Source organism: Pogona vitticeps, chromosome 9 (genome assembly GCF_051106095.1).
Source record: "Pogona vitticeps strain Pit_001003342236 chromosome 9, PviZW2.1, whole genome shotgun sequence".
In the NCBI taxonomy this organism is placed as follows: Eukaryota; Metazoa; Chordata; class Lepidosauria; order Squamata; family Agamidae; genus Pogona; species Pogona vitticeps.
In genome coordinates, this window is record NC_135791.1 from 3,842,789 (window position 1) to 4,100,000 (window position 257,212).

The following is a 257,212-nucleotide window of genomic DNA, read 5'->3' on the forward strand; positions in this document are numbered from 1 at the left end:
CAAGAGAGTGCTCTGAGTGCAAGCGCAGGGGGTGCCCCGCCTTCCCCAGCCGGTCTGCGGACCAAAAAAGGTTGGGGACCGCTGCACTAAGGAACAAAAGGAAGTGGCATGAACTGAATTTTAGTCCCCACCAGTATAAATTGTAGATGAATAGCCAATAGGCATAGCTGTATTTCTTTTTCTCTTTGTGCATCACTCTGCGTGGGTGGCTGTGCCACCTCTGGCAGGTTTTTGACTCCCACCTGTATAAACCTTAGGTTGCCATCCCAGATAGAGGCAGCAGAGAGAGTGCCATAGAAGGGAATAGAGAAGTGCATGAACTGCGGCTTTGGTGGTCCATGTCAGTTCGTCCTTTTGGTGTTCGGTGCTTCCCAGATCTCCCGGGCAGCAGCTGGACACCCAATGTCAGTTCATTTGCACTGTTTCCAAGGAGACTCTTTATGTCTCACTTGGACCTGTATCGCTCAGCTGGTAATTTTATAAAACATTAACAAAATGGTTTACAATAACAAGATCCACAGAGGCAGTGCGGTAGTGTATTAATCATCACCATCATCTTAGAACTGCAGAGCTGGAAAAAAACGCTATATATCATAGAGTCCAACTCCTGTCAAGGAAGCCCAGTGGAGAATCAAAATTCCCAGCCTCTGACTCCATAGCCAGGTGCCTAAACCACTATTAATTCCATAGTAATTTTGCTGAAACTACTTCTAATCCCCTGCTGTTCAGCACCTACTTTGAAAATTTCTGACTTTGGGAAACTAATGCACATTTCTAATAAAGTGGATAATAGAAACAAGGGCTTCCAAGGTCAGACCGGGGGGTCAAGGAGCACCCCCAAGCTGCCGACCCTGTCCTTTAGGGGGAGTGTAATCCCGTCTAAGGCAGGGAAATGGCCCTTTAACCTATCTGGCAGGGCACCTACCAGCAGCACTTTAGACTTGTCTGGGTTGAGCCTTAGTTTATTGACCTTCATCCAGAACATTATCGAGTCCAGGCACGAGTTCAGAACGGTGACTGCCACACCTGGATTGGTAGAGAATGAGAGGTAGAGCTGGGTGTTGTCAGCATATTGCTGACTCAGCCCAAACCTAACAACCTCCCCCAGCTGTTTCATGTAGATATTGAACAGCATAGGGGACAGTATAGAGCCCTGAGGAACCCCATGACGTAAACGCCATGGATCAGAGCTACTGTCCCCCAGCACCACCTTCTGGACATGATCAGCCAGGTAGGAGCGGAACCACTGTAAAACGGTGCCTCCCATTCCTATCCCAGCCAATCTGTCCAGAAGGACACCATGGTCGATGGTGTCCAAAGACGCTGAGAGGTCCAGGAGAATCAACAGGGATGCATTGCCCCGTCTTTCTCCCGGCAAAGGTCGTTAAACGGTGACCAAGGCAGTTTCCATCCCATAACCCGGCCTGAAACCAGAATGAAATGGATCTAGTAGGCTTAAGCTACAGGAAACTAGATTTAGGACGAGTACCTAAACAGTTAACTTCTTAACTTCGAGCAGTATGACAATGGAATGGATGACCTGCTTTGACTAGAATTTCTGCCTTTTATGGGGTGGGTTGGACTCAATGGGCTTCTTGGCCCTTTCCAACTCAATTGTTCTATAGATTCAAGTCTAGATTTAAAATTTCCAAAAAAAAAAAAAAAACTTCGTGCTGCTGCTATTTCCTTGTAATGAAAAGCACTGCTATTCCAAACCTTGTCGATACATTTAACCCCAAGCCTGTTACTAATGAATATTGCATAGAGCTCGGGTTTGAATTACTGATCTGTAAGATGAGAACCTCGTCAGGGGGTTGGGAGAAGCACCGACGAAGGGCTGTTCTCCAAATCAGCCAGTAGCCCCTTGGTTCTCGTGGTGAAGGGGCCTTGGTGGCCCGGATAAGATAATGAAGACCGAGTGCAGCACCCATTTTGCTGTTCTGGGTACCGGGAGGGCGCCGATGATTCCCTGTCTGCCTGCACGCTTCTCTCGTCTTGGCTGCCAGCCTTGCGGTTGGAGGTTATCGGGAAAGCGAAGCAGAATTCTTGCCCAGGTGAGTTTGCTTCCGATAATGCTGCAAATCTTGGGCCCAACGAGCAGATTGCGGTGCCGTTCCAGTTCCACAAATAAAGATGTGATGGGTGTTTAGCAGACTAAGCCAGGGTATGGATATAATTGAAGAGATTGATCCCACCCCCCACCCACCCCAAAAAAAGGCCTGATGGAATGAGAGCAGCCGCTTTAAAGCTCAGGTTGGGAGTTTTGGACTTTGGGGCCAAATCTGACTTAATGGAGTTTGGTTTCGTTAACTGGAGGCTGGATGATGGTGAATGGTAGTCAGGGAGACATAAAGGTTTTTGTAAAATCAAACAGGTTTAATGCCAAAAAGCTTGGCTCCCCACTGGTCTATGCTGGTAACTATTTTTCTGATAGCCTTGCTGAACACTTAAAAAGAATTTTCCCGTCTTTGATACTAAGTTAGATGCTTGGGCTGAGAGAAATTGCCTATTTGGGGGTTATTTTTGAGTGGAGTGCACTGATGTGTGTGTTCCATTGCAGTTGTATCAAGTCCCAAGATTTAGCCACGAAGATTGGAATTGGTCAGGGTGATTTCTTTAACAAAAAATGCAGATTGATTGTTTTTCTCAACAACAAACCGGACGGTGGTTCGAACTTTTTTCTTCTTCAAAAACCAGAACAAGTACCAAGCCCACCTCGCTGAAGGCCAGAAGGACGTCAAGCTTCCTTTCCTGGAGCTTCCAGTTGGACCAGCCATTCAAAAAGATGGTGCACGTCAGAATGGACATTCTCCCCATGTGAGATCAAACCACGGCTTGGAGAGAAAATGCACCTATTTTCATTTTTCCAGTCCGGTCCGGCTCGCCGCGAAGCCACCTGCCTGCAAACCCAGATGTGATTTCCTTGTGAGATCCCAGCAGCATGGCCAGCTGTTGGCTTCCTACAAACCTTCTGCTTACCCCACTAGACAGAGCTTAATGGTCAGTGGGGTGACCTGTGGACCCCTGCCCCGGCCAGACACCTCTCTCCTGCCCCAGATCAGACCAAAGATGGAGATCCATGTTTATGTCCCTAACGGGAAGGAGAATACAGATGCAAAGTCATTGGATGAAGGCTTCCTAGAAGAGATGGACAATCGACCGAGTTCTCTACGGTTGCCAGATTCCTGAAATCCACTGAAAATAAAGCTACGAGAAATGGGATGTCAGATGAGTAGGGACGTGATCCTTTTCATTTCCACTTCTCATGACCCTGTTCATTTCCCAATAATACTTTATTGTAAGCTGGCATATCTACTCATTTGCTGTACATACTTTCCCTAAGAAATAAAAAAAAGCACTAGTACAATCCATGGGGATTCTTGAAATTCTAATAGAAGACGCGGGAAGCTTTGATGAGCTGTGACTCGTTGCTCCGTAGTGAGGTTGTGGTACATTCCTGCCCCACAGATAAGACCTTGAGAACAGAAATCGAGGGTCTGGCTGCGCAGAAGGAGCAGGAAGTCCCCATAGCCGCAAGAGGGCTGGATGATTGTATTTTAAGAAAAAGCTGAAGTCTAGTTGCTTTGTATAGAACTTGTACTTGAGTAGGCCCCCTGGACCGGTGTGAGTTGCCTCCTGTAAGTTCTGTGGGTGCAATTAATGGCAACTAGAGTAGGCCCATTTGAATCTCTGGAGGAGCTGAGACAACCCAACCCTCCACTGATTCAGCGGGACGGCTCTCCTGTGACTTGCTAGGATTAAGCGACAGGATTTCACCTGGTGGGTTCCTATGACTCGTAACTCCGACAACACAATGATACAACAAGCAACTCTCTTTCATTTTCTCGGTGATGAGGAACAGTGGCCAAAGGATTTGCAGGAAGGGTTAAGGAACCTAGTGGTCCTCACATGTCCTTATACAAGCGGCTTGCTTGCAAAATATTGGAAGTTAATATAAACTGACCTGTCCTGGATCATACCCCGAGTCCTATCTGGTCCAGCCTTATGTTCTTATAGTGCACAGATCAGATGCCTCGTCTGCTTGCTTATGGTTTTATCCCATTTTATTCCCTTCCAGAAAAGCTCTCGGTTCCTACCTTCAGGGCTAGATTTCTGTGAGGTCACAGCAGAAGAGGAAATGAGTGGGGAGGGAAGAGGGGGAAAAACACAAGCAATTTCATGGGTCTGATCCTGGAGGACTCCCTTTCTTTGGGCATGGGAGTCTTGTGTTTATTTTAGGGAAGCATCAGATTTGTGTAGAAGACATGCTTTGGGCAAGCTGCACAGTCCCACAACACGCACACACGCACACACACAAAGAAGGGAATGGGAAACCACTTCTGAGTATGAATTCTCTACCCAGGACTGACTTGGCCATACACAATGATTAAGCCCTCCAGGTAGTTCAGTGAGATAAGTCTCTGGCTGAGAGTTCGATTCCCGGCTATGCCTCCTGCAAGTAGAGCCAGCCTGGGTAGCCTTGGGCCAGAAGGGAAGGGCAAGCCGCTTTCCGAATCTTGTCTACCTAGAAAGCCCTGGGAAGGGTCATCACGACTCAGAAGTGACTTCAGGGCACATGGTTATTATTTTTTATGATTAAAGCGGGTGCCCCAAGATTTTTGGGGTGTGTGTGGTTCAAGCGGGCAGAACACTTCCTTGTTTAGGTGTTGACCTTCAAGGCAAGCGTGCGCGCGCGCACACACACACACACACTCTGCCCATGACAGAACGGGCAGCCTCTCCTCCTGGCACGCGGATATCGCCAACCGGGCCTCTCCGTGGTCAGGAACGGTTGGCCGCGCAAGGCTGCAAAGCGGGGGTCCCTTTTCAGTCAGTCGCTCTCCGCTGGTTCGATCCCCGGGCTGGGTGTGGACGATGACGTTGGTGCAACGGAGGGCGGGAGGGGGAATCCCGCCTCTGGGCGGCTGTCGGTCGGTCGGGGCCTCTCCTCCCCTCCCCCTCGTTCAGATCTCCGCCTCCCCCCCCCCCCCCCGGTCAGGAAAGGAGGAAAGCCCAGCCCAGCAGCAGCCATGGCGCTCCTCTTCGCCGCCCTCCGCGTGCTCCTGGGCCTTTTCTTCTCCGTCTGCGGGGTCGTGAAGCTGACCGATCGCATTTCGGGCGAGGTGTACCAGCAGATGGTGAGCGTGCCCGGATCTTGTCCCCCGCGGCGGCGGGCTCGGCGCTGCAGCTTGCAACAGGGCGGGCGCATGCATGCATGCGCTGCATGCGCGCGCGCAGTGTGCATGCATGCATGCATGCATGCGCGCATTGGGCAAGGAGAGGCAGGCAAGCAGGTGGATTGCGCTTTTGCACGCATCTGACCCCCCCCTTTGTGACAGCGGGGGTGCCTCTGAAGAGCGACCTCCCGGCGGGGCAGAAAGTCCTAGTGGTGGCAGCCGGGGCGAGAACTAGGGGATGTACTAAACGGATGATCACTGAAAGGGATGATCGGGATGATTGCCTGCAGTTCACCTCCAAGCCCCTAGATGTCACTATCTTTTTTCACTTAAGCTCAATTTAAACAAATAATAACCAACATAAAGCTTGTAAATATGTATGACTAATCTAAAAACGGGTTATTAGTGCATATATGTATACCTGGCACTGGTCTCTGTGCGTTTCCTGTGGGATGATGGCTGTATCTTTCTGATTTACGTGGGATGATGGGGTTATTAGTGCATATATGTATACCTGGCACTGGTCTCTATGCGTTTCCTGTGGGATGATGGCTGTATCTTTCTGATTTACGTGGGATGATGGGGTTATTAGTGCATATATGTATACCTGGCACTGGTCTCTATGCGTTTCCTGTGGGATGATGGCTGTATCTTTCTGATTTACGTGGGATGATGGGGTTATTAGTGCATATATGTATACCTGGCACTGGTCTCTATGCGTTTCCTGTGGGATGATGGCTGTATCTTTCTGATTTACGTGGGATGATGGGGTTATTAGTGCATATATGTATACCTGGCACTGGCCTCTATGCGTTTCCTGTGGGATGATGGCTGTATCTTTCTGATTTACGTGGGATGATGGGGTTATTAGTGCATATATGTATACCTGGCACTGGCCTCTATGCGTTTCCTGTGGGATGATGGCTGTATCTTTCTGATTTACGTGGGATGATGGGGTTATTAGTGCATATATGTATACCTGGCACTGGCCTCTATGCGTTTCCTGTGGGATGATGGCTGTATCTTTCTGATTTACGTGGGATGATGGGGTTATTAGTGCATATATGTATACCTGGGACTGGCCTCTATGCGTTTCCTGTGGGATGATGGCTGTAACTTTCTGATTTACGTGGGATGATGGGGTTATTAGTGCATATATGTATACCTGGGACTGGCCTCTATGCGTTTCCTGTGGGATGATGGCTGTAACTTTCTGATTTACGTGGGATGATGGGGTTATTAGTGCATATATGTATACCTGGCACTGGCCTCTATGCGTTTCCTGTGGGATGATGGCTGTAACTTTCTGATTTACGTGGGATGATGGGGTTATTAGTGCATATATGTATACCTGGCACTGGCCTCTATGCGTTTCCAGTGGGATGATGGCTGTATCTTTCTGATTTACGTGGGATGATGGGGTTATTAGTGCATATATGTATACCTGGCACTGGCCTCTATGCGTTTCCAGTGGGATGATGGCTGTATCTTTCTGATTTACGTGGGATGATGGGGTTATTAGTGCATATATGTATACCTGGCACTGGCCTCTATGCGTTTCCTGTGGGATGATGGCTGTATCTTTCTGATTTACGTGGGATGATGGGGTTATTAGTGCATATATGTATACCTGGCACTGGCCTCTATGCGTTTCCTGTGGGATGATGGCTGTATCTTTCTGATTTACGTGGGATGATGGGGTTATTAGTGCATATATGTATACCTGGGACTGGCCTCTATGCGTTTCCAGTGGGATGATGGCTGTATCTTTCTGATTTACGTGGGATGATGGGGTTATTAGTGCATATATGTATACCTGGCACTGGCCTCTATGCGTTTCCAGTGGGATGATGGCTGTATCTTTCTGATTTACGTGGGATGATGGGGTTATTAGTGCATATATGTATACCTGGGACTGGCCTCTATGCGTTTCCTGTGGGATGATGGCTGTATCTTTCTGATTTACGTGGGATGATGGGGTTATTAGTGCATATATGTATACCTGGCACTGGTCTCTATGCGTTTCCAGTGGGATGATGGCTGTATCTTTCTGATTTACGTGGGATGATGGGGTTATTAGTGCATATATGTATACCTGGCACTGGTCTCTATGCGTTTCCTGTGGGATGATGGCTTTATTTTTTTAGTGGTCCCTCAACATGGAATATTAATTCGTTCCAGAACAGCAAATATATGTTGAACCCATAAATATATGGAAAACTGGTAATCTGTTATGGACCCATCAAACATGTAATCCCAGTATAAAAGAAAATAAATAAATGAAGGAATGTAAGCACACAAATAGGTCATAGAAACAGCTACTTGCCAAAAAAGTAGCAATTGTGTTCAAAGCAATTCTTTTTTTTTTTTTTTAGTATGGAGCTCATGACTTGCCTGTTACCATTCACAGCAGAGCTGCTATGTTTATTTTATATAAGGAGTATTATTTGTTTGCAGCTTATCAGGTGCTTTCACCTGCCTTGGTGCTGGCTGTTCTGTGGCCGGCTCCAATGGCCAGGTGCTAGACATAGCAGGAAAGGATAAGACTACAGCTGAAGTCTGTATCTGATATCTCCCCATAGTGTACTCAGGTTACAGCGTAGCCAGCAGTGTACAGCAGCAGCACAGTTTAGCTTTAAAGGGTACCAGACACCTAGGACAGGCTTCCCCAATAACCCCAGTGGATTAAACTAGAGGTTATAAGATATAATTTATTATATTGATTATTTATATTGTTACTTTGTTGTATTTTTTGTGATTGCTTATTGATCACTATGCAATAAGGATTGTGTAATTTGCATATCAACCCAGCATTTGTCTGCATCCATTATCGGGTTTTTTATTCTTGTCTGTTTATTGTCTGTTTATTTAATATTTAATAAAATGTATCATTTTTAATAAAGGCTGTAGTTTATGTCTTTTTTTTAGTGCATATGATCTAGTTTGACATATTGGCCCATATATTTGACCGTATTGGTCAGTTGTTTATAGGTAGTATATTGTAATTAGTATATTGTAATGCAGTATTGCTATCAAGCGGTCGCATAGTCTAATCTAGTCCCATAATGGGGCTAAAAACAAAACAGAATTAAAACACAATATTTAAAAAATGAAATAACCCTAAACCCAAACCGTAGGCCCAAAACCTAACCCTAACAATAAACCCTATGTTTAACCCCTAATCTTAACTCCAACTACAACCCATAACCATAATTCAACCTTCCACATGAGTTGATCTCATGCCCGTCAAACTTTCACAGTTAACCTAACGGCCATCGATTAAACAGCTGGAACTGCTGTGTTGATAATCCAGGTATCAGTACAGCGCACCCTTACTTTAGGCACATACTGTGATAGAACCTGTAACCCTGCATCACCTGTCTGTGAAGGCAAGCTGAGACCTATTGTACCACAACCAGTTTTGTCTGTAATAGCTGATTTACTCTCAAGGGTGACAGGTTAGTTTATTGGGGATCTGGCCGTCTATGGCCAGTAGGTAAATTCTCCTTAGGTCAACTGTGGAAAGTCGACAAGCAGAACATCGGCTCTTGTGCAAGATTGACTATATAAAATGATCGACTTGCAGAAGATCGTCTGTTCTGCAAGGTCAACCTCCACAAGGGTAATATTCTGACTGTCGAGTGTCCTATCATCGATATTATGAAATTAACCTTTAAAGGTTTGTGGTTAGGGTTACCCTAACCATATACTGGGATGACTCGCTGCAGGACCAACTCCCATTTGACTCCTCCTATATTTACCAATGCACATTCTGGCACACTCAATGCGCACGTGATGTGCAAAGAAAATTGATGGATCTTATGGTCAAATAGAAGGAACATAAGATTCAACGAACGTCGAGCGGGAGTGCGCGTTTAAACAACATCTTACATAAAAATATACTGTGACCACACGATGCATGATGTCATCCTAGTGTATGGCCAGCATTAGAGTTCAAACTAACAGATCTAGTTTATTGTTTTATCTATTATGGACAGTTTGTGATGCTGGAAGTTGTGGTTCTGCTGGAATTATTCAGTATAGCCAGTCTTTGAGAGAAATTATTTATTGAAACCATGCAGAAGAAGTTCATACAGTGTTTTTGCAACTATTTCACTGTATCCATTAGGATACCACACTAAAAGGTGTCAGACAGTACCCTAACAGATGCTGTAAGAAAGCCACAGCAATCCCATGGGGGACAATAGAGCAGTGTGAATCCAGCCTACTCCGGTGATATCTCAAGTTGGACAGAAGGTCAGCAGGTTGGCTTGTCTGATGAAGAGTTGGTTAGATTTATGCCGCGCTGTTTTAGTTGGACAAACAGGTTTGATGGATGAAAGTTTGGAGGGTTGTGGTTAAGTGAGGCTAAGTCCACACTAGGTCCGTGCAGCCTCCGTTCGTGCTGCACGGACCTAGCACGGAATGTAGACAGAACACCGACGGAGCATTCTTCCGCCGATGTTCCGTTCAAGCCTATGGTTAGGCTTGTACGGAACATCGACGGAAGAATTGCTGCATTCTCCGTCTATGTTCCGGCTAGGTCTGTGCAGCCCGAACGGAGGCTGCACGGACCTAGTGTGGACTTGGCCTTAGTCTGATGTATGGCCAACATTAGACATTGTATGCAACCATTTTTGAATCCCTTGTTAGGCTCTGTCCCCTTGCAGACACCCACTCCCCCCCACCCCCCTCATTCTGAAGGAAAAAAAAATATTGCATGACACATTTTTTATTCCATTTAAAAATAACAAAATTTTATGGACTTACAGAACCCCCAAAGAAGTCTACAGAGGTCACGTTTGTTCAGTCTGTATACACATGCAGACGGAAGAAATATGCCCATTCAGTCCGCTGAGCTGTTCTGGATGGAAAAGCTCTGCAGACTTTGTAAACACCAGTGTGGACCCAGCCTAAGCATTATTAAAGTATATCAAGTTCTTTGTGGGGGATTCTCTCTTCTTATCTTTGTCTACCTCTTGATAATTTCTGTTAATTATTCTGACCTGTTTATGACCTCCATGTATCTTTACCAATATACAACAATCTGGTCACATGTCCTTTCTGTGAGATGCAAAGAAGATACATTTAATTGAAAGCATAAAACCCTGTGTGATGCAGAGGTAAGTCAGATCTGTTGGACCTCTGAGATCTTTGAAGGTGCTCATAACTCCAGCTACTTGAGTATTTGTTACTGCTGAAAACTGGTCTTTGGAATTTTTCATCATGGCCAATAGACCATTTTTACAACATCTTCAAGAAGAACTCACATATGAATACATTTCTGATCTTATTGAAAAAGTATTCAAAAATGATATATCTGGTGAATGTGTCATGCACCAACCACCAGTGGCTCCAAAAGGAGGAGAAGTCTACATTTTTGTGGCTCTGGAAAGCCTACACAAGAATGACTATTCAAGGGACCAGTACAGATGGATCTCATGTGGAAACAACAAGCAGCGAAAATGGTTTATTGAAATGCAGCTATACAAAGCGTAAGTACACTAAGTGTAATCTTTTTATGTTAGTTACAATAGTATCCTTTTGTTAATTATATATATATATATATATATATATATATATATATATATATATATATATAATCCCAGTGGTGTGTGTGTGTGTGTGTGTGGCTGTGGCCAAAACTACCTCTGACAGCCAGCAGGTGGCAGCATCAGAAAGGGCATGTTAAAAAAGGGCTCTTGCCTCGGGAAGTAACTCACTTCCCCTGAGGAGGCCTGGGCTAGGCCGAAGCGCATGACAAGAACCTTTTTAACATCTTAAGTAGCTTGATTTGACTAGAATGCACGAGTATCCTGCACGGGTTAACTTGTGTATATATATATATATATATACACACACACACACATATATATACGGTCTCCATGGTGGTTTTAAACGCTCCTTCCATTGTGGCTGCTTTTGCATTAGTGCTGGAAAGGTACAGGTTTTTGTAGGACCCTTCCAAATGGGGACACCTTGGCGCTCGGTGAAAGGGTTCGACTTAAATGTAGGTGCCATGAGCCCCATTCATTCACTTTTGCCAGTTGGTGAGCTGGTGTTACATATTGTTGCAATACATGCTTATATCTTGGTACATTTAGCAGTGTGTCGCTATAAGCATATATTGCAGCAATATGTAAAACCAGCTTACTGACTGGCAAAAGTTCAATATAGGCGTCATGAGCTCCTCTTTTTAAGGCAAACCCTTCCACTGAGCTCTATGTTGTCCCTGTTAGGAAGGGTCCTACAAACACCTGTCCCTTTTGCAAACTAATGCAAGAACTGCAATAGCAGCTTGGTTAGTTTAATCCATTAGACTCTGCCTGTTCTCCAATGTATGCTGTGACGCCCAGAAACCGTGTGTTCTACAAAACAAAAGCACATGTAGCCCAAATCCCATCGGCTCCATCATGGGCCTTTTTTTGCGGTGTACCAGCACATATTGTGCAACAACAAGCAAAATTCCGTGTGAACACTGCCTCAGTGTACATTATTATTATTATTATTATTATTATTATTATTATTATTATTATTATTATTATTATTATTATTATTATTATTATTATTATTATTATTATTATTATTATTATTATTATTATTATTATTATTATTTTGTTTATTACATTTTTTTATGTTGATAATCATTAAAGACGTTTTGCTCAGTTTTAAACTGTATTTTACGCATTTGTTTTCTAGGTATTTTGCAATAAAGGATCCTAATGGCAGAGGAAAAAAATGTATTTTGTCGTTCAAGAAAAATGTATGGAAATATATCACGGGACCAAAGAAAAACATTGTAATAATTCATTATCTTGGCGATCATTCACTTTATCACCCTACTCAACATGGTAATGCGAAATCTTTCCGACCATTTATACCATCAACACCATCATTATTTGTGGAAGGAAGGTTAGAGTGTATTAAACATAATGCTCCTAAAAAAATATATTCTGAGATGCACAGTAAAGCGTCTGCAGAAGGAGATAATGCGAGAATTGCAGTAAACCGTCCCAGAGATTTGAAACAGATTCAAAATCTAAAATACTCTGAAGACCTTAAGAAGAGGAATAAAGATGATTTGTTTGGAACACTACAGCTTGCTTACCAAATAGAATTTATTCGAATTATTAATTTTTTTCCAGATCTTGTTGTATTAGCATGGAAAAAGGAAATAACAGATCTAGCAAAAGACCTTTTAACCATGGCACAAAATGATCCAACAACTAATCAGATGATTTCCTATGATACAACATTCAACCTTGGTGACTTCTATGTTTCTAGTTTTGTACTAAGAAATACTATTTTACAAAATGATCCAATTTTTCCTGTTGCGTTTATGATTCATGAACGGAAATTTCAAAAACACCATGAAAAATTTATAAGTGAACTTTCACCTAGTCTAGACCTGAGCAGCATTAAACATATTCCTGTGGTAACTGATCGTGAAAAAGGAATAATTAGTGCATTCAATAAAGTTTTACCCAACATTCCACTAGTTTTGTGTGGAAATCACATCCTAAAAGATGTTGAATTTTGGGTAAAACGTGCTGGTGGAAAAAAAGACGACATCAAAGTTTTAAAAGATCACATTGAACAGTTACGAAATGCAGAGAGCAAAGAAGAGTGGGTAATTAAATATGAGCAATTTAGAATACTGTGGTCTGAGTCTTTTAGCAATTATTTTGAAAAATACCTACATGAGCCAATGTTTCAATTTTCAAGCAGGTTTTATACCAAACAGTTTCATGCATTTAAGAACAAAACATCAACCAATAATGTCAGTGAAAGTATGAATCGCATTTTAAAGGATGCAACTGATTGGAAGGAACTACCGTTGGACAGCATTCTACTTTGTTTTGAACATCTACAGACATTTTATTTGTATGAGTTCGAAAGGGCTCAATATGGCCTTGGAAAATTTAGACTAAAAGCTACATTTCAAGATCTTTTGAAAAGGCCAACAGAACATACACAGTTTCCAGACTACTTACCCATAGAAAAAATTGTTTTTAAGGTAAAATCACAGAATCCGGATACAACACCAACTATAAATAAACAATCATGTCAAAGAATGACACAGACTTCCATAGCCAATTTATGTATAGAAAGAAATTTAGTTTCTCTGAATACACAGTTACAGGTGTTTATAGTTAAAAATCCTTTTAGAAAAGAAGTGCATTCTGTCTTTTTATCCCCAAAGCCAAGTTGCTCATGTAAAAGCTCTGGTCTCTGCTTTCATATAATCGCTGTGCAAAAAGCTACTGGAATTTTTATACAAGACACTTTTTCATACTGCCTATCAACATTAAGAAAACAAGCAAGAAAAAAGCGCTGTGAGGGAAAATCAGGTCGCAAAAAACCACACAAAGAAGATTATGCATATATAACAGAACCAGCGCCTGATTCAATGCTTGCACGTAGTACACAATTTGCCACAAAAGAAGAAACATCCATTATAGAGTTGTCATCAGAAAGTAATTCTGTTGATTTAATTGTTGAGGATTTCCCATGTCCAAAAAACACAAGTACCCCAAAGAAGATAAACATTCAGAAAGAGAATTATCCCTGGCACAATATTGAAGGCGACTTTGACATCCGCACACCATGTCTAAAACCCCAGGCTTGGCTGGAAGGAGACATTTTAGACTCTGCATTAATAAACATTATAAAGTCATCTGCTCTTTCCAGCTGTTGTTTTGCTGTGCCAACCCATTATTTCCATGCTGTGGCCAATGGAGGGTACTTGCCTTTTTTAAAACTGGCAGATCATATGTCCCTTTTAAACTTTGATGCCTTACTTTTTCCTATAAATACAGACCTATCTTTGTATGGTGGAGGGGTACATTGGCTTTTAGCTGTTGCTGATCTTCGCCAGAAGAAAGTAATAATACTGGATTCATTGTCAAACAATGCATATGACAAGTATTGCCAAATAATACAAAAAATACTTTATGGCATTTATGCTTTATGTTCAAATGTACAGTATCTAGAGACTGAATGGACCTGGATAGTAAGTGCAGACTGCCCAAAACAAAACAATGCCTATGACTGTGGATTACACGTTTTAATTCACACATATAGCATATGTAATGGACTTCAATATATAAAAAATTTTGACAGTTTAAAAGTGCGAAAGTGGCTAGATGAAGTGGTGAAACTACTGGATTACCAGCACATGGAAAAAAAAGGAGAAAAAATACACCAAAGAATATCACAAAAAATGTTAACTTATAATCCACCCATGATACAACTAATGGAAAGAAATACAGAAGAGGACATAAGAAATTTTGCATCCCACTATGGCAGTGCAGAAGGTTGGACAATGTGCTCATCAAGCCATTGTTTTCTAGACTTAGAACACGAAGAGAAACAAATTTTTTGTGTCATATGTCGAAAGTGGTATCACCAAAAATGTGAAGCATCAAAAGGAAGAATACCAACATATTATATATGCTTACAATGCAAAAGAGATAAAATACCTTCTTAAAAATTGGTTTACATAAAATGTTTATACAGGAAAAGCTTACCTCCCACCACTTGATAGAGATTGTACTACATCTCACTAATTACTTGCTTTGTTATTTTATTCTTAAACAGTATTAAAAAAAAAGTTTGTACCAATTTTTTGCTTGTGGATTACTCAGTTGCATTTGGGGGTGTATACAGTATATCGGAGCATATTTGTGTGGTTACATGTGTGTATGTATACATCTATGTAGATGACAGATGATCATGAGCAGTGGGGACACTTTAACCCCTTCCTGATACATTTGTTTTTTTCTGAGCGTTCGTTTTTTCATCCTCGCCTTTCAAGAACATAATATTTATTTATTTTTTTGGTCTACGACCAAAAGGGGCTTAAGGGTTTGTTTTTTGTGCTTGTACTTTGTGTTCACATTGTTTATTTTAGCCTGTAATGTACTAAGAAATCAGTAAAAAATTACTATGTGGGGTAAAATGTGGAAAAAAAATGCAATTATGCAATTTTTGAGAGTGGTTACTTTTTTTGGAGTTCATAGTTCGTATAAATGACAAGTTGTCTTTTATTGTGCAGGTTGATACTATTCAAGTGAAACCAAATATGTGTAGTTTTTGGTACACTATGGTTTTAATACCTAAAAAAAAAACCCTTATTTTTATTTTTTTATGCTCAAAATTAACAGAATTTTACAGACATTTATGGAATCCTCATAGAAGTCTATGGGTGTCCCTTCTGTTGTGTGTGCATAAGGATGAAAACAAAAAAAATAGGTCCATAAAGTGCCACTCAGCTGTTTCAGACGGAACAGCTAAGCAGAACTTGGAAACTCCAGTGTGGACCCAGCCTTAAACATGTTATACTATATTAAAGACCTCCATACACTACGGCGATATCTTGGACCACCAATGAGACTACCCCCCCCCCCACTTTTCACAAATATGAAGCCTATAGTAGACCACATTACACACACTAGCCAACAATGTTTATGGCCTGGACTACTTTACCCACTATAAATGCATTTCAGTCACACAAATGACTATTTCATTTTCTCAAGAAATATATACTATTCTAAATAGTCCAATGTGTTAGCAGAAGAAATTGAAGTTCCATATAGTGTTGAAATTATTTACCCCATCATCCCACGTAAATCAGAAAGATACAGCCATCATCCCACAGGAAACGCATAGAGACCAGTCCCAGGTATACATATATGCACTAATAACCCCATCATCCCACGTAAATCAGAAAGATACAGCCATCATCCCACAGGAAACGCATAGAGGCCAGTGCCAGGTATACATATATGCACTAATAACCCCATCATCCCACGTAAATCAGAAAGATACAGCCATCATCCCACAGGAAACGCATAGAGACCAGTCCCAGGTATACATATATGCACTAATAACCCCATCATCCCACGTAAATCAGAAAGATACAGCCATCATCCCACAGGAAACGCATAGAGGCCAGTCCCAGGTATACATATATGCACTAATAACCCCATCATCCCACGTAAATCAGAAAGATACAGCCATCATCCCACAGGAAACGCATAGAGACCAGTCCCAGGTATACATATATGCACTAATAACCCCATCATCCCACGTAAATCAGAAAGATACAGCCATCATCCCACAGGAAACGCATAGAGACCAGTGCCAGGTATACATATATGCACTAATAACCCCATCATCCCACGTAAATCAGAAAGATACAGCCATCATCCCACAGGAAACGCATAGAGGCCAGTGCCAGGTATACATATATGCACTAATAACCCCATCATCCCACGTAAATCAGAAAGATACAGCCATCATCCCACAGGAAACGCATAGAGACCAGTCCCAGGTATACATATATGCACTAATAACCCCATCATCCCACGTAAATCAGAAAGATACAGCCATCATCCCACAGGAAACGCATAGAGGCCAGTCCCAGGTATACATATATGCACTAATAACCCCATCATCCCACGTAAATCAGAAAGATACAGCCATCATCCCACAGGAAACGCATAGAGACCAGTCCCAGGTATACATATATGCACTAATAACCCCATCATCCCACGTAAATCAGAAAGATACAGCCATCATCCCACAGGAAACGCATAGAGACCAGTGCCAGGTATACATATATGCACTAATAACCCCATCATCCCACGTAAATCAGAAAGATACAGCCATCATCCCACAGGAAACGCATAGAGGCCAGTCCCAGGTATACATATATGCACTAATAACCCCATCATCCCACGTAAATCAGAAAGATACAGCCATCATCCCACAGGAAACGCATAGAGGCCAGTGCCAGGTATACATAGATGCACTAATAACCCCATCATCCCACGTAAATCAGAAAGATACAGCCATCATCCCACTGGAAACGCATAGAGGCCAGTCCCAGGTATACATATATGCACTAATAACCCCATCATCCCACGTAAATCAGAAAGATACAGCCATCATCCCACTGGAAACGCATAGAGGCCAGTCCCAGGTATACATATATGCACTAATAACCCCATCATCCCACGTAAATCAGAAAGATACAGCCATCATCCCACAGGAAACGCATAGAGACCAGTCCCAGGTATACATATATGCACTAATAACCCCATCATCCCACGTAAATCAGAAAGATACAGCCATCATCCCACTGGAAACGCATAGAGACCAGTGCCAGGTATACATATATGCACTAATAACCCCATCATCCCACGTAAATCAGAAAGATACAGCCATCATCCCACTGGAAACGCATAGAGACCAGTGCCAGGTATACATATATGCACTAATAACCCCATCATCCCACGTAAATCAGAAAGATACAGCCATCATCCCACTGGAAACGCATAGAGACCAGTGCCAGGTATACATATATGCACTAATAACCCCATCATCCCACGTAAATCAGAAAGATACAGCCATCATCCCACTGGAAACGCATAGAGGCCAGTGCCAGGTATACATATATGCACTAATAACCCCATCATCCCACGTAAATCAGAAAGATACAGCCATCATCCCACAGGAAACGCATAGAGACCAGTGCCAGGTATACATATATGCACTAATAACCCGTTTTTAGATTAGTCATACATATTTACAAGCTTTATGTTGGTTATTATTTGTTTAAATTGAGCTTAAGTGAAAAAAGATAGTGACATCTAGGGGCTTGGAGGTGAACTGCAGGCAATCATCCCGATCATCCCTTTCAGTGATCATCCGTTTAGTACATCCCAGAACTAGGTTTCCGAAGGACGATTGTTTACGCCGGGGGTGGGGGATCGGGGCGTGTGAGTTTTTACTTGGGGTGGGGGGGATGGGGGTCAAGATCCTTCAGGGAACCCGACTCCAAACTCGGGGGGGGGGGGCTTGCGCAAAGTTCTCACCGCGGGCTGGGGCAAGCCAGCGGCCCCCCGGTCTCCTCGGGAGTAAGCCCGCCTTGCATTGAGTCGGGGGGGGCTGGGTTCCTCTCTCCCCCTCCCCGCCCCGGCAAGCCCGTGCGCCCCGGAGCGCTTTGGATCGTGGGGAACCGATCCTCCGTGTCGGGCGATCCTGAACGTGGCGCGCGATCCGGCTGCGCGTCAACAGCTCTGGAAGTCTAGGATCGCGACCCCGCCCATCCCGTGTTGAAACCGTTAGGGCGGGAAATGGGCTGCAAATTTGAATTTTTTCAAAGGTTGCGGGTTTCGGATCTTTTTTTTTTCCCCAGCCCTGGAGCATTCCTTCTTCAGACATAAAATTTTTTTGTTGCTGGTTATTCATGTATTTCTTGCATTTATAACCCCGCACCCCCGGATACAAAGTAGCAAGACAACATCTAGGACAGACCTTAAAACTGCATCATCAAATCAAACAGAACCCAATTTTTGGAAAAGAAAGGAAAGGAAATACTCCGCTTTCTCATTTCCTCTCTTATTTCCTGTGTTTTTTTGAGTTGTCGCCCTATTAAGGCCAACGTCAACAAGAAACTCCAGAACAAAACAAGTGAAAAACAACAACAACAACACAAACCCAGGTCTTCAGACCTGAAAAGAGTAACAGCTGTATTTTAATCCAAACTTTGGTGGCTATTTAGATCCTCATCGGGTTATGCGGAGAGGAATAAATGCAATAACTGCTTGATTTGGATTTTTAGTGCTGCTCATGTTTTCCCTGTTTGTGGTTTCCATTTCTCAGAGTCATATTTGGAAACAACATTTGTTAATATACTATTCCACACACCCCCATAATATACTTGTTGATCTTTGCTTTAATATTGCCAGTTCTTGACATTAAGATTCCTCTTCATTATTTGTAGTTTTAAATATTGCCTTTTAATGAGGTTAAACCTTTTATTGGTTTCAACCTGAAATATATTCTTCCATTGTTTGTAAGCCGCCTTGGGTCCTTTTCAAGGAGAAAGGCGGGGTAAAAATATTTTAAATCAAATAATAGATAAGTAATAACCATGTACGGTCAGGTCAATTCTGACTTAAGGTGATGACCTTTTCCCCCAGCATTTTCCAGGCTGAAAATACTCAGAAGTGGTATTATTATTATTATTATTATTATTATTATTATTATTATTATTATTATTATTATTATTATTATTATTATTATTATTATTATTATTATTATTATTATTATTTTGTAAGCCACCTAGAGTGGTCATAACTACCAGATAGGCGGGATATAAATAGAATAAAAATAAATAAATATATAAATAATTGATAGTTTAAACTATAAACTGGAGAAATGGAGAAAAGGCATGGCTGGAAGGCTTTGAGGTTTAGCCTAGGCCTAACTTCCTCCCCTAATCACATGTGCAGGAAGGAAGCTGACTGCCAGCCAATGGGCAGCTTCCTTTCTGCACAGGAAGCTAGGCCTATACTAAACCGACCATTCCGTCCCAGCTAGGCCTTTTCTCCAGGTTGAGCCACACCTCCTTCTCAATATTGAATGCTTTCCTTTCCTTTCTCTTCCAGAAATCCCAGTTTGTACAGTTTGCAGATGTTTTCCCCCTGAAAGAGTTTGGTTATCAGCCGGGCCCAGTCCAGTACCTGGAAACGGTGGGCTGGATTGAATTCGTGGCGGGTTTCCTGTTGGCCTTTGGACCTCAGCTCCTGCAGGAAATTAGCAATTTTGTGCTCACTATCGTCATGATAGGTAAGGGGCATTGTCTATTCGTCTGTTTCAGGAGGACCACAAATTTGTTGTTTTCGTGGTTTACGTGAAACATGGAGCCAGCAGGTGGAAATGGAAAAACATTTTATACATTTATATTATGTACGTACACATGCACATGCCACCCCATTAGCGCAGTCCAAGATAAAAAAACATTATAATCATCTATAAATAAAAACTATCTTAAACATTATGGAAACAAGCTCCCCTCCAATAGCTTCAGGACTGGAGAAATGTCCGCAATTATTTGCAATTCGCCTGCTCAAACTTGTGAAGAGGCTTATCCTTGCTCCTCTAAATAACTTCTTTAAGATAGGGAGAGGCTGATCGGATCTCCTGTGCCTAAGTGGCCAGATGCTTCCCTGCCTGCTTGCTCAGCCTGGAACTTGGTAAATGGTGGCATTTAAAATAATAAAATGAAATAAAGAGGCATCGTAGGTTTTCCTCAGAAGGGAATTAGCCCTTCACTGTAGCCCATCTGTCCCCTCTGTTCTAATATCGGGTTAAGTTCTGCTGATGAATCTCAGTGGGGAAAATAAAGGTGGTTAAACGCTGGAGAAAGAGGGTATCTGAACATGAACAGATTCCAGTAGGAGGCGCCAGAGACTAACTAGGGACCAGTTTGCTTGTCAGTTAAGAGGTGGCACTACAAAATATATATTCCACACAGGTAAAGGTTCCCCTTGACATTTATTCCAGTCGTATCCGACTCTAGGGGGTGGTGCTCATCCCTGTCTCCAAGCCGTAGTGCCAGCGTTTGTCCGAAGACAGTTTCCGTGGTCACAACGTGGCCAGTGCGACTAGACACGGAATGCCGTGCCCTTCCCACCGAGGTGGTACCTATTTATCTACTTGCGTTTGAATGCTTTCGAACGGCTAGGTTGGCAGGAGCTGGGACAAGTGACGGGAGCTCCCTCCGTCACGTGGATTCGATCTTACGACGGCTGGTCTTCTGACCTTGCAGCACAGAGGCTTCTGCGGTTTAACCCGCAGCGCCACCCACGTCCCTACCATATATTCCACTAGGAGGCGCCAAAGACTAACTGGAGACCCATTTTGCTGTCAGTTAGGTATTTATGTATGTATAGACAACATATCCATGCATGCCGTTGGTTATTTTGGGCGATTTCATGTTTCTTCTTTATCAAAACCCCAAACCTTAATTAATGCCATGCACGCTTGTCTTCCTGATGCTATCAGCCAGCTAGAACCCTTTCTACAGATCTGCCTCCCCCTCCCCCCTTCTCGCTTTGGGTAATTGACTCGCTGATGCTATCAGCCCTGCCCCCTTTAAAACTGCTTTCGGATCTTATCTTGCCCCTGGCGATCTTTGAATTAAATTATCCCAAGAAGCAGAAGATGTAGGCAGACAGTGACCGGGGGACTGGATAGCTGCTGAGCAGAACTGCTTCGGGTATCATAAAAGACCAGGAGGGTCATGCTGCTGATAATGTTAATAAGATCTATTTATTGCTATTATTATTATTTTAAAAAAGAAGAGCTTGTAAAACTTCTGTTCAGGTTGGCTGGGATGGGTTCTGGAAATTGTAGTCCAATTAGCGTTTCCAAGCTCTGAAAAATTCATGCATGTACCACCATGAGCTGGCTAGATAGCCCAGTGGTTTAGGCATCTGGCTGCGAAGCCAGAAGTTGCGAGTTCGATCCCCCTCCCCCGGGCCTCTTTGAGAAGGGCTGGACTCCATGATCCAGAGGGTCACTTCCACCTCTGCAGGGACCCGATGAGATTATTCTAAGATATATCAAAAAGATACATCTATGATCACAGGGGGTTTATAGTCTAATGTGCTTTGTGGAATTTCGTAAGCATGCAAAGTTGGATTCTTGCCTCATTGCCTTCTTGTATGAGCCTCAAACTGGTGTGTTTCTGCTATTTATTTAATTATTGCATTCATCTACTGCCCATCTAGTGGCAAACCACTACTCTGGGCAGTTTATAGTGACTTTGGGTAGAGACCTTTGGGTAGAGTGGGCGGCATATAAATTAAATAAATAAATAAATAAATAAAACCTATCACACCCACCACCCTGACCAAAATCAAAGAAATTAATGCAACAAAGAGACCCTTAGAGGGGGCCAGTTGACGAAGATCGAATTGAAAATGATGGATTAGAAAACATTCATAAACGGAGGATGTTCTTCAAGGCCTTCTTAAGAAGCTCAGTGTGACGTTTACCACGTGGCCCCTGCTTGTTGCACAAAACAAAGGGCTCACGCTATGTCATCCCGCCAGCAGATACCAGTTGTGACATTCCTTCTTTTCCTCGCTGCCACCAGTGGATTTCCTTCATCCACAATATATAAAGAACTTTAGCCAGACACTTGTCTGGTTACTGCCAAGAGAACTTATTTATTGAAGTGTATTCACTTTAATCAGAATCACAGATGTTCTTTATTCAGTGCATACAATCGAATCAGTAAAATATCATATATCTTGCCACATATTTAGTCACCACCTGCTCAGTCTGTTAATTTTGACCAGCTTATCTCTATGAGTATCTGTTCTCACTATCTCCCCGACTATCTAGCTCTGCAAATTCTATCTCCCTCTTTCTCTTCTGCCAAACCTTCTTATATCTGCTGACTCCGCCCCTCCACTCCTCTCATAGGCTCATGCAAATGAGCTCCCGAATATGATTGACAGGAGTGACGTGGGGCAATCGTCACGCTCTGTTTTGAAATGTTTCCTAAACGGAAGAAGGTCACCTGGCATACATAGAATCATAGAACAGTGAGGTTGGAAGGGGGACTTTGAGGTCATCGAGTCCAACCCGCTGCTCAAGGCAGGAATCCAAGTTAAAGCAGATCTGATAGATGGTGTTCCAGTTCTTCCTTCGATGCCTCCAGCGTCGGAGCGCTCACCACCTCCGGAAGTCATGGGTTCCATTCCTGTACTGCTCTAACAGTTGAGGAGTTTTTCCTGATCTTCAGCCTAAATTCAGAGGCAACCTGTTCCAAAGGCTTGTTCCCAAGAAGACCTGGTTTCTCTGGCTCATTTTCCAAGACTTCCCTAGAGTGGGCTACCTGGAGCAGCAAAGCTTGGGAATAACGGGTGATCCCAGACACAGACTGGTCAATTGCCCGAGGTTTCCCATTGTATTGCTCAGTTGCTTTTCATCCGACTGGTTTTAATTCAATTTTTACAGGGGTACCGCTTGTCTTGATTTCTTCTGATCGAGTCTTATTTTCATTAGCTGCCTGGGGGATCTCCACCCTGAAGGGAGACAAATACATTCTTAAACCATAGCTATATTGTTGTTTCCTGGAATTAACCACAACTGGTGTATCTGTTTGTGTATAAAATGAATGAAGTTCGGGATCTGCTATTTATTTATTTTTTTTTCCTTTCTCCCGCCCTCCCTTTTCACATGTCCCTCCTCCCGCAGGTGCGATCTACACTCTCCTGGTTTTGAAAGAACCCGTTGCCATGTGTGCTCCTGCCACCGTCTGCCTCGGTCTTCTGCTCCTCCTCAATATCCGGGGGCGAGGGAGGGTCGCCAAGGCGAAGTTCGAATGAGGGACGTGTGTGTGTGGGGAGGGGGAGCCAGTCGGGGAGAAAGGGAGGGACTGGAAAGGATCCTGTCGAGATGGCAAGGACGCTTGATTTTCTCACCCTTGTCCGGCCAACTTGGTAATGGCAGAAGTTGGAACCCTCTGATCGTGGAACCTGGAAAGGCTCGCTGAACCTGAGACGACTCAAAGTAAATCAACACTGGCAAGAAGGAGGACCTTTTCTCAGCTGCTTTCATTTTGGCTAGTGTTTCTTATTCGTTTGTTTTATTTTCCTTTTTTTTAAAGCTTGACACGGTCCTCTTAGCTGAGTCAGCCAGACACTGCTCTGGTCTGCGAGTCTAACCCAGTCAACCGTGGCCATGAAAAATCACAAGTTGACTATTTCCTCCAACTTTTTTAGACCCAGAATGAGCTAATAACGGGAGCTGTTTGGGCACAATAGTGCAGCGTCCATCATTTGCAACGTGTACGCATCCGTTTATTAGAATCCAGAAGCTTTTGCAACCTCTTTCCAAAAAATCCCCGGGAACTGACACTCTCAGGGTGCAGATTTGACACAACTGAGAATTTCCTAAGGCACTTGGTTGTGAATTCATTTCAAGTTCCTTAGTGTACATGTGCAGAGGAATGGGCACCTCCTGGCTCGTTGGAGAACTGTTGACCACAACTTGGAAAAGTTACTTTTTCGGAGTAATGGCCGCAGTGGTGGGATTCCGAGAGTCAAAATCAAAAAAGGTTAACTCTACTAACATTTGCTCTTGACTCGTCTTTCTTTCTATATTGTTGTGCCAATGGTCATGTCTCCTGCTGGAACCTTTTGTAAAAACGTGTACTGCAACCCATTAGGTTTGTCTTCAGTGCTGGCTTGACTGGGGTCGGATCAACCAGTGTCTGTTTTGAGGCCGTGTATATTTTTTAATGTTTTATGTACGAGTGGCTCCCCACAGCTGCTTCATGGGCTAATTTTGATAAGCGTTCCCAGTGCCATTGTTTTTATGGACCCCGTGCTTGACCTCAAAGGCTTCTGTGGGTGAAAAGTGCTGGATAAACTCTATACAAATAATTAAAGCTGTCAGCTGCCAGTGACAACACAAAATTTCTGACTTAAAAAAAATCTTTTAACCTTTTTTTTAATTAAAAAAAACTGTCTTGTTCCTTGTTATCTGTTCTACCGGCCCCTTCTGTGGAAGTGTAAAAACATTTATCCAACACAGTGGTGTTAGAAGCATGTGGTCATTGACAGGTACTAAGAAAAGCTTACAGATCTCTTGACAAGTTGTACTTTTGAGTCCCTCACATCCAGCCTCTTGTTGTCTCCTTGGGTTGACCCTTGGGGGCCCTCATTTCCCAACCAGAAAACTGAATAAAGTTTCCATACAGCCCTCCACTGTTCCAACCTTTCTAACAGCTAATATTATCTAATAGTAAATTATAATAACAAGTAATTGTGTGCTATCCAGTCAATTCTGACAGTGACCCTTCCCAGGGTTTTCTAGGTGAAGACTACTCAGAACGGGTTTATTTATTTATTTATTTATTTATTTATTTATTTATTTATTTATTTATTTATTTATTTAATTTAATTTAATTTAATTTAATTTAATTTAATTTAATTTAATTTAATTTAATTTAATTTAATTTATACCCCGCCTATCTGGCCCACCGGACCACTCTAGCTTCATAAGGGGGGGGTCAGCTCTGGGATTCCTGTGCCTGCTGGCCCAAGGCCCCCCAGGCTGGATCTTCTCCCTGGAGGCCCAGTGGGGGAATCGAACTCCCAACATCTGGCTCGGCAGCCGGAGACATCAACCCTTGAGCTCTCCGGCCAGCGATAGTAGGTAATACCCTGTGGTCATGTCCGGAACGGCTGTTTGTGGGCGCTTGAGATGATGGCTGAGAATCTTGGCCAGCATCAGGCACCGGTGTTTTCAAAAGCAAGAATGAAACGAAGCCTGTGAGTAGGGTGGCTACCGAAACAGTTGAATACGCTAAATTAGGGCACGAGGCAAGCATTCCGGCCCCTTGGGCTACGTGGGCAGCTCTAAGGCACAAATCTGGGCAACCGTGAAGTCGATGCTTTCTCAAGAAGCGGATGGCAGGACGCCACGATGGAGGTTCAACACTCAAAGGATGCTCTCGGGCCCCTTTGTTCTGTGAAACGTCACATTTTGAGATGGAGCCTCTGGTAGGAACCCCATCTCCAGTTGCCTCTGCCCTGTCTTTGGATTAAAAGGATTTGAAGAAGGGCCATAAACAGGTGGGGCTGGTTCGTCTCGGGGCCGCGGCGGGTCTGTTCACGGCCCGATTGCCTGGCCAGAAGGCATGCTTTGGAGGAGAACCATTTTTGACCCTTTTGAAAAAAGTTAATTCTTGCTTTTTCCTTTCCTTTTCCTGCTTTTTGAGGAGATAAATTTTGTTCAACCAGTTGTGGAAAAGACCACCCCTCGCCTCCTTTGCTCACTGGCTTTGACATCTCTTAAAAGGATCTCCTGCTTCATCCATAGAAAAATGGGCCACTTTCTGTTTCCCACCTACCCTGGAATCTGCATGTTTTGTTTAAGGATTCGAGACTGATCCAGGATGGGTTTTTGAAAGTGGAGAAGCAAGCCTGGTTCTCATTTCATGTCCGCAAAGGGTGGGTGGCGGTGGTGGTGTGGACAGTACTAGATCACAATGCCTAGTGCAGCTTGAATGCCTCCAACATCCTTCCACATAGCTTCTCCATGGTGGAGGCTTCTGGGAGTTGCAGTCCAAGAAAATCTGGGTGTGACCCGTGGTTAGGAACCATGGCTTTAGAGGAATATTTGGCACCGATCCCCCATGGATACTGCGGTCCTCCTGTACTTTGAATGAAAGCATGGCTCTCTCCCAGGTTGGAGAATCACCAAGTCTTCCCGGTTGATGTCCTGCACGATTGCATTGGGTTTATAAATCCAGAAACTCTCCTTTCTCCCTAAATTCTACAAACTGGGGGGTGGGCGGTATTTTTAAACTTCATAATACACTGACAAACGAAGGCCTCAACCATCTCTGGACAACATCTTCGGCTGAACCTCGGATAAAGCGCTGTCTCATTCCCGGCAACCTAAGAAAGCAACAGCTTGAAATGCCCAGCCTTAATATTTAAGTTTTTATCTTTCTTTACTTGCATTGGGCAAGCGAGCAAAACATACTGTCTTTTCTCTTGAATTCTCTCCATCATGTGTTTCAAATTCAACATATATATAGTTTAATAGTTATATAGGTCCACTCGAAGAGCTACGATTACTGGTGGGTAGCCTGTTCTTCTTGTCCAGCTCTCCAGATTTCTCTGATGGTGTGAAGTTTGAACATCCTTTGAAAGCTGACAATGCTCTTGGCTTTGATCTCTCCCCTTTGTCTTCCCACTTTCTTCCTTGTACAGCTGTTACATTTCGAAAGCGAAGTAAAGCTGTGGGACTTGCTTCCAAAGGCCCTTTGTAGCTGCCAGGCAGAGATACTTCAATTTAAACAGCCCTTGGGCCATTAAAATTTTTAACGATGCACCCATGTTTTGCTTACCATTTATGTCTTTTAAAAGGTTTCTATTGGTTTTAGATAGTTCTAAACTTGATTGTGTATTCCCCCCGCTTCTGATTATTTCAATATTATCATTTATTGCTGGTTTTCAAGCACTTTTTTTAAAAAAATCGGTGTTGTAAGCCTTCTGCAAAAGAGGAAAGCAGGCCAGAATTCTGTTAGTTAGGCTGGCTGGTGGGAAGGATGAGGGCTGAGTGATGAAGAAAGCACTCATTACGGGACAGAAAGGTGTCCGACTTGTGCCAAGAAGACCTGATGTACCGTATTTTTCGCTCCATAAGACGCACCAATTTTTAGGAGAAGAAAACAGGAAAATATAATATGTTTTCTTCGCTCCATAAGACGCACAGACTTTCCAACCCCCTGTTTTGTGGGGGAAAAGTGTGTCTTATGGTGCGAAAAATACAGTAACTTTACTGAGTTTCTGAACAGGAGAGAACTGTAAAAAATAAATAAAAGAACACGAGACAAAAACCTAGAAATTGGCTTTCCCCTCAATGTTTACATGAGTCACGCGCTTTCTCTTTGTGTGTGTGTGTTTCTGTGTATATGCAAAATTGTCAATAGAAGGAATTGCTTTTGCCTGAATCTCAGATATTAGCACTCCAGCATTTTAGGCACCGTTGAACCTCCCAGAGTACTGATGGGTGGGTGGCTAGCATGCTTTTATCTGCACTTATCCTTTTTCCGGTGCTGATTCATATCCGCTTCCCAGGCCTTTGTGCTCAACGCTGGCTTCTTGGCAACCCTGTGCTGGAAGATCTGCTAAGCCAGGAGCAACTGTGCATGTGTGTGTGTGTGTGTGTGTGTGTGTGAGTGAGCGCAACAGAGAGGGAAACACACACACATAGCATGCATGGGCATCTGTGGAGAGGGGAACAGTGAAGTTTGTTAACCTTCCTCACCTGCATCCGCCTTTACTTACTATTTTAAGGAACCCCCAAAGACGATGTTGTCGTGTTGCGCTCTGCGTGCGCAAATTATGTTGAGGATGCACATTCGGCCGAGCGACCGCTGTGCAACTTCTTTATCTAAAGCCATTCCTGTGGACATGTTTGCCGCATTGAAGGCGATGAGAGAGAGGAAAACCACGTTTAAAGAGCTGCTGACGGTGTTTTCATAATGCAGACATTAACAGACAAAAGCCCACAATCACCGGGCCCAGTGGGGTTCATGTAAGCAGTGATTCACAGGCCTCATTCATTTCAATGGGTCTTCTTTAGCTGAACCTGAAACCGGATTTACTTGGAGACTGCTGGTTGTAGGCACAGCATAAAGGGAACCCCTAATACCTTATTGAAATGTTGCAAAAGGGTCACCCCTTCACCCCCTACCTTTTCTGAAGCCTGGAGAAACGGGTTCAGCATCCGAACTCAATACAAAGCCCCTTTAACGGGCTCCTTTTTTTTAATGGAGCAGATTTTTAAGAGCACAAGTTGTGTGAATGCTTTCCAAATGCTTCTAGCAGCGGTCACAAAAGTGGAATGTCTTGGATGGATCACCCCCATGGCAATCCCATATATGTCTACTCGGAAAAGAGTCTCCTTGAATTGGATGATCTTGGGCCAGTCACTCTCTCCCAGAATGACTTACCTAACCGGGTTTTCATGAAGAAATGTGGGACGAAAGAGTAATACATATTGTATTGACCCCAAACCCGACTGGCGGAAAAACGTGTCAAAAGCAGTTCTACAGCTGATTTCACTTTGAGCACTTGATCCATGCAACCAGCCATGATCTCGCAGCCAGCGCAAGACTGAGTACATGAAGGTGAGCCTGTAGGAGGGGAGAGTTAAGCAGCCACCTTTAATTCAAGAGGATCCTGGCGCTTTACAGTTTTGCCTCTGTGTGCATTGTGCAGCTGGGCTCACTTTCTCAATCCACCTGGAAGGCTCTGCTCTGCAGGCAGCAGCACCGGGTCATAGTGTCCCTGCCTGGCTCTCGTTCACCTGCTTTGTAGCTTCGATTCTTCGGATCAAGACAGGAAAGGCGGATGGTAACTCATGCGTTGAGTGTTGGCAGGGTGACCTTTTGGCTATCCCTGACCTCCTGATTCCATTTCCTTTGGGGGAATCCGCTTTAACATACATGCACAGATGCAAGGCTTCCTCGCCAGCTGCTGCCACCGCCGCACAATTGCAAGGATTAACCTCTGACATGGGGTGGAGGAGGGCGAGGATTGAGAGAGAGAGAGAGGCGCAAAAATCTGAGACATGTATTGGTGACGGCTTCATAGGAGAAACACATCATCAGGCGACCAGGGACCCAGGCCACCCTGGAAGGGTAAGAGGGCTACTGGGATGTCCTGGAGGGTTTCTGGCATGGGGTCCGGGTGGAGGGAGAGAAGGGGCCGGGAAGCACATGGATACTGGAAGAGTTTTGGAAGGGTGGAAGGGTGGTTGGGTGAAATTAGGGGTATGATCTGGGACTTGACAGCTTGGTTTGTGTCTAGATCGGGCTGGAGAAGTCGGGTGGGGAGCTGCTGCTATTATTATTATTATTATTATTATTATTATTATTATTATTATTATTATTATTATTATTATTATTATTATTATTATTATTATTATTATTATTATTATTATTATTATTATTATTATTATTATTATTATTATACTCGATGATCCATAGGGTCCCTTCCAGCTCTGCAGTTCTAAGATTATAATTATTTCTCTTCTTCCTCCTTCTTCCTGTTCTCCTCCTCCTTCTTCAGTGTGGGAAGCCTTCTCTGTTTTCCAATGATAATCTTAGGGTCCCGAGTCAGTTTCACTTACATCTGAGGAGACACGTATGCCTCTGCGGAGTTGGATTCTGGACTGCAAATAATTGCAAGAGGGCCATTCCTCAATAATAATAATAATAACAATAATAACAATAACAACAATAACAACAACAACAACAACAACAACAACAACAACAACAACAACAACAACAACAATAACAACAACAATAATAATAATAATAATAATAATAATAATAATAATAATAATAATAATAATAATAATAATAATAATAATAATAATAATAATAATAATAATAATAATAATAATAATAATAATAATAATAATAATAATAATAATGGCTAGTGAAATGTTTGAGCTTTTCGGAGACCTCGAGAGTAAAATGACTCTGGAGCAGTCTTTGCCAAAATTGTGTTGTCGATGTGGCAGATTTCTTTTTTAAACATATTTTGTAAACTCTAAAACTTGACAGGGGTGCAAAGGTGACTGCAGCTAACTCAACTTGAAACACGAAATTTGATTAGATGGCCCCAAGTGACCTGGGGGATACTTTACTGTGCAAAAGCACTTGCTGCCTTTTCTACTCCTTGCCTGGTCTACGTTGACACGAAACAGGGTTGAAAATACAGTAGTTTAAAACAAATATGAAATTAATTTGAAATCTCCTAAAGGTAGCCACAGTCTTCAGTGTACAAGAGCTAGATGGGGCTGTTGAGGACAGGACGTCCGTCCGTCCGTCCGTCCGTCCGTCCGTCCGTCCGTCCGTCCGTCCGTCCCTCCCTCCCTCCCTCTCTATCTATCTATCTATCTATCTATCTATCTATCTATCTATCTATCTATCTATCTATCTATCTATCTATCTATCTATCTATCTATCTATCTATCTATCTATCTATCTATCTATCTGTCTGTCTGTCTGTCTGTCTGTCTGTCTGTCTGTCTGTCTGTCTGTCTATCTATCTATCTATCTATGGATGAGTGATTCTTTGAATCTAGATTTCCCAAGGGCTTCTTTCAGATTTTAATCACCACACCCCATCTGCTCTCTTGAATAGTTTTGTAACACTGCTGAAGATCTCCCATTAGAAACGTCCTCTATTCTTTACAGTTCTCGCAATAAACCGGATGAAACAGGAGTACTAGCTGTGCCTTTCTTTCTCTCTGCTTTTTTTCTTCTCTACGTTCTTCATCTTCCTGTCATCATCTCCAGGGCTAGCTTGCCAGTTACAGCTTGCTCAGGTAACATAGGCAGGGAAGATGCTGGAGGATTGGGCTGTCTCTCCAATCTTGGAAATCACACGTTAACCCGAAGGAATTCATGTTAAAAACTGAATTTACATCAAAGAGAAGGAATGCATCTCTTTAAAAAAAACACGGCTAAAATCCTGGGGCACAATCATACAAATAGCATGAGTTTTGGCGGCAAACTCTTCTGAATTGAGAAGTCTCTGCAGTCATCCTTTTTGCAGAACAGATAATGCCTATGGAAATGTATTAACTCACAGCGATTCACAGCTAAAAGTTATGCCTTTTGCGTAACTTAATTTGCAATGCAACCAACTTTGGACCCATTTCTGTCTTGGCAATCTAGTTTGCCTTCCTCCCAGAACCCATTTGTCTGTTATAGATCTGCTGAAGTTAACAACCTTAAAATAAATAAAAACAGCCGCTCCATCTGTGTTGCTCTTAACAGCTGAGCTGGGGGGGGAGTTTGTTGTATAGCTAAATTCCCCCCCCCATACTACTGCATCTCTGTGTCAGGAAGGGGAAAAACAACAACACCAGCATGCTGAATTTCTACCTGCCAAACTGTCCTTAAAAGCACAAGCAGGAGGGTAAGCGCAGATCCATCTATTTTACTGAGACACTTCTGACTATCTTTGCTTCCCCCCCCCCCCGGGGTGTGAACATTCGGGTGACGGACGAGACCGTGTCTTTGGGCCCATTCATGTTTTGTCCAGTACAGAGTAAACGACTTGATCTATGGTCCAAAGCAGGGTTCAGCCTGTTACATCCCCACTGAAATCACTCCTTACTCTGAATTCTGGGTATAAAGATCTAAAGGAAAGACCCACCGTTGCAAAGAGATCATGTTGAGAATCCCCTTTTCCTCCAGGTATTCCTTGTGCATTCCCCAACACTGATTGTGTATGTTGGGAAAGATACCCTGGACTCAACGGTCTATCTAGGGTCCCTTCCAGCTCTACAGTTCAAAGATGATAACTATTAAATCATTGTGCGGCTTAGAATTTGACCTTGGAGAATTCTAATTCAGAAGCTCCCATTTCGTTTTCTCCGGGAAAATAAAACTCCTAGTCCTGTCCCGGCACCTCCAACCCCGTCCTCAAAGGGTCTGCATTTTCCATCTCAGCCGAGGGAGGAAAAGAAAGGAGTTCGGAAGGAGGAAAAGATGCAGCAGGCGCTGCCTTTTTCTCTCTGTGGCTGAGCCATTCGTCACGGATCGGAACAGGTGAACTGCGTGGGCCGCCACGGGAAGGGTTCGGGAACAGGGGGCTGAGTGGTGCTAAGCCCCGGCAGCTGTGGGGCTGGAGCCAGGCACCCTGTCTCCAGCGAGGGTTTGGCGGCCTCCCCTTGGGAGCAGCTGTGCCTCACTCGCTTCCCTCCACTAGAAGCTTCCAGGCATTGGAAAAGGATGATTCAGAGAGTAGGTGGCCGGGAGGAGAGACTCAGACGGCTCGGAATGTGGTTGAATTTTTTCTTTGATTGAATCTTCCTGGCTCCAAATGAGGATTATGATAAGAGTCCTTGCATGCCGCCTGAAACCTCGCTTGCCTCTCGCTTTGCACCATCCTCTCTTCTCTCTCTGCTCTCTAGCCCTACCATGGCTCCGGCTGTTTCACTTGTAAAGTCAAGTCCATTTTTGACTTACGAGGACCCTTTGCAAGGTTTTCTTGGTAAACTCAGACGTAGTTTCCCATTTCCTTTGTCTGGGGATTGTGCAGTTTGCCCAAGGCTACACAGGTTGGCTGTACCTGCAGGAGGCCCCGTGGGGAATCAAACTCTCAATCTCCACCCTCACAAGCCCGAGACGGAAACCACTGATCTATCCAGCCGTTTGTGCCCTGGTCTTTTCCATCGTTTGCCGGCCATTTGGTGGCCAGGATGCAGCAGAGGGGAGGGAAGCTGGGCTCTTCCATGAGACCCAAGGGTGAAAGGATCACCCTCATTCCCCGCCCTGTGAACTTGCTTCATTGTGTTGGCATCCTTCTCTCCTTGACTTGAGCCATTGTCCAGGGAGGTCGTGGGTTTGGTGCTGTTCCAGTGCAATATTTCCAGAAGGGAGGGACTTGTTGGTTGCATGCCATTGAATGGGGAGGCCTGAGTGTCCTCACAAGACTTCTCTTTGGGGAGGCTTCTTTGATGTCCTGGATCCAGCATCCTGTCCTTCAAGCAGCCACCCTCCCATGTTCAACATGACCACCGAGGGGAACCGGATCGGGTGCATTCCCTTCAATGCCCCGAATGCGGCCTTCACCACGGAGGGTCCCTGATGGGTCATGGAGACCCACCCACCGGTGCACCTTCTGTTTCGTGCTCCCCTCCCTTCTCACCGCTCTTTGCTGTATTCCATCTCATGCCACCCTTCTCTTTGTCTCATAGCAGCGTTGGGATGAGCAACTCCAGCAGCGCGGGACACGCCGGGGTCCGGTGCTCGCTGAACGACCCCGTGCAGTTTGTGGTAGTGCCGGCTGTCTACTGCCTGGTCTTGTGCGTGGGGCTGCCTGGCAACGTGGCGGCCCTCCTCGTCTTCCTGCAGAACGGACAGGTGAGAAAGGCCATCCGCATCTACCTCATCAACCTCACCCTGGCGGACATCTTCTTCAACCTCACCCTGCCGTTCTGGATCCCTTACTACCTGGCGGAAGGGCACTGGGAGCTGCCCGAGGCCTCCTGCCGCTTGGCGGGGGCTACTTATTACTTGGCCACCTACAGCGCCATGGCCTTCATGACTCTCATCAGCTTGAACCGGTACTGCACCGTGGCCAAGCTGGAGCTGGCTCTGAACAAGCCTCCGGGGGCCCTTGCAGGATGCATCGTGGCCTGGGTGGCTTGCCTGGCCTGCGCCGTCCCTTCCTTGGTGACCCAGCAGACCCACCAGGCGGCCTCCATCAGCCTGAAATGCTTCGAGCAACACGCCGGCCAAAGGACCTACGCTTACGCCATGGTGGCTCTCTTTGCGGCATCTTTCCTGGTCGTGTTGGGCGCCTACTTGTCTATCATGAGGTCCCTTTCTGCTGCGGCCGGTGCCTGTCAAGGAGGGCACCGGCGGAGAGCCCGCACCATGGTCCTGGGTATGCTCCTGGTGTTTGTGGTCTGTGTGGCCCCCTATCACCTCTCCCTGGTGCCCTGGGTAACGGGTCGGAGGGCCGCTCCGGTCTGCAGTCCTCCCTCATTCCTAGACAACCTGCACATGCTGAGCGTGGCACTGCTGAGCCTCAATAGCTGCATGGACCCCATCATCTACTGTTTCTCTGTCAAGCGCTTCCGGACCGATTTGTGGTCAATGGTGCAGAAAGTGGCCCACGGCTGCCCTCGCCCTTCTCCGCCCCGGCCACCCCTGCCGCCACCATCAGGAAACAGAGTTCTGCCCAATATCAGGTCATCGTCCTTAACCTCCTCATAGCTGGGGTGCAGGTGGCATGCCCATCTCACCCCTTTACGACGGCATTGGTTCGTTCCATCCTTTGGACTCTTGCTTTTTGACCGTGGTTGCCCAGACGGCCATCCTTGGCTCCCAGAGAGCTTCTAAACAACCACCATGTTGGGTTTTCCACTCATAACTGTATTTCTGCCCAAAAGCCATTGGTTCAGATGTGTGCGGGTCGGAGCAGATCTGCTGATTTTGAGAGTCAGGCTTGGTCGAACCGGGATCATATGGAAATGGTTGGAGGATTTACTTTTTCATGACCATAAAGTCAACAGCTGGCTTTTTGGGAGGATCCCTCTAGAAAGAAAGTGGGTGGCTCTGGTGGATCACTGATTCCATGTTTTGTCCTGCTCGTAAGAGACTTCTGCACCCTGGAGCCCTACAGAGTACAACAACCCTCATTCCTGGCCATTTGGATGAAGATGATGGAAACTGTGCCGCAAAATATCTGGAGGGAGGGCTACTGCATCAGATGGCAAAAGTGTGCACATAGGGAGGTGGAGTGATATGCGCCGACTCATAGCAAATTTGAGCCAGTTCAAGGTGTTCCATCTACACCAAGATGTGTGGTTCCAGGCCTGGGCAGATCTTTGAGTTTTCCCTTTTTGGGGGGACTACAGCTCCCAAAATCCCTCAGCCAGCATGTTTATTAATCCACAGTAGAGGCTGTCCCCTGAGCCGCTGAGCTTTTGGTCCAAACATGTAACAGAAGTTTCCACAGGGCTGAATCTGAAAACAGATTCAGCACCATGGACAGTTCTATTAAATGGTCAGGCCAGAAGCCTGGGGCAAATCCACCAGACTACCAACTAAACAGTAGAGCCACTGTCAAAAGGTCCATCAACCCGGTGATGCAGGCGTGATGCTACTATCTGTGCTTCTTTGGCTGACGTTCACAATGTTGCTCTTTGTGTCATTGCTGCTTGAGACTCAGACCTTGGAACAATTACTTTTCTGGATTATAGCCCCTCCTAGAAGGACTTCAGTCAGTGTGGCTATATTTGCTGAAAGATTCTGAGAATTTTTTTTTTTTGTTAACAAACAAACAAATAAATAAAAAAACCATAATCCCAAGCTCTGGATATAAGGGTCATTGCAAAACTGGTAATTGTAGTTGCAGCCTATGTCTTGCCCAGACACACAAGCTGGGTCCTACATTTACCAGCCTTGGAAGGATGGAAAGCTGAGCTGACCTTGAGCCGGCTTCTTGGGATTGAACCCAGGTTGATGAGCAGAGTCTTGGCTGCAGTACTGCAGTTGAACCCCTGTGCCATGAGGCCTCCACCGTGGAAGGCAAGCTCGTGCATCGAAAAAAAACCCTGGAAAACTCAAATCTGCTCGCCTCTAGTTCAAATGCCCAAAGCACTCTCCATGGTACTGTCAATGGGCTTATAATGTTTAGCATCTGGGGGAGCAACTTTCAAGATTTGCCCAGCAGAACCAGCACTGCCAACCAGGAAATGATGAGACTGTCGTCTAAATCGATTGGATGTTGCATATTTGGGGTGATTCAGGGTTTCTCCCGTAAGCTGTTTCATTCTGTCCTCTACACACAGGGCAGAGTGAAGTCAGTCTTGGGGAGGGCAGGGAGAAACAGATGGATTCCACCCCCACCCCCAATGAGGAGGGGAGAGAACCATTCATGCAGGTGCAAAACAGTCTGAGTAAATTTATACATTTGTGTTCACTAAAAAGGCCACCTTCTAAGAGTCACCAAGAAGAACATACTTCTTCGAGTAGACAAGCAGTTTCAACATTCATCCTTCTCCAGGACTTTATTGAAGAAAAGGTCTTGAAACAAACACAATCTGGAGAATCTTTCAGGCGTGTGTGTGTGTGTGAGAGAGTGAGTGAGTGAGTGAGTGAGCCAGCCTGATGTTATCGGACTCTTAATCCCAGTAGAAGTAACAGCCCTACAGGCGGGCCAAAAAAGTCCAGCTTGTATCAGGGTCAAGGTGGAGTGTATTTCCCCATACATTGTGTGATCTCTGGGAAATAGATCAGATTGGACTGCTCGATAAGCAGTCCCAATCACGATCCATTACCAGGTGTGATCACACAGTAAGTTTCTGAATGTGGTCTTAAAATGATTGGAGTAGTAGAATTATTAGACAGGGAAATCTCTATACAAGGAGATCTTTGGAACAGATGTGTTGTATAAATACACCCTCCTATAGTGAAGAAGAGGTGTAAACAAAGGAAGGAAGGAAGGAAGGAAGGAAGGAAGGAAGGAAGGAAGGAAGGAAGGAAGGAAGGAAGGAAGGAAGGAAGGAAGGAAGGAAGGAAGGAAGGAAGGAAGGAAGGAAAGGAAAGGAAGGAAGGAAGGTAGGTAGGTAGGTAGGTAGGTAGGTAGGTAGGTAGGTAGGTAGGTAGGTAGGTAGGTAGGTAGGTAGGTAGGTAGGTAGGTAGGTAGGTAGGTAGGTAGGTAGGTAGGTAGGTGTACATTTTTGACACCCTGGCAGAAACAAACTCAGCATCATGTTTTTCATTGAACATGCTGTTGGATTTTTCTCCTACGGATTGTATATCAGCCTGGAGGCCTGGTTGTCCTGAAGGACTGTTCATAAATAGGTTTAATAAATAATAATAAATAGTGCTACAATGTTATAATGAAAAGTTACAATTGTACAATCTGAAAAAAAAAAAACAAACCCAAAACCAAACGGAATTCAAATATCCCAACCAGCCTTAGCTTTTGTGCTTGTTGGTCTTTCCGAATCGGCCGGTCCAGCAGCGGCGTTGAAAATCCTACTGAGGGGACAAGAGGGCGGCTGCTGAGAAAAGGGTGAAATATCTCTTCCAATGTATGCCCTGAAAACGGCTGGGCAGCGCCTCAAATACCCGTGAGATTTCCCCAGTGTCTTATCAGTCAAAGAGTCCATGGCCGTTCCCTCACGGCCCTCGCCCGGCCGGGTTGGCCCTCCCAGAATGCCGGCCGGCACACCGTTCAGTTGTGTCCCTCCAAGGTGGGGCCCGTTGTCGTTTTCAACGCTGTGGCCGAGAACGAAGTACGTCTTGCTTGAGCTTTGTTTTTCCCTGCTGAAAAGGAGACTCCCTCAAGCCAGCAGCAAAAAGTGGGATTGGAAAGGGAAATAAGAAAGGACCCCCCCCCCCCCCGAAAACCTTTCTCACAGTGCAGGGATAGTTGGGCTCCCTCATGTGAATCTCCGGGAGGGTTGTCCTTAGCTCTCTGCCTGCGGAGGGAAAATGGCCGCCCTTTATTAAGATGGAGGGGGGCGCCTGTTGGCCTTCAGAAAGTGACAGAAGGTTGGGTGGACTCTTCTCTCCCCAATTCCTGGGAATGTGCTACATTGTGGGGGCACCTGGGCGTAGCGAACTGTGTGTGGTTGTGAGGAGAAAGGTAATGCATGGGGACTCTAAAGAGGAAGACCTTCAAGGATTGACCAGAATGATGGCAATGTGGAGAAGTCAGGGTGACCACCAGCAGCAAAACTATGCTGGTTGTCTCTTCTCAACCGGCTATTTCCTCCAGCCCCAGCTGTCTCCTACAACATTTCCCCCCGGCCCACAACTTTTCCTACTTCGCATAACTTGAAGGGACACTTGTAGGATCATGCAGGCTACGTGGAGCTATCAGAGGGGGCGTCCTCCCTCCCCTTGATTATCTTGTCTGATATCATTGTGATTTCCTGCTCCTTCTCCTTCCAAGGAATGTTGCTAACTTCGAATAGGTTTATCTCCCAAATTGAAAAGATGGTTTGTTTGGTTTTGCATGAGCAAGACGCTCCCAGTCCATCTCATGCCTTGTCTTGGGGTGAAATTCGTTGGCAACCTAGAGGTCCGTGCAACCCTGTGCCCCCCTCTGAGAAAAATTACGTGGATGGTACCAAAACCCTCTATTTTGGAATACTTTTGGAATACTTGAGGTAACTAGCTGTGAAGCCAGAGGTTGGGAGTTCAATTCCCCGCTGTGCATCTTGGACAAGGACTGGATGATCTACCCTTCCATCTCTGCTAAGATGATGATGAGGATTAATAAATGCTCCTTCCAAGTAGGTGCCTCTGTGCTGGCACTTCATCAGGCAAAATTTGTAAGCAAGGCTTGGCTAAGTGGAATTTCAAGAAAAAGAAAGGCCTTATCGAGTCTCAAGGCTTGCTTGAACCCCTCTCTTATACAGATGGCCTGGGGAAAATGCAGCTGCGGACATTACAAGCGGCCCACAAGTGAATTTTTGTGGCCTCGGGTCACATAAAATGTATCCTGCCAGACAATCTCTGTAGGTCTCTAGTATCTATGAGGGATATGAATTGGATGTTTTATTTTTATTTGCTTTAAGAAATTTGAAAATGCCTGGAGGGACTGAATATTACGGTGCCACTAAGGGCTTGGAAGCCCTCATTCTGCAGAGGTGGGAAAAGTTAAATGGTTGGCTACAGCATCCAACAGTTTTCACTGGAAGGACGGATCCTGAAGCTGAGGCTCCAATACTCTGGCCATCTCATGATAAGAGAGGACTCCCTGGAAAAGACCCTGATGTTGAGAAAGTGTGAAGGCAAGAGGAGAAGGGGACGACAGAGGAGGAGATGGCTGGACAGGGTCATCGAAGCGGCCAACATGACTTTGACCCAACTCCGGGAGGCAGTGGAAGACAGGAGGGGCTGGTGTGCTCTGGTCCATGGGGTCACGAAGAGTTGGACGCGACTAAACAACAAAAAATCTCAAGTAAGAGCATTAACTCTACTTTGGGCATCCTCCGTGAGGCCTTGATGGGGAAACTCTCTCATTCTGATTGAAAGAGATTGAATTACAACTAATATCCAGAGCAGAAGCTCTTTGCACCACAAAAGCAGGACTGACAGTGGTTGAACATTTGAAAAGAAGGAAGCAAAAAGGTTTAATTTACTTTCCTGGCCACTGGAGAGGCGAGGAGGGGAAAAAAAAAAGAGATTTCTCTGTTGAGGTTTTCTCCTTGATTATACAGCACCATTTGGAAAGGGATTACATTTTGTATATTCTGTACAAGGAGTTCAGGAAAGATATCTGTGTCCAATTTAAGCCTCAGATGCACAAAAGATGCTAGAATCAAATCTTCACTACATGCAGATATATGCAACCTTGTTTTCCTCTTTCAAAATGTCATTTCCCTATGGCCAAATCATGGAAAATTACTGTACTTTAAAAAGTAATTAGTTATAATTCCAAGACTCACCACAGTAATTTGCTATCATTACCATCACTATTCTAAAGGTAAATATTTCTTCCCAACTTCTCAAAAGTAACTACACTCATTACTTTTCAGTTACTTAAATGTCCTTCTGAATGCAAAAACTTCGCCTTGTGGGTGCAAAACTTCGCCTTGTGGGTCCACTCGTTTCCTCAAAATCCCCAATGGAAGCCAAGGCACAAAAAAAACCCAGCTCTTGAACCTGGTAACTCTAAAAGTAACTGAAAGTTATGCTGCAAAGGGAATGAGGTTAACCCTCATTAGCATGTGAAAGCAATGCCCTTTAGTTATTTCTTCATTGTTAGGAAAAAAGGGATTAATCATGATTTGTGACTAAATGCTGCCTGAGCTTCACTTTCAATGCCCCCCTGAACTGATTTTTGTGAGTGGGAGATGATTTCCTACGAATGTTGGTTTCTGGGGGGGCTGAGGATGATTGGGGAGAGAATCATCTCAGAAGACATAAGGTGTGACAAGGTGAGGAATTGGCTCTGCCCGCTTTTAATGTCCTTGGCATTATTAGTACAAAGATAGGAGGGTTTCTCATTAGAAACACACACCGAGGATCTATGCGGATGCTTCGAAAGTACCACAGCGTCTCCATAGCAACCCTTCAGCTCTCCCGGGCAATCTTCTGATTCTAGATCTGCCTGCCTCAAGCTATTTTGCAGCCTGAGGCAGGGCAACACCTAGCATCTCCCCCCAAAACCATACCTCTCCCCACCTCCAGCAGTAAAAAAACCCACCCACCACCCAATATTATTGATTGAAAAAACCCGCAAATAATTTGCTTTGCTGTTGCAACACCCTAAATCTGTGGTTGGAGGCCGAGTCTCCGGCTGCTCTGATCTTAGGTGGATGGCTTTCGATACGAATCTCCCCAGGCTTCTTGGGAAGCCTGCTGACGACACCTTCGAAAAGACGCCTGGCAAAAGAGAGAGCGCCTTTCCCCACAAGATGGCATGACCAATGGAGTCCCGGGGGAGAAGGGAGCAGGACCCCTGCCAGGTTTTTTCAGGTGGCTGAAGCGATGGTAACCGTTTTTGTGAATTCCGTCCCAGTCCCATATATGGCCAGATGTGTTTCCCAGAATAATTGGGGTTAAAAAACAGGCCACGGCTTTCCAAACCCTCCCACCTACCCTCAAGAACACGGTAGGCTTAAAAAAAATTTAATGACACAGTAAAGACAGAATGGGTGGCCTTATTGCATTTTTTGAGAAAAATAAAGGTGAAGCTGAGAGGATAAGAGAGCACTTAGAGGCCCAGAGAGCAGGAAAACCAGGTTGATACCTTCTTGCCGGCTTCCAAGAAACCACACACCCCTGGAGCCCCATCCTCTCACTTTGGCCAGATCTGCCCTCTGTTACTCTCTGCAAAATATTAATGCAGGAAGGGTCTTGGATCTGACCCCAAAGCTGCTTCCTTAGATTGGCCAGGCTACCTAACAACGCCTCTTTAAAGCCGAACATGAGAAAGTTGCTTTAACGGACTACAGAAAGGGCGAAATCACAAGCCAGGGGAAGGTGTGTTCTAAGGCATCCCATCTTTTTGCAAACAAGAGCTTCGGGGGGTGTCTTTTGTTGGAGGTGAAGAATCTAGGAGCCGTTCCCAGAAAAAAGACTATCTCCCCCCCCCCCAATTCTGCTTTAAAGTGACCCAAATACTTATGTTTGCAGGATGTGGCCGATGGAACAGCCTGGAAACTGCCCAATGAAGTTATATAGTTTAAATTCACCCTCACAGCCCTGGTTCTTTCATAGGACTGGATGTAAGCCGTAGAGTCCTGCAGGCAGGAAGGCACAACATAGAACTAAACTGGGAATTTGTTTTCTATTAAGTCCGGTCAGTTATCTATCTTGCTCCAATGTTGGCTTGCAATGCCAGGGTTTCAAGTCACATTCTGCCCTAGCCCTAGTCTAAGATCCTTGGCATTCCCATCCAACCCCTAACCAAGCCTGACCCTCCTTAGCTTCTGAAATCCGGTGAGAGCTGATGTGCCTAGGGGGCTGGATTGAAGGCCAGGTTGTAAGGCAGAAGGTGGCCTTTCTCAACCTGGCGCCCTAGAGGGATCAACGGCTGGGGAAAGTCGGTAGGAATTTAAATTCAACCCATCCTCAGGGCAGCAGGTTAGGGAAAACTGGCTTGTCTCCTGCAGCACTTTTTGCTGGCTAGCAGAGGGCAGTGTTGCATTGCGCTATAAGGCATCGGTTTGTCATCTTGGGATGGTTCTAACTGGAGGGTGCAAGAGGCAGACCGGTGTGGATTGGGAGGCTGGACGCAGGAGAGGTCCAGGGCTAGAACCGGGAGGATGATGAAGATGTAGGAAGAGTGAGGACGGGTTCATGCCTGCAGGGCATCTGAAACAGGATTCCTCCCTCTTCTTTTCAGCATGATAATCACAAATACGTAACTTTCCCTAATTCAATGCAATAATATGAAAAGGCACTCTTTCTTCTACCCCATATTCAGCATCTTTCCCCCCACCCACCTCCTAAAATAGAGGGCTGGGAGTTTGATTGCCCTCTGGGCCTCCTGGGAGAAAAGCTAGCCTGGGTAGCCCTGGGTAAGCTGCACATACCCCAGGACCCTGCCAGAAGGAGGGAAGGGTAAACCACTTCTGAGTCTTCTTACCTGGAAAATTCTGGGGAAAAAAAGGGTTGCCATATGTCAGAATTGACCTGACGGGACAAAATTATGCCGGCTGGATAGCTCAGTGAGTTGGTTGGGAGTTCTGTTTCCCCACCGTGCATCCCGGGAGAAGAGCTAGCCTGTGTAGCCTTAGGCAAGCTGCACAATCCTAGGGCACCCCCAGAAGATGAGAAGGGCAAACCACTTCTGAGTCTTCTCTATTTAGAAAACCCTGGAAAGGTTGGCCATAAGTCAAGACTTACTTGATGACACTTGATGATTATTAATGGTTGTTGGGTCTCTTTCTCCCCACTCTTGACTTCCCAAAATCGGCACCATCTTTCTCTCCTCTCCATGCTCAAAGGGTTTCCCCCATGTTGATGTCACCTCAAAGAGGGTCTAGCAAGGTCAGCTCATAGCCCGGGGCCCCACATTTTGGCTGAGGCACAAGCCATCCCAGGACCCAACCCACGCTAGTTGTGCCTGCCATTTAGGAGTTGAAAAGGATACGCCTGTCGGGAGGGAAAAAGAAAGGTGAGAGCCCCCATTTAGCATTAGTATGGTTTAATACACAGGAATTCACAGATTTTTTTTTAAAAGTTAAGTGCTCACAGCCCTGGGTTTTTGATGGACACAGATTTTTAAAATCCAGGTTCCTTCCATCCCGAATATAAAGAATTGTTTTTGTTGTTGTTTTTTTCCCCCCAAATTTTGAGAAATTCTTATCCTCCCCCCTGTCCTCCATAGTAGAAAGGGAAAAAATGAATAAGAGTAAAGAATTAAAAAAAAACAGGGACAAATTTTCTCACCGATTCCTCCTAGCTACTTCCCCTCCAACTACTTTTTCCTCTGGTGAGACACTGACCTAGTCTTGATGTGGATTGAAAAATACCCCCTGCCCCGGTCCAGGAACAAACCATCCATAGAGTCAGAAGACCCTCAACTGACCATCTACTCTAGTCTTCCTCATGTCTTTCAGATGTCTTGAGTTACAGCTCTCACCCCCTCTAACTAGCAGAGCCAATGAGCCGGGGTGTGACAAGACTGCCCTGTATAATCTGGCATCCTTCCTTTCGGACGGTGGTTCCCAACCTTGGGGTCACCCAGGAATTCTTGGACTGCAACTCTCGGAAACCCTGGCCATCACAGCTGGTGGTGAAGGCTTTCTGGGAGTTGCAGTCCAAGAACACCTGAGTGACCCAAGGTTGGGAACCATGGCTTTAGAGGACAACACACACACATCAAAGCAGAGGAACCACAATGAGCTTCTCTGATGTACAGCAGAATGTAGGACAATACAACAGCCATTTAAGGTTGGGCCCAAATCTCTGCTCAGCCATGATGCTTGCTAGATATCCTTCAGCAACCCACTGTAAGTCAGAGGCACCTTCTTCTAGGGCTGGAGAACACAGGACAAATTTATGACTGTTGCCCTAGGAACTAGGTCAACCATGCCTTTTCCGATCTCACTCATGGCTCTGGTGTGGTTCTTTGGCCATCTCTGCCCCCACGTTTTTTGTGCATCACCAGAATGGAATGGGACGGGGCAATAAAGGGTCAATCAAAGGAGGAAGAGTCAGCCAAGTCGCTTTGATGTTATATAAGAACCAGCCTTCCTTAGGGACCCAAACCGCTGAGATCCCCAGGAGCTTTTTCTTACCTCTCGTTCTTCCTAGAGCTTGGATAAGTTACTTTTTTTTTTGAACTACAACTCTCATTTCTCAACATACCATCTCTCTTCGGACAGATGCCCTTTTAATGTTCGGAGGAGAGATAGAGTAAATATATAAATCAGTTCTGTTCATCTTATTTTGGGTAAATCTGGGGTCTTTCTGTTTTCTGTGAACTTTGGGGGCTCCCTAACAAGACAGAGGCTCAGGTAAAGGCAAGTGTGATTTGCTGAAAGTCTGCCTGGTTAGCAAACTTCATCTTCCTTCTCAATGGCTGGGAAATGCCGGGCTAGGATGCCCTCCCTATTCCCTCCTGCCGGCACCTTCCCAAAAGCATTGGGCTAGACTTCCATCATCCCCAGCCAGCATAGGCCAGCACAACCAATAATGGGAGCTGGAGTCCCAGATCTCTGGAGGATGCTAGAGCTAAGGAATAGTCTGAACTGAAGATGGGGCATTGGGGGGGTAACCAATGTGTACTTGGGGATAATTTCGTATCAAGATGGGTTGGGCTTCCATGGTGGAGACGTCAACATGGAAAGTTCTCGAGAAAAGACAGTGTTGTTTTCTTAAACCCATGGCTGTGAGTCAGACATTTCAAGCTCCTCCTTCAGTCCAAGACTGAGGGAATATATTTTGTCTTGAGGTATGAATAGAGCTTAGTGGTTGAGGCATCAGGTTGGGAGTTCGATTACCCCCCTAGGCCTCCTTGGCAGGGGTTGGACTTCATGACCCATAGGGTCCCTTCCAGCTCTGCAGTTCTAAGAATGTTATTATTTCAGTTAAGTGGGACCAAAACAAGAGGGAAGAGGGGAGGGAGTGAAGGAGCATCTTTTAGTTTCCGTGACTAAGACTAGTTATTGAAGGAACTTAGTATAATTAAGCCTTAGGATAGATATTTTAGTCTTCTGGGAGGGAAACACCAAGCGTGGCTGGACAACCAGCACACCATTATGTTGTCGAAAGGGGGTGTGTGCCTTTCTGAGGAACCATGTCGGGTTGCGACACTTGGAGGCTAGTGTTGGGACACAGAGAGCCTGCAGTTCCTCGCCCTTGGTTCATCCTTTCCTCTGACAATTTATCTCCTCTTTTTTTTTTCATTGTGTTCGCTCTCCTCTGAATCCCTAAAGCTTTGAGCACTTTTTCGTGAACAACGAAGCCCCAAAATAAATAAAGGAGGGGAAAAAAAGGGCTAAGGCGGGTGAACCCATGACTTCTGGAGGGGATTGCTCACTCGCGGATGCCACGGGACAAGCCGTCCATCCTTGGGGAAGCCCCCCATCACACTCTGCACCTCAAAGGATGATGAATTGGAGGGGGGCATTCTCTCCAGGACAGCAGTTGTGGTCTATGTGCCATTCCTTACAAAACCGGTTCCACATGCCAAGATCCACCCCCCCCCAAAGCCAACATGCAGGCTCATGCGAGTCAGAGGTACTCATGCTTCTGCAGCTTTGCAGACCACATCTCTCCTACCAGCTTTCTGGGCCGTTGACTCCCATCTGAGGTGCGTTTGTGGAGGGCAGGGAATCCATGCCTGGTTTCACTCCGAACTTTACAGGAGTTATCCAAGCAATGAATCCTCCTCTCCCCCACCCTCTGCCCCCCCAAACTCACAACCCCACAAGGTCAATGCCTCTGATAGCTCTCCTATAAACTTCCAGTTGAAAGCCGGAACGGATTTCCATGCCTCTTCCCACACCCCCTCCCCGGGGAAGAGAGACACCAGCTTTTTTCCAAGACCAGGCAGCGCAGTGTCACCTCTCCACGCTTGACCCATTTGGGTGAACATGTGGGGGATGTGGCGGAGGAAGGGAAGAGAGTAATCTCGGTAGGTTTTGTGCGCACAAGGTGCTGGCGAGCGGACGGCTGAGGAGGGAGGAGGTTGAGAGGGGTCTCCTGAGGAGACGAGAAGGCTCTCGCCATTAGAAACACAGCTGTGGTCTCGGGCATATTTTTTTTTTTTGTTTTTGCCCGTTTGATTATAATTATAGAAGTACATATACATATATAATTTTATATATATATATATCCTAGATGAGCCTAGAACCCGTGGATGATGTAGGGTGTCAGGGTTCTTGATGAGGGGCCCCGAGCCTGCAGGACAGTGAGGGAAGCTCATGGAAAGAGGTGGAGCAACAGGGTGAGGAGAGACAAGGCTGACCAACGGAGCCTGGGGGGTGGGGGGGTGGGCAGAAGTTATAAGAAGAGAGTCCAAGGACCGGAAAGAGGGTGGAGGGCAGGCGGTCTGGATGGAGCAAAATTAGTGGAAGCTGGTTGCCTTCCAAATCCTGCAAAGAGTGATGCGTGAAAACCAGAGGTCCAGTTTTTATGTCTTGTCTGGTGTGAGGTCCATGGATTGCAGTTGTTCTTTTAAAAAAAATTATCGTTTTTTGTTTGTTTCATAAAGAGACTGTGGCAGCGTGGCCTAGATCCGCCCTCCACGGAGAAGGGGTGGGACCCAGGCCACAGATCACAGTGCGCTGTGTATTCTGCACATACAGGGTGATGTAGAAAAGCCGTCTGCTCCTTTGTGGGGGGGGGGCCCTCCCACATCCCGTCCGCTCACAGTCTGGTCTGGGCTTCCGGGATGTAGATCTCGATGCTGTCCGCGCTCTCGGTGGCCGAACTCTGGCGGAAAGAGGCGGCCCGCTTGGCCGCCAGGAGCCTCTTGCGGGCTTCCTGGCGCTGCCGGTCGACGGAATCCAGAGAGCGGTCCTTCACCGGATGCAGCCGGGAGCGCGGCGGCTTCTTTGGTATCGGGGGAGGCACCTTCGTCTCCTCCTGGGGGGGAAAAACGAAGAGGAGAAGGGCTGAAGGGCAAGGGAGGGCCTTGCGGAAGGCAGAGCGAAATTCCAGGGCTTTGGAAATTTCTGCTCTTTTTCGGTAACAAAATCCCCCAGAACAATAGGGCTAGCCGGCCACACCGGCCCGGGGAATTTGGAAAGACTCGTCCCAAGAAGGCCAGGGATGCTGGTGAGTCTTTGGCTCCAACTCTGTAATCGGAGTCCAAGTCTTTGGTACCAAAGTCTGAGTCTTTCGTACCAAGTCCCAAGTCTGAATCTTTCATACCAAGTCCCAAGTCTGAATCTTTCGTACCAAGTCCCGAGTCTGAGTCTTTGGTACCAAGTCTCGAGTCTGAATCTTTCATACCAAGTCCCGAGTCTGAATTCGTACCAAGTCCCGAGTCTGAGTCTTTGGTACCAAGTCCCGAGTCTGAGTCTTTGGTACCAAGTCCCGAGTCTGAGTCTTTGGTACCAAGTCCCGAGTCTGAGTCTTTGGTACCAAGCCCCGAGTCTGAGTCTTTGGTACCAAGTCCCGAGTCTGAGTCTTTGGTACCAAGTCCCGAGTCTGAGTCTTTGGTACCAAGTCCCGAGTCTGAGTCTTTGGTACCAAGTCCTGAGTCTGAGTCTTTGGAACCAAGTCCCGAGTCTGAGTCTTTCGTATCAAGTCTCGAGTCTGAGTCTTTGGTATTAAGTCCCAGGCCTAAATCAAGTCTTTGGTACCAAAGCCCAAGTCCTAAGCCCCAAGTCTCAGTTCCTCCCAAAAGCGAGCTTTTTTTCCAGAGGAAAAAAAAAGGAGTGGATGGGAGGGTGGACTTCAAGTCAGGAGTTGAGTCTGAGTCATTGAAACCCCCCCCCCAAAAAAAAACGAATTGAGTCACAGGTGCAACTTAAATCTGACTTGACTGCAAGTCACACAACTCAAGTCCCCGTCCCTGGAAAAAATAATCCATTTTTTTCCCCTGGAGTTTGAGAGGAAGCTAACAGGACCGCTTTTCTGGATAGAAGGCACACATCTCTTCTGCATGGAGACTCTCCCCCAGAGATCCCGGGGGGGGGGAAGAAGAACCCACATACCATCCAGACTTTAAGAGTGTTCATTAGGCATGAATCCAGGAAAAGACGTGCTTTCGCATTTCCCACAATGCCCTTGGCCTTGTCTCGTTCTGGGGCATTCTGGGGAACTGAAAGGCCAACGAGACCCCCTCCCACCCCTCCCCGCCCAGGGCTGTTTGGATCCTCGTTACTGCAATGTGAGAATGCTCATGGACAGGGCAGAGCTTGGGGGAAATGACTCATCAGACTGCAAAGCCATGCTGGCTAGGGGGTTCTGGGAGCTGTAGTCCAAAGATACAGTTCCGATGCTCTCTTTCTGCATTAAGCGCACATGGTTAACTTGTGCCTGAAATGTGACAGGGATCGGCTCCGTTATGGATGCTGCTGAACAGATCAACCAGGGGACGCAGGGAATGACCTCAGTAGGGTCCGGTTGGGGGTGGGGTCATGTGGAGGTTGCTGTGGTTCTTTGGACAAATGGCGTCCTCATTTTGGGCCTTGTTGTTTGAGCCGGTGAGGAAGAGGGTCAGCACAGGGGTCCCAAACGGAGCGAAGGATCTGCGCTCATGGTCCGATCTTTCTGCTGTGGGATGTTGTGAAGGAAGGAGTTACTGGGAGAAGGAGCCCAGCTTTGCGGGGACCGTGCATGGCATCCAGAAGGGACCATCTGGTCGGAAAAGACCTTTGGCAGCTGTGGATCAAACGATTCCTTCCTCTGGCATCGCCTCCGGTTGGCACACAAGGGTGCCAACCAGAGACAAGGACCACAACCCCTGGAGGGAACTTTGCCGTGTACAATTTTAAAAGTGAGCCCGACCCCCTTGGGAAGGGTGTCCGCGCGGGCAAGTATCTGCAGGAAGATGGCAGAAGGGTTGCAACGACACCAAGATTCCCCCTCCCACCGAAGGAAATATTAAATAATAAATAAAAATGTTTTAAAAACTGGCAATAACGTCTCCTCCAAGACAGGAGCTGCTCCCCCCTTCTCCAGAATGAAGAGGATGCTTTGAGTTCCCAGTATATTTTTTAGCGGGGGGGGGGAAAGAAGTATGAAAAGAACACAGATTTGTTTTAAATGGCCAATTATTTTGCCTTGGCCAGCTGTGCTGCTCAAAAGATCTCTCTCTCTCTCTCTCTCTCTCTGTGTGTGAGAGAGAGCAACCTAGTTAGTTTTTTCTGCATCCTTCATCTCTCTTTTATGTCCATCAGATCTTGCCGGCCACCGAAGACAAGGAAGCGAAAGGCAGGACAGCAAGAAGCTTGGTTGATGAGATGGAGCCTCTTTTTGCTCCCAAACTGGTGCATCCCTGATAACATTTCCGTGTGTGTGTGTGTGTGTGTGTGTTCAGTGGGTTGTTAGCATTGTATCTATGAAGCTTTGTTTCTAAGATCGGCTCCATTGGCATCTCAAAATACAAAAATAAATCCGTACGGAGTGTCACAAAAACAAGCCAGAAGAAAAAATGCAGGTTCTTTTTTGAGTTCCGATCATGAACCTCGCCAAGCAGGAGCTGCTGCACTCGGTCGTGAATTTATTGCCTTCCCCCAAACACAGGTGAGTGACCTCCTGTGGGAGCCGTGAAATCTGTGTGGGGGCCTCAGTTTACTTGCAATGGCAATGGGCTTTCACTGCTTCCATTGGGCTGTACAGGCAGCACAATTTTTACCCCAACTCACCAGAGAATGTGGTTATTTTTTTTTTAAATGGGGAAGAAAACAGGAAGTGAGCAGAACGCCATTTCCCTGTTTGAGTTTTAGTGGGGTGGGCCAAAAAGGAATACAGAAGTGAAAAATGAAAAACCAAAACCCAAATGAATCAAAATTCCAAAAATCTGGCCCCGGAGGCATGTTTATTTGCCCCTCAGAAGTGTCAAACACGGCTCTGTGGGACCCATATCTTCATAGAAACAGGCTTGGGGTGTGTGTGCAAACACACAGATTTGCCCCATTGCAATGGTTCCCAGCCTTGGGTCCCCAGATATTCTTGAACTAAAACTCCCAGAAGCCTTCACTCCTAGCTGTGCCAGCCAGGCTTTCTGGGAGTTGTAGTCCAAGAACATGCTGGATATGAATTAAGATTCCGGGGACACTCCATTACTGCTACTACTACGTCTTCTCTACTAAAGCCACCGCTTTCTAGTCTTCATTGCAGCAACAACTATTTATGTAATGTATGTGATGCTAGCCGAAATGCCAGAAGATTCCTATAAAGACTTCTTTGTAGAGAATTTGGCCCTCCACCTAAACCATCCTCCTTCCTGAGAAAATGTAGTTACAGTATTTAATTTATTTAAAACATTTTACCTCGCCGTTCTTCTTGAAAGGAGCCAAGGCAGCTGAGAAAAATAAATTAGACTGCACGACAGGGCAGATGTTTCCAAACATTTTTTCTGGTGCAGAGTGTTCATGGCTTAGCTGTGGAATTTCAAGGCTCACAGCATTCCTGCCTCCCCCCCCCAACACACAGCTCAGATTCCTGCGAATCTCTCATTGCATGCCGCTCTCTTTTACCTTGGGCTCAATGGGTTTCCAGCCGTTGGCTTTGAGCTGGTGAAGTTCAGCAAACTTCATGCTGACGTCCTCAATGGAGAGCTGCAGGAGGTCCCAGAATCCGGCCAGGTCCTGGAAAGTGGGCACAGGGAATGCATTGGGGTCCTGATGGAGGGAAGGAAAAAGGTAGAGTTTGGCAAAGTTTGTGTACTTGTAGGGCAGAGACAGAGGTAGCCAGATTAACCTGGATGAAGACTAAGTAAGCACATGATTACACTATTGAAATAAATTGGGTGAGGGCTTTTTTGCAGTGTTATTTTTTTTTTACTAATGTTTTATTTTTTGCAATCTGAAATAGTGCTAAAACAGAACGACAGATGGGCAAAAAAAGGCTAAAACAAGGCTGAAACCAACTAGGCTTGTAAAGGAGGGAGACACCAAGCCAGGGGGTGAAACTGACCAGACATTTTAACTAGGTTTGGGAATTCTAGGCTTGTGAAGGACCACACACACACACACACACACAAACAGAGAGAGAGAGAGAGAGAGAGAGAGAGAGGGAGCACAGAAGGCACAACAGTGAGTGACAAACCCCACAGACACAATTTACACTGACAGAGTCATTCATATATGCCAAAACAATTGAAAATAAATTCATTTGATACCTGTGTTAAAATAGATGACTATGTGACAAAAGAGTAAAATATATCTACCAGCACTAACCAATCATTCCTTCCAGCCTTTGAATTGAAAGAGAGCCCTGCCCCTCTGATCAGTGCTCTTTCCCTCTCTTTAGTCTGTTGGAAGCAATTGTTTCTTTGCTATTGATCTCTTCAGTTGGTTGCTAAGTATGTGTGCAGTAAAGAAAGCAGTATAACGCGAGTCTGTAATTTCAGGCAACTGTAAGTAAAGAGATGTTTTTATTCTTTCTCTTCCAAATGTCTCAGAGTGAGTTATTGAAACTTTGAGTGCCAGTTAATGAGAAAGGAGTGGACTATCTGGGAAACTTGTAGCTATTCTTCTCTGTGAGTCTCTCTGCTGCTATTGTCCGACGAAAGGAAATTTTACTAAGAAATCCAAAACTTTGTAGCACTTATGACTAAATTTGAAGCCACCTAAAACAAGGAAGGGAATGGGAAAAGCCTCTAAGGTGTGCATTGGAAACGCCTCTCACCATATTCTGTTGGCAAAGCCGGTAGAACTGCTGTACTTTCTGAGTCATCAAGAGCTGGGCACTACCGACGGCGCTACGGATCTTCTCGAGGACTTGGGAGGAGGGAGAAGGAGAGAGAGAGAGAAAACGAGATCATCACCAGCAGAAGAGTTTCCATTTGAACCACTCACAACATATCTGATATGAAGAATCTCTATCAGCTCCCTGAGACAAACTAGATGCGACAGCTCTGTCTGCGAATCTGAGATACGTCATTAGCAGGGGCAAATTGCTGCTGATCAAAGGCTTTCCTTTCCTTAATGATTTTGTTTATTTATATCAAATATTTCCATCCTGCCTCTCTCCTTAAAAGGGACCCAAGGTGCACACCGCTTTCTCGTGTGGCGCTCAAGTCTCATGTACCCCAGAATTTCCTTTAATCAGCAGCAAATGGCCACTGTTATTAATCTCATCTCGGTTTTTTCATGCAGAGGTGCGCAACAAGATTTCAGCCAACATATCTTATCCTTTAAATGCACAGGGTTTTTAAAAGCAGGTGGTATCATTTATTTATCTGCTTTTACTCACATTCTGCTCTTCTTCCCAAGGAGGCCGGGTGGGGTGGCGGGGGATCGAACCCCCAACCTCTGGCTCCATGGCCAGCCACCCTTGAGTTATCCAGCTGTAAGGCTTAACACATATCCTTTCATGCTTAACAAGTGAGAAGGCCCTAAACATATCATATAAATATTTATGTTTGGAAACCCTGGGAGGCGCCTCCAACTCTTTAACTGGTTCTTAGTGGAACAGACAAGGAGGAAAGCCTGAGAACCACAGCGCCAGACCTTTGAGAAGAAAGAAGGGAGACCCAGACGGGATCAAGGCCTGCAACAAAACTGAAGACTCACTTTCTTCCGGCAGGTCGTAATCCTCCGCCTCCAGCTCCATTTGCTGACACCAGCCTTCCATCTTCTCCACCTCCACTTGCAAGAGCTTGATGAACCATTCTCCATCCCGGTGGCACGGCGAAGCGCGTCCGGAATCCGGCAGGCTGCGCGAACCCCGGTCCATCCAGGAATCCTGGCGCGGCACTTCCATGGTGTCGTACTGCATCTGGTAGTCTTCCCGGTAGGCCCACTGTCCCTGGGTGTGCACCGTCTTGTAGACCGAGTATTGCCTGGTGGACTCGGGTTCCGAGGAATGGCGCTGGAAGGAGCGGCCGAACTGAAGGGCCTTGTCCTCCGTCGAGACCGCTAGGCCGGCCAGCCCTTCCACCTCCAGGTCCGCTTGCACCCCGGCCGTCACGCTGTTGGACCGTTTGAACCGAGCACGCCTGCGCCCAGGAGGAGAGAAGGTTGAGGTTCACCCTGCACCAATCACTTTTAGGGACGAAAAGATAGAGACCAAGGAGAAACACGCCAAGGTGGTCTGGCCAACGAGACATATGTCGGTCCAGAATCATAGAAAACTGGCCTTGGAAGGGGACTCGAAGGCCATGGAGTTCAACCCTCTGCTCAAGACAGGAATACAAACCAAAGCAGACCTCACAGACGGTTGTTCAATTTTCTTTTGAATGATGAGAGCACTCCCTCCCTCCTGAGGTCCCGTGTCCCGTTGTCGTACTGCTCTAACAGTTGAGACATTTTCCCTGAGGTAAAGGTAAAGGTAAAGGTTCCCCTTGACATTTAGTCAGTCGTGTCCGACTCTAGGGGGAGGTGCTCATCCCCATTTCCAAGCCGTAGAGCCAGCGTTTGTCTGAAGACAGTTTCCGTGGTCACGTGGCCAGCGCAACTAGACACAGAACGCTGTGACCTTCCCACTGAGGTGGTACCTATTTATCTACTCGCATTTGCATGCTTTCAAACTGCTAGGTTGGCGAGGAGCTGGAACAAAGCGACGGGAGCTCACTCCATCACGTGGATTCGATCTTACGACTGCTGGTCTTCTGACCCTGCAGCACACAAAGGCTTCTGCGGTTTAGCCCGCAGCGCCACCACGTCCCTGAGATTCAGCCCTAAATCTGGCTTCCTGTCGCTTGAGCTCTATATTTTGTGTCCTGCACTCTGGGAGGGTTGAGAACAAATCCTGCCCCTCCTCTGTAGGACCACCTTTCAAGTATTTGGAAAGTGCTGCCACCTCTTTATGTTGTCTACACCTGCCGCGGTGGGCTATCTCATAGGTCTGGTGGACAGTATTCTGGGGCACCCTTAATGCAACCAACCCGACCCAATGCTAGAAGTCGAAAAAGGGAAGCACCAACTGCCACATATTTAAGTTTAAGACAAATGCCTACCAAAATCCAGCTTTTGGATTCTAAGACATCGGTGCGTGCTGGACGAAGTGGACATTTGCTCCATGAAAGTTAGCCAGTGGAACGCAGGTATCCTGCATTTATATTCTAAAAATGAACCACATCTCCTGGAGGCTCCCAAGAGCAGGAAACCACAACACCCACCAGCAACACCATCTTAGAATTACAGAACTGGAAAAGACCCTATGGATCATTGGGTCCAGCCCCTATCGGGGAGGCAGAGTGGAGAATCAAACTCCCAACCTCTGGCTCTGCCATCAGATTGCTTCTTTTTTGCCGGGGAATTATTAGAGGGTGCAGAGGCATGTGGGCTTCAAAAACAGAGTTTGGGGGCACAGCTACGCACTCTGTCCTTCTTCCCAACAGTGATTTTCATGGTGCCATGAAGGTGGGCTGCCTTTCTGAGCTCCGCCTGGAGAAGATGGGTCAGCCACGTTACAGATGCAAGATTAAACTACAGCCACGAAGGATATAATATCTACTGTCACAGCAAAGCAGATTGAAATTCAGATTGCAATGGAGTGCAAATTCCTAATCCAGTCAAGGCAGTAGGTTTGGTCATCTGTCCCCTTACTGTACATCCCATGGCATAAATATTTTGCAAACTCGGCTGGGATTTTCTTGGGGCACCAGAGGGGGAGGAGAGAAACAGAACATATTTTGCAACCACCCGAATAATATTTTTATAATCTGGGATAGGAGTAGACTGGAGGAATTTGGAGAATTGTAAAACGGAGAGGAGAAGGGACATTTTCTTGTCCTGCTCGTTTGTGGCAACATGTAAAAGGCGTTGGGTGGATTTTGCCACGATGGTGAAGGATAAGACGAAACCCCTCCACTTTATATCCTGCAATCTGGATTAAGGGCAGACGTCCCCTCCCTTTGCCCTTCCACCCAATACTGAATTGATTTACTTAATTCAGCACCATATGGGACTTAATTAAAACTCTATGCTCTCTTTCTGCCCACAAACGGTGATCAAGGCCGCTTGGCGATGCAATTCATGTCACATGCCGTTGCTCCCTTCTTATTCAAACAACCAAACAAAAAAAAAAGTCGAAAAGAACTAGCAGGGCATCATTTTTACAAGCCGCTTCCTTTGCAAATACCTTTTTAAAAATGAGCAACGAAGCATCTCTGGGTATGTGGAAACAGGAGGCTCTTTTTCCCCATTAGGGTGTATGAGCTTTGGAGGCAGCGTCTTTCAGGTGTAAGGTGGCAGCTTCAGGAAAGTTTGAATCCTTACCCTTCTCTTTGTTATAAAGGGAAATTTATAGGGGAAAGAAAGAAAGAAAACTCAAAAGTCAGCTGGAGAGCAGTAGCATCCGCTCCTTTGCTGAGCTGCTTGCATCTTCCCTCTCCGGGCTGTTTCCATGGCAACCAGCCCTGGATGCTGGAGGACCAGAGCGAGGAGCGAGCGAGCAGTGGATGAGTTAGCTAGTGAATGAAGAAACGGAACAGCTGGGATACTATGTGCTCTCCGAGTCCACAATGTCCGTGCAGTAAACCGTGCGCCTATAATTTGGGGCTGGCCGTTTGCTAGACTTCTCCAGAAGCCTTTGTGAAAATAGTGCGCTTGAATGCACAGCAGCCTCCTCTTCTTGAAGGAGGCCAGGAACACTTTTAAACAGGGACAGACCCCCCTGGAAGGGCAGCTCGCTGCTATTGTGCAGGCGTTTGAGGCTGCCCCAGTCAGATCCATGCAAAACGGAGCCGGCGTGCCCTCGGCTGGAAATGATTTTGTGCGGCTATGGCTTTCCCCCTCTCATTCCTGTATAAGGGAGTCTACAGGGGTGCTGATTTTCCAATGAAATGGGGTACAGGACCCTCTGCTGTGAAAATGGATAGCCCCGTGGTGGGCTTCTGTTCCCATCACACCAGGGCGGTAACAGGCAGGATGCTTTCCTTCTTGACTTTCAGAAATCTCATTCTATATCTGTTACTGCTTTCATCTGAGGTTGCCTGCACTTTTTGAACCCTTGTTTCCACCACATACATCAATAGGCGGAGTAAAATGCTCCCGGCTGGAAATCGTATCCCCCACCCCCAAATTCTTTGGGTTTTATTTTCCCTGCACTTGTGCAGAATCGTGCTGAGGACAAGGCACCTCTTCAAACCTAATGACAGGGTGGGCTTTTCCAAATTTCTTGGACTACAAACTCTAGCTTCCTGTGCAGAAAGGAAGCTCCCAGCTAGCGCTGGGGCAGGAACAGGAAGCTTAGACGGATCTAGGCCTAGCTGAGGTGCATAGCTGACCAGTGGAGGCCTTTCACCCAGGTGAGCCACATTTAGGTGTTTGTGGTTTAGGCCTCTGGCTGTGGAGCCCGAGGATAGGAGTTCGATTCCCCTGTTGTGCATCCTAGAAGAGTCAGCCTGGGTGGCTTTGGGCAAGCTGCACCATCCCAGCAGAATGGAAATCTTCTGCATTAAACCACTTTGGAGTATTTTCTACCTGGAAAACCCTGAAAAGGGTCACCATGGCTCAGAATTGACTTGATAGTGCATGTTGATTATTATTATTGCGTCTGTCTTTCAGGTACTAGAACTCTCAGAATGGAGAGTTGGCTTTGGTTTTTACTTGGGAACATCGCTCTTTGTCATCTGTTCTGCCACTGCAGGGTCTCGTGTGGGCATCTGTTATTATTTTATAGTCTATGGGTGCTTTTTCTTCCTGGCCCTCTTGCTTTATGACCAGCCACTAGCCAAAAAGCCTGCCGTGGCTGGTTCATCTCTCTCTCTCTCTCTCTCTCTCTCTCTCTCTCTCTAATTTTTTGGTGGTAAGAAAAAAAAGACAAGTTAATAGTAAGAAAATGCCAGAGGTTTACTTTTGTAGAAGACAGCCCTTCAGAATGCTCCAAGTAGCTGGAGGATTATGGGAAATGTAGTCCAAAAAAGAGAGAGAGAGGAGAACTTTCCCAGGCTGCAAGTTAGAAACCCATCACTATTATCTTGTGATAATAAATTTTGCATTGCATGAGAAACGTGTGCTGGTCCTGCTTGCTGGCCAAACTGGGAGCTGGAATGAAAAGGAAAAGGGGAACTTTTATCTAAAGCTTTGGAATATACAGGAGTGTGGTAGGATGATTGCCCACAAAATTCCTGGAAGGAAACACACAGAGACAAAAGCCTCACCTGGAAGCACCCATAAACAATCCAGATGCTGTCAGTAGCCCATGTCTCTCTGGCTCTGTGAGTCTCTCTCTTGGTTGAATGGCTCTGGGCTTGTGCTACCTGCTGTGAATGTTGATTTTGGGTTGGAAGCCAGGAGTGGCACAGTGACAATGGCAGAAAGGCAACAGACTGCTAAAGCAACAGCTAGGGAGGGGGGTTTGGTGGGTCAGACGTAGACCAAGCAGGAGAAGTTCAACCGACCCTACCTTTTGTCCTCTTCCACTTGCACCCCGATGGAGTGGAACTCTCGCCGGCTTCTGCTTTCTGTGTCCGAATCGGATATGGTTTCCACCTTTGGGGAAGGGGAGAGGATGGAAGGGAGACGGAAAAGAGGTGTGTGTGTGTGTGTGTGTGGGGGAGAGATAATTCGGTAAATGGACAAGGAAAGAAGGAAGAAAAGGAAGGAAAAAGTAAATAAGTAAATAAATAAATAAGGAAGGAAGGAAGGAAGGAAGGAAGGAAGGAAGGAAGGAAGGAAGGAAGGAAGGAAGGAAGGAAGGAAGGAAGGACCAATAAATAGAAGGAAAAAACAGACAGGACCAGAGAGAGATGCATTTTTTTTTAAAAAAAAATTAGAACCAAGGAAGGACAAACAGAAGAGTAAAAACAATCACAGTGCACCAAGAACAAAATAAAGAGAGAGACAGGCAGAGAAAAGTGGGTGTATGAATGTCAAAGTTAAAACACACCCACACCCACAAGGAGAGCAGAAAGAAAGGTGGGTAGATAAACAGATGAGAAACAGAAGAATAAAAGGATGTCAAGGAGCAGCAAGGTGGAGTAAATGGAGGAATGAAAAAAGATCAGGGAAGGAAACGAAAGGAATAAAAGAAAAATAAATGAAAGGAAAAAAGGAGTGTTTCCGCGGCAGCAGACACACCGTGTGGAAGAAGAGAAGGGGCAGGTAAGGAGAAGGAATCGTCAGAATCCAGAAGAGACAGAGGAAAGAAGAGGAATGGAGAGGTTAACCAAGGAATGCCACTTACATGGGAAAAAGTAAACCAAAGAGAATGTTTTTTAGGTTGAAGTAAGCAGAGGGTGCTTTCCCCAAACAAGTGTATATTTTAAAGTGCCAGCATCAGCTGCAAAAGAAAACCCAGATAAAGTCCATGAGCACAGAACTCAGATCAAAATCTATGGAACTTGGTTTTTTCCCCCCCTTTTCAACCTCTTTCCCTGAGAGATCTTACATTCTTTATTCGTATCAGAGCGTTGCACAATTCAGAATCACGGACACACGTGTGGGAAAAATCAAACATCAAGAAAGAGGTCAAGAAGACCATCAGGATATCTTTGACCAGCAGTGGTCGGAGCTTGAGATAAGGTGCAAGAATGTCAGTCGTGGTGGTCCATGGTGGTCAGCATCCATGAAGTGGGTGAGTTAGGTGCTGTTCGAGGGCAACACTTCTGGAAGTGAAGTGGATGTATGAATGTCAAAGTTAAAACACATCCACACTCGCAAGGAGGGTGTCCTTCCAATGCCCCAAGAAGCTGGGTGGAAAATGTGATTTGTGCCATTTGACATGCTCCTCCCATCCCCACAGCTAACAGCCCCTTGTAGCCTGATCAGCCAGCAATTAAATGCTTCCCCTGATCATCTGAGGGTCAGGGGAAGTGAAATTATTATTATTATTTACCCTCTGTTGATGCCGTTCCATTTTCTCCCTTCCTTGGCCCCCAAATCCCTCATTCTCCCCATGCTTTCCGTTTAGAACCTGACGCTGCTCGAGGCTGTGTTCTCCCGGCTAAACAGACTAAGCAATGAGCATTCCAAAAAGAATGCATGCCCTACCGCTGAGCCAGAAAGGTGCGGGACAGCTCTTAATGGGGGAAGGATGGATCGTTCTAAGGAGAAATACTTGTAGATGAGATCTTCCCCCCAATCCAAACAGTGCCCTTAGCGATCCATATATTATATTCACTGTGTTTCCCCGAAAATAAGACAGGGTCTTATATTAATGTTTGCTCCAAAAAAGGCATTAGGGCTTATTTTCAGGGGATTTTTTTTTCATGTACATCCATCTGCATTTATTCAAATACAGTCATGCCATCATCTTCTGGTTACTGCACAAGGGTGGAGGGCAGGGTTTCACTTAACTAGGGCTTATTTTTGGGGTAAGGCTTATATTATGAACACCCTGAAAAATCATACTAGGACTTATTTTCAGGGAAACAGGGTATATGCCAGTGTGGACAAGCTCTTGTTCACAAACTGCATTTGATGAGCCCTCAGTGAAGTCTGGAGCCCAATATAATGAACACAGTTTTTCAAACTCTCCGGAATACCTGTTTCTTCTTTGTAACATGACGTCTTTGGGCTTCAGCTTTGAGAAATGGCTGCTGAGACTTAATCAACTCATTTTGCATCAGCTTGAAGTGGTTCGTTAAGAGCTGGAGCCTCCCCTCCCCTCCGTTTTTCTGCATTTTTGACCTTGTCAGAGAAGCAACTGTGCACCATGAAGTTGGATGAGACATTTCTTTTCCACTAGCTTGCCCCTTCGGCTGAACCGTCCTGATACACTTGTCTGAACTTCATTTCACCTCTCTCTGCAACACCTGTGCTGATGCTAACCGACAAGGGACAGGCCTGCTAACGAAGCACCAAAACGAACCGCAAGCAGAGAAAATGCAGATCTTGGAGGCTAATAAAATTAAAACTGAGCCACAAAGCAAGAACTGACAACCTGTTAACCATGTCCGCCCCTTCTACCTCCAGAAGACATAGAAGCATTGCTTGCTGTAAATGCAAAAACATCTCACAAAACCATGTGGTTTTTTTCCACTTCAAGGTAAATTTGACTTTCATTTAACCTTTCAGGCTTTTTTCGTTTGCCAGCCTCAGCCGAGAAAAACGCTGTCATGCTATACTCCCTTCTTCGAAGGACAGAAGGGTTGCCAGCTTTGGAAACCCACCTTTTTTCTAGGGCCAGAGTAGAAAGAATCAACATGAGAGCTGGAACAGCTTAGAACAGGGCAGGAGAACGCCAGCCTGCCGTGGAATAAGGGCAGTGCCAATCTGACCTAGGTGGCACATGGGAGTGCCCCTCCACCTTCCACAAACTCATCTCTTTCCCCAAGTCCCCAAATTCTGGAACAGAAGAGATTCTGCTCCGAGCCATTAGCCTTTGCCATCAATAAAGCAAGCGGGCACTGGGCAGAGAGTTTTCACATGTTTTGGACTACAAACCCCACCATTCCCCATTCTGGGAGTTCCACCTGACAGGCCACACCTACAGATCTTTAAAGGTGGCTCACCTGGACAAAAGGCCATTATATAACTTTTTTAAAAAAAACTCTCTTTACTTGGCATGGAAAGGGCCAGTTTAGAAACTGCCTGCCGTCGAATCCACGGTGGCATCTTTAGCTGCAGTCAGTTTCTCAAGCAGCCCTTTACAAGAAGCAGTGATGAGATGATGATGACCACCATGATTTTGTAACTTATGTAGTGCCTTGGCATAGTCTGAGAGATTCGGCGGCCACTTTGCCACACGCGAATGCGTCCCCGGCCGTGCGCTTGACGACGTGCTCTTCACCTCCCTTGCTCTGAACCTACCTGAACGCCGATGGAAGGCCGCCATTTCCTTTGCCGAGCCAAACTCCTCAGCTCTTCCCTTCCTGCAATTGTCCTGATGATGAGAGTGGAAGGTTTGGGGGCAGTCCTGGGCTGGATGGAAGGCAAGTCCAAAGACATGGCAGTGACCTTGCTGCTTTCTAAACTCTCCGTGGAATTGCAGCGCTTGGTGGCTTCTTTGGACCACGAGGGGCTCCTGTTGACCTCTCTGGGCAGGAAGCTGTCATGGGTGGACTCGCTGCTGCTTTGTGTGGTCACCGAAATGAGGGGCTTGGCTTTGATTCCTGAAGGGAGCGGAGGCGGAGCTTTCCTGTAAGTAAAGGCTGCGTGGAGATCGGGAGAGAAGAAAGGAGAAGGGAGCAGAGGCGTAAGGTATCAATTAAAAAGCTAGTCTATGCTCTCCTAAGGACCTATTGGACTAGACCTGTGACGTTGCACGCGGTGAAACAACACCCAGAGCTTACTGTATTTTTTGCTCCATAAGACGCACCAGATTTTTAGGAGAAGAAAACAGGGAAAAAATAATCTGTTTTATTCACTCCATAAGACACACAGACTTTCTACCCCCCTGTTTTGTGGGAAAAAGTGCATCTTATAGAGCAAAAAATATGGTACCTTTTTGGGCCACAACCTGAAAATACTCTAACTAGTTTGGCTTGTACCCCTACATTCAGACCCCCTTTCCCATCTTTGATTCCATGTGGGTACTTACAGGTGCTTGGCTTGAGGATGCTGCTGGTGAGGGGCTGGCCAGGCTGGTGGGTGGTGGTGGCCATGGTGAAGAGAGAGAGGCAGTCATCATCCTGGGAGCAGCCAGCCTGGATGGCCCTTAGGTAGCTATGGCTGCGCATGCGGAAGCAACCGGGGAGGTCCAAGGCTTCCACCGCTTGCGATTCGACCTCTCCAAAAACGGATTCGCACACGGCTTCGAACTGGTGGTTTAACTCATCGTTGATCTGGTGGAAAGGAGAGGGACAACAGAGGGGTGAAGAGTGCGCGAAATCGGGAAGAGGCCTGGGTAGTGAGGGTGGGGATTATTTTTAGATATTCCAAGGCAACGTATCCAGGTTGACGGTCAAGAATACATTGATGGAGGAGATGTACCAGTCTCAGCTCAGTGAGGAGCACATTCCATGTGTTTCTAGGTGCATTGGTGGAATAGCACATCTGTTGACCCAACACGTGTTAACTGTTGAGCTGATTTTTCACTTGGAGGCGTTGTGCTGTTAAAATTTGGGTTGGGACGTGCTTCTCTTATTCAGCCTTTAGAAAAGCAAACAAGAAATAAGATGCCCTTTGCGACAATGTCAATTCAGACTAAGTTAGTTGCATTTAGATCTCACTGCAATTAATGTGATAAGTCAATTACAGCTAACCTAAGCCTGCTTCAGGGGGACTTAAGAGCATTGAGTTAAATTTCTGGGTTCCATATAATAAACTATTCTTTTGTTTCATTATGTCATACATCATACCACGCTTCTTTCCATATTTCAATAAGATTTTTTTAAATAGAAAATCCATTTAAACATACTATTTAACATATATTTAAGTGTCACTGGGCTCTTATACATTGATGAAATGGATAAATATGTCTAATTTCTTTTTGAAAAACCCAGCTAATCAAGTGGCGATCACTATGTCTTGTAGTATGACTCAGAAACTGATTAAGGATTTTGAAAAAGCCTTGGTCTTTTGTGTTATCTGTTCTAATAACATTGTCATGAACAACTTTTCATGACTTGGGTTCAGGCTCTTAAGAGACCCAAATTGCTTGGCAGTCTTTCAGAAAGATCTTTCTTTTCATCTTAACACCCTTCTGGGGGCATGTAAATAAATTAAAAAACAGACTTAAGTAACTGTTTTCAGAATCCAAAACTCTCTCCCCATAAAGCCTAGCCTGGCTTATTCCCTGTTGTCATTCTGCAGGCAAAGACCCTTTAATTCAAATAGGCTGTTGGCAACATATCCACTGGTTACAGGGAGAGGTTTTGTCCTCTTTTCCTTTCATTGGTGGGTTTTTCTACTGTGTTACAATTTGGTATGCTTTTATTGCTGGCAGGTTTCATATTGGATGTATTTTGTTCAAAGTTGACTTGACTCCCAGTCTTGAAGAAGATGGTAGTGGGGGTGGTGGTTTATAAATCAAGCCTATCTATGCCTAAGTGCTACCTTTCGTTTAAACTGAAGGGGTGCTTAGTCAAGAAACATTGGAATGGTGGAAACTGGTGGCTGTGAGGTCAGAGGGGTGGTGCATTCGGTTTAGTCCAAACGTGAAAAGAGCTTTCCATGGTGCTGAATCCTATCTCCCAAGGAGGGTCAGTGTCTTGTATAGCTCCTGTAATGTTCAGACTAAAATGTGGAGTGGATTATTTGGCCCATAGACCTTGTAGCCACTAGCGTCCACTTCACTAATGTGTTCTCTGTACAAACCTTTGGTGCACACCACATCAGTGTGCAAGGGGAGTAAGAGAAAGAAGGATACGCAAAGCAGATCCCAATAAATTAGCCTTGGTCTGGTAACTTTACATGTTGCAACCCTGCTCTTTGCTATGAAGCAGGAAATACAGACGAACCATCAACAGAGTTTGAGTAAGTTTCTCTTTTTGTGGATTTCAAAGGGATGCTATATTCCAAACGAATGTACCCAACGTTTGATGCTCTATAGTGAGACTTCTGAAGTCCATTTCTGGAGACTTCTAATTTTTTTTTTACTTCTGGAGTCTCTTCCATTCCAGCGCTAGCCTGCAGTAACCAGGTGGTGCACATGAGCGATCTGGATGAGATTTAACAGCTTGGTGTAGCAACAACAAGCACGCAGGCATGAGAAAAAGCAAGACACGGGCAAGGCAAGAATAACCCACACATGAGTGGCCATGCACCAGGACAAAGAGTAGCAGCCAAGAAGCTCTCCCCCAATGCAGGGTGATTGACATTGCTGGCATCCAGTTGCATCTGGCCGTTTTGAGCAGTAACCAAAGCCAGCCACAGAAGCTTGTACCACAGAACAGTGCATATGGTCTAGGATTCTTTCTTGGCATTAGCATCATGTTGTAAGACTCTCTTTTCCATGGAGAGCCTTCATCCTATCATAGTTCTACAGACTCAAAATACAGAACATGGAAAAACTCCAATTTTTTTGGACTGCAAGTCCCAGAATCCTCCAGTTAACATGGCCAGTAGCTTGTACTTTCTGGGGGATTCTTGGCTTGCAGTCCACAGCGGTAAAATTTGCAAGCTGTACCCAAATATGCATTTTTAGTTTAGTTGCAGAAATGAAGGCTGCATATCACTCTACTAATTCCTTAGTTCTATAGTGCCAGCATCAGAAAGCATCAGTAGCCATTCCCATAGCACCGTAAAGGAGAAGGGGATCATAGTTTTTTCTTGTTTGGGGTATTTCTTAGTAGAGTACCCCCTGGAGGAATGGAGGACAAACTGCAGCCTTTCCTCTCTAGTGCAACTCTTTCATTAAATCGCACGGTTTTTGAGATAAAGTCATGTACATAAATGCCCCCAAATAGAAAAAGCACTGTCCCCCCCCCCTTTTTTTTGCTTTTGCAATGGTGAGGGGGAAAATATATCAGAAAGTGGAAAAGTTAATTTTTTGGACGACGACTTCCAGAATGGCATGCTGGTTGCGATGGGGTTTGGGAAGGAGTATTTTTAAAAAGTAACTTTTCCAAATTCTGAGGGGGAAGGGAGGGAAAAGATGCTTGAAAGAACCCACTCGGTGGTGTCATTTCTCCCCACTTCCTTGATCTATGCACCCTTCTGCAACCCAGCAGTTGAAAACCAAAACACCTCACCTGCCCAGTGGTGAAGGAACGTCCATACCCTTGTCCCCGTGGCCGGATTCGGGGTGACGTGCAGCAGCTGGGACAGTTACAGATATATGAGTCAGAATAGTGTCTACTTGCAAACCTAATGAGAGACACGGGGAAGAAAGGTTTCTGAACAAAACCCAAAGCATGAGATGAGCAGAACACATGGAAATGATTCTGGGTGGGCTGGCTTGGTCTTTAAGAACATAAGCGCGAGCGATGTGGAACCAAAGGCCCACATGTCCAAAGTTCTGTTCCCACAATGGCCAACCATCGGCAGCAGCCCAAGAGAAGACCTACAACCTCCTGCTTTGCGTTCCTCAGAAGGTGGCTTACAACCAATATTTTCTCCAACCAAGCAGGTCGTGGAGAGCCATGACGAGGAACGCTGGTAAGGATCTCTCCATGAGGAAGAACTTTGTGGGAGCAGATCAAAGATCCATTTAGCCCACCCTACTCTCCTTCTAGGGTCAACCAGACACCTCTGGGGATTTCTCAAGCAGGACGTGACTGCTGCAATACTCTCACATTTCTGCTCCCCAGTGACTGGAGTAGGGAGAGCACGCATCCTCCGATAGTCAGAGAAATACATGGCCATTGTGACCAGCAGCTATTTCTTGACGTATCCTGCATGAATCTGCTTAATCCTCTGAGGCAAGCCATCCAATCTGGGGGGCATCTCAGAGCAAATTCAGTAGTTCAGCTATAACCTATGTCAAGAAGTACTTATTTCTTTTCTGTCGCAAATCAACCCCCATTCGGCTTTGGTTGGGTTCTAGTGTGATCTCAGGAATATTGTATTATGACATGCTTTCCCCTATGACCGTGGTTCCCAACCTTGGGTCCCCAGACATTCTTGGACTACAACTCCCAGACACCCTTGCCAGCACAGCTAGAGCTGAAGGCTTCTGGGAATTGCAGTCCAAGAACGTATGTGGAGCCAAGTTTGGGAACCATTGCCCTACAAGCTTCAAAGCTTTCGTAGGCTACTTGCTTAAAACTCAGAAAATTAGTTTTCCACTATCTCTACTTCTGCCCAATATGTCTAATCATTTGCTACTCAAATCACTATATCTATGAAAGAAAAGATGTCATATTTATGACTATCAGCACTCCTGAATAAAGTGGACTTGTGCCTGGATATGTGAAAAGTTACTTTCTGTTTGGACTACAAGTCACAGAAGAATACCCCAGCAAGTATGCCACTGCTAAATTCCTCCTCACTTCTCATGGCCTTGATCCTGATCAGGTGGCTACATTCTGACATAAAGGGAAGGGAGCCATCTGGACCAGGGAGGATGGTGGGGTAGGCATGTCTGGGTTGAATCAAGAGCTTGCTGTAATATTTCCCAATATAGGCATGGCGCAAATGGCAACTGACGGCAAAGGGACAGATCGTTAAGTCATATAAGCAGAGCTCGGAAAATTCTTTCTGAAAAGTAATCCCTTCCTGTAACTCCTGCGTAGTTATGAAAGGCAATGACACAACTTGCAGGTGCAGTTTGCCACTAATGAATGGGTCCCTGCTTGGATTCCTTGTTGCACAGCAGTTGGGCAGCTTGAGGAGTGAGCGAGTACGCAAGAAGGGACTCATTCATTAGTGGCAATTTGCCACAATGAGGTATCCCATTTCCCTTCCGCTGGCATAAATGCGCAAGAAGATTTGGGCCAACAAATTGCTGTCAGAAAGCCACTAGAAAGCCTGAAAATGCCCTGTGAAATAAAGGTAGCTAGAAAGTGTGATTCGTTACCCTAGTAGAGTAACTTTGCTTGCACTTGCTACTTTGGCTTTGAAATGTAACTTCACTGCTCTCTCTTTCTGCAAAAACCTCTGGTTTTCGAATTGACAATTAAGAGTCTTCCCTCTTTGTGAAGAGGGCAGAGGCTGAGAAGGGACTAGTTCAGCTCCATGGGGACATGAGGTCTCGGTCATTCTTTGGAGCTCAGTGGAGCAATTTCTTTGCTTGGAGTTCTCCAAGGTCTGTCAGCTCCACTTACATGTCATCTGCTTTGCTAAACCTTCTTCTACTCTGTGGGCTCCCAATCAAGGTTGACGAAGGCATGTCAACCCTCTGCTTATAGACCACCACCCATTTTGCTAAAAAAAAAGAGGCAGCTCATGTCCCCCCCCCCATGAAGCCTTTTCCTTGAGGAATATCTGGGGAAAGTTAGCTCTCTTCTTCCATTCCTTACTTGGTCCTGGGCTGATCTACACTGGAGGAGCGGCGGTACGCATCTCGTCGAGTCACTCCCTTCGGAGACACCTTGGTGCTGGCATCGGACTCCCCGCTGTCGTCGTCTCCCATGGCTTTGATGTAGCTGCCACTCCGCATCCGCCGGCAGGGGATCTCCCCATCTTTCCCGGAGGCTGGGTATCCTCCCCAGTCATCTTGTGGCACCTGAAGTAGGGAGAGATGTTGTGTCAAGGCTGGGTCCCCGGGGTGAAGGAGACGAGGGCACCCTGTTCTTTTCCATGTGCAAAAGTGAAGGAGATCAGCACTTGGCTTCTTCTTCAACGCCTGGCAGTGGGAGAGCCACCTCTGCCCTATCTGAAGTCTACAGATGAGTTGAAGTGGCCTGGAGAAGGCTGCTCGACATATGGCTGTTTCCTTAAACACCTGGCTGCCATCTCCCACTTACTGCTATCTTGAGGTAGCTATACATAGGGCTGGACCTTCTGGACCACAGATACCAGAAGCCTCCATTCTTGGAGTCCTATCTCCCTTGCAGACAGCTTACAAACATTGAAATGTGGCTCACCTGGGAGAAAGGCCTAAACTGCAAGGCCTCTGAGGCTTAGCTAGGCCTAGCTTCCTGCTCTGAAAGGAAGCTCCCAGCTGGCACTGGGACAGGAAAAGGAAGCACGGGTGGAGTTAGGCCTAGCTAAGTCTCCAAGCTTCCCTGTTTAGCCCTTTCTCCCCCATGCATCACATTTAGGTGTTTCTAAGGTGTCTATAGCAGTGGTCCCCAACCTTGGGCCTCCAGATGTTCTTGGACTTCAAATCCCAGAAATCCTGGCCAGCAGAGGTGGTGGTGAAGGCTTCTGGGAGCTGTAGTCCAAGAACATCTGGAGGCCGAAGGTTGGGAACCACTGGTCTATAGGATAGGTAGAACTCACAGAATGGAGAATTATGGTATTCGTAGTCCAGAAACTCCAAAAATCCCATCCCTAGATACACATGCATATGTGAATTTCAGGGTCCTCCAGTGAATTCATATCATATAGGCTTGGACAGTAGACTGATGGCAATGTGTGGCCTTCTGGATACAGGCACATGGCCGTTTCCTTCTTGATTAACCTGGTTGGGTCCACTGAGATTGGTATTCCAACAACACCTGGAGAAACACAGTTTCCCCCACCTTTGAATGACTGGACCCTAGTTCCCTATTTTCATGCTAATTTACCTCAGGTACACATCCCAACTCAAAATGTGTGGTCTGATTCTGCCATTTTTTTCAACATCACAATGAGTTCTCAAAAAGCAAACAAACTGAAAATCAATAAAATCAATCTGTGTGCAGTAGAAACCCCTTATCCGCAGGATCGCTATCCACTGATTCACTTATCCGTGGTGTGAAAATACGAAACAAACACCCCCAGAAAAGCATAATAAGAAAGTAAGAAATTGGTAAAACTGAAACAGAGAAGGGTCTTATTTTCTTTTCCTTATTGGGTCAACAGTTAGTTGAAAAAAGGGATCTAGTTTCTGGAAATCCAGGCCAAAGCCATCCATACTATGGTTTCCTTGATTGTCATATATGGATGGGAAAGCCAGCCAACAAAGAAAGCCAATAAATTCATTCAAAACAAGAGTTTTATCTATGCCATGGAAAGACAGACCAATGGGTTCTAGATCACACCAAGCCTTACTCTAGAAGTAAACACAACTAAAACTGATGCTGTTGAACATATGAGAAGCCAACTCTTGCTGGCAATAACACCAGGGGACAAGGAAAGCAGTAGGGGAAAAGAAAGACTGAACATGAGATGGATCCACTAAGCGAAGGAAGCCACGGCCTTGTGTTTGCATAACGTAAGCCGTGCTGTCAATGACGGGACCCTTTCGAGGTCAGTAGTTCACTGGGTCGACTTAAGCTGGAAGCGACTTGATGGCATGTAACAACTATCTTGGGTTGTTCACAAATTTCCCAAGCTTTTCTCTGTGAATCTCGAAGGGAGCATAATTCCAAGTGGAACATAATTCATTTGGGCTTGATGGCACATTGATACAATTATTTGCCCGTGCGCCCAAGCAGGTATCACCTCTCTTTGTCACGTTGACATTTCCAAACCCCCCACCATTTTATTTATACATTATTTCATGCAGCTGTTTTGTTTTGAATAACATCTCACCGTGCACTTAAACATGATGATTTTTGAAGAGCGAAACTACATGGGGAACATGAAATCAGGGAATAAAATGTGTGCTTCAGAAAGAAACCCTCTACAGGGAAAGGGTGGCAGGGGGCATATACATTGTTTCCAGGCTGATATGGGTCTATTTTTGGGATTAAATCGCTTCCTCATACGATTGTTATGAGCTACGGTAGGAGAAAAGTGAGGAAAAAAAACAGGGATGTCCGTCTGCCCCCCTGATATTTTATAGCAACTTTAGGCACACAAGAATGACAATTGAGAAAAGAACACGGAGGGAATCTTTGCCGCCAAACGCCCTGGTGGTGCCAAGCCAAATATTTGGAGATACATGGATGGAACTCCCACATCACATAGAGGTGGGCCATCAGGTTATGCATGCAAGGTGATCATAATCCTTTCCACATATCACCCCAATACCAAAGCGTATGGGTTTGCTGAGATCCTGCACCCAGCTGACTCCAGGAAAAAGATGAAGGGAGAAGCCACAAACCATACCAACCTGACCTGGACATGGGAGGTGTCTAAAGGGAACATCGGCTCTTTCAGCCGACAAGTCCCTTTTCCAGACAATAGTAACGGTTACCGCAAACAGGACTGTTTCTCCATTCTGATGCTGCCATGCTGCTCAGCTCAACGCTTCCCCTGATCTTACCAGGTAAGGACCACCCTGTAACAACCCCACCCTTTCCAGATACAGGAAGAAGGCATTTCTCCGTTGTAATCTATCTGAGGACCCCCACCTCGCAGCTGCCCCGGCAAGCATGTCCCGGCCACATCCCCCCCATGATGTCTGGAGCGCCGGAGCTGGCTGGTTGGCATCAGCTTGCCACTCCCAATGACGCCCTTACCGGGTTCCCGTGACGGGCTGGCATCCCCTGATGATGAACAGAGCCAAACAGCTGGATTGGGTGCAAGAGGTCCTGGGCGGACACAGGCTCTCCGTCTGCTACTATCTGGAGCCCTTCCTGGGGACAGCGTAGACAAGTGTTGTTTTCCTGCCACCCTCTTGTGTCCCGACTGTGGTGGGGAGGCGAGGGATGAGATGGGAAGACCCCAACTGGGGATCGGGGAGAGAGAGAGAGAGAGAATTCCCTTGGCAGAGCCCCCCCTTCTGTTCCCCCACCCGGGATGGGCAATCAAAATGAATGTCATTCAAGCTCTCCTTCCCCCAGGAAAAAAACACAGAGCACGCTCCAGATAGGGAAAGAGGGAGAAGAGTTAATTAGCTTTTAATTAGAAGCAAAGAATCCCAGCATGGGGATGGCCCGGTCAGTCCTCCATGCCTTTAAAAGCGAGTCAAGAGAGCATCTGGATCATGACAAGAGAACTCCGGGGTATGTATGTTAGTGGAAGGATGCCCATATATTGCCGTTACAGCCAGGCTGCCTGAAAAGGGGTGCCCGTCTTTGGGCAAGGCTCAGGGTGCATCTAGACAGCCAAATTATGGCTCACTTTGAGATACGGTAAGCTGTTCGGAGAAAACCTTGCCTCCATACACAAGGACTGGGTGGCTTCAGGATTAGGAAACCATTCTGCTCCTCAAGCAATTCTGTCCGGTCTGTTCATCTCTATAATAATAATCCCAGAACTGCAGAGCTGGAAGGGACCCTCGGGGTCATCCAGTCCAGCCCTTCTCAAGGAGTCTGAGTGGGGAATCAATCTCCCAGCCTATGGCTCTGTGTCCAGAGCCTCAACCCCTGAACTATCCAATGAAAGGAAGAAAAAAAAACTCGACATGAAATATCTCCCTCTGTGTCTTCTCCTGTCTCTCTCCCTCAGTGGGCAAAGGATGGAAAATTCCCTTTATTTGGGGGGAGGGGTGGATGTATTTATAAGTGCCACTGAATCGGTTTGCTGCGCAAGTGATTCAGTCCTGGATTTTAAAGAGATTTTAAGAAGCACCCTCTGCATTCTTTTCCGAACTGGAAAAACGAACCACAAGCCAGTCAGTTTTCCTGGGATTCGGAGGGTAGTTTGTGGTTCGTGGACAGCCACAGAGAGCGAACCACTCCGATTCCTCGTTTTTCTGATTCGTGCCCATCTCTAGCTGTGGGTGTCCGCGAGAGAAGAGGGAGGCGGTGAAATGGAATGCCGACGCCAAAGACGAAGGTGAGGAACCCCCGTGGAACAACTCATAGATCAGGGCAAGGAGCCAGTGACCTGTTTCAAGATGAATGCAGCCACGAGCCAGGGGCACTGGTCTACCAGAAGTCTGAAGTCCCATGTTGCTTTTGCCAGTAGCCAAAGCAGAACAGTTATTGTATTTATCTTGGTACTCTTGGTGGGCCGTGTTGTTTTGGTCCTTCCTCCAGCAATAGCCAGTGGCATTAGGCTGCCTTCTTGCTACTGCTGGAGGTGGAAGGATGCAGCTTGGTTGAGATGACTGACGTCAAACACAGGTACTCACATCCAAGCAGGACACCTGCATGCCACTGTTTTTCGCCGGGATCCTAGATGAATGTCGATGAAGGGGTGAGTATGAGAGAGAGAGAAAAGACCAAAGTAAGAGTTTTCTGCAGTGTGGCTCATGCGTGGCTCAAGCCAGCACAGCCTGGGGACTCCTGATTTTGGAGGATGTGGCAAATCCATTCCGGGTTTTAGCTTGCACATAACAAGAGCTGTCCAAGAAACTGAACCATTTCCCCCAGGTAGAAGGTTCAACTTCTTGGGTAACTCCAGTAAAGTAGAGAGCAAAACCTGGAATGGATTTCTCTTAAAATTGGAGTGGCTGGTTCAGATGGTGCCTCTGTTTCTGTCTCTGTGGTTTCCAGGGTCCTGTCCAGCCTAGGTCAAAAAAGGAGTTGCCGAATACTCCGGTGCAGCACCCAAAGCCAGCTAGGTTTCTCAGAATAGGAGGCAGAAAACCCCACAAGCTCAGCCACCCTTGATTTCTCTACACCTCATCTGCGGGTGGAGAAAGGAGAGGCTTAGAAAAATCACTCTCTCATTTTGGATAACAACTTCCAGAACTCCCCAGCTAACATAGCCGCTGGCCACAATGGCTTGGGGGGGATTCGTAGTCCAAACCATCCTTTCTCTATGCTTTGCTAGAGAAACAGGTCTTTCCGACTCCATCCACACTCCTGCTGTTGGTGCTCCGTGGAGTGCAGCCATGCGGGAAGTCCCATTTGACAAGCGACTCCAGTACCCAGGCTCCACAAGGCTTATTTTTTAATTACGGCTCATCAGATGACAGTGGCGAGGATGAACCCTGGCTATTTCCCAAGAAGAGGAGATGCCATTTGCTCTGAGTTGGTGAATTTTTGAAAGCAGCTGCTTGAATTTTTCTCCCACCTCCCAACTAATTTTCTTTAAAATAAGCGATTTTTAATGTTGGCCAATGGAGGAAAGCTTGAGATGTGAAGGAAGGGAAGCCCTGGAAGTGGTAGGGGTGGCAAGGCTCCTTCACGCTGGAGCCTGGCAGGTGTGTGTTGGCATTCCAGGGGATGCCCTGGCGTTGCAGGCTGGGAGGAGAGGCAGGCCAGGGACCTCTGCAGAACTCTGTGAGGTGCATGCTAAAGAAGGAAGCCGGAGGAGAGGAGGCAGGAGGGAAGCCAAAGACAAAGGCAGCCGAAGCGAATCACCCGAGCAAATCTAATTAGATCTGTAAACCGGGAGGAGGGGGGGAGATCCTTCCACTTAACTACAGTGCCCAGAATCCTCACTCAGAAAAGCCACTGCTCTTGCTAGATCAAGCATTCTGGGATTCGTAATCCAAATGAACAGTCCTATAGTCCCATCGTGGATGTAAATAGGGCAGAAATTAGATCTTGGGAAAGTCCCCAGCCCGTTTTTTTGGTTAGAACTTCCAGTAGCAAAGCTGACCATCTGATGTGTGTCTGTGTCTGAGTGTGTGTCTGAGAGTGTGTGTGTGTGTGTGTGTGTGTGTGTGTGTGTGTGTGTGTGTGTGCTGTAGTTCTAAAAAGAGGAACTTTCTCCTGATCTGGCAGCGATCATTGAGAAATTATGGAGATTTAATCCATTGTCCGTCACTGCTGAAGGGAAGATGCAACCTTTGGACCTAAGCGACGGCTTGGAAGTAATTCATTACAAATAACGAGTTCCCTGTGATTATTGTCTCCTTCCTATAACAAAGGTACCACTGAATGGTTCAATTAGTAAAAATCAATACAACTTAACAAGAACTACGTGATGGTGGAGATTTTAGCTTTATTCTTTTTATGGGTTAATATTTTAATTACTTGTGGGAGTTATGTGTGTGTGTGTGTGTGTGTTCCCATCGGATGGACAGGAGTCACATCACACAGTTCAAGTGGACACATGTCTTGTGCTGTTGTGTTCCAATTTTTTTTAAAGTAACAAATTTGGTTACTTTTATTTAAAAGCAACAATTTTAGTTATTTTAAAAACAGTAATTTTAATGATAAGGAATCCCTGCTTGGGGACCGTGGGACCTGCAATCCATTACCTTTCAAAAGTAACTTCCCATTCTCTGTTTCCAGCTGTCAAAGATCCCTACAAATGCCCTTTGCCATTTTCATCCTTAACCCATTTTTATTCTCCTCCTTCTGTAGCACATGTGTGAGAACCAATTCTGGCTCAGAAGCAAGCAGTCTAAAGGTGAGACAGAGGAACCTGTGAACCTTGTGTGCTTTTAGACTCCGATTCCCATCAGGCCCAGACAAAATGATCCATGTTGAGGGACGATGGGAGTTGGAGTCCGGTTACATTTGGGTGGCCACAAGTTTTCAGTTTCGGGTCATGTTCCTTTAGCTGCACAGCAGAAGTGCAGGGATTTGCAGAGCAAGCAAATTTCAAGTTCCCTAGAGTAACCCAGCCCTTTTCTCATCAACTGGCACTTACAGTAACTCACTCCGAGATACTAGTAGTAGAAAGAATAATTTTTTTCTCTACTTGCAGGTGAACAACAGCAAACCGACAAACATAACTGACAGAACAGGAAACTTCAACAGACTTCAGAGAGGGAAAAAAGCACTGAGCAGAGAGGTGGGGCTCTCTTAGAATTCAGAGACAGGAGAACCAATGATTGGTTAGTGCTGGATAGACTGACAGTCACCCCAGCCCGAAAAGGTCCCTCCCAGGAACATCTACATACTTAGAGGCAGCATGCAAGGTTGGAAAAACTCCAACACAAGTACATTTCGCCCCCTAAGATTTGAAACATCAAGGGGGAAGGATAGTGTGCAAGGGGAAACTGGTATGGGAAAAATGTTTCTAATCTATTTCCACTCTTTTTTCCCTAGAAAAGGCTGTGTGTTTGGGGTGGGTTTTTTTTTTTTTTTTGGTGTGTGTTTTTCCCCCTTTTTTTGTACAAAGCTGCAAGATGGGAAGAAACTTTGCTGCTGGGGGACCAGGGAGGAGAGGGGACTTGCGGGAGAGAGCTTATTGACTTGGGAGTGCAGCCCTTCCTGTTGTTGAGCCTCCCCCCATGTTCTTCCTAGGCTTGAGATGGATGGAAAGTGACCCCTCCAGGTGGGTGGAAGGGACCGAACAAGGAGGGTGAACCAACCCCTACAGACCTGCTGGTTGCTCCCCAAATTATTCACAGGCTTGCTCATGTTTCCCAGACCCCCTAGCACAGTTATGCATCATCCCTTTCAAACCATGCCAAGATGCTCTGTCCAAGACTTCCTGGCGGCCAATCGCCGCATCCTTCTGAAGGATCTTTCCCATTTCCTGTCTGTAGTCTTTGTTCACTTGGCCGCATCCTGCTCCAGACTGATCCTGGGAATGGCATTGTGTTAACTGTCCTACCCTGAGAATGCCCTTTGAACTTTCTTCTCCCCCAGAAAGAGGAGCTACAAGTGAACCTCAATTAAGGAAATGTCATGCGCCACGGCATCCTCCACGCTGGTGGCTCGCAGGAGCAACAAGCCCCAACCCCCTGCCATCCATCAACATGCCTGAGGATGGGGGGGATAGGAGCCCTCCGACATTGCAGCATGCCAAGCTGGTGAAGCTGGTGCAATATCTGGGCGAAGCGTGCAATTTAATGTAAAGACCACCAGCCCCAGTTTGGAGGTAATGCTCTTCTCTGTTCAACTACTTTTGCAAAGAGTTGCACTGTGTTAGATGTTACACTTTTTGTTTTTTGCATGGAGTGGTGAATGCTGCTTGTTTGTTACTCGTAGGGATGGGGGTGTTTGGTCTGAGAAGTGAGAGGGGTTAAGGTGGAGGGTTGCCAGGGTGGTAGGCTTGGGGTAGCTGCTTCAACTGACTCTCTTTATGATGAAGGAACTGGGCAGCAAGGGACAGTCCACTGGGATGATTCGCACCTGCCACTTTGCCCCCAGGGGTGCTACGGAAGAAACCTGTAAAGGTCTCCATTTCTGTCATCCCTGTTTCCCCCTCCCCCATCTCAAATTGGACTCAAAAGCCCATCAGCCTGTTTGGCTCTATTTCCGTGGGCTAAAAGGAGTGGGTCAGGGATCATTAAAACCAGATTAGGCTTGTTCATTGGCCCTGCCAATCAGGTCCCTGCCCAAAGGACTTGAAAATTGGTACCTCACCTGGCAGGTGCCCTTCTGGAGATGTGCCAAGCCACTGCTTGTCCAGCTGCCAATATCTGAGTGTTTCCACATCTCTACAGAAAAATAACACTCCTGTGAATTGGGAAGTTCAAATGGCCAGGCGAGGTCCTAATAAGTGGTCCAACTGCATCAAACCCTACAGTTTTGGGTGGTGGTGGTGGTGCTGAGGTGCAGGCAGGATGGAAGTGCTTCTGTTCAAGGCAGTGGCAATCTGTACTGGTGTTCTGTTTCATCTGGTGCTCTCTTTTTTTCTCCAACTAGCAAGAGAAAGCCCCAATCCCTCCAGTGACCAGCTTGGTTTCTTTAGGTAATCTCAGGGAAGGGAGTGAGTGAGGGATTTAAAAGGGCAATAGCCATGGCCCTCTTCAAGTCCTTCTTAAAAAGGCAATGCAGAGAACCTGCTCTTCCTTCCCATCTCCTGGAGTTTCACCTCATTTTGTTCCCTTTCTCAGTTGCCTCCTGACCATCAGAACAGCAGGTAGATGTATTCTTGGAAATGCTCCCCAGCCCCCCGCCCCAACTTTCTTCTGTTGAAAGAAAGAGAAGTGGTGGTGGGGAAACCCTTCCAATCTTACAGTGGATTTTGATGATTTAATTCATTTGCAAGAGAAAAATCCAAGGAATGTATATCTAAATATTTGCGACACAGATCATGACTACCCTCGTTTAGATGGTTTAGAGGTGGCCTAAACTGATTTATTCTTGGGTTTGTGTAGTTTGTATGCTTCCAGATTGGCCATGGGGAGAGGTGGGGGAAGGGACTGTAAATGCAGGTTACAAAAGGATGGAAGGCACAACGCATGTCATTGATTTGGGAGATGTGATGGGCCTTCAATGTTCCTTCCTTCTGTCCTCCCACTTCTCCATCACAAAGAGTCACACTCTCTACTCCCTGCTGAATACACATCCTTCCATGAATCCATACGGCATCAGGCATCAGCAGGCATTAAAAAGAAAGAAAGTAGAAAACTACAGCAGCGTGAGTAGAGAAAGACAGTTGCTAGCGCTGCTTTGATCCACCCAATCAAAGCCTGCACAATAAGATCAGTTATCCATCCCCTATTCTCTTTCTTACACACACACACACACACACACACACACAGAGAGAGAGAGAGAGAGAGGTGCAGCTCAGCTTCCTAAAAGAAAAAAGGAAAAACATTCTAAAATGCATCTAGTTAAGTAAGCAGTGTAGCACGCCCCCCCCCCTTCTGCCATGCCTAGATGCACCCCCGCTGCCTGACTGGATGGATGGAATGATATGGAGTCGGGTGAGGTCGGTCTGAGTCCTCCCCAGGGACTCAGCCATTGGAGGTTCTGTCTCTCATCGGGGCTTCAGCTGTCTATGGCCTTTTCCTTCCGTTTTGGTGCGCTTTTTATTTTCACTGTCTATAACTTGCAACTGGTATGAGTGATCTCTCCCCAAACGACCACAACTAAGTATTTCCTCAGTTTCCTGAATGCCAGCATTTCTACTCTCCCAAATGTGATGCACACGTCGCACAAATTGAGCAGAGGGCAGCTGGGCTGGTTGAACTGCCCCGCATCTTCTCTGAAAATGCACATATATGTATACCTGCTTCTCCTCTTTGGCACATAAAGGTAAAGGTTGCCCTTGACATTTAGTCCAGTCGTGTCTGACTCTAGGGCACGGTGCTCATCCCTGTTTCCAAACCGTAGAGCCAGCCTTTGTCCGTAGACAGTTTCTGTGGTCATGTGGCCAGCGCGACTAGACACGGAATGCTGTGACCTTCCCACTGAGGTGGTACCTATTTCTCTACTCGCATTTTTACATGCTTTGGAACTGCTAGGTTGGCAGGAGCTGGGACAAGTGACGGGAGCTCCCTCTGTCGCATGGATTTGATCTTACGACAGCTGGTCTTCTGACCTTGCAGCACAGAGGCTTCTGCGGTTTAACCCTCAGCGCCACCATGTCCCTGTACTTTGGCACATGCCCCGTATCAAACAGCACACTCTCCTTTTCCATTGGTGCCAGCTCGGCATCTTCCTCCATTTCTTTCTCATTCTCCTGCCTTCACTCTCATCGCATCTTTTAAATTTTAAAAATTTTAATATGAACCATGCCAGATTTAAGACACAGGATGTGTGTGTGTGTGTGTGTGTGTGTGTGTGTGTGTGTTGGAGAGAGAGAGAGGGGGACTTTTTTTACCTAACATTTATTTATTTTATTTATTTAAAATATTTTTATCCTGCCTTTCTCCTTAAAAAGAGTCCAGGGTGGTTAATTCTAATAGGGGCCATTTTCACACTTTTGTCTGAAGATGGCAGAAATCCCAAGTTAGCACCTAGATTTGCAAGATGAGAGGGGTGGTTCGTCGATGAAGATCCTGCCATATGCACTAGGAGTACAAGGTAACACCCCTTCTGAGTCTGATGGGTATCATTTCTTGGTGGATTCACCAGGATGAAGTAGACGGGCTCTCCAGGACACAAATACATTCAAGTCTTTTGCTTAGCTGGCAATATTTCCTTATCAAGGAGCACCTTGCTGTTTGCAGGGCGCGGTGGTAACAAAACAGCGCCCTTCATCTAATGTCTTAATTTGTTATTTCGTTTGGAGGATTTCCTTGAAGGAAATGGAGACCGTTTCCTTGCTGTCTCTCTCCCCCCCCCCCCAAATGGCACAAGGGTAATGGCAATAGGTTAATGAGAGGCAACGAAATGAATGATTTTCCTAAACGACAGCAAAACTAATGATAATGGCCTGGTGCCTGAGCAAATTTATGAGTAACATTTAAAAAGTAACGCTTGCCCTCTATTCACCGTCTGAGGAAAAAGATGCTACAAGGATGTTTCAGGATTATGTAGATTTCTTTCAATGACATTAGATTTTAATCTATCTGTTTCAATAATCATCTAATCCGTTGGGAGATGATTGATCACCCATCTCTTAAAAAGTTAGCCTCTGATTTAAATGATGATAAAACTGCTAGATAGCTCAGTGATTTAGGTACCTGGCTGATGAGCAAGAAGTTGGGAGTTCGATTCCCCCACTGGGTCTCCTGGGAGAAGAGCCATCCTGGGTGGCCTTGGGCAAGCTGCATTTTCTCAGGGCAGCCCCCAAAGGGGAGATAATGATAAAGCATTTCTCTATCTGGAAAACCCTAAAAAGGTTCGCCATGAGTCAGAATTGACTCAGCAGCCTATGAGGACAGAATTTTGGACAGAGACAGGAAAGAAATTAGAAATAAATAACTCCCTAGAATGGCAAAGACTCAGTGGTCTTGCGAAAGGTGGCTAGGGTCAAGATCCTGCTTTACTTCCAGCCCAGATCAAGTACAGCCCTCAGCAAAATGCTGACTCAACCCCTTGGCTGTTGTCTTCCAGGTTGCATGCCTGTTTTGCCAACCTCCCGCTCGAACCTGTGCCAGGACGCCTTCAGCGAATCCGGCTCAGAATACAAACAAGCGCGATCAGCGGCAAAATGACAGAAGTCCAAGAATCCAGCCCAGGAAATTAGGCAAAATTATTCTTGAGTCCTTGGCAAAGAGCAATGAAGTTGGATGAAGCACAAAAAAGGCCTGGCCAGCCTTGATGTCTTCAGCATTTCAGAAGAAAAAAAGCTTCTTAGAAGGGGAAGGAGGATTTACAATCTGCCTCTCTGTGGTATCCACTTTATAAATTAGTACAATTCGCCACAGAGCAGATTCGTTTGGATGATAGTGGACTGTCCTTTATTCAATTTTTTTTGGCAAAGTTTGGAATGCCAGATATCTTGGAGTCACCAAAATCTTATTGCACAAGGAATAAGTAAAGCAGTAGCTTCCCCTTGTGGAAGGGGGGTTGATGCTACTGGCAGGAGGAGATTTGACATAATTAAAGACTCCCTCCTTGTGTCTCGGGGCTCCCAGGGCTTTGAACAAAATGAAACTGATCACACACAGATTGGAGAAGCTATGGGACAGAAGTTGAAAGTCTTTTAGTGCTGAAAATGTCTCCCTGCCGGTGATGTCATCACCCTTCTGCAGGCATGATGTACGCAATAGGATTCGGGGCGTTGTGTAGCAGTGACTAGGGCCTGATCCACAGGTCCAAAAATTCAGATTGCCTCTTACCTGGACCTGATTTCCCCTTGTCTTAGGAGCCTGGTCTCAGAAATCCTGAATGAATGTTTACTGAAAGTGCTTGCGGCTGGGACAAACACAAGTGTTTTGTGCTTTTGAAACGCAAAAAATCTTTGATTATGCCTTACAAAATGGTATGCTAATTTTCTGGAGATACATGGCAAAATGTTCCCATTTCTGGTGGAATATCACTCTATTACTTTTATTAAAGCAAACTTGGATTTTTTGACTCTCCAAAGAAAGGCTTTCTTTTGACTCTACTTCTGTGACCTTTCAGTGCCTTAAGCTCTTCAAATATTGCTCTTTCCCATCCATGAAGCTGCAACAATGTATCTACTTTGCAGAGTTTTTACTGACAATCCAGTTCCACACCTGCTCAGTGTAATAAGAAATCACTGTCTCTCCCTTTTGAAAGGCTTTTTTGAACACCTGTATTTCAGTCCCTACAGTCTGGCTCCTTTCCCAATATAAAAAAAGCAGGCGAGACCAACCATTCTCTTTCAAGATAAGCAGGATTGGTTTTTTCATTTTATATGATCTATTTTAAATCTAGGAGCATTTAAAGTTACTTGTTTCTCCATGGGAGGGCAATTTAACTTTTTTAAAAATTAAAAAACCATAACCTGAAAACTGTTTCCCAAAAGTCTCCAAATTTGGCACAGAACAAGAACAGACTGTCTGTTACACCTGTGCAAAATGTGGTGCTGATCGGAAGCCCTGTTTAAAAGTTATCATTTTTTCTTGGGGTTACCCCCTTTTTTAGAATTGCTTTGTGGAATGCTGATTTGCTCTGTCAGCAGAAGACCATTGTTGTACTCTTCTACACCAATAATCATGTCTATAGCATTTCCCCCACATTCCAAATTTGTCCATCCTCAAGCTTTTACTGTCCTGAATACATTATTTGTTTCCTTGTTTCATTTCTAGGCCGTCTTTCTCCCAGTGAGGAAGAATATAAGGAATATAAATATAAAGAAATTTACATACACTGGTACATCTATATTGAAAAGAAATAGAGCTGAGATTCTTTGCTGTTTTCACTAGCCGAATTGAGCAGGGACAGGTTTTCCCAGCATAGAAAGGATCTTATTGTTACATCCAAAATCTGAATACTTCTAAAAGCAATTTGTCTCAGAGTGTAAAAAGGACTTCGTTACAACTGATGTTGCTTAAGGGTCGTTCTTACATTATTTGTGTGAATATTCATTGTGTTCTTAATTAAGAGGGTTGAATTCATAGGATTTACACAAAAGTTGACTTAACATGTGTTATTCATTCTGTGGGTCTCCTCTAGCTGAGCGTAACTATTGGACTTAGCCCCTGGATTGCAATTCATATTGTTTCGTGACTTTTGAAATGTCACTCCTTTTCCTTCGGAGGACCAAAAAGCAACAGATTAACTGGAACTGCATCACTTCTCCTTCCTTGTTGTTAAGCTCTAGTTGTACCGTACTGTCATATAGGTGTTACAATAAGGATCCTATTAGAAAAAAAAAAGTTGAGTGCCCTAATTCAGCACAGCAAACAGCATGACTGGATACACCCAAATCCAAAGTCATCGTTAACAGAGACAAAGGCCAAACCAAACCAAACTTCAAAGTCGTGCTCTTGGTATGGAAAGATCTGCGCACACATTTCTTTAATAATAATCATCATGCGTCATCAAGTCGATTCTTGACTTACGGCAGCCCTTTCCGGGGTTCTCCAGGTATAGAGTACTCTGAAGTGGTTTCCCATCCCCTTCTTCTGAGGCGGTTCTGGGACGGTGCCGCTGGCCCAAGGCCACCCAGGCTGGCTCTTCTCCCAGGAGGCCCAGTGGGGGAAACAAACTTTTAATCTCTGGCTCCACAGCCAGAGACCTCAACCACTGAGCTATTCTTCTGTGTTCAGCAAGACTTGTGTGCAGACTTTCCTTTCCTTAAAGCATTTCCTTTCTTGTCCCATATTGTCCTTGTGTTGCGACTCTGTTTTCCTCTGCCTTACCGCCTACGGGAGGGGGGGCATTGATCAGGCTTTCACCCAAGCCGCCTTGCGTGCCATGAGGAAGGTGGCTCTTCCTCATGGTTGGTTTGGGCACCAGTAGCAAGAGGCCAGAGGGGGGCGAGACGTCCTTCCAAGCCCTGGGCATCCTCTTGCAACTGGCTCTTCCCTTTGTGCCGTCTTCTGTGGGAAACGGCTCTTACAACTGTGACATTTCTCTAATCACCGACATCAAGGTGCAGCGAGGCGGTGCATTCTGGGAAAGCAGCACCAAGCCAAGGGACCAAAGCGCTCAAATGCAAAGGGAGGCAGCTTTCTGGGTCAGCGAAAGGGAAGGACCTTATATGTATTTGTGGGGTGGGGAGAGGGACAGACATTCACTGGGGAGCATTTGAAAGCATTCCATTCCCTAGGGTCAACCTGTCTTTTGGATGAACGGATTGTGACTCAAGCAGGGGAGCGGCAAATAAGATGAACTTCTCCTGCTGTGCATCTCTCTCAGAGATGAGAACCATTTCTTAAACGACGGGATCTCCTGATCCTCTCGCGTTCCTGGGGACTGCCCCGAATACTCAATGGATTTAGGGGACTTGTACCCTGAAAGGTCACCTGACCTATAACTGATCTTCCCACACTAGAGATGGGCTCAAACCGGCACAAACATTTCCTTCCCCCGTCTCCCCAGCTGGATTTCCCACTCACCAGCTGGCTTGTGCTCCTCTCTTCCTCCTCTTCAGCTGTTCAGCCAGTCCCCCCACAGGAGCACAGGCTTCCCCGCTCCACCTCCTTGACCGATCGCCCACTCAAACCAGGAGGCTGGACAGGCAAACCTGTGCCCCTGCCAAGGACTGGTCAAACAGTCAAAGAGGAGGAGGAGAGGAGCATGCTCTGGCTGGTGAGTGGGTCATTAGACAAGGGGGGGGGAGGCAGAAGAGAGGAACGTGTGACATTCGTGGTACCGTACATACGAACTGGCACGAACCTCCGAATCGAAGTTCGTGCCCATCTCTGCTCCACATTGCCTGCCCTTAGAGAGCCTTCTAAGGCCCTCACCCAACTATAATGCCAGGCATATGCATGATGTGGAGCCCTGGCCATTAAAATGGGATGAAACTCTACAACTGTGCAGATTGTAGATGTGCCTCGGACTCGTCCGTCAGGAACCGCTGGCGTCCCTTTCTGCATGGTCTCTGGCTCGCAGCTGTGCAAGCTGTAGATCATTTGGTTGACACGAGTGGGGATTTCTCCTCTCTGAGGAGCGGGTGGAGGCCTCCTTCGGCAAACTCTGCCAATGCCTGGCTGCTCATGCAACGGACTGTTGAGTTAAAGAGGTCCACAAATGAGGTATCTGGCTGCAGCTCCAGTTCGATTCCCCCACTGGGCCTCCTGGGAGAAGAGCCAGCCTGGGTAGCCTTGGGCAAACTGGACAATCCCCAAACAAAGGAAATGGGAAACCGCTTCTGAGTATTCTCTACCTGGAAAACCACGAAAAGGGTTGACAGGATTGATTCGAGGGCACATAATTATTATGAATGGAGGGGAAAAAAAGGATCCTGGCCTATGTCTGTCTCAGAGGTGAACACCGTCCACTTTGAAGAAGAGAAAACACCAAACTTGCTTCCCTCGCACTTGGTGGCCTCTACCCACCTCCTTACCTGGAGATAATGGTAGGACCGATCCTTGGCCTTTGTGTCTTGGAGCATCAAGGCTTTCTCTGAGCCGCTTCCTGGGCCAGGATAGGCCTCTCGGGCTTGGCTGACGGTCATGGTGTGCCAGGAGCTCCTCTTGAGCGTCTGGCCGTCGAGGGACATGGACATGCCGGCGCAAGCAAGACACTTGCCTTCTCCACCTCCGCTCTTCAGACTTTTCAAGGTCAAATCTCTGAAGGCACTTTCAGGGGTGTCCACGCAGTACTGGGTGGACTGGTCGGCGGCGTGCTGCCTCCCGGACACCATGTAGCTGCTGTCGCTGTCCAGGTTGTCGTCGGAGCTCCACCAGCCCATCATCTTGTTCCGGTGGCGGGAGGAGGAGGAGGTGGTGGAGGTGGCGGCGGCGGCAGCATCCGGCTTGCGCTCTTTGCTCTTGCTGCGCTTGCCGTGGCGTGACTGGCGGTGGGGGTGGTGCGGGTGGTGCGGGTGGTGGGGGTGGTAGCCCCCTTCGCCCCCGCGGCCTTCCATCTTGGTGCCGTTGTACTCCCTCTTGGAGGGGGCCTCCAGGGAATGGGACTTGGCGAAGAGCTTCTGGACCGAGTGGACCAGGTGCCGGATACGGCTGGGGCTCTCGCTGCGTGGCTGCTCGGTGCTGCTGGCCCGCTGGTACTGCAAGGTGTGGAAGCCGTCGTGGTGCAGGGGCAGCTGCTTCTCAAACTGGTCGAGGAGGGTGGGGGGCAGCCGGTTGATCTTGCCGGACGGATGGGCCGCAGCGGCCGCCGCTGCCGCCATGCACTCGTCGCAGGAGTCGTACTGCTGGGGCGTGTGGTGCATCCTAGGGAAGGTGCTGCTGCTGCTGGCCCCGGAGAGCGGTTCCGTTAGGCTGAGGGGCGCCTCGGCCGAGCTCCGCGAGGGGCAGTAGTGGTCCAAAGAACACGGCTCGCTCGGACTGAGGAGGTACGGCGGGCGAGCTTCCTGGTTATGGTGGATGTATTCCATTGGCGGGTCACAGGCCTCCGGGACACAGTGGCAGGGGTGTTCGCGTGACTGGCTGCGCTCCCCATGGTAGCTCTTCATGGTGTCATAACCGTCCGCTCATCTTGTCGTTTGGGCTGCGGCGACGGACAAACATGCGGCGCCTGGAAAAGGAATAGCAGAAAGAGAGGGATGGCATGAAAGCACGGGATGTGGGAGGAGTATAATCAAGCGGTCATAGAGAAAAAGCTCAGATATTTCCTTTAAAATGTAGTCTATTACTTAGAGAATACCATATTTTTCCGTGTATAAGATGCCCCCACTTTTCTAACCCAAAATTAAGAAATCTAAGTGGGGCTTAGCAAATGTGTAAAAAGCATCAAAGTGCCGCAGGATGGCTTTGATCCCTGCTTTCTTCCTTTGTGCTAAGCCCCATGTGGCTTAGCAAAAGGAGGGGGAAAGGGATTGAAGGAATTCCACGACTGCACAATCATTTTGATCCCTTTCCCACTTATACAGCCACAGGACTGCTTTGATCCTTCCCCCCTCCTTTTGCTAAGCCCCATGGGACTTAGCAAGCAGAGGGGAAAGCAGGGATCAAAGCGGTCCTGCAGCACTTTGATCCCTGCATTCCTTTTGCAAAGGCTTAGCAAGTGGAGGGGAAAGCAGGGATCAAAGCCCTGGAAGATCACTTTGATCCCTGCTTTCCCTTCCACTTGTTTTTTTCTCCTCAGCTTACTTCCGTGTATAAGATGACCCTCAATTTTTAGTATAGTCATACATGGAGTGACTGGCTGCCTGAGTATTGCTTTGTGTGCGTTTTTTGGCTCTTAAGGAGAAAGGGGTAAACGTGTTTTAAACGACGGACGGACGGACAGACAAACAGACAAGGCTTCTACTTTTCTTGAGCTGGGCTGGAGGTATTCTCCGGCAAATTGAAGGCTCACTTTAAAGGAGATTGCTCCTATTACAGTGACCCTTTCCGGTGTGATCAGTTGTGCAGCTGTCTGATCACACTCAACTCACTTTCCGAGAACAGCCCTGCAGCCCTCCTTTCGTCTTCTCCTTGTTTTATCAGCAGCCAAAATATGATGTAGGAGAGCCAAGGGCCATGGACAGATTAGAGACCTCGATTCCAAACCCAGCCTCCCTGCAAAAACTTCCGTCAATCCCAGGGCTGCAGGAGATGTATTTATAGACATTCCCTTGAGCAGCTATAGCCTCTCAACCCCTCGGCCATTAGTCAAAAGCAACTGTAGCGTGCAGCCTGAGAGTCGGGCTTGGAAAGGATCCGAGAAGGCAGGTGTGCAAATGAAAGGTGGTGGGGCGAAAGCCATCTTTGCTGACCATGGGGTTTCCAGCTTCAATATCAAGCGGTGTTTCCCTCAGACTGGACCCACTTCAGGGTAAGAGTGTAGCATATCACTCTGGTAAAGGATGGTCAGAATTTGAAATAACTAGTTGCGAATAACTAGTTGCTATACCACGGATCTAAGGACAAAAAACCCAAATGACTGAGTGGGTTGGAAATCCAGAACAAGATGCTCTTATATGAGTTCCAAAATGGCCAGTGCTGGACACAAGGCAACACTTATGATGTTGATGAAAATGCTGCGTACAAAAATTAATAATATATTTTTGAGACTGAGGATGGCAAATAGTTAGATGCAGTCAGCTCTCTTAAATAAATGTGAGCTTTGGTCTATTTAGAAAGAGATGCTAAATACAGTGGTACCTCGCTAGACAACGACCCCGCTGTACGACAAAATCACAGGATGATGACTTTTTGCGATCGCTATAGCAATTCGCAAAACAGTTATTCCTATGGGGGAATTCCGCTGGATGTTGATTAGGTCCGTGCTTCGCGGACCGTTTATTCGCACGACGACGATCTTTACAGCTGATCGTCAGGTTCCTAAAATGGCTGCCCTGTGTTTTCCGGACCTATGTTTCGCAGGGCAGCCATTTTAACAGCTGTTCAGCGCTGATCCAGCTTTGCTGGACAATGAGGTAATTTCCCCATTGGAACACATTAAATGGGTTTCAATGCATTCCAATGGGGAAAGGCTTTTCACATGACGACAATTTCGCTTAACAGCGAGTTTCCCGGAATGGATTATCGTCGTCATGCGGGGCACCACTGTAGATGAAACTCTTTTGAAATATAAGTCTGTAGAAAATCCTTCACATCCCATGGATTGATAGGATAAAGAATAGAGATGGGCACGAACCGCCAGTTTGTAGGTTTGTGTCAGTTCGTCCTCTGGACGAACATATGTTCGGTGCCTCCCAGCCCCACCTCCTCTGGTGGGCACCCAATCAGAGGTAGTGCCCAGGGGAGGCGGGGCAGGGAAACTGGGGTGCTGCCTGAGTGGGCATCTGCTAGAGGAGGCGTGGCTGAGAAGCACCAAACAACTTGCTTGTCAGGAGGCCGAATCAGCACGAACTGCCAAAACGGTAGTTTGTGCCCATCTCAAATAAAGAATGAAGAGGTACTTCATTGGAAAGGAAAGCAAAAAAAGAAAGATAAAGGTTGGATAGCTTAATGTTTCAGGTCTCTGGCTGTGGAGCCAGAGGCTGGGAGTTCAATTCCCCCCTGTGCCTCATGAGAAGCAGAGCCAGCCCATGTGGCAAACTGCACAGTCCCAGTGCTGCTCGCAGAAGAAAGGAACTTCTGAATGTTGTCTATCTAGAAAACACTGGGAAGAGTTGCCAAATGTCAGAATTGACGTGACGGCACATTATTATTCCTGCTTACTGAGAAATGCATGCGAGTTCTCTTATCTCAGACATATGAGTTGTTATGACAGATATAACATACTGCGATGGATCATTGAAGATCAAGGTTGATGGGGATGAGGTAGAAGAAGGTGTGGATGTGTAACGATCAAGGCTGGGCCTTAATCAAGAACCATTAATCCACATGGTGAGAGAGAGTTGTAGATATTCCTTGATGGCAGCCAACCTCAACAACTGAGACAGTGCCCAGAGAGAGAAAGAGAGAGATTCAACCGAGGCCACCAAGCGAGGTTTCTCCCCTCCTTGTAATGATACAGCTCTGTGACAGCAAGAGCGAAGTAAGTGACAGTGAATAGTTTTCCAATTTTTCCCCATTTCTTTTTTTGCCTTAAAAAAAAAGAGAGAGGCGCGGATTCGTTTTTAGCCGCTCATAAAAAATGCAAGAAGGAAGGAATGAATGAAGTTGGAGCCGGGAATGGGGGAAGACAGAGAGAATGACGGAAAAGAGAACGGAGTGAGGAGGGGAAGCAGGCATTTCTATAGAAAAGAAGGCACAAGGTCACCTCGCTCCTGGAGTAGATTTATCGGCGCTTCACGGCTATAGGTTCCAGCAAGCCACAAATCACCCGTCAATTATTCATAAATATGAAACTGCAGCATGAAAAAGGGACCGAGGGGGGCCAAGGACAGCAGGAGTAGCCGTCCACGGATTGTCCACAGAAGCAGCTGTGGCTATTGAGCCAGGAGGGGATGCAGCTGTGCCGGATAATTAAAGGGCTGTGGACACATTGAGCCAGGACCAGATCTTAAGAACTTCTGGTCCTCATGAACATGTGCAGGCTAAAAGGGACTCGCTTTGCTCCACACCGCTCTGCGAGCAGCTGCTGCCAGCTCTTACAAAAGTGGCCCTTGACCTCATGCACGTTGATCAGCCCTGATTGGCTTTGCTGGATGCAGACGTTTCACTTGTAGGGGATTCAGGTGGGGGGGTCTGAACCCTGGAATGACAGCAACGGGGGCCATTCAAAGCAATGACCTATTAGTAAACTTTTTTTTCAAACGGGGGCCTGTTTGGAACCATGCTTCGCAAGGGGAATTGACCAAGAAATCGCTGGAGTTTCTGCAAACTCGCATGCTGCCTTTAGCAGATTCGGCTGGGAGGAAACTTTCCAGGCTGGGGAGGCTGTCCATCCATCCAGCACTAACCAATGGTTCCTTCCCAGCCTCTGAATAAAAAAGGAAGCCCCGCCTCTCTGCTATGTGTCTTCACCCCTCTCTTTAGTCTGTTGGAAGCAGTCGGTTTATTAGTTTGCTGTTGATCTGTTGACAACTGTAAGCAAGGAAACATTTCTGTTCTCTCTCCTACTAATATCTCAGAGCGAGTTATTGAGACTGTAAGTGCCAGTTAAGGAGAAAAGGAGTACATTGGCGCTATTATCCTCTGTGAGTCTTTGTACTTCTACTGTATAGCAAAAGGAATTTTAACCAACAATTCCAAACTCTGCAACAGAAATTCAAGATTAATAGGGGCAGCTGCAGGATTCTGAGGTCTACTTTCAGCTTCCTCATCACAATCATCTTCATGTCCTTTCTCCCGATGGCTCAAGAACTCTCACTGAAGGAAACCCAGAATCTAGAAATGTTTCTTGAGGGATCCTAAGCCTCCTCCTTCAGCGTGGTTGCTGAATTTGGGGCCTTGAAGCCTGAAAAGCTATTCCCCCCCCCAAGCTCCAAGCAAGGCACCTCAAAATCTAAAGCCAGCCCCGTGTGCGCTTCATTTCCACATCAGTTGTTATGTGCACAGCTGGCATGTGAGGGATTTGTTTTAACCTCATTAGGACCCTTCAAAAAGCTGGCTTCCAAAGAGGAAATAACTTATTCTCCTGTGTAGCTTGACTAATTAACAGACGTCATTAGCAATCTTGTTAGCATATTAAGCGAGGGCGCCATAGGCTACCTGGCTCTGCAACTGCATCTGGAAAAGTAAATTGTAACCAGGGAAAAAACAGGTATCTTCAGAATTATGTCTTCTTGGGTTCGGCCAAAAGCCACGGAGCAAAAAAAAGGAAGAGAGAGGTTAGGTTCTCAGCCTGAAAGGTGAGAGGCATTGAGAAAGAAGAAAAGGAAAAATAAAATCTGAGAAGCCCTTCATAATGTGAAGGGGCAGAATGTGTGAGGAAATTGAGTGTGGCTTTAATTTAAATAAATAATCTTCCTATAATTACACAGGGGATAAAAATAGCTCAGGTGGAAACCTACAGAACAGACTGAGCTACAGCTCTCCCTCAGTAGACAAACGCTTATTTGTTAGTTTATCTCAACTGGCACTTATTGTCTCAGTACATTCACTGAGAGATACTGGTAAGGAGAAAGAAAAAGATGTTTTAGTTTACTCACAGTTCTTCATAGATAAAAGCAAACAGCACCCATCATCTCTAACGTTTTGCCAATCTGCAAGATCTAACTATTCGGAAGTAGCATTTGCATTGAATCTATTCTGTCATTAAGGCCTGAAACTCTGTAGGGCTTTAAGTGGAGTGGGGACATGGGGCTCCAAGTACGTCCTGCCCCCACCGCCCCACCCCAAGACCTCCGAATAATCACTGGTGAACAAGTTCAGCTGAATACACTGACTATGCTCAGGCGGCTGGCAAACCCAACAAGACAAGGCTTCTCATAAACCAGGAGCTAATAAGTGTATTCATGTCAAAGAGCTTGCAGGCACCTCTTCAGATCTTTAAGCACTTCTTCAGTCTGAGAGATGAAATGTCAGATACGTGACCTAAATGCACACCCCCCCCTCGAGGGATGGGATTTTTGAGTTTTGAGTTTTCCAGACTACAAATGCCATCATTCTCCATTCTGGGATTTCTACCTATTTTACAGACACTAGAATGTGGCTCGCCTGGGAGGAAGGCCTAAATAAGAAGGCACTGGGGCTGAGCTAGGCCTAGATCCACCGAAGCTTCCTGTTCCTGCCCCAGGGATGTTTGGAAGCTGACTTTCTCGGCAGCGATTTAAACAGCTGATCGGCGGTTCGCAAAGCGGCTTTCCTATGGCCGATCTTCACTAGACGACGATTCTTCCCCATTGAAACGCATTAAACAGGTTTCAATGTATCCCAATGGGGAAATGCTTTTCGCTAGACAATGATTTTGCTAAACAGCGATTTCAGTGGAAAAATGCTTTTCACTAGGCGATGATTTCGCTAAACAGCAATTTCAGTGGAATGGATTATCATCGTCTAGTGAGGCACCACTGTACAAGTAATGAGCGCTCAAGTGTGAATCAGATGTTCAGCCTCTTTATCGTGAGATAAGAGGTATGGGCCATGAAGTCACACCCAACAAAAAGAGCCGGGGCTTGGAAGGGGGTAACGCCTCTGATGCCTAAGAAATGTCAGGGGTGGAAACCAGAGGCGAAAGATTTGAAATTTGGCAAATGTTGCCATCGATCTATTCAGATTTTGAATACCAGTTCAGGATTCATGTTGGGAATATTTGGCCTTTGAAGGCTTTCAGCGTTATTGTGGCTGTTCTTAACGAGCTCGTTCACTGCTGGCTCTCAAGATGCCAGCCCCCGTTGGAGGCCAGTTGTTTAAAATGCTGCAATTAAAGAAAGCGAACGTCCAGAGGATGGAGCCGAAAGAGCTAACCAATTAGCTGGAGGAATATCTAAAACAAACGTTCTTGTAGGAAGGCTTAAAAAAAAAAAACACCATACACAAAAAAAGGGAAAATATTTCCATTCTGTCAAATGCACTGGGGCCTCCATCCAATCTTTGTCTCTTTTAAGCCAAATCAATCTCTAGGCTCTTTGCCTGCCTGACAAATCTCTTCTTTTTCAAAGAAAGGAGGTTTCAAGCTTCATCGCAAAACAACCCGCTCTCCTTGCCTGCAGGCTCGATTAAGGAGAACCGCCGGTCAACGCCTGCAGGACCTCAAACCAGGATGCTGGCAATAGAAAACCAGTCGCTTCCGAAAACCAGTCGCTTCCGGCTTTTCTTTGCCTGGTTGGTTGTAACTGACCCTTCGCCGTGGCAGGGTTTGCAGTGCAGTGATTGGAACAGGCTTGCTGGGGGGGCAGTATTATGGGATGGAGCCACCAGACAGGCAGCTCACATTTTGGAAAGGCGGGTGAGGAGAGGCGCTTTTGAACAGGGCTGGCTTGTCTCTTTGCTTCCACTCTGGCGGTTCCTTAAAGCATGCATAGAATACAGTATAGTAATGGAAATATCTTACTGGTCTCCAGGGAAAGGGGACTTGAGTTGCGGGACTCACTGTCAAGTCAGACTTAAGTTGCACCGGTGACTCAACTCAGATGCAACTTGGGTTTTCCAATGACTCAGACTCAACTTGCAACTTGAAATCCACGCACCCCTCCTTTTTTCTTCAAGGGAAAAAGCTTGTTTTTAAAGGGACTTGGGACTTGTTCTGAAAGACTTGGACTTGGGACTCGGGACTTGTTCCCAAAGATGTGGACTTGGGACTTGGTCCCAAAGACTTGGACTTGGGACTTGGTCCCAAAGACTTGGACTTGGGACTTGGTCCCAAAGACTTGGACTTGGGACTCGGGACTTGGTTCCAAAGACTTGGACTTGGGACTTGGTCCCAAAGACTTGGACTTGGGACTTGGTCTCAAAGACTTGGACTTGGGACTCGGGACTTGGTTCCAAAGACTTGGACTTGGGACTTGGTCCCAAAGACTTGGACTTGGGACTTGGTCCCAAAGACTTGCCAACATCCCTGCTGATCTCTCTGGAAATTTTATTCAAAGTACCCAGAGTCGGGCACAATGTTAAAACCAGGGCGGTGTCTTAACTTCTTAGAACTTGCAAAAGTGACTTTTTGGGTTACTGACTGAGGAATTTGGGCTGTAAAAGTAATTTTTCCAGCTCTGCTTTTCACTCCCCTCCACCTGTCCTTTTTCCAACATGGTGATGCTGGGTTACAAACCCCATCACCCCCAATTGATATGGCTACTGGAATAGTGGGAATTGTAGTCCAGCACACCCAGAGGAGAACCGACTTGGGAGGAGCTGTTTGGAAAGCCACCTTGCTAAGAAAGCAGCTGTATGAATGACATTGAAGGCTGCAAAATTCTGGCTTAGTATTAGACGTGTGCAAATTTGCCCTTTTGCACTACAGCTCCTGGAATTCTGGGTGTTAAAAGTCCCAAAGCACAAAACAGTGCACTTTTACTTGGCAAACAGAACACTTCATTTCTAAAGGATTTTGTGCACCTAACATTTCTGGAAAGAGACCCCGATTGGGCCATGTTCTGATATACTTGTCCAATTCGGGCAACATCCATTTGCAAATTTAATAACCTTCCGGGCTGCAGTTTCAGCGCATCCCAGAGAATCCCACGAGCCTGGTCATGAAGTCCGGGGATAATGGGAGTGGTAGTCCAACAGACATGGAAGGCACCAAACTAGACAAGGATAAACACGAGCGACTCTCTAGGTTTTGCAGATTTTATAAACGTATGTTGAATATTCGCAGATGGGTAAACAAATCTTAAAAATCTGGCCACAGTACGAACACCCTATTAGTTTTAATTGGTCTACATGGAAAGAGGGTCATGGAATCTGTTACTATGAAATAAATGCTAGAGCAGGGGCTGATACACATGTATGCCCCTGATGGATGCAACGCCTTTAGATTTTTTCAAGCATTCCAGTTATTCTGGGTTTTTTTTCCTTTGAAAAAGAAAATTAAAAAGTCATAACAGCTAACCAAGCCTGTCATTATGCAGCAAGGCGGTCTTTGTGCTGGCAAGCAAGACAGAATAAACAAAGTCGGGCCCGGGAAGTGGGAGGGCGAGGGAACCTTACAATTTTCTTATAAAGACGTTGGGGTTGAACTGTCAGCTCCCACGGGCTCGAGGCATGGCGGAGACGCCTGTCTGGAGGGGAAGGAAGGCAAGCGTCGGATCCCCGCAGGCGGGAGGCTTTAAATTCCCCAGGTTTCCCAGGTTTGATTCTGAGTGCTCCAGGCATGCTCTGAGGTGCTGGCCTTCATTTCCAAAACAGCCGCAGCACCTTGGGTGTTTTCTGTCAAGTTTGGACTAAAACCCAGAGAGGATGTACAGACCCCGAGCCCGGAGTTGAACAGCTCTTGTGAAAAGGTTAGTGGTATTATTCAAAAATATCAGGCACAGTCCATCAAAATTATAAAAAACAATGACTGGTGTGAGATAACAGAGACATTTTTAAACCAAAAACCTAAGTATTTGTTAAATATTGGAGCACTATGTCTGCTCTTCCTAATTTTTGTAACTCTGATGGTGTGGTTTCCGAGATCTACAACTGCTTATGTTTGTGTGAAATTTCTTGATCTTGTTCCCAAAGCCCCAAAGACGACGGGGATCCCCGGAAGTGTGTTCCTTCCAGAGGTGAGATGTTTCGATGGCCAGGTCTCTGTCCTTGGTTAGTTTTTTTTCCAATTCTTTATTTTCAACTCTGGCATCCCTTGGAATTGCAAGGTCAATGATCTAGACCTTTATTTGTTCTATCACTCCTATGTCTGGGAAGTGGGGAGATGATGGCTATCACTTGGGTAGGGGCTGAACCCAGGTAGGGGCTGAACCCAGTTGGCAGAGACGAGGGAAAAAGGAAGTGGAGGGGGGGGAGGAGGAGAAAGAGGGAGGCAGAAATAATAGGGCTGGAGCACAAAGAGTGGAGAGAAGTGGAAGAAGAGCTGGATAACTCACTCACTCACGCACTCACGCACGCACGCATGCACGCACTCACGCACTCACGCACTCACTCACTCACTCACTCACTTTTCTGTGCCACCAGGGAGGTAGACAATTCCCTGGTGTAGAACCTCTGGACAGCAGGCTGGGTGGAAGTCCCTGTGGCTAAGGAGAAGATGCAGTGGAGAAGCTCCGATCTTTGCAGTTCATGAAGACCATGACGGAGGAGAGCCTCCCCACCACCCTTCACACAGTGAGATGAAGAAACCAAGTTCCCCATCCTTAGACTGGGCGCACAAGTCATGAAGGGCTTCTGTTTTTACGATGGCGATGGCCTTCTCCTGTCAAGCCACTTCTCCCTCTCCTCTGAACCCGGATGAACCCAACGTGACACGCAGGTCACAAAGGACCGAGGGCGCTTTCTGGTCGGTCCCCAGGGGGCCAAAGCACACGCTCCCTCTGTTGAGGGATCTAACTCTGCCATGCCTTGTCTCTGTTGCAACATGTTCCAGCTAATGCATTCAAGGTGGGGGTGGGTGGGTGAAGAGAATATAAGAGCTATTCACAGTATTCCCAAATGTCAGATACCCATAGAAGCCCTTCTGTTTTTACTTAATGCTCCAGTAAAACAATCAATATTTTAGAGCCACATGAAAAATTCATTTCTTCCTTAGCGGTGCCAGCAAGACTTCTGACAACGGGGTGTATGTGGGGGAAATTAAGAAAACAGCTGGCCCACACTTTGCACAGAAGACTTTTCAAAGTGTGGAGAACTCCCCAGCCCCCTCTGAGGAGATGCAATCCTCGGACATCATAAGGAGGGCTGCGGTGCGTCCTTTGATCTGCTCAAGGGCACTTCTCTTAGAAGAGTTCTCTGTTTTCAAAGTCCAGTTTGAAGATAAACAATTATAAGGAAGATGAGTTTGGGGCAAATTATGGACACCATAAACATAATGGGGGAAAAAACCCCAAAAAACCTTCTTGGCAAGTGGTAAGAAATACCTCTTCTTGGCCAAATGAGACAGTCAAAAACTAATCTGCCAGACTAATCTTATCTCTTGTTTTGATCTGGTAAGCTCCCTGGTAGACGGTGGGAATGCTGCAGATGCAATATATCTCTTGACTTCATTAAAGCCTTTGGCAAAGTGACCCCTGAAATTCTGAAAAGCAAGCTAACTAGGTAGGGCTAGTTAGGACAGAAGAATGACTGTCAGGTGGATACCCAGTTGGTTAGACTCTGAGAGGAACAAAATTCAAGAGGGTTTTGATAGGTTTGAGCACTCAGCTGAAAGCAACAGAATGAAATTTAACAGGGATAAGTGGCAAAGTTCTACACTGGGCTGAGGGAACCCCAATACACAATTACAAGTTCACTGACCATCAGCCATGGTGACACTGCCTTATGGGTTTTGTAATTTGGAACGTTAGCTGTTTTATATGTATGATAACCAACAATCATTAATGGACTGAGATGCCAGGATCTGTTGGAATTTTTGCAGCCTTGCATGTTTCCTTTGGTAGATTTGGCTGGAGGGACCTTTCGGGGCTGAGGTAATTGTCAATTTATCCAGCATTCATCAGTAATTCCTTCCTTGCCTCTGAATTTAAAGAGAGTCCCACCTCTCTGCTCTGTGCCTTTCCCCTTCTTTAGAGTCTGTTGAGATCTGTGGCTGGAAAGCAGTTATGTTTGTCACTTTGCTCTTTGATCTCTTCAATCGTAAGCAATGAGGCCTTTTATTCTGTCTCCTACTGATGTTTCAGAGTGAGTTATTGAGGCTGTAAATGCCAGTTGATGAGAGAAAAGGGGTGGACTACTCCAGTGAACTTGAAGCTGTTCTGTGGATATTCTGCACTTCTGCTGTCCAACTTGAAGGAATTTAACCAAACTTTTCAAAACTCTGCAACAACTTCGGACTCTTCTCCATTTTCCTCAATTTCCTTTTAAACTGTTCAGGTCCTTTTGAAGATCCAAAGCCCACAGGCAGGCTTTAGGCTGACAGAGTAATTGTATTGCACCTGGCTTTTGAGGCTCTTTATAAAGGCTCCATCTTATTAGATTTAATTTCACAGCTTGAAAAAGGTCTGTTTTTGGGTCACAGCTTCTGCTTTCCCCCAGAATATGTGGCCGCTGGTAATGTTTCCAAACGGTGTTGTTTTTGTCCTCTCTTCTGCATCGGGCACCCGATTTCTCGGCTTGATGCCTCTATTCATCCCCTTTGGAGAGGAAAAAAAGGGATGCCCGGTCCCTTATCTCGCACTCGGCTTGTCAGCTGATTCCGGGGCTGGGAGAGGACAAGCAATGCCAAGTAGATTAATAAGCCTGTCCTGATGGCTGAAGGTCCCTAAAGCTCGGCCTCTCCAGAAAACGATGAAACTAGAGGTGATCTTGGACAAAATATGACGACCTCCTTCCTTTCCTTTTGCTCTTGTAAGATGCATTGCTTGTCTCCTACCTCCATTTAAGCCTTTTGAGCCCACGGGTCTACAATCAAGTTCTGTGACACATTGAAGGATCTAAGGATATTCCTGTGCACTTTCCAACCAGCATAATAGATGCAAGTTCCACCCACGTGGCTTGGTTACACCTTAGAAAATCTAGGGTCTGGTGCTAAAGGAAGCATGCAAGTCAATGGTTCACCTTGGGCCGGTGGTTCCCCTAGAACGTATCGATATTCTTATAAATTATTCGATAGTGCTTAATTATTCAATGGAATTTCCCCCCCACCATGCTTCAAAGGAATGAAGAGGAGGAGGTGACAAAGGCCAGTAAGGAAAGGATCCCTCCCTACCCCAAGATTTATAATCTAAAGGACACAGCACAAAAGAAAAAGGTCTCCGGAGGGTAGAGGAAAGAACGTCAACCGATGAATGGATGAATGAGAAAGCATTTGCACCAAATGTAGCAAAAGGTTATTCTCATCCTGTGGGGTGTTGGCCATTTCTGAAGGGCTGAAAATGTCACACTCTTAAGGGGTGGGATTTTTCTTCCAAAAAACAGAGGCAAGTTGGCTTCTCTATTTCCATTGCTTTTGCTTGCCCTCAGATTATGATATACTGATTTGGTGCATAGCTCTGCAGCTTTATGCTTCATTCCAGCAACAGGGAGATGGTGGCCTGCAGCCACTTGCATCACTCGGAGATATTTTTGTGGCTACCCCAGAGCCCCATAAGATAAAGGGCAAAAAAGGCAGTGGTGGGAAAATGTTTCTGTGTCCTTAGGCTTCTAATCCATTATAATATTCAAGTGCTATCAATTAAATTCAGATTCATGGCGACTCCTTTCTGGGATTTCTAGGGAGAAGGTGCTTGGATGTACAGTAGTTTAGCCTTTCCTTCTTCTGGGATCACCAGCTTGCCCAAGGCCACCCAGGCTGGCTCGTCTCCCCAGAGTCCGAGTAGGGAATCAAACTCCCAACGTGTGACAAAATCACTGAGCTATCCAGCAGTTAGTTACTCGGAAGTGTTTTCCCATTCCCTCCTTCTGGGGGGCATTTTGGGACTGTGCAGCTTGCCCAAGGCCACCCAGGCTGGCTCTTCTGGGACGCACAGTGGGGGAATCGAACTCCCAACCAACTCAACTGTCCAGCCAGCATCACTGTGTGCTCTCAGCTTAATTCTGATGCATGGCAACCCTTTTTTCCCCAAGGTTTTCCAGGTAGAGGATACACAGTAGTTTCTCATTCCTTTCCTCTAAGGGGTGCTATATGCAGCTGGCCCAAGGCCACCCAGGCTGGCTCTTCTCCCAGGAGGCCCAGTGAGCTAAAGCTAAAAAATAATAAGTATATTTGTATACTTATTGTATATTTGTATACTTATTGTTTTTAGCTTTAGATAGTGTCTTTCAATGATGTAAGCCACATCGGGTCCTTTCAAAGAAGAAACACAAGGCAAATGTATTTTAACTCTCAATAAGTAAGATAAATTTGGTGAGACTAACCATCATAAGCCAGGAAAAGGGGGGGCGGGGAAGGGCTGCAACTGCGAATCAGCATCTACATCACTTTTTCAGGTGAATATTTGCATAACCTAAATTCCACTCTCTACCCTTCCAGGAAAATCTTGTAGCAGACATGTATCCCCCCTTAAAAAAAAACTTTCTGTACAATAAAAACCCAGAGAAGACATCAAGCGGTTTGAGCATGAATCACGCCTCTCGCTTCTTTGGCCCCAAAACGCATCCGATTCAGAGGGGTAAAAATATCCTTTTCAACAGACGCCGTTTCTTCCTCTCCCCCTTTGAACCTCTGCGCCTGAAGAAGGGTCCTGTGTGACTCACAAGCTTGCTCTTGACACTTCAAAGGGGACCGCCTGTGAGCCAAGAGGATAGGCTCATTGGCAGAGTGCTGCTTGTTTTGGGGTATAGAGCAACACAGTGACTCCGACCCCCCGGGAAATAAAATAGGAAGCTGTTGCCAGCCAGGAGGAACACCACACACTCCTTCTCAGCCGGCTGCATCCATGGGAACAACTGTCTCCCCCCCCCCTCGAGGAAGTCAACACAAAGCAATATGAGAAGATTCCTTTCCTTCTGTACCTCTTGGTACAGGCTGAGCCCTGCGGCTCCTCGTATTTCAAGATAATTAAAGCTTAGCGTACCCCTTCCCAAGTGACATAACATTGGACGCCTCCAGAGGGGAGAAAAATATCATTCTCCATCCTGAGCGGGACAGAATCACTAGCATCAGCAGCCAGTGGATGGTTCCAGGCCAGAGAACTGGGGGAAGGAGGTCTATGAATGAGGGACTTCTCAGCCCATTGGAACTTGTTAAGCAGAAGGAATCAAGACCGGTAAAGCTCATCACGTTGTGGGAGTCTGGAGTCCAAGGCTGGAGTAACGAGTACAACTGGGAACCTTGCGCCCACACCGAGAGTGGGCCCCAGATAAGACCATTGGAGATGGTTGTGGTGGGTTTTGGGGCTCTTTGGCCGTGTCCTGAAGGTTGTTCTTCCTGATGTTTCGCCCGTCTCTGTGGCCAGCATCTTCAGAGGACTGGAGTAGGAACGCTGTCCATGGTACTGTTCCTACTCCAGTCCTCTGAAGATGGCGGCCACAGAGATGGGTGAAACCCTCAGATCCCAGCCATGAAAGCCTTTGAGAATACACAGTTGGAGATTATTGTGGTTCCAAGGGATTCCTCCCTTCTTCCCATGCTATTTGTGCCCATGCTGGGAGGAATGCACCTTCCTGGTGCTCAGCTCAGTCCCCACCCCCATCCCGTTTCTGCTCCTCTGGATGTCACCGCAGGATGGTGGAATATGCAGAAAGTCCCTCCTGCTGATGGCTGGCAAGTGGTAATTTCCCACGGGGGCTCTAAACCTTCTGGTGCTTGGCAGCAGGGTGTGCACGTGGGTTTCTCATTCCTTGGCACCCCGCGGCTTGGCGCCTGCACTGAACAGTGCCAGCCACCTGAGTCCTGGTATGGTAGCAGAGGAGATGGTTCTCCTCTGGAGGTGGCCAGGCTGGGAACCAGGAACAATGCTTTATTTTCAACACACTGGCAGCTGATGCAAAAAAGTAAGAAAACGGCAGCAGGAGGGGGTAGCAGTTCATGCTTCCTCTCTCTTAACCAGAGATGTAGGGTGTGCCTACTAACGATGATCAGAAGACCACTTTGCACATGCTCAGGTGCAGAGCCTGGAACACAACATTTTGGAAAGGCCCTCCTTCTGTCTCAGAAACAAGGTTACTGCTATTTCTTACGAGGAAAGACTGACATGTTTCACCTAGAGCAAAGACGATGGAGGGGAGAGAGGATAGCAGACTTCAAATACTTAAAAGGCTGTCATACAGAAGAGGGGGCAGGATCTGTTCTCAGTCATCCCAGAGTGCAGGGCACGTCATCATGGGCTCAAGCGACAGAAAGCCAGATTTCAGCTGAATCTCAGGAAAAACTTCCTAACTGTTAGAGCAGTACGACAATGGAGGGAGGTGGTGAGCGCTCCAACGCTGGAGCCCTTCAAGAGAAAATTGGACAATCCTCTGTCAGATATACATTGATCTGGATTCCTGCCTTAAGCAGAGGGTTGGAATTGATGGCTTTATGCACCCTTTCCCATTAAATTATTCTATGATTTTATTATCATTATTGTTGCCTTAAGTGGGTGTAGAATTTATCAGCATTGCATGTTGGTGACACATTGTAGTGTCATTGCTGAAAAGTAATAAAAACCACAAGGAAAACCTCTGTGGTTCCCCCTGGAGGCCAGATATGATATTGCACCTTGAAAATATAAAATGGCGAACACAAACAACCTTTCCTTTGCCACTTAGAATTGATAGGGGAAAGGCTGAATTTTTTCCCCATCAAAATGCCTTTGAATGCCATTTTAAAGACCTCTGGCTTGCTTTTCTGCTCATAGAACAGACCAGAAAAAATAAATAAATAGAAAAACTAAAGAGGAGCGCCAGGGAGAGGAGAAAGATAGATCCAAACTTCTTAAAGTAGAGATCTGGCCTAACCACAAGAACATGGGTCTTCATCCACACACATGCACCTTCAGTCCTAGTAGAGGGATGAGTGCAGTTTTTAAATTTGGATGAAAACAGGACAAGCAATAGGTTATACCAACAAAACTTCCTCATTTTGAGCTACAGCTAAATCAATTTAGCTGTCAGCCTCTTTCTCCTCTGGTGCTGGCTCAGTATCCTCCTTATAAGGTATCCATGCTTTCTTTTCCCCTTTCCCCACTTTCCATTGCATCACAGCTTCTCAATCTCAACATCTTTCACTGCACGAAAGCTGAACAGAATACAGGGCCTCCGTGAAGACTGCTGCTCCAGGCCTTCGGGTGACAAAGGGCTTTGTGCTCCATCCCATAATAGCCACAGGACTGTACAAAGAGCCCCGATGCAGTCTGTTTCGACACCTTTGACCACAGAGGCTGCTCATTCCGGGACGGAAGTAAACAGACTTATTTCGCAGGCCTTTTAGTGTTTCCAGAAGGCACCTGTATTGAGGTTTTCATAGCGCGCATTTTCATTTAATCAGTTAATTAATCAGAGAAAAGGCAGACGGTGTAATCGACTAAAAATTTCTTCCCTCCAGAGCTCTCGTGGTAATGAAGATGTAATTAGTTCTCTGATATCCACGGGTGAATGTGCATTGAAGTGAAATTTATTTATTTATTTTCTTGCTTACGTTGATATTCTCTTTCTCTTCGGGTGCCGCCACAAAATTCGGAAGAAGCAGGGATGAGGACACGATCCTGGGGTCCTTGGAAATCAAGGGAAAACCCGGCCACTTCAATTCTGTGAGCCTTGACTTCCAAAACCCGCCAGATGTGAGGTTGAAATGGGAAACATTTTGGATCCCCGCTCGTGTGTCTTAGCAGTCGTGCCACGCCCGGGCTTCTGTGAGTTTAAATTTTTTTCTTTTTTTCTTTTTAAAGGTAGGGGATATGTCCGTCAAGTAAATGGAATGACAATTCAGTCCTCCTTGTTTCTCTGCAGAATCAGACCATTTATCCAACACTTGTCGAAACTCTTTCCGCAGCCACTTATAACCCCTTCAGAGCTTCTAACACTTCTGTTAAATAACTCACCAGAAGCCTTGGAACTGAGTGCTTTGGAAAACGGCAGTGAAATCAGCAGCAGCAAATGGCAGTCTGGGCAGTAAATGAAAATCGTTATAGTTAATTGAACAACACGAAGGTGCATCGTGAGGCATAAAGAAGAATAAATCAGTATGAACCACAAAATGTGAAACGGCTGGGACATCTCCGTGGCTCTCTTGAAGGCCTTCTTCACTAACTGACAAGCTGGATCGCTGTGTGAGTGGAATTTTTAAAAGCTAATTTTTCGGTCTACAACTTCCAGCCACCACGGCCAGGGTTTTCCCCCATGGGCTTGTACGGCAGCTCCAGAAACCACAGGGAGCAGCAGTACACTGATCAATAGGGAGATGTGTGCCCGAGTTTGGGATTTGAGAATTCACTAGTAAAGTTATAGTTTCACGTCCCTGAAAAAGTAGTTGATGCTGCTTTATTGAGACTTGAGCTTATTTGTCTTGAACGTTTAACGTTTAGTCGTTTAGTCGTGTCCGACTCTTCGTGACCCCATGGACCAGAGCACGCCAGGCCCTCCTATCTTCTACTGCCTCCCGGAGTTTGGTCAAATTCATGTTGGTTGCATCACAGACACTGTCTAGCCATCTCATCCTCGGTCGTCCCTTTGTCTTGAACCATGCTCAAAAATAGTAGTTTCTTTAAATTCCCAGTTCCCTGAATCTTCTGGTCATTTGGATAGCTCTAAGACGGAAAAGCTATGGAGCGAAAAGATGTCTGGAGAAATTTCCCTGTTGTCCGATAGCAGAGCCAACCTGCTGGGCACCTATTTCTGAGCAAACCCAGGGAAATTGAAGCAAACGGATCAGATGAAAAAAGGGGAGGTGCAAAAGGTGATTGATCATCACCAGCCACCCAGAAAGTGGTGCTTAAGCGATCATTAAAAAAGACGGCAGGCTGGTGTAATCTCTGCTGCTCAACTGGAGAAACAAGAGAGATTATTAGTTGAACTTTAGTTGATTTCCTCCCCATCCCCATCTCTGATGATTAAAAAAAAGACGCCTCAGGAGGTTTACACCAATAAAAAAAAAAATACAGCCACTGAGTCGAGGGGCCATAGAATCAAAACAATCGGAACGTTACTACCTCGTTAAAGTCCCATATTTAAATCCAATAAACCATTCTCCTTAGAAGCGAGGATATTAAACCCCTGGTAAAAGCATCACACTTAAGACAACATCCGTTTAAAGCAAACAAAACTTGTGTTGCTTCCTTAAAAAGCTCCAGCGTGAGCTTTCTTGGGTTACCGAAGTCATCGATTCTGGAAGAAGGACAAAGAAAAAAGCATCAGCTGTGCTTTTCTCCCCCAAAAGCTTGTGAGCACATCGCGAGAAGGCAGGATTCTTTGGACAAAAGAATAGCGCTGGGAAAGGCGGAAGGCAACAGGAAAAGAGGAAGACGAAATACAGGATGGAACGACTCCCTCAAGGAAACCCCAAGCTTCAGTTTGGAATAGCTAAGCGGGGCTGTTGAGGACAAGACGTTTCATGGGGTCGGCATAAGTCAGGGGCGACTTAATGGCACATGGTAAATGAGAATAAATTCTTCCGGCTAGCAGGGGAATGCCAGAATTTTCAGAACTAGAAAAATGGAAGAAATGCACCACTGCCGGATACAAGAGAAACAGTGTTTAAACAGAGAAAAGAAAGGGGGGGGGTTCTTCTTACTCACCGAACACTTTTTAAAGACTGGCCTGTTTCATCGCCTCAGGCAAACCAGGTATTCTCCTTAGCCTGGGAGAGGCAATCTTTTCTTCACCTCTTTTCGGAGCAGAAACCTGGAGGAAGAAAAAGACAGGAGCTGAAACGACTGGGAAAACGGAGACAGGATGTTTTCTGAATTGATTTACCTAGATAGCTCAGTGGTTGAGGTCTCTGGCTCTGGAGCCAGAGGTTGGGAGTTTGATTCCCCCCACGGGCCCTCCTTGACAGGGGCTGGACTAGATGACCCAGAGGGTCCCTTCCCGCTCTACAGTTCTAGGTCGTTTGTAACCTGCTTCGGAAACCACATTCGTCAAAGCTGTTGTTTAACAGGAATAAATGATCACACCAGCTTAAAGCGATACAAAATAAACATTGAGTAAAAAACAAGAAAAAAATATTACAATCTCCCTCTAAAAGTGGCCGGGAGGTTGTTCAGTTTATTACAGACATTTGCATGCTGAAACTAGTTACAAGCAACAAGTGATTAGTTCCCTTTAAATGATTACTTTGGGTAATCTGGCTGTGGCACCTGTCACCCCATTGATCGCCAGGGTTGATTCGGCTGATCTGGCTCGCTAGGCGGGTGTCCCCTTCCTCCCTCACCACTCCATGTGCGGTGGAAGAGGATGATCATCCCAGACAGAAGGAGTGTACCGTTCTTTGGTCAAGGCTATATGATTAAGCTTAGAAAGAATGAGAAGATGATGGTCGCAAAATGAGCTTTGCAAATGAACTCAGATTCTGCCTGGGTCCTCTCTTGCTCTTGACAGAACCCTCCAAATCACTATATCCTCTGAACAGCCCTGCGAGGTAGCATAGGCCGAGAAAGAAGATTGGGTGGAAATCCAGCCAGCCAGCTTTGTGGCAGAGTGGGGATTTGAACTGGGGTTTTACCTAGCTTCTGATCTAATTTCTGAACAATGACACACCCTGAGGATGTCCGGCTTCTCTGAGGCTGAATCGAACAGAGCCGGCTTGTCTCTCTTCCCTGTCCATTCTTTCTGTGGCTGGTGCTGAGAATCTGAGAGCTGGGCTAATTTGGGAGATCTAGTCCACTGGTCCCCAACCTTGGGCCTCCAGATGTTCTTGGACTACAACTCCCAGAAGCCTTCGCCACCATCCCTGCTGGCCAGGATTTTTGGGAGTTGAAGTCTAAGAACATCTGGAGGCCCAAGGCTGGGGACCACTGATCTAGTCCATCACTTTGGAAACAGGTTCCTAAGCTTGGAAGGCTCCTGGAGGCTTCGGACTAAAACACGGAGCGGATCCACCACCACCCTGTGCAAAATGTGACCCCCCCCCAGCCTCCAACTGGAGACAGCTGGGTGTGGCGTGGCCGGCCCTGGAGCTCCTGATCCTGCCTTCAAGCCTAGCCGAGGATGCTTTTTTCCCAAGCCCCCCCTCCAGCCCAGACATTGCTTGTACAGCGAGCGGAAGGGCAGCGAAATGTTCTTTGCCTCAAGCAGCAAAATGTCTAGGGACGGCGGGCCCGCGGCCAGCTGCTCGGCACGTGGAACCGAGCCTGATTCTGAGACGCCAAAGCGCCTCGTTGGCTTCAGTCCAGTCTCCGCTGGAGCAGAGCCGGAATGAATTATTCTTATATTTTAAAAATAAAGAGGCAGAACCGTTTTTGCAGCTGCGGTGCTTCAAAAAGGCTGCCGTTTCCTCCGCCTCCCCCCCCACCCGACCCACAAAACCCACCCTCTCAAGTATAAACAGAATTTAGATTTATTGGAGTGTTATGCTTCTGCACCCGTCGTTCCTTGTAAAGGGAAGTTATTTGTCGCAATTTAAAGGGGGAAAATGACTTCTGGAGCAGCAGGAGGTGGATGTTCAAACGTAGCTGGAAATGAGCAGGAACCCCCCCCCCTCCAGGTTTCTCTCCCCCCCCCCCCGGTTCCCCAACCAGCCATCTGAAAACTGGAAAAAGCATTTGGGTTCCTGAAGCATGGATCTGAAACATTTCCTGCACTGTTTGCGGGCCTGAAAATTAAACTGGAAACAAGACTTAGAGAGAGAGAGAGAGAGAGAAGATGATACAGTTCATGCTTAATTCAAAATGCGTCTCTATGCAAATCACAGTTCTGTACTGCGTGCGTGCAGATCGGCGTTATCTCCTGCCCGTGCGCAAATGAATTCTCTCCTGTGTCTTCGGAAACCTCTCATTTCCTATGATTAGATTACCGAGGAGAAGCAGACCCAGCTCGAGAGCCCTGACTTATTTTTCCAGGAGAAGGGCGGACGCGCTCCCAGTGCTGACTCAGAGACCCAGTGTGGGGCAGAGGTTCAAAGGCCAGACTGGGCTTTGAGAGACCTGGGTTCAGGTGCCGACAGAGGGAGGGACCCTCACTGGGTGACCGGTGGGTGAATCGCACACGCTCTTTCTTTCTGCCTGAGCTAACTCATAGTGACGGTGTCAGGAGGTGGAGAGTCGTCTGTCCCACCCTGAACGCATGTGAGAAAAAGCAGAATAGAAATATAAGCAAGAAAATGACATTAAATAAAATAAAATACAGCAGGATCCGAGGGCTCAAGCCCCTTGTGGATGCTGAAAAACATGGAAATATCGAATGCATGGTCTCTGGTTCCCTCTACTGACCAGTACTCATAAATACACCCTGAAAATATATAGAAATATGTATTTCTGGGGGTTTTATTTAGTATTTTCAGGCAGCAGAGAAGTGAACCAGCAGTTACAGGTCCTGTGGATGGGGGGTCCCTACTGTATAATAAAATAAAATGCATACTGGATGTGGTCTCCTGGACAAACTTCTGGACTGAGCGGCTGGATCTCAGTTAGGATCAGACTTTGGGAAAGTGACTTTTTTTGGACTGCAAGTCCCAGAACCCTCCTGCGAATAGGGCCAGTGGCCATGCTGGTTTGGGGGAATTCTGGGAGTTGTAGTTGGAAAATTACTTTCCCCAGTTCTGTTGATAGCAGGATGTTTTAAGAAGTGCCTCCGGACCTGTGCTTTCTGTGTCAATCCCAGCTACCTTGTACAGGAAAAAAAAAAAAAATGAAAAAATAGGTTACCCCCATGGGGCTTGAGGGATGAATCATGCCAAGGGAGGTAGCACAGAAGTCATTCAGCATGCCATCCAGTTCCTCCCTCCTTCCCTCCCTCATTGTTCTGCTAGTATTTCCTAAACAGTCTTTTTTATATTTACAGTGGTGCCTCGCTAGACAATGATAATCCGTTCCACTGAAATCGCTGTTTAGCGAAATCATTGTCTAGCGAAAAGCATTTCCCCACTGGAATGCATTGAAGCCTGTTTAATGCGTTCCAATGGGGAAGAATCGTCGTTGTCTAGCGAAGATCGGCCATAGGAAAGCCGCTTTGTGAACCACCGATCAGCTGTTTAAATCGCTGTCTTGCGAAGCTTAGGTCCCCAAAACACCCATTTTGTGAGCACGGAGGGAGCTGTCAAAATCGTTGTCTAGCGAAAATCGATTTGCGAAGCAGGGACCAAACATTGTCCAGCGAATTCCCCCATAGGAATCACTGTTTTGCGAATTGCTATAGCGAATGCAAAAAGTCAATGTCTAGCGAAAGAACTGTCATGCAGGGTAACTGTCTAGCGAGGCACCACTGTATTGTTTATTAGACCGACTGACATGGTAGCACTTCAAGAGGACTTGAGTTCTTAGAAGAGGGTTTAGCAGATGAGGTCCTGCAAAGCTCACCTTGCATATATTTTATAGGCCCCACCGAATTCTTATTCTCGGAAGCCAGCAGGAAAAGAGGAGTACTAAACATGAGATGGATTGACTATTGACTCACTTGAGTTTGCAAGTGTTCAGGTCATTAATTCAGAGGGTCGTAAATGGAAATGGCTCAACGGCATATCATAACAGCAACAGGGTGCTCTGACAGTTCTTGCTGCACCTGAAAAACACAGCTAACTTTAGACTGCAACCATATAAACTCTTTATGGATGACAAGTCTCGTAGTTACTGTTGGAGTTTTTACAACCTCGCATGGTGCTTGTAGTTTGTGTGACTGGGAGGGGCCTTTCTGGGCCAGGGTGACTGTCAATCTATCCAGCATCAACCAATCTGAATTCAAAGAGTCCCTCCCCTCTGCTGACCTCTTTTCTTTCCCTTTCTTTAGCAGGCTGTTGACCTGTTCTCAACTGTAAGTACTTGCACAGTTATTTCTTTCCCTTACAAATGTATCAGAGTGAGTTATTGAGACCTTAAGTGCCAGTTAATGAGAAATGGGTGGACTATCTGGGGAAATGGAATCTATTCTCCTTTGTGAATCTCTGTGCTTCTACTGCACAGCAAAAGGATTTTACCAGATATTTAAAACTCTGCAACAGTAATCAGTGAGGCTTACTATCGAGTAGACAGATCTGTGAATGTAGTGCTAGGCAGTGCTTCCTCGTGAAAATGTTTTACGGAAGAAACAGCAGCTTTTGATTTCAGAAACAGACTCTTAAAATTACCAGTCTAATGCACTTCAGAAAGATGATGTGCTCCACCCCTTATTATTTTTTTTAAAAGACTCTGTTTAAATTAAGAAGAAGAATGGAATCAGACCCTTTATTACATTACTAATTACGGTGTTATTTTATTATGCTTCCCTAAGTACAAAAACATATTCTGTTAAAGAGAAAATAAGAGGAATGGGCTTGGTGTGGAATCCGCTAATTCAGTACATAATTTTGTAGAAAGTAATTATTTGCTTAAAACTGAAATTAAATAAAAGAGGATCAGAATTCTCTCCCTCTCCCTCCTCTGGCTGGCAGCTCCCATAGTGAGGTGAGAATGTGATTTGTGAAGAATGTATCAGTCTCTTAAATAAATATACTACACATGCCACGTGTAAAAAAGGGTATATGTGCATCAATGCAGTGGGGAAAAAAATACCAGTGGCTAACCTGGACTAGGACTCAAAAATTCATTATAAATGGACTTTGTGTCTCGCTCCTCTAATTGCAGCAGAGTGTTCTATTCTAGTTTTAAAGAATAATTACTGTAGTTGCAGTTATAGTTCCTATGACTCCAGAAGTAGTCACAGTTACAATTTCGTAAAGTAATTAGTTGCTTTTCCATTTTTGAAAAGTGTTTAAATAGTGGCCAGAATCCTGACAGGGTTCACATAAAATTGTTCTTGAGCACACACACACACACACACGGAATTTTTTTACCCTGGATCTCCTGAGAGCTGCACAGAGTTGCTTGATTATACGTGGGTCTTAAGGAAAGATCGACACCTTCAGAATCTGAACCCAGGGCTTGAAAGCATTCTCTTTTGGACCACAGTTTCTAGAACATCTAAACTAACATGGCTCTGGTTTGAACACCCTTTCCTGCACCTTTTGCAGCTCAAGAATATCCTTTTCTGGATGTGTTGACCGGAATAGTAAACCGTCTTCCCAGTGCGACCACACTATGGGTTTGCTAAACTCTTTGTAATACTGAGTTTCCTTTTCAGTGCTTTTCCTGATGATCCTCACCATAGGATCTGCCTCTTTCACAGTGGCAGGCTAGAAGGTCGATATTTTCACTTAACTATCTCCTGCAGATCCCTCAAAGGAGACATGGATACTGGTGTCCAGAGCAGCAAGGCCTCAGTACTCTGCATGTGGCCAGAGGGACCACATTCTTTCCCCCATTATGGTGTTGAAGGCTTTAGCGCTAGTAACAGAACAGGGAGTTAGCCGTTCTGTAGATCTTAGAGCCCAGTGCCTTGTCTAGCACCTCTCCTAGAGGTGGCGGAGGTTGGTGGCCTCCATTGTAGATGTGCTGCAAATCCACTCTGGGTTTCAGCCTGCACTTTACAAGAGCTCTGCAATGTGCTGAACCAAACTAGGATCAGCACCTTGGAGAGCTCTTTTTAGGAGCAGACGTTGTCCTCCTTTGCCCTGTTTTTCCATCACTGGCAGCCAGGGGAGAGGTCAAGGGGCCAAATAAAGATAGATAGCTCAGCGGCTGAGGTCCCTAGCTGTGGAGCCTGATTCACCACTCTGCCTCCATGACGGGGGCTAGACTCAATCATCTCTAGGGTCCCTTCCAGCTCTGCAATTCTAAGATGACTATAATGCACAGCGAGGCTGTACGTCCTCTACTAGAGCTGTACCAACAAGCCCGGGGTGTGATATGTACAAGTCATCATCCCAACCGTTATTTTTAAGCAAAGAGAGGAGGTAACGAGAGCAAAAAGCAGTGGTGACTTAGGCTAGTGTCCCCCTTGGTGGCTCTGCGTCCTATTGTGAAGACATTATCCAAAGGAACTGAATGTGAAAAGTCTTCCTCTACAAGCCTTCTGACAGCAGGATAAAGCGGGCTGGGAAATTTGCTTAGTGCTACCCTGTGAAGGCTTTAAAACACACATATTGTTATCTCACTGCTTGCAATGGTGACCTACATAAGAGCTCCAGCTCTTATGCACGAGTTTTCTTCTCTCTTTTCGCCTGTACTGTACAGCTCGCTCCCTCCCTCCCGCCCACCCCTTCTTCTGCCTGGAAGATATTTCTCTGGGTCTCATGTTAACTGAATCTCTCTCACACACAGAGAGAGTGGTTATGAGCCGGAGGCTGATAGAGAGGTTGCCGAAGGACCCGCAGCCAAACGCAGAACGAAGCCTGCTGGGCTTCCGAAGCCAAAGCCGGAGAGCTTCAGGCCAAAATGACCTGTTAATCCTCTGTACAGAATTTTTTGGGTTCCCCCCCCATCCCCTCTACTCACTGCCTTTGGTTTCCATCTTTCAGTGACCCCATGGTTAACTCAATTTCATCACTGGCCACTGTTCCCTTTTCATCAGCATCACAGGAATCAAAAGAAAAAAAGACAGCAGGTTGAGAATTTCCACCAACTCTCTCTCTCTCTCTCTCTCTCTCTCTCTCTCTCTCTCTCGTGTGTGTGTGTGTGTGTGTGTGTGTGTGTCTGTCTGTCTGTCTGTCTGTCTGTCTTTGGTTAGGTTGGTGTAGTTACTAGAAGATGAACTTGGCAAGAAGACCAAGGCAGCCCCCTAATTTAAAAATGGCATCATTAGCCTGGAACAGCAACAGCAACACTGAAGGCAGGTCTTCAGCATTTGGAGAAAGAAACAGCAGTCAACGTTTGCAAGTGCCTGCCCCGGATGAACTTCTGCCTGCCACGAATTCCAGTGCATCTAGGAGCCATCAAAGTCATTCAGAAATAATTAAGCCGCAAAGAAGTCACAGAGAGAGGTCTCTATTTCACACTCAGTACCCAATGTGGCACAATGGTTACAGCACGTTAGATGGAGGTTTAGGGGGCCAAGGTTCTAATCTTCATTGAATCATGGAACTCATTGGGTTTCTCCCTGGATTTCCAAGGAGGGTGCCAGAAATTTCTCATGAAGAATTTTAAGTAGTTCCCCTAAGTTCTGGGATTCCGTAGGATGATGCTGGGAAGAAGCGGTATCATATTGCTGCAATTGTGTAGTCTAGCTTAAAGATGCAACAAATACCTACCATTTTTCTCATTCTTAACCTCAGAGGACTGCTAGATAGCTCAGTGGGTTAGATCTTGTCCATGGAGCCAGAGGTTGGGAGTTTGATTCCCCACGGTGCTTCCTTGATAGGGGATGGACTTGATGATCCCATTGGGTCCCTTCCAGCTCTGCAATGCTAAGATTGCTACAGTGAGTACTGAGGCTCATTATTATTAAGTTCCAAATGAACATGAGCTAATTAAATAATACCCCACTGTTTGCTTTCTCCTCATCTAACAGCTTCCTTCCCATCTCTTCCCCTTCCTCTCATCCTCTCTCCTCCACTTTCGGAGGTTGTTGGGAGGGTGGCGGGGCCAGCTGACAATGCAGGAAGAGTCGCTTTCTTCCTCGAATTGCTGGCTCACTTGCACGCTTATACGCTCCTCATTGAGACAGGGCCTCGGCCGAGCACATCCGCCGACATTGTCTGCTTCAATGCAATCAGCAGCGTGCTTGTTGCACCGAGTTCGCCGTGCACCTGGGCACTTAGTTAAGCTAGCAGCATGGCTGGGATGCAGAGAAGGGGGAGGAAAGGCATGAAAGAACAGGAAGAAGGGAACGCAGCAGCACACTCTGCATGTGGAGTGCGGCAACCATATTCTGGACATAAATAAATAGGGAAAAAAACCCTACAGCATGTCTAAAGCACTGGTTCAAGGTCAGAAGCAAGGCTGAGAATTTAGGAACTTTACACCCTGCCTTACAGAGTTGCCAGGAGGAGGAAGACAGCTACAGGCACTGCGTCCCATCTGGCCAGTGCCTCTTTGGGCAAAGGCTTCTGGGTGTAGTAGTCCAAGAACATTTGGGGACCCAAGGTTGGGAACCATTGTTCTAGTCCAGACAAGTAGCTTTCCCAAACTCTGGACTATCAGAGGAATGTGTGTGGTCTTTCCCTTAATCATCAGGAGAAATACGTTTAGGTTCTAAGGGTTGCCATTATAGACATCATGGATGAAGAGGACCATGAGCCCAACATGAGATATCCATAAACTGGGTTTTCCTCCCTTCGCTTGCCTCATCAATGGCTATAGTGCAGTCTCCCGCTCTTCCATGTTCCAGGGACTGGGGTCTCGAGATCCTTCTTCTGCTGTCAGTGACGTGAGTCCTGGAACATAGCAATCCCTCCCTCCCACTCCAGGAAAGAGAAACCCAGCCTCTTAAGACATGATCATTCAGCACCGTACGAAGGTCTCCATTCATCTTTCCTCATGGCTACATTCGTTCATACAGCGGTGACCTCTGAGTCAGGGCAGGTAGCTATAAATAACTCTCCCACCCCTGCTTACATAAGTGGCAGCGAAAGCCACTGGCCCAGAGGAGATCCGCTTCCTTGAAGGGAGGGCAGCTTATTAGGTGGGAAGTCCTGAAAGAATGCTAGCTTGTTAACGAGCAGAATGTTTTCTTCTAATTAATTGAGGTGGTGGCAGGGGCTCCGTCCCAAATGGGGCTTTCTTGCAAAGAGGGTTGGCGAACCTTCCAGATAGTCCTGGATGGAAATTCTCCTCATTTCCAACCTGCATGCAAAAGAGTCAGAGAGAATGGGAGCTGTGCATGGTTGGAGGCTTGTAAGTTCTCCAACCTCCCATGGCCTAATTGGATTCACCACCACCACTTCCACAATGTGCAATCAAGTCAATTCTTGACTCATAGTGACTCTTTTCAGGGTTTTCCAGATAGAGAGAATACTCGGAAGTGCTTTACCCTTTCCTTCCTCTAGGGGTGCTGTGGGACTCTGCAGCTTGCCCAAGGCTACCCAGGCTGGATCTTCTCCCAGGAGGCTCAAGCCAGCTCTACAGATGTGCTGTCAAGTCAATTCTTGACTCATGGTGAGCCTTTCCAGGGTTTTCCAGGTAGAGAATACTCAGAAGGAGTTTCCAATTCCCTTCTTCTGGGAATTCTCCGGGACTGTGCAGCTTGCCCAAAGCCACACAGACTGGCTTTTCTCCTAGGCTGCACAGTGGTGAATAGAACACCCAATCTTTGGCTTTGAAGCCAGATACCTGAACCATACTGCCAATCTGATTACATGAGACTCTCCATCTTATGAGCCCCACTCTCTGCTAGAATTAAATGAAAAGTCACTTTACTTCTCCAATCATCGTTCCCTGTCATGAAGAACATGGGGGAAACATACCCCTCTATAAATATTTCCCTCGGCTTCTCTAAAGCATATGTATTTTTTGAAGAACACTAAATCCCCAGCTCTAAGTCTATAAAGGGCAGATCCTGTACTGTTTCAATAAAAAGTGCAGCAGGGAGGGAAATGAGGTATGCTGTGTTTTATGGGCCCATTGAAGGAGCATATGGCAGTGTCTTGTTTGGTGGGAAAAGCCCACATGATAGAAACTGGAAAATATATGAGATGACTTGTCTAAGAATGTATGGGGTTCATAACATATGTCTGGGTCACCCCCATGACTGTTTGTGAACCCAGCCCAGTGAACCACTGTAGAGCTTGAACACAGCTCTTTTCAATCTACTGAGCTTTTTCCTCTGGCAATTAGCAATTCATACCAGGGCAAAATTAGTGGCTCTTTGCAATCCACTTGGGTTACATGACGGAAGACTGGTAACAGATAGAGAGTCTGAGCCATTGACAATCATGGACTTTTGCTTACTGGTGTTCCTTTGGCTTCAGAAGGGAAAAAGTTGACATTTGACAGTATAATTCCAGATACATTGTTGCAGATGGAACCCCCATTTAGTGGGGTTTATTCCCAAGAAAATGTCATCGAAGCAACCAAAATGAATTTGACACAACTCCGGGAGGCAGTGGAAGATAGGAGGGCCTGGCGTGCTCTGATCTATGGGGTCACAAAGAGTCGGACACGATTAAGCGACGATTCCCAAGAAAAAGGACACTGGGTGGCTGCTATGTTTTCAGCACCATGGAGAGTTCCTCATACATGGCCATGTCACTGAAGGGATCTGCTTTAAACCTAACCCCTGCCACCCCATGACATGGCAAAATGTATAGATCAATGGTTCCCGAACTTTTGCCTTTCAGATATTCTGGACTTCAGTTTTTCCAGTTTAGACCAAAGATGGACACAGAGGACAAAATGGCATTACTAACACTGGTAATGAACTTCCAAAGTGTCGTTTGCATAAACATCCTGGAGACAGGTAAAGTTACAAGCTAATGTGAAACGTCTGCCAGCCAATCTGCAATGATTAGCCTCTAGCCTCTGAAATGCTGAAGTTAGGAGTTCTTCTCTCTGGAAGAAGTTGTTAGACGCTAGAAAATGACCTTACGGTTATACGCAAGACTGTACTGAAAGCTAGCCTTATGAAAATGGCTGCTATGCGCTGTTGAGTAGGAACTTCATGGCACAGGGGTTAAAGCTGCTGCACTGCAGCCAAAACTGGGCTCACGACCTGGGGTTCAACCCCAGGTAGCCGGCTCAAGGTTGACTCAGCCTTCTATCCTTCCAAGGTCAGTAAAATGAGTACCCAGCTTCCGGGGTATGCCTGCATAATCGTAAACCTCCAGAAAATGCTTTAAGTGCTATGGGGCAGTATATAAGCAGCCTTTGCTTTGTTGAGTCTGTACAGTGGGCAGACCTGGGGTACTGCTGTACCGTTTTTGAAATAGATCTCAGGGAAATCACATCCTGCCCAACTTTCTCCAGCTTGTTCTCAGGGCTGTGTGAATCAGATGTCTCTGGGACACAGCTGGGGGACAGAGGTGTGCTTTAGAACGTCACATCTCCCCCCATCAGCTTTTCCGATAGATTGGCTCCCTACCAAAACTGCCATTCTGCATCCCACGGACCTTTGACAAACGAGACTTGCTTAGCTGATACAAGGCATCTAAGAAGAGCAAGGTCGTGAAGCTGGAAGGAGAGCAAGGCGTGAACAATCGCCAGCCTCGTTAGCATTAACTGCAGCTTCCCTCAGCATTTCCATTTACCTTCAGAAGACCGACATGGCTGGTGGATAAGGAAAGGGGAAGGTGAGAAACAGCCACACGCATACGAGAAAGTGGAGAGGGAAACACATTTGCAGAGTGAGAATGGAGAGAATCTTTAAGGGGCTGAATCCAATAGCAGGGAGGTTCTCAAGGACTTTATGTTTCAGTGGGTGGCAAAGAGGGCGAGGTTTTTAAAATTGAAGCATGTTTTAACTGAAGAAAAATGGGGAAGAAAACTGTAGAAAAGTTGGGACATCACCAAACGGAATGGTGGAAAACGAAGAGTGGCTATTTAGGGAACACAAGAAGGCAGGATTTGGTCCCCAAGGGACCAGCATGGATGCCGGAGGCCATAGTTAGAGCAGCATCAGCAGAGAATACATTGCTTGGTCTGATGCTTGCCACTAAGAAAGGGGCTGTGCTGATCTTTTCTATGCTCTGAATCACATGATCTCTGCTTCTACCCCAGACGCCCTTTTCTGAACCATGAAGTTCCACTTGCAGAACTTATCATACGAAAGGCCAGGCTAAGTTCCAAGGAAGGAGGAGTGAAAATTGGCAGAATGAACATCAGTCATTTAAGAGATGCAGATGACACCATGACTTGAAAGGTCTTTTGGTGAAAGTGAAAGAAGAAAATGCCAAAGTGGGACTACAGTTGAACCTCAAGAAGACCAAAATCACCATGACTACAGGAGAACTACACAACTTTAGCCTCAACAATGAAGAAATTGAAATAGAGATTTTGTCTACTTTGGTTGAATCATCCATTCAGAGGGAGACTGCAACTAAGAAAACAGAATGAGATTCAGACTCGGAAGGGTAAAAAGGAAGGAATTAGAAAACATTATCAAGTGCAAATGAGTCACTGGAGACCAAGATCATCCACACTCTTATCTTTCCGATCACCTTCTATGGGTGTGAAAGCAGGACAGTGAAGAAAGGTGGCAAGAAAAGAATGGATTTGTCTAAAAGGTGGTGCTGGAGGAGAGCTTTGTGGATACCCTGGGCTGCCGGAAAGACAACAAGTGGATCCTAGATCAAATTAAGCCTGAACTTAACCTGCCCAGAGTAGCCTTTGTCTAAAAGGGCGGGATAGAAATCTAATAAATAAATAAATAAATAAAATAAAAAATAAACTTGGAGGCAAAAAGGATGAAACTGTCCTGCTTTGGCCACATCATAGGAAGGCAGGATTCTCCCGAAAAGAGATAAAATGCCGGGAAAGGTGGAAAGCAGCAGGAAAAGAGGAGGACTGAATACGAGATGGATCGATTCCCTAAAAGAAGCCATGAGCTTGAGTTTTCCAGAGCTGTGCAGGGCCGTTGAGGACAGAACATTTTGGAGATAGCCCAGTCATTGGGTCGCCATAAGTTGGGGACAACTGGATGGCCCATCACAACAGCTGCAAAACTCCAGGTGAAGAGGAGTACCAGCAGCACAACATGGTGAAGGACAAATGTCTTTCCAGAGCTGTTGCCATGGCCAGGTGTATGGTTTAGGACCAAGGAAGGTTTCCAACCTCTCCTTCCTTCAGCTCTGCGACTCGACGAACCTGGAGTTTCGAGCCAGCGAGGGTGGAGTCTCCAGCATAAGAAAGGCTTCAAAGTCCTCGCCTCTCTCTATTGCTTCATCTCTCTGCGTGCTTACTGGGCACTATCTGACTTTTCAATAATGAGATTTAGGCCACTGGCGTCTTCTGATGTCGGATCCTAGCTCAAGGAAGGGCAGGTTTGATGTGAAAGGTATAGTTAATTAAGCATCTGATTAAATTTGGCAGCAGCTGCTGGGCTTGATTGAGAAAGCGAGAGGAAGATCGTTAGCTCTGCTGATACAGCGATTGGGGAGGGGGGAATACTGGGGGTGGTGAGGGAGGGAGAAGGGGGCTAAGAAATCCTACAATGCAGCATTATTCCTTAATGACCCATTTGTCTTCCTGGCTCATTAACTTTCCAGGAGAGATGGGAGTTGCCATAAGCTACAGCTGAGCAGGAATGTCTTGAACTGTATCAAGGAAGCTCCCCATCTCTCTCCCCCCCCCCCCCCGTTACCTACCTCCCCACCTCGGATCTATGTTTTCCTGTGATTCCATTAATTTTCTTCCCATCCACCCTCTTTCTGCCCTTAAGCATCGCCAGTTCTTTTTCAAGCTTACCCCCATAGCCATAAGGGCTAGCAACTTGCAAGGAAAAACATAAAAGGTACAGAATACATTCCTTAAAACAACCATTGGAGAAAGTATAACTATGATCAAATTCCTAACACGTCTCCACTTGTTGAGACATGCCCTTCTACCACCTGGCATGTTCCTGATGTGTTGGATCTCATGCACACCAGATTCTGGCTTCCACTATCCCCAGCCATCATCATCACCACCCGCTAGAATGGCCACGAGAGTTGTGTTCAACGTATTTGCAATAGCAGCCATGGATGTGGCTTGGTGACAGCGATGGGACTCAACTGCTTTGACAGAGGGATTAGCGTGACATTAAACGTTGAGAATCATTTGTTGAGAATCATCTTAAAACTTCAGAGCTGGATGGGACCCTATGGATCACCGAGTCCAGCCCCGGTCAAGGAAGCCCAAGGGGGAATCAAACTCCCAACCTCTGGCTCCACAGACAGAGACCTAAGCCACTGAGCTCTCCAGCAGCTCCATTTTAATGCCAGCACTTCTGTTAGATGTCACTACAGTGGTGCCTCGCTAGACAGTTACCCCGCTTGACAGTTTTTTCGGTAGACACTGACTTTTTGCAATCGCTATAGCGATTCACAAAACAGTGATTCCTATGGGAGAATTTCGCTGGACAATGTTTGGTCCCTGCTTCGCAAACCGATTTTCGCTAGACAACGATTTTGACAGCTCCCTCCATGCTCGCAAAACGGGTGTTTTCAGGACCTAAGCTTTGCAAGACAGCGATTTAAACAGCTGATTGGTGGTTCACAAAGCGGCTTTCCTATGGCCGGTCTTTGCTAGACAACGACGATTCTTCCCCATTGGAACGCATTAAACAGGTTTCAATGCATTCCAAAGGGGAAATGCTTTTCGCTAGAGGATGATTTCGCTAAACAGCAATTTCAGTGGAATGGATTATCATCGTCTAGCGAGGCACCACTGTATTTGCAGCATGTGTATGTTGTAGACAAGAAAGAGATAGGCATCGTATTATTGATCATCCCCACATTCAATACAGACAGAAGGGGACCATTGCAGCAGTCTTTGTATTTACAAAAGCAAGTCAAGGGTCTCAGTGGGAAAAAGGGGCAGGAACGGTCCAATCTTGCTGATGTCCCTCTGGGTAAAACCCTAATAAGAACATGGTGTCTCAGGGTTTGGTGGGAAGTATCTGGTTTAAGAGAGAGAAGGCCCACTTCCCAGAGTCCCTCATCAATTAAAAAAGATCAGGACAGGTGTCTGCGTGATGGAAGAAGGAACATCTAGCTTAACAGAATGCACACCAAGGTTGATTCTGCCCTCCACCCCCACCCTGGTCCAGGATGTGGGCATCTTGAAAAAAATAGCTCTCGGCGGGTGGAATGAGGAATGGAGCAAACGGGAGTTAGTTTGGTGCTTCTGTGACTTCCCACCTTGTTCGTGCGCCTTGGAGGCAACCACAAGGGTGAGGGTCTTGAACCTAAACAAAACGTGATGGGAGAGAAAAAGGCGAGGAGTGAAAGAAGGGGGGCTGGAGGAGGGATGGTCAACCAGACCCCGGCGCCTGTGTAGGGGAAAATACAGCACAGCGGGTCCGATCGATGCAGTGGCTAAGAGCAGTGTCGAATCTCAGCATGGACAGGGCGAAAGCCGTCGCCACAGAGAGAGGAAGGAACAGAAAGGATGTTTCAAGCAGAGGTACAAGGGAAAAGAGCTCAACCGTGGCGAACGACAAGTCCGGCGTGCAATGGTAGAGCTTCGGTCTAAAGAACGTCAAGAAGACAAAACTCGTGACGGCGGAAGAACTACAGAGCTTTAGCGTTGAAGATGAAGAAATTTGAAATAGAGATTTTGCATAACTTGGTTCAGTCGTCAGTCCAAATGAAGACTGCAGCCCAGAAATTAGAAGAAGACTTTGACTTGGAAGGGTCAAAGATCAAGATGATCCATACCCTTGTATTTCCAGTCACCGTGCATGGGTATGAAAGCTGGACAGTTGAGCTGATAAGGTGGTGGTGGTGGGGGGAGAGATTTGTTTGCAGTGTGTTGCTGGAGGGTTGCCTTGTGGATAACCTGGATGGCCAGAAAAGTGAACAAGTGGATCCTAGAGCAAGTTGAGCCTGAACTATCTCTAGAGACAAAAAAGATGGGACGGAGGCTGTGCTACTTTGGGCACATCACAAGAAGGCAGGATTGTCTGGAAAAGACAATAATACTAGGAAATGTTGAAGGCAGCAGGAATAGAGGAAGAGCAAATAGGAGAGGGACTGATTCCTTAAAGGAAGCCACAGGCTTGGCTTTGCAGGAGCTGAGCAGAACTACTATGGCCAGGCCCTTCTGGCGAAAACTCATTCATAGGGTCCCTATAAACCAGGGGTGACCTGATGGCGCATAACAATAACAAGTTTAAAGTCCCTTTTCTCCTGGTTTGCATACCCAATTCTTATCACTAATAGTAATAATTAGAGTAGGAGTAGGAGTAGCTACCCTGTTTCCTCGAAAAAAAGAGACCTAACCTGAAAGTAAGCCCTAGTATGATTTTTCAGGATGCTCGTCATATAAGCTCTATCCCAAAAATAAGTCCCAGTTAAGTGAAACCCTGCCCTCCACTCTTGTGCAGCAGCCAGAAGATGACATGACTGTATTTGAATCAATGTAGACTGTTGTATATGAAAAAAATAAAACATCCTCTGAAAATAAGCCCTACTGCATTTTTTAGAGCAAAAATTAATATAAGACCTTATCTTATTTTGGGGGAAACACGGTACTGCCAGTAGTTACTATTGGAATTCGTTACTACAGCCCCTCTTAGTATCTAGCACTGGCAAGAAATGAGGATTTGATGAAAACGTTCATCAAATGGATGTAGGCGTTTGAGGAAAAGTCCTTTTCTGAGATGACTCCAATGTTGTCTCCGCTCTGCTTCGTTTTGGAATCTGTTTGCTGATTCACTGGCACATTTCCCTTGAAAATACATCTCATTGAGATCGTTGTTTGATTAGATTCCCATAGGATGGCCCTGCTCATCTCTGAATACTGTTCTCTCCTCCCCACCCTGCAAAAAAAAGCACGATGTGGATTTTAAACCACAGGGATTTCCTTTTGAACAACACATCCTTGCGTTTTTTCCAAGTTATCTTTTTTATTTTTTAAGGGGGAGGGGAGGAGGAAATCTGAAAGGAAGCTGAGTCCACATTGAAGAGTTGGTCTCATTGAAATTTATATCCTGGTTTTCAACCAGCCTAACTCATTCTCTAGTCTTTCTCTGTATTTAACACTCCACCTTCGGGGAAAATTGAACTCAGTCAAAACTGAACTCAGTATACAGTGGTGCCTCGCTTGACGAGGATAATTCGTTCTGTTGAAATCACTGTTAAGCGAAATCCTCGTCAAGCGAAATGAAAAAGCCCACTGAAATGCACTGAAAACCGGTTCAATGCATTCCAATGGGCTAAATACCTCAGCGTCCAGCGAAGATCCTCCATAGGGCAGCCATTTTCGGTGCCTGTAAAGCGGGGAATCCATCCTAAAACATAGCGGGGAGCCATTTTGCACAGCAGGCGGTCATTTTAGAGCCGGCGATCAGCTATTTTAAAATCGTCATCTAGCGAAAAATGGGTTCCTGAAGCAGGGAACCGATCATCATTAAGCCATTTTTCCCTATCAAAACATCGTTTTGCGATTGCAAAAGCCATCACAAAAACTTCATCGTCAAGCGGTTTCATCGTTTAACAAGGTAATCGTTAAGTGAGGCACAACTGTATATATTTTGTACATAATTGACAATCTCAAGGTCCTCCTCATAGTAAGTCACCATTAGCTCCTGATACACCAGGGTATACATAAAATGTGTGTGTGCGTGCACACACACACACACACATACACATCATTGTGAGTTACTTTACACTTGTGTAAATTGGCCCACTTCTGCCACCTCATGGTTGAGTCAATCACTTAGAAGAGGTCCTTTCAGAGCTGTTCACAGCCTTCCTAATAATCCTGACTCTGAATAATTTGGTGTTCTCTGCAAATCTCAGCTCAAAAGTTGTGACACAGGACACATGTTATTACCTGGGAAAGAGTGATTTGTAGGGATTTGTCTTCTCCCACCTCCTTCCAACCCAAGAAACAATCAAAGGCCACGTTGTGCCACCTGAATATCTCACATGGCTTCTTATCTAAACTAGGAACACTCTCTGGGCCTCTCGGTCTGTCTCCATCGTTTCCCTGAACCCTGTCCTGCTTAAAGGATATCATCCCAGAGGCTTCTCAGCATCGGCCCAAGAAAGTTTTCGTCTCTACCTAAACACACAAAAAGGGGGGGGGGGGGGACCTGAACTGCGTCGTGCCGGGGGGGGGGGGAACTGCTCAGCCCTGTCAACGTTCTCTTTCTGCAATTTGTAGCTCAATATCTCAGCATCTCCAAACAGCCGTGGCCTTCAAAAGGACAGGCACAGAGGAAGAAGGAAAAGAAAAGAAAAATAAAGTATGGAGGAGAGAGTTCAGAAGCTCACAGGGAAACTGGCTCTGGCAGATAAAAAAAGGTGGAGACAGAAGAGGGAGGATAAAAAAGAGGCACAGCTTGCTACGAAAGAACAAGAGTGCACGAGGGGTGCACGGACGGATCCTTAATTCTCCAACCAGCAGCGAGAGATGGCACGCTAGAGATGGAGGCCAGGTTCCTCTTAACAAGCCTGAACAGTTTCGGTTCTGATCACACTGTGCGTTGTCATCTCTGTGGGTGAAGATAGAGAACCGCTTTCAAAGGACCTGAATTCCTTCCCCCACCCCCAGGGATATTTGGGTCTTAAGAAGCCTTTTTAAAAAAAAGACATTGGAAATGATGAATTAGTCACTTCCTGTTTCTAAAAACAGCCTTTCAAGTAGGCTGGCTCTCAGTTCTTTGTCCTTCTCCGTTTTGACTCTCTCAATGCCTAGAAACAAACAAGCAAAAGGATTCATTAAGATCTCTGGGAGCACACACCATCCAAGCACGGGCCGAGTATTAAGAAAGATACAAACAACCCATCCAGAACTCATACTTGCCAAGTAGCCCTGAAACACAGGAACAGAAGTGCTGATCTGTCTTGCTTGGTTCCTTCATTGGCTTCAAGCAGTAGTTATTGTGCCCACAGCAGCTGTGGCTGTGGCCCCTCTAAAGCTTGGATCCAGCATGGGAAGCTTCACTGGAAGCTCTACGAACTCATACACCTGTATCCGGGTGTCCCACCAGAATTCAAATTGTCCTTGCAGTTTATGGTTGCATTAGAGCAGTGGTCCCCAACTTTGGGCCTCCAGATGTTCTTGGACTTCAACTCCCAGAAATCCTGGCCAGCAGAGGTGGTGGTGAAGGCTTGTGGGAGTTGAAGTCCAAGAACATCTGGAGGCCCAAGGTTGAGGATCACTGCATTAGAGGACACAGATTAAGAAGGCACTTTGCAGGTGAGGAAGTGTGAGAGAGTACACATGGCTATTCTGATTCTGGGGGGATGCAAAAAAGCCCCCTAAAACTACCCTTCTTTGGCTTGGTTCTCAACCATTATTGAAACCACCTTTTCTACCATTCTTTGGTACCTGTTGAGATGCTGAATCCACAGAACTTGGCAGGATGGTACAGTACTCCTCCCAGCTGTTGGTGGTTAGATGTCCTCAGATTGCTCTGGTCTAGGCCAGTGGTCCTCAAACTGGGGTCCCCAGATGTTCTTGGACTGCGCTTCCCAGAAGCCTTCATCACTTGCTGTGCTGACCAGGATTTCTGGGCGTTGCAGTCTAAGAACACCTGGGGACCCAAGTTTGAGAACCATTGGCTGGGCTGCAGCATTGTCTAACCACTTGAGGATTCGGCAAGAAAACCAAGCCTGAAGATCAGAACTTTGGATAGTTCCAGATGATGGTGGGAGCTGGTAATCAAATGGGAGAACCCACATGTTTTTCTGATGGAGACCTGACTCGGATTGAAAGTATGTTCACTCTGATACTTTTTTGTCTGTCTTGTGTCCATCTTGGGAAATCCTGAGATTTCTAGTCCAGCGGATACTTATGACATCTTTGCTACAAAGTTCTCATTTGTTCTCCTGCACTACAGAGAGAACTTCAATGACTGCACCAAACGATGATACCCAGAATTCCATAGGGCTTTTGATTAAGTCCCCCACACTCTCTCAGCCTCATTGCAAATGTCACAGTCGCTTAGGAGAAATTTCTCCCAAAAATGTTACCTATTTTTTCAGCTTTCTCCATTATAAGGCCAGGTATTTTGGGGTGGCTGGGATATTGAGGGGCAATGGAGATCCCATTGACCTGCTTCTGTAAAGATATGATATGTATTGGTCTATATCAATGTGCTTTTTTTTTGATATGGATCAATATAGCTGTCAGTGTATCTCTATACTGATTAAGTGCTGTCATGAATATCTGCACTTTAGAGATAACCATTTACTGCCTCTCTATGTGTTGGAATCTTAGACAGTCCCATCTGGCTCAGGGCAGAACAGACCCTCAACATTTTGCTACCCAAGGCAACAACGATACTCTAATCTCATTCCATGTCCTCAAGTTGCACCAACACTGAAGGTGGACTAATGCCTCCTCCTTCATGCCAGAGGGCAGCAGGTTTCCTCCCACCTGGAGACTATGACTCTACTCTTGGACACCTTGTCATGTCTTGCCATCCCTGGCCTCTTGTTACCTGAGGCAGCTGCCTCACTCTGCCTCATGGTAGGGCCGACCCCGGCTTGGAAGGAGCGTTTGGGGAATTGCAAGCTGGCACATCTGGAGGGCACCTGATTAGGCGGTGTGCTGGAGAATTCGTGGCCAACGTAGAGCATTCATGGCCCATGCAAAGTTTTAATGAGTGTCATCCAGAGCTCCCCTTCTAAGGGGCTTCTGAACAGCCACCGCTCCCTCTGCCTACGTAGATCTCAAGCTATGCGGTTTTCCTTCTGCTGCTGCCGTTGGGCCTCCCTTGCTTTCCCTCATCTCACCGCAAGGCAGAGAGACAGCTCTTTATCCATCTTCCCTGGGATGCCTGCTCCTTAGCCTTGCTAATAAACCTCAGAGGTGTCACCTCCAGCCGTTGTGTTGACAAACTTCTCCCTCTTGCTAGGCTCCATCCATTATGTGAGCAGCAGGAGACATCCCTCATTTCTCCTTCTCTCCCTCCCTCCTTCCCCCTCTCTCGAAACTTGAAGGGAATTCCTGCATTCACGTTGGTGCTGAGATCCACACAGACTTCCTGGGAAGAGGCAGAGAGTCAATCCGTGCTACTTTGTCTTGTCTGCATTAAAGAGGGGTGCTGATCTTGTAGGTTATTGGGGGCCCCTCACCTTGGAGCTCTAAATGTCACCAGATTTTGCTCCCCCCCCCAAATTTACAGCTCACAGGGCTGATGTGGAGGGATTCTGGCAAAGGTATTTTAGGACCTTCTGGGGGCCCTTGATTGGAACTGGTGCTCAAGGGGATATTAGATCTCAGCTCTCACCATCTCCCAACCCAGTAGGGTCAGGGATACTATGGTATGTAGTCCAGAATGTCTCAAGACATGGGTTCCACATCCCTGGTTGTCCTCCCAGAGTTTCAGACAAAACTATCTCTCCCATCCTTTTCCGGAAAGTCCAGAATTGAACCTTGCATGTGCTACTATGGAAAGATGTGCTCCGACCCTGAGCCAAACGATATCCTCCTTGAATTAGGCCATCCTTTTAGAAGGATCGCCACCTGCTCTATGCTGCTGAGCCCTAGTTTGCAGCCCGGGAATTCGTTACATGCGACTGTGTTCTGGTTTGCAGACCAGCTGTCATGTGGACTTGAGGTCTGCTTTGCAGCTCCGGAAGCTGTCGGCTGGAACGGAGTTCTGGGCTGCAAACTGAGCAAGCTGCTATATGGGGCTCAGTTTTAGCTTGCAACTCAGGAATCTGTCGCATGAAAATGAACTCTGCTTTCCAGCCTGAGAAGCAATTGCACAGAGACTTATTTGATCCTACCTAGTTGGGATGTGGTGGCGCTGTGGGCTAAACCGCAGAAGCCTGTGCTGCAGGGTCAGAAGACCAAGCAGTCGTAAGATCGAATCCACGTGACGGAGTGAGCTCCCGTCGCTTGTCCCAGCTCCCGCCAACCTAGCGGTTCGAAAGCATGCAAATGCGAGTAGATAAATAGGGACCACCTCGGTGGGAAGGTAACAGTGTTCCATGTCTGAGTCGCACTGGCCATGTGACCATGGAAGATTGTCTTTGGACAAAACGCTGGCTCTATGGCTTGGAAACGGGGATGAGCACCGCCCCCTAGAGTCGAACACGACTGGACAAAAATTGTCAAGGGGAACCTTTACCTTTACCTTTACCTATTAGGGATGGGATTTTTGGGTGTGTTGCTTTGGACTATAGATCTCATAGTTCTTCATGCTGGGACATCTACCTGACGGACACCTTATAGGCACCTAAGTGTGGCTCAACCGGGCGAAAGGCCTAAACTGGATGGGTTTGCGCCTTTACTAGGCCTAGCTCTGCCTTACTTCCTGTTCAAAAAGAAAGCTCCCAGTAGGACAGCAACAGGAAGTTTGGGGTGGAGCTAGGCTTAGCTAGAACTCAAAGCCTTCCAGCTGTGGCCCTACTTCCAGGTGAGCAACATGTGGGTTTCTCTCAAGTAGAAGTCCCAGAATGGAGAATTATGAGATTTATGGTCAAAAACCCTAAAACTTCCATCCCTACCACCCATGACTGGAATGGAGGCCCTGAAATGAATAAGGCTCCCCCATCTTTGTGTCAATGAACAGGCTGACTACAGATGTTTCAAAATAAATAAACCAAATATAGAGTGCTTCTAACCGGCTTATTCAATCTGGAGGCCTCATGCTGTCTGTCAATAGTGGTCCCCAACCTTGGGCCTCCAGATGTTCTTAGACTACAACTCCCAGAAGCCTTCACCACCACCTCTGCTGGCCAAGATTTCTGGGAGTTGAAGTCCAAGAACATCTGGAGGCCCAAGGTTGGGGACCACTGAATTATTGGACCTTATGTGGTGCACAACCTAAGTTCCTTCTGCTCCAGATATGAGCTAAAAAGAAGGAACAGACACATTCCCAGGTTGCTCATGAAGTTACATTCTCAGTCTCTATCTGGGAGATTTCTTCTCCAAGTCTGTGTTACGTGAAATCAAGACAACAATTGGTCAGAGGGTCACACAATGCTAAACTGTCTATCTCCATCTTAGCTCAAATTATGGCCATTTTGAACAAGAATGATTTTGCCAAGTGGTACTCATCTGCTGCCACCCCACAAAGAATCTTTGTTAAGTAAAGTTCCCAATGTGATGTAGTAGATAGAGTGATGGAATTGAACTCTGGAGAACAGGGTTTGAATCCCTACCCGGCCACGGAAACTCACTGGAGGAGTGGAACTGGTAAAACCACTCCTTAAATATCTCAGTTTCAAAGCCCTATAAGGGTTGCTCTAAGGTGGTTCTGATATGACGGCACAGAACACACACACATATGTAAAGTTCAAAGCACCAAAAATGGAGAGTTTGAACAAGCTACAGATTACAGAAGGTGAAATAAGAAGGCACGTTGTTCTGCAGTGGCTAGGGGGTGAACACTGATCATTGTTCTGCTTGCTGACTTCTGGCTCATCTCTTTTGCCAAGATCCAGTTTGGGAAGCAAGTTATGCCTTGTTTGCAAAGCTTGGACGAGTCAATTCCTCCAGCACCACGGCCAGCGACATTTGCATTTTCCCCAAAGTAACTTTTCCAAGCTGTGGTTTTCTGCTTTAGAAAGAGTCGGTTGTGATACTTTTACTCACCAAAGAATCTCTGTAAAGGATGAAGACTTCTAGCTGTCTCCCTTCTCTGGTGTGTGTGTATGTGTGTGTGTGTGTGTGTGTTTAAGCATGCACATTCTCATAGCTCAAGGGGTGTATGAACATTGATTGGTTTCATGCTTCACAAAAGCCTGCACTCTGTTCAATATCTCTCTTTCATCTCTCTCCAAACGACCGCTTTTTCTTTCGTGACCCAGAAATGTCTACTCAGCAATCCAGAAGCTTCAAACGACTTTACGCAATGTGCGCTAAAAGTCAGAGATGATGGTTTCTTTCAGCTGACACCTGTTTTCCGAAGGAGGAATTTTGTCACTTTCTCAATAATAGTTAGGATGCTTCTCTCCCCTCCCCCCCCCATTTCTGCCCTCTCTGTTGTATGCAGGAAATCTGAGATGAACGGCATTTCACCCTGTAAAACAACTTCCTTCCTGCTTTCCAAAATAACCGATAAAGAGCGTAAACAGAAGGACAGATTTGAAATAAAACGTCTTCAGAGTCAAAATCTGAATGGGCAGTGAGTGGCTGGAGTTGAATGCAACGCTCACATTGGGTGGGCAAAGGAGAAACACAGCTTTCCAGGGACGGTTGGGCTAAGATGTCCTCCAGCCCTAGCCAGCCTGGCTAGTGACAAGGAATACTGGAAGTCAGAGTCTATCGCAGGGATGCTGGCAAGTCTTTGAGACTCTCAAGTCCCGAGTGCAGGTCTCGAGTCTACCCTGTTTCCCCAAAAATAAGACCTAAGCTGACAATAAGCCCTAGAGTGATTTTTCAGGATGCTCGTCATATAAGCCCTACCCGAAAAATAAGCTCCAGTTGAGTGAAGCCATGCCCTCCACCCTTGTGCAGCAACCAGAAGAAGATGACGTGACTGTAAAATAAAACATCCCCTGAAAATAAGCCCTAATGCATTTTTTTGGACCAAAAATGAATATAAGACCCTGTCTTATATTTGGGGAAACATGGTAAGTGTGTGTCATCGGTTCTGAGTCTCCAGACCCATATCCGTGGCTTTGGATTTGGGATTTGGAGGACATGTTGGCCAGCCAGTAGATCTCTACACATGTGCTGGCCCCTCAGCTAGGTGGCGCATGGGTGGACAGAGGCTGCAGCCTCTGGAGATGGCAGTGGTAGGCCCATTGGGACTTGACAGCGTGACTCGGAGAAATGGGTCCAAGTTGCAAGTCAAGTCCCAAGTCCTCCCCGAAACTCAAGAGCCCCATCCCTGGTCTATCGATAACTGAAGGTACATACACCGTGTGATCACCCCAACCCTAGGTCAACTCTGTCGCTGCGCATGGGCTGGCCTATCAGCTTGTAGGCCCATATGCCACCTGAGTTCTGAGTCCCAAACCTCAAGAGCGGGTGGGGCAAATGTCTTGAGATTCAGACTCAAGGCTTTGGACTCAGGATCTGGGCCCAAAGACTTGAACTCGGACTTGGCCCTCTAGCCGAAGACTTGCCAATATCCCGGTCCTCAAGGATCATAACAAAAAATCCCCTGCAATGTTGTTCTTTGCCATCAGCCGATAAACTGTGTATCTCTATCCCTCTCGGACAGAACTGTTTGCACTCAAGAAGCATCAGCGATTCGTGCGGTTCTTGCGGAGGTGACCAAAATAAATAGGAAAGGAAAGGAGGCAACGAGTAGCCGAAGAAGCGAGTTGGGTTTTCTGCGTGTGTAAAGAAATCAATCGGTCTCGATCGTCGCCAGACATCCATGACTACATGGCGAATTCATGAATGCAATAAAGCCAAAGGCAGGTAAAGGAGCCTCAGCTGGCCACGCGAATTGCAGAATCATCTTCCAGCGAAGCACATTCAACATTCGTCTGTTGATGCTGACAGACCCAAGGCAATCAAAGAAGGCAAGGTATTCAAATCTTGGGTGAAGTTCCTGCCCACCCCACTCTCTTTATCCTTCGACTATATTCATTTATTCTCAACACTCCCCATGCCCCAGATGCTTTTAAAAAGACAGAGCTTGTCCTCAAGGGAAAATAAGATCCGTTCAAAAAAAAAATCAACGCTGATACGAAAATCAATAAATGAACAAGCAGTAATAAACCAAGGGAAAAGAGCAATAAAAAGTATTCCGTTCCATGTCAGCCATTGGAGCACAAACCGCAAATCTACTCTCTTTATTAAAAGCTGTCTGCAATTAAAAAAAAAGTCTTTAAAAGCCTGCTTGGAAGAACATTACCGTGTTCCAGAACTTGGGGGAGATGGCTGAAGAGGCCCTGACTCCCTTTATTAATAAAATGTCTGCTGGATGGTATGTGTTGTGGCTTTAGGCGGAACAATGTGGAGTCCCCAGCTGAGAAAGAAGAGAGGAAAAATGCATGGTGATGGCAGAGGAGTTGGGTGAAGGGGAAGCTTCTCAGTGGTGATCAGTTCATAGAATCACAGAATAATGTTGGAAGGGACCTATAAGGCCATGGAGTCCAACCCCCTGCTCAAGGCAGGAAACCAATCAAAGCAGATCTGATGGATGGCGGTCCAGTTTTCTCTTGAATACCTCCATTATTGGACTGCTCACCACTTCCCAAGGTCGTTGGTTCCATTGTTGTACTGCTCTAACAGTTAAGAAGTTTTTTTTAATGATCAGCCTAAATCTGGCTTCTTGTAGCTTAAGCCCATGATGACGTGTCCTGCACTCTGGGGTGATTGAGAACAGATCCTGTCCCTCCTCTGGAGGACTACCTTTCAAGTACAGTGGTGCCCCGCTAGACAGTTACCCCACATGACCGTTTTTTTGCTAGACATTGGCTTTTTGCGATCGCTATAGCGATTTGCAAAACAGTGATTCCTATGGGGGAATTTTGCTGGACAATGTTTGGTCCCTGCTTCGCAAACAAATTTTTGCTAGGCAACGATTTTGACAGCTCCTTCTGTGCTCGCAAAACGGGTGTTTTTGGGACCTAAGCTTCGCAAGACAGCGATTTAAACAGCTGATCGGTGGTTCGCAAAGGGGCTTTCCTATGGCTGACCTTCGCTAGACAACGACGATTCTTCCCCATTGGAACGCATTAAACAGGTTTCAATGCATTCCAATGGGGAAATGCTTTTCGCTAGATGATGATTTCGCTAAATAGCAATTTCAGTGGAATGGATTATCATCATCTAGCGAGGCACCACTGTATTTGAAAAATGCTATCCTATCTCCCTTCAGCTTTCTTTTCTCAAGGCCTAACAGGCCTAGTTCTTTCAGTCTTTCCTCACAGACCTTAGCTTTCCATCCCCTGAACATCTTCATTGCCCTCCTCGGAACTTGTTCCAATTTGTCATCATCTTTCTTGAAGGGTGGGATTCAGAACTGGACCCAGGACTCAAAGTGAGGCCTAACCAGTGCTGAATAGAGTAGGACTAGTACCTCACAACGGCAAGAAACCATGAATGGGAAAGTCTAGCAAAGCTTTCAGAGAGGGAGACAGAAATTCGAGAGGGGTGGCTCCCGACAGCCTCGCACCTCCTGCTCTTCACCTATGAACCTGACCTGTGAGCTCCGTCTTCGCTACGACTCTGTTTTCAGTGACTTGGCAACTGAGTCTCTTTCAACCCAATGGGGATAAGTTGAATAGATTCCAAGTTTTTCTTCCATCCTCTTTCCAAAAGCCCAGTCGATTTCCAGCACAAACCTAGGCTCTTTTTGCCTCTTGAGCCTCTCCCTGCCAAGCACACAGAAACACCGCTGGGTGATGGCAATTTGGAAAGATGTGCCTGGAGACACCCACTGAAAGGCTGGCGGTGGCTCTTAATTTCCCTTCCATTAGGCGCGCAGGAGGGGAGGGATGGACGCAGCGTGCACGGCGAGAGGGCGAGGTGGGCTGAAAGAAAGGGGGAGCGTCACGCTGGCTTTTTGTGTTTCTGGAGGAGAAAACTGCACAGAAGGGAGGACATGAGTGAGGGGGAAGGAGGGCCGGTATGAGTTTCATCCGTCAACCCTTTTGAGTAACTGGTGGGGAAGAACAGCCCGTCCCCTACTGGCTGCTGCTGAGAGGAGATGCTTTGGTGTAAAGGGGTCCTGGTGCAGAATCAATGTGCCTTATGAGATGTCGTTGTGCCAGTACATCAAAGTCATTCTGCGCCTGGATTCTGCCAGTGACAGTCGCATTCCCCCCAAAGTAACTTTTCCAAGCGGTGTTTTTCTGCTTTAGAAAGAGTGGGTTTGCTTCCCAAAGGATCTCTGGAAAAGATAGAGACTTCTAGCTGGCAGAATTTGGGCATATAATGATGGAGCATGGGTTGCTTCGTATGATAGGGAACCTTCGCTTTCAGGGGGTTTTCTTTTTGTTTTTTTACCGCAGAACAAGATCCTAGCCCTCATGACGGCAAAGAAATGCCCAGTAACTTCTGAATGACATAGCATCTGAAACCAGAAAGAAGGCTGAAATCAGTATTCTGTGATTGGGAATAATGTTCTGTATCTCGACGTCCCTGGGTCCCAAACTAAGAAAACCGGATCCGTTGGGGACAACAATCAAGCAAAGCAGGTCGGACTGATCCCTATCTTGGCTCTCCTTCCACAAGCAGGCCAAGACCTTTCTCTCCAGGCAGGCTTTCCCGCAGGGATGGTTTGCCTGAGCGGGAGGTTTAAGTGGCTTGCTGTTTCTTACTGGTTTGAATGTGTTTGGTCTTGCTTAAATACAGTATTTTTGTTTTTTAAAAAATCCTTTTTTTGTATCTACACCCTCACCGTCGTTAGCTTTAAGAGAGCTTTAATATCGTCTTTTCATGGTGTAAGCCACTCTGGGTCCTTTTTGGAAGGAGGAAGATGGGATTAAATATGTGTTAAATAAATAAATAAATAAATAAATAAATAAATAAATAAATAAACAAGGAGAAGTAATTGTGCAGATGGGAAAGAACAACAGAGGCTTAGGTTTTTGTTTAAAACTTGTATCTGCTGTAGCACACCAGTCAGTTTTTCTATAATTTTAATTGACTGTGCCTGTAATTTTTAAAATCATCATCATCATCATCATCATCATCATCATCATCATCATCATCATCATCATCATCATCATCATCATCTTAAAAATGCAGAGTTGGAAGAGACCCTATGGATTATCTAGTTCCAGCCCCTCGCAAGGAGGCCCAGTGGGGGGAATTGAACTCCCAGCTTCTGGTTCCACAGCCATAGACCTAAGCCACTGAGCTATCCATTCATTTTAATTGGTTGTTTGCTTGAATTATATGTCTATAAAGGTTCTTGTTGGACACTGCCCAGAGGGACCACTGGTCAGATAGCTGGTTTAATAAATAAATTAATTAAACAATCTCGCAATTGGATAGCAAGAGCAGGGAGATTCAGAAAAACTTAAAAATGGTTTTGATTTTTAAAGAATTTCTCAGTGTTCAGATCATCAGCCCCTCTTCAGCTGTTCTTGTCAGCATTTCTTGCTGTCCAGTTGCCACCTACCTCCTCTTTGCTTCTCTCTCCCTCTGCTAGAGTTATTGTATGGCAAGAATGTGCTTCGCTGTGTTAGGCTTTGTGCCCAGGGCCTGAGAGAAGCTGCCGTGGTAACTTTGTGCCTTTGAGCTGCCGTCTTCTTTATGGAGCCAACGATGACTCACATGCATTTAAAATAAACGAGTAGCTATATCTGGAATCAGGGCTGGAAGCCCAGGAGGGCCTCTGAAGACATTCTGCCGCCTGAGGCAAAGCACAAGACTGCAGCTCATGCTTCGTTCTGTTACCTCAGTTGACCTGATTGCTGGCTAGCCATGTTTCGAGTGAAACCTGGAAGAGGTCCTGTTTTGAAGTAGCATTTTCAGAATTCTCCAACCAGCCTCACCACAAATGAACTTCAAGAGAATCTTGCCCAGGGTCTCTGAGACCGGCAGGCTGAGCAACATACACAGCTTCATACCCCAACAGCTTGCCGACATTTTCTAACCCCCAAGTGCAGATGACCTGAAGCAGCTGCTTCCCTCAGCCTCATGGTAAGGCTGGCTCTGGAGAGCAAAGCAAAGAGGGAAGAATCGGGGCCATGTTACAAGGGTTGTCCACACTGGCAGAGAGATATGGTATATGAATTGCTAATGGCATGGTTCAGATCGGAAAAAGGAAAAATCCCTCATCCACAAGTGTTTCTATTTAGAACCATCCATCCTTCTCCTTTAAGGGTGGAAGGGCATGCATTCTTTTTTGGCATGGTTGTTGTTTAGCTGAGCTGTCCCACACCTTTCTGGCCCAGCGGTTGGGCATGCATTCTTTTTGGCATGCTCCTTTTTTCACCTGTTTAGCCAGGAGACCATAACCTCCAGCAGCGTTGTGGTTACAGATCCAGAGGGAGAGGGAGAAAGAAAGTAGGGAGAGAGCAAGAGAAGGGAAGCAGTGAGTGAGGAAGGGAGAAAACAGAATGGCACCAACAGAAGAAGAAAAGAGCCATGTTAAAAAAAATCTAATTTCACTTCCCCTGTTCTTCCACATTTGATCAGGGGAAGCGCTTTATTGACAGTTGATCAGGCTACAAAGGGCTGTTTGCTGTTTGAATGCAAGGAGCACGCCAAATGGCAGAATTCTCCTCCTCGCTGACATCAACAGATTTTTTTTGTAGCCCCATCCACCCCATACCCCAAACAGTCAGTCTGGATAGGCCCACAGTCTTAGGGTATTTACTTATTATATATTTTTTAAAAAAATATTTTTACCTGGCCTTTCAACATAAGGAGAACCCAAGACAGCTTGCAACATTAAAAGACAATATTGAAAGCCTAACATGGTAACGTATAATTACTAAAAAAGATCAAAACACACTAAAAATAAATAAAAGCAGCTCCAAAATAGCATTCAAAGCAGTAAGGCACAACCACCCATTTTAAAAACCCAGTCAGACAACTAGTCCCTCAGGGAAGCTTGCCTGAAGAGACAGGTCTTTGCCTGCTTGTGGAAGGACAGCAAAGATGGGGCCAGGCTGGCCTCCAGTGGGAGGGAGTTCCATAGTCTGGGAGCAGCCACCAAGAAGGCCCTCTCACTTGTTGACCCAGTCCTTGAGATCGTTTGGACCCAAACCCTTTGAGGCTTTATAGGTTAGAACTGGCACTTTGACTTGTTCCCTCACTTTGAGCTTGCAGAAATAAAAAAATATATGAATAAATACATTTATAGGAACGTTGAAGTCTACAACCGCACACCCATGGTCTTGCTGCAGAACCTTGAAATCAAAATGCATTCCACAAGCAGAGTCCTCCGTTTTATCTCCCCACCACCACGTCCCCTCTTGAGTTAGCAGGTTCGTTAAAAATGAAGCAGCACCTTTTCCCAGTCTGCCCTTGCTTCACCAAAACATGGCCATGGCCAGGAGCCACCAGTCCTGATTCTCTGTTTTGCCAACAAGGCCCTTAACAGTAATGAGAAACATGTCTGCCAAAGGGCACAGAAGCCCATTGAGCTGGTGTTTGTGAAACAGCGACGCTGAGACGGTGCCAGTTTGCTCCATCTCTTGGCCACGGGTTCCGTTTCACAAAGGAGAAGAGAAGGGAACCATAGATATTTTTTTTGGGGAGGATAACTCTAGAAATGCCACGGGATTCTGAGAGGTCTACTGAAAAAAAGTAACTTGCTCTATCAGTGGAGAGTGCCATCCTCTATTTGGAGAACTGTCCTGTCTAAGATGAAGAATTGGCCACTCAGAAAGAATGGAAGGCGAAGGACCCCTCTGTTTCCTCCCTATGAACCCAATTATGTGCTGAGGATACTGGAATTTTTCTCACCATCCAAACACCGTGAGGCTGAAACAGGTACTGACAGTGACAAAGCCCTGGAGTTCTGATTTTTTTTTTAAAAAAAAACTACCTGCTATAGGTGTCTTCTTTGTTCACTTTGAACTAAGGGAGGAATTCAAATTTTTGCCCATTTAGTGCCAATCTACTAAAACAATAGGGGTGTGTGTGTGTGTGTGTGTGTGTAAATCCAGCAGAAACTAATTTTTGAAGGATGTCCCCCACAGGTTCAACACTGCATTAGCAGTGGAATTAACCTCCACTGTAAGAGTCTGGGATTGAAAGCCCTCCGTGGTACTTAGCCCAGTTGAACAAGCAAACGCCCCCAACCCAGATCATTTCAAAGGCATTTCTTTGACCTGTTTGAAAGCCTTCTGGTGCTCAGAAGGACCCTTGTGTTTTCCATTATCCTACATGCTTCAGAGCTGCTGCTATCACTGTAGTTCATGCTTGCCTTTGTACTTATCATGGGGCCTCTGTCTTGTATGTGGGTCACACAAAGCCATTTTATAATTGTCGCTGAAGCCTCTGCCTTAGGACATCGCCAGGGCCCACCCTCTGCTCTTAGGTTTGGTCCCCCAAAATCTCAAGGGACAGGATGCTGATCCCCAGGCAACCCTAGCTGTGCTCCCTAAAGCTTTGCCACGTAAAGTTTAAACAAGCATTGAAAACTTGGTTCTTCCATCAGGCTTTTCCTGAGCATTAAGTTGCTGATCTCTCTGCTTCCCTTTTATCATCCTTTTTGCCATCCTTTCGTCCTCCTTTCTACCCTCTTTGTAGCCATCTGTTTTAATTTATCCTGCTAGTTATTGTATCTGTTGAATGTTTGTATTATTTTATTCTTATTGTGTTTTAATAATTGTCTTGTTGTTGTTAGCCGCCCAGTGTGGCCTGGCTGCCAGAGGGTGCGGGATATACAGTGGTGCCTCGCTAGACAGTTACCCCGCATGACAGTTTTTTTCGCTAGACATTGACTTTTTGCGATCGCTATAGCGATTCGCAAAACAGTGATTCCTATGGGGGAATTTTGCTGGACAATGTTTGGTCCTTGCTTTGCAAACCGATTTTCGCTAGACAATGATTTTGACAGCTCGCAAAATGGGTGCTTTCGGGACCTAAGCTTCGCAAGACAGCGATTTAAACAGCTGATCGGCGGTTCGCAAAGCGGCTTTCCTATGGCTGACCTTCGCTAGACAACGACGATTCTTCCCCATTGGAACACATTAAACAGGTTTCAATGCATTCCAATGGGGAAATGCTTTTCGCTAGATGATTATTTTGCTAAACAGCGATTTCAGTGGAATGGATTATCGTCGTCTAGCGAGGCACCACTGTAAATCTAATAAATAAATAGATAAATAAGTAACGTTGAGTGTTAAAAATCATCCTTGGCCATTTATTTCCATCCCGTAATTAAAGCCCCCCTCTGAAGCCACTTTTCCGATCAATGGGATGGAGATAAGGCCATTTCAGAGCGAACAAGGTCCCCCGCACTCTTATGTGAAAAAGAGGGCACTTTGGGCCTTGGATGAAGGAATCTTTTGCAGAGAAACTGTGGAGGCCCATGAGCAGTTGCCTTGGCAACAATCAAATGCTCTTTTCTCAAGGGTCTCTGGAGATGTCTCTGCAAACTATACCATCTCTTGTGCTTTGGAGGCATCAATGGCAAATAAGGGCAGGGGAAAAGTGCTGAAGCCCAAGTAGACGGCATATATCTGGTGTCTGGTTAGGAAACTGACATAATCGAGTCTGTGTTCTATTTCCTAAAGCCGCCAGCTTTGCTTTTATTATCCAGTTATGTTGCTCCTACTGAAGGGGCAAAACTTTTGCTTTCAAAAGGAAGTTTTAGTTGGAGGTATTGCAACCACGCATGCTGCCTCTAGTAGGTGTGGCTGGGAGGGAGCTTCCTTGGGCTGGGGTGACTGTCAATCTATGCAGCACTAGCCAATTATTCCTTCCCTGCCTCGGAATTCAAAGAGAGCTCTGTCTCTCTCTCTCTCTCTCCTTTTGAACTTTTCCTCCTTCTCTGTTCTCTGTTGGAAGCGGTGAGTCTGTAGAGGCCTGGTGCTGAAAGTCAGCCTGATTTGTCAGTTTGCGGTTTTAACAGTTCTATTCTAAGGAATGAAGCTTTTTAGTCTTTCTCCTACTGATGTCTCAGAGTGAGTGATTGTGACTGTAAGTGCCCATTTAAGGAGAAAAGGGGGGTGCACTAATCTGCAGAAACTTGAAGCTAATTCTGTTCTGCGAGTCCCTCCACTTCTGTTGCACACCTAAAGAAGTTCAGTTGAACTTTCAAAACTCTGCAATAGTTTTTTCAGTCTTTGAGAACATCTTCAGCTCTGGCTCTTGCTGCCAGGAAAGGAAGGAAGGAAGGAAGGAAGGAAGGAAGGAAGGAAGGAAGGAAGGAAGGAAGGAAGGAAGGAAGGAAGGAGTTGATGGATGGGTGGGTAGAAGGAAGGAAGGAAGGAAGGAAGGAAGGAAGGAAGGAAGGAAGGAAGGAAGGAAGGGGGTTTATTTATTCATTTGATCCCAGAATGAAGAGGCAAATCTTCCAGGCTTGAAACTTGTGGATCTGTTAAACTATACTAAGTACTGTAACCAAAATACCAACTCATAGAAGATAAAGCTCTGGAGGGGGGGAAGGTGCTAAAGAGACACTGAGTCCTAAATTGATGTATTATTTTAATGCAAGCAGACAGGTGAGCTGTGTCAGAGCGCCATGCACCTTGCATGCAAATAATGCTAGGACGCCACTATGCATTGTGCCTTCTCCACCCCCGACCACTTCTTGTGGGCATCTGTGCTGTTCAAAACCGCACAGAAGAGGAAATATTAGCATGCAGTTTTGCAGAGTTAGATTTTTTTTTTGGCTTGTGCTTGTGTCCTGCCCAAGGTGACCTTCTTAACTTGTAATTTGCCTGCGAAGCTGCTCTTTTGTAGAAATATCAACTTTGTGACTATGATTTTTGGTAGTACATACTGGTATTCGTATATTTGTGGATACCATGGGCCACCAGAAAGAAAAGCAAGGAAGTCCAAGATCATACTCTCATTAGAAGTATAAAAAAACGGGTGGGGCAGAGGAGGTTCTACTGGGCATATCATGAGAAGACAAAACTCGTTGAAAAAGACAATAACGCCATGGAAATATGAAAGCAGCAGGAGAAGAGGAAGACCAGTTATGAGATGGATTACCTCCATAAAGGAAGCCATAGCCTTGATGTTTGAAAGAGCTGAGCAAGGCTGTGAATGAGACGGCATTTGGAGGTCACTGATTCATAGGGTCAACACAAGTTGGAGGTGACGATGATATACTGTTTAACAATAATAGCTTCCTGGTAAAAATCCTCATTGCAAGAAGTACTGAATTTCTTAAGACAGAGATTCGGGAGTTGCAGCTTTTCAGAAGTTGTTTGGCTTCAATTCTCAAAATCCCAGAGCTTTGAAATATCAGGTTAGTTATAATGAATTATGCTAATTTGTTGAGAGTTTCTTAAAAATATGATAATGGGAGGAAGTGATTCCAACATTTTGCTTTTAACTAGTGAAGCCCACACTTTTTTCAATTCTTGGGTATAAGAAACGGTGAACTAGGGATCCAAACTTGGCAATGCTTCTGCTCTTATCTCCGATCAATGATCGGAGATAAGGTGCTATTTAAAAGCCTGGGGATGTTGTACAGGGAAATGAGCTCCGGTTTTTAGTCCTGCAAGGTTTTGCATATAAGAAGAGTTACAACGGGCAGATCGACAAAGGTTTGGGATGGAACAAAAGTTTTGGTGTGCAGATTGCTTACAGTTTCTTTAAAATCTAATGGTCAATGCAAAGAATGGTGAACTGAGGACTCAAGGGCTCTCCCTACTGGAAATAACAGGAATTACTCAAACTTCAGAGTTCATCAATAAGGAATAAATTAATTTTTGAAGCAAAAGTTCAGGGCTGTGCCACTGGTCGTTCCCATTGGAGTTCATAGGAACTGGACTCAAACATCATCTGCAGGAACACCTTACCAGTGGATTTTAAGAAAGTGATCATCCACCTTTTCTGAGAATTATGGACTAAGTACATCCACACCATGAGGGTTTTGAGACCACCTTGACTGCTGCCAGCCCAGCTCAGACCCCTTGCCATTCCACTCTAGCCAGTGTGCAGATGTCTATCGCTGCAGAAACATTGGTGCACGAACGTCCGAGGGAGGGGTGGGGTGAGGACGGTCTGCCGTTACGTTTGTGTGCGTTTTGGACCAGCCTTACTGAAAGGCAACCCTCCTCTCCCATCCATAGACTCATGCTCCACTGGTGGGTTGGAAACGGTTTGCTGAATGGAGAGCCCTGGGGTGTGACAGGTCTGTCTTCCACACTAAGCACTGTCATGCCCTCCCATGGTCAGGGAGGCAGCCCAGCTGAGCGGAAAAGTCAGGTTGAAACAATCACATCTGCCAGAGAGTGTGGCCTTCTAACTGTTTAATCTGATATGAACAGCAGGCCTGGAGCATTTTCAGCAGAAGGCTTTCTCTTTCTTTCTTTCTTTCTTTCTTTCTTTCTTTCTTTCTTTCTTTCTTTCTTTCTTTCTTTCTTTCTTTCTTTCTTTCTTTCTTTCTTTCTTTCTTTCTTTCTTTCTTTCTTTCTTTCTTCCTTCCTTCCTTCCTTCCTTCCTTCCTTCCTTCCTTCCTTCCTTCCCTCCCTCCCTCCCTCCCTCCCTCCTTATCTATCTATCTATCTATCTATCTATCTATCTATCTATCTATCTATCTATCTATCTATCTATCTATCTATCTATCTATCTATCTATCTATCTATCTATCTATCTATCTATCTATCTATCTATCTATCTATCTATCTATCTATGACTAATAATCATTACATGCCATCAAATCAATTCTGACATATGGCAAGCCTTCCCAGGGTTTTCTATACATAGGACACTCAGAAGTGGTTTCCCATTTCCTTCCTCTAGGGGGCGCCCTGGGACTGTGCAGCTTGCTCAAGGCCACACAGGCTGGCTTCTCTGGGATGCACAGGAGGGACTCAGACTTCCAACCTCTGGCTCTGCAACCAGATACCTAAACCACGGAGCTATTCAGCTAGCTAATGCCAAATGCCCTGGGCATTCTGTGTATTGTGAGGATCTTACTGGGCTTACATTCCTACCCCTCCGCTATGATTTTACCAAATGTTGCCACAACCGTCAGCACTAGAAACTTGGGGAGAGAAACATGCCAGGGAAGGGGTCTAGTGTTTCCAATGAATTACATCATAAAAAATGCTACAGTCTCCCCTTTCCCATCTAATGCATCACATCAGTGCATCAATGTATCCCATCATAACAATGTGGTTTCCTACAACCTCCCCTCTCCCACCCATTGTCAGATTATGCCACTGACTTTTTCCAGGGAATATATTTTCCAAGCTACTCCAAGGTCAGCTTCTCTTGAAGCTCACAACCAACCAACCAACCAACCAACCAACCAACCAACCAACCAACCAACCAACCAACCAACCAACCAACCAACCAACCAACCAACCAACCAACCAACCAACCAACCAACCAGCCTGTCTACAATTCGTGTAGTCCTTTCTTCCATTAACAAATGGATGGTTGCTAATACCCAGTAGTAAGCTGCAATTAGAGTAGGCCTGTTGAATCAATGGGGATTGGGTGAGTCATCTCCTCCATATATTCCATTAATCCAATGGATCTCCTCCAGCTGAGATTTACTACTGGATTTCAACCCCTGCATGTTTGTTACTGAAAGGACGGCAGGAAATATAGTGCTGACACAGATTTTTAAATGCTGCCATTGTACAGGGCCTCTTATTAGCTCCTCTTTGCCAATTGGTATAAAGCTGCAATCCTCTGAGTCTGCCAGGGGTGGGGTGGGGAACATCGCCTCCCCTCCCCCCTTTAATCACCTGCTGGTAATTTTCAGCATTTTGTGCTGACTCAGCTATACGGAAAAACCTTGTTCATTAAGGAGAAGTCTTCAGAGGGGACAGAAATCCAATATTTAATTAGGTCACTTATGTCTGACAAATCAGCTAGGCCAGCCTTCGCCAGTTTGGCCCCAGGGAGGGGCGTTGTAGTCCAGATGTGCTGGGCTTCTGTCCTCTTCAAACAGTATAGGGTGGCTTTCTGGAGGTGATGGGAGTTGTAGTCCGTTATTGCTCGAGAGCTTCATGTTGAGGTAGCCCATTCAAGATTTTCCAAAAAGAACTGAATACATTTTAAAGACTTTGTGAGACTTTTAAAAAGGGGTATTATTTTAATCCACAAACTGTCAGAGTGTTTACAAGTCAACCTTGCAGGAAGCCTGGAGAAGGTGTAGCTGGGAGGGAGGGACCTTTCTGGCATCTGTCAGTCAACCCAGCGCTAACCAATCATTCCTTCATCGCCTCTGAATTCAGAGAGAGCCCCGCCTCTCCGCTGAGTGCTTTCCCCTCTCTCTGAGGTCTGTTATTGTAAACAGTCAAATTGGTCAGTTTGCTGTTGCATCTGTTCAACCGTAAGTAATGAAACGTTTTATTCTTTCTCTGACTAATGTCTCACAGTGAGTTACGGAGACTGTAAGTGTCAGTTGATGAGAGAGAAAAAAGGGGGGGCTCACGTGGAGAATGTGAAGCTATTCTGTTCTGTAAATCCCTGCACTTCTGCTGCACAGCGGGAGGAATTTAACATTTTTTAAAACCAAAACTCTGAAACACAAACCTCTACTCAAATGTTGAGCAAATAGAGACTTCACATACAATATGGGCCAGAATGTCCGGCTGGTATTTGGAAGTTCTAGATCCCAGTGAGCAGTGGATCTCCTTGGGGGACTCTGGGCCCCTCATCGTGACCTACCTCACAGGGTCGTTGCAAAGGACAGCCATGGATACTTTGCATATATGCATACTTTGTCTCTTGGAAGGAAGGGTGAGCTATAAATAGAGCTAAGAAATATATAGAGGTGAGTCAGCTTCCAATCTGGAAAACAAATACGTCTGAATATTCTAATGCTTGCATGCATTTTAAACGATAATTAGGCGGCGTCATACAGTGATCACCAAACTTCAAACAGACCTGCCTACAGGCCAGCGGTCAGTGTTCCTGTTCCCCCAGATCATCTCGCTAGAGCACAGGTCTAGAAAAAGGTACACATTGATTCCACAGTTGTGAGTCAGTGTCATGTAGTGAACAGAGCTTCAGACTTGGGCTCCAGAGACCTGGGTTCAGATCTTTCCTCAGCCATGGAAACCCCCTGGGAACCGACTCCTAGAACATCTCACAGACCTCGGAAACCCTGCGAGGGACCCCACCGCCCTCAGCCTTGCAGTTCCAAGATGAAGGCGAGAGAAAAGGGATCTATTAAGGATTCTCTCAGTCTCAGAGTAAGCGTTGCAAGGAGCGCAGAGCTGCGAATCCCACAACGGACCAAGCGGAAGCAGATAAAAACAAACCACTAACCCTCAATTAAGAAAGTGGCGGTCGAGATAGAAAAGCCGAAAGCCTAATGCTAAACGGGGGAGCAACGACATGTCTGCTCCTTAGAGAGCCAGGAAAGGAAGGGAAATGAGACCGATAGGCAGACCCTGAGAATATCAATTTAACAATATTAATAGGAGGAAGTTGGAAGTCAAAGAGGTCCAAAGGATAGACAGCAACCACCACCCCCAGCTACTCCCAAATGGCCCTTGTGGGTTGTCTGGGCTTAGAAAGCAAAACACGGTGCTTATGTACCACCACATAGCGCTTAAAACACTCTTTGGGTGATTTGCAATTTAATTATGCAGGTTACACATTGTCCCCTCCCTCAGCAAGCTGGGTACCTAATTTCCTGACCTTGGAAAGAGGGAAGGTTGAATGAACCTCAAGACAGTGAACCCAGGTTGTGAGCAGAGTCTTGACCGCAGTACTGCAGTTTAACCGTGGCACCAGGAGGCTGGGTAAGTGCTAAGAAGAGATATCCAGAGCAGGCCAGGCCAACAATCATATTGACCTGCAAGGGATAGGCAAAGAGTGGTGATTTTTTTGCCATGTGGCTTTCTTGGGCAGGCATGTCATCAGCCAGGTGAGGGGACTGTTCATCTGGAATGAATTCCCCCCCCCCCCAATTTAAACTCACGAATGCCCCCAAAGATCTCACTGCCGTTCCTGGAAGCAATGGGCTTGTTTCCAGCCTCTGACAGGAGCATACACTAGATTCTTTTTTTAATTAAGGAGAAAGCTGTGTGTAATTAACAGGAAAGGAGGCAGAAGCCCTGATGAGCTTCAGCGCAAGACCTCTCTTGAGACCCGCTTCTGGGCCCATCCTGAAAGCTGCGTGGAGGACCAGGTGTGGACCAGCCTTACGGAGGAAAGCCCCCTTCGGCTACCTTGGCAAGGTTTGTGATGCTCCCGTCCCTCCCGCCCCGCAACACCCCTCCTAAAATATTATTATGTGTTGCCGAAGAAACTGCCAAGGGTGACGGTTTCTCTGAATTGATGGCTTTCATTTGCAACGCTGATGAAGAGCTAAATATTTAAATACATAATTACAGCTCTTTGCACTAGTCCAATAAAAGGTATGTGTGTATGTGTGTGTGTGTAGAATAAGACAGGAAGGAAGAAGCTACAGCAAAATAGAAAAGGATCAACCCCAGTGACTGTAAAAAGGCAGAGGATACAAATAATAATCTTAGATCTCCAGAGCTGGAAGGGACCCTGCGGATTATCCAGTCCAGCCCCTGTCAAGGAGGCACTGTGGGGAATCGAACTCCCAACTCCGGCTCCACAGTCAGAGACCTAAATCAAATGTTCCGCTGTTTGTCAATAGCACAGCCTGCTCCAAAAGGGATCCTCAACTGTACCAGAGATTTCGACTCTAGTAAAAATTAGTTCTTACTCCATTAGAGCAGTGGTTCCCAACCTTGGGTTCCCCGGATACTGTTGGACAAAATCTCCTGGAAGCTTTCTTCTTCTGCAAACACAAGATACGGTTGCAGAGTTTTTAAATTTCTGGTTAAATCCATCTAGCTGTGCAGCAGAAGTGCACGGATTTCACAGAATTAGCTTCGACTCCCCCAGTTTCTCATCAACTGGCACTTACAGTCTCAACAACTCACTTTGAGACATTGGTAGAATGGAAGACATTTTCTTTACAGATCAACAGCAAATTGGACAAACATAGCCACCTTGAGCAACAAGGCCTCAACAGACAACAGACTTCCAGCAGACAAAGGGGAAGTTAAAAGAGCAGAGAGGCTAGGCTCTCTTTGAATTTAGAGGCAGGCAAAGAACGATTGGTTAGTACTCGATAGATTGACAGTCACCCAAGCCCAGAAAAATGTCTCCAAGCCACACCCACCGGAAGCAGCATGCAAGGCTGCAATAGCTCCAATAGATACCACCACTCCTTGCAGGTGGGGAAGAGAAACATCTGGCTCCATTCCAGCTCAGAGTGGGGAATCTCCAGAGAACAGCTTGGCCTCTCTTGAAAGCATTTCCCACTGGCTATGTCGAGTCATTAAGACACTGTTGCTTGCAAATCCCACCGAACAGGGCCACGGAGCAGGCCCTTTTTGCAAGGGAAATGAAGGAGAAGCTTAAAAAAAATAAAATTAAATTCGGAGAAGAGATTAAGGCTCCCAGCTGGGCTTTTTTGCAACTTCCAGGGAGGAGAGAAGTGCGGTGGGGTTGCTTAGCAACGGTGGAGCCGCTTTGCTGAACACTTCCATGGGCACCCAAAGTAGGTGGAGGGAAGAGGAGCATACAGCTGGGTGGGGTTGAGAGAGGAGACCTCCCTGCTTTCGGTTGCCAGGTGAACAAACATATGCACCTACATGCCATGGGGTGGGAGAAGAGAGAGTGGAAGGCATTGGTTGAATGCCAGTATGTCCGAGGGTTGCCAACTAACCCAATGGGCCCAACGAGCGCCTCTGTCTTTAAGGGCAGCTTGGATAGCAGAATGCACTATCAAAAGGTTTTAAATCCATGGAGGGACACACAGGCCCCTGCGGCATCAAGCTTTTGTTTAAGGGCATAGCTGCAGGGAATGGTCTAAAAGTTGGCAACCTGGAGGCACCTGAGAGCCATAAGTACACTTTTCAGCCATGCCATGTAGTCTGAGGTTGAAATGAAAGTCCTCTCCGCCACATCTGAAAATGTAGATTAAGATCTGTTGGAGTTTTGTTTGCAAATTTGCATGCTTTTTGTAGTTTGTGTGACCAGGGGAGGGGGACTTTTCTGGGCTGGGGTGATGGTCTATCTATCCAGCTCTAACCAATTGTTCCTTCCGGCCTTTGAATTCAAAGAGAATGCTGTTTCCCTCTCTTTCTGGATTGGTGGCGGCCGTTTGTTTGCTGTTGACCTGTTTAGCTGCTTGCTATGTATGTGTGCAGTAAAGAAAGCAGCATATACTGGTCTGCAATTTCAAGCAGCTGTAAGTACATGTTTTAAATTCTTAGGAAACACAAGACTTAGTAAACCTACCACAAATTTTAACCTCATCTCTGTCTGGTCACTAACCCATCTTAACCCTAATTCCAGCCCTAAACCCAACTCCAAACTTAACCTAATCTCCAACTCCAACCTGAATTATCACCCCAAACCCAAGCCAAAATCTAAGCCTAACTCTAAATATATTATGATTCTCACGACATCAAAATCCAGCCCCTTAGAAGTCAATCAGTACCATTTTTTTTCTTTTAAAAAATCAGATTGGATAGGAGTTCTCCCCAACCCTAACCCCATCCCCCATCTCTGTTCCAAACCCTTAACTTTAAGGATAATATAAGCAAGATAAATAAAAGAATAAATCCCAGGCTGTAAAAAAGCAAGAAGCAAAGTGTGCTGCTTATATTCCACTCTGCAGCACTGAAATCACTCTCTAGGGGGGGTTTACAATTGAACTATGCAGGCTACACGTTGCCCCTCTCTCCCAGCAAGCTGGGTACTCAATTTACTGATCTTGGAAGGATGGAAGGCTGAGTGAACCTCAAGCCGGTTACCTGGGATTGAACCTGGATCACGAACAGAGTTTTGGCTGCAGTACTGCAGTTTAACCACGGTGGTGCAAAGCTCCTATACCGAACCCTAAATATAGAATAAACCCTAGTCCTAACCTGAATCCTAATCTACTGGAATTCTTACGGAGCCCGTTTCCTCGGTTGCGGGTTAAACCATAGTGTTATTTCGCCCTCTCCGTTTTCTGCACTTGTCCATTTGAGTTTGCTGTTGGAAGGAGCGACCTACGCATTGCTAGGCTGGAATCCAGGTCAGGCTCTTCCCTTAAGGTGTCTCTGGCACAGGAATCCGGGCTCAGACGAGCCACGCAAGTTCTTGAAATCTGTTTCCTGGCTGCTCCTGCTGTCTCAAGGTAATGCAGCCCATATGGTCCCAGGGAAAGCGTCCAGCTCCCAAGCTTGTGGCCACAAGGCAGAGGAAAGCGGAGCTCACGGAAGGACAGCGATTAACCTGCCTCTCCTCACCGGGGAGCCGCTTGACGAATCCAGATGACTCAATTCTTACCATCTTTGTAAAAGCATCAGGGGGGCTGTTTTTTGACATGATGCCAGACTTTTTTTTTGCTGTTGTGTGTGTTCTTGCCAATGCACGGGTGTAACAGAGTAACTCAGAGAAGGGGCTGTGAGGGAGCAGCAGGGCTTGGGAAAAAATGCCCCCCTTTTTGGCCGAGATTCCCAGATACAACCGCCCCCCGGTACAACATGGCCGCCAGCTCTGCTGCTCTGGAGGATTCTGGGAAATGTAGATGCTTCACTCAGCAGCTCCAGTCTTCCATGTGTCTTGAAAGCCAGTCAGAAGGTTTAGGAGACCTTTCTGTCTCGGGGTCAAACTACACGTTACAGACAACGCTTGCTTAGGAGTGGGGATTCCTCAAGGGCTGACTATGCCTGATTGTTGCAACTGGAGCTTTTCTGACCTTCCGTAATTTGCAAATGACCTCCCAGTGGTTTCTGATTCGTCTTCCAAAATTGCAATTGCCCTCAGCCTCCACTGGACTGGGCTAAGACATTCATTTTGTCTCAGACATCGCTGGTGCTCCTGTCCCATTCCACGTATGGATGGTGAACAGACTGACAGCTGAATCTTACTTCAGCCCTGGGGCAGAGGTGGGATTGAGGATGTCAGACATTCGCCTTCACTGTACTTAAGGTCAGGATGCTTAATTTAGGGGGTGGGTGCCCAGCCGCTGGCCACCCACAGCTCTGTCCTCCTTCCACTATGCTGTGCTCCTCTTCTTCCTCTTCCTATCTAAAAGAAGACTGAGGGAAGATACAATATCATTTTTCAAATACCTGAAAGGTCATCCTACAGAAGAGGGGCAGGATCTGTTCTCCACCATCCCAGAGCGCAGGACACGTATTCATGGGCTCAAGCAACAGCAGGCCAGATTTACGCTGAATATCAGGAAAAACTTCTTAACTATTAGAGCCGTATGACAATGCCTCGAGAGGTGGTCAGTGCTCCAGTACTGGAAACATTAACAAGGAAACTGGACCACCCTCTGCCAGATCTTCTTTGATTGGGATTCCTGCCTTGAGCAGGGGATTGGATTCAACGGCCTTCTAGACCCCTTCCAACTCCACAGTTCTCCGATTCTTTGAAAGTGTCCCTCTCACCCTGTCTTGTGACAGAGCTGGCCCTCTGAAAAAAGATCATGATGCTTGTCTCAGCTTTGCAGTCTTGAAATGTTTGACTCTGTGGCCATTGGGGTTGCTTCTTAAACCCATGGTCCTGTTAGAATACTTTGAAAAAAGCACTGGAGGTGTAGCAGAAAAGGACCAAGGAACAAAACCTGTTACGTAGCGGTGGCTTCCAAGATGATTTATCTCTTTTTCAATGTACGGAGGTGAGGGAGGAGGGGAGAGAAAGAGAACATCAGCACGTGGGCAGATGTGGCGCTCGTTGGAAATAATAGAGGCATCGGATGGAAACACAGAGATGCGTGAATGGCAGTGATGCTCCCAGAGCCCTGCAGGATGTGGGCTTCGTCCGCCTGGCTGACCCTTTCGTCGTGACATCGCTGAACATCTGCCGCAATATTCTGGTGCCTTTCTTTCCAAGGCCAGAAGCAGGAGAACATTCTCTCTGCACTGCTGCGCATATTCTCACGCTGAACAACACAGGGAGAGCCACGCGTAGATTCACAAGAGACTCAGACGTGCAGCTGCTTCGCGGTGCTGATCCCAGGCCTGCACCAAGCATGGGCGGTAATGCGGATTATGTGGGACGAGGGGGGTCCTTATTTTCCCATTGGTGGGACCCGCGAAATGAAGAGAACGTTTGCATCTTCAGCTGGATTAAGGCCAGCACTTAAGGACTGTGAGATGTATCCAGAAAAGCTGTGTCGAAAAAGGTGAGCTGTTTGGATCACAACTCTCAGAATCCCCTCCCCTATAAGTCATGCCATCCAAAAGTAACTTTCCCAAGCTCTGTGTTAGTAATAATAATACTGATCATCACCACCACCACCACCATCATCATAAAACTGCTCAAGACCCTGACAAGGAGGCACAGTGGGGAATCGAACTCCCAACCTGTGGCCTTGCAGGGACGTAAATCACTGAATTATCCAGCAGTTCAGTGTAGCACAATGGCTATTAAGCAGCAATCGGGACAGTCAAATGGACTGTATGAGAAATAAATGGCAGCCACCGTTTTGCTCTTGATGGCGTTGTGGTAAATTTAGATGTACAGGAGCATATTGGGATGGTATACACATCCCCCCAAACTCACACCCCACCACAATCATCATCATCATCATCATCATCATCATCATCATCATCATCATCATCATCACCATCACCATCACCATCACCATCATGACCTGCAGCAGCAAACACATAAAAAGCAACTGTTTAGGGTCAGCGTGACTGAATCTCACGCAAAGCTACCTGGGACCAAGCCCCATTAAGCACTTTGGTACAGCGGATGCTGGGGTCTCCGTTTTCATAAGGAAACTAAATCCTCTGCAGATGTCAACCTGAAACATACCAGAAGTATTCAAGGTGCAGACCCCATGACCAAAAGTCAGTTCAGCACCTTGGACAGCTGCTTGCTTAGGATCGAGTTTGAATGAAAATCCACAGCAGAGTCACCACCCTGCCCCCCCCCAAAAGAGTCACCACCCTCCACGGTGATCACTCCTTGTGGTTGTGCACATTTAACTACTAAAACCCGCTGGATGTCAACAGAAGATTTTAGCCTGTTGATATGCAAACTTTCAGCTGTTCATTCGAAGTAAAAATCATGCTAAGGTGTCTCATTGTTTTGACCTGCTGGTGTAGAAAACAGTTACCACGGAAAGCATTATCTGCCCCCTTTTAATTTTCTTTATCCACTGATTTCCCCTGCACTCATCTGTCCTGACTAGCAGCAAAACTTGAAAGCCTTGTTATCCCCTCATCCCCTTGACAGAGTGAGGAAGGGCCACCAGTGCATCCCGTTGTGTTTCAGCAGATGAGATCCTGAAACCAGAATAAAGGTCGCAGGCCTGTGTGTCATGGCATGCTTCCCACTACGCTGCTGATTGACACGGTGATGTTCCTTAATGACAGGCTCAAAGGATAGATCAGCTCAGCCTAGAAGACCTTGCTATTTTGCATGCTGAGAATCTTTGCCCTGCAATTATTCCATCTGTAATTAAAACCGAGATGCGCTGGAAACACAGTGGTGATTTTGTGCCGAGGTGGCTGGCTTTTCTTGCAGCGCGAGCCAAAAGCCACTCGCTGATCAGAAGTCATTTAAGTCCTGACTTTTGAATGCAAGTCCCAGGGCTTGCTGATAGTTCCTTAGAATCTGGAAATGGAAATGGATTCACGGCACCACAACTTGGCTCAAGGGCAGCTTCGCTCATCAGTGTGACCTCTTGTCTCTCTTTGGCTGGAAGATGTGGGAGTAAATGACTGAATTTGTCCCAGTCCCTTACGATCATCAATAATTTCCACTATGTGATTATCAGTTTGGGAAAACTACACTTTGGGAAAGTGTGTGTGTGTGTTAAAAATCTCTTGTGATGCACAAATTGCTTGAACAAATAACCATCATCCCAGCTGTTCCGTTTGAGGAAAATGGGAGTTGTAGTTCAGCAATCCGTTCTCAAGGACTGCATCTCCTTTTTATGAACCTACCCTGGAGTTAAGATAATCAAGGGAAGCCTGTCTCTCAGTCCCACCACCTTCACAGGCGTGTTTGGTAGAGACACAGGAGAGGGCTTTCTCTGTGGCTGCTCCTAGACTCTGGAACTCCCTCCCACTGGAGTCCAGCCTGGCCCCATCTTTGCCCTCCTTCTGTAGGCAGGCAAAGACCTCTCTCTTTTCCTTAAGGACTGAGTGGCTGAGAGACATTTTAAAATGGGATGGTTTGCATTTCATTGCTTTTACATCTGTTTTCGTGATGCGTTTACCTAACATGTAGCACTAATAATTCTTTTGAAGTATTTGAATAATGTACGGTTTTTAGCTTTCCTTTTTCTGTTTTTATTTAATAATGTAAACCTCTTTTGAGTCCTTTTAAAGGAAAAGTTGGGCGATAGATAGATAGATAGATAGATAGATAGATAGATAGATAGATAGATAGATAGATAGATAGATAGATAGATAGATAGATAGATAGATAGATAGATAGATAGATAGATAGATAGATAGGAGGGCATGAGTTTGGTGTAACACACACACACACACACACACACACACACACACACACACACACACACACACACACACACACACACCTGTCTAGATATCTGCTCCAGATTCTTGATGACGAATTCACACCTGATTCATTGGACGGATCCTGTAGGATGAGCACAGATCCCAGGGCGATACAGGCACACTCAGGGAAGCAAGTGGAGAGCCACAAAAGAAAACAAAGCGATTACGCGGAAGAGCGGCTCCTGCCACCACAGCTTAAAGGCAAAAGAGGATTTACAGGGTTGTAGTACAAATTGATATTTAATTTTAGTTACAATGTGGGCATTGCTCGGAGATCACAGACGGCGCTTGAGGGGTATGTGTGCCACACCTCAGGGAACGAGATGTAAAAAGAGGACGTTCCCCGGGGCGTCTGAGGTGCGCACTCATAGGAACCCAAACTGGGATGAAGCCGGTTCATCTCATGCCTTCAGTCCCCGACAAGGCCCCTAAACAGCCAGAGATCATGCTCCTGCTTTTATCTTTGGTCTGTTGTATCTTGGCTTTCTGACAAGCATTTTGGACAGGAAACATCGGTGAATACATTCTCAGGAAGGCAGTAAATAACAAGCAGAGGAGGTTGGTAGGTGATAGATAGAGACTTCTTGTCACTGTCTAATCCAGAACAAAATAAAAGGGCTATGAAGGGGACCCAGAGAGGCCCTTTGTCTTATTTATTCACGACATTTTGGTTGGCATTTTATCCAACAGATGCCCGGAAGGGCTGCATGCAGGGGATCCGGAGATACCATCGCTCAGAGGGAGAGCAGACACTTTGCTTGAAGGAGATCCTGGGTGTGATTCTAGCACCTTTAGGTAGTCTGAGGTGTTGTGTTTGGGGCAGGTCTGAAGTGCCCCTGGATCAGCAACCAGGGGCATCTCCCAGTGAGCACCTTGTTCTTAGAAGGAAGATGATGAGCTGGTGTCAAAGGAGAAGGGAGGCTGACAACTTCACCCCAACCGCTGAGATGAGAAACTCAGCCAGAAATAATTCTGATAGTGCTGGGTTACCTGCACCCCATATCACTGCTATTTGGTTTTCCCTCTTTGTGGGAATGAGATTCCCCCCCCCCCCAAATATCTCGAGGCATACGAATACGGATCTGGATCTGGTTACGGATTGGATCTGAGTACCACCCTTCTGTGTGCTTTTGTTTACGCATGGGCCAGCTTGGGGACTAGGAATGTGGAGTTGTACTCTTGGACTACAAACCCCATCATTCGTATTGCTGGGAGTCCCACCTGCCAGACCCAGACCTTATAGACCTCTAAATTGCGCTCGCCTGGAGAGAAGGCCTAGTATGGCTGGCTTCAGGCCTTGCACAGGCCTAACTTCCTGTTTGAGAAGGAAGCTGCCTCCGTGGTTGTTGGGAAGCTCCCTTTTCAAATAGGAAGTTGGATCTGTCTAAGGCAGGGAGTCTTTCAGAACAGTAAGAGTTATTTCTTTGCAACCATTCAAGCTGTGTTCATGGTTTCATCCTGCGAGGTTCTCAGGCGCTGGGAGACGGTCTGATTCCTCTTCTTCTGACTCAAGTACGGGGTTGTCAGCCTCCTGCAACCCTCAAGAGTCTAAGGCAGTGGTGTCCAACCTTGGCCCTCCAGATGTTCTTAGACTACAGCTCCCAGAAGCCTTCACCACCACCTCTGCTGGCCAGGATTTCTGGGAGTTGAAGTCCAAGAACATCTGGAGGCCCAAGGTTGGGGACCACTGGTCTAAGGTCTTCAAGGTCAGTCAGGCTCTTCCTATGTTGAGTTTCGAGGACTTTTAACCCATTGTCATCGGAAGACATGTCCAGTGGGGCCATGACACCTTTCGCTCCACCTACCACTGGTTCCTACGCCTTTTGTCCCACCAACCACAGGGGGCGTCTGTCCACACTGGAAAGGGAGCAGATTTATGGACGCCCAACTGGAGAGGAGCCATAGAGTAGAAACTGACCAACTCAACCTCATAAACAAACAGCACTCTGCTTTTCCAGACAGAAAGCAAAGGGCCATTGGATCTGGTAACAATGGTTCCTTTGTTATGTGTTGGTGCGATTTATATATCGCTTTCGCTCGGGACGGAGTTGCAAATTTGTGCTTTACATCTAGGCGAATTGTGTGCACCATTTTAAAAAGAGAAATTAAAATAGAAGAGCTAAACCCCGAGTCTTCACAGCAAAGCTAAAATGGCTTCTAAATAGTTCTAGCCTTTCTGGTTAATCAACTCAAGCTTTCATTGATTCATCTTCCAATTAAATCTCTTCATCTGTGTGGTCCTAAGGTTTCGTCCCCCATCCCAGATGGTCTCCATCACAGCGTCGTGGGTTCGCTGTTCAGCTTTCTTCTGCTTCTCAGCTTGGGGGAAAAAAAAAACACCACACGTGATGGGTAATTACTGTCACTGGAGGTCCGTTCGTGTTCGCGTTCTTGCTACAGCCTTCTGCTCATTATTTGCCAGGGAACGCGCTGGATCACACGCTCTCAAAGTCTCAGGGATGAGAATCCGACTAATGAGATGTGTGCAAATATTAGACTTCTTCCGCTTTGCTCGGCTCCGTCTCCTGCCCTCCCTCCTTCACGAACCCAAAGGGGAGTTTCATCTGCAGAAGGAAGGCCAGAAATATTTACACAGTTGGCATGGAAAGAAGGATGGAGAGGGCAGGAGAACAGCTGAGGTGAACGTTGGATTGGCACTCCGGCACAGAGTGAAGATTAAAGACCAACAAAGATTGGATGGAGAACCCGCCCAAGGATTTCAGATTCCTGCAGAATATCCTGTACAGACTTCTTTCCCATTTCCGGAAGGGACAAGTCATTCATGAGAGTGTCAGTTTTTAAGGACACTCTTCTATTGAACACGCTTGCCACGTGGCATATGCATTCATATGAGTTGCTCAAGTAATCTATTTTAATCTTTTTAATGTTGGCCCATTTAGGTTAATTTAGCTCAATTGTATTTTGATGACGGTACACTTTTCACGTGATTGCCATCGTTGTGAACCGCCCAGAGTGACCATTAGTCAGATGGTGGGGGACTGAACTCCCGTCCAACTCACTGAGCTATCCTGACGGCATAACTATTGTGTGCTGTCAAGCCAGTTCTGACTTATGGTAACCTTTTCCAGGGTTTTCCAAATACTGTAGAGAATATTCAGAAGTGATTTACTATTCCCTTCCTCCAGAGGGCGCCATGGAACTGTGCAGGTTGCCCAAGGTTACACAGGCTGGCTCTTACTCGCAGGGAGGCACAGAGGGGAATTGAACTCCCAACCTTTGGCTCCATAGCTGGAGACCCCAACCACTGAGCTATCCACTCCATGGTAATCTGAACAATAGTAGAAGTGACTCATGGATTCGGACAGAAAGACTGATGCCTTTAATCAGTCAATTGGTTTTACGATTAATTTTTCAGTTAGACTGATTACAAATTATTTCCGACTAGCCCGAAAAGCATCACTCACAAATCCCTACCTACCTATCCATCAAGTAAATTATTAAATTATTTTTAGCATAAGCAGTGCAGCCAGGAAGCCCAAATACGTCACAATACTGTGAAAGCCGGTGACTTAAATAAATTATGGTATCAATTGCATCCGTTGGCATATCTCAGCTTATTTGCACATTTCGCTTCCCTTTTAATCATTCCGTCACATTTGTCTTTCCTATTTGCTTAAAAAGGATGCTCCGTGGGTGCTGCAGCTCTGATCCCAGACAGGTACGGGAAATCCACTCTTATCACAGATATCTTGGCATCTATGAGGCCTAGAAACTTGTCTTCTATTTAAAAATGAAAGCAAAGACTCTTAGGGAGCTGAAGTCTATATGCAGGTATGAATTTCTTTCCTGCTGTGCTCCTGCAAAAACAGATCTAAATATACTGTTTCATGAAGCTTGTGGAAATATGGCTGGTGGCCATAGTCCAAATGGCCAAAGCATACCATCTCTATGCAAAAGCCACCACATGTGCTGGGAATCTGGTTTGCAGCCTAGGCGGTTGATGAGGTCTGGTTTTCATGCTGGGAAGCTGTGCTTTGGCACTGAGGTCTGGTTTGCTGCCTAGGAGGGTATTCCTTGGCCTTGAGTTCTGGTTTTGCAGACGAGGAAGCTGTGGCTTGGAGCCGGTAGCTGGTTTTGCAACCTGGGAAGCTGTGCTTTGGCGCTGCGCTCTGCTTTGCAATCCCGGAGGCTCTGCTTTGGCTTTGACCTCCAGTTTGCAGCCTGGGAAGCGGTTCCTTGGTCCTGCTGCATCTCACAAAACGCAGATGACGGTACCCGAAATCTCCCAGTGGCTATGTGGGCTGAGAAATTCTGTCAACATGAATACTACAACTCGAGAAGCAGGGCCAGCCAGACCCCGACGGTCTTATTCGGGCCACTCGAGACATTTTGCTGTCTGAGGTGAAGGACAAGATGAGCCCCCTTCTCCATTCCACCTAAAGAGGCTAATGAGATTGCTAGCTTAATGTTCTCAGTGGAAGACCACCATGTACCCCACCTGTCATGCCCAGCTCTCTCCTGCAAGAGAGAGGACAGTCCAGGGAGATCAGGGCAAATAGCCATTGCTACTCCCCGGAATCTGCCACCCAAGGCCATTGCCTCACTCCCCCTCATGGTAGAGCCGGCCCTGTTTCTTCGGCTGCAGCGTTTGAGGACCGCCTGAGAGGTGTTCAGAAGAGCAGAGCGAAAAAACATACATGGAATCTACTTTCATCGCCAGAGAACAGTCAACGCTGTTCTCTCTCTCTGAACTCTGATCTTTGGCGAAGAAGCCGATGCAAACAGCTGAGCAGGGTAGGTGTTGGGCCAGCTGGCACAGCAGTCGGGGCGAGCCACAGAGACAGCTGTCTCTCTCTTCCAGGATGACTTCTCTCCCCCCCTGCCCCCCCCCATGGCTCATCCATTAACCTCTTCAGGGTTTTGGCCCCAGCCGAGCCGACTGTTCACTTGCCCTCCTGATGCAAACAGATGAGGTAGCAGGAATCTGGGCCACCGCAACAGGCTGACAGCCTCGAGGAGTTGTGAATGGGTTGTTCAGAGCCAGGGAAAGTTACTTTTTTCAGATTGCAACTCCCACAAGGGCCAGATGGTGGCTCAAACATTGTGCAAGTTCGCCACAAGCTTACTTGGTTTTTTAGCTTGGGTTCCGGGCTCATGAAAGCTTTACCTGGAGTCGCCAGGTCAATGCTGAGTTTGAGAGGTTTTTTTTGGGGGGGGGGGAAGAGGGAAATTAACAGTTCCAATAGCTTAGTCAGCAACATCCTCTTCCCTGAGCTAAAGCCTTTGGGACAAAATCCTTGTGAGCTCAGAGCCGGTGGAAGCCTCACTAGCCAAATGTCTCTGTATAGTGACAGAGAAAATAAACCATTTTAATGTATTTTACATATTTTAGACTATGCCATATTTTGCAGGATATAGAAGTTGCTGGATAGCTCCATGGGGTTTAGGTCTCTGGCTGTGGAGCCAGAGGTTAGGCGTTCAATCCCCACATTTGCCTCCTTGACAGGGGCTGGACTAGATGATCCATAGGGTCCCTTCCAGCTCTACAGTTCTAAGATTATTATAAATTAGAAAATGATTTGGACGGGATTTGTACTACTTGCAAGATGTCGCTTTGACCTGGCCTTGTTTGTGACATGAAAAAGTTGCTGAAGATGGTGGGAGGAAAACCATTGTCGAGTTTGAACTTGAAATGAACAAGAAGAAGGCATGTGTGCACATACAAAGGGAATCCGGTGCCATCGTTTGAAATGTACAGTATATTAATGAGTAGGGTAAGATGGGGGAATTTGGGCGATTGTCACCACCACCACCACCATCAAACATCTGTGTCCATTCATAGTTCAAAGAGCGAATGATTTTATACATTACTGAAACAGTGATGTCTACGTTGGCTTGGGCATGTTGTGAGAATGACTGATGGTCAGATTCCAAAAGATTTCCTGTATGGACAATGAGTGCAGGGAAATCGCCCCAGAGGGAGACCACAGCTGCGATCCAAGGAGATCTGCAAGCGGGATCTGAAGGCCTTAGGAACGGATCTCAACAGATGGGAAACCTTGACGTCTGAGCGTTCAGCCTGGAGACAGGCGGTGCATCACGGCCTCTCCCAATTTGAAGAGACCCTTGTCCAGCAGGCCGAGGCAAAGAGGCCGTCCTAAAACCAGCAAAATCAGGGAGCTGGACAGGGGGCAGATTTTATTTGTCTTCACTGTGGAAGGGACTGTCACTCTCGAATTGGCCTCCTCAGCCACACTAGATGCTGTTCCAAGTCCTCCATACAGAGCACGTTGCCATAGTCCCTTGAGACTGAAGGAGGCCTAATCATCTAATCATATTGCCACAAATAAATGGCTCTAGTGCAGTGGTGCTCAACCTTGGGTCACCCAGATATTCTTGGACTGCAACTCCCAGAAATCCTGGCCCAGCACAGCCAGCGGCGAAGGCTTCTGGGAATTGCCGTCCAAGAACATCCAGGGACCCAATGTTAGGGACTATCTCTGCAGGGCCAGACGGCAACTTTGACTTTTGGCAATTTGTATCCGAACAGGAAAGGGAAAACTGGAGTGGAATGACGATGATCCAGGGCATGGGACTTCTCCTGAGACTGGGGAAAGGTGGATGATGAATGAGTGGCTGAGTAATGGTGTTCTTTGTCTGGAAAGTAGGTCGGGAGCCTTTCACCCTGAGGAACATATTTATGTAGTGAGGGCTCGGCCCACTCACAGATCAAGGGCGGGCCTGGACTGGGCACATTTGTTACGGGCTCTCAAGCATTTGCAGATGTTCTTAAGACTGTTGTTGTTGTCTAGTCATTAAGTCGTGTCCGACTCTTGGTGACCCCATGGACCAGAGCATGGCAGGCCCTCCTGTCTTCCACTGCCTCCCAGAGTTGGGTCAAGTTCATGTTGGCCGCTTCGGTGACCCTGTCCAACCATCTCATCCTCTGTTGGGTCCTCTTAAGACTAACCAAATGGTAAAAATGGATGCCTGCCATTTGTGGGCTGCCAACAACACTTGAGTCTCTTCCTCTGAATGTTATTCAAGTACTACTCCAGATTTTGTTCTTTGTAAGCTTCATAATTCCTTTTTCTGAAGGGAGAAAAAAATAAGTGTTCAGCTTCCTGGTTTCATTTGACCCTTGCGATGTTCTTGTGAGATGAGAAATGTTCCTTAGTTGTCCCTACAAGCCCCAGAATCCCCTGCTTTCCCTCCTCTGGGAAGGAATGATGGTGGTCCAGAAAGTTTGATCGGGTGAGCTGGCGGGATTTCGGGGGGCTTGGCTACGTAGCTGCCATCAATGGAGCTGGTGTGTGGGGATCTCTTGCTTTCTGTCCCTGAGACAGAACCTGAAAGCAGCCGTCCTGGATCTAGACTGGGGAGAGGATTCTGAACCTGCAAAAAGCCCTTTAAAGTTCAGACCCAAAGCTGGAGTGGATCCACAGCCCTCGCAACGTTGGTTCCCTGACGCAGTGTGTTGTAGGGATAAAAGATCCAGACATTTTGGTTATTAGCAGGAAAGACATCTTAATCTTAGAACTGCAGGGGCTGGAAGGGACCCTATGGATCATCTAGTCCAGCCCCTGTCAAGGAGACCCAGCAGGGAACTGAAATTCCAAACCTTTATCCAGACTGGTCAATTGCCACCTTCCTCTGTTTTCCCTCTGAGCATAGCTAGAATCCAGTGCTTGTCAGCATGAGAGATGGATTTTCCCCCAGCAATGATACATTGCCGTGCATCATACCTGTTATACATCTCAGAGCACCTTGGTCTTGAATAAGCAATTAAGCACCATTTGCTTTACAAAAGACCTGCTCTTGGCAGAGATGCAAACCCCTGCATATGATTTGTCAATACAGGTCAATATAATTACCCGCATTTGGGGGCTGGTCTTGGACCCCTGGCCCTGGAGATTGTCATGATATGCATTTGCACAAGACAATTTACTGCCACACCACTGCCCACGCAGCCGGTCTGTCGCAACTAGAATATAACACCCACAACGAAAATCAAACATGCACGCACATGATGGTCTGACCTATGCTAGGCAACGGAGCTATTACAGAGAAGGAATGACAGGCAGCTCTTCTGCCTACCAACGTCTCACTTCAATAACCAGTTGGAACTTAAATCTGGAAGGTTCTTTGCTGTTGTCTTTAGAGCAGGAAGTGGAATAAGTCTCTCTCTTTTTTTGGCCAATTCTCGCTGGTGGAGGCTGATGCCTCCCAGATCAACTGGCCAAGCGAATCCATGCTGGGATTTAGCCTGAACTTTCCAGGAACCATGCAAAGTGCTGAACCTGATCCCTAACAGGCCCAGAAATGCCGGACAGCTCCTGCAAAGTTCAAACGAAAAAACGGAGTCAATTCATGGACCTTATTGGTGTCACAATTACCAACTCTCCCGGAGGTCTCCCTCCTGCTGCTTCCCAGCTATTAGGACAATACCTTTGTCTTCACTCGGGTGGTACTAGATTTTGTTTTGTTTTGTTTCCCCAAACCAAGCAAAATGTGTTGGAAGCCGGTCCTGAGCATCTCTTGCCTGTTTGAAGTCTAAAAAATGGGGGGGGGGGGGAGAGAGAGAGAGAGAGAGAAGGGGGACCGATGTGCAATGAAATGAATGTGGCAAGACAGCGGCTCTATTTTGAAGAGGAAAACAACGGACACTAGAAAAAGTTAGTGAGTAATGAGTAAGCGTTGTCCCCTTGGCTTTGTCTGTTTGTCACTTCTGTTTCCCTCAACCTATTCCTACATCAGTGAAGGTTCATGACTCCACTGGCTAAGAAGTGGTGGCTTTGCTTGGGTTTCCATTCAGACTTTACAGGATGTGTCAAACATGCTTAAATGAACCTCCAGATAGAAGTCCTGTAAATGCTAGATGAAAATCCACGAATCGGAGTCACCAGCCCATGATACCAGCCTTCCTTGCTCCCCAGCTTTGCCTGAGCTTGAAAATGTTACTTTTCGAAGTGAGCCGCAGTTAATGAGAACTTATGCCCAATAAAGCTTGCTATAAAACTAGAAAGGTAGAAGGCAGTGGGGAAAGAGGAAGACTAAATATGAGATGGACAGAGTCCCTAAAGGAAGCCATGGGGTTGAATTTGCCAATCCCTGAGCAGAGCAATTGAGGCCAAGGTATTTTGGAGATTGCTTATCCCTAGGGCTGCCATAAATCGGAAGTGATTTGACATCCCGTAACAACAGCAACACAGTCTGAAACAGTTATGCTTTTATTTCAGAATCTGGTAAGAGGCTTCTGAGAGATATAAAAATAATAAAAAAGGAACTTTTCAAGGCTCTGACCCAGAATAAGTCAAACGGAGACCTTCCTGAAAGCACTGGAGCAGAAACCTGTGATGAACGACTTGCCCTCTTCCTTCGAATGGGACCTGACGTGAACTCATTTAAATGAGGACCAGCCCAGGATCCAAACATCTTTGGTTTCCCCAAAGGGTCCATTATTTGTGTAGACAGGGCTTAGTCATCTCCGGATACCAACCTTGAGATAATGACCCCAGAGTCCTGAAAGCGTGCCAACAGCCCTCCGGTTGCCGAACCAAGTCTGACTTGTGAACAGACCCCTTTTTTCCTTCCAAGAGTTCATATCAAATCAGCGCTGTCATTTTCAATCACAGCACTGTCATGTCGGAAAAGAACGCAGAAAAGAAAAGATGAAGAAGAAAAGGGGAGGGAAAAGGAGAGGGAGAAGCTTTACTGACTCATGTTTCAAAATGCCATCGTCAGAAGCTCCTGGGGCCATATCTGGGAAGCTTTCACTCAGTATCATAGAATAATCAAGTTGGAAGGGGGACTATAAAGCCATTGAGTCCAACCTCCTGCTCAATGCAGGAATACAAACCAAAGGATATCTGTCAAGTGGTTGCCTAAATTTCTCTGGAATGCTCCAGCGTCGGAGGGCTCACCACCTCCCGAAGTCATTGGTTCCATTGTCGTACTGCTCTAATAGTTAGGAAGTTTTTCCTGACATTCACCTGAAATCTGGCTCCATGTAGCTGCAGCCCATTATTACGTGTCCTGCACTCTGGGATGATGGAGAACAGACCCCGCCCCTCCTCTGTAGGACGATCTTTCAAGTATTTGAAGAGTGCTATCCCATCTCCCCTCACTCTTCTATGCTCAAGGCTAAACATGCCCAGTTCTTTCAGCCTTTCCTCATAGGGCTTGGTTTCCAGCCCCCTGATCATCCTTGTTGCCTTCCTCTGAACATGTTCCAATTTGTCAGCATCCTTCTTGAAGCGCGGTGCCCAGAACTGGACACAGGGACTCAAGATGAGGCCTATCCAGCGCTGAATCATTCCTGGCTACCCAAAGGGCAAGTTGGAGGCCTCTCCTTGCATTCTCTATGGTTCCCAGGTGTTGTGCCCACCTGGTTATTGAGTGTTTTCAGCAGGCAGGATCTGACCCCACCAGACAGCAAGGAGCAGAATCCTTGCTCTGTATTTTTGCTGGGCAGGTGAGCATCTTCTGGAGCTTGGCTTGCTGGCGGATTCTGACTTCCAGGCTCAAATCTTTCTCCCCCCCATAGCTAACATTTTTAGATACCTCCTCTGACCCCTGGGCCCCTTTCTTGGAGATCTTGGCTCCTGCCCCACAGCTGCCTGTAGGGCTCGGTCCTGGCCCATGTAGGATGATAAATAGTGAACGAAGGGCTTTTGTTTCTTTGCCACCAGCCTGATTTCCTGTCTCTCCCAAATGGCACGTGGAAAAGTCAAGCGCCCCGACCAGCTTCAAAGTCCTTCTGCTGATGAGGCCAATGTGCTTGTACATATCCAAGTTGCCAAGAATTATTTTTAATTCTATGCTGTCTTTCCCCCACCCCTGGCATCCATCGCTTTATGATCAATTGGCAATGCAGTGAATAGCCCTCTTGCCTGCCTCCTGCATTCTGCGCTCCTCTGCAGCTCACCTATTCCTGATGATTCAATTAAGAGGCTTTAATTCTGAGCTGGTGAGTGGACACCTTTTACTCTGCAGTGGCCACACCTCTGGCAGAGACAGCTGTGTTCCTTCTCTCTCTCTCCTCTCTCCACCCCTCTCGCTTCCTCTTTTGTTTCTAGATTCTCCTCTTTCTAGGAAAACGAAGCTTTAACACATGCAAACTCTGCGCAGTCTCAACTCAGCACAGCGCTTGTTGCGATGGTACAGTAGGGATGCTTTTGGCTTTCGCCCAGCATAGGAAATCAAGCATACCAGAGTCTCGGTACATGAAATCGGCTGTTCGGGTTCCCTAAGGTGGACAAAGAACAATAGGCGCCGGGGAATGTGTTTCGATCCAAACGCTGTACAGGCAGCTCAGACCAATTTTCTGCTGTTTGGGGGTAAAAATGGAAAAAGTTGCTCAGAAGGCTTGCACATCCAGAACTCTTCCCACCCAGCAGATCTGGCTGCAGCCCAACATCTGGATGTTTCCAGGGGTGGGTGATAGGGTGGGGGATGGACCCGCATGGGTACAAAGATCCACCCAGGGTGGACGGTTACTGTTCTACACTCTGGCTGCACATCATGGCAGGCACAGCCCCAAATGCTCCAAAGAATGAGGGCACATGATGATGAAGTGCCATTGTTCCCGGGCTCAATATGCAGGAATTTTTTTTTAATGTTAAAAAAAATTTAAGGCTATTTGGCAGCGGGGCTGCTTGGCTGTAGCTTGTCTTTGGAACTGAGTTTAAAAGAAGGGAGGGAGGGAGGGGGGGAGGGAGGAGCTGCTGATGGACATAAGGAAGGCAGGAAGGCAGGAAGGAGCTGGTGATGGAGAGAAGGAAGGAAGGAAGGAAGGAAGGAAGGAAGGAAGGAAGGAAGGAAGGAACGAAGGAAGGAAGGAAAGTAGGTAGGTAGGTAGGTAGGTAAGTAGGTAGGTAGGTAGGTAGGTAGGTAGGTAGGTAGGTAGGTAGGTAGGTAGGTAGGTAGGTAGGTAGGTAGGTAGAAAGAAAGAAAGAAAGAAAGAAAGAAAGAAAGAAAGAAAGAAAGAAAGAAAGAAAGAAAGAAAGAAAGAAAGAAAGAAAGAAAGAAAGAAAGAAAGAAAGAAAGAAAGTCGGGGACTTTGAGTCCTTAACTCTTTGACGTTCCTGGGTATTCAATCACATTATAGCATTAAATTAGAACTTCCCTGTCATTCTACAAGATACTCCTGATGGTTGCTGATGGTTTGTTCAACCTTTCTAGTGCTCTAACCAAGGTACGGCCTGCTCTTGTGTTTTTTAATGCCTGCATGGCAGGGAGGTATGGCCCAGCCCTCCTGTTCTGGGCAACGTGGCGCCCTCTGAATGTGGCCACAGCCGACATGGTGATCATTTATTTCCGGAGGATTGACTCACATTGGTAGACTGAATCTTTAGGAGAGAGAGAGGAAAACAAAGTACTACGTAAAACATGTTTGTTGGTATCCTCCTGGCTTTACTGAGTGCGGAGTGGCAATCGTACAAGAGCATTTTTCTTGGCCCTTTTGCAGCGTCTGAAAAACTCAGCTGCCACAAGCAGATTGAAGATCAAAATTCACCTCATCCCCCAATATTCACACATGCACTTTAAAGATAAAAGTAAATTCATGATTTGGTCTAGCGATCCAGGCACAGATTGGCTGCATTGTGTCAATGTGGGCCCTAAGCAGATGATCTGTTCAGCACCGTGGACAGCGACAGGCATTTTCTGAGCTTCCTTCCCCCCCCCCTCCCCCAGCCTCTACTGGTCCGGCCATCTGAGTCTGTTTCACTACAAGGGTGGAGAGGGATATTGTCCAATATGATGAAAAGCAAGCAGACGGATCTGGAGGTCAGATGCTGCTTGAAAGACACAACATGTTTTCTCAATGAATAGAACACAGTCCATGGAAACTGTGAGTACAGCTCTTCTAAGTTAGCACGATGCTCATTTTTAGGGTAGGGTGAGCTTCACCGGAGAAGATGCCATTTCTGAGAAGGCAAAATAAAATAAAATAAAATGACAGTCATGCTGTCCTTCTAATCTCTAATATAATCTCTCCCTTTGACTGCAGCAAGTTTCCTTGGGATGAGACGCTGTGGATTTACACACTCAGACTCCTCTTTTCATGGAGTAGGGCAGGAGTGAGGAGGCTTCAGCCCGTCCGGTGTGGTTGGACCACAACTCCCATCATTGCTGATTATTGGCCATGCTGGCTGGGGATGGTGGGAGTTGGAATCCAATGGGATTTGGAATCCCCCCCTTCCTAAGCAAGGGAGAAAGGGGAGGGTCCAGGTTGCCCCTCTGCCCCTCTCTACGTTGGCCACTGGTGATGGTGCTTAGGACCTGTAGTACTCAAGAGGATGAGGATTCTGGAAATTGTAGTCCTGATTTTCTCTCTCTCAAACTCTGAGAAGGCAGGGCCTAAGCACTGAAATGTTGCCTGTCTGCCCTTGCCTGATAAACAGAGCAGGGCAAATAGATGAGCAAAGAACACTCGCTTTAGTCCTTCAGGTGAAAGAGAAACCAAACAAAAAGTTTTTGGCTTCTAAAAAGTGTTTCATTTTGTTCTGTTAAATACACTGAATCCCAGGAACACGGATGCCGCACTGGAAATTCCATTTTGGGGCACCAGCAGGGCCACAGAATCACTGCAATAGCATGTTGATGAAACCTGAGCATTTTGGCAAGAACTGGTGCATGGAAAAAATGCATGAAAGCCCATGGCGAGAACCAGAAACTGGAAACTTTATTTAAAGGTAAAGGTAAAGGTTCTCCTTGACAATTTTTGTCCAGTCGTGTCCGACTCTAGGGGGCGGTGCTCATCCCCGTTTCCAAGCCATAGAGCCAGCGTTTTGTCCAAAGACAATCTTCCGTGGTCACATGGCCAGTGCGACTTAGACACGGAACGCTGTTACCTTCCCACCGAAGTGGTCCCTATTTATCTACTGGCATTTGCATGCTTTCGAACCGCTAGGTTGGCGGGAGCTGGGACAAGCGACGGGAGCTCACTCCGTCGCGTGGATTTGATCTTACGACTGCTTGGTCTTCTGACCCTGCAGCACACAAAGGCTTCTGCGGTTTAGCCCACAGCGCCACCGGGTCCCTATGAAACTTTATTTACTTGGACTATAACTCCCAGGATCATCCAGCCAGGAAAGAACTTTGGAACTCCCTCCCACAAGAGGCCAGCCTGGCCCCATCTTTACTGTCCTTCCTCAGGCAGACAAAGACTTGTCTCTTCAGGCAGGCTTTCCCTTCCTGACTGGCTGCATGAGTGGGTTTTTTAAATGTCTTCTTGCGCTTTACTGACTTGAATGTGTTTTGGCGGTGCTTATGGTTTTCCACACAGCATTTGTTTGACCCTTTTTTTAAAGTAATTGCATATTCACTGTTATTAGCTTTAAAATGCTGTCTTTTAATGATGTAATCCAGCTGGGGTCCTTCTTAAGAAGAATAGTGGGGGTCAAAATATTTTAAACAAATGTCCAGTGCCATGCCGGGTGGGGGAATCTGGGTGGGGCGGTCCTTTTCTAGTTCCCAAGCGCAGGTCCAGAATGAGCGTCATGCCTTTGTTTCCCAAGGCCAACGGCCATTTACAGGTGGACGCTTCTGTTGCGACTGTATTTCCAATTAACCTGTACACCTCTAAGGCTAAATGTGGAGGCGTACTGGTCGTTTCCTGCCTCTGAGCCTCAACAGGTCTCTAGCGATACGTTAGACATTGACACAACTCATTTCTCTAGCCCCACAATCATCTTGCTCATTTTTAACACTAGCACTGCAAAGCTGCCATGTTGGGAGTGGGGGTGACTGAGATGCCCATCACCACCACCTTTTATAGAACCTGCCATTTCTTTTTTTGGAACTTGTCCCTCTTTGAAGCCATCGTCCTCTTCTCACAGTCTGGCGCTGCTGGGGAAGCTTGCTTTTATGAGTTGGGCAACTGGGCTGATACGCTCAGGAAGAAGGAGCATCTAAACATACTAACCAGAGGTCAGAGTTCATGTCCGGCATCCTTAGACAAGTACCCTGGAGAGAGGTGCTGTGTGATGTCAGGCTTAATGCCTAACATCCTGTTAATAAAACATCACCGCATATGAGCCTTCCTGCCCCTTAGGATCTTCCGGGGAGTCCCCTTGCCACGACAGGTGTACAGTGGTGCCCTGCTTGATGACGATAATCCGTTCCAGGAAAATCGCTGTTAAGCGAAATCATCGTCAAGCAGGGAAAAAAACCCATTGGAATGCATTGAAAACCGGTTAATGCGTTCCAGTGGGGAAATGCCTCATCGTCCAGCAAAGATTGCCCATAGAGAACGACCGATCCACTGTTTAAAATCGCTGTCTTCCAAAGCAGGGGTCCAGAAAACAGCCATTTTGCGAAGGGAGGGAAGTCATTTTGCGAAGGGAAGCCATTTTGCGGAGCCGGAAAAAACATTGTTTTGCGAACAAACGGTTCGCGAAGCAGGGACCTAATCAACGTAAAGCAGATTTCCCCCATAGGAACCATCGTTTTGTGATCGCAATAGCGATTGCAAAAAAGTCATCGTCAAGCAATTTTGACGTCATGCGGGATAAGCGTCTAGCAGGGCACCACTGTATTTGATATGGATAGAAGAAAAAGCTTTCGCTGTGGCTGCTCCCACGGTTTCACAATGCCCTCCCTTGAGGAGCCTCATGACACAGTGGTTGAACTGCAGTACTGCAGTGAAGACTCTCCTCATGATCAAAGTTCAATCCTGACAGGTTCAGGTAGCTGGCTCAAGATTGATTCAGCCTTCCAGTCTCCTGAGGTCAGTAAACTGAGTACCCAGCTTGCTGTGGGTGGGTGGGGCAATGTGTATCTTGCATAATTAAATGGTAAGCCATCCAGAGAGTGCTTTAAGCACTATGGGTGGTTTACCAGTATATACCCCGTATTTTTCGCTCCATAAGACGCACCTTTACATAAGACGCACCAATTTTTTAGGAGAAGAAAACAGGAAAATATAATCTGTTTTCTTCGCTCCATAAGACGCACAGACTTTCCACACCCGTGTTTTGTGGGAAAAAAGTGAGTCTTATGGTGCAAAAAATACAGTAAGCAGCACAATTTCCTTTGCTTTTAAATTAACACCCTCCCTTTAATCCTTCTGCCAATAGTTGAAGGTCCATCTCTTTAGGTAGGCTTTTAGTAACTAGCACGTTGCTCCTGGATGCTGGATTCTTGCTTTCTTAAGCTTGTGTTTGAAGCTTTTAAATATTCTAAATGACTTAATGGAGTCTTAATTATTATTGTAGTTTAATTGCTTTTTAATCTGTCATTCATTCTGTTGTGTGTTACTTGTTTTAACACGGCGGCGAGCGGCCGAGGGTCCTCTCCCTGGGAGGAAGGCAGCCAACATGGTACAAAATCAATGAAACAAGTAAAGACAAACCAAATGCATAGGGACAGGCATGCCATGGGTTTTAACCGTTCCAATAGAGCATCCTTTGCACAATCAGTTGTGCAACTGGTTTTGGGCCCTGCTTTGCTACCAGGGCACAACCCGCTCATCCTGAGGGGAACCTGCTGGGGTGGTTAGGAGTGGGATGGTTGAATGGCTATATGCCCCCCCGCATCAGTGATCTGACTTCTGGCCAATGATTTGATGGGGCTCCTCTTTAGCAGGTAACGGATGGGGCACAGAAATGCACACCCAGTTCTATAGGACTGGGGAAAATATTGCAGTCCAGGGTGGACTCGATCGAGAAGGAGTCTCGAGGTGGAATTCAGAGAAAAATGAGGAACTTGAGCTTCCCAGCTTTGTGTATTTCTACTTATCGCTAGCTTTTACTTTTTTATTGGCTGTATGATTGCATTGCATTATATCGGAAAGGAAGTCACCTTGAGGAGGCTTTTCCTTCCAAGATGGCTTTGGAATACAGTAGAAATAAAATTTAAAATACAACGCGATGCAGAGAAACAGTAGCCACCCTTAGAGGCACGTCTAAGGGAGATACTCTCGTGCAAGAGCAAAAAAACAGAACCAGCTGGTCATCTCCTAAACATTAAAAGAACCACTTCCCATAGCACAGCCAGTTGAAGTGTGAGTAGGGCCCATGGAATTCATGGAGGAGTTGACTTGCCCTGTCCCCATTGATTCAGTGGGCCTGCTCTAGTGCAATTGAGTGTGCTCTGTAAAAAGATTGTGGACCCATGCGTGGGGAATGAAAAGGAAAAAAAAAAAAGACCGGCTCGTCAACTCACCCAGTCGAAATGTGTGTTAAGGGCAAAGGACACGAGAATCAAATTTGCAGATTTCCTTCCATTATTGAGTCCTCTAATTCAATTTGAACTGACTTCAAATATTCATGAAGGGAGGCTGACTTGGTTACAGTGGATTCGTTCCGTTCCTAACGAAGCAGACGTGTGCGTTTGATTAGGTCTGCGATTCCGATCTGTTTGCCTGTGAAATCCAAGGGAGTCGAGATTCAATTGCTGCTTCCATGCAAGGAGGAGACCCCCGGGATGTGACAGACACAAGTGTGAGCGGGTGCGTATTTTCACAGCTGAGAAGGTGAGCTGGCATTGGGGAGGTGAAAGAAATGGATGTGGGTGGCAGAAGCTCCCAAGTGAGATAAGAGCACAGGAGAGAATCCCCCCCGTCCTTCCAATGAATTAATTAGAAATACCTTGGGCTGCTAGAAGCCACAAGCCTGGGGCCCCTCCCCATTTTTATAATGCAAAATATTGGGGGTGGGAGTGGGTCTACCCTCCAAGATCAAGGCATGGATGTTCATGGAGAGAAGGCTTCATAGGGTCAAAAAAAGTGAATCCTTTTGGTCAACAGAGTTGATGGCCTCATCCTGCCACACCTATACTGGACTTTCCGGATCCTGTAAGGATCAAAGTTGACCCCAGAAGCTCCTAGAGAAAGAGGGAAATTGTTTTGCTTGCTAAAATTTATTTATTTATTTATTTATTTATTTATTTATTTATTTATTTATTTATTTATTTATTTATTTATTTATTTATTTATTTATTTATTTATTTATTCATTCATTCATTCATTCATACATACATACATACATACATACATACATACATACATGTATTTGAATGAGCTCTCCTTGCTGTAAATCCAAACTATATTGGGTATAGCTAGGTTCTGAGCAAGCCGTTCAGATCTGTTGACTTCACAAAAGAACCCCCTCCTGGTGGGGATGAGAATGACTAAGGTGGATTTTTAAAATTTTAATTGAATTGAATGTTTAAATGTCTTCCAGCCCAATGAACAGATCATCCCAGTTATTTGCACTTCTGGATGGTTGAAAAGGGCATGACTTTAAGGAGGGGTCATGATGAGCAAAGACTCTTCAAAGTTCACGACATCACTAGTGGGCTTTGGTGGAAAGAGGCATGGAAGGAGGAAGAGGAGGGGGCAGAATAGAGAGAGGTGTCTAAAAGCTAGGATCTCACACAGCAACATACAGTGAAAAGAGATCAACCTTTTCCCGAACTCAGGGCGTCCTTTGTAGGGGTCTTGCTGTTAAGTCACAAACCACATGCTGTTGAGTCAATTATGGTGACCCTTTTTGGGTTTTCCAGGTATAGAGCACTCAGAAGTGGTTTATCCTTCCCTTCCTCCAGAGGGCGCCCTGGGACTTTGCAGCTTGCCCAAGGCCACCCAGGCTGGCTCTTCTCCCAGGAGACACAATGGGGGGATTCGAACTCCCAACCTTTGGCTCCACAGCCAGAGACCTAACTCACTGAGATATCATTCAGGATCCACTTTTTGCAGCCCTAGATAAGCGATTTATATCTGGGTATGTACCAATGCATTAACAGAAGAGAGAGATGATTATAACAAAAATGAAGGCAAATATACAGAGCTTATATTATATAACCACACTGTCCTATTCTGGAAGCATGACGCAGGTTCTAACAAAATCAAAATCAAGAAACACATTATTTTTTTTACAAAATATACCAGGATCTCATAAAATATGATAAAACATCCACAGAGCCCAAATCAAACCAAATGCTTCCCCTGCCGCCCAGACAAAGAGGAGATGAGGAATTTTAAAACAGAGACCAAGATCACAGCTTCATTTCAAGAGTAGAGAAGCATTCTGAGGAGAGAGGGTGACCATGATGGGTGGGGGGATTCTGGTAGTTGTAGTCCGAAAAGTAAATTTTCCAACAAAGAGACACATGCACACTGTCCCTAACAAAGGTTATGCCGGCCAGACCCAGTTTTGAGATCTTTCTGAAGCCCCAGAGGACGGAGGGATCCAAAATGGCATAAAAGCCTGAAAGGAACCCGTGGACGTCACTGAGAAAAGCCGGATGGAAAAGCTGCTCTCTGAGCCGGTTTAAGGAAAGTCATGGTGAAATATTGCAGATATCTGGGCCACTGAGATGAAGTGTCTGGAAGAGACCTTAAATCAATAGTCAAAACACGAGAGCACCAGATGAGGTCAAACTCTGGCTGTGCGGTGCGCCATAGAAAACTGCCTGATCTTAACGCTAGTTCCCATGACTGAATGTCCTCTGGATATGTAGAACCACAACTCCCAGCATTAGAGATGGGCACCAACCAGAAAAAGGATGGATTGAGGTCATTCACGGCTACCAACGAACCACGAATTACAAACTACGAACCACGAATCATGAATCACGAACCACAAACCACTCCCGACCCCTGGAAAACAAACTGGTTTGCAACTTTTTTAAAGGTTTGTGCCTGGGGGGGGACAGGAACCTAATGCCCTCTGCCCCTCCATTGCCTCCCTCCCTGCGCCTTCATCCTCCTCCTCTTCCACCAGCATCCTCAGAGACGGCGGTCCTGAGAGCTAGGCGGTCCTACTTTCATTTCGGCAAAATTAGATCCACAAACAATCATGAACCAGCCTTCTTCATTCCCCACACCCCAGGTGCGTAGTTCGGTCTGTGCCCATCATATCATGGTCCATGTCTCTGGAAGACACCTCGTTGGGAAAAGACTGCTTTCAACGGAGGCGGAAGCCGCCCTGTTTTAGCTAGTACCTGTTTGAGAATGCCTATAATTAGAAGGATGGTAAGATGATTAGGAAGATTGGCATCAGAGGGTTGCAATTAAGATCTGAAACATTTCATAGTCCTTGACACCCACTTCTTGACTCTCACTCCACTTCAGAATTCATTCACGTTCCAGTACCTGTGCGGTAAAGTCTGGCGTTTGCGAGAAATGAATCCCGTCTTTCTGGTAAAGATGCGAAATCTTCACTTACTTCATTCTTGCTGGGCAGAATGAAGAACCTCAAAAGTTTTCTCGTGTGTGTGTGTGTGTTTTCCTGAGGGATGTATTTTTACCTTATATGTGCTTTTTAATGAAAAATTGTGAAGGCGGGCTAGTTTTTTTGTGTGTGTGTGAAATGTATTTCGCATGAAACCCTTGGCATTTTGCGCAAAAAAAGAACCCACAAAAACAGTTCCTTTGCTGACACTGCTGCTGAAGAAAATAGGGCTAATTTTTTCCCTGTCACATACAGTATGAGTGGAAAAACCTCACAGCAGCTGACTTTTTTTTCACTGATGACTAGAAACATGGCAAGGACTCATTGCATCCTTACTTTCCGTTGCCACGTTGTTAGTGCTTTTCCTTAGAAGAAACTTGGGTGCTGTCCTTCTGGAGTAAGGGTGGAAAGTATTTATTAATTTTATATATTTACAAAATGTATACCCTGCCTTGCTGCTAGGCTGGGTGTGATTCTAAAGGTCTTTTTTTTTTTTTTTTTTGTGGCTTTTGACATCTTCCGGGACCAATTCCCTGGTTAAAATATTTCTTTGTCCAAAAATAGTTGTGTGCTGTTCCTGGAAACTTCCAGAAGCATCCGTTCTGTCCTAGAGGAAGCTGCAGAAAATTATTTTAGCACTGTGAATGTGCATATTTCTGTAGTTCCCTCCCCCTGCCTGGAGAAAAGCAGCCTACAAATGAAACAGAAAAAAAAAACAAATACATCAACATTTTTCCAAGACCACATGTTCACTTCTGGACCTCTGGTTTCTGGGAAAAATTGTGGAAAAATCGCATTCTTAAAAAACAGTATGTCCCGAGGAAAGTCCATATGGGGTGACAACTGAACCCCATATCCCAGAAGCTTGAGCACCCCTGCTCCTGCAGGAGGGTGGGGAACCTGTGGCCCATACTCAATTTTGTAGAAACTTTTGGGGCCCATGTTCTGACAGTAAACTGAGTGCAAAACAAGTGTGGGAAGAGGCAAAAATAAGAGCACATTTCAATTTACATTTCTTATTGATGGTAATTCAGCTTTAGGGGAGTCATTTTACATTTTTCAGGGAGGTTGTTGTGGCTGGGAGAAAATCCAAGAGGGAAATCCTTCAATGAATGCACAAGGCATACAAGAGAAGGCCAGAAAGCTAGACTGATAGCATCATAGAAACAGAATTGCAGCATTGAAAAACGGACTAAAGGTCATTTAGATCAACCTCTGCAGAGGCAGGAAAACCATGGTTAAATTATCTCTGATTAGAGATGGGCATGAATCATAGGCCGGGTGGTTCGTGCTGGTTCGTTTTCCGTCCAAACAGGTGTTTGGTGACTGCAAGCTCTGCCTCCTCCAGCAGGTAACCACTCAGTGACAGTGCCCAGAGGAGGCAGGGTAGAGAAGAGGGTGTGGCCTCTGAGTGGGCGCCAGCCAAAGGAGGTGGGGCTGGGAAGTGCCAAACCCCTGTTTGGACAAAAAACGAACCGACACGAACTCCCAAACTGGCACTTTGTGCCCATCTCTATCCCTGATGGATGGCCTTCCAACTTCTGTTTGAAAACCTCCGCTGCAGAAAAGCCCACCACCGCCTCCCAAGATCCTCTGTTTCAGGGCTGAACAGCAACTACTACCCAGTGAGATGGCCCAGGATTGTGACCCCATGAGGATCAGTTGCATTTGGCCTTGAGGCATGGAGAATACTCAGTGTTCTGACTTCAGAGAGGTAGCTGAAGCTGTTTCCTATTAAACATACTGAGCCATAGTTTAGCAGTACACACTTGGAATGGGTCACGGATTGACTTACACTGGGTCAAATCAACAGCAACACCACCCTACAGAAGCCGTAGAGGAAGGAGGTCTTTAAATGCATCTTCAGGCGAAAGGTGAATCCCACACTATCAAGGACTCAAGATAACCCAGCTCAGATCTGCGCTGTTCCCCCTCCGTCAACACCTTCACCCCTCTCGCTTTTCCAATCTCCGGATTGCCATCCGTCTTGGACGCTCCAGTAAGTAACTAATGATCGGTTCCAACTTTCTCCTCTGAGGCCAGAGGTCACCTCGGAGGCTCCTCTTTGAAGTCTCAATCTGTTCATTGGGCTGGAATTGGCTGACTTCCCGGGGGAGATTTCATCCACCCAGCAAAGCGAGGTGGCTTAGCGTCAAACGGAGATCCCGGCGTTTAACAGTGCCAACGTGATTCTCCGACAGATCCCGCACTCGCTCCTCTTTTTTTTTTTGTCATCTGATGTTGACGTCCACTCTGGCGGTGAGGAGGCAGGGGTCTGTGGGAGTGACGAGGAAGAAGCAGACCCCTCCGTAACTTCCAATTTTCCAGGCCTCTTCCCCCACCATCTTTGCAATTTTAAGGGTCAACGAAGTGCAGAGACACAATTTTGTCCTGATTTTGCTTTGATGGTCTTGATTACTCCCAATTCTAGGTTCCTCTCCTCTCCCTGCACTCCAAATGATTTGAATCAAGCCGTTTCAGCACAGAACACATTTCATCCAGGCTGAAAGCTCGGCTCGCTGCCTCTTCCAGGGTGTTTTGGGACATAATTCAAAACAAAACACTGTGTTTGACCTACAAAGCTCCAGCAGCGAAGAACACATTCATTTCACTCTCTCAGAAAAGAACGGGGCTATCGCATAAACCAGACTTCGCTTGGGCTTAATCCAGTGTCCCATTAAGGTTGACTCAATTTAAGAAGGACAGATATAAAGACATTATAACAGGTCCTGAGGAAGGGAAATGATGAAGGGGTATGAAATGTACGGCTTATGAAGATAGACTGAATGGACTGGATGTAGTGAGCCCAGAATTAGAAATGTCATCATCATTATCATTTTGACTATATTTCTCAGAATTCTCCAGCAAAATGGTTAGTGGCCATGCTGACTGAGGATTCTGGGATTTGTAGTCCACATCTCTAAGGTTGCCAAGCTCCGTGGCCAAAATCCTTTTGATATTTTCCATGAACAAAGGGGCATGCCCCCGAGCCCCGGCCATTGTTATGCAAACAGTCACAACACTTTATATTTCACAACTGGTAGCAGACTGGGTGGGAAGAGAGGGAACATACTGGAGGAAGAAATAAGCAGAATGACCCTTCCACAGTGGCATAAATGAATAGGATTCTAGCTCAACAGCTCAACCTACACAACACAGTGAGCAGGTCATTAGAAGCTACGGTGCCAAAAGGTGTCTGTTTGTCACAGTGCATGGTTTTCCTCACCTCCGTATCCTGCGTTCCAGCAGAATTTTTGTGACTAGTCCTTGACAGCTCTGCATGAGCCTCGTCTGCATGTCTGGTGGCTGAGACTTGTATCACAGAGGGAAATATGTCGTGGGAGGAAAAACAGGCTAATTGCAGGGAAGACACATTTTTAAAAGATTCTCATTTGAACTTGCGTTCAGCCTCTAAAAGAGATGAGTGCAGGGAGACTTTGCTTCAAATACCAGAAGGGCTGTCAAATGACAGAAGGCAAAGACTCATTTTCTCCTTCCTCAACAGTGGCTGCCATGCTACGCACCACTCAGTCCCAGGGATGATACGGTGACCGTGGCCTCTCACAGTGCTGAAACCTGGCCGGTGGCTCTCCAGAAACCTGGTCTCTGGAGCCCTCCTTTTGGAAGGGAAGAAGAGGCTGGGTTCTGTGGATCAGGCACACTCAAGGGTGAAAGACACCCTGGCACCCCCTAAAGGTAAAGGTAAAAGTTCCCCTTGACAATTTTTGTCCAGTCGTGTTCGACTCTAGGGGGCCGTGCTCATCCCCGTTTCCAAGCCACAGAGCCAGCGTTTGTCTGAAGACAATCTTCCGTGGTCATGTGGCCAGTGCGACTTAGACACAGAACGCTGTTACCTTCCCACCGAGGTGGTCCCTATTGATCTACTTGCATTTGCATGCTTTCGAGCCGCTAGGTTGGCGGGAGCTGGGACAAGCGACGGGAGCTCACTCCGTCGTGTGGATTCGATCTTAGGACTGCTTGGTCTTCTGACCCTGCAGCACAGAGGCTTCTGTGGTTTTTCCCTCGCGAAAGACACCCTGGCACCCCCTAAACTGACGACAAAACAGTAGCAGCTGTAGCGGCCAGACGTTGCCTGCATCTGGCATGAGTGTGTGTTCCTGTGTATATTCCTCTGCCCATCCAGAATGAAGAAGTGAGAAGACAGGGGATGGGTTGAACTAGGGGCCCAACATGATGGAATGCTTTTTCAAAGAATTGTAGAATAATGCAGTTGGAAGGGGCCTATCAAGGCCATTGAGTTCAACCCCTGCTCAAGGCAGGAATCCTAATCAAAGCAGGCCTGACAGATGATTTTTCCATTTTCTATTGAAGGCCTCCAGCGTCGGAGGGCTCAACCCCCCCCTCCCAAGGACATGGGGTCCATTGTCATACTGCTCTAACAGTTAATAAGTTTTTCCTGATCTTTAGCCAAGATCTGTCTTCTTGCGGCTTGAGCCCATTGTTACGTCTCCTGCACTCTGGGATGAATGAGAACAGATCCTGCCCCTCCTCTGGAGGCCATGCCGTTGTGTGGATCCTAATATTCTGTATTCTCTGCTCTACTGCCCACTTGGGACTGGAGATGTTCACCAGTTCCGTCCTACACTCAGCCCACTTCTGTGCCATTGGAAGCCAGTAATGGATAGATAAATTTTTACATGAACGTTTGATGGCCTTCTGAGGATGCTAGAGGAAAAATTCCTGCCTGGCTTTGAAGCAACTGGCTGGATTTTTCACTGGACCTCTAGAGCAGATACATGGAAGACCACGAGGAGAAGACTCTATGTTGTGATGGAGAGGTACTGCAAGCCCCCCTGCCCAATGTCTCTCACTTATAAGAGGAGGGGGCAAATAACCCCTTTCCCTGCAGCTGCTCAGATGCACAGAGTCCGTGGCTGGGGATGGATTTAAAAATGCAGAGTTCAATTTAGTCCGAACGGTCAAGTAGCTGTCCAATGTACTGAACCTCTTTTGGGGGTATAGTCCAGCCCTGAGGATAGCTCCTGTAAAAAAGGCAGATTAAAACTCAGAGCGGACATTGTCTGGTTGGACATTCAACACAGGAGCCATCAGCTTTCATTCAAGAAGGTGCCACCATCTCATGAATCACCTCCCTCCGCTAGCAGAATTACTGGTCTCCATCTCCCTGAAACATTGAAACGGTCCTTCCTGCTTTGCCCCAATGAACTGGGGGAGGAGAAGGACCTTGATACAATAATCATATAAGAATAATCATGTACCGTCAAGTGAGTTCTGACTCATGGCAGCCCTTCTCCAGGGTTTTCTAGAAAAAGAATATATTCAGAAACGGTTGGCCCCCCATTCCTTTCTTCTGAGGGTGCCTTGGGATTGGGTCGCTTTCCCAAGGCCCCACAGACTGACTGTACTAGTAGGAGGCACAGTGGGGAATCAAACTGTCCAGCTGTGGCTACGTAGCTGGAGACCTAAATCACTGAGCTATCCAGTCAGCTCAATATGTATATAAACTACACATATATAAGAGACACATACACGGCTACAGGCATACACACATGGATATAGCTCGTAAAATGCAGAGTCACCTTAGCTAAAGACAGGCGAGGAGTGCATTTGTACGGGTGTGCATGCGCGCACGCTTATGTAGCATGCTGGGGACTCACTCCCCTCGCTAAGCTGACAACCGGTAATTCAGCATGTGTGATCCATGCCCTGTAAAGAACTCCCGGTCTCTTGTCTTGTGAATAGCAGCGATGGGGATAAAAGCCTGAGCGGATTAGCGGGAGGGAGGGAGTGAACAAGCATCTTTCAAAAGGCAGATTAAGAACCGGGAAAGGTGAGGCGCGGAAGGCGCCTGTTTCACAAGGGTTGCTGTCAACTTGGCACATTTCACTCCATCCACCTGGGCTCATATCGCGGAGGTCCATCCTCGCCTCTGGGGCCGATGTCAGCCTAGGGGGGTCATCAGCAGGGTGGGGAAAAAGCCACTGCCCCATCCTAGCCATTGTGCTATGCAAGAGAGGCCAGCTGGTCCATCTCTCCTTTTTTGCTTCCATCTGCATTCGGATCATTTAAACTTCAAGCTCAATCAGAACCAGAAAACCATCAAGTCGCCTCCCATGCTCTGCCTGGCCCCTTCGCTGGCGATGTTCAAAAAACCATTCGAAACCTTGTTACTTAGGCAGGTGGTTCAAAATATTACACCTGTGGAGCCCGCTGAATCCTTTTAGCCTAATTAGCTCTAAAACCACCCATTTTAATTGCCTGCTGATGTTAAATTTATTTTAATGTATTTTAATCATTGTTCATTTTCATTTTTTGTTTTGTTTTCAGCTCTGCTGTATTCTGCATTTTCATTCTGTCATTGTGTGTTCTTTATTGTAAACTGCCCAGAGGGGCCTTTGGCCAGATGGGTGGTATAAAAATGCAACAAATAAATAAATAAATTTGTGCATGTGGCCAAATGCTTTAGAAACCAACAGAACACAGTAATCGGAACTCCTAAACACAAATAGGTACAGCTACGTATTTCTGGTGTGAAGAGAAGCACGTTGCAACTGATTGATGTGTAATGGCTACAGATGAGGAGCCTTTAAGGAAAAGAAGATGGTAACCATGATAGGCTTCACAACAAGGCTTTGAAGAGTTGGGTATTCGAAGTTCTGTCTGGATGATACCTTTGGATAAATACCAGTGTTGGGTTCTGGCATATTTGATCTTTCTTTCTTTCTTTCTTTCTTTCTTTCTTTCTTTCTTTCTTTCTTTCTTTCTTTCTTTCTTTCTTTCTTTCTTTCTTTCTTTCTTTCTTTCTTTCTTTTTCTTTCTTTCTTTCTTTCTTTCTTTCTTTCTTTCTTTCTTTCTTTCTTTCTTTCTTTCTTTCTTTCTTTCTTCCTTCCTTCCTTCCTTTCTTTCTTCCTTTCTTTCTTCCTTTCTTTCTTTCTTTCTTTCTTTCTTTCTTTCTTTTAAATCTCAAGTGCTTTCACATCTGGAGATGTTTTTGAAATCTTAACAAAATGAAATAAAATACAAACGGGACCTGCCCCTCCCCTGAGGTTGGCCCATTTGATGGAGGTGCCAGTGCTGAAAGGGAGAGCAGAAGTGGAAATGTTGGCATTTCAACATGTGAATTTTAGGAAACATAAATATCATCTCCCCTGCGTTCTTCCTGCTTTTTAAATACATTGTCCCTGTAATATTCATTGACATCAAGTCTAGTCCAAATTATAGTGACCCTGGTAGGTTTTCAAAGTAAGTGAGCTTTTAAAGGAGTGGTTTTACCAGTTCCACACCCACCCTGTTCCCTAGTGAGTTTCCACAGCTGAGTGGAGATTCGAACCCAGAACATCTGAGTCCTAGTCCATCATTCTCTCCACTTGTACCAGAACCCCTAGAAGAAGAGAAGGGGAAACCACTTTCGAGTACCTAGAAAACCCTGGAAAAAAAGATCACCCAAAGTTGGAATGGATTTGATGGCAGGCAATTATTATTATTGGGTAACAAAATCCCATAAATAAACACTGTTTTTTTTTTAAATCATGATTTATCATACCCCCACATGATCAGATCAGTTTTTCAATCCAACCCATTTATCAGACCTAAATAGGAAACAGGATACAAAAATCTGAAATGTACCAAGTGGAGAATTTCACTTTTCATTTCTTTTTTAAAAAAGCAAAGTCTGCTGCTTATATGCGGCTCCATAGCACTTAAAGCGACCTCTGGGTGGTTTGCAATTTAATTTTGCAGGCAACACCTCGTTCCCCATCTCCCACAAGCTGGGTACCCAATTTACTGATCTTGGAAGGCTGGTTGGCTGAGTCAACCTCGAGCCAGCTGAGTTGGGATCAGATTTCGGGTCGTGAGCAGAGTTTCGGCTGCAGTACTGCAGTTTAACCACCGTGCCATGAGGTTTCTCTTGCAACATGGACCTCAGAAATCTCTATTCCTTTGTATCATGGTTTCACTTGAAAAGTGACATTTGGATTGTCATGGGCTGAGCCGAGAACTGCAGAATTGCATGTGCTTCTACAACCAATCACCAAGTCCTCTTGAGCCTTTTAATCAAAGCTCCAGTGCCTCTTTCTATTCCCTGCTTCCCCACTCGCTTCTTTGCCAAAACCATTGGGGGGACAGAATGAAATGTTTCCAGGTTAAAGAATCCATGCAAATACATCCCCACTGCTTCCATAATGTATTATCTCGGGGAAATGTTGGGTTTCTTCCTTGCTAAGTTGGGTTTATTTTCCAAAGTCTTCCAGGCTGCCAGGAGCTGTCCGTGGTCCTGAACTCAGCAGGGGCAAAAAAAGTCGTCCGATGGTGTCATCCTCGTTTCATTTCAACCGCTTATGCTCTGAGTCTCCTCAAGCTCTTTTCAGGCTCTCGGTTGTGGATTTAACAGAGGAGCGGGGAGGCTGTTAATATGACCGGGAAGAGCGGCTTCCCTGTGGCACAGCAAAACGCATCACAGAAGCTCAATGCTCTCAAGGCATTGTGCGCACTTCGCTGCTGAGTCACGCGTATGGATTACATGATGGGATAGAGGACAATGCCGGCATTGTAGCTGCACAAAGCAAGTTAAGATAACTCGGGGCAAAAGACAACATTACACGGGCCCCACCAAGCAGTGCCTTTCGAAGCGGCTCCCTGGTGGGATGAAAAGCGACAGAGATGGCTGCTGTTGCTGCTGTTGTTATGCGCTGTCAAGTTGCTTCTGACTTATGGCTACCTTATGAATGAGGGATCTCCATAATGTCCACTCCTCAGCTCCCCTGCTCAGCTCTTGTAAGCTCAAGCCTGTGGCTTCCTTGAGGGAGTCAGTCCATCTTGTATTTCGTCTTCCTCTTTTCCTGCTGCCTTCCACCTTTCCCAGCATGATCGTCTTTTCCAGAGAATCCTGCCTTCTCATGATGTACCCTAAGTAGGATAGCCTCAGAATGCAGCATTTCTGCCTCCAGAGATAGTTCAGGCTTGATTTGATCTAGGACCCACTTGTTCATCTTTCTGGCAGTCCAGGGTATCCACAAAGCTCTCCTCCAGCACCACATTTCAAATGAACCCATTCTTTCCCCGTCATCTTTTTTAACTGTCCAGCTTTCACACCCATACAGGGTGACCGCGAATACAAGAGTGTTGGTATTGGTCTCCAGTGACACATCCTTATACTTGATAATTCATTCATTTATAGTCTGTGATCTGGAAGGAACGAGGTTTCAATCAGGGTTTCAAGTTGACAAGGGCCCACTGATACATGTTGGGATGTTCCAGCGACATCCAGCAGACCTTGGTGTCTCAGATATTAAACTGACACATGAAGCTTATGTTGATGTTCAGAAGACTGCTAACAAAACAAACCTGGAGATTAAGGAAGGTGTGCAAAGTCCCTTGCTATGGCACTTAGATGCTTTCAACAGTTACGGAGTTCCCTCTTCTAACAATGTGTCATCTATAATGTACACTTTGGCCTTCAAAGCTGCTCTTCTGAGAGATGGTAATGATCTTAGACATGTCACTTTTGAGATCAGTGTTTCATGTATGCTAATTTACAGCTAATCTTTTCAAGTTAGAGAGAGAAAGGCAGGCAGGCAGGAAGGAAGGGGAGGGAAAAATAACCGAGAAGAGAATTTTAAGAAGGTTCTGCTCCACTTTTGAAATGGTACTTGATTCAATATTTTTATTATTCATTTTTGTTGTGGCGGTTTGCATAGCATCACAAACACATCCTGGCTGAGTAATTATACAGTCTGAATGCATTCCTTAGTCTCTGTAAAAATATCAGCTGCTTCAATTTGCCTAATTTAACAAGACCGGAACATGATAAGGTGATGTCAAAATGCACAAGGATGATTGCAAAGCAGTTCCACATTTATTCATTCCTTACCCCTGCCCTTCTGAAAGCCCTTCCTTTTTCTCCCCACCCATCCTGCTTTCCATAACTTCATAAGGTGCTGACTTCTGTCTGCAACAAAAAGGGCATCATAGAATTACAGAATCATAGAACAGCAGAATTGGAAGGGGGCCTCTAAGGCCATCAAGTCCAACCTCCTGCTCAGGGCAAGAAACCAGGTTAAAGCACACCTGACAGAGGGTTGTCTAGCTTTCTTGAATGCCTCCAGTGTTGAGCATTCACCACCTCCTGAGGTCATGGATTCCATTGTCATACTACTCTAACAGTGAGGAAGTTTTTCCTGAGATTCAGCTGACAGGAGTCCATGATCATTACATAATCATGGGCTTCTGTAGCTTGAGTCCAAGATTACGTAATGATCGAGAACAGATCCTGCCCCTCCTCTGGATGACAGCCTTTCAAGGATTTGGAAAGTGCTATCCTATCTCCCCTCAGTCTTCCTTCCTCAAGGCTAAACATGCCCAGTTCTCTCAGTTTTCCCTCAGAGGGTTTGGTTTCCAGTCTGCTGATCATCCTGGTTGCCCTCTTCTGAACTTGTTCCAATTTGTCAGCATCCTTCTTGAAGTGTCAGGTCCAGAACTTGATATAGAGGGGAATTAATTTTTTTTACAAGATTTGGAGACTATATTTCTGCTAATGCAACCTATGTGTGTTTGCATGTGCATCTGTATCTCTCTCTCTCTCTCTTTCTCTCTCTCTCTCTGAATCAGCCAATGAGCATACCCATGAAATATTTAGGAGGTTTTTTCTTCTTCCCACTAAAAGGTGGGGCATTCACGCACCCACACATAGCATTTTGCATGCTATGATAGGCATGTAGGGCAGAGCTCGTTTTATCCCTGCACTGCCTCATTACAAGTCAACAAGCTCCTTACCCTTCCTGAAGCAGAGAGGAAGAGAGAGAAACACATCCAGGAACCCACTTGCACAGTGGCAGATAAAAGGACTCCCTTCCTTCTTTTCCTTTGTGGCTTCAAGCGAAAGGACACTGAGTCAGTGCTGGTTGACACGTGCCGGGTGTCACGGGAGACCACGTATTGGGGAGGAGGGAATAGAGGTGGAGCGGAATGCTCTAGCATGCGGTCCTGTGTTTATGGGCTGTGTGTTCAGGTTCTGTCCATGGCTAGGCCTGTGAAGTAGGGTCGTTCTGGGGAAGGGGTCGAACTAATTGGTCTCTTTTGATTTATCTTTGAGCGAAACTTAGGTCACATTTCCAGCAGGCATTTTATGATCACTTTCTATTTCACCTTCTAGTAAGGGTGCCTGTTCCAGGGCCTACCCCGTTCCTCCAGAACTTCATACTCACAAGGAGAGGGCATGAAGAGTCAAAATATAGCAGAATTTTCGTAACACTGTTTTGACACTTTGTAAAATATGCCTTGAGCCCCCATAAATGGAAATAGCTTGGATTTCTCTGAACCTCTGAGAGGTCATGCTCATGCCTACAGTCCAGAATGGAATGCCCACAAATGGATGCAGCCAGACTTTACCTTTGGCTGGTTGCTGTTTCAAAACTCCACCTTTATGTGCAGGATTTTTATTTTAATTGAGCAAATCTCTCAGTTGCAGCAAATGGCTTTTAAAGTGTGCCAGTGTGCCGATGGGAAGTTTGAAATAAAAATATAAGCTTGAAAGGCTGTCTGGTCTATACTTTATTCGAAGCTGAGCAACCCTCAGAAATCTTTTGATGGTCCTCAAACATTTGGTGCTGGGCGAGAGTAGGGATGAACACGGGTCATGTGACGCTGGTCCAGGTCTAGACTAGCATCACTTGATTCAACATCAGTCATGCCCAGTGTGGGGCTCAAACCTATGACTTGAGATCAAGCATTCCCTGCAGCTAACCCATGTGGCCATCTAATGGATCAGGCAAAATCCGAACAAACAAAACAAAATGAAAAAAAGTCAAAAACGTGGCACCTTAAAGCCTAACTTTAATATTTTAAAGTGAGCTTTTGTCGATAAGTCTACTTTGCTGAACATATGGGGAAAAAAATGAAATGCTGGATGAACTACCCATACACAAGTAAAACTTCAAAACCTTCTTTAATGGACAATGAAACTGGCTTGAACACAACAGCGGGGGGAGGCTACACAGGTCCACTATGTAGCTTGCATTTTGGACCGCTTGTCCGATTAAGAGCCACTTCCTAGCAGTCACATGCTGTATGGGCAATAGCACTCTGGCCCGGCCCTGATCCGTGCCCATGCTGGATGTTTTTGGTCCAGGTGTAGGGCTACTACTTTTTTGGGGCTGGACCAGAGCGATTCCCCAACAGGCTTAGTTTAAAGGAGGTCACTCCCAGCAAAGTGACCATTTCAGGTGTGGTCAAACTGGTATCTTTCTCTATGTCTGATTGCACCCTGGTTCTCATGGATTCAGCAGAAAAACTGTGTTCGCTCCCCATGGACTGGCAGTTGCTATTTCAACCTGGATCTCTGGGTCTGGGTCTCATGCCTGTGTCTCTGTCTGTGTAAATAGGAGCAGGGGGGCTAATAATTTGCAAACACTTACATGAGCTCATTTTATAGATGCCCGAAATTATTAGCCATGAATATGATTGACTACTGGCATTTTAAATGCTTCACGGTTTATAAGATGTATTGTACTTTTATTTTGTAATTATTTTGGAGTCCTCGCTATGCAATTAGTTTTGTCTTATGACGTTGATGGTTGTTTTTACATGCTGTAAACTGGCCAGAGTGGCCTTTGGCCAGACAGGTGGTGTAAAAATCAAACCAACCAACCAAACGACTGACCGACCAACTGACTGGCCAAACAAACAAACAATCAACGCCTCTACTGCGCAGGATCTGTCCCTTTAAAAAGTCTCATGGCACAGGGGTTAAACTGTAGTATGTCAGTGAAAACTCTGCCCATGAGCAGTGTTTAATCCCAGCGGATTCTGACAGCTAGCTTGAGGTTCACTCAGCCTTCCATCCTTCCGATTGGTAAAATGGTAAAATGAGTCCCCAGCTCGCTGGGTGGGTGATGTGTAGCCTGTATTATTAAAAACTGTAAACCTCCCAGAGAGTGCTATAAACACTAAGGGTCAGTATCTAAGCAGCACACTTTTTTTTTGGCTTCTTTTTAAAGACAGATCGTCCTCAGTACATGCATGTCTAATTATGCACATGCACATTTAGGCAAACCATTAGCTTCTTTTCTGCTGTTTCATTTAGTGATGAATCCCCTTTTCAGAGAGGATGGGATCTATGTGTCCCCACAGTGCAGAGGTTCCCAGGTGTGACCCTGACAATATATTGTCATCATCATCTTAGAACTGCAAAACTGGAAGGGACCCTATGGGTCATCCAGTCCAGCCCCTGTCAAGGAGGCCCAGTGGGGGAATTAAACTCTGGATCTGCAGCCAGATGTCAGAACCACCGAGCTATCCAGCAGTTCAACTTTTCCAGTTTTCTCTCTCTGTCTTTGTTTTGCAAAACCCTAAAGGGCAAGAGACGACGGGAAAGGATGGAGCCATTGCATTTTCCCTCTCCCTGCTTCCATCCACACAGACACTCCAGTTGGCAAGATCCCATCCTGACTCTTACTCAAGTACAATATCTCTGGCAGCTTGTATGGAGCGAAACGCGGCAGAAGTCAAAACACACACTGAGTCATCGGCTCCCTTTAGCAGCCGTCTTGCTTCTCCCGCTTGCCTTCCCCCAGCGGCGTGCGAGCTGCCTTCTCCCACAAGGACCGGGATCGACCCCTGTTGGTGGGACCCAACTGGCCTTTATATCACACCTGAAAAGGTGCAGCCAGGTGGAGGGGGTCTTTTGTCGCTGGATAAAAACACACAATGGCTACATAAAGACTTGACCATTTTTTCCCATGGAGCAAAAAAAAGAGGTGCAAATTACTCGAAAGTAGAAATCACTAGACAGTCTTAGCATGGCTTCTTGGCTTAAGAGAACATGGGGCTCTAAAAGGATGTATTGCCCAATATGTGAAACGGACTGGACGGGTTTAATCCAACAGAGCAGTCTGCAAAGGTGCATTTGGTGAGGATTCGGGAGAGGGCCTTCTCTGTGGCTGCTCCGTTAGACTCTGCAACTCTGTCTAATGGAGCAGCCACAGAGAAGGCCCCTCTCCCATGTCTCCACCAAGCACATCTGTGAGGGGGGTGGGACCAAGAGAAAGGTCTCACCTGATTATCTTAATGCCAGGGCAGGCTCATATAGGAAGATCCGGTCTTTACGATAGCTTGGACTAAAACCGTTTAGGACTTTATAGATTAAAACCAGGACTTTGAACTGTGTCCCAGAAATGGTTCGGCAGCCAGTGGAGCTGCTGTAACAGAGGAGTTATATATTCCCTGTTCCCAGTTAATAGTCCAGCTGCGGCATTTTGGATCTGTTGGAGTTTCCGAACACTTTCCAAAGGCAGCCCCACGTAGAGCACATCACAGTAATCCAGCTGAGATGTAATGAGGGCATGTGCCACTGTGACCAGATCGGACCTCTCAAGGAATGGATGCAGCTGGTGCACTAGTTTTAGCTGCGCAAAGGCACTCCTGGCCACTGTTAAGAACCTGGGCATCCAGGCTCAGAAGTGAATCCAGGAGCACTCCCAAGCTGTGGACCTGTGTTTCCAGAGGGTGTGTAATCCTATTCGGCACAGGGTGCAGCCTTAATCCTTGATCTGGCATTTGACTGCTTTGGTCCATTCCACACCCGTCATGGCCACCGACGGCTGGGAAAGAATCCTGTTGAAAGCCACAGAGCCCCTGCATGTCAGAATGGACCACACCGACTTCAGCAAGGGATGGTCTAACCTTTTCTAGGGCAGCTTCCCATGAAGAAGTTAACAGTTGGGTAGATAGGAAGCTGCCTTATCCTAAGTCAGGTGCTTGGTCCCTTTAGGCCTGTCGTGCCCATTCTGGCAGGTGTTTTTCTTGACAGTTGAGCCTGGGAAATGGCAAAGTTGGTCTTTCGACCGCTGGAGGCTGGTGGCCTTAATGTTGGTGGAAGGCTTAGTCCAGTCCAGATTTCAGAATGTGAAAGGAGGTGTCCAAGGTGCTGACCCTATCAAGGGAAGCAGGCACTATTCCTCAAGTTCCTGTAAAGTTTGGACTAAAACCAGAAGCCCCCTTGTCCGTCAACTTTGGAGCCCCTTGGGGCCACTCTGTTGGCCTCCAGAATGGCATGGAAGTCACTGGCTGATATTGGACTGGTAGCGCTCTCTCTCTCTCTCTCTCTCTCTTGCTCTCTCTCACACTCTTTCTCTCCGAGACTGCTTCACAAGAATGCTGGAAGTGTAAAATTAAGCCAAGGAGAACAACCACCACCGGAAAGGTGGGATGTAATGATTAATAAATAGATAGATAGATAGATAGATAGATAGATAGATAGATAGATAGATAGATAGATAGATAGATAGATAGATAGATAGATAGATAGATAGATAGATAGATAGATAAATAAATAAATAAATAAATAAATAAATAAATAAATAAATAAATAAATAAATAAATAACCTGACCCTTTTAACAAGAGTGTCAGGATGAGCAAGAACTCTTTTCAATGCACAACGGGGACTCTGCCCTGGTCCTTTCCCAGCGGAGGGAAGCCAGCCAAGGAGGTACCCAAACCTTTGCAGGTGAGGATGATGGCCACAAAGATCTGTGTTAATTGAGGAGCGATTGGACTTAGTGTTCCCGTAATGCGAAACTGTCATCTCTTGGGGTGTTGCGGGGATAAATATGGCTTGTGGATGCGAGGTGTTCCGTTTCTATGGTAATAGATGTCATATAAACACCATTGCTTGATATATCTCTGCTGCCTAGTTTCCTAGCTCTCTTATTAGGCTGCCTATATATCTAAGGTGTCCTTGGTACTCATAGATCATCCTTTTCATGCGTGCAACCCTTCCTGACACCAAGGAGCCACCCAGAAAATTCACCCCAGGGGGTATATGCATGTGCACGTGTGTGAACTAGAAGACTGGAAGGCGCTTCAAGCCAATTATGTTATCCCAGCTCTTAGAGAACCCATTTAAAAGGTATCGTCCTCGCTCTGAATGAAAATCAATTAAATAAAGAAGATCCATCAAGGCATTTCCTGGTGTCTTCAGATAGACTGCTCCTAGCACTGCCAAGCAGGACAATTTTATTCCTCCTCTAGCTGAATGTTTTCCTTGGTTCTTTAATTCTAAGCTGCAGAGGGAAGCAGGAAAAGCCATCCAGCTTCGGGCAGGATTGCCCCCTCCGGTAAATCTGGGCTTCATAAAGGGGATGAGATTTCACAAACTAAATAAAGTATTAAAAGTCCTGTTTTATTAGGGAGTATGTGAATGTCTCTGATATAAATGGTCATGACATGAAATACGCAGATTACATGTTCATGTTCTGAAGCAGTATACCTTTTTGCATGAAGTACTGGCATCTATTTACAGTCCCAATCCTGCTCCTAAGTTTCTCACAAGTTATTCATTTTGGGGGTCGGGGGAAGGTCTGTTGTACAGAAAGAGTGTTGTGGTATGAGCTCTGTTGGTCTCCTTCAAAGAGCCTTTACAGCAATGAGGTCTAGAAACATGCTTCTTGCAAGCCTAGACCAGTGGTTCTTAACGTGGGCGATAATGCCCCCCTGGGGGCGATTTCATTTTTCAGGGGGGCGATAGAATTAAAAGGGGGGTGTGGGGGCGCTGGAGCAGAAGGGGGCGGTAGGGGGGCCCTGGAGCAAGCCAAACCTGTTAAGATGGCTGCAGCCTTTTTACAGTGCGCATGAATATATTTTTTCCTCCAATCTTAATTTAGTTTCAGAGTTTTCGTCTTGAAATTTTTAGTTCCTGCATTGCGGTTTGTTTTTATGCCCTTTTTATATTTCTTTTTGCGTCTTAAAATTTGCTTGCAACTAAATCATTAAATGTTTTGGGGGCATTTCATTTTCTTAGAATTGAATTTTGTTTTCAGGAGTCATTGGATTTAAGTGTTATAAATAAATAAATAAATAAATAAATAAATAAATAAATAAATAAATAAATAAATAAATAAATAAATAAATAAATAATAAGATATCATCACCGCGGGGAGGGGGCGGTGATAACTTCCTCAATGGCTCAAGGGGGCGTTTCTTTCAAAAAGGTTAAAAACCACTGGCCTAGACCTACTTGCTATGTGACAAGCAAAGCCTAACATTTATTTTCTGCACATGCTGTACTGGTTCTAATATTTTGATTATGTAGCTTTTTCAGATATTTAAATTGACACGAGATGCCTTGTATATTTTTATAAAGAAAAAAGGGATCCAAAATTTTTTTGACAGCAATAGTAACATTAACAGTAACACAATAGTACTGAAAGTACTAATTGTATTAGTAGATTTTGCATTGTGCACAACAGTTTCAGGTCAAAGCTTCTGAGTGATTTTTCGAACAGGATGTCCTGGACATGGAGCAAAAAAAAAAGAGTTTTTTTCTTTTTGCATCTAACTGGCACCATTTTGGCACAGCAGGGGTGTGTGAGAAGCCCCAAGGATATCATGAATTCCATAGAAACACAACAAAAACATTTTAAAAATAAAAAACTGAACAACAACTAAAATGTGAAAGAAAAAGGGGGAGAAAGTTAAAAAATGTGAAATAATTTAAATTTTGTAATTTCTTTTACAATTCTAATTTTTAAGAATTGTAAAGCTCTAGGAAACAAAAATTAAAGGCAGGAAAGAAAAAATATTTTCTTTTTAAAAAAATTAAAAACAGCAAAAATGAAGGTGTGTGTAGGTGCATGACCCATTTAGAGATGGAAGGAGCAAAAGAACCCAATGGGAATTCAGCATGCAGAATAGCCACAGAACACTAGTTAATTGCTGAAATGGGAATAAACAGATAATTGTGCATGGCAATGGAATATCCAGGAAGGCCAAACATACTGAACAGACGTATCTAACCTGCAGCCTCCTGATTCATCCTTCCTGCCTCCTAAACATTCTGTGCCTCTCTTTCTCTCTCTTTTAAAAAATAAGCCAAAACACATCCTTATTCACCTGTTATAAATATATGTGAAATTAGGACCCCTGGAAACGCCCTCCTCCAAACCCAACCTTTGGCCCCACTGTAAGCATGCTCCTATGAATGTCCGTTGGCTGAAATGGCTCTGGCTAAAGACATCTCCACTCTACCCTTTACATTTGAGGAGGCAGCAGTGACCTACAAATGTCAGGCTGATGGGTTAATTAAATTTCTGACTCCGGATCAGATGGAAGAGGATGTCACCCGAGACTCCTAATTGAGCAGATTATTTGAGTGGCTAGGTTGAGATGATCAGTTCCTGTGGTTCCAAAATTCTACTTTAAAAACAAGGTGATGAAACAGGGGTGGGCTAAGTAAAATCTATCAGCCAGAGGTGGCACTCAAGGAGGGGGTCTCCTCCCATCTCCTGGCATCCACAGAAATTTTTGTCTCTAAGAACAGCAGGGGTAAAGCAAAGCAGGCAGAAGAGGACTCATTGACCCAAAGCTTTAAAGCTGAACCTAGAAGTGACTTCTGGGCACTTCCAGATTTGATTTCTTTGAAGCTGAAAAAATATGTTCTCCTCCATCATTTGTGAGCTAGATGTGGCGCACACACCCTGCAACTCTCTCTGAATCCAGGGTTGAAAATTTAACTTCAAGATCTCAAGAAAAAGTCCACAGCTAGGGAAAGCCACCTTTTCTGACCAAGAACAGCCAGCCAGAGATTTTTTTTAAATTTCTTGGACTACAAATCCCATAATACCCCATTCTGGGAACTCTATCTGCCTGACACATACCTAATAAAACTTCACCTGGGAGAAGAGGCCTGGATTGGAAGGTTTTGAGCTTCAGCTAGAACTAGCTCTGCCTCGCTTCCTGTTTAGAAAAGAAGCTCCCAGCTAGCAATGCGGCAGGAACAGGAAACTGGGTGCAGCTAGGCCTAGCTAAGTGCCCAAGACTTCCAATTTAGGCCTTTCTCCCAGGTGAGCCACACAAGATTTGTATATGTCAAACAGAACTCCCAGAATGGGGAATTATAAGCTATATAGCCCAAAAAGCCCATCCCTATGCATGGTGCCCTCTCCAGGCTTGGCTGCCATCTCCCTCTTCCTCTTGGCCGACTTCACTAACTTGGTGACCCCCCCCCCCAAATGGGATTTGCAGCATGAGAAAAATGAAAGCCAGTGATGAAATAATGGAACAGCGCTATCTCAATGGAAGGCAAAAATCTGGGACTGCTTGAACATCAGGGGGTTATCACTCCAGAAGAAACATACCAGCTTGATGGCTTCTTTCATTTTTAATTTTAAGACGAGCCTCTTTCACTCCCCCGCCCAACATGGAATAATTGCTTTAAAGGCTCCTATTAAAGAGAGCAGAAGGAATTGGTTTTTGACCCTCATTATACAAGGGGCAGCCCTGTTCCCTCTGACTGCCTCAGCCCAACATGCCGCAACCCTTGTGATCAGGATTAAGAGGTCAAGCGATAATGAAGCCAAGCAGAATGTTAAAATGCAGAGCTTCAGCTCCTGCCTAGGGATGACCTGCGGGAACCTCCCTCTCTCCTGTTCCTGATGGTCCCCGGTGCGTCCATCTTATGGGGGAAGCGAAGCTCAAGGAGGAGCTGTGCAAATTGACGGTCTGGGCTAGGCAGATGGAGAAACACATTTCAGCACCTTGGACAGGTCTTGTAGAAGACAGAGGGCAATGCAGGGCGATTCAAAGCACCCCACAAAACGGAGTTTAGAGGTGAGGAAACTGAAGGCGAAAATGTTATTCCATGCAAAGCTAGGAATGTTTTCTGACCAGGTCTGAAACACTCTTACTGCAGGTTTGCGAGAGATATCCCAACACTGGGAGTAATGGAATAACAATACACTTACTCTCTGCCATTTTTTCACATTTGCCCAATTCTCTCTCTCTCTCACTCTCATACACATGCACACACAAACACAAACATATACACACTCCATTATGAGCTCCAGTTCTCTGCAACACGTGATTCAGTCTCTTGAACATCAACACAAGTGCTCAAATTAGTATTACGCCTGTTAATACAATGTTGTACTAGATCACACCAGTATTCTGTGTCACTGAAAGCTATCTGTAGTGGTGTGTGTGTGTGTGTGTGTGTGTGTGTGTGTGTGTGGGTGGGTGGGTGGGTGGGTGGGTGTGGGTGTGGGTGATGGGAAATTTTGCCCCTCTCCAGCTGTTTTGGGGCCTATGACTGCCATCAGTCCCCCCTTCCACTGAGATGGTGGAAGTGGTCCTACAGAACATTTGTAGGGTCAGGGTTTTCCCAGACCCCTTCAGCATCATATGACCAATCTGTGGTGATAGCTTGTAGCATCAGACAGGAAACCTTCCCAGTAGAAGCACCATAGAAACCATGTGACATTCAAGGCCTTCATGCACCATTAAATCAATTCTGACTTACGGTGGCCCTTTCCAGAGTTTTCTAGGTAGAGAATACCCAGGTGTGGTTTCCCCATTCCTTTCCTCTAGGGGGTGCCCTGGGACTGTGCAATTTGCTCAATGTGATACCGGCTGGCACTTACCCTAGGAGGCACAGTGAAGGAATTGAAGTCCCAACTGCTGACTCCACAGCCAGAGACCTAAAGCACTGAACTTTCCAGCCACCTCCTCTTCCTTTAAAAGTCTCTAAGACAGTCACTTGTACATCCAGGCATGCTGAGAAAAACAGATGCAAGCAGCTCCACCACTCAAACAACTCCGGCACAGACTTCCACCCACACACTCAGAGAAACAGGTTATCTATTCTCTGAGAGGGTGAAAGCCTCTCTCTGTCACACACATACACATGCATGTATACACAGAGAGAGAGAGAGGGAGAGAGAGAGAGATGCCTGCTGAGAGATCGCTATCAGGCAGAGATGCCTACCTACGCTGAAGGAGCCAACCTCAGCTATCTACACCCATAATCCAAAACCCTCCTTCTCTATCTCTCACACACTCCCACATAAGGAAAATTCTGTCTTCAAAAGCTGGGTGGGATGATGAACAAGACCGAGAATCTATACTTTCTCCCTCTCTCCCTCCTTTCACACTCACAAGTACAAAGTAAGTTAACTCGTTCACTTTTTCCAAATGCAGTGCCTACGATTGAAGGTGAAGATGGGCAGTGTGGTGGAGTGGCTAGAGTGTTAGATTAGGTCTTGGGAGATCAGGATTCAAATCCCCATTCAGTCATGAAACTCATGGTGAGACCTTGAGCCAGTCATTGGCTGGAATCCTGTTGGCCAACTGTGCAAATGGTGTAATTTTTACAGGCAAATATAAAGAAGAACACCAGAAGTTATCCTGCTTGGCCAGATCAAGGGGACAACATCTGGTTTTCTATGGTGGTGTGGACCCTAACAGCACAGCATGTGTTCTCATCTACCTCTCAAGCTGGAGGTAACCTACAGCAATCAGAATTCATAGCATTGATAGCTTAATTTTCCATGAATTTATCTAATTAAAGCCTTCACGGCTGGTAGCCATAGCTACCTCTTGGAACAGGAATTTTCCAATCTGAACTGTACTTTCCCACAGTGGTTCCCCAACCTTGGATAACCCAGGTGTTCTTCGACTGCAACTCCCAGAAACCCTGGGCAGCATAGTTGGTGGTGAAGGCTTCTGGGAGTTTTAGTCCCCAAGGACATCTGGGGACCCCACGGTTGGGATCCACTGCTCTACATCAAGAGCTGTGTTTATCTAGTCCAAATCTTCCATTATTCAGCTTCCCTGGTTGAATTTGTAGCTACCAGCATTGTGCATTAAGCTGGTATCTTCCCTATAGTGTTTAGACACGTTCATCATGTCCTTTCTACCCATACAGTACTTTTTTCTAAGCTAAAAAGTAAGGAGGTGTATCCGCTTTGGACGAAACTCAAATTATTTAGAAGACTGGCCTGGTTTCGACTGATTTGTAAGAGGTCTTGACCAAACTGGAACAGCCAGGATCAACTCTGGGGTCAAGCAAAGCAAATTTATAAATTGATTTATGTCTACAGCCCCAAGCGAATCGGATAGGGCACAAATTGCATCAAGCTTTTCCTTTTTGCAAAAAGCAAATTTTAAAGGTGCTCGTATACAGATCCCTGAAACTAGCGTTCTAAAATTTTGCAGGTCTACTCCCCGCTTTAGGCTCTACCATGTTTCCAGATTCCATATGCATCGGTGTAAGAACCAAAAAAATGGCAGATGCTTTGGCTTTGGGTCAATGAGAACCTTAGAAGTCAGTTTGGTTCTGGGCTACAAATCACTCTGGGAGAGACTGAGGTCCATCTGCATGTTTCAAATTGGCCTTCAAATCAGATTGAAGGACCCATGTGTAGCTAAAAAGCCTCAAACATTTCCATAGAGGAATTCTTCCTGCATCCTGCTCTGTTTGGCTGCCCTTTCTATATAAGAACTGCTGGATAGCTTGGTGTGTTAAGACTCTGGCTGTGGAGCCAGAGGTTGGGAGTTCAATTCCCACCGCGCTTCTTTGAGAGGGATTGGACTCAACGATCCATTGGGTCCCTTCCAGCTCTGTCATTCAAATGTTGTTATTAATATCATAGACCTGGACACAGTATGGGAAGCAATAGATTCATCCCCAGCTCTGAGACTGAAATTCTAACCACAACCCGAATGGAGAACAGGTTTAACAGGGCGAGCCATATTGGTAGGGTATTATTCTTGAGCTAAGCGACTTTAATTCTTTGAACTGTAACCCACCCAAATGAATCTCAGAATCTTAGAACTGCACTGAGGCCAACCCCTGTCAAGGATCCACAGTGGGGAATTGAACTCCCAACCTGTAGCTGAATGCAGGCTGCCATTGGGAGATCCTTGGAGTGGCAGACCCAAGAAACTGCATTTTAAAATCTTGGCACCACTTGAGTAGAGTTTTAAGAGTGTGATAAACATGCACATCCCTCCAGGGCTTAATAATTCTTGGCCGATGGAATTGAGGGATGCTCGGCGTTATTGGCAGATGCACAATGGCGGGGATTGTTCTTTCATTACGTGTGCTTTTAATGAGTTTTACATGTTTCTCATGATTAATTTGTAGGCTTAATCAGATCAAGTTTTAAGATGACAAGGGGGGGCAGTTTTAATCAGCAAAGAGGCAAAAGTTAATTGATAGGCCTGGGGTGGGTGGGAAGGAAACTTGCTTTTTCTTCTCGTCTTCAGGAACCCATGTTCGTGTTGACGTGTCCCCCCCCCCCATAAACATATATTTTAAAGACAACCTAGTTGCTTAGGAAAATGAAGTTCTTGTCCTGAATTGTGAGTTAATGGGATATGCAAATCTATTCAAGTTGAACCTATTAATCAGTCATTTGATTGGATGAAAGCAAAGAAGGGAGTTTTGGTTTCCTAGGCCTGCTATGGGCCTCTTGCTGTAATCTCTGATCAATGATTGCAGATAAGAGACAAGATACTCTGTCTACAGGAAAGATCAGGAAACTGTTCAGCTTCAATTGGTAGACCAAGACACTGTCTCTTGGAACCGAGCCCTGTTTTGCAGCCGAAGAAGCTACTGGATAGAACTTAGTCCTCGTTTGCAGTCTGGAAAGTTTTCATAGGGAAATGGACTTTGGTTTGCAGCTGAGGACCACCAGTGTATGGAAACCAACTCTGCTTTGCAGCAGTACAAGTGGGCAGAGCTGCGGTCCGGTGTGCAGAGTCTCAAAATGCTGATGAAATGTAGCTCAGCATCACCACCACTATCACCATCATCACAGAATTGTGGAGCTGGAAGGGACCTTAAGGATCATTGAGTCCAGCCTTTATCAAGAAGTCATAGTGGGGAATCGAACTCCCCAAAATCTGCCTCCACAGCCAGAGACCCAAACCAGTGGTCCCCAACCTTGGGCCTCCGGATATTCTTGCACTACAACTCCCAGAAGCCTTCACCATCACCTCTGCTGGCCAGGATTTCTGGGAGTTGAAGTCCAAGAACATCTGGAGGCCCAAGGTTGGGGACCACTGACTTAAACCACCATAGTGGATGTCACACTGGCAAGCATCCCATTCAAATGTGGATGAATGCAACCCATGGGCTCATGGCTGGCTATTCCTTCCAATCCTCAAGAACCCCATCTGCAAAAAAATGATAGCAACCCTCATCTACCTTATGGGGTTCATGGAAGAACAATTTCCATCAGGACATACAAAGAGCTATGATGGACCAGATCGGAATCGTATTCAGTTCAGTGTTACATTCCAGGCAGATCACTATCATCAAGACATGTGCCCTGCTGCTCCCTCTGTGTCATGGCCTCAATCAAACCAATATGGCTCTGTTGCTGGAGGTAACCAAGAGCCATCTTGGCTCATAGCCCCGATGTCCATGAATTCATCCAACTCCATTCTGAAACCCTACAAGTTGGCTTGTATCTCTTGGCACTCAACTGGAGGATGGGGGAGCACTCTTTCCTTCATTTGGTCTTGCATCTGCCACCACTCAGCTTTCACCTTGGCTTCCAAAATTGTTATGTAGAAGGGGGGGGGAGTAAACATGGGCCTAATCCTGCCCAGACAGCAAGCCTCGTGAAATATGGAATGCTGGGCAATCACGTTGGCAAGGGCCAAGCGGAATACATTGGCTGGCTTCTTCTGGCTGAACATGAGAGAGCTCTTCTTTTAATGAGTTCTATGTGTCTCTGCGCATGAGCCCGTGTGTGTGTGTTGTGGTGTGTTCCTCTCCACCAGCCAGCTAAGTGGGCTCCTGTGTACTTTAATCACCGAACAACTGCCAGCTTCAGCAATTCAGCTAAGGTTCCAGAAGATTAGTGGGGCTTTCCCTCAGCCAATGAGCGTCCACCCAGCTTTTAACTAATTCAGGCTCCGTTGCCTGGAGTGAAGCCAGCACTTCAGAGGAAAAGAAGCTCAGCTATTAGGGGAGAAATCCAGGGGTTATCATCTTTTAACGAATTAGCCAGTAAAGCTCTAGGAAGCTTCCTGCATAAGGCAGCAGATCTAGCTGATGGTAGCTTTTTTCTTCTTCTTTACAGTCTGCCAAAAAAAAAAAAAAAGCATTCCGTCTTCTTTTCCTACTTACTGGGAGGAATATAGAGTGAAAAAGAGACAGTCCTTTGGAATATGGGCATAATAAAGATCAGATGCTTACCTACCTAGCTATCTGTCTACCAATACATTCATTTTTCTGTCACTTACAAGGCTGATCCCTCAATGCAGCACCAGACATTGCTGTGGGCTGGGAAGAGCGAGATTCAGACAGAGAAGACCAGAGTTTTGAACAGTTGCTTTTTTAGGACTAGAATCACCAGATTCCTTCAGGTACTACCTATCCTCCACAAAAGTGACAGAGGGCACTGGGAGGTTGAAACAGGATTCTAGTCTGGAGAAGAATGGGTGAAGTGGTTATGCAAAGCCATGTGCATTCAGGGCATTATAGTCCATGAGTCTGGGAGCCAAAATCATAAGAAGACAGGATTCTTTGGAAAAGACGATCCTGCTGGGAAAGGTGACAGGCAGTAGGAAAAGAGGAAGATGAAATACAAGATGGACTGACTCCTTAAAGAAAGCCACAGGGTTGAGTTTGCAAAAGCTGGGCAGGGCTGTTGAGGATGGGACAACCTGGAGATCACTCACAGGGTTGTCATAAATCAGGGTGACTTGATGCCACAGAACAAGAAATGTTGGAGGAGAACCACATTGCCCAGAAACATCGGGTGGGTTAACTACTGCCGCCTCCCCCAAAAACCAGCTCCTGAGGGCCACATACAGCCCACAGAATTCCCTACCACTGGGCTGTAAGGGATGAGATCAAAGCGGCAAACAGCTCCAGCCTTGGGCAGTAATATTTCCCGCGAATGATGACGTGGGTGGGAGCTCTATCGAAACCGTTGGCCGTTGTCCACCCCAGATGGAGGCGCCGGAGCAAACCAATTCCAGCTGTTTCCCGGTTGATAAAGGGACACTTCTCACCCTGTAAACGATTCTACTGACAGCCGGGCACCACTCGGTGTGATTAAAGCTAACCAAATGGGAAGCAAGTGTTTCATGGAGTGAGAAAAAACTGGTGTGCCACAGTCTTTGACATATGCCGACACACATTCACAAGACTGGCTTAACACATGTTGAGTGAGTCAATATTGATCGCTAGTGTCGGAGAAACTCGTGTAGGTTTTACACACACACACTCCACAGCAATTGAAGGAATGGATATCCTTATTCCGAATTTTAGGCACTTAAATCATCGCCATCGCCATCATCATCACAACATCATCTCTTATTTATAAAACAGTAAGATGGGAATGGGAGGGGAGGAGGTAGAGACAAGAAGAAAACTAGGATTTTCCCTGCTACAGTGGAGCTCATATGAGTTGAATGCAGTGTGGTGTACTGGAAAGAGTGTCTGATTAGAATTCAGCAGACCTGGGTTCAAATTCTTCTCGGCCATACGGACTCATGGGGGAGTGGCAAGAGCAAGCCCCTCCTTGAACATCTCAGATACCCCAACAACTCTAGTAGACTCACCATGATTTGGAAGCAAGTTGGTGGCATAACAACCACACATAAAAAAAACCTCTGCTCGCAGAAAACTAGCTGTGAAGGAAAAGGCTAGGCTAAAGCCTTTCTGCCTGCTGAGCTGAGTTTCCACATGCGTGGTTTTCTCATTGGTCTGGAGGAGTGGTCTGCAAGAGGAAGCTGTACAGCCTGGATACTGGTTGTCTACCTCAATGAGCACCAGGCTAAGTTCTTCCTAGAGGTGCATCAAGTTAAGACTGCAAGGGGTAAGGAATGAGGAAGACACATGCGAAAGACACATACACATACAGAACTGTTGGATAGCTCAGTGACTTAGGTACCTGACTGTGGAGTCAGAGGTTGGGAGTTCAGTTCCCCACTTGGCCTCCCTGGCAGGAGCTGGACTTGGTGATCTACAGGGTCCCTTCCAGCTCCTGCACTTCTAAGATTATTATTACTAAATCAGAAAAAAAATGGCCATTTATGTCTCACCAAAAAAAAAAAAAAAAGAGGTCAACTGAAGGTTCAGACAGTCACATAAAATCTGCAAATAACAACCTACGCATGCATATTTAGAAATGATGACTAGCATTTAAATCTGACAGTAGTACTATACATTCCTGTAATCAGAGTGGAGAAGAGTGTCACCACCAGGCAACATTTCCTTGCTAAACCCTTTGTCCAGGTGCTGCTACTCGTGGCTCTTTACCCTTAAATCAAACTTGGGTTGGACTTCACTTGGGTTGGAGCTCAGCTGCCTTTGTAAAAGAGGGTGCGCGGCCTTTTCCTGATGTTTTGTTTGGTGCCGATCAATTTCCTTTCATGACTCAACTTCAGGCATACTGTATATCATTTTTTTGTGCAGGAAGCCTGTATCATGCCTCTCCTTACCCTGAGGGTGCAGAAAGGATGTGCACGGAAATCTTATTTTTATGAACTATAGATCTCAGCTTCTCCCAGCCATCATGGCGGTGGTAGAGTCTGGGAGTCATAGTTGAAAAGGTAGCTTCATACAGTCCACCAACTCTTCCACCGCTGGTTGTCACGTGGTGAAGGTCTTGGTTGTGGTTACAGGAAAGATGCTAGGAATATTATCCCTGAGTTGATATTTCTCCTCCCCTGAGTCTTCTTTCCTGATGTGTCTTATCCAAATCGAGGCTTCATGAGCAGCCTCCAGTCCATGTCATGAAAATTAGCAGAACTCTACTTTCAGTTATACCTCATAGGCAGCACAGTGCTGAGTACTACAGCTTTAAACTATATTGACAAAACTGGGTTTCTGGAGGAGAGTGACAGACTTGGTATGAAAGATCTAGAGAGCATGTTCTGTTGACGCTGGGTTTGTTCAGCCTGGGAAGAGATTATAAAGAGCTGAAATGGTATGCCTTTTCAAATATTCGAAGGTCTGTCCTAGAGATGCCTAAACATGCGTATTCTCTGTTGTTCTAGAGCAGTGGTTCTTAACCTTGGGTTACTCAGGTGTTTTTGGACTGCAACTCCCAGAAGCCTTCACTAGCAGCTGTGCTGCCTGGGGTTTCTGGGAGTTGCAGTTCAAAAACACCTGACTAACCCAAGGTTAAGAACCACTGTTCTGGAGCAGTGGTTCTTAACCTTTGTTACTCGGATGTTTTTGAACTGCAACTCCCAGAAACCCCAGCCAGCACAGTTGGTGATGAAGGCTTCTGGGAGTTGCAGTCCAAAACTCCTGAGTAACCCAAGGTTAAGAACCAATGTTCTAGAGCAGTGCTTCCCAGCCTTGGGTCCCCAGATGTTCTTGGACTGCAACTCCCAGAAATCCTGGCCAACCCAGCTAGTGGTGAAGACTTCTGGGAGATGTAGTCCAAGAACAATTTGGGACTCAGAGTTGGGAACCACTGCTCTAGAGGGTAATTCCTGAACCAATGGCTTCAAATTCCAAGAAAGGGATTTTTTGATGTAATATTAGGGAGGATTTCTTGATTGCTCTTCATAGTGGAACAGCTTGCCTCACAAGGTGGCAGGCGCCTTCATCAGAGGCTTTAAAGCAGAAGCTCAGCTGCCATATATCGGAAAATGTGTGTTCCAGACGGGGATTGAGTCTTTAAGACACACTCTACAGTTTATGATCCTGTTACACAAAACATAGCCACCATCTTTTGAAATCAAGTTGATTCGTCCCTTGGGCGTGCATGTAGGTTTATTTCCCTATTGAAATGATAAATATTTGGGGCATGGAAACTGTTCACTGTCCAGAGGTCTCAGTGTCCTTTGTAGCATGTTGTTGTTTAGTCATTAAGCCGTGTCCAACTCTTCGCGACCCCATAGACCAAAGCACGCCAGGCCCTCCTGTCTTGTAGCATACTTCCACACTAATACAAGATAAGAGAGGAAGGCAACCAGCCAAATCATTAGACAGAGGGGCAAAGTGTACCTGAAAAAAACAACAACCCACGTGCAGCCATTTTGAGAAATGCAAGGGGATAGCTCAGTGATTTAGGCCTCTGGAGCCTGAGGTCTGGATTTCGATTCCCCACTGTGTTTCCTTGGCAGGGTATGGATGTGATGATCTATAGGGTCCCTTCCAACTCTACATTTCTAAGATGATGGTGGTGGTGATAATTCCTCTGGTGCCTTCTTTCTGATCTGTTGACCATCGTGAAGGAATTTTAGTTTTCCCCGATGAGGTGAGCCACTCAACCCAAATCCCATCCATCAAATGTGAATGTGAGTAACTGGTTTTGACTTTTTAAAAATAATACATATACATTTTGGGCTCTTTTTACCCATTCCAGGTCTGGTGTAGCCCACGGATGGTTCTGGATGTGTGATCCTGGGGCTTCCAATATTGTCTGTCCCTCGGGCGGCACTTGCTGGGAGGTGGCAAAACAGTGTTGAAAGAGAGGGTCTTGCCTCCTCTAGCGCACACGACCATCTTCCGCTGTGGTGGCAGATGGTGTCCCACTGCTGGCGCTGAAGAATTTTACAGGAGCTGTCCAAGGTCCTGAATGGTGTGCCCTCAGAAAGGCTGACAGAAAACCCAGAGGGGCATTCACTGCGAAAGCCCCAGACCCAACTCCAGTCAGTCCAATGGAGGGGCCGGGGGGCACATGCTGTTACATTCTTCACCTTGGGTGGCAAAATGTGCCAGGCTACCCTGTCTACTCACCCAAGTACTGTATTGCTGTGTCATGCTTCCACTCAAAAGAAGGCTGGGGGAGTTTACCAGTTTAATTGGTAGATTAATCAACTCAATCCTCCATTGATTAATCATCAGCAGTCAATTTTCATCAGCACGAGCAAAGTGTAATTAGGGGTGCCGCCGTTCAAGAGTATACTTTATTCAGTTTGAAGGCTATTTGGGTTCCAGAGTGTTACTATAATTGGGAATTAAACTTGAAAGGAGTCCTTCCCCTTCTAATAAGGAATGCCGTTCCGGCTTGTCCAGTTGTAAGTTATCTCATAGCTATCTCATCTTGCACCCTCCCTTACTCCCCCCCCCCAGCCCATCATTTCATGTTCTTATCTTACAGTTTCACTAACCTGGCCATTGATTCAAGTGGAATGGACTCAGGAATCCGTTAGAAGGAAGATGATCAATCAATTTAAAACTGTTTAATCTGTTGTCTTGGAAAATTGCCCAAGCATCATTTTAGGAAGACGTTTCTTGATGCCACAATGCTGTCACACTTGTGGCCTGTGTGTACATTAAATCTTTACTTTTTGTCCCTTGATTTGCTTTTCACACATGGCTTTACCCCACCGATCACAATGGGCCCCCCACCACCACACATGGCACACACAACAGTGATAAGGATGCTTTCCATTCAGATGGCAACCAAGATGACCCACACTCTTGTCTGGGTGAAGAAAGCTAACGGGGGGGGGGAGGGATTTGTTTGAAATGTGGTGCTGGAGGAGAGCTCTGCAGATACGCCAGTCTGCCAGAAAGACAAACAAGTGGGTCCTAGAGCAAATCAAGCATGAACTCTCTCTGGTGACAAAGATGTTGAACCTGAGGCTGTCCTCATTTGGGCACATCATGAGAAGGCAGGATTTCCTGAAAAAGACCATCATGCTAGGAAAAGTGGGAGGTGGCAGGAAGAGAGGAGGAACAAACACGAGACGGACAGATTCCCTAAAGGAAGCCACAGGGCTGGGTTTGCAAGAGCTGGGCAGTTGAGGATGGGACATTTTAGAGATCACTCTTTATGGCCGCCATATGTTGGAGGAACCTTGATGGTCCATAACAGGTGATATATATCTATAGATAGACAGAGAGAGTGAGCATGGCTTGCCTAAGACCAGCCACTGAGTTTATCGGGGAGATGAGATCCTTGAACTCAATATTTCCTGACCTGTGGTTGATTTGCTTTGTCATCCTATCAGATTGGTCCAAAGTGGAGGCAAAGCAGAGAAATGATTTTGAGTTGCAGAAACTATTTGGACTAAGGGAGGTGAGGCCTGGGTTTAAATCCCTAACAGCTCTGACAAATCTAAATTCTCCCTCTCCCTTGTGGGGAAAGCAGGTGCAGAAAACCAGGAACCTTCCTTATGCTGGTGGACTACAGATCTCATCATCCTGGAACATTGCCTCTGGTGGCTGGGGCAGATGGGAATCAGCACCCAGCAATATCTAGAGTGTAAAAGGATCACCACTTCTAGGTCAGAGCAGCAAACTTGTGTTGGGGGCAGGCCGGTTACTCTACAGAGTTCTGAGGTGCACTGTATTCTTCAGGGAAGGAAAAACAACCCATATCTAGAACATTCATATCCAACCTCTTACCACATTGGGGTCATATGAGGATTATAGGAGCTGTGGAACAGATAGTGGGGCATGGGGAAGTTGGAAAACATTGGCGGGGTCAACATGTTGAGGTTCCTGAGTACTCTGGGGTCAACATCTTGAGGTTCTTGTTGGATGTTTTGTGAACAGTATCCTGGTGTGGTTCTAAACCAGTGGTTTCCAACCTGGGGTTCCCAGATGTTCTTGGACTGCAACTCCCAGAAATCCTGGCCAGAACAGCTAGGGGTGAAGGCTTCTGGGAGTTTTAGTTCAAGAATGCCGGGGGATTCAAGATTGGGAACCACTGTTCCAGCATGTTGAGCATACTGGGAGGAAAACCACTTATCCCCAGTCTTCATCTTCACCTCAGGGCCTCAGCCATAACTTCTGTGCGTACCAGCCAACACAGGCCACGTTAATGCTAGGGATGTGAAAATCACTCACTGAGTTCCTTTTTCTTGTTGACTGAGGCTGTCTCTGGAACACAAGATACCTTGAACAGGAATTTCCTGTCTTTAAGCATCTTGTCAAAATCGATTTTGATGAGTGCTAGTTACCTTAACAACTCTCCTTTCCTCCAGCAGGCGAAGAAGTAGGGGATCCGGGTCTCTATTATTTGCACAGGTATCTCTGTACAGAGCATGCCTTCTTTCCCTTTGAGAAGTACAAGTACAGGAGGACTGGGTGGTCGTTCCAAAAGCTGCGAGCTACCCATCCCATGCTTCAAATTAACGAGGCAAAGCAGCCGTTTTTGGCTGAAATCCAGCTGCGAATCACCTCTAGAGTAGGCCCACTGAATCGATGGAACTTATGGAGGAACTGACCCACCAAATCCCCACTGATTCAGTGTGTCTACTCTAGTTGCCACTTAACTGCCTGATTTCAGTCCTTGTGTCATTCTGCACAATTTCCACTGTTTCGCAATTTGTGCAAAAACGGTCAGCGCAGACGTGGACTCGTATGTCGAGGAGACTGGTGGAAAACATCCTGGCCCCTCATCAGCAAGAAGAAGAAGAAAAAATGTGCAAGAAAGGAGAAAAAAAGAAGAAGCCATCTCATGCGCCAGGATTAACATCTCTAGTTAACAATGGCTGGCGAAGCTGTCCAACCTCTGGAAGCAGGGAAGCTGCCGCTAGAGCACAGCTCTGCCACATGGCACGGGGACAAGAAGACCCTGAAAGGAACGAAATTAATTTGTGCCAGCGATGGATTTTTGCAGCAGCTGGTCTGACTCTGGGAAGGTGAAGGGCAAGAATCTCTGCCTCGGCCGGCCTCCTTCCCACCTCTGCTTGAAACTCGCCTATAAAACCTTACATGGTCGCCCTAGGAAATCAAGCGCAACATTTCTCTCTCTCCCTTCCTTCCCTTTCCCTCCCCTCCTGCCCCGCTTTGCAAGCACACCACGGCAATTGCTGAGCCAAAGAACGGATCCTGATGTGGTTTTTAATCAGCCTTCCGTTCATAGCTTCCCGTCCCGTTTCTGCAGAGACGGCTCGAGAGGCCCTTTTTGTTTCGCCGTTACCCGAGCGTCAGAGCCATCCGATCTCATTATCTCTTTGAAAATGCTTCTCGTTGCTCATGCAAATGTTTTGAATGCGCTGGGAGAAATTAATAACATCCTAGTGGTTGGGAGAAACAATGGAAGAGGCCTCGAACAGCTGAGTTGGGGGGAAATGGAGACGCTGGCATCAGCAAAGTGGCACTGAAACTATTCTGAGAGAGAGAGAGAGGCGATGCAGGAGTTGACAACTGTGGGCTTGAACCCAGGTCTTCTGAGCCCTAATTGACAACTCTGTCCATTGCACCCCATTGCGTCTCTGTTTCCCAGCACCTCCCCTGGAGATCCCTGGTCCTTCCTGATGTTCTCCCTCCTAAGCATTAAATAGGACCGATCCTGCTTTGCTCCCAGTCATCTCCTGCTTCCCTATTTGTCTGATTAAATAAGGTTTTTAAAGCCTATGAGGTAGTGATTCATAATTTGAATTCATATGTCCTTATCGTTCAACACCCCTAATTATTTATGTTTGTGCATGTGTTTGGGTTTTTTTAAAAAATGGGAAGTGGAACCATCTGAACACTTTTGGATTCACTTCACACATTTTATTCCTCATTTTTGGCAGCGTGTGTGGTGCCCAGAGGGTCGCAGGGGGTACGAAATTGTCCCCAATCCCCACGAAAGGTATCCACCTTTGGAGTGGAGGAAGAGGAAGGTTCAGAGTCAAATTGAACAATATTTCTAAAAGGAGATTGTAAAAGTACACCCTGAAGCGGTGAAAGACATTTGTTTGTCATAGTGTTTGATTTTCCTCCACTCTGTATCTTGCATTTAGCGTGCTTGTAATTGGACAATGGAAGGTAAGCACAGGCTTGATTTGCAAGTCTGATGGCTGAGATGCTGTTCCTATGAGGAAATCCTAGTGCAGGAGGAAGATGGGCTAATGACTGAAAATACACACAAGTAAGGAAAGGTAAGGCCCAGAATGGCCAATGTAAGGGCTTCCACTGCCGTTCCAAGACATCATGCTGCCTGAGGCAAAGAACAAGGGGGGAAATCATTCTGAATCCAACGTCAGCTGGTTTGACACCTGTAAGTATCTTTAACATCAAGACAGTGGCCTCCACAGCATTTTGAAGCAGGGGTACCTTTGGGGATAAAATAAATGAACTGTGTATGTGCAGGAATTATGAACATGGTTATGGTTCAAGGAGGGGTAACAGATGGGAAGTCATACCATTTCTTCAGAGAACTGGTTCACAGACCCATGTATTAAATGGAACAGCTACGTTTCACCAAATTCCACTCATAAATCTTACAAACTCCACCCCTCACAGGTCTCAAGCGCTGACAGCTCAGGATCTGCACCTCTTGGGACACAGACTATCACGGAGCTCGGAAAAGTTAGATTTTTCAGACCACCAATCTCAGAAATTAAGGACGCACCATTTGTGTGCATTATGCGTGTGTTTGGGACTACAAATCCCAGAATTCTCCATTCTAGAAGGCCCACGTGGCGGAGAGGCACCTACAGAAATCTCAGTGAGGTTCACCTGGGCGAAAGGCCTAAGATGGCAGCGTAGGCCTAGTTCCGTCTAGCTTTGTATTTATTTCCAAAAGGAAGCTGCCCAGGTGCTTGCTGGGAACTTCTTTTTGAAAAGGAAGTTATGCAGAGCTAGGCCAAGCCTAGGCCACTAAGCCTTCTGGCTTATGGGATTTGTAGTGAAACAAAAAATTAATTAAAGGAACAGCTCTCCCCAGAACAGACCACACCAGTTGTGAGCTTCTAAGAGTTTTGATCTAAGAATACAGGTTTTCTGAGCCCTTGTCTCCACAATGAGAAGTTTCCTTTGGCTGTAAAATTCACCCTCTTTCTCTGACACCGGAAAAAGAGTTCTCTAGAGCGAAATGAATATTCAAAGAGAAGAATAGACTGGACAATTTACACCTAGGGGCCAGGTGTGAATTAAAGCATTCAACACTTCTGGCTTCTGCACCTCTGTTGCCTTGAAACAGGATCAGTCTCATTCAGAAGAGAGAGGCTGACGGGTGTATTAGAGCCACAAAATGTTACTTTGGGGGAGACTATCCCCCCCAAAGACCCCCCCAAAAAAGTTCTCTACTGGGGAGGGTTTGAAGTAACCATACCACAGCAGGAGAAAGTGATGAGTTTTAGAAAACAAGGCAAGGCACATCTTTCTCATACCGCCCGTGGGGCTTAATATAAACTGTGGTTTTGATTCTGCTGTTGTTTTATCACTGCTAGGGCTGGTTTTTAATTAGTGTGTTCCTTGCACAGGCTGGATTTAATGACTTTGATTTTTTTTCCCCTTCTCTTTTAACTTTTGTGTTGTGTGAGACATTGCCAGGGTAGGGAGAGGTGGGGGCACTCATTTACATATGTGAATAAAGGAGGGTGTTAAGGTTTCGGGAACGTTATGCAAGGTGGGTAAGTTGCGTTGGTCCACCACAACTCCTGGATTTGGAGACAGAAGTTACAAAAGCTCCAGGATTCTAAGAACTGATCGCTCTGCAGAGCCAGAGGTTGGGAGTTTGATTCCCCACTGAGCCTCCTTGACAGGGGCTCAACCCTAGGATCCAAGTTCTTAGCTCTGCAGCTCTAAGATGATGGTGATGATGATTATGAGTGTCAACTTTTTGCTGATGAGATCAGAGGGCAAATTATCACCTAAGCCTTAGGCTGGCTTGGATGGTCATTGGCCAGCCACACATGCTTCATCATCGTCATCTGAAAAATGCACAGCTGCAAGGGACCCTATAGATCAGTGGTCCCCAACTTTGGGCCTCCAGATGTTCTTGGACTTAAATTCCCAGAAATCCTGGCCAGCAGAGGTGGTAGTGAAGGCTCCTGGGAGTTGTAGTCCAAGAACATCTGGAGGCCCAAGGTTGGGGACCACTGCTATAGATCATCAAGTCCAGCCTCTGTCAGGGGGACCCAGTGGGGGAATCAAACTCTTAACCTCTAGATCTGCAGCCAAATGCTTAAACCACTGAGCTATCCAGCAGTTCATCTTTTGCACAAGAGCAAGTGAAGTCTGCCTGATCAAATACCAGGCCATTTTTGTCTACACCCAAGTTTCAAAAACACCCCCAAATGTTCTCTCAGGGATATTTGTAAAGACCACACATAAAAACGTGTCTTTCTGCTTCTCAGTGTCTCCCAGAAGCAGTGTCTTTGTGGGGCGGGTGTAGAAATGTGTCTCCCAGCCCACAAAAGGCACTCAACCTATGTCTAAGGCAAAAGTTTCAACCCGGGGTCACCAAATGTTCTTGGACCAAAACTCCCAGAAGCCTTTACCACTAGCTGTGCTGGCCAGGATTTCTGGGGTTTGTAGTCCAAGAACATCTGGGGGCCCAAGGTTGTGAACCACTGGTCAAAGGGACGCAATGCTACAGATGAATTCAATCCACCAAAAAGCCCATTGAGCTGATAATTGACAGGTGGGTGGGGCCGAAACTGAATGGGTGGAGCCAAAACAGTCAGCATGTGTTTAGTTTACTGGGGATCACCAAGTAGTACGAGATGCACTAGAAAAATATAGATGGATGATCTGATTGGGGAGAGAGATTTGAGTTGAAGGGGATTATGAGTACTCTTCCTCTGGAAAACTGGGGGTAGGGAAGAGTCAGATTTTCTTCCCCCACAGAGTAATTCTGACAGGTTCCCCCAGCTACCTTCTCCTAGTGTCTTTGTAAATAAATCTGGTATTATCAAAAATAAAATAAAAGTATAGCTTCAGGGACCTCAGCTCGCAAAAGAAGGCAACACCAAGCCCTGGCAAATAAATTGGAATTTGTCTCCGCTTCACAAAGTGGGGAATATGCAAAACTGAGAACCTAATTTCCCAAGGTTGGCTGGTGCATTTTCAGTCTGCATAGCTGGTGGGGCTGGGCAGAATCTTCTCCCCGTGAATGCAGAACATTCACTGCCTCCCCAGTGATCCTGAGGCAGCCCCTCGGGCGCAGGAAAGGGGTGTCGCTGAATCAGATCAAGTTCCCCTGAGCTTGTTCTGTGCAAGAATCGCAGCAGTGCAACCAAATCTAAGAAACGTTAAGGGGAATTTTTTGGGTGGGGAAGGGAGGAAAAGGATCGCTTCCAGAAACCCCCAGCCATGCTCACCCGTAATCATGCTGGCTGAAGAATTCTGGGTGTGATTCACCAAAAAAAAGGAACTTTTTTCCCCAGCTCTGAACCGGCCATAGGGCACTTGCCATTGACTGGCAGGCCACCACTGGCCCTTCCTGCCACTCTGACTTAAGGGGCAAGGAAGCATAAAAGCACACAAGCTTGCAGAAATATTTTTAAGAGCCAGGATACACCCTTAACTTGTGGGATCTTGAACCCCAAGGCTTTGGGCTACCAAAAGGAGGAAACTGCAGAAGGCAAAATCGGATGAGCAGGACGCCAGAGCAATAGTAAGCATCGGAAGGGGTTAAATTACAAGACCTTTACAGCCTGCCGATAGTCCAAAATGACATTTTTTTTCCCTCTCCCAAGCTTTAAGACTGGCCTTAGCGTTTGTTCTAGAGAATGACAGAACACTGGGAAAGTCAAAGCAATCAGTTCCAAAAGTTAAGATTTTATGGCTAATCGCCGTAGAAATATGAGAAAGGAGCTCTTCGGTGAAAACAATCAGGCTTTATGAGTTTCAGAACCTCCGTGCTTTTTATTTTTAAAAGTGTCAAGAGAACGGTTGCTGCTGATTGGAAGCGAAGCAACGGTTCTCCGTGCAGTTCTGGAATGTGTGCCCCCCCCAAAAAAAGAGTAAAAATAAAAAAGACAATCTGGTCTTCTACTATGGCATAAGCGTCTTCTCTGAAGCTCCAGAGGATGACATCCGGAGTAATGGGTTCACATTATGGGAAAGGAGATTTTGCCTAAACATTAGGAAGAAATTCTTGCCAGTAAGAGCTATCTGACAGGAGAACGGATAGATTCAGAGTGGTGGAATTTCTTTCATCTGAAGGTTTAAACAAGGGCTAGATGGCCATCTGTCAGATGTGCTTAATGGATGGATTTCCTGTTTTTCACAGGGACTGGATTCAGTAACCCTTGGAGACCCTCCAAGCTCGACAATGCTATGGATCTTTGATTCTAAGGGAGAGAACAGTCGAGGTTAATAGCCTAGATTCGCTACTGCATCTTCAAGAGCCTTGTGGTGCAGTGCTTAAACTGCTGTACTGTAGCCAAAACTGGGCTCACGACCTGGGGTTCAATCCTGGGTAGCGGCTCAAGGTTGACTCAGCCTTCTATTCTTTCATCCGGTTTATAAGCAGCATGCTTTGCTTTTGCTTTATATCCAGAGAGGAAGCAACAAGCTGTATCTCAGGTGGAGTAGCTCCCCTCATGTCTTGCATCCACTCTTTAGCAGTTACACAAGTCCAGACTGATGGGTTCCCTCACCAGGTCCATGAAACTGTCACAGAAGGTGAGGCCGAAGGATTTATTTCCAGACAACCCTTGAACTCACCTCCCTTCTCCTTTCACAGGATCCCTCCTACTGCAGAAGATGAAAGGCGGACATTAATCTCACAGGATGCCTGCTGCCCATTGATTTATTGATGTCTCTTTTGTAGTTCCAGCCATTTCTGCCCGGGGAACTTCCCATTGACAGGGGCCAGGACAAAAGGAAGACAGTAAGACAAAGAGGGTGGTAAAAGAACCCCCTTCTGGGTATTTTCCTGGCACCAGCTGAATGGGAGAACTCACTTGGATCCTTTAATTACCTTTGTCAAGCTTCTGCTTGGAACTCAAATGTCTTTTCAATGGGGTGTTTTTGTCCTCAGCTCCCTGGCTCGGTCTGACCTAACGTTCAACACTTGAAATCAAGGCCCAGAAACCTTACAAATGGGTATATGCTCAAACCTCTAGACCTGTCCACTATAGAGACACTCTTGATGGTCTTTGGAGCTTGCTTTATTTTTCGAGTCCATCAAAAGGACTCCTTGAAGAGAGAGTTTAGTAATGTGTGTTGGAGTCATCGCAGCCTTGCATGCTGCCTTTCGTAGATTTGGAGGGACCTTTCTGTGCTGGGGTGACTGTCAATCTTTCCAGCACTAACCAATTGTTCCCTCTTGCCTCTGATTCAAAGGGAGCCTGACCTCTCTGCTCTGTCCCTCTCTCTTTTGTTTGTTGGAAGCTGTTCATATGTTGAAGGTCTGTTGCTGAAGCAGTCTTTGTTCTGTATGTAAAGAAATAGGTTCTATTCTTTCTGCTACTAATGTCTCAGAGTGAGTGACTGAGACCGTAAGTGCCAGTTGATGAACAAAAGGGGCGGTCTACTCTGGGAAACTTGAAGCTATGTGGCTCTGTGATTTCCTGCACTTCTACTGCATAGCTAAAGAAATTTAACCAAAAAAACTCAAAACCATGCAACGATCTGAGGGTATTTGAATTTAATAAAATGTATGGATGTAATAGATTCATCCATTAAAAAGGAGGGTAAGCCATTTGTAATTAGATCTGTGCATATCCAAGCTCTAACTACCCTTTGACTCTCACTTACTTTTATGACTTCTCTCCCCCGAAATTGACATTTTAACGCCAATCTTCTAGAAACCCCTAGCCAGTGTGGCCAAAGGCTGGTTGAGGATTCTGGGAGATAACGTGCAAAAAATTTACATTTCTTAGGTTGCACATCACACTAGATCCACAATGCTGAGAATAATTAATAATCCCTTCCTTTAGTTTTCTAGATTTAAAGTACTCAGAAGTGGTTTACTACTTCAGCTGGTACAGCACAAGCTAGTTCTCCTCCTGGGAGATACAGTGGAGTATCGAATTTCTGACCCTGGTGCTTCTGGGTCAGCCTAAGGTCCTGACCTCTTCTTATCGCTACACTGCAGATGGCGAGGCCGAGAGTATGCAGCTTGCCTAGGGCCACCCCCTGGGCTTATAGCAAATACGAGTTTTGAATCCATAAACTTTTTAGCTCAAGTTATGGGTAAATCTCCATCCCTGATAAATCTCAGAGTTCTATCCAAGCTATTGTATGGCTTCTTCCCTAGAGTCATATGAGCTGCTATTGGACACACCATGAAACCCATTGGGTCTCTTTGGGTCAGGATCTCAGCCTGGCCTACCTTGAAGGGTCATTGTGAACAAGGAAGAAGGAGGCAGAGGAGAAGGAGAACTCTATGTGTTGTCTTGACCCGCTCAGGGAAAGGCTGGTAAATAAACATAATGGATGAAGAAAGAAATAACTGATAAGGGTGCTGTGGGTTCTCCATTAGAGTTCCCTGGCCCCATTGGCTATTCCACCCCTGTTTCCTTGGGAGGACTATTAAACCAGCAATCAGTGGCAGAGGAGCCACCATTTACAAGGCCCTGCCAGCCCACGATGACTCTGCATCCAAAGTCAAGAAGGGATGGGGTGTTTCCCCTTTTTCTTTTTACTGGCCATCCTCTTGGTTTTCGTTTCTCTTCCGTTAACAGCAGGGTGGTGGCGTGGACCCTCTTGAACTATCTTTAATGCTTTTAGATCTTCACGCTCTTGGGTTTGGCTTTTTTCCCTTGGTTTTATGCGCTGCAGGGCTTTTCCCTCTTTGCTGCCAGTTTTCTCTTGAGTTTATGATGTGCTCTCGCTAGCCTTTGCTTTATTGTTGGTATTCCTTATTTTTAATGTACATCGCCCAGCATGCTCGGCATAACAAAACTATCAAAAAGTGCAATAAATGAATAAACACATAGGCTAAAATCCCAACAGGGATTCTGCACCGGCTTTAATACAAACAACTATAACTTTTGGAGGGGAATTACTTCAAATTAAGAGATTGTCGTAGCCGTTGTTTCTGGAGTTCTGTGCGACTCAGCACACAAGAGATAATGTCTAGAGCAGGGGCTCCAAACCTTGGGTCCCGAAATGTTCTTGGACGAAAACTTCTTCATCACTAGCAGCGCTGGCTGAGATTGCTGGGAGCCGTGCTTCTAAAAGATCAGACACTCAAGTTTGGGAACCTTTGGTCTAGAGTGATTTCTTAACTTGCATCCATTCACCCTCAAAGGTTACACAGCTTGTGTTCTGCTTGCATATGTAACTAAATGGATTTGGACCCTACAGAGATAAACTATGACACCTCAAGGGTTCATGTAGATATTAGATGGAGGTAATTTGTCCCTCAGCAAGAAACATCTCCACTTCCAATGCTATTGATTGATTGATTGATTGATTGATTGATTGATTGATTGATTGATTGATTGATTGATTGATTGATTGATTGATTGATTGATTGATTGATTCATTCATTCATTCATTCATTCATTCATTCATTCATTCATTGATATTACAGCTTCCTGGAAACTTTGGATGGCATAGTGCCTATGTTGTTTGGGGTCTTTCGTAATAATAATGAGTGGAAGGGATTCAAAGTCATCTCAAGAATTAGTCTACCTTCCTTTCTGGCATCTCTTTCCATTTCTTTCTCTTTCTGCAGACCTGAGGGAAACCCAACAATTCCCTCATTTAATGCCCAAAGACCTCACTTAGTGCCCTAAGATCCAGCAACCCTGATGGATGTTTTTCTGTGCATACCCATCAATGGCCACCCATTTTGGGAGAGGAGACCTCAATGTCCCACACATTTGCTTTTCCCCTACTAAATTTCTTCCAACTCTGCGTCTGTTTTCTTCCTGTGCTATTGCATTTTTGATTATCTTTATTCTTCTCTTTAATTGTTTGCTGCTCATTCGGAGTGCTGTGTTCTATCTGGGGCCCTCTTAAGGTTGAAGCATGGCTTTTAAACATTTAAAAAATTGCTGAACAAATGAAGTAATAAATGAATCCGTGACCGTCCAGCGTTCATTGGTTGTGTCCTCAGAACACAATCTAAGAAGATGATCTGAGGACACTAGGAAGTGGCTTGTATGAGACTATGGATTCTCTAAAATCAGGTTTTTTTAAATGTTGTACTGGGAGCAGGTAGAACAAATTGCTTTTGGATTGTTTAGAGAAATGTGTTATAATTATGGGGTCCATTTTAAACACTTTATTTTGTTTTTCAGTCGACTTTTCTTGGCATTTTTGTGTTCAAACGGCCCTCCTGGTTAACACTCAGAGTGGGATTTTCAAGTTAATCCAAACTGGTGGCGGGGGGGGGGGGGAAGAGAGGTTCCTTTCATTATTTTGGGGGGAGAGAAGTAGAAAAGGCCCTTTCTTTCATTTTTGGTGTCTTTTTGTGGCTTTATGAAAGACGGCCTCCAAAATACAAAAGACTCAGAATTCTGTAAGATGGGTTAACCAAACATAATGGGTTTCTTATGTATTCTATGCTCCCCTACTTTTTTTCATCTTTTGTTTTATTGAGTTTTGAAAGGAGTTCATCATCATCATCTTAGAACTGTAATGCTGGAAGGGACCCTAAGGATCATCAAGTCTAGTCCCTATCAAGGAGGCACAGTGGGGAATCAAAGTCCCAACGTCTACCTAAACCACTGAACTATCTAGCGGTTCTTTCCCCCCATTTCCTGTATTGTTCTCTGGAGTGCTGTCTGCTCTTCACCTGGTGGACTACTGCCTGTGCTGCTGGACTGAAACTATAGAAGTGATAGGTGGGAGACCCGTCTCCTCCTTTCTCCCATATTTCAGGGTTTTGGGTTGGGAGAGGGTCATTATTACTCTTCGTGAGGGTGTGTGTGTTTTATGTTGATTAAGACCATGATGATGATTTTTCTTTCTCATCTCTACTACTTCTTGCTGATGAACCGATGAGGATAGTGATGTGAAGATAAATAGGAGTTTTAAATTATGATTAGTGCCTGCATACTATTAGGTCTGTGGATGATTGATTTTTCTTTCTCATGTACTGTTCTGGCTGCCTCCTTTTGGAATGAATGATTGTCCGTTGCCTGGCCCCTGCTTTTTGGGTGGGACTAATTCCGAGGGTTCTGTAGGACTGCGTCGGCTCTCGCTTTAGATACCAAAATTGGAAACATTAAAATGAAAGAACTCAGCAGGTTTGGGTATTTTCAGGTTTGCTGAAAGGGCTTGTACTCAAAAGAACCCCAAACCAAAGCAAGGCCTTTCCTAAAAGACCCAGAAATGAAAGCAATACAAAAGTCTTAGATTCCTTTCTCAAGGGTTTTCTTTCATAACATGTAAAAAGCATTTCATTTCACCTTTTATTCATCCCCGAAAAGTGTAATCTAGTAGTCCTTTACTAGGGAAGTCAGCTCAACATTTGTAAAAGCCCCATCACCCCCAAGATCCCCAAATCTGTGCAGCCACTCCAGTTATGCTAATGGGAGGATTTTGGAGAATCGTACAGCAACAATTTTCAACATCTGGAAAGCACATAAAATATTTATTTATTTATTTATTTTATTTATATCCCGCCTATCTAGCCAACTCAGGACCACTCTAGGCGGTTAACATCAGGTAATAAAAGTATACATACATACAACAGCATAAATAATAAAAACTTTACAAAAATAGAAACCAAGTGCAGTGGAAAAGAAAAGAAACATCAGGAATTGTCTGGAGGAAAGGCCTGCCGAAACATCCAATATAAGAAGGTTTCCCTTCTTATATTGCTGGGTTTATCTGATGGCTGCCTGTTCCCACAATAACTATGAGTAACCCTACATCAAGGGATTGTAGAAGGTAAAAAGGATGTCAGCTAGATACCAGGGTACAGGTATTAATACCTGTGGGCCTGCCTGGGAGGTGGGGATCCAGCAGCCACCCAGGCATGTTCTGCAGGTCACCGAGATCTGCTATGAGGGTCACACCAAGTAATAAGCCATCCCATGTGATACCGATGGATAAAAAACTGATCTGAGATTTTTGCTTGTGTCTGACAGCATCTGAGTCTTCAGCTTCCTTGGTTTGGGGGGTTCTGAGGGCCATTTCCCAGCCCTTGCACTTTGGAACACAAGTCTCAAGACGTGATGCTACCAATCTGGCTGGCTTAGATTTGGCATTTAGACATGCTCAGAGGTACCCTTGCTTATGCGTCCTTTTATAAACTCTAGAACTGTTGCTACTGCTGCCAGAATCCACATGGGAGGCTCTCCCATAGCTCTCCACACTTTTTATCAGATACACAACTTTTTGCAATGATTACTGAAAAGTCTGCCCTCTACCCTGGTCATAAGGCTTTGGCGCTGTTGTAAGAAATTGGATGTTGCTGACCTTACAACTGTATCACAAACGGGTTGGGTAGAATCTTTCTAGTACACATGCACCCTCATGCACAGTCATAAATGAAAGCATACAAGCTGGAGATGATTGGGGTTTGAAGCAGGGAGATACATCTTCCCTTAGTTTGCTTTTGCAGGTGAGTATGAAAAAAATCAGAAGGATTCTCCATGCCGGTCAAGAATATGAGAGTTTTCTGCATTCTCTGCCCCCCTGCATTTTAGGACTTTTCATAAAAGCAGGTGGTTGTGCAGAAACTTGATTTTGCACAAATCCCCTGTCTTCTGTGCAAAATGCAGAGGTTTTTTTTCCCCATGCAAAACGCAAGCTTTTGCACACATTTTGCACAGAATACATATTTATTTCCTAAGGCTGATAAACACCCCTGCTTTTCACCCTGGCACAGAAGTGAAACATCACATCGCAGTTGCTTTTTATTTTAATGGAATATAAAGATCTCCTTTGTCAGTGAAGAGAAGGAAATTTGCAAATATTCATGACATCTCTAATTTGAAGGCCTGCATCCTCCCACACATAAGTGGCTTGAAAACTCCACATGAAGGCACTTCTTTTAGTTGTGCTACCCTTTTGATAGATGTTCAGAATGGGGGCTTCTTCATGGCTGCTCCCACATTGTGGAATTTGCTATTGAGGGAGGCTTGGCTGAGCTTCCTCCCTTTTGCCCTTCTGTTACGAAGGAAATCTTTCTTCATTGAGGCAGTTCATTAGCTGAACAGTTGATGAAGCCTTTGGCTGAATCGGTGGCCTACCTTTTAATTGATTTTTTTTTAAAAAAACATGCTTTTAAATTAAACAATGTTTTAATAATTTAGAACTGGCTGTTGCAGGGAAAAACTGTTACTGGAGCTGGGGTAGGTAGTATATATATTCATTTCACCTTGTATTCACACCCCAAAAGTGTAATGTAGTAGTCCTTTAAAGCAGTGATCCTCAACCTTGGGCCTCCAGATGTTCTTGGACTCCCAGAAGCCTTCACCATCACCTCTGCTGGCCAGGATTTCTGGGAGTTGAAGTCCAAGAACATCTGGAGGCCCAAGGTTGGGGACCCCTACTTTAAAGTATGGCTACTTTTTGCATACATACATACACACACACACACACACACACACACACACACACACACACACACACACACACAGGACAGCCTGTTCCTTATATACTGTATACATATATACATACACATACACATACACATACACACACACACACACACACACACACACACACACACACACACACACACACACACACACACACACACACACACATACATACATACATACATACATACATACATACATACATATGTATGAGTATACAGTATATATATATGTATGTAAAAAGTAGCTGTACTTTAATTTTCCAGTTTTACCATGGTAATCTGTTTAATTATGATTTACTGCTATAACAATTTGTTGAGCTTTTTATCTGTACTTTTTGGAAATTAAGTTGTGAGCAGGCTTGAGCCCCAGTTTCTGGGAGAAAGTTGAGATACAAGTCAAGAGAATCAAGTCAATAAAATTAAAATTAAAATATAATTTTAAAAAAACCCCATGCACCCTGATATATACCCATGTTATTCCCTACGGTCTCTATAGAATACTACCAGGCAGTGACACCCTGGACCAACCTAAGCACCTTACCAGTCTATGAACTTCTCTATCTGCCCAGCCTTTCCCAAACCTGAGTCCTCAGACACTGTGGATTCCAAGTCCTATCATTCCTGCCCACATGCCATGTTTTCTAGTGATGATGGAACCAGGCATATGGGTCCTTCACATTCTGATGCTGCCTCTTAAACACTCTTGGCCTCCAGAAGTTCCACCATGGACCTCCACATCTTTGTGCAATAGTTAAGAGACCTGGATTGGGAGAAGGGAGATCTGAGTTCAGGTTTCCACCAGCACATAATCCTAGGTTGATCTGGGGAATGGAAGCCTGCCCTACCTACAAGGTTGTTGTGAAGACGGTGAAAAAAGTTGGGAGGACTCATGCATGCTGCCTTGGGCTCACTGAAGATATGGTAGGGCACTGGTCCCCAACCTTGGGCCTCCAGATGTTCTTGAACCACAACTCCCAGAAGCCTTCACCACCACCTCCGCTGGCAAGGATTTCTGGGAGTTGAAGTCCAAGAACATCTGGAGGCCCAAGGTTGGGGACCACTGTGGTAGGGAATTATATATGAGAACATTAGAGAATTAGCCAGTAGGTTTACTACAAGAATTCAGCCATGTCAGCACTCTGCACCTCAACAGAGGTCAACCAGATGTTTCTCCAGGTGCCCATCCACAACAGGCTTCCCCTGCTCTTTGCCTTACAACCACTGATGTTCTAGGATAGATTGCCACTAACCATGGGAGCCCCACCAGTCGCCTCTCATGACTCATGCCAGTCAACAGACCACTCCTTTAAAGGTGACCAAGCCCAGTGGTCCTCATCACCACATCTGGTGGTTAGGAATTCCAGAAGATGGTCCAGAATTATCAGACAAACAGGGAAGGACTGGAGGACTTCTCCCTTTTTTGCCTCCTCGCCCATCACAAGCTGACGAACCTCGATCACATTCCTCCACGGGAGAAGAATCGAAATGCATTCGCCTCTCCTTTTTCAGCATCTGACATGGCCACGGATGGCCCTCTGCAAGGAATGCCCAACAACTCCCCCCAAAGAAAGCATGGACAACCAGAGGTTGGACAAGTTACTCCCCCCCCCTCTCTTTTTTTTTTGCACTATGCTCCCAGAATCCTCCAGCCATCAAGCTCCCTTTAAAGTCCAACAAACTAATTTTATTCCTAAGCTTATCTCATACAATATGGAACTTCTCCTCCTTCCAAGGACACTTCCACCATCTTTGTCCGACCTGGCACCACCGTGAATGACTCCCAAAGTCCAGCACCTTCTACCGGCCCCATCCTGGATGCCACACTGGCCTCCACAAGCACCCTATCTGGTTAGGCTGGAGACCAGACCAAGAGGACTTGCTTCAGCTACGCATCTTGCATGCGTGAGAAGCCCACCTCTGTCGTCCTCAGATCAAGGGCAGAGTCAACCTCTCCTGCCCAGTTTCAGGTTGCCAGATGGACCACAATTTGCTCCACACCTCCGTGACAAGCTTCCAGTCCTCACTGAGCCCCCACTACTCCTGACAACTTTTTTTCCCCCAAGTCAAGCCAGAAAAGAGTCTTCCGTTTCAAGACACCATACAATATACATGTTTGGAAGGGGGTGGTACTCTGTTGACCCTAAGGCATGCTTGAGGACCATTCCTTCAAGGTCTGAAAAATGATCCATGACAGAGACAGATCCACATGATTTTCACCGCCAACACCAACCATCATGCTTTGACCCACAATAGCGGGGACCATACCCCACAAGCTCCCAGTGGCAGATGATCCTTCCAGCTCCTCTCTTTTCTTGCACCTCTTAGGTCTGAAACAGAGAGGAGCGAACCGGTGGAGTGATGCCTCCCAGCTTCACCAACACCCTGTAACCATTTGGCAATCTGAGACCCCTCCGGAAGAGTGTCGGGAGGAGAAGGGGAACCCGGGAACCCATCCGCCCCGGCTCTCCTCACACAGGACAGCCTAGCCCGGAGAAGATTCAGCACCAAGGAGAGCGACAGGAGGTGCTTCGCCCTTGGCTTGGTGGTCTTCTCCTCCACCTCTTCATACATGTAGGAAAGAGGGAGAAGAAGTGAGGAAAAGAAGGGGTCCGGGTTCCGTGGGGAGAGATGGCCACGGTGTGGGTCTCGGCCACAAGGCGCTGTCCCGCTTTGGTGTCCTGGGAGGCTCGGCTTTTGAATTGGGCAGGTGCCACGGGTGGGAGGGAGGGAGGGAGGGAGGAAGCCACAGAAAGCTCGCTGGCTCTGGCAATGTGGGCATGTCGCTGGCAAGTCGTGCTCCAGCTTTTATCGCATGGCATATTTATAGCACCAGGCACGGCGCCGCGATCCGTAGTGCAACGTGTGAAGAATTCAGGCACCCAGCAAGCATGCCGTGTGCACACACACACACACACACACACACACACACACACACACACATAGAGAAAAGAGAGAAGAGGGGGCACGCACGCACACCTCTCCCCTCTTGCTTTCTTGCCTGGCCTTTGCAACCCGGCCAGGAGACACACCAGAAGCCCCCCCCCCGGGTGCAAACTGTTGATCGGAGCCTCCGAGAGCCCCCCCCCCACCTCCGTCCCCAAAGCCACCTCCACCTGGACGCACCTGATCCTGCCTTGAAACAAAGCCACGCTGCCCACCTCTCTCCATCCTCTCGGATGTCACATCCCCATGACCCACTCGATCTGGGGGCGCCGTGGCGATGTGTGTTGGGGGGGGGGAAGAGAGAGGGAAAGGGAAGCAGATCCGTTCCTTACCTCGCCTGCTGTGCTGTCTCCTCTCGGATGACGACCGGCTACATCCCTCCGTCTTGTTTAAATCCCCTTCTTCCTCCGGAAAGATGCTCCTCGACGCCCGTCGGAGAACGCGCGGCCCCTCCACATGGACACACACACACACTCGCGCGCACACACAGAGACAGACAGACAGACAGACACTCCCCGGCTGTCAGCTCGGTTTCGGGGATCCCGGCGGCTCCTCGGTGGATGGACCCGGGTAGGCACGGAAGGGAGGCGTTTCAGTGGCGGGGTGGGGGGAAGGAACGAAGGAGAAGAAAGGATGGGGTGGGAGGTTCAAAGGAAAAGGGAAGAAGAAGGCGTGGAAGATCGCTTTCCAAAGACGCGCTCCTTGCCTTACGAGCCCCGCACTGCAGATCTTAGGGGTTAATAGTAGGAGAGGATGATGGGGCTCCGGGTCCCTTTACTTACTGAACCAGGGAAAAAATGAGAGAGAGAGAGAGCGAGAGAGAGGAAGGGATGTGGAAAGGGGAAGGAACAGCATGAAGATGCGGAGGTGGATTTCCCAGGAACTGGGCAAAGCGGGGGAGGGGGGATTTCTCCTTTTGATTGACAGGCAGACTCCACACAGTACTCCTTAGAAGAAACAGGCACAATGTCCCATCTTTTCTTCCCCCCAGTCAACCCCCTTGCTGATGGGTCTCTCTCTCTCTCTCTCTCACACACACACACACACACACACACACACATGCACACACGCCTCCCAGGCCTTGCCTTACGCCTGGATGGCCCCACCCGGAAGGAAGCGGGGGTGTGGGGGGGGGACACCCCTGGCCCTGTTTCTTCCTGGCTGGCTGGCTTCCTCCCCTTCCAGGCCAGGCCTCTGTCTTTCCGTCTCAGCAATGGGAATCCAGCGGGCGAGCACCTGGGCTCCGAAGGCAAAATCTCCAGCCAGCCAGAAGGACGGAGGGCGGGTGCCTGAGAAAATGCCAGCAGCAGAGCCCAGGGACTGGAGCACACAGTGATGGTGTTTGGGGGGGGGGAGAAGAAGAGAGAGAGGGAGAGAGAGAATGAGGATCGGAGAGATTTGCATTCATGGGAGAAAAGCCTGCTTATTTTTAGGCACTCAAACAAATTGCCTGCTGTTTTTTCTGCTTTGTTACACAGCTACAAAAGCTGCGGGGAGGGGCCCTTTGGGATGGGGGTTTGAGGAGCTGGTGGAGGGGGGGGCAAGGGGAGCAAGGAAGAGACACAGCAAAGATGAAGACCAAAGCTTCCGAGACAGGATGACAGCTCGGCTGGGGGAGCCAGGATAAGGAGAGGAGAAAGACGAGGGAAGGTGTGCTCAAGGTTTCACCCAGCCTGGCTGCTCCGCTCACCAAGGAAAGCAGGGCCTTGAGCTATGGGGTTGCAAAGGCGGGGGGGGTCCCTTAGGGAGTTGGGGGGGTGGCCGGGGTGGCTGGAGGCTGCCGTGGGGCTGTGCTCTCTCTCCTAGCCTGCTTGCAGGCTCCCTGGATTCTGGGGGTTTGCTCCAAGAGGTCTCTCTGGCCAGATGAGGACCAGGTGGCTGGAGGGAGCTTGGAGGCCCTCCGTCACCTGGGGGGCTGGGCTGGAGCCAGGTTTGAACAGAGCCTCTGCAGTTGGTGGCGGTGAGGCACCATCCTGCATTTCCGTGAAGGCCTCATCCTGGTGATGCTTCTTCTGCCAACGGCCTTCTGGCCAACTTCACACGGCCGTTCTTTGACCCCGTTGTCCAATGTTCGGGTTGGGAAGCCCAGGACAGGTGTCAACACCAGTAAGTCATGACAGGGTCCAGAAGCTGATGCTGGGTGCTAACGCATGGCCATCACAGACCCTGGCTCAGACCTCTGTGTGGGTTTGGTTTAGATATAAGATTCACTGAAGCCCCAACGATGGGGTCCATTCCATGAGTGGAGCTTCAACTGTAGGGCCCATAGGAAGGCAGTGGAACAAAACCCATGGGCCTCTCCGGTGGGAAACCAAGCCAGATGCACGGTGGGAGCTTGTGGGGGAATACGAGAAGTGGGCAGATCCGTGGGGCTTTTGGGCTTCAGTTCCCAGAAGCCTCCAGGCTGTGTAAAGTCCACTCCACCACTCCGACTCCCAAAATCTGCCCATTTCCAGTGAATATCTTCGGTACAGTAATGCACCGAAGGATCTTGTAAGAAGAGCGTTCGGCTAAGCGTCCCAAAACATTAGAGAAGGATGGGAGCAGGCGGAAGATTCCCTAGGAGCCATTGGGCTGAATAGCTGGGATGTCAAAGGAGGCCAAGGTGGGCCGGAAGAGACGACAAAGAAGCCGAAGCCGAAGGAAGCAGCAGCAAAAGATGGTCCAGCAGGTTCAGAGAGTAACAGGAGAAGGGACTGAGCGAGGCGGGTGATGCAAGCTCATGGTACCCTACGCATTTTATTGAAAGCCCAGCCTGTTACAAAAGAGCAGGAGGCTAAGGAATATTCTGGAAGCAGTGCAAAACTGCAGAAAATTTGGGCCCTCCAAATGTGATCTCAGAGGACTCAACCTCTGCCTGTATGTTGCTCCTGGGGATGTTGCATGACCTCAGATGGTGTAGCCATGGACGAAAGAAGCTGCTCCAAGGCCCTAGTTTGATAATCTATGGTCCTCCAGATGTTGGGGCGACCGATCTCATAATCCAGGGGTGGTGAACTTTTGGCCTTTCAGATATTTTGGACTCCAGCTCCTAGAATCCCCAGCCTGCATGGCCAGTGATAAAGGACTGTGGGAGCTGTAGTCCGTACGTTGTGGTGCCAAAGGTTTACCAGCTCTGTGAAGTCCAGAACAGCTGGAGGGTCAGAGGCTCCAGAAAAATAACCTCTGCAGCAATAATAATAATAATTACTATTATTATTAGGGGGAGAATTTCTATGACATTTCACACTTTCTCTGCAACCTATACTTGAACCCACAGGCAAGTTTAAACACGTTTATGCGTTGGCTGGCTGTTCTCACTGAATTACTCATAAACATGTCCAAGCCCACTTATAACTTCAAATATAGGCTGCAGGAAAAAATGTCGCATGTCATAGAAATCCTTCCTCTACTATTGCTACGAATGCTTCTGAATGATGGCCGCCCTTTTCAGGGTTTTCAGAGTATACAGTACTCAAAAGTGGTTGACTCATTTCTTCTGGGGGTGCTCTTGGGACTCTGATTCTTTCCATGGGTTAGACAGACTGGTTCCTCTTTCTGGGAGGGGCAGTGGAGAATCCAACTACTAATGTTTGGTTCTCCAGCCGGAGACCTAATTCATTACTTGAGATGGGTGCTTCCTAGAGTTTGGTGTGGTATGGAGGATCAGGCCCGTAGGTGTTGTGTGGGCACTCCAGATTCTGCACCCACCTCCTCCCGCAGGTGCCCCATCAGAATCAGCGCCACAGTCTTCCATGCCCCGTCTCCTCTCTGAGTATGTGCCTGCGGGAAGAGGCGTAGCATGGAATCTAGGTGGCAAGCGCCAATTTCTACTCATTACAATAATCTTAGAACAGCAGAGCTGGAAGGGACCCCCAAGGATCATCCAGTCCAGCCCCTGTCAAGGAGGCCCCGTGGAGAGGAATCCAACTCCCAACCTCGGACTCTGCAGCCAGAGACCTCAAGCTCTAAGCTATCCAACCCATTCTTAACACAACTTCAGCAGCATTCAAGAAAAAGCTGCATTAGCAAAATGCTACCTAGCTCTTAGCTTCTTCAGAGAACAACCACGGACTGCGCTGCCTGGCCTATTGGGGAAGTTGTCGTCCAAAAAAAGTAAAAAAAAATGTTTTTTGTTTTCTCTTTATTTTGTCTGATGATACGCTTTAAGTCCGGTCACACTTTTGACAGATCTAATGACTGAAAGTTTTGTCAAGAAGTGATGAAAGGAGCGGGTACATCCAAAGAAATCATAGGTCCAAAAAAAAAAAGGGGGGGGGGACTGTAGATCCAGAATGCTCTTTATTTTCTTGTAAAATGTCCAATATGCTTTGGTCTATCAGCCTTCTTCAAGGGCGTGTTTATTAAACTGTAATTAGTGGTCACATGCACTCACATGCCTGATTTTGTGATCATTACATGAGATCACTGCTGTGATATCTGCTTTGGGCTCTGAAATGTCTGTGAAAAGCGAACTGGTGGGTTGGTAACACTGGTAAGAACTGGGATCAGGTGACCCCCAGTTGCTACCTTCTCCATTTTCTTTTATATATATATATATATTTAAAATGGAACTTGATGGGAAGAGGAAATGTGAAGAGCAGGGACTTTTCAGGGCTGGCACCGACTACTCTCCCATTTCTACCAATCAGGCCCTCTGTGATCATGAACTCCCTGGAATGAGATGAACCCTTTGTTCCTTAAGGAGGCCTTGGAAGGATGTTCTGTCAAGTAGATGTTTTTAATTTGTAATATTTTGTTCCATCGCTGTGGCTGTTTTTGTACTTCTCAACTCTATGGGCCGCTTTTGAGTTCTCCAGTGGAAGAAAAGAAGGGTACCATTTCTTCCAGACAGGCAGATAAATAAAGTACGTGGTGGTTGCCTAGCAACAAGAGCATCATCTCAACATGGAAGCAGCTGAGCAAGGTGGCCTGTGGTTGCCAAGCAATAGCCATCTGTTCTAGCAACACAGAGCTAGGAAAGGGTGCCATGTGACCAACCCACAAAGGCCAAGGTGGGCGGGACAGAAGGAGGTTCCATTCTCTGTAAGGGCCGCCATCTTGGAAGGTTCCACCATACAAGAGTGGTCCCCAACCTTGGGTGACCCAGGTGTTGCTGGACTGCAGTTCCCAGAAGCCTTCACACGAGCTGTCCTGCCTGGAGTTTCTGGGAGTCGCAGTCCGAGAACAATCTGGGTTACCCAAGATCGGGAACCACTGCCCTACAGGAATGAGGCCAGATTTGGGATGGGAAACTGGAGTTGAGAATAAGGGCAGCGATGCTGCCGTCTTGCCGAGTGAGTGTTTAAGGGTCTGTCCTCCTTCCTCCTCCATTTCCTTCATGGTTCGGGCGGCCACTGATGCATCACCAGAAAAAGAGGACACACCTCACATCATGGGAAGAATAAGAGGCAAGGGAACAGCCGTGTTTGCAAAGCATTACATCTGCTCTTTCATAAACCTTGACGGAGAATTCGGAATCACTTCTGTAACTCAGACAGAATTATCATTTGAGGTGTGTAGGCCTGTGTGCTTAGATGACAATCTCCAGAATCAGCCAGCATAGCCACTGCTCAGTCATGGGAAGACAGTGACTAATTGACCGGTGTGACTACAGAATCTGTTGTTGTTCAGGTGTTGCTGATGGTGGACAGGCAACATCAGGGTCCTTGAACACCCTTTTTGAGGACCTTTTATCTTTAAATCATATTTAGGCTGGAGAGCCCGCCAGATGGAGCACGCTTTCAAATCTCATAGCCTTACAGACAGAGGATTGTCCTTTGTAACAGAGGTGACTGAGCCACCCGGTATCTAAAGTGCAGACATAGAAGGCCTTTGATTTCTCCTCTAAGGCCTGGTGTTAGAAGTCAGCGCTCTTGGCCAGGACCCCAATGGCGCCCATAGGTGCTGACTGAGCTAGAGGCACAAGCGATGGGTGGCCATCTTGTTTTCCAGTGGTGTCTTACAATTGCTGTTTTTCCTGACTAGCATGGGCAAACGAATATGGCTTCATGTCCTTGTAGGTGCCTAGCCACCAGACACGAAGCTGGCCGTGTTCGTTGCCACTAGACCAGAACTTATGTTCTCTTTCTTCCTGGCAAGGAAAGATGCCCCTGTGGAATAGCAGCCTTGCTCAGAACTTTTAGAGGATTAGAAACCATTCTAGAAATGGTGTTGAGCTGGCTGGATATCTCTGTGGTTTAGTTATCTAGCTGTGGGACCAGACGTTGGGGGTTCAATTCCCCACTGTGCCTCCTGTAAGTAAAACCAGCCTGGGTAGCCTTGGGCAAGCTGCACAGTCCCAGAACAGCCTCGGAAGAAGGGAAGAATATCTCTGAGTATTCTCTACTTAGAAAACCCTGAAAAGGATCGCGATGAGTCAGAACTGATTTGACATCATCATCTTTGTTGTTATTGCTATCTGTGTTGACTTGAAAGGGCAGACCACATGAATTAAATTCAGCCTGTAACATATTAAATATTTTCCAGAACACACCCACACCACTCTGTTGTGTCATATCTATACTAGACCATGTCTACATTGATCCAGAGAATCCCTCTCGAAATCCCTCTTTCCTTGCCAAGGTATGCAAAATTTGGGTGTGTGTGTTCATGCTCTCGGCTCTTAAGTGCACAATATGTAACTCACTCTCCATTTACTTGAAACAGGTTCTCTGTCTTTCATGCAAAAAAAGCAGTTTAGGTGAGGCTACTCAGTTTGTGGGAAATCTGCATTCAGAAATAGGTTGCAATCAAACTCTTATATATTTTTTTTTGGGGGGACTACAACTCCCAGGAACTACCTGGGAATTCTGGGAGTTGTAGTTTTCAAAAGCAGGAGGCGCACGTTATGGCTGCGATTAATGTACTGCCAGAAAGATGTTGTCAACTGCCACCAAGTGACATAGTTTTAAAATGTTGCTAGAGTATATGTGTTTTGCAGAGGACTCTTCTGCCTAGATCAGTTAGAGAGCTTGGAAAAGTTACTTTTTGTAGAAGAGCCCTCAGAATCCTCCAGCCATCGTGCCCATCCAGGTTCAGGACCAAGGAAATGTTCAAGCTCTTCATTGCATTTCAAAGTTCGTCTATAGCGGTGTTTTTCCACTTCCTCTTCCCTTCTTCTTAAGGTTTCAAATGTGCTGGATTGGAACGCAGTGCTCTCTAGTGGTAGCCAGTAACAGGATACTGTTCATATCTGTATTTTTCCCCTCCGGGAAGTTCCAAATAAATAGCCCTTTTTAAAGTCTGTCTCAGCATCTGGGTAAAAATAGAGCAGGAGGGGGTGAGGAGGAAAAGAAATGGGGTCAAAAGGCAAGATACTGGAGCCTGTTAAAGGCTGATAGATTTATTTCAGTGTGGACTTCCACACTGGTGGGGCGCATCATGTCCAGGCGAGGAGAGAGAGAGGACAGAGAGTCACAAAGGCTTCTAAATACAATAGAGGGAGCTGCTAATTAACAGCCAGATGAGCCCATGCAAGCGAGATCTGAAGGCCTTGGGAATGGACCTCAACAGATGGGAAACCTTGACCTCTGAGCGTTCAGCCTGGGGGCAGGCGGTGCATCACAGCCTCTCCCAATTTGAAGAGACCCTTGTCCAGCAGGCCAAGGCCAAGAGGCAGTCCCGAAACCAGCCAAATCAGGGAGCTGGACAGGGGACAGATTGTATTCGTCTTCAGTGTGGGGGAGATGGTCACTCTCGAATTGGCCTTCTCAGCTACACTAGATGCTGTTCCAAGACCTCTTTTCAAGGCCTATGACTGTGTTAAAGACCCCTTGTCCCTTTGTTATTTATCTCCTCATCTGGACATGATTTTCACCACTGTGGAAATAAATAACCATTAAATGGCATCAAGTGAGTTCTGAGTTACAGCAATTATTTCTAGCTTTTTCTAGGTAGAGAATATTCAGATGCAGTCTGCCAGTCCTTTCTTCCGGGGGTGCTCTGGGACTATGCAGCTTGCCCAAGGCTACACAGGCTGTGCAGCTTGCCCAAGGCTACACAGGCTGGCTCTTTTCCTAGGACAGACCACGCAGAATCAAACTTCCGACCTCCGGCTCCACAGCCTGGTACCTAACAGCTAGGGGACACGTATTTGCAACCCCCTTTTTTTAAATTAAGGAGTAAACAGGGTCCATTAAAATTCACACTGAAATAAATCCGAAATGAGTATTTAAAGAGCTATACGGCCTCTTCTTCGGTCATTCTCCTTTAGTTTTGCCTACATTTTCAGAAACGCAATTGTATCAGCCTGTTTTGGGAGGGAACCGAAAAACGGGCAAGTTTGTGTTGCCTTGAAGACGAACAAGTCAATTTCATTGTGAGATTTCATGGAATCGGAGCCCAGTTTCACAGATCTGAATTCAGTGGACTGCAAACCAGGAAACCACACAATGAAATTGACCGGTTAGTCTTAATAGTGTTGTAAGATGTTTTGTCTGTTTCATTTCTGCTTTTGTTTTTATAGGAGCTGGCTAAATATTGTACTGGACTGTATTGAACAATGTACAGTATATTTAAAATGGACCCTTGCCTGAGCTTCCACAGGAAACTGCCTTAAGCCTAAAGATGTCGATCTTCATTTATTTATTTATCTTGCCAGCAAATTTCTAATCTTTTCTCCCTACAGGGGAGACTACGAGAGTCCAATTCTCTCCCCCCCCCCCGCTTTGGCAGAAACATTCATAGAAGTGTGTTTGCAGATGCAGACCAAACCTGCTGTGTGCAAAACAACAACAACATAGGACCCTTGTATAAAAGGATTTTAACACAAAATGTAAGTCGCACATGGAAAAAACAGAGCTTCTTAGGAATACTGTTGCTGTCGGAAGTGCTGGCACTTATCTCAACCATCTCGGCAGTCATTCCCTCTATCAAAGGTGAGTCCAAAAACGGAGGCAGTTGGAGCGACCCGTATCAACAAACAGAGGCCAGGTCTTTTATAAGGTTAAGGGCTCTTAATTGTCCATTCAAGACTAAAAATGACCTCCAAATAGTTCTCACGACAACAGGGACCCCCTACAACTGTATACTGTTTCTGAGAAAACCAATTATGGTGCCAGCTGCTTTGAGGGTTGCAGCTAAGCTTGGAAGAGACTGGGAAGGCCCAGTTTCATAGTCATATGGTGTCATATGGTCCTTGCTATTCAGAAAGTATTAAGGCTTCCAGCCTGTGAACTTTGGCTCCATGACACCACTGCAGGAAACAACCATGTGGTTTAATGCATGTGGCACCCCTTCAGAGATTTGCAGATGGCCCCACCATGAGTGGCACACGGCATCTTTAGCTCTTCTCATCCATGACTCCCAGCACCTTAAGCCTATGGGTTCTGATAACCAAATCCATTTCTTAAAAAAGTGGATATGCTAAAGATGAAATCAACAACTGTGCACACAGAGCATATGGGTCCATGAAGCCATGATCTATCTCTGTGTGTTTAAAAGCGAGAGGGAGCTGGAAAAAGGAGGGGGGGGGCGGAAGGCTTCGAATTCGCACAGTACTTAAGAAGCGTGGCAAGGGTACCAAGCCTTCAGCTGTCACTCCTGGAGGCCAAGAGGAGAAACATGCCTTCAAGGCATGTGTGAGAGTCGCTATTCAATTATTCCCCTTTTATTCTTTTGACAACAGCCACCTCCCTTCTAGATAGGCTCTGTAATTTGCTAATAATAATAATTACGGTGATCGCTAGCTCCAAAGTGCAAAGAGGTAATCAGCTCCTTAAACTCTGGCAGTGCATTAAAGAGAAAAGAATGCAGAAGAAAGGCAGGCAAAAAAAACCCCCTACTCAGCGGATCATTATTTCACCTGCTCACGCAGGCGTGGAGAAGCTGATCTGCTCTGGGTCTGACCAGTCCGTGCAGGGGGGAATGCTTGAGAAATCTATTTAGGCCACCGACTTGCATGCCGTGATGGAAAAGTGGAGGAAATAAATGGGAGGAAGCCATGTCTGGTGACTACAAAAGGCACAGACGTCTCTCCCCGGTTTATTTCTTTCATTTCTCTCCCGGTGGGCCCAAAGGGTCGTTCAGTGTGCTTGAAATCCTGTTGTGCAGCTTTATGCCACCTAAGGCTGATGATGTCATCAGGGGGGCGGCGGTTATTTCTCAGGAAATGTTTCCAATGCCCACTCTACCCTGAAGGTCCGAGAGAGAGAGAGAGAGAGAGAGAGAGAGAGAGAGAGAGAGAGAGAGGTTTGGGGACATTAAACACTCCCTCCCCCCATCCTGTAGCCCTCATAGTCTTTGAGAATAATTTCTCCCATATCCCTAGAAAAACACTAGAATTTGGCAGATGGAAAAAGAAACCCAAGTCCAGGAGATTAGTTGTAAATTCATGCCTAAGAATAAATCCATCCTTCACTTAAGCAAATTGCTGGCCAAAGAGAGTTCCTTGACAATAATAGAACCTCCATGTCTGGGGCAGCCTATCTCCAATTCGAGGAGGCTTTTTGAACTCACTTCCTTGACAGGAGATCATCTTTGTTGATGTTCGTGAACTCCCCGAGGAACCTGGCTGGATGGATGTGGGTTTGAGAGACGAGGCTCAGTGCCCTGGAGTACGTGCAGAATGCCTTCTTTCCTTGATTTGGAGCAGCGCATGCACGCACTCTCGGATGCTCACCAATCTCCAGGCAGTAACTAAGGAGGAGCTGGCAGTTACTAAGAGGGGGACCGACTCAGAGACCAGCAGAGAGCTAACTAGATCATCCTTTGCTTTCACCCGAGCCTGTCGTTATCAGAGCTACATAAATTAGAATGAAAATTTAATTGGGGGCTCTGAAAAATTCATGCGCTGTCAAAGGCGGCTGAGCTACCCTCCTGCCAGTTTGAATGCTTCCTTCAGGCCAAGAAGGGGTGACCGCAGCTGTTGGCTCCGGCTGACCTCTCTTGGAAGAGGCCTCAGCCCTCCAAGGTATTGTGGTACTACAACTCCCATTAGCCCCAGCCAGCATAGCCAATGGCTAGGGATGCTGAGACCTGAATTATCATACATGGTCACCTAACCATACCATGGTTTGAAGCTGCAGAGATCTACTGTGTGCACCATCACAGCCGGTACATGCAGAGAATGGTGCAGTGCTGGGGATCATGGGGCTGCTTGCCATGTGTGCAAAAAAACCCAAACATGTCCCATCTTTGTGTTTCCTTCTGTGCTTGCTCTGTGTGTGCACATTTGCGTGCAAAGATGTTTACAGACGTTTTGTGCAAGCTGAACAAAGCATGATGCAGAGGGGAGAAAAGAGCTCAGAGTCTCGCTCTCGCACTGAGGTGAGATGTCTTGCGAAGGCTTGAAGACACTCAAGAAGTTCTGTCACCCTGTTGATGCAGCCGTTCTGGAGCACAAAGAAGACCATGGCCAAGTTTCTTCACATCCCGACTTTGTGATAGAGATGGAGGTGGGGGAGATCCTGGGATACGATTGTCTTGGAAATCATCCATCCCTCTAGGATACGAGGATAGTTCAGGTGGCAGAAAAAAGGCAGAGGGCAATAGTGGTGGAATCTAACCCTGGGGTCTCCTCTGCCCACCTTCCTTTGACAAAATCCTTCAGGCTGGCATGAACCAGGTGAAATGCTTTCGGTCGGCAAACTAATTTCCCCATCCTGGAGTAAGACCCTTGAAAGAGTGTGCCAGAACTAAGATTTAGTGCATGTTCTGGGTACAAATAACAGCCAACCTCAACGATCTTATTCCGCTTTACTCAGTGTGGTGTAGTGGATAGAGTGGCGGACTAGGATTCTGGAGAACAGGGTTCGAATCCCTGTTTGACCATGGAAACTCACTGGGAGAGTGGAACTGGGAAAACCACTCCGTAAATATCTCAGTTACCTTGAAAGCCCTCTTAGGGCTACTACAAGTTAGTTCCCACTTGAGGGGACATAATCAATGACCTAATGTCCACAGCTCTCAAGGGTAGAGGAGCTGAAACGTTGCAAAGAAGCCAAAGTTGGCAGTCTTAAACTTCTCAGGGAATGGATGGATAATAAGAGATGGGTCCCCATTTGTAGCTAACATCCTCAGACACTTAGTCTGGGTGGGAGGGGGACCCTGAAGGATTTGGAAGCCATTTCTCTCCACCCCGTGGTTTCACCGCAGCCAGAGAAAAACAATTCACAGTGACGCTGTGAGTGTTGAGTCTCTTGTTCCGCTGTGATTCTTCCGGATTCTTTTTTAATCACCAAGATGCAATTAATTGGGGCTCTGTGCAAGCAGAGGTTCTGCCCCCCCCACTTTTTCTAGGAGGACCACATGGGTGACAGTGCCCAGGGAACTGGGAACAGGAGAATAGGAGATACAAGGGCCCTAACCATTACAGAGGAATCTGCCAGGGAAGGAATTGATGAGACCATCAAGAGAGCCGAGTGGCCCCCCCCAAATCCTTTGGGATCTCATTGCGTGTCCCAGCCACAGCGCCTCCGCGCCCCTAATTGGCTAATTAGCACTGGCTTTGTTCCAGACGGGTGCTTTGGAGGGGCGGCTGGGGAATCGGGGAGAGAAAAAGACGGTCATGCTGTCCTCTCCGGTTCCCCCCCCCCCACGCTGGTTCCCCCAGCATGGCTGGCTGTGCGGCGAGGACAGCTTTTCCGCAGAGAGTCCACCACGATTAGCATGCAGTGTCTACCTGCATTCTCTTGTTCTCGCTCCCTGTGTGAATGTATATGTATAAACAAAGACACATGGGCACACACCCAGGTACAAGATGACAGCGGATGTTGTTGGGGTGGGGGAATAAAAAAAAATGAACAACTAGGTATATAAGGGTTTAGGAGCGCAACATGTGCCAGAACTTCTCTGTCAGAAATCAACTGCCTGTTTCATCCGCTCCTCTCAGTCCAGGTGCCTAAACGTGGCTACACAGAGGAAGGCCAAAAAGCATCAACGAGGAATCGGACCCTTTGGGTGGTCTCTCTCCCCCCCTCCCCCGGCCCTGGAATAAACTACCAACTGAGATTTGCCAGACTCCTTCCCTCCGTTTGTTCAGGGAACAGGTGAAAACAGAATTATTCAAAGCTGCTTCCAACAACTGATTCTCCTGGGTGCTGTTAATGTTAATTTCCCCCCTTTTCATATGAATTTTAGACCTATTCTTGTGAATCCACTAACTAACTAACTAACTGTTCAACATAGCTTAGTGCAGTGGTGTCCAACCTTGGCCCTCCAGATGTTCTTAGACTACAGCTCCCAGAAGCCTTGACCACCACCTCTGCTGGCCAGGATTTCTGGGAGTTGAAGTCCAAGAACATCTGGAGGGCCAAGGTTAAACACCACTGGCTTAGTGGTTTAGGTATCTGGTTGCAGAGCCAGAGGTTGAGAGTTGAAATCCCCACGGGGCCTCCCAGATAGGGGCTGGACTCGATGATCCATAGGGTCCCTTCCAGCTCTGCCGTTCTAAGATGATGATAACATTTACACCTGCATTCTTCCAGGTGGCTAAAAGTGGCTGCAGTGTGGGGGGGAATTGGCTATGAATATAGAGGTCCATCATAGGTGGCACTGCAGGTTCAACTACAGAGCCACTCAGCTATCTATTGAAAGATTGGCCGTTGAAATCCGCGTGAACCCGTCGAGCGCCCGTCGCTTGTCCCAACTGCTGCCAACCGAATAGTTTGAAGGCATGTAAAAATGCGAGTCGATAAATAGGTACCACCTTGGTGGGAAGGTCTAGTCTAGTCACGCCGGCCACATGACCGTGGAAAGTCTCTACGGACAAACACCAGCTCTTTGGCTTACAAACGGGGATGGACCCCAGCCCCTAGAGTCAGGCACGACTGGACTTAATTGTCAAGGGAAACCTTTACCTTTCCATAGAGATCCAAAGCATCCGATTTAGTGTATCATTGATACTTCTTTGTTTGAGGAACTGGAGGGTGAAATCCAACCCACAGCTCCCCCCCCCCCATGGCAACTTTAAAACAACAGCCCTGCCTCATGCAAGACAGGGGTTCCGGGAGAAATTCATCTTGCCAAGGCTTTAACATCTGAGAATAACTGGGCGGCCCTTCCCAACTTGCCACCAACATTTGGAGTTTGGGTTCTCTTTTGGAAGAAGTGGGATTTACCCACAAAAGTTTGCATAGTGTATGATTTTTTATTGTTGTTTAGTTATTAACTTGTGTCCGACTCTTCGTGACCCCATGGACCAGAGCACGCCAGGCCCTCCTGTCTTCCACTGCCTCCCGGAGTTGGGTCAAATTCATGTTGGTCGCTTCGGTGACCCTGTCCAACCATCTCGTCCTCTGTCATCTCCTTCTCCTCCTGCCTTCACACTTTCCCGACATCAGGGTCTTTTCCAGGGAGTCCTCTCTTCTCATTTGAGAGCCAAAGTCTTGGGGCCTCAGCTTCAGGATTTTTTATTAGTGGCCTATGTAGAGGTATTTATTTATTTATTTGATTTGTACCCCGCCTATCTGGACCAATGAATCACTCTAGGCGGCTAGGTATTGGAATTGTGGCCTATTCTTGCATTTTTCGTTTGCAGCGACCACACGGCCTCCCCCACCCCCTTATTTCAATTCTAGACCAACGCACGCAGGAACACAAGCGCACACTGTGAAGGCAGGAGTTGGACTGGATGGGGGCAATGTCAGGGATGCCTGAAGGCGGAAAGGCTCCGGGGCTCAGCCCAGCAGGGCTTCGCGGGGGCGGCGATCCGACCGCGGGGAGAGGGATCCTCCCGGCGGCACTGGCCAGCGCCCGGAGCAGATCCAGCCGCAGCCTCGCGCGCCCCGCACCGGAGCGCCACCCACCCTGCTCCCCGCCTTCCTCCCTCCCGGCTCCCTCCCCGCCTTCCTGGAGCTCCTCCTCGGAGAAGGCGGAGAGAGGCGGGCCGGCGCGGCCAATGCCAGCCGGGCAGGAAGCGGGGAAGAGGCGAGGCGGCCGAGGAAGGCGGCGCTGGCGGCGAGAGGAGAGGGTGGGTTGTCCGGCTGGATGGTGGAGGTGAGCCGGCGGAGGGGTGGGGATGGGGGGGGTGTTTCCCTCCACGAGGGGGGGTCCCTGCCCGCCGCCTCCCCCTTGCCGGGCTTTGGGGGGGGCTTTGGACCTTTCCCGATCCGAATTAGGGGGGGCTGCGCTTTCCTGGAGTGTCGAGGCGCGCCAGGGCGCACCAGGGCGCACGAGGGCGCGCAGGTGGGGAGGGTGGAAGGACAGGGAATTGGGGTCCTGGGGAGTCTCCAAAGCATTTAGGATCCCTCCCCTCCAAACTAGGGGGGGTATGGTGGTGTGGGGTTCTGAGACTACAACCCCCAGAATCCTCTGCTGCCCGGTGCATGATGGGAACGGTAGTTCTCGGAGCCACCCATCTGCCCGCTCCGGCGTGACCTTAACAAACAAACGCAGGAGAGAGACCCGGACAGAGCCAGGAACGCCCCGTAGGCTTGGTTTGCAAAAAAAAACCCCGGAGCGACGGTTGCAGGAGACCGGCGGAACCGCGCCTGCCCTGGTGATGATGATGAGGATGATGTCGCTTGGTTTGTTCGTTTGCCCTTCGCGTCCGCCCTGGCACGGCAGAAGCCACTGGGAAGAATTCTGGGAGTTGTAGTCTCCCCGTCCGTTGCAAACTCTCCCCCCCCACACACACCCCGCGCTCAGAATCTAACCGAGGATCGTGGCCAGTAACTTTTTCCAAGCGCGGGGATCTTTCAACCGGCGTGAATGTGTGGGACGGATGGGATTGTGGGTCCTCTAACCTGTGGGGCCTTGGCCAGTTTCAAGGAGTTGTGTGTTGCCCACCAGATCCTAAAAATGGGAAAAGTTGTAATCCAAAGGAGGGAAGTTCTCAAGTTGGCCTTCAAAGATGGTTGTAGGTGACACTAAAGTGGGTGATCCTAGTTATTATTATTGTTACTGTGTTGGAACCGACTTAATCACAACCCTAAAAGGGCTTTCAAGGTAAGTGTGATATTGAAGGAGTGGTTTCACCAGGGCCATACCCCCCCCCCGGTTAATTTCCATGGTGACTCAGGGATTCGCACCCAGGCCTCCTGAGCCCATCACTCTATTCGCTACACCACACACAGAGATCCTGACTTAAAAGTATACGTGCGTTAGGGCAGTTTAACTGCCTTCGCTCCGTCTTAGGGCATCTTGGAATTTGTAGTTTGGTGGGATTCTTAGGGGAGAGCCCCCCCTCCCGAGGAGTGGGAGTGTGGCGTGGGAGGGGCATGGGATATAGCACTTGAAAGAGCAACCTAATAAACAGCACAAAACGTCTTGTACAGGCTTAAAGTCTCGCTGAATTATTGTTTAAAACACCAGAATGCTCCTGTTCTTTCTGCTACCACTCTGGCATCCAATAAAGCCGAACCAATAAAATATCCAATTAAAAAAAAACACCCGAAAAAAGTCCCTAGGACAGATTCTGACAAGACTTGGCTGAGAATGACTAGTGTTTTCTCCCCTTTCCCCCCCTCTCTGCAGGGTCTCTGGCGGCCATGTGGCCCATCTTCTGGGCGACGGTGCGGGGTTATGCCCCCTATGTTACTTTCCCTGTTGCCTTTGTGGTAGGGGCCGTGGGGTACCACCTGGAGTGGTTTATCCGTGGCCAGCCCTCTCCGCCGCCTGAGGACGAGAAGAGCATTTCGGAGAAGCGGGAAGAGCGCACCCTACAGGAGAGCGCCGGGAAGGACCTCACCCAGGTGGTCAGCCTTAAAGATAAGCTGGAGTTCGCCCCCAGGGCGGTCTTGAACCGGAACAGACCTGAGAAGAACTAGTGGAGAAGTCTTTGGCCTCTGGGTGGCCAGCCAGAGTTTCTTCACCGTTGGCGGAGAAATTCAGAGAGATGCGGCTCTCCGATGTTCTTTTCATCCTGCCAGGACTGGATGTTGGCGGTCAGATGTTCTCGGAACTGTCATCCTCGCTTTGCACCCAATGAAGGAGGGCTAGAGGCATGGAAGCTCACCAGAGATGGCTCCCTGGATCAGGAATTTTTGTGTGTGACTGCCGATTTGACCGAATGACTGATCCTAATGACGTGATGGATGAGTTTTGGGGGAAGAGTCCATTCTGTCAGCGCAGGATGTACATTTTCATCGTACCTTTCCCTGGCATACTCATGGTTTGGCTTAAAAAAAAATCTCCTTACCCCCCACCCCAGTTCTTTTTCATGTGGCTTTGGAGTTTTCCAAAGGAGGAACGGAAGCCTGTTTCCCTTACGAACTTTCTAAGACAAGTTTCTGTTGGGTCTTATAAAGCAGTAGTCAGGATTTCATCTCCATTTTGCTCCTTTTATGCAAGAAAACAAGGCATGTGTCCCCAAAGGAGTTATTGTGGGTAGGAGTTCGGTCACAAAATGGATATCGATTGCTTTGGATCTGGGTCTCTCATTAAAAGTTCAAAAAGTGTTTGAAAACGTGGAGAGTTTGTCATTTCTGAGGCCGGTATCCCTGCAGGTTAAAGGGCCTAAGGGTCTGGCTTGCAAAATCCAGGACTCTTTAGGATCTGACTAGGGGATTTGTAATGAATATCAAGAAAGGAGGCAAAACATCTCAGCTTAGCTAATGATGGCTATTCGTGCGGGGCAGGGGTGTGAGGAAAGATCAGGTCTGTTGTGACCAGAATGGTAAAAGGGATCAGAATCTTCCACTATAAGACTTCTATGGGTGCCATTAAGTTGTATCCAACATATAGCAATCCTAAGAGGGTTTTTGAGGTAAGTGAGTTTCCGTGGCTGAGTGAGGACTCGAACCCGGGACTCCTCTGAGTCCTAGCCTATTACTCTATCCACTACACAACTTAGGTTACCAAGAGTTCCGTAGGAGGAAAAAAACACCCTGTTAGGATATAGAATCACAGGTGTGCATGGGCCAGATAAAAAGGCAAGATGGGCTGAATTTGGCCCGCGGGCCATACTTTGGAGACCCCTAGTTTATTTTTAATGAAGGCATTAGGAAATCCCAACATCAGGATTCTGCATGAAGTTATGGCCCCTCTTCCTGCGCTTTTCACATTCCCGCGTCATCTGTCCGGTGCTTTAAACCAGTGGTTCCCTAAGTGCGCCCTGACCCCCCCCCCCAAAGTGCTGCCAACCCAGCTGGGGATGCTACGGAATCCTTAAAAGTCCTCTGTAGAACCTGCAGAAGTCCTTCTCAGTCCGGGCTTCCCCGCTTCTCCTCCCGCACCCAAGGGGGAGCTTTGGCCAGTGGCCAGTAAGTCAAGGGAGCCTTAAGTTGAAAACTTTGGAAACCACAGTTGAACAAATGCCCAGTGAATGCATGATGTAATGCCATCATTCCCTAGTAACCCCTTTAAACAGGAGCAGAAGAAATGGAAAAAAATGTTTTACTTGGACAATAACCATAATTGCATGCCATCAAGTCAGTTCTGACTTAACGACGACCCTTTTCAGGGTTTTCCAGCTAAAGAGTACAGCCAAAAGTGGTTCACCATTCCCTTCGTCTGGAGGCATCCGCAGACTTAAATGTGCTGTATTTTACCATGTTCGCAAGTTGCGCTTCAAATGTACTTTCTGTGCTTATCTTGTTTTAATTAGTTTGTGGAAGAGCTGAGCTCTTGTAAGGGATGCCTGTTTGTTGATTTATTTATGCTGCTGTCTGGTTATTAATTTGAATTCATTATATCGCCAGCTACACTGTTCTGTTTTTAGAGAGTTTGGAATGTCGGTGTAGCTGAGAGCGCTCCCTGTCCAGCTTATGGGGGAAGAGGAAAGGTGGCTTACTCACCCCCAGCCACTCCAAAAATAGTTAAATGGGAGACTCACATAAAAGTACCTCTTGCTAGCAGGAAAGAGGAGAGGGGACCAGAAGCTCAGCCGGAAAGCTACGACTACAGAATCCTTGAGGACAGCAGGAGGTGGCCAGCCTCAGCCCTAGGATTGTCCAAGGACTGCCAGCAACCTGGTTTGCCACCCTGGCAGACTTCGAAGCTACCAAATCTAACACGTATCTGCCTCCTTCACAGGAGTGGAGTGGTTTCAGGCTGGTATATGGGCTATCTAGCTGTACTTTCCTTGTGCCCAGATGGAAGGACTTTTAGCCACCCTTTCCTGCAGTAACTGGAGAGCCGGGACATGGTTTTTCCTGTTGTAAGCAAGCTTTTCTGTTGGACTTTTTCCCTGGCTGTCTACGCCTTGAGCAAACCTGGAAAATAAGCAGCAGCAAAACTTCCATGCCTCCCTTTACAAGAAGTGTGGGGTCTGGTAGAAGCTGAGATACCTCTGCCTTGATAATTATCTTGTATTTACAGGTGCCTTGCTTGACGAGCATAATATGTTCCGTTGAAATCGCTATTAAGTGAAATCCTCGTCAAGCGAAACGAAAAAGCTCATTGAAATGCATTGAAAACTGGTTCAATGCGTTTCAATGGGCTAAATACCTCAGCGTCCAGTGAAGGTCCTCCATAGGCGTGGCCATTTTCGGTGCCTGTAAGCGAGGCATCCGTCCTAAAACACAGCGGGGAGCCATTTTGCACAGCGGGCGGCCATTTTAGAGTCGCCGATCAGCTGTTTTAAAATAGTTGTCTAGCAAAAAATCAGTTCCTGAAGTAGGGACCCGATCATCGTGAAGCGAAATTTCCGATCGCAAAAACCTCATCGTAAAGCGGATTTGTTGTTTAAAGAGGTAATCGTTAAGCGAAGCACCACTGTAGTTTAGAGTTGTTTCCTGCCCAAACATTCATAGTGTCCACATAGTTAAACTATAGCATAGGGGTGTGCCATCTGGACGTTTTTGGTTACAAAACCTATGATCTTGAGGTGTGGGTCTCTTAGGTGGAACTCACCGAGCGGAGAATTGTGGGATTTGTGGCCCAAAAATTCTGAATACGTAGTACGTCGCTATTCAGTACTCCTAGACGAGGGCTGGCCATGCAGTTTCTGGAAGACTGCAGTTCCCATCTGCCTTAGCCAACGTGACTAATGGCAGTGGTGATGGTCTTGGTCCCCAGTGACGCGTTCTTGCCCTTGATGATCTTTTCTAATTCCTTCATGGCAGCCCTTTCCGAGTCTTTGTCTTTCGATCCCGTGGCTACAGCCTCCCTTTGGATTGATGATTAAACCAAGGTAGGGTTAGGGTTGGCCACTGAAGATACCAACATGAATTGGACCCAACTCTGGGAGGCAGTGGAAGACAGGAGGGCCTGGCGTGCTCTGGTCCATGGGGTCACCAAGAGTCGGACACGACTTAACAACTAAACAACAACAGGGTTGGGGGGAAGAAACCACTTTCCAGCACTTAATAACCTTAGAATAATAACCTTTGAACTGCAGAGTTGGAAGGGACACAATGGATCATTGGGTCCCTCCCATGCCAAAGAGGCACCGTGGTGGAATCGAACTCTCAACCCTCTGGCTTTGCAACCAGAGACTTAAACCGCTGAGCTGTGAAACTCAGAAGAGCCAAAGCAGAACAGCCGTGTTCAAGTGCACAGCTGGAGCAGAAGTTTGAGCCTGTCGAGTATTCCTCGCCTGCTAGCTGAAAAGGCGGAGTGGGGCTCCCACTGTCCTTCACCCCTTTCATGGGTTTCTCTTGCTTGCTGTTTTTTTTCCCCACCTTCACCCAAATAAATCTGTCTCTAGGTCTCAAACCTTCCCATCACCCGTTGGCTCGGCCGGCTTGGTGGCTGATGAGAGATCGGTGTCCTTGCGGCCATGCCAAAAAGGGGGTGGGTGGGTTAAAGGACACCTTATATCCGGCAGATGGGGGAAAGGATTGAGCAGCTCGTGGCTCCGTGACGAGCCGGCAACAGTTAGCCTCGCAAAGTGCAGTAAGATATCTTTGCCCGTTGCCTCACGTGGAGAGCCTAGGTAAACATGAGTGGCTTGCGCGCCTCGAGCAATGTCGGGAGAGATTTTTCAGAGTCTCCAGAGGACGGGAGAGATGCGGAGATGTTGATGTTATTAAAAACTGTGGATTTAGAAAGGGAGGACATCTCCAGGCAAACTTCCACAAAAGACAGTAGCATCCGTGTTTGGATTTCCTGTGGACAGATGTGCTGCTGGATCCTGCATATTAACTCACAATACAAGATGTGCCGTCTTTCGTATAAGTACAGTACCCCAATCTTTGGTGTCGGATGCAGTTGATGACTTCTGATGTAGGCTAATGTTGTCTCAGAATCCTAGGAGAAACCTTCCCTTGTTTTCTCTAACTTTATATCACACCACATTAAATCACACTGGCCATGTGACCACGGAAAGATTGTCTTCAGACAAACGCTGGCTCTATGGCTTGAAGAGCGGGATGAGCGCCGCCCCCTAGAGTCGGACACGACTGGACAAAAAAAGGGGAACCTTTACCTTTACCTTACATTTGCCTCAGTCCTCTGGACCCCAAATTAGGTGCACCTCCGTCGTTCCTCAATGCACAAAAAAGTTGCACCCCTCAAAATTAACAGGCAGTATTTTTCCGCGATGGGCGAGACACACATTCCTTCTGCACCAGAAGCTTATCTGCCTGCACAGGCTGTGGAGTCCTTGCTTACCTTATGAGGAAAGCCGGAAACCCCCCCCCCAAAAAAAACACCCCAAAGATACAAAGCAATCCTGACATGTATATTGACTCAAATCAACGGTGGTATTTGGTGGCGCGTCATCGCCATGCTCCAGACGGCTTCCCAAGATTTCCGTGAACGGGAGAAAGGTCCATGGCTAGGCCAGCTTCTCTTGACACCCTCACTGGGGACCTCCATTTCCCTCATTCTGGGGATAAATGGGTTGTTCACATCCATTCTGCCATGCCGCCCTCTTTAAGGTATTTCACCAGCTATCTATCGCTCCATTCCTTGACAAGAATCTTTTCCTCCACTGATTTAAAAGGTGCGAGTGACATGGAGTTAACAATATATATATTTAAAAGCATAGCTGTCTTATAGTTGACTATCCTTTTTTCTAGATGTGCCAGAAATGCTGTGTGTTGTGAAATGACAGGTTATAGCCCCTGCGTAGGATGTCCACCTTTTACTTCATTTTATTATCATTACTTTTCTCATAAGAACTTCGTTATACACATGCACAAACGTGCATGCTTCCCCCTCCCCATACATTGCACTTGCTAAAATGGTGCCCAGGAATCTCTCTGGGCGTTGCTATTTGCTATTTGAGCAAGTGTAAGAGTAAAGCAGCTGGCTGGATAGCTGAGTGGTCTGAGTCTCTGGCTCTGTAGGTTAGAATCAGCTTGACGGCAGAGGATGATGAATATACAGTGGTGCCTCGCTAGACAGTTACCCCGCATGACAGTTTTTTCGCTAGACATTGACTTTTTGCAATCGCTATAGCGATTCGCAAAACAGTGATTCCTATGGGGGAATTTCGCTGGACGATGTTTGGTCCCTGCTTCGATTTTTGCTAGACGGCAATTTTGACAGCTCCCTCCGCGCTCACAAAACAGGTGTTTTTGGGACCTAAGCTTTGCAAGACAGTGATTTAAACACCTGATCGGCGGTTCGCAAAGTGGCTTTCCTATGCCTGATCTTCGCTAGACAACGACGATTCTTCCTCATTGGAACGCATTAAACAGGTTTCATTGCTTTCCAATGGGGAAATTCTTTTCGCTAGACAATGATTTCGCTAAACAGCGATTTCAGTGGAACGGATTATCATTGTCTAGCGAGGCACCACGGTATTAACAGCTAAGCCTGGGATCCCGTGCCAGTTGGTTTGGGAGCAAAACACTGTCAAATGCAAACAGAATTGAGATCTCTCTGTAGTTATGAGGTATGTTTTATGCACAGCAAGCAAAATTCCCAAATAAGAGCAGCAGTCATCCTCCGGATGGAAGCATAAAACTGTTCATGTATATGTCCAGGAGGGGGCGGTAGGCTGGGAAAACATCTGGCCCTTCCCAGCAGGCAGGAAACATGACTTTGCTCTGTATGTGTCATTCTTCTGTCCCTATATATACACATAGCAGCACATTCCTTAAAACAAAAGGAGAATGTTCTTTCTCAGCTATCAATCACTCCCGTGCAAACTCAGGATGTCGTCTCTCTCTCTCTCCCCCCTACCAGACCTTCCCCTCTTACCGTTTCCCTTCTTCTTCGTCCAGAGCATGGGAAACATCCGTTTTCGGACTACAATGGCCATCATCCCCAAGAAACCATTGTGTGCCCAGGCGCATGCCTGACGGAATGAGGGACAGTGAGATAGAAAGGAAGAGCCTGCGTGATTGACTTCATGCCGGCTGCTTTCTCCAATAAAATTTAGGCCTTACGGGGGGGGGGGGAGAATCAAGCATAACAAAAATCCATACAATAAGCAAATTCATTGGGTATTATTGTCTCTGAAAAACAAAACAACCCCCCCAAAATAAAATAAAATGCAGATGGCCAGCAGCTGGAGCTGTTATTTACAATCGGCGTCTGTGTGGATGCCATAAAATCCCTCCCTTGTCAATCTAGTTCTGAGAGAATTCTGTAACAAAGCGTGGTTCTAAAAGGAAAAATAATCCTGTCCAAGTGGATGGGATTAAGAAACTTTAAACAGAATTTGCTGGATGATAAACATGTATATCTCTCCCACCCCCCCACCCCCGGGCCTTCAATTACCCATTGAGAAATTCCAGGAAAAGATGTAATTGCCCTTTCTTAATCCTTGATGATTCTTCCTACCCCCCTTTCCTTCCTTCCATGCTTTTTGCCTTTTCCCCAAAACTGGCCCTCTTGGATTAAAAAAAAGGTTCTGCCTAAGAACTCAGCAAGCCAGATCAGCATCTTCCAATCACTTAAAATTTCAAGGCCAATTTGTGCAACAGGATTCAAGCCAATAAATATTTACAGGGGTGCCCCGCTTGACAATTACCCCGCTGCTTGACGAATCTGCTTTACAACGAGGTTTTTGTGATCACTTTTGCGATTGCAAAACAATGTTTAAATGAGGAAAATCCGCTTTACGACGATCGGTTCCCTGCTTCGGGAACTGATTCTTCGCCCTCTTGGATTAAAAAGGTTCTGCCTAAGAACTCAGCAAGCCAGATCAGCATCTTCCAATCACTTAAAACTTCAGGGCCAATTTGTGCAACAGGATTCAAGCCAATAAATATTGATATGCGCTTGTTTCAGAAAAACTGCCCATGTGTTCCCACAATGGCATTTCATACAGAGCTTGGAAATATCGAGTAAGATTTACAGATTATCAACAAAAGAGTTCCTTCTGCATCATGCAGGAGACATGCATCAGGTCTTTTAAAAAGGTAATATTAAGACATTCTAAAAAGGCTACTTCCCCAGAATTATTCTTTAGAGGCATCCGTTGGCTTGTTCACTGGTTAATGTGAAAGCAATAATTTGGACATTAACGCATCAAACCCAACAAGTTATTTCGAATAGGTAGTTCTGCTCCAGATGTCGCCTGTTAGGGATGAGATTTTAATTTTCTGGACCACACATACCATAATTCTCCATTCTGGCGTTCTGCCTACCTTACGGATACATAAATTTGGCTCGCCTGGGAGAAAGGCCTAAACCAAAAGAAGTCTCTGAAACGTACCTAGGCCGAGCTCCACCCGAGCGCCCTTTTCCTGCCCCATTGCTAGTTGGGAGCTATCTTTCTGAGCAGGCAGCCTGAGTGGAACATGCCCTGGTTAAGTCTCAGGGCCTTTCTTCCAGGTGAGCCACAGTAAAGTGTTTGTTAGGTGCCTGAAAGGTAGATAGAACTTCCAGAATGGAGAATTGTGATATTTGTGGTGCAAAAAAAAAAAAAATCCAAATAAATCTGCCTAATTTCTAGTCACCAATAACCTCAGGGCATGCACTCACTGGCTTTCTCCCTTTGCTTCTGGCTCTCTGGACCACAATATTGCACAAGCACTAAAAAAAACTCCAAACACAATCAAATAAAATTCAGACACTCTCCAACCAACTGCAACAGAGCACAGACAGCGTTCTGACTCTTGTTCCTCTGAAGATGCCGGCCACGGAGACGGGCGAAACGTTAGGAAGAAAAGCCTTAACACGGCCAAACAGCCTGGAAAACCTACAACAACCATCCGATTACATAAGCTTAACAAGCCACCATTTCCTGTCCTTGACCCATCAGCCTGGAGAACAGCTGCACGGGACGGCTTTGCTTTCCAACCATGATGTGACGGGGGGGGGGGAGAGAAACTGTCCTGCCTATCTAAGGCAAATAGGCAGTGGATGGGGCATGTCCAGATTTGCTCTTGCCAGTGGTATCACATTGTAGAAAACAGTTCCTGGGGTTAAGATTTTGAGACAGCTCAGATTTTTGGGAGAGGAAAACCTGCCCATTTTGTTTCCCCTCGTTTTAAAGTGACAAAAAGTCTTGTGTCCTTTCCATGTTGAAGATGTGCGAATTTCGGCGAATTCTTTGCAAACAAACAGAAATAAAGTTCTCTGCCATTTGAGCTGAGTAAATCCAAGAGGTGCAACTATTCTTAGCATGGCGAGAAGCGTCTCCTATCTGCTCGCCACATGGGCATTAAAGAAAATGGGCCTCTCGACAGAGAAGACAAATGAACGGATGGCTAGCACAGCAGAATATATGGATTCAAACCCAGATCTTTAAGAGTGATGTGCGCCAAAGCCTCTAGTATGGAAGGAAAGCCGCCCATTATAATTTCTTCCACATTCTTTTTTTAAAAAAAGACTTTTCAAGTCTCCTTCGTCCAGAAATAAAGTTTGGGACACCACATTTTAAGAAGGGTGTCGACAAACGGAAACACGTTCAGGGGAGGGCAACAAGGATGATCAAGGGAATGGAAACCAAGTCCTGTGACAGTGTTTCTCAACCTGAGCGTTGTGACCCAAAGTGTTTTCTGGATGGTCACAGGCCAGCCTATATATGTTGTAGCTCTTGTTAAATAATTTCTTCCTTGACCTTTCGGAGTGGGATATTAAATTTAGAGTGCATGTGTACATATGAGGAACAGGCACTTCGGGAGAGACACGAGCCTCTACATTTTGAGAAAGGATGGTGTGAACCCATTAAAAACACCTTTTTATACAAACACGGTGGAGATGTGCATTGGAGGTAGCTTAGCTATTATAACAGATTGGGAACATTTGCCCTAGGAGGAAAGATCAAAAAGAGCTTGGCATGTTTAGCCTTGGGGAAAGAAAACTGAAAAGTATTTTAAATACTTAAAAGACCATCATACAGAGGAGGGGAAAGATCTGTTCTTGATCATCCCGGAGTGCAGGACACGTCATCATGGGCTCAAGCGACAGGAAGCCAGATTTCGGTTGAATCTATTAACCGAGCAGCACGGATTTTGAACCCGTGACTTTGGGAGGTGGGGAGTGCTCCAATGCTGGAGAAAATTGAAGGGAAAATTGGAGAGAGAAATTCAAGACAAAATTGGGAAACCACTGGTCAGATATACTCCTACATTCATCAAGAAGTTGGACTCTAATGGCCTTGGAGGCCCCTTCCAACTCCACAATTCTATAACTCTATGATATGATTCTATGGTTTTGATTTTAGGAATAAAATCCCTAGTCAGATTATCCCAGTAGTATTTCAGCTTCAGTGCTTTATCGACTGCAAGGACCCAGTTTGAGCCAGAGAACTGGCTTTCAGCTGTGGAACAAGTAACAGTGTTTCTGAACGTGTACAGAGTGCGTATTCCATATGAATCAGTAGCTACACTTCGCTGCCATGTACTTTCTGTCTCGACGGTCCAGGGGAGAATCGGGTTCCAGCCAAGTTTGGATCCCAGGACCTCTCCCCCAATTCTCCTCTGTGTCCCCCACCACCTAGAACGTTCATATCTCCTGGTTCCTGAATGCACAACTTGGAAAAACTAGTGTGTGGAGGGGGGATGGCTATTCTCATAGTGAACTGCTGGATAGCTCAGTCTGGGAGTTCAGTTCTCCACTGTGCTTCCTTAACAAGAGCTGCATTCGATGATCCGGAAGGTCCCTTCCAGCTCTGCAGTTTGATTATGATGATAACCCACCATGTAATACAGCCATGTGCCCAAGAGATGCTGGGAATCACTTTCCAAAAAAAGGAAACTTTTCAACTGCTGTCTAACTAGATCTTCTGCCCAGCTGGTACCCGGTCTGCCCTCTTTTTGACCCAAAGTAAAATTGTAATAGGGCGCCTCCCAGGGATCAAGACAAGAGCGACACCGGCCGAAAGGAGAAGCAGATTTGCATGACACAGGTCTGCTCTCCGTAGCACAGCTGGGCCTGTAATTTACCAATTGGCTCATTTCCTTTTCCTCAATTGACGTGACCCTTGTGCATTGTCAGGACCAGAGGAGACAATAACTCATTGGCTGGCGCTGTAACTGTAGAAAAGAGAGGGAGGAAAAACAATGAGCAGTTGTCCTTGAAGGAACAAGAAGATGGATGCCCAACAGAGCAGCTGCAATCATGCAATCTCGCAAATATCCATGTACTCTGCTAATCCATGTACTCTGAAGATGCCGGCCACAGAGACTGGTGAAACGTTAGGAAGAACAGCCTTCTTAACATGGCAAAAACCTTACAACAACCAAAAGAGGAAAGCCCCTGGCTGCAAGGATCATACAGTCAAGATGTTGACCCCACCCATATTTACATTGAGCGAAGCCAATGACCTTCCCTTCCCATGCCCTGGCTTAATTTTAAATTTAAGGGGGTTTTCAGTGGGGATTGTAGCCGGGGAAGAAAGAGTTGATCCTTCCCTCCCCACATAATGGGGCCCCCTTTCCCAGACACCCCCAGAAAGTCAATTAAGCTTGTTAAATTATGTTCAAATAGGGCACCGTTTGAAGACATAGGCTTAATCCCATTGGAGGGGCGGAAGCAAATTTTCACCCACGGTTTGGGGATGGGGGGGGAAAGAGAAGTGGAGCTCAGGAAATGATGGGAAACGACAGATGAATTGCAACTAAAGAGGAACCACTGAGTCAATGTGATTTGGACCCAGGCGTAATTGGATGCAAGCCTTGATTTCAGTTGAAGTGCGGGAGAAATGAATTGGCGAAATAAACCCTAGCAGTTGCTTCTAAACTGGAACTACGGGGCTGGGGTGGGTGGGGAGAATAGCATGTTCAGTTTTTATGCCGATGCGCCCTCTAACCCTTTTGCGACATCTCTGGGAGGAATCCAAGCTAAAAAGGTAAAGGTAAAGGTTCCCCTTGACAATTTTTGTCCAGTCGTGTTCGACTCTAAGGGGCGGTGCTCATCCCCGTTTCCAAGCCATAGAGCCAGCGTTTTGTCCAAAGACAATCCTCTGTGGTTACCTGGCCAGTGCGACTTAGACATGGAACGCTGTTACCTTCCCACCGAGGTGGTCCCTATTTATCTACTCGCATTTGCATGCTTTCGAACCGCTAGGTTGGTGGGAGCTGGGACAAGCGACGGGTGTTCACTCCGTCGCGTGGATTCAATCTTACGACTGCTTGGTCTCCTGACCCTGCAGCACAGGCTTCTGCGGTTTAGCCCACAGCACCACCACGTCCCTGAGAATCCAAGCTAAGGCGGATAACAAATACATTTTGGAGTAGGTGCATCCGACCCAGGTCCAGGGGTGGCCGTTATGTCTGTGGCCCTCTGGAGATTCCCCACCCATGATGCTGGATAGTTTGGGCATCTGTCTTGGAGCCAGAGATTATGAGTTCGATTCCCCACTGTGTCTCCCTGACGGGGGGTGGACTGGATGACCCCTATGGTCCCTTCCAGTTCTGCAGCTCTAAGATTCTAGGAACAAAGAGGTAGCACATGCAGGTTCACCCATGAAAAGGTGAAAAGCTGTAAAAAAATGCTGGTGGTTAGCCATTTTTACTCATGTTGGGAGCTTCTCCCCAGTTCTGCCCTCTGTACACCCCCTTCCCCAGAGACAGTGGCTGCCCCCCTCCCCTCCCCGGGGCCTCGCATTGTGTCCTCAGAGTGTTGCTTCCAGGGCTATGCCAACAATGGACAATGAGGGAGAGCGAAAGCCCAAACAATCCGGGAAAGCGAAGGTCCGAACAATTCCCTTTGAATACCTTTGGGGAAGGAGAGTTAAATATAACGCGGCACGGTGGTGGTGGTGGGGAGGTGGGCCGCCCGCCCCAGACAATGGGGAGCCCTTGGGTCTGGCACAGCTGCACCGAGAGTGGCTGACAAACGTGGAGGAAAGCTCTCTCAATAGTTAGCAAAAAACCAAAACACACACAAAAAAAAAAAAAAACAAAAAGTTAGCCGACCACTTCCTGCATCCTGACATTGTTGCTGGCCTCCAGACACATTTCCGTGGGATCCTTTGAGAGACAGGGCTGGTGGAGAGCCATCTCAGCTGGTCTTCTCCTCTCTCTGCTTCTCACCCTGGTGGCATAGCTTACCTGGGCAAGCTGTTCCAATCCAGTTAGGTGGATTTTATTTTATTTTATTCCCTGTGGAAAAGCTGTCCTTCCAGTGAGCACTCAGGGTTGATTTCCTTCAGAACGGATAGGTTTGGGTCTCCTTGCAGTCCAGGGGACTCCCAAGAGCCTCCTCCAGCACCACAGCTTTCTTGAACAGATTTCTGGTTTTTCCCTTTCTATTATTTTCCTCTATTTCTTTGTGCTGTTTATTTAAGAAGGCCCTCTTGTCTCTCCTTGCTATTTTTTGGAAGTCCGCATTCAATTTTCTGTAGCTTTCTCTATCTCCCTTGCATTTTGTTTCCCTCCCCTTCTCTGCTATTTCTAAGGCCTCATTGAACAGCCACTTTGCTTTCTTGCATTTCCTTTTCTTTGGGATGGTTTTTGTTCCTGCCTCCTGTACAATGTTACGAGCCTCTATCCAAAGTTCTTCAGGCACTCTGTCCACCAAATCGAGTTCCTTAAATCTGTTCTTCACTTCGACTGTGTATTCATAAGGGATTCGGTTTAGATTATACCTGACTAGCCCAGTAGTTTTTCATTAGCATGCTTATTGTACTAAACGAATACTGTACACAAAAACATAACAAAGAGAGTATCCACTGCTATGTAAAACTCCCCTCAACATATTATTATTACAGTAGTGCCTCGCTTAACGATTACCTTGTTAAGCGACAAAGCCACTATACGATGACTGTTTTGTGATCGCTTTTGCGATTGCAAAATGACGTTTTAATAGGCAAAATCCACTTTGCAATGATCGGTTCCCTGCTTTGGGAACCGATTCTTCGCATTACGACGTTTTTAAAACCGCTGATCGGCGGCTTCATAATGGCCGCCCACTGTGTAAAATGGCTCCCCACTGTGTTTTTGGATGGATTCCTCACTTTACAGGCACCGAAAATGGCCACCCCTATAGAGGATCTTCGCTGGACGGTGAGTTTTTCAGCCCATTGGAATGCATTGAATAGGTTTTCAATGTGTTTCAATGGGATTTTTATTTCACTTAACGAGGATTTTGCTCTACAGCGATTTCGCTGGAATGGATTATCCTCGTTAAGTGAGGCACCACTGTATTTTATTTGTACGATCTAGAGATCAGATGTGTCCCCTCAACATATTTACAAAATCATTTTTCTGCAAAGTTTTAGCACAGATCTTTCCTGAACAGAAGATGTTGATGATGGAAAACTCCTGGTTTGGAGCACATACGATCTGTTACCTGTGAGTAAGCAGAGCTGAAAAGAAACCTAATAGTCATATTACAGGAATCACAGCAGCATGTTTGAGAGAGAAGGTTTCATATGGCCAATCACACTGGATACGCCAAAGGTGAAATATACAGTATTTTGCTTTAGAAGTATATTTTTTATAAAGATTTTGCTTCTACTGCATTGTGGCTTAACAGCAAAATCAATAAATCATGGCTCCAGGAATGGCATTTAGGAAGGACAGTTTAAAAATGGCTGTGATCTACAGGAATATAAAAAATCCTCTTTCTCCTTGGAAGAGCAAATTGGGTTAGCAGAGGACTTGAGTAATTAACATTAAAAACTGATGGTTTGCATTCAAAATCCAGGAATACGTCTACCTTTTAGAACTGCATTTACGGTGATCAGAAATGAAAATCCAATAGAGCGAGAATGACGTGAAGGCCACTGGGGATTATGACAGGAAAAAGGGCCTTGTAAAGAACTGCAAACAAGCTTCCCACGGTGTCAGGGGGAAAGGGCAGAAGAGGAGCACGGGAAAAAAAGTTACGAAACCGAGGGAGGAACTGCTGTTTCCCCAGGGAGATCAAGAAGAACATGATCCCCCACGGTCCTCACCCGGCTCTCTCAACATTTTTTTCCTTTGGTGAGATGCTTCCTCTGCTCCAGTCTGATTTAGGACGCATGAGCATGACAAGTATGCTTGCACCGTGTTGTGGATTCTGCACCCTGGACAAAATCCCGTTGCGCAGTTCCATTTGCACAGTGAGAATAGTGTCACAATCAGTGACAGGTTGCTGCGGATTAAAGACTCCCTTTTCAATTTTGGGGGTTTTGCATGGCTCACATGCAATAAGATGAAGATGGGAGGATCCTGAAATTGAAAAACAAAGTCTTTAGTCTGTGGCAATCTGCTGCTGGTGCTGACATTCTTTTTATGGGGCAGGTGAAATACACCCATGGTATACACCTGTGGTCCAATTATTCTACCTCCATGTATCTGAGGATGTAGATTAGGATTTACAGAAGCTCACACTAAAATAAGTGGGTTAGTTTTTAAAGTGTTAAAACCCTCCTAAAAATGAAAGTGTTTTTAAAGAATAAAACTATTTTATTCTTATTTTTGCTATACCTGTGTGGCAAAACTCTACAGCATAGGTAGCTTGTGCCTGGTGTAGGGTCTACCTTGCTCCAAAATAGTAGCAGATGAAGATTTTATACAGAAATCCTTTCATTCCAAAGACACACGAGATACAAAATGTGTCCCAAACTTTAGAAGCAAGGATCATATGAGTTTGGACTGACATGAGTCTTCTTTCAGAGCGACTTGCTCTTTTTTCTTCTTGGTTTCTTTGGGACTGAACGGAGACTTTAATGGAAAAATCTCCTCCTCAAAGTATTTTGGAGCAAAGCCAGGTTTCCAGAATTCCTCGGGGAAGTGGAGACCAAACTGCATAATCCAGTATTTTTCCCTGTGTTTCTAGTGCAATAATGGCATTTCCCTGGATGAATATGTGAAAGAAATTCTGAGGTAGTCATTCATGAGTCTTTATTTTCCTAAGACACACTCACACGACTCAAGAGAAGGCTTCGTATATGCATGTGGGTCTGTTCTGTTCAAATCGGAACCGACTTAGAGTGATCTTAATAGGGCTTTTAAGATAAGTGAGATATTTATAGAGTAGTTTTGCCAGTTCCATTCCCCCTGTAAGTTTCCGTGGCTGGCCGGGGATTTGAACCCGGGCCTTCTGAATCCTAGGACGTCACTCTGTCCACGACAACACACTGGGAAACCCAATGTGTTACGGGCTTTTCCGGTGGAATTAACCAAATTCTGGGTTTAACTAGGACCGTGCGTGAGTTTTTCTTTCAAAAACAAATCTGACAAATTCTACAGGCTCCTTCAAGTTTGGAATAAAGTTTCAAATTTATTGGAACGAGAGAGAAAGGAAAACGAACAGATTCGTATTTTCAGAAACCAGGACTTTGAGTTCAGGCAGTGTTCAGGTCCCCAGGTGGGTTTGAAAGCCCCCTCTTTTTGTCTCTCTAGAAGGCAAATCAATCTCGCTTTCCCAGTCCCTGTGTCTTCTAGATATGTGTGGACTCCCATCAGACCCCCATTGAGCCTGTAAAACAAGGATGATGGGCATTGTCGTTTGACCCCTCTCGAGGTCACGGGGCTGTGCAAGCAGTCAAGGACATCAGACGCCCTGCCCTAAAACGGTTTGGCAATGCGGTTGAATCCATGATTCGAGGAAGTGGCAACCTTTACCCGAACACCGTTGGATGCCCCGTTGTGATTGTGCATCTAAAGACCTGCATCCCGGGAATTGCTTTTTCCTTTCCAGACAAAGTCTTCCTGCCCTATTAAAACTGTCCCATCCCCAGTGCCCATCTTTACCCAACCACCCACCTCACCCCCTGCCAGGGCAGGGGGTTGGCCAAACTATTTTGTGCATGCCTTAAACCCCCCTTCCCCAGAAATTAATGCTCAATAAACACTTGAAGAGAATATTTCACTGGCTTTCTGCAATGGAAAGCCATTGACTGCTAGGTCAGAGGACAAGGAGCTGAAAAAAGGACGGGAGGAGTGAGCCAAACATTGAATATTTTTAAAAGAGAAACCACTTGGGAATATTGTGTGGGAACAGGGCCTAAGAAGAGTGTAGAAATCAGAGCTCGAAAAATCAGAGCAAAAGGTCTTATGTTTCCACCAGTGGCTAGTTAGATGAAAAAAGAAGGTACAATTTAGCTTTGCTCTTACGTTTCGGTTTCAGCCGTGTGCTTTTTCAGGGGTATACTGTTTCGGGACATGGAGGTTCGATCCTGCCATCCTAGCCAACCAAAATTGGCATAGCCTTTCCATAGCAACTAATATTTTTTTTGGGGGGGGGAAGGAGGTATGAGTTGCTTTTATGTCCCACTTTATTCTCAACCCCCCCCCCCCCAGAGGGAGTTCAGCCTCAGAAAGAATGGACATCAGCCCAAGGGTTTCAGGGCTGAGTGGGATCTAGAAAAGGGAATGCCAGGTCCCAGCCCAGCACCTTAACCACTGTATCACAGTACCTCCATGATGCTATAAGCGACCTAACCTGAGAGTCAGCATTCCTGGTGGCCATGAGTTCCACAGGAGTGACTCACAGTTTGCACTTGAAATAGGTTTTCCATGCAATACATATCCATGCACATGTTTTCACGCAAGCACCCTGGACTCACTAAAGCTTACTTTTAAAACAGTAACTTTCTTTAAGTTTCTTTTATTTTCAGATATAATTATATTTCCAAGGTCTAAAAAGTAGCTCGTTATCGTTATAATTCGTACAGGGCGTGAATAACATCCAACCTGATTTTTATCCAAATATTTGCTGTACCCATTGCGGTTGACTGACCTCAAGATGGTTTTTGGAAGTGGCCTGAACTGATTTGTGTCCAGGTTCATGCAGGTATTTGTACATTTCTGGGTGGTCTACTCCTTCCCAGTGCCTGGCTTTCCATGAATCCCCCCTGCATCAGCCAGTGGCAGATATTAAACAATAAAAGCAGGTAGAAGGTGATGTGGGGAGAGGGTGGCTAAGACAGCAGGACTGAATCTCCATGTCAAAAATCAACTTTATTATTACGGTCGTATGACCCGTACTGAAAAGGTATACAGTAAAATAATGGGGGAGACTATAGGGAGATAGGTACATTGAGAGATTAGGTGATCGGAATAAACTCCGCCCTCTTAGACATTGCAGCTAGGAAAACCTTTGCTACGTGTGCAGGGGAGATACCTTGATCATGAATCTCTATGTCCGGAATAAAGAATACCTCTGAAAAAGCACATGGCTGAAATTGAGAGAAAGATACTTCCCAGGGCTACTTCACCTACCCAATCAAAGGCTGGACCAGACAGTCAGTCACCTATCCCACACTCACACACACACTCCATCCAAAGCACGATAAAGGCTCAGCAGCTCCGTAAAAGAAAAATGGAACATTGTTTTAGAACATGGCCAGTCTAGTAAAAGTGTACAGTACATAATTTGTGTTAATGGGGGCATTATGTTTGTGATTTCTCTCTTTTTTACAATCTCTTTACCCTTTGGTTCCTGGCTGCTTTCACCATCTCTACCATTTAAATTTTCAGCCATAGCCCCATTGGTGATGCTTTGCAAGATGGTTCCCCCCCCCCCCGCCATTGAAGCACATTAATTATATAAGACCTACTTTTTATTCCAAAAAAGTGGGGGAGAAAGTGTATGCTGTTGTTTTTCCTGGAAAGCCAGCAGCATACACTTTCTCCCCCACTTCTTGGGATAAAAAGTAGGTCTTATGTAATTAATGTGTTCCAATGGGGGGGGGGGACCATCTTGCGAAACAGGGTAAAAACAACAACAACTGTCTTGCGAGGCAAGGACCCAAACATTGTCTAGCGAAAATTGCCCATAGGAACAATCGTTTTGTGAAGCACAACATCGCTCAAAAAAGTCATTGTCTAGCAAATTCCTCATTTTGCGAGGCAATCGTCTAGCGAGGCACCACTGTACCACCTTCTTTTTGCCGTCCCTGGGTGAGAAGTGGCTGCTTGGTTGGTGGAAGCGAATATGCATTGATGAGAAGCTGAGGTATTTCCTGGAGAATGCCTGGTCATGGGCCTGATTCACCAAAGAGGGGTTAAGAGACCCCTCTTTGTCCTTCAGCCCTTCAGCTGCAATTAGCTGCCTTGGGTTACACAAAACTTACGTGAACTTCTCCAGGATTCTGGCTGATATGTTTGTACAGAAATAATGGAGACCAAGCTACCAGCAAGGGTTTCAACCTATACTTCGTGACAAAACATGGAGATTATTATTAGAAACTAGCTGCAATCAGTAGCTTGGAAGCATATTTTCATTGCTATGTGAGAATATGATTATCTTGCATAATTATGGTTGCATAATTGGCAATATAATTATGGTTATTATTCTCAGTGCTAGCAAACTCGGCTGGAGTGCCAACACAAATGGAACCAAAACAGACCCACTGTTACGCAAGAGGGAGGTATTTTGATCTCAGAGGAATCAAGAACTCAAAACATCGCATTTTAACAGGAACTAGTTTCATTTCTCAGTACTTCTCAGCACCAAGGTTACCATTATGATTATTATGGGGGCTCTAATCATGCAAGTAATTTGTTGTGTTGCGCATTATTGCTATGTTGTCTTCTCATGACCAACAGGCCAGAAAAATATAGGGAAATGCTCTCTGGTTCCCTCTAGTGGCCAGTTTTAATATTCACTTTTTTTGGCATGCTCCTTGTTTAGCTGGGCAACAGCAACGTCCAGCAGCCTCAGCTTCCAACTGCCGCCATGGCTGTAGATTCCAAGGCAGCGTGTAAGAGAAAGTGAGAGGAGAACAAGGGCTGGAAAGCAGGGAGAGGGGAAAGACGAAAATGGAAGAGTGAGAGAGGAGTGATGCTAAAAAAATAATTTCACTTCCCCTGACCCTACACAGACGATCAGGGGAAGCACTTAACTAGGTTACAAGAGGTCATTTGCTATTCAGATGTGATGAGTCCATCAAAGGACACACTGTTCTTCCTCCCTCTCAGCCTCAACAAAACCTTTGTAGCCCAATCCACCGAACATCCCAAATGGCCAGTCTGGACAGGCCCATTGTCACCTGCCAGCCTACCCAGGAATGGTGTACTCTTCCTCTAGGTTAGCATATTAGCAATCTAGCTGAGTTTACCCAGATCTGGCACCGATTTATCTCATTTCTCATGGGGTCTATTTCCACCAGCCCCCCGAACAGTTTTGTACCCCCCCTTGCCTGCCGAAACCTGTAGTCTTTTCATGACATACGCAAGCTGCCCCCCCCCCCAAAGGCAGTTGCCTCACTCTGTCTCACAGCAGGGTCGGCTCTGCTTTCTATCTGCTCGAATTGGAACGGCCGCTCCCGGGGGGGGGGAGGGGAGGCAAAACCCAGCAAATGTTCGCATCTGCCGAATTTTGAGAGAATTGATGTTTGCATCCGCTCGGCTTCTCCCCAGCTGGTCTGTCTTGTGGGAGCCAGCCTTTGTTCTCTCCACTCCCCTTCTTTTTTTGCCTTATCAGGAATTGTTTTCCGGACCGCTCCGAAAAGAATGGCTAGCGAGTGGGAGAGGAGTTTATTCGACAGGTCCCACCCCAGCCGAGCCACACAAAAGGCCATGTCATTGTTGAGGCGAACTTTGTATTGCAGGAAGAAGGTGCCAGCTTTCAACTCCATGAGCAAAGGAGAACACCAGACAACACAGAGACACACAATGAAAATCTCAACGCGATCATAAAATACAGCCCACGGATGGGAATGAGGCAGGATGACTCCATTCCAGCTGCCAGTCCCTGGCTGGCGTCTGTGCAGGAGTCTAAACTGGAGAATCCACGCAGAACGACAATCTACTATTCTTTCCTTCTTTGTATCAGAGCACTGCAGAATTTAAAATGATGACCCAATAGGAAATATAACTACCATTAAAAACAACACGTTGTAAATATGTTAAGATAATTAGACTACACCTGGAGGGGGGGGGAAAACCACCAAATGCACAGTTACAAGATGTGGGATATTTGGCTCAGTAATGCTATGAGTGAGTAGATCATAACTTGAATACGAGCCAACGACGCAATTCGATTGCAAAAAAAGCCCTGTGCTATTTTAGCCTGCATTCACAGAAGTATAGTTTCCAAATCCCATGAGGTACTATCTCCCTCTATTCAGTGCTGATTAGGCCACATCTGGAGTCCTGTGTTCAGTTCTGGACACCACGCTTCAAGAAGGATGCTGAGAAACTGGAGCATGCTCAGAGGAGAGTGACAAAGATGATCAAAGGACTGGAAACCAAACTCTAGGAGGAAAGACTGAAAGAACAGGGCATGTTGACAGTGTGAGTGCTCAGGTGTGGCAGATTTGAAGGAATGCCTCTCTGGAGGGAAAATGTCTGAACACTTTCCAGTTGCGAAGCTGACTCTTACCTAGTTCACCTCCTAGTACAATGGCAATACATAAGGTATTGACTGTGTAAGGTTTATTTTAATGGCTGTTTCTACAAGATCCTTTGTTCTCTCCATCATATTCCAGTTTTAGAGCCCCCTTGCTTTAGTTAAACCCAGAGCGAAGCCAAGACCCCTTTCAGACATCTGTTAACATTGATACTTTGGGAGTGGAACTTTTGACGGATCGTAATCGATAAGGAACTAGGAGTGTACATGGATAATGGGAACTCGCATGTAGATGGCAAGGTGGTTCATAAGATCCGTAGATAACTCTGAAGACCTCTGTACCCTGTCCTTATCTCCCTTACACAGAGGTTGAGCTGAACATCTCATTTTTATGTTTACAGTTTGTGCTTAATCTCTCTCTCTCTCTCTCTCTCTCTCTCTCTCTCTCTCTCTCGGTTAGTGGAGAACGTTTCTGAGCTAACAGACAAGGGAATGCCAAGTTAGCGTGCCGGTGAAGTGTATAAAGATCGACAAACGCTTACAAGAACAGCTCCCCCCCCCTCTTCTTGCTTTTGTAACCCCATTCCGATTCTGTTATTTCACTTGCATCGCATTTTTTTTTGGTGAAATCCTGAATAAATTTAAACAGATCACTCGATGTGTTGCAACAGTCTCCTGGCATCCATTGAGCCCAAAACCTTTCCGTGCCTCTACATAACCACATCACATGGGAGAGGCAGGATTGAACCATGGCTTGGTTCCCTGACTGGACTCTGATCGGATTTTCGCCACCTTTTGTCTTATTGAGAGACCGTTGGTGTCTCTCTCTCTCCCTCTCTCTCTGGTTAGAACAAGGGGAAATCTTTAAGCTTTTATTTTCGTGGACTCTGAACTCTTCCGAGGCATAATGAAGGCAGAGGAAATGCCCTGTGAAAAAGGTGCTTTCACAGATACCTCTTAGGACACCGGCCAACGACAGAGGGAAAGGACTGATACATTTATGAGTGTCGCTCTCCGTTGCTGCTGCCTTAGAACCAATATTTTCGTTGGCCGAATTTGGGATCGGGGTAATGCCTTTGGCTTTTTGTGTTTTTTTTTAAAGGGGGGGAGCCCAATTTGTTCCAACAAGGTGGAAAACAAGGCTACACGAGAGGTTTTGCCTACCCAGCTCATTGCCCCAGGGAGATCTCCCCTTGCCAAATTTTGTCTGTGACCAGTCCATCAACAATCCTCTCTTGGCATCCTATTGTTTGACTGTTATGACAGGGTTCAAGCTTGTCATCCAGACTCTGGCTCAGAGACTCTGGCGCCCTCCCTTTGCTCTCCAAGAATAACACAGATAAATTCATTTTCTCTGAAGCTGGCAGTTTTCGGACCTTAGATTAGGTGAGGAGAAGGTGGGGGGTAGTGGGGGGGGATCTGGCTCCCCATATGAAAACAACTGCTTTGGCCAAATTTGATCCTTTCCTTTAGAAGTGTCCCTGTGTGTCTGTGTGGAAAGGAAGGGAAGCTTGATAATACTTGTGCAAATAGTCTTGTGTGCAGCTGATAAGGGCCAGGCACGGCATGAAAAACACAGCTGGCTGTCATTTTTGCAGACATTATAAAACTATGCAACGCCGGTCCTCTGAGCTTCAAAAAAAGAGAGAAAAATTTTTGAATCGGGGTTGGTCAGGTTTCAGACCCGGCCTTTCGTCTTCGGCGCCAAGGGTTTCATGTTGGAACAGGAGAAGCAACGTTCCAGAGGAGAACGCGCATGTCGATATTAAATGTACTCCTTCACTCAATGCTCAGCCCTTAGAAAATGCTGGCTTCCACTGATTTTGCTATTTGTTGGTGAATTTTGATGGCAAACCACAAAAAATGGCTTCTTAAAAATGGGGGATGTTATGGGAAGACCAAATTCATGACTACAGAGGAAGTATACAACTTTGACATTGGCGATGGAGAAACTGGTTAGAGATTTTGAAGATCATAGGTCAATTACTCATCCAAATTGATCCTGCAGCCAAGAAATCAGAAGAGGACTAGAACTAGAAACTAGAAAAGATCATCAATTAGAAAAGGAACTAGAAAAGATCATCAAGTGTAAGGATGTATCACTGGAGACCAAGACCTAAATCATCCACCCTCTTGTGTTTCCGATCACCATGTACGAATGTGAGAGCTGGACAGTAAAGTAAGCTGACAGGGGGAAATATTTGCTTTGGTTGAAATGTGGGGCTGGAGGAGAGCTTTACACATACCCGGGAATGCCAGAAAAACCAGCAAATTGCTCATTGAGCAAATCAAGCCTGAATTATCACTGGAGGAAAATATGTTGAAACTGAGGCTGTCCTGCTTTGGACAGCATACCCTGGAAAGGATGAGAATACTAGTAAAGGTGGAAGGCAGCAGGAAAATAGGAAGACAAAATACAAGATGGACTGACCCCCTAAAGGAAGCCACAGTCTTTTGCTTGCAGGAGCTCAGCGGGGTTGTTGAGGAGAGGAAATTTTGGGAATTACTCATTCATAGTGTTGCCGTAAGTTGGAGGCAACTTGACAACATATAACAACAACAAAGACTCTCCGGTAGGCCCACAAAAATTTTCAAGGTGCAGTAACAGACCCAGCCAATAGGGGGACCCAGAGAACACCCTCTTGGGTTTTTCTCATTGTGGATGGCAACCACG

At 46.3% G+C, this 257,212-nt stretch overlaps 4 protein-coding genes and 1 long non-coding RNA gene across 10 annotated transcripts; 3 read left to right on the plus strand and 2 right to left on the minus strand.

Annotated features, from left to right (window-relative positions):
• The first annotated feature begins 4,958 nt into the window (after positions 1–4,958).
• TMEM35B (transmembrane protein 35B) lies at positions 4,959–24,527 on the plus strand. Its single transcript, XM_072979547.2, has 3 exons — positions 4,959–5,138; positions 19,637–19,817; positions 23,241–24,527. Exons 1-3 carry the CDS (start codon positions 5,031–5,033, stop codon positions 23,369–23,371), a joined length of 420 nt encoding a protein of 139 aa, XP_072835648.1. The 5' UTR covers positions 4,959–5,030; the 3' UTR covers positions 23,372–24,527.
• An 8,768-nt stretch (positions 24,528–33,295) lies between these two features.
• LOC110087308 (platelet-activating factor receptor-like) lies at positions 33,296–35,368 on the plus strand. The gene has a single exon (XM_020808883.3). The coding sequence runs from the start codon at positions 33,298–33,300 to the stop codon at positions 34,309–34,311; it is 1,014 nt and encodes a 337-aa protein (XP_020664542.3). The 5' UTR covers positions 33,296–33,297; the 3' UTR covers positions 34,312–35,368.
• A 7,487-nt stretch (positions 35,369–42,855) lies between these two features.
• On the minus strand, positions 42,856–83,912 carry DLGAP3 (DLG associated protein 3). Of its 3 annotated transcripts, none has more exons than XM_078380073.1 (10): positions 82,785–83,912; positions 66,371–66,576; positions 64,163–64,229; positions 61,069–61,312; positions 60,339–60,679; positions 56,992–57,077; positions 52,212–52,636; positions 51,325–51,416; positions 50,172–50,315; positions 42,856–46,605 (listed from the first exon to the last, which is right to left on the minus strand). In XM_078380073.1, the coding sequence occupies exons 1-10, from the start codon at positions 83,853–83,855 to the stop codon at positions 46,387–46,389; spliced, it is 2,895 nt and encodes a 964-aa protein (XP_078236199.1). In that variant the 5' UTR covers positions 83,856–83,912; the 3' UTR covers positions 42,856–46,386. The 3 variants fall into 3 exon arrangements, with proteins under 3 accessions (XP_078236199.1, XP_072835847.2, XP_078236200.1); XM_072979746.2 differs by having other exon boundaries at positions 64,163–64,277; XM_078380074.1 differs by lacking the exons at positions 64,163–64,229; positions 66,371–66,576.
• Positions 83,913–100,617: 16,705 nt separating this feature from the next.
• Positions 100,618–217,681, minus strand: LOC144584277 (uncharacterized). Its single transcript, XR_013538421.1, has 2 exons — positions 217,497–217,681; positions 100,618–102,531 (listed from the first exon to the last, which is right to left on the minus strand). It is a non-coding gene; the product is annotated as an uncharacterized LOC144584277 (long non-coding RNA).
• Positions 217,682–231,940: 14,259 nt separating this feature from the next.
• On the plus strand, positions 231,941–234,490 carry SMIM12 (small integral membrane protein 12). Of its 4 annotated transcripts, none has more exons than XM_072979741.2 (2): positions 231,941–232,054; positions 233,560–234,490. In XM_072979741.2, exon 2 carries the CDS (start codon positions 233,574–233,576, stop codon positions 233,850–233,852), a length of 279 nt encoding a protein of 92 aa, XP_072835842.1. In that variant the 5' UTR covers positions 231,941–232,054; positions 233,560–233,573; the 3' UTR covers positions 233,853–234,490. The 4 variants fall into 4 exon arrangements, with proteins under 4 accessions (XP_072835842.1, XP_072835843.2, XP_072835844.1 ...); XM_072979742.2 differs by having other exon boundaries at positions 231,944–232,080; XM_072979743.2 differs by lacking the exon at positions 231,941–232,054 and adding an exon at positions 232,287–232,582.
• The last annotated feature ends 22,722 nt before the right edge of the window (positions 234,491–257,212 follow it).

Bases quoted from the DNA above. Each gene is read 5' to 3' on its own strand.
- TMEM35B (XM_072979547.2), top strand. From the start codon at position 5,031: ATGGCGCTCCTCTTCGCCGCCCTCCGCGTGCTCCTGGGCCTTTTCTTC. The intron at 5,139-19,636 runs GTGAGCGTGCCC...TTTCTCTTCCAG, and splicing joins GCGAGGTGTACCAGCAGATG to AAATCCCAGTTTGTACAGTT. The intron at 19,818-23,240 runs GTAAGGGGCATT...CTCCTCCCGCAG, and splicing joins GCTCACTATCGTCATGATAG to GTGCGATCTACACTCTCCTG.
- LOC110087308 (XM_020808883.3), top strand. From the start codon at position 33,298: ATGAGCAACTCCAGCAGCGCGGGACACGCCGGGGTCCGGTGCTCGCTG.
- DLGAP3 (XM_072979746.2), bottom strand. From the start codon at position 83,855: ATGAAGAGCTACCATGGGGAGCGCAGCCAGTCACGCGAACACCCCTGC. The intron at 60,680-61,068 runs GTAAGTACCCAC...ATCTCCACGCAG, and splicing joins CATCCTCAAGCCAAGCACCT to CCTTTACTTACAGGAAAGCT. The intron at 52,637-56,991 runs GTAGGGTCGGTT...TCCTGGGCGCAG, and splicing joins CAAGTGGAAGAGGACAAAAG to GCGTGCTCGGTTCAAACGGT.
- SMIM12 (XM_072979741.2), top strand. From the start codon at position 233,574: ATGTGGCCCATCTTCTGGGCGACGGTGCGGGGTTATGCCCCCTATGTT.